This window comes from Oryctolagus cuniculus, chromosome 1, assembly GCF_051225735.1.
Source record: "Oryctolagus cuniculus isolate XC-2025 breed Fujian yellow rabbit chromosome 1, ASM5122573v1, whole genome shotgun sequence".
Classification (NCBI taxonomy): domain Eukaryota; kingdom Metazoa; phylum Chordata; class Mammalia; order Lagomorpha; family Leporidae; genus Oryctolagus; species Oryctolagus cuniculus.
In genome coordinates this window covers 148,418,747-148,707,104 of record NC_142867.1, presented here as the reverse complement: position 1 = coordinate 148,707,104, position 288,358 = coordinate 148,418,747, and the positions used below count along the sequence as shown (strand labels likewise).

Here is a 288,358-nt window from a genome sequence, read left to right as displayed (position 1 = left end):
TTACTGCCTGAATGAAGGGCTTAAAACTGAAGACATTATTTTCTTTATAAAATGGCCTAACCAACCTCTGTGCTGTTTCATTTACTGTATGCAAATGAAAGGAGAAGTAGGAGTGGTTTAACTCTTCTGTAATCTATTTGAACTCCTTTGGGGGAAAGATGTAAATAAGTAGAACTACACATTCATTGTAAAGACACAGGCATGATATTATCATCATTAGCAATAATTTAATTATATCAAGTAATTGTTACTACATTTTATGCATTAATGTGAAAGCAAATTTTGTCTTCTTGCTATCTTTGCCATTAAAACAAAAGAATAATGCTGTCCTTGCTGATAAGAATAATGACTGCACCTGTCAAAACAGATTTATATCTTGACTCTCAGACAGCCTCTACAGCATGTTTTTGCCAAGAAAATTCATTTGTTCCTGTTTTTCTTTCTTCTTCCCTTTTTTTAAAAGAGAGAAGACATAAAGCAGATTTCCACCTTTACTCTTGAGCCTCCTTCTCCAATGATGCTCGGGGCAACAACCTTTCAAAATTAGGTACCAATCAGTGCCAATTCCTTTGGTAACCATTGTAATAACATTAACATGATGAACTAATGAGATATTAATGTGGTTGTAATAGACATTTCCATAGGAGTTCCATTGTAATTGAGTAGGTTAATAATGTGCCTTAATCTGCACTTGTCAAGTATAATGTATGATGAATAGGGAAACACAGAATGTTGATGACTTTCAGCTTGTAAGGTACTTATTTTTCAAAAAATAAAAGAAATACCTAGTTTTGAAAGCAGGTGCACAAGTGAACATATGAGAAAAATGAGCTCAGATTGTCATAACCTCTATTCCCCAAGGCCCCTCAAGGCATTCCTGTATGTTCAGCTTTCTAAATCACAGTAGATTTGGGGGATGCATATTTAAGATCTTGCTATATATTTTATAGATATGATAGTTTAACTATTTATTTTAATTTCAGCTTATCAATTTTTACCAAACTATTATTACAGATGGTAGAGCCTTGGAATTGAGCAATGATACAATCAGTGTTCTTTTAAAGGCAGGAAACACCACACACACACAAACACATGCACACAGAGGTCCATACATAGAGACACATGTAGAGATACACACATAACATGCACATGCATTCACACACAGTAAGAGCTCCTGTTCTTTGAGATAAATGAAGAAATAAGGTCAAGAACCTAGAAAGAAATAAAAAGGGGATGGGCCGGTGCCACGACTCACTTGGCTAATCCTCCGCCTGTGGCGCTGGCACCCTGGGTTCTAGTCCCGCTTGGGGCGCCGGATTCTGCCCCGGTTGCTCCTCTTCCAGTCCAGCTCTCTGCTGTAGCCCAGGAAGGCAATGGAGGATGGCCCAAGTCCTTGGGCCCTGCACCCGCATAGGAGACCAGGAGGAAGCACCTGGCTCCTGGCTTCGGATCGGCGCAGTGTGCTGGCCGTAGTGGCCATTTGGGGGGGGTAAACCAACGGAAAAGGAAGACCTTTCTCTCTCTCTCTCACTATCTAACTCTACCTGTCAAAAAAAAGGAGGGGGGATGGAGGATGGAATGATGGAAAGAAAAAGCAATAGCCAGATTGAAAAGCTGAGAAATTCAGTCTTTCAATTGGATTCAAGAGGATACCTGCAAATAACCCTGGTTTGAACTCTGCTGAAAGAGAGAGAGGAGCAAAAAAAAAAAAAAAAGTCAGCCTTCGTATGATTATTTATTCCAGCAAACAACAGCACATGGCAATTCAGAGACTTTCTATTCCCTGAGCTAATATTTGGAAGACATTGTATCTCAAGGGCAAATTCTAAGTGTTCCTCTTCTCTCTAAGTAAAGAGGAAATGGAAAAAAAATTAGAGGTTTCCATCATCCAAGGATAAAAAAGAAAATAGTGATGAAGTTCAACACTGAACATTATATAAGGAACATAAAAAATTAAGGGGAAAGTATGATGATAAGCTTTGCATAGCAAATACAAATGAAGGCTATTAAACTCATGTGATTTTTTTAAAGGCACGTTGTTGTTAAATAAGCATTTTTAAAATACCCCTAGCAGAGGACAGTGCTGCCAACTCTCTTCATATCTTAGCCACTCTATGCAAGATCTACTTTCTTGGGCTTCTCCAACCAATTTCTTTCTTTTTTTTTTTTTTTTTTTTTTTTTTTGACAGGCAGAATGGATAGTGAGAGAGAGAGACAGAGAGAAAGGTCTTCCTTTTGCCATTGGTTCACCCTCCAATGGCCGCCACAGCTGGCGCGCTGCAGCCGGCGCACCGCGCTGATCCGAAGCCAGGAGCCAGGTGCTTCTCCTGGTCTCCCACGGGGTGCAGGGCCCAAGCACTTGGGCCATCCTCCACTGCCTTCCCGGGCCACAGCAGAGAGCTGGCCTGGAAGAGGGGCAACCGGGACAGAATCTGGCACCCCAACCGGGACTAGAACCCGGTGTGCTGGTGCCACAAGGCGAATGATTAGCCTAGTGAGCTGCGGCACCGGCCTCTCCAACCAATTTCAACTCTGAACACAAGAAGGAGACAGCCTGAGGGTTCTCTGGCTTCCTTCCAAATTCCCCAATCGCATTCTTAGGTGATATTAAAATGGCCCAGTTTGGACATAGGCATTTGGCTTAATAGTTGCTTGGGAAGCCCTCATCCCATATCAGAGTGCCTGGGTTCAAACCTGGGCTCCGTTTCCAATTTTAGCTTTCTGCTAATGCACTCCCTGGGAGGCAGCAGGTGATAGTTCAAGTACTTGGGTCCCTCCCACCCATATGGGACACACAGAGTTCCTGACTACTGGCTTTGGCTTGGCTCAGCCCCAATCATTACAGGCATTTGGGGAAATGAACTAGCAGTTGGAGGATCTCTCTCTCTCTCTCTCTCTCTCCTTCAGATAAATTACATAAACACACATAAATAAACAATATTGATTTCATTAGTTAAACATAATGACTTCATTTCTCAGCTTCTCCTGAAGAAGTGACTTTCTCAGTGTGACCCAGCATCATGTGAGTAGCTGGAGGACAATGCCCAAGGTGTTTGTTTTTCTCGCTCCCTCGGCCAACCTGCATTTCTTAGAGGAGACCATGTAAGTCTGGGACGGTTCTCCTCCTCTGCTTTTCCGAGTGTTTCATCCATCATTCTACTCCCTGCCTACCCAAATGTTCTGATCTGCCTATAAATTTGACAAGCAAAAGAGCTTTCAACACAAAGGTTTCAGGTTTCTCCACATCATATTTTTGTTGCCTAACTAATCTTGCATTCCAGTTTCCTCATCAATAAAAATGGGACGATGATATCAAGGACTGTCCAAGATATAAATAAGACAACCTATGGGAAATACAGAGCCTGACACCAAGAACTTCACACTCTCATTGAAACAAGCAAACATATTTACATATACAAGGCACTAATTCCACCCCCTCCACCCTAGACATAAAACTGCATGCTTTACCATTTCATCCCTAAGTGTAAAACAGGCAGGGGCAAGGAGGCAGCCATTTTCTCCATATCTACCACTGGCCCTAAGTGACTGTGAAGCTGAGTCAGGGGGGGAGCAGGCCAGTAGTCATGTCTGAGATTCTGATAACTAGCTGGTGCATCTTGAGGGTGCTGTTCCTGGGACTGTACCTGCAGCTGTCAGAAAGGCCTCTGCTAGGCACCCTTCTCCCCTAGTCCCAATCACTCCACCAAAACCTTGTGCTTCACTAGATTTTTGCCAGAAGATCTGAAAACCCATATTTTCCTGGTTATCCTTCGTGATCTTCTATAATCCCTTCTTTAGGTTACTTTCTGAGACAGTGAACCAGACAGAAATTAACTTAGTCATTGATTCATCCATTTCTTTCACATTTGATAAGTAATCATCATATGGTGGCTCTGTGCTAGGCAATGGGAACTCAGAGAAATAAGTCAAGGTTACATCCTTAATGAGGCTCACCATGTAGTAGAAGAGAAAGGTGAAGGGGTAGATCAGCACAACTAACAGAGGTTTATGGGAACACAGGAAAACAGCCATGAATCCAAGTATCTGTGGGGGTAGGGCAGTGAAAGAACATGGGAAGTGGAAAGCCAAGACACTGTGGCAAAAAAAAAATCTCCTACATGAAGGATCTCTGTGAGTGAGACCGCAGTGGAAAGAAGGGGCCATCAAAGAAATATGTACTTTTCTCTGAAGAGAGGAGAGAACTTCCACTTTGCTTATGGCCTTGTCTAAATACTGACGTAGACTGTGGATTCAAAAGGCTTCTATAGTCTTGGCAGCTCATGTAAAGAGCCTCGGGTGCTCACTGATGCCATACCTAAGAATGTTAATTGTTAAATTAACAGCAGGAGTCACTGTGCACTTACTTCCCATGCAGGACCTCTGTCCTCAACAAGCTGTATTATGAGAATTAACTGTAAAACTTGTTCTCAAACAGTTTATGTGTACGTGTACAAATTGTTGAAATCTTTACTCAGTATAAAAAAAAAAAGAGCATGGGAACATGGGAAAGATGCAGAGTGCAGTCTGATTTATAATGTGAGTAGAAGTGACCAAGGTGAAGACAGGAGAGATATGCCAGAACAAAAGAAGACATTCCCAAAAGCTCTTTTTCAGCACCACAACCATTAATCTTGCATTTTGAAAACTATGATGCATTAGGTTGGGTCATCCAAGAATCAGATACCAACACAGAATTAATGCGCAAGAGATTTATTGAGAAAACCACCTGTGAGAGAAAACAGGAAAGGGGCAGGAAGAGGCTGGGAGCTGTCAGACACACTTGAGACTGTGTCTCATGAAGGAGACAAAGAAGCAAGGTAGGCTGAGTAGGAAGAAGTAAGACTGTGTGCCATTCCGTGGATATTTCAACAAGATCAGTAAGCTGTTCTGGAGCTTGAGTCAACTGTGACAGGAGTCCCTGTCGACAGAATGGGCCTCTCTCAGCATCTCTGCCACACTAAGTCACTGGCAGGGAAGAGCAGGGGGAAAAGGGCTTTGATGTGGATGTGATGTGGACTTCGGGCGAATAGCTTTCTGCTTATTACGCTGCTTGAAGTCAAGCATGTGGAAGGTGCATGTTCATAGCTCCCACAGCTGGTCTACATTTTTAAAAAATATTCAGTATTAAGTATTTTTCTCATTTAAAATACAATTTAGATACTGTAATAAAATGACTATCAATATAAATGTTATTGTTTTTTATAGTTTTATTTACTTATTTTGAAAGAGTTACAGAGAGAGGGAGAGACAGAGAGAGAGAGATCTTCAATTTACTGGTTCACTCCCAAGATGGCTACAATAGCCAGGGCTGGGCCAGGCCAAAGCCATGAGCTTCATCTGAGTCTCATTTGAGGATGGCAGGGGCTCAAACACTTGAACCATCTTCCACTGCTTTTTCCAGGCCATTAGCAGAGAGTTGGATAGGAATTAGAACAGTGAGGACATGAACTGGCACCCATATGGGATGCTAGCATTGCAGGCAAAAGTTTTACCTGCCATGCCAGAACACCGGCCCCTCAATACAAGTATTAAATTAGCTGTTTAATGATATGATGCATGTAAGACTATGTTTTGAAACACTGGAAATGCCTCCAAAATCCCCATTGTACTGTATTATTCTGCCAGGGCTAGGACAGCCATAACAAAATATACATACATGAGGACTTGAACAACAGAAATTTATTTCTCATAGTTCTGGGGATTAGAAGTCCAAGATCAAGGTTCCAGCACATTTGATTTCTCCTGATGTCTCTCCCCTCGGCTTGAATATGACCACCTTCTTGATACGCCCTCACATGGCCTTTCTCCATGTGTGCACATCCCCGATAGTTCTCTTTTTAGAAGGCCATTGGTCATACTGCACTGCAGCCTCACACTTATGACCTCACCTATCTTAATCATCTTAAAATATCCTGTTTTCAAATAAAAACATATTGGAAATAAGGGCTTCAACATATGAACGGTGTGTGAGGACACATTTCAGTCCATAACACCCACCTTGAATGATTTTGAGAACTCCCAGAGTTTTCATTCCTTTCCTGATATGAAGATAGGGAATAGGAGGGGACAAAGAAGGCCAAACCAAGGTGCATTGTTCTGAGAAAGTTTCTGTGAAAAAGAAAAAGGAAGGGGCTGAGGAGAGAAGGAGGAAGAGGAAATTTAGCTCATATAGTTTCTCTGTCCCTTATTAGCAAAAATTATATATTTGTCAGAGATAACTAAATAATGGATAATTTTATTCTCCCATTATATTAGGAAATATTGGGACAACCATAGTCCATATGGCCAGAATATGCAGCATTCTAATTTCTGCCCCTGCCTTTGACTAATAATGGCCATTTTGAATATTACAATTTTCCTCTATTTTTAGAGGAAATCAAATACTACATAATAAACTATAGTGCAAACAAAACTATGTTATGCTTCTCAGCAATTATAAATAACCAGATCAGCCCTAATCAGATTGGGGGAACATTTATAGTTGAGCAAGTCCATTAGCTGTGGTGTAAGGCAAGCAGAATAAAAAGAAGGCTATGAAGGAAGACACAGCTCATTGCCAGCTCTGCCCTTATCCTCCTCGGAAGAGACCTGGTGACGCATCACACCTTGGCCGCCAGGTGATTAGATTTGGGGGATACACCAAGCCCAGTTTCCCTAGCCTTTCTTTGTTAAGGAAGAGTCAAGGTTCTTATGTCTTCAGGAACAGGATCCTTACAGCCTATCATTAGCTCCATTTTTGAACCCTCACCAGAATCCCTTCTCCTTGCTGGTGTTAGCTGTAGTCTCTTTCAGCAATCAAGGGAAACATCACCACCAAGTTTGAGTCTAGGATCCCAACTTTTTGTGCCTTTCAATGCCATCGAATTCAGGAAAACACTGCAATGCCTGGATGTCTCTCAAACCTCTTAAAGGAACTTTTTTGAGGGTATTTTTATTAGATGTGTTGTGATTTCTTCAATGACGGTTACTCCAAAATCAAAGTATGCAGAACTGAATCACCAGAACAGGGTGCCTCCCTTTGCAAAGAATTTGTCTTGGATTCTGCAGATGGGTGAAACTATAAATAAGACAGTGCACCTTGAGCTGAAGAAAAATATAGATTAATGTTCCCCATCAAGAAAAAAAATTAATAGATGAGTTTTTAGATCATAGTACTTACCCTTCATTGTGAAGCTTATTATATACCCAATGCTCAAAAATCACTAGGTTTTCAATAAATACTGCTGAGCGGTTTCCAAGTTAACAAACAAAACTTCCCAGAAAACTAGTCCATCTCACACATTAACCATGTGACTATAACACAAATTTTCTCTTCCCTTCATTTTTATTTAGGACTGCTCATTATACCTTTTTAAATATATATAAATATATATATTTAAAAAGGTATAATATATATAATATAATATATATGTATAATATATATGTATAATATATATATATAATATATATATATATGGAGGTCTGGCGCTGTGATGTAGCAGGTAAAGCTGCCGCCGCAGTGCCTACATCCCATATGGCATCATTTCGAGTCCCGGCTGCTCCACTTCCAATCCAGCTCTCTGCTATGGCCTGGAAAGCAGTGGAAGATGGCCCAAGTCCTTGGGCCCCTGCACCCAAGTGGGAGACCTGGAGGAAGCTCCTGGCTCCTGGCTTTGGATCGGCGCAGCTCTGGCCTGTTTAGGCCAATTGGGTAGTGAACCATTGGATGGAAGACCACTCTCTCTCTCTCTCTGCCTATCCTCTCTCTGTATAAATCTGACTTTCAAATAAATAAATCTTTAAAAAATATATATACATATGTATATATATATACACATACTCACAAATACACACACACAATTCCTTTCTCCAACTTCATTCAAGTTGTTCAGTTCAGAAAATTTCTCTTTGTCTTTTTATGCTATCTCCATTGTCTTTAATGCAGTAGATGCACAATCAAAAAAATAATAACGTCTGATTGGTTGAAGATTCAATACAATTGTTTGACAATTCATTTTTTTAAAAAAAGGCAAAATCAGTTATGCAATAAGCTGATAACCCTGCAATCTATTAATATCCAAGCAAAATTTTCTCCTGTTTTTGAGAAGCAGAGATTTGAACCAAGGAGAGTGATCATGCTTTTAATTTTCAACCTTCTTATCCATGTTTTATATTATTTTATTGCTTACTTTATATCCTGAAAGTCTTCTTTATTTTAGTAGGGACAGAATAGCAAAAGGATTTGTAAGAGACACTTTTGGGAAAGAAAGAAGGAATCAAATTTGAGATTTTGTAGTTTGAGAAAAAATTTTAATGGACTCACAAAGTGAAACAAGTGAGCATTCTCAACTCTGGAAAATGACAGTGACTAAAAAAGTCTTTCTGCCTTTGTGAGCACCATCCTGTGCACCCATCCCTGGTACTGGGTAACGCAGAGATATAATTTATGATGGATTCACAAACAAAGTGGTCAATGGTTCAGCACAAACCAAACATGAGCAGACACATTTCTAAACCCAACCGTCATGCTGCTTACACAATCTGTTGATCCATTGAACAAATATATGTTGAAAGATTAAGCAGGAGTTGACTGCCATTCAGGAAGATAAATGTAGAGTAGACTCATTTTCCGCCTGACTTAATGCCTAAGGATTTGTATGAGAAGGATGTTGGGGAGGGGGATGTCTGCGGGGGATGGGACGAAGGGAAATTCCAGTCACCCAGATCTTTAGAATAAGATTATCTCACCAAGGACCTCACACAGAGGCCCTTACCAGCCATCTTTCACACTCTGGTCTGTCTTTTCCACTTATTCTTTTATTGTAGGAGGAAAAAAAAAAAACTCCAAGGAAATAAGTGCTGCAGGAGCACTTGCCTTAGCTATTCAGGCCTTGTTGATGGAACAATAGGAGACAGAATGTTTTATCCAGTACAGTTTGAGATTTCCACAGGGAAGAAAGAGAGTGGCTGTCAGAAAGGCACATTGTTATCCAGCTGTCTCAGTAAAGGTCTGTGAGCCATTAAGCTGTAGAGAGAACTAAAAGCCTGAAGCTGGAAACACAGTGTCCCTGCTGGTGGGGCCAATGCCATCCCGGGGCAGAGAGCAGGGCTAACCTTGATTCAGCTCAGACTGGTTGACACCTTCCTCAATTGTGGTATGAGGCCAGGCTTCTGGAATTGCATTTGTCTAGCTTTGCCGGGCTGAAAAAGACAGCCCTGCACTGCTGTTGATCCTGTTACATGTGTTCCAGCTTCACAAGAGAGCTTTGTTAGAAAGAAAGTAAAATAGAAGGAAGAGGGGAAGAAAGGAAAGGGAGGGAGGGAGGGTGGGAGGGGAGGAGAGAATGAAAGAGGGGAGGGGGAAGGGACCAACAGACGATAGAAAGAAAAAGAGACAACAAAAGAGAAAGAACAACCGTTTGTACATAATTGGAATTTCCTTGGTTTGGAAACCTGGGACATGGCTGCAATACAATAATGCAATCATCCAGTTTTCCTGTCTAGCAAGCTGTGAACAACTTTCAGAGATATCCAACAACTCTGGCCTAGTTGGGAATATATTCAGAAAAAAAAACTACTGAGCACTGCAAAAAAGAGATGGAACTTGACCCACTGGAGTACAAGTGCCAATAAATGCACTGGAAAGCAATTCACTTTGATTCAACATTTATTGAGCGCCCCTATGGGTCATGACACAGCTGTGGAAATCACACAAACTTACAAAAGACATGGTTCGTGCCTTGCAAAGCACATATGCCAACAAAAACCATGTGGACATGTGAAAAACAGTGTCTAGATGTCCAGCAGAGGTGTATTTCCTTTTGCATTGAAGAAGCAGCCAAACCTTCTAAATTGGGGAAAATTTTAGCCAGGTTTAAAATTTAGCCAGATTTAAGCAGTATTGTGAAAAAGTAAAGGGAAGTAAGCATGGGAAAGTTTCACAAAATTGAGTGAAGGGTAGACATGAAGGCCTACGAAGAAATTGTATTGAAAGTAGGCTAAAAATGTCTTTATTTTCCAAGCAAAGTGATGAGTTTGGAAATCAAGTGGGTGTTCGGTAAAAATGACTGATGAAAGGTTTTGAGATTATTTTTAGCCAGTCATATGAGTTCTTGTCTTTCATTTTTAAATGAATCTAGTTCAAGAAAAAGAATGACTAAAATATGAATATGGATGTGCATAATTCTATAAGTCAGACTTATTTAGGTTCTCATTCTTTTTAACTTTTTAATTTTGTTGTGTTCCATTTTTTATGTTGTTTAATTTTTGTTTCCTACCTTGAGTCATTAAAGGCTTCCAAATTGAACAGGTTAGTGACCGACATATTCTAACCCATTAATTCAATATCTTGTTGTTTTATTTCATTGGGAAATTCTGTTAGGATTTTAAAGAATACTACTGGACAGGAAAGTTTGGACCATTTCTTCCACATAACTTCCCCATCTTCTTCTTGGTGCCACTCTTAGTCGCTTTATCTTTCCTGACCACTTGACTTCCAAGTAAAATCAACGAACAGCACAACGCTCAGTCAACAAGTTTTGACTTTTGGACCTGGGAGTCTGCAGTCCATTTTATCCCATTTGTTTATCTTAACCAAATATCATTGACTTTGAACTGCTTAATCCTAAGCATCTGATCTTTCTTCTTACTGGTTGGCTAGAACTTGTCAGGCCGATATGTTAACTATAAGAATAGGAAAAAAAAATAGTGAACAATGAATTTGCTGGAAATAGTTTACAGTCTAAAGAAATTATGACCATCTGGATTAAGTTATTGTAGGTTGGGCACTGAGCTTTCTGTTTGGTTTGCTGTGTGGAGGATAGAAGTGTTTCTTCTTATCACACTTTTATATTTTGTTCAACAATGCAGTATCAGATAGTACTATATTCTATAGCAGCTCTCACCCTTATATAAGGCTATGCCAATGGATAAGCAAATCTATGTGAATCTTGTACTTGATGGAAATCGGTAAACACTCTCAGATATATTCACACAGCTTCCTCAACCTTGTTCTCTTCTCTCCTGGGATGCAGAGGGAATACAGAAAGTAGTTACTGTTACAACAAATCACATTGCCAGGGGAGCAGCTCTATCTTAAAATACCTCTGCTATGGCCTCTCTTGATTGATCTGTGGCTGTCCCAGGGAAGGGAATTGGATGGATGTGGGCCTAACTACATGGGCAAGAGGTAAAACTGGCTTGGATGTCCCTCACTAAAGGACTACAGAGATACTAAATTGTCATTGAAGGAGTTCAAGGAGATGAAAAGTTAATAATTCTTCCACAAGAAAGAACTTTGTTTTTATCTCTTAGAGCTAGGAGAAATTCTTTTGGAATAGCAAAACTAATGGCAGCCAAAGCTAATGGAGTGTTCTAAAAAGTGTTTTATTCTTTCTCAACAGAGCTCCATGTGTATGGTGACATTTTCAGAAAAAGCTACAAGCTAGTTTGCCAAAATTAAAAGCACAGTTAGAAAACCTGCTCTAAATACAATGGTCTGCTGGATTTGAAATATTGCTCCGGAGACAAGCCCCATGGTGCTAGAGAATACCTGAGTCAGCAGAAGGTGGGAGAGAGCACGAAGACAGTATTTATTATGTCTTGAGATGACTCCATAGGTCACTGCTGATTTCTGTTTACACTGTGCTGACCCTTCACACTCCAGAGCAGTTTGTTCAGCTGTGATCTACAACCAAGAGTACATGCAGTGTGTCATCCGCTGGGCCCTACTCTAGCTAACAGGTATACCAAGAATAGATGTGGATACAGAGAAATGCCCCGCAGTTCTATGAATTATCTGTTTTCTCCCTTTGGACTTTTGTACTAATGTCTTGGGACACTTGTGTAAAGCACGATCCTAGTAGACTGGATGCTATCAAAGTGATTATTTCCACTTTGCATGGTGGTAATTGGAAAATGAGCCTGCAGAACCAGTCTCACCTCTAGGTTATTACTTCACTCATCCCAGTTAGGATGTGTTCAAACACAGAAGTGTAATATAACACTTCCAGCAATGGCCTGGGCCAACTCTTCTGCAAAGGGTTATTTGAGGTCAGCAGGCTGGGAGAGTAAAGAAACCACGGGCAGCTCTTTTATCCTTTGAGGTTGATATCTACATTATGACTCCCTGAAGATTTGTTTCTTGGATTTAGAGTTCCCTGACCAGATCATTCATTCACTCAGAAGCAGAAGAATCCTCTTATTCTTCCTTGATATTCAAGCTTAACTAAATTGCTACAAGGGAAATATTTTCTGTGTATATTTTGAGGCTACAAATTGCTTTATAAAAATATAATGTAGGATCCGGCGCTGTAGCACAGGGGGTTAAACCCCAGCCTGCAGCACTGGCATCCCATATGGACACTGGTTCAAGTCCCAACTGCTCCTCTTCCCATCCAGCTCTATGCTATGGCCTGGGAAAGCAGTAGATGTCCCAAGTCCTTGGGCTCCTACACCCATGTGGGAGACCTGGCTTTGGATCAGCTTAGCTCTGGCCATTGCGGTCATTTGGGAAATGAACCAGTGGAATGGAAGACCTCTCTCTGCTTCTCCTTCTCTCTGTGTAACTATGACTTTCAAATAAATAAAATAATTCTTTAAAAAAAATATATATATATATACAATGTAAGCAATAATTATTTGGTGTTTGCTTTCCAAATAAAACCCGAATTCCAAGAACTGGGCTGCTTCAGTCCCCCATTCTTGAACTTCAGAATTATCTCATGTGGGGTCTCTTCAAGAAAAACCTCCTTTTCTTGACACTTTCTTCTAAAGACTATTCATATCTGTCCCTCTGTGTTCACTGAGCACCCTCTGCCTCCTGCTTCATGGCATTCAGCCACTGTGTAACTACTCCTCTCCACTGGCTGTTTAGGGCAGAATTTATCCCTCCATTGTCCCCCAGAGTTACGACAGTTCCTGACACACAGTAGGCATTCCACAAATGTGTACCATATGGATGAATGCAACAAGTCTAGGATTCTGTTCATGATTTTTTTTTTTAACTTATTTGAAAGAGTCACAGAAAGAGGTAGAGACAAAGAGAGGTCTTCCATCCATTGGTTCACTCCCCAAATGGCTGCAATAGCAGCAGCTGAGCCAATCCGAAGGCAAGAGCCAGGAACTTCTACCTGTTTTCCCACATGCTTGCAGGGGCCCAAGGACTTAGACCATTGCCCGCTTCTTTCCCAGGTGCATCAGCAAAGAGTGGGATCAGAAGTGGAGCAGCCAGGACTCAAACCAGTGCCCATATGGGATTCTGGCACTGCAGACCAGAGCTTTAACTGATTGTGCCACAGTGTTGGCCCTACTGTAGATGATATTTTAAGTCTGTTGGAAATCCATGGTGAGAGGATAAGGCTGCTCAGCTCCTTCACCAATGACCTTTCTTTTTTTTTTTTTATTAAAGATTTATTTATTTATTTAAAAGTGAGGGTTACACAGAGAGAGAAGGAGAGGCAGACAGAGAGAGGTCTTCCATCCTCTGGTTCACTCCCCAATTGGCCGCAACTGCCAGAGCTGCGCCGATCCGAAGCCAGGAGCCAGGAGCTTCCCCCAGGTCTTCCACGTGGGTGCAGGGGCCCAAGGACATGGGCTATCTTCTACTGCTTTCCCAGGCCACAGCAGAGAGCTGGATCGGAAGTGGAGCAGCTGGGTCTCAAACCAGCACACATATGGGATGCCGGCACTTCAGGCCAGGGTATTAACCTGCTGTGCCACAGCACCAGACCCACCAACGACCTTTCAATCTGTTCTTCCTTTCTCAAATTCTTGGGTGCTGCTCTGAAGCCCAGTGAGATAAATACATTGTAGGAGACATATGCTTAGTGCTTGAACTAGTGTATACATGTTTCTGAATTGTAAGAAAAGTATAGACACTATTTATTGTTGATCTTGGGTCCTCTGTAATTGGTTTATAGCAGGTGCTTAGTGGATATGTATTAAGTAAGTCTGATATTTTCATCTGTAAAAGTTATGAGACACAGCAGGTCTTACACAGTGGATTGAACGTGTCCCCTTAAAATTCATATATTGAAATCTCCATCCCTAATGAGATGGTATTAGGAGGTAGGGCCTTGGGAAGTAACTAGTCACGAGGTTGGCCCCTTATGTCTGGGGAGCCCAGAGGGTTCTCTCACTGCCCTCTTTTTACCAAGTAAGGATACAACAGGAAAATGGTCAACTGCAACGAGAAGAGGGGTGTTCCCAGAACCAACCACACTGCACCCTTGTGTCAGACTTCCAGCCGCCATACAACTGTGAGAAATAAATGCCAGTTGTTTATAAGCCACTTGGTGTACAGAATTTTTTATTGCAGCCCAATGTAAGATATAGATGAACTCATAGTATGCTCCTGACTACAGGAGTGGATAATGATTCTGTTACTTCTCCCCTAAGAGCCAGTGGACTCTTAGGCTTTAAAGCGCCAGATTCCTAAAGAAGAAAGAGAAAAGCAGGGGCTGGCACCTTGGCGCAGTAGGTCAATCCTCTGCCTGAAGTGCCAGCATCCCATATGGGCGCTGGTTCTAGTCCCAGCTGCTCCTCTTCTAATCCAGCTCTCTGTTATGGCCTGGGAAAGCAGTAGAAGATGGCCCAAGTGCTTGGGCCTCTGCACCTGCGTGGGAGACCAGGAGGAGTCTCCTGGCTCCTGGCTTCAGATCAGTGCAGCTCTGGTCGTTGTGGCCAGTTGGGGAGTGAACCAATGGAAGGAAGACCGTTCTCTCTGTCTCTTCCTCTCATAGTCTGTAACTCTACCTCTCAAATAAATAAATCAAATCTAAAAAAAAAAAAACAGAAAGAGAAAGAGAAAAACAGAGAAGGGGGAAGGACGTGAGAGAGGAATAAGAAAGGAAGAAACAAAATAAAAGAAGTGGAGAGATTTGTACAAAGGAGAAAAGGAAGGAAACCCACAGCTTTATATCCAACATAAGGAACAGTAAGATCATAAAAGAAGTCATGTTGAGGAATATGAAGTGATCAAGTAAACAAGAGTTTTTTGAAGATGAGACAAAACAGAATTTAGAATTCTATTTCCAGCAACATGGCAGACTATACCCTCGAGGCATCACTAAAATGCTGAATAAAATATTTAAGATGTCATTTGAATGCATGGCTTGACTGGCAGGAAAATAGAGGGATGATTTGAAGGCCAGAGATGAAAAGTGTGACTCTAGAGAGAGAAACAATCAGCAGAGAGCATTTGCAAACTCTCTCATGCCTACGCCTCGTGACATCCTACTGCGCTATTCCCAGTACAGCCTGGTCTCTAGCTGGGAAGCCAGTCAAATGGGAGAGCTCCTGCACAAAGCTGGCTCCCCTCGGAACGAGGGCGCATCATAGCCCACACACATCAGAGAGGGAGAGATGTTTGGTTTTTATGCTTCTGCTGGCCTTGACATTGGATTTAGATGAAATAGATTTAAAAAAAAAAAAAAAAGAAAAATTAAACTTTCTGCTTGAGAATTTCTAATCACGAGTCCCATCCATGTGAGTCTGATGTCAGAGTTTTCACCATCTGTCTGTTTCCCCAAAAATACATACTAGAAAATTCGTTTTCTTTAAGTGGTCCAGCCATTGCATTCACGTGCTATGAATGTAGGAGATGAAAGGAGCAAGATAAGCCCCTGCATTTCCCGGAAGTTGTAAACACCAATTCTGGCCAGAATATAGTAATCTGACCATGCCTAGCTATTAAGAATGCTGGGACAGGTAGTCTTCATTCAGAATTCTGGGGGTCTATTCACGAAGAAGACTGAAGAATAAATACTGGGGGTGGAAAGTGGGATTAAGCGTTGTCTTGACCCTCAAATACTGCTGGAGCTCCAAAAGAGAGAATTAAGGTCATGTTTGTCACACAGAGGTATTTCTGGTTAGTAACTTATAGGATTTTTGAGACTTACTGTGGGATAAATCAGTTTTGTTTTACTTGTTTTCAACTGCCCATTTAAAAAGCATAAAAATATATTTGAAATTGGGAATTGATTTCTCAAATAAAATGAAAGAATTTAGGAGCCAGAAATACTATTCACTGCAATTAAAGTTCTTTTTCTAGGGGAACCTGAAGTCCCTAGGAAAAGACAGAACTGATTAGAGCTGAAGCAGTCTGATTGTTTTTTGGTTTCCTTTCATTTTGCTGCTCCTAACAGGAAGTTTCCTCAAAAGAGGGTACTGACAAAAGCCTCCTACAGAGCTAGAAAAACAGGGAAATAACTGAATGGTTTTCTTTGATGGAATGTTGAGGTTTTTGTCCTTTTTTTTAGGTTCCTGACTAAAATATAGGAAATAAGAATCTTCAATTTTTAAAAGTTTTAAAATGGGACATTTTCTATAATAAGATACCATTTTTTAAAATGCACACATACTAAAAAACTCAATACAACAACAACAACAAAAAAACACATTCACTGTTGTAGCTCTAATTGTTATGGAGGAAAAGACATTATAAGTATCTCTTTATAGGATTAGTATACACATTTTAAAAAATTAGATCAAAAAATCTAAAAATCTGTAATAAGGGCATATGCAATCCCCCAGAGATAAAGGAGAGATTTTGAGGTTTTGTATAGTGTTTCTGGTTAATCCATAATGAAAAATAAAATCTGTTGTTGTGCAAATATCAAAATGTGAGTGACTGGTGGAATGATTATCATGGCAAAGCAAAAAGAGAACTCAATGATGGATTGATTTGGGAATACACAAAAGAAATTTCTGTTGGCAGTCTCTCACATGGGTGGCAGGAACCTACATACTTAAGCCATCACTGCTGCCTCTAGAGGTGCATGTTAGCAGGGACTGGAATTGTAAACAGAGCTGAGATTAGAACCCAGGAACACCAACATAGGATGTGGGCACCCCATTAAGCATCTTACGCACCTGCCCCATTCCCATTCTCTTGTACACTCACAGGCAAGTCTACACACAGACCTTAATGTGAGTCACAGTAACCACTAAATCAGCACAAAAGATTTCCAAGTGCTTCAGTCCTATTGTCTGAAATTTCAGATTTCATACCTAATCTGAGTCTCTAATAAGACAGCAATAAATGTATTATAATGTAGTTGTATAACAGGAGAGGTAACAAACAAAACTCTACTAGAAATGGGTTATTGTTTTAAGAGCAGATGTGGGCAATACGTTCCATCCTTTCCATTTTAAATGAGTCTGGATGTGTTTACTAAGTGTGTTCCTCTCAGGGATTACGCAGCAATCCTCTGCACTCCAGTCATCTCTTTCCTCTTGGTTGCTGAGACTCCCTGCCTCCATGGCAGGGAATCACCAAAATGTAGAATTTATCCAGTGGTCTTAACTTTCTGAAAGATTAAGAAAAATATGAAAATATTCAACTAAGGGACAACTTTGTACAAGTGTATTTTTTTAGGATTGTTTTCAATTCAATGCAATGTAGATCCATAGATAAAGACTTAACCAAGTATAGTTTTTTCTCTCCTAATATGTCCAGGAGTAGACTTTCCTAATATGTCTTTTTTCTTTCTCCCATCCTTAGCATTTTTCTTTCATCTTTATAGTTTCAATAAAGCAGATGTTCCTTCAGACATCACATCCATATTCCAGGCAGGAAGAAGAGGGAAAGTGACAAAGTGGAAAAGGCATGCATGTATCAGAATAGCAAAATTTTCCTATATATTTCTAATAGAATCAAATATAGTCCTTGTTGATCAGGAGTGAGAAAGAATTTGTAAGGAAGGCTTGGAAATTAGATTGTTTTTAGTAGACATATTGCTACTTCAAATAAACTGAATAAGGATAAGAAGGAATGGCATAAATATTTAATGCCAAAATTCTAGAATTTCAATCCATGAAGAAAGTAATTAAGTGTCTCAGAGGCAGGTATAATATCATATTCAGCTTCTGCTGCCCAACTGCTGACACACGTATGGACTCATTTAGAAACTATTTCCATTATGTGCCAGGTGCTATTTTAGGTGCTTGGGATACACCCAGATAAAAATTCCTGTTCCCTTAGATTTTATATTCTACCAGGTGGAGACAGATAATAAACTATGGTCACAATAAATAAATAAATAAAGGCTATGGTTTGTTCAAGGGTGATAAATTCTATGGAAACAAAGCAAAAGTATAGCTGAGTAAGCTATATTAGGAATTGTATATAGACAGAGTGGTTTGGAACAGAAACAAGGCAGGAATTTTGTAATCATTTGTTCTTCTTTCATTTCTTGGATCCTTCTAATTTCTAGAGAGTATAGATGTTGTGTCTTTAAAAAAAAAATAGCTCATTGTTTTCTTAACTCCCATTCTTTAAAGTGCTGGATTCACTGCTGTTATTTACACAAGAAATGTCAACGACTGTGTCAGGCAGTATAGTAGGCCAGACATTGCTTCACACAGGGGGGAACTGTTTGCAATTTACTTAAAGGGTCTAATTCCATAAGGAAGTGGGAAAATTCAGTGGACAAAAAGCACAATCAACAAAGAGAAAATGCTCCCCTGACCTTGTGCCTTTTGAGTTCCAGAAGCATGGCTTTGCTGGGGGATGTGGCTTTGCAATAGACATAATGCTGTTGGATTACCCTTTCTCTGCTTTAAATCATAAAAATAAGAATTTCACATGCACATTCAGACACACTCATACACATAACCACATACTCACGGAGTAATATTTCAGAATAAAACCAAAAAGTTCCAAAATCAACATCTATCTAGGGATTGGGGTATGACTGATTTGATTTAAAGTCTGGGTGGGTTTCTGATCACTAAATATTGCTTAATTATCCCAGCAATGAAGAGTGATGCTCTCATTAGCAGGGGTTAGAAGCCCATCTGTGTTCTCTGTCAGGTTTCTGTACAGGATTGTAAACCTGCAAATTGCATGTACAGTTAGGAAATCAGAAAATTGTAATTGCAGCTCTGATATTCATTATCCCATGAAGTTGAGTAAAACAATTTTCCCCTAGGCTTTGGCCTATTTATGCATAAATTATACTTAATAGTACTCCACTACTGGGGCTGGCACGGTGGCATACCAGTTAAATCTCTGGCCTACAGCACTGGCATCCCACCTGGATGCCAGTTCGAGATCCAGCTGATCCACTTCCAATCCAGCTCCCTGCTAATGCGCCTGGGAAAGCAGCGGAGGATGGCCCAAATCCTTGGGCCCTTGTTCCCATGTGAGAGACCCAGAAGAAGCTTCTGGCTCCTGGATCATCTCAGCTCCAGCCAGTGCAGCCATTTGGGGAGTGAACCAGTGGATGGAAAACTTCTCTCTCTTTGTCTCTATCTTTCTCTGTAACTCTGTCTTTCAAATAAATAAAATAAATTTTTAAAAAAATTAGTACTCTACTACAACACATAATTTCAATAGTTTATGTGAAACCAGAAAGTCTTGCCTTGTAAAAAGCGATGCCCTATCAGATTCTGAAGCTAAGGTTATTACACAGAGTCCAAAGAAGCTGCCATAGAATTAGAAAGCAAGAGGAAACTTGTCACTTTGAAACCTGCAAACACAGAGATCATGTACATTCTGGTCCCTGTCCCCGAAGAACACCAAAAGTGAGGGCTTCTCTAGGAGGCAACACTATGAACAGAATTTCACACGTGTTTAGAGAGATGACCTAACAGAAATCACTTGCTACTTCCAGCAGAGACCTGAAGCTTTTCCATTTTTGTGGCAGAAAGACGGATGTTTTTAGTCAAAGAAATACTTAGAGAATATGTCTCGAATTTAAAAATGCACAATGCATTATAATTTTTAAATGGAAAGTATCACAACATCACCAAATCCATAAAGCTACTGATGTGTAACTAATACACCTCTATAATATTTTCCTATGTTTTTGTCTGAACTCTTGACCACCTCTCCACAGAACAGCAATTTGGTGAAAACATTTTTAGAGGTGCATTTACCAGGAAATTTCAGCTTGAGAGCCCCTCACTCCACAGATCCCTTGCAAAACTCTATACACAAGAAATGTCAACGATTGTATCAGGCAGTATAGTAGGCCAGACATTGCTTCACACGGGGGGGGTGGGGGTGGGGGGGGGACTGTTTGCAATTTACTTAAAGGGTCTAATTCCATAAGGAAGTGGGAAAATTCAGTGGACTTATATTTTCCTCAACTTCTATCACAAAAGGTAATAAAAGAGTGTGTCTTTATAATTGTGCAGGTTGCATTATTGAGTTGTATTCCTGAGAAGAAAGAATTTCCATTTACAAGGCTTCAGAGAAACCAAATTTTCTACTTGAAGAAGAATATTGAACAAATTTTCCATACTAGCTTAAGACTCTATATGTTTCAAAGCTCATTTTCCCTCTATTACTCACATGCTTACAATTCTGGGCTCCGTAAGATGTATTCATAATGCGAGAAACTCCTCCCCAACTTTCAAGGCACTGCATGCATCAATTAGCATGATATGTACAGTAGGGGGATTCCTAGAAACCATTCCCACTGCAGAACACTTAACCTAATTCTCATTCTCAATAAATACTCACTATGTGCGTCTCTGAACCACATGAATACACTCTATCAGACCCAAACAACATGTATTCCCAATTCAACTTCCTCTTACCTAGATTCCTACACCTACATGGCCATTCCAATGTCATCCTGTACAAGAGAGAGTGCAGCAGAGGGGATGCTGGAATGGCAAGCGACTATGATCATAAACAATATGCCAGTTTTACAGAAACATATACCAGTCTGACCTTCACTAATTATGCAGAAACATAGGGCTTTATAATGGAATGGTTCTAAAGTTTCAGCATTATTCATTTCATGGTAAATCACCCTCAAATCTGAGTCCCAGTGGCTTCACATGCACACACACTTCCATGATGGGGGTGTTCCTAGGAGGAAGTAGATGGCAGGGAGGTGTACAGCACTATGAACTTCAGAAGTGGTTTTCTGGCATGTCTTGCTCCCCTGAATCTGGAGATGTAGATTCTGGTCTGGACTTCAGAGGATATAAATTATTCACTCAACTATGGTTCACTCATCCATCTACCAAGTCACCCAAAATATCCTCACTGAATGTGAGGATATCCTCACTGAATGTGAGTGACTATGCCAAAAGTTGCAGCTGACTGAAAAACAAGCAAGCTACATTCCTTGCCCTCAAGGAATCTAATGTGGTAGAAGAAACAAAACATACCTGAATTATAGTGGAAGGCAGACGGCATTGAGAGAACAAAGGAAGTTGATATCCAGCTTACAGTCAGATGAGCAAACTGCAATAATTCCTGTGAGCAATGTTACAACCCTTGGTCCTCAGTTTCTTAATCTATAAAAGACAGGTAGTATAACTCATCTCACAAGACTAATGTGAGGACTCAAGTCATTCAAAATCACTTGAACACACGGTTCTTTATAAATATAACTTCCCAGAAGCAAAAGCAATCTTATTCTTATATTTCTACTTCTGTTCTCTTGATTTAAAAAATCAGGTGAAATAATGAACAATAGGGTGAATGAGATTTAAAAAATAAGAAGAAGAGATGTAAGAGCTTCCCAGAAAATATTTGCCCTTACCTCAAAGCCTCAAAGGTTGTTTGGGACATGGTGAGGAGATACCAAAAAACATATTGGACAAGAGTCTTTCAGTGAGAAATGGCAAAAGCCCAACTCAAACCAGATGAAAAAAAAAAAAAAAAAGAAGAAACAGTTGGTTCATGAAACCAAGAAGTCCAGGGGCAAATTTAGCTCCAGGTTGGCAGGGTCCAAACCATATTCCCAGAACAAGTCTCCATTGCTTCACTCTACTTTTCTTGATGCTGGTTTTATTCCCAGGCAAGGTCTTCCTGCTCCACGACAAATGGTCACCTGCAGCTCCAAGTTTATGTGGGCTCAATTCTGCAGTCTCTGTGGAAAGAGTCTCAAATGTGAAAGGTGCTGATGAACACCCCCATAGAGATAGCTGGAGGAGTGAAATTCAAGCCAGGGGAAGAATGCTGCCTGGTTGAATCACAGGACCTGAGAATGGTGAAGGTGTACATTCCTAAAAATACCCAGCAGTAAAGTAAAAGGAGGGAAAGGAACTCTCCTACCAAGCACATTTCAGATAGAAAAGAAACAGGGAGCAAAAGCACAATTGTTTAATAAGCACATACTGCCCTGCCGTCTGGAAGGATACAAAGGAGAGAAGAGTTTGATTTTGAACTCAAATTGGGAAGGAGGGCCTGTCTGAAAAATAAACAACTATAAACTGAGGTAGGAAGTAAGTGAAGCCCTAAACAGGTTAATAAACGCCATTTGTTCATAGAAGGCTAAGATCCCTTTCAACTGGAAGGACTGGAAACTTCTCAGAAAAAGACACAGCACTTGAATTGGTTTTTGGAAGAGCTTGTGGGGAAAGGGGTATTCATAAACTATCTGAAAATGGAAATATCTCAAAACCAGCCCTACATTGACCCCTGAAGATGTGAAATTACTCAGGGTTCTGGTGCATTAGAATTTCCAGCCCTTTCTCACATCCTCATCATGGTCAAAGTTGAGAGTAGACACAGAGCGATACAGAGTGGTGTGTACCATGCAGTTATGCCAGCTAAGTAAAAATCTCCATCTGAAATTTTAAACAATTACATCTTCTTGCACATGTTCCCTATATCTCTTGCTTTTATTGAGGTAAAATGCACATCACACAAAATTATCCATGTGAAATGTACAATGAAATTATTATATTCACAATGCTTTTTATCCTTTTACCTCTATCTAGTTTCCAAATCAGTGTCTTCTCTCTGAAAACAACTCAGCATCCACTAAGTAGTCACTTGCTGTTACCTCATCCCTGGCAATCACTAACCTGTGTTGTAACTCTATCAATTCACCTATTTTGAATATTTCATGTAAATGGAATCATACAATATGTGACTTTTTCACTGATCCTTTTTCAAAATTCCTTCCCATACTCTGTAACATGGGGCTTATGTAGACCTATTCTACATCTAAATTCCACACCACAGCAGCCCTCTTTAATGGACCTTCAATCATTCATTATCCACTCATGCTGGTAGTCACCATCTCTCTAGGGTCTGTGCCCTAAGAACTCCATTGTTGTTGTTTGTTTTTGGTTGTTTTTTGTTTGTTTGTTTGTTTGTTTGTTTTTGACAGGCAGAGTTAGATGGTTAAAAAGAGAGAGACAGAGAGAAAAGTCTTCCTTTCTGTTGGTTCACCCCTCAAATGGCCACCACGGCCGGCACACAGCGCCGATCCGAAGCCAGGAGCCAGGTGCCTCTTCTGGCCTCCCATGCGGGTGCAGGGCCCAAGCACTTGGGCCATCCTCCACTGCACTCCCAGGCCACAGCAGAGAGCTGGACTGGAAGAGGAGCAACTGGGACAGAATCCGGCGCCCTGACAGGGACTAGAACCCGGGGTGCCGGTGCCGCAGGTGGAGGATTAGCCTAGTGAGCTGCAGTGCCGGCCTGGTTTTTTTTTTTTTTTTTAATATCTATTTATTGATTTGAAAGTCAGAGGTACACAGAGAGAGGAGAGGCAGAAAAAGAAAGAGCAAGGGAGAGAAAGAGAGGTCCTCTACCCGCTGCTCCACTCCTTCGTTGGCCACAATGGCTGTGGCTGGAGTTGCGCCAATCCGAAGCCAGGAGCCAGGAACCTGGAACCTACTCCAGGTCTCCCATGCAGGTGCAGGGGCCCAAGGACTTGGGTCAACTTCCACCACTTTCCCAGGACATAGCAGATTGCTGGATCAGAAGTGGAGCAGCTGGGACTCGAACGGGCACCCATATGGGATGCTGGCACTACAGGCAGTGGCTTTACCTGCTACACCACAGTGCCCGCCCCTCCATTGGGTTTTCTATAGTTGTAAACAGGTATTCACTTGATGTATAATAATTGGTAAGTTAGCTGGTGGCATGTTGGGAACTTGTAGACTCCAAAGTACATTCTTCGGTCAAGTAGAGGTTCTTCTCCAAGGTTAGTCAGGCACAGAGGAAATCAGGCAGCAGGGTGACAGGTCTGAATCAGGATCACCAACCAGCTCAGCCTCCAACCCTACCCTCAGCCTCTTACCCCTTACTATGGAATTTTTCTTGTCTGGAAGATGTCTTAGAAAAGATCCACTTTTTTTTTCTTTTTTTAAGAAAACTTTTATTTAATAAATATAAATATCAAAAGTACAACTTTTGGATTATAGCGATTTTCCCCCCATAACCACCCTTCCACCCGCAAACCATCCCATCCCCTACTCCCTCTCCCATCCCATTCTTCATTAAGATTCATTTTTAATTATCTTTATATACAGAAGATTAACTCTATACTAAGTAAAGATTTCAACAGTTTGCACCCACACAGACATACATAGTATAAAGTACTGTTTGAAGACTATTTTTACCATTAATTCTCATAGTACAACATGTTAAGGACAGAGATCCTACATGGGGAGTAAGTGCACAGTGACTCCTGTTGTTGATTTAACAGTTGACACCCTTATTTATGATGTCAGTAATCACCTGAGGCTCTTGTCATGAACTACCAAGGCTATAGAAGCCTCTTGAGTTCACAAACTCCGATCTTATTTAAACAAGGCCATAATCAAAGTGGAAGTTTTCTCCTCCCTTCAGAGAAAGGTACCTCCTTGAAAAGATCCACTTTTATCTGATGAAACTGGGATACTAAAAGTTCGAAAATAATTACCCAAGGGCCAGCACGTGGCACACTGGGTTAATTCTCCGCCTGCGGTGCCAGCATCCCATATGGGTGCCAGGTTCTAGTCCCGGTTGCTCATCTTCCACTCCAGCTCTCTGCTGTGGCCTGGGAGGGCAGTGGAGGATGGCCCAAGTGCTTGGGCCCCTGTACCCGCATGGGAGACCGGGAGAAGGCACCTGGCTCCTGGTTTTGGTTCTGCACAACTCCGGCCATTGCGGCCACTTGAGGAGTGAACCAACGGAAGGAAGACCTTTCTCGCTGTTTCTCTATCTCTCACTGTCTGTGAGTCTGCCTGTCAAATAAATAAGTATCTTAAAAAAAAAAAAAAAAAGAAAGAAAAAGAAAATAATTACCCAAGAGCACACAGCTAGCATATTAGAGCTCATAAGAAATTCTCAGAGGGTGGACATTAAGCTTAATGGTTAGCATGCCAATTAAAACACCACATTGCATACCTGTATTTGCTGTCCAGTTTTGGCTCCTGACTCCAGCTCCTTGTTAATTTGTTCCCTGGGAGGCAGCATATAACAGCTCAAGTAGTGGGGCCAGCACCCGTGGCTCACTTGATTAATCTTCCGCCTGCGGCGCCAGCATCCCATATGGGTGCCGGGTTCTAGTCCCATTTGCTCCTTTTTCCAGTCAGCTCCCTGCTGTGGCCCGGGAAGGCAGTGGAGGATGGCCCAAGTGCTTGGGCCCCTGCACCCACATGGGAGACTAGGAGGAAGCACCTGGCTCCTGGCTTCGGATCAGCACAGCGCCGGCCGTGGTGGCCATTTGGGGAGTGAACCATTGGGAGGAAGACTTTTCTCTCTGTCTCTCTCTCTCACCATCTAACTCTGTCAAATAAATAAAATTAAAAAAAATTTTTTTTTTAAATAGCTCAAGTAGTTGGGTCCCTGCCACCTGCATGGGACACCTACATTAAGTTCCCAGACCCTGCCTTTGTAGGCATTTGGGGGAGTACACAAGTAGATGTGACTCCCTCTCTCTCATTTTTTACTTATAAACATATGGATGAATGAACAATGCTTTTTATCATGGATAAATGTGGAGCTACCACTGGAGTTATTTTTCCCTGAGTGGGCTTTCTCCTTGTCAACAAGGCTTATATCTTACTGCTTTATAGGAGTGATGATCTACATCTCACCATCTCATTTCAGATTTATTTCCAAGGGCACTGAAAGTAAACGATCCAGTAATAGGAGGCAGGGAGGGCTCATGCCAACAGGATAATATTTAGGATACGGCAGCAGAGAGGGTATCCCACCTATTCAGGAGCAGCGAAGCTGCTGTTCTCCCTTTCCAAAAATATCCCTTGTCAATGGGAGCTCAGATCCTCCTAGGTAGAAATGTAAGCCTGTAAATACCATGTCAGGATCTTTATTTTTTTGTAACATAAAGTTAATGATGCTTAAAATATGCACAATATGTACCCCTGTGGAACACTGAATTATATTGATGTCTGAACTTCTGGGATGGTCTATAAAGTGAATAATTCAGAAGCGAGTAGAAATAGATGGGATTGTAAAATACAATTAGGGAGGGATGAAAGCCCTGGATATATGTACAGCAGAACAGAACAGAGAGCAAAACAATGCTCCAATGTGCCCCTCTTTGTTTTTATTTTACCTCTGAAAGATGACTTCCTGGATTTGTGCCTTAGAGATTTGTGGGCATTTATTTGAGACAATTTTTTTTCTTTTTTTTTAACACAGGGAAAAGATGCTTTCAAAAACAAGCTAACTGGACTTGTTTGTGCCCTGCAGAAGTCCAACACTCAAGCCCTTTCCACCTAAAACAAACAAACCAAAATAAAAATAAAAAAAAAAAACTAACTAATATTTAAGCTTTCAAAGGCAGGTCGGCCACCAGCCTCCCTAGGATAATCATTTGCACCCTCCTTCAGCCACACATAATACAGTCTTTATTCAGCAAATAGCAAAGTCGTTTCCCGGAAAGTCAAAGGTCAGTTTGTGCTGTATTAATAGCTGCTCTGGGAGGGTCAGTGTTGTGCTATCCTACATTTTTTCCAGGGCCTGGAGATGCAATTTCCTACAATCTGCAGGCAATTTCCCACCAATTTTCTTGGGGAGCTAATAGGCTGTGACAGGAGATGGAGCTAGCAAGCAGCAGGCGGCTTCAGAAAAGACAAATTGCATCTCTGCCACCTAACTGGGCAATCTAGATCGACAGAGTTTATAGCTTTGTAGTGTTATTGGGCCCCATGCTAACAGCAAATCATTCACGCTGCTCGCTGAATTTCATATTCCTTTCCTTCTGAATTTGTTATTGCCACATATCACTTTGTAGCACTTTCCCTGGAAATTGCAGTTAAAAAGGGGATCACATATATATTAGTGACTTAAATGTCTCCAAAATTGCTTACCAGAAATTATTACCATTTAATAATCTCTGTTTACGGAGTTAGGGCTAAGCTGGCAATTCTTAAGTGATGGAGTAGGAAGGTTGTAAAGAAGAGTGAAAAAGGAACAACGATGGGTACCGCAACAGGTTGCAGCCATTTGTCCAGCAAACAGAGACTACCTGATATCTAGTAGTCCATGTGCTCGTACACAAACAAATGTGTGTCAGAAAGTAACATAAACATGCAACACTGGTTTATGCTTTGCCTGGGTTGTTTTTTTTAATTAATTAATTAATTTTTTTTGACAGGCAGAGTTAGACAGTGAGAGAGACAGAGAGAAAGGTCTTCCTTCTGTTGGTTCACTCCCCAAATGGCTGCTACAGCCGGCACGCTGCGCTGATCCGAAGCCAGGAGCCAAGTGCTTCCTCCTGGTCTCCCATGTGGGTGCAGGGCCCAAGCACTTGGGCCATCCTCCACTGCCTTCCCAGGCCACAGCAGAGAGCTGGACTGGAAGAGGAGCAACCGACAGAATCCAGCACCCCAACTGGGACTAGAACCCCGGGGTGCCAGCGCCACAGGTAGAGGATTAGCCTAGTGAGCCACGGCACCGGCCCATGTTTTTCAAATTTTTAAAAAATATATATAAATTGAATAGAAACGTACTTATTTTTCTTTTCTTTTCTTTCTTTTTTTTTTTTTTACAGGCAGAGTGGACAGTGAGAGAGAGACAGAGAGAAAGGTCTTCCTTTTGCCATTGGTTCACCCTTCAATGGCTGCCGCAGCCGGCGTATCGCGCTGATCCAAAGCCAGGAGCCAGGTGCTTCTCCTGGTCTCCCATGCAGGTACAGGGCCCAAGTACCTGGGCCATCCTCCACTGCACTCCTGGGCCATAGCAGAGAGCTGGCCCGGAAGAGGGGCAACTGGGACAGAATCCAGCACCCCGACTGGGACTAGAACCTGGTGTGCTGGCGCCGCAAGGCGGAGGATTAGCCTATCGAGCCACAGCGCCGGCCCTTATTTTTCTTTAAATCTTTTTTCTTTTATATAAACAAAATATGTTTGACCTAAAAGATTTGGAAAGGATAGGTAAGAGAAGGAGAGAAAAAGCCTGGTTAAAGAAAAACCTAGTTATTTTGCAAACTCAAGAAGTTGGGCTTTTTTAATCAGTTTATAAAAGACCTACTCTGTGCCAGACTTGCAAAGCTCTGAGCTACAAAAATGAAAGAGACAGGTTCCCTGCTGCTGGGGACATCACAGTCCAGTGCAGAAGACAGCATGTACCCAGAAATGAAAATGTTGTGGCTGCAGTTGCCTGAATGCTGCTTTTGAGGAAAAGGGGAACAAACTTCTTGCAAAAGTCAACTGTGGTGATCAGCCACATAGCTCTGCTGGAGTTAAAGAATGCAAGTTAAAAACAGGAAGATGCCATAGCTCACCTTTCCTGGCCTGATTCTACTGAAGACAACCAATATAAAGATGGTAACCAACGAACTCTGTGATTATATGCTTGTAGAGACTGTCATTTGAAAAAGACATAAACAGGCATTGGTGTTGTGTTATAGTGGGTTAGGCCACCACCTATGACACCCTATCAGAGCACTGGTTTGAGTCCCTGCTGCTCCATTTCCAATCCACCTCCCTGTTAATGTGCCTGGAAAAGTACTTGGACCTCGGTAGCCATGTGGGGGACCCGAATGGAGTTCCAGGTTCCTGGCTTTGGGTTGGCCCAGCCCTGGCTGCTGTAGCCATTTCAAGAGTGAACCGGTGGATGGAAGATCTCTCTCTCTCTCTCTCTCTCTCTCTCTCTCTCTGTAACTGCCTTTCAAATAAATAAATAAATCTTTTAAAAATATATTATAAAAAATTCACATAGTCATCAAAATAAGCTTGCAGGATAGGAATACATATGGTAATGACATCTTAGATCCCCCAACTTTCTGGTGAGAGATCCTTTAGCTCACGGACCAGGATGAGACGTCTCAAATTTCTGTTGCTGGGGCAAAACTCTCCTTCCTGTCCTCAAAACCAGCCAGCCTGGAAGCTGGGCTTAATTCAATCAAACCCATGAAATGCCACATTTGAGTTTCCTTGCCAAAATTTGTTTCATTTTCCTTGGAAGTGATTTTTTTGTCTATTTTTTGCAAACAAGGTATAATAAACTGAAAAAGAAAGCACCAAAATGTTACTTTTTACAGCAGTATCAACAAATAGAGACTACACACTCCTTCCAGCAGTCATTCTAGCACAGAGAAATGGGAGGTGCCTCTGCCTGTTAAATTGTTAAGAGTTCGGGATTTCTAATTGTTAGGAAGTGATTAGCCTTCCTTGGAGTCTTTGTTTGTTAAAGATTTATTTATTCGCTGGCGCTGTGCTCAATAGGTTAATCCTCCGCCTGCGGTGCCAGCACACTGGGTTCTAGTCCCAGTTGCTCCTCTTCCAGGCCAGCTCTCTGCTGTGGCCTGGGAGTGCAGTGGAGGATGGCCCAAGTGCTTGGGCCCTGCACCCGCATGGGAGACCAGGAGAAGCACCTGGCTCCTAGCTTCGGATCAGCATGGTGCACCCGCCGGGACGAAGCAGCCATTGGAGGGTGAACCAACGGCAAAAGGAAGACCTTTCTCTCTGTCTCTGTCTCTCTCTTTCTCACTGTCCACTCTGCCTTTACCAAAGAAAAAAAAAGATTTATTTATTCACGAAAGGCAGAGTTATAAAGAGAAAGAGAGAGACAGAGAGCTCTTCCATCCACTGTTTCACTCCCCAAATGGCAGCAAAATCCAGGACTGGGCCAGGCTGAAATCAGATCTTCATCCCGGTCTCCTACACAGATGGCAGGGGCCCAAGCACTTGGGCCGTCCTCCACTGCCCTCCCAGGTAGGTTAGCAATGAGCTGGATCAGAAGTGGAGCGATTGGAATGCCAGTGTTGCAGGCGGTGGCTTAACTCACTACACCACAACACCAGTTTCTATTGGTTTGCTTTTTAATAATTTCAGTTTATATAAATTCTTTGGGAATGAGATTAATTAATATTCATTAATAATTCTGTATATCTCTCTGGTACATACTCTGTTCTAAACCCCTTTCCATGCTGGCTTTCATAACTCTAAGGCTCTGCTTTTTAAAATTTTAATAGCTATGGGAACTTAGCCAAGTGACAAGGCAGCACTTTGTCTTCTTATCTGATACAGTGCAGGTGGTTCTAAGGTTTACAGGAGGTGATGCTTATGAAGCTTGGTCCATTGTGGCCAACACTGGCAGAATCTGCTGCATAGGGGAATCTTAAAAGAAATGGCAGAGGCTGGTACTGTAGCACAGTTGATTGAGCTGCTACGTGTACTGCCAGCATTCTGTATCGGAGTGCCGGTTCAAGTGCTGGTTGCTCCACTTCTGAAACAGTTTCCTGCTAATGTGCCTGGGAAGGCAGCAGAAGATAGCCAGAGTGCCCCTGCCACCCACATGGGAGACCTAGGTGGAGTTCTTGGCTCCTGGATATGGCCTGGCCCAATCCTGGCAGTTGTGGCTGTATGGGGAGTGAACCAACGGATGGAAGATCTCTCTCTCTCCTTTCCTCCCTCCCTCTCTCCCTCCTTTTCTCTCTGTCTCTCCTTCTGTCTTCGTACCTTTTCATTTTGAATAAATAAATACATCATTTTAAAAGGACAGAAAGAGGAGCCGGTGCTATGGCATAGTGGGTAAAGTTGTTACCTGCAGTGCTGGTATCCCATATGGGCACCAGTTCAAGTCCCAGCTGCTCCACTTCCAATCCAGCTGACTCTTATTGCCTGAAGCAGTGGAAGATGGCCCAGGTCCTTGGGCCCCTGCACCTGTGTGGGAGACCCAGAAGAAACTTCTGGCTCCTGATTTCGGATCAGCACAGCTCCGACCATTGCAGCCATCTGGGGAGTGAACCAGTGGATTGAAGACCTCTCTCTCTCTCTCTCTCTCTCTCTCTGTGTGTGTGTGTGTGTGTAACTTTGCCTTTCAAATAAATCTTTAAAGAGAGAGAGAGAGAAAGAGAAAAAAAAATGGCAGCCCTCCATCCCCTCCACTTCCTTTTTCCCAGGGCGGCAGTGGATTTGCTCTTCCTCGACTTAGCAGTTTTTCATGATATGAATAAATGAGACAGAATTAAAAATGTTTCCTACTTAAATTAACACTGTCCAGTGGGAAAGAAAATTAGTTTATGCATAGTATAAGGATACATAAAATTTTACTATAATTCAACCCTAAGGAATTTTTTAATTACCTCAGTAATGAAAAATGTAAAATTTTTGTAAGTATGTGTGTTGGGATATTTCAACACCCACTTCTCAGTTTAAACCACTTGTCATTTTAATATCCAATTTCATAAACATAATATTTCCAAATGTTTGACCCTTTAGGATGAGGCAGAATCATGTAGATGATAACATCTAACCATAACTGGCACTCAGCAAGGAAAATAATGGTAATATCCACAGACTGCACAAATCTGATTGTGTTTAAATGCCAGCCAGTCATTTCTTAATCAGGGGTAGTGACAAAATCACAAATTCCATTGCTGCTTTGTCTTCAGAATTAGGTCCACCAAATCAAAAATAACAACCTTCACAAGTTTGTGTGGTTTGGCAAATGATTAAGCCAAAAAAATAAAATATTTTCCCAATCAGCAAATGTTCCTATGAATGGATTGGCCAACAACCCCAAGTGCATTTCTTTGAATTATATCTTGCATGCAATTCCATTTTTCCAATGATCCATTAGTTAACCAGAAATACTGTACATATTTTAATGGGTTAGGAGACCTTAAGGGAATTGATGCATCTCAAATGAATGCCTCAGGGGACTCTGGTTTATTGCACAGAAGATAATTCTTTCCTGAAAAGGAGCAAGCTTCATTTGAAATTAAGATTTGGAGATAATAAATGGAATCAATTGAGCCAAGAAGACCTTTGCGATGAATGTATGGACCATGGGAGGCATTTGAGAAGGAAGAGGAAGGCTAGAAGAGTGACACAAACCTTTCCCCTACCTGTGTCACTTCAGAGCCTGTGACAGTAAGCTTTTTGAAGGAGTCTTAAAGGACTTTCCCCATCAATGTGCCACACTAAGAAGTTTGTTTTTGAGAGAGACAGCAAGAGAGGATGTTGGTCACATTCCAGAATATCTTGACGCAGTTAACCACAAAATAAGTTATTAGCTCTTGTAAGTGCAGCCAGTTTTTAAAGTAATAGAGTAATCCACTGTGGATTGCAGCAAGGAAGTGGAACAAAGGGTGTGAAATGAACAGATGGACTTGATTTTAAACAAATTAGACCCATGACAAGGGACATAACAAGTCATTTTTTTAGGTTTCCATGCTACGGGTTAACGTCCCTCCATGACCTTTCCAGCTTGCAAGCTCGTTGTTCCCCTACCCGGAACTCAGAGCTTTCTGGGAGAACAGCTTTCATGCTTTGCAGTTGTAAACTACTGTCTTTTGCTTCCCCTAAACTGATCAGAGGAGGAACCACAAGGACTGCTACAACACAATGCTTGGTTACTTAATCACCAAATTATCTGCTCTCTCAATCTCATACATATTCCCAAAAGAAGGTTATCTGAAGATGTCACACCTCTGTAACTTAAGGATTCTGGGTACATTACACCATCCCATATGGTCATAAGCATCAATGTGGCTGACAGATAGCCAGGCTGACTCATGTCATGAGTCATCTTTGTCCCTTCCAGGGTGTTAACCCACTGCGCCACAGCACCAGCCCCCATCTCCTTACTCTTAATGTCAACTAGAGTTCTGGAGTGGTGGAGTAATGAGTGTATACAAATTCATATTAAAAGGTGAATAGCCACTTTGACCTAAACTACAAGTCTCCTAACTGACCCTTCTCTCTACTGTGCCTCTACAGAGCCACTAGATCACTAAAGTGATCTGAAAAGCTGACCAGACTCTGACGATTCCTTAAAACTCATAGGAAATGTTCGTCTCTACATTCACTCCACCTGCATCTCCACTCTACCTTTTAATTCCCCATACCGGCCTAGGACTTAAACCTTGTGACTCCCTCTTCCTATGATAGAATCCATACTGAAATAGCTATTTGTCTCGAAACTTTCTTAATTTATCATAGAACACACAGACTCAGACACAAGCATTTAGTAAAATCTGAAGTCAAAAGCTTAGTTGAAGCATCACCTCCTCTGGAAACTCTCTTGACTCACACACTCACTAAAGCAAAGGCCTTGGCTCACTTCTTGCTGTAAGAATCTTAACTAGTTCACAACAATGACTCTCAGCAGTATTCATTTGACTTCTACAAATTCAGCCCTACCAAAACTATCCCTTTAACTGCCTATAAAATGTGACACTTTTCATCATCAACAACAAAAAATAATAACTCAGCATGTGAACAGGTGTCATGAGCGTGTAGAGGAACCAACACAAATAGGAAGCTTACAGCTCGTTCCTTTTCCCAGAATGCATACTGGGGTCTTCAAAGAGGTCATGTAAACTGCATATTATGAAAAACTATGCATGATTTCAATTTTTTTGCACCAAAATAAATTTGTTTAATTCTATTTCCATTATTTTTGTGAAGTCACCTCATACGTCAGCCCTGTAGCTACTGTTGGAACTGTAAGAATCATTGTCAACCACTTCTCCCAAACATACTCACTAGACTTCTCTTGTCCACCAAAGAAGTCTGTCTTTTTCAGCCTTGTTCACAGTATTTTATGCCAGGAACAGCATGAGAGAGGCAACAGGAATGCGGAATAGTATCTGCTTGCAAGATCAGTTCTCAGTTCCTCGTTTCTATGGAAGGAATCAGCAGTGGAGAAAGAGGAAAACAAGGAGCTGCCAGGATCACAGGGCCTGAGGAGGGGAGGGAACTGAAAATGCACATGGGTTGAGTCTAGGAGATTCTTTTAGGTTTAGCCAAGTGAGAGGCTTTGAGAACGTGCAGAGGAGAAACAAACTGGGCCACAAAAGGAAAGGTTGTTGAGCAGTGGTGCTGTGGAATTTCAGAGGAACACAGAGATTGACTTCATTCATAATGGTGGTTGCCTTATGGTTTGGGTATTGACTGAGAAGGGGCACACCACAGAACCTTCTGAGGCTCTGGACATGCTTTTTTTTTTTAATATTTAATTATGTATTTGAAAGGCAGAGTGACAGAGACAGACCTTTCATCTGCTCGTTCACTCACCAAATGGTGGCAACAGTAGGCTGGGCCAGGTTGAAGCCAGGAGCCAGGAATTTCATCCAGATCCCCTACAGCTTAAAAGGAATTCAAGTACTTGAGCCATTATCTATTGCTCCCAGGTGCATTAGCAGGGATCAGAAGTACCCCAGGCACTCAGATATGAGATGCTGGCCTCCCAAGCACTGGCTTACCCCACTGCATCACAGTACCCACCTTGTCTGGGTATGTTCTTTATCTTGATCTGAGAGGTGTAGCCTTGCCAGACAAAATACAAGAAACCAGCTAAAGTATTTGAGGTATACTAGTACAAAAAATTTTTGTTGTTTATTTGAAATTCAAATGGAAATGGTTTTCTTGTATTTTTAATGGGTAAATCTGGCAAACTTTGAGTATTGGCTACACGTCTGCATAGCCCAGTGTTTCTCAACTGGGGGTGATTTTGCACCACGAAACATTTGGCAATATCTGCAAACATCTTTGGCTGTCATGACAGTAGTGAGAAAACCACTGGCACATAAAGTGAGAAGCCAGGGATGCTGGTAAACACTCTCCATTACACAGGGCAAAACCCACCAATAAAGGATTATTCAACCCAAATACCAGTAGTGTACACCTATATAAAAACTTAGCAAGATGACAAGATAACAGCTGCCAATATGTGCTTTTTTACATAATAAATAAGTATGCAAAAATTATTCTCCAACAAAATTTATTCTGTCATATTAGAGACCTTAAAATGAGCAAACATTTGAATTAGGATAATAGATCTCAGCAATGTTAGGGGAAAATGAACTCCATTATTAACTACATTTATTCACTGGAACATGTTTCCCTAAATTTGAGTCCATAAGAAGAATGAGCAAGATGGTCTCCAGGAGTTTTTTTTTTTTTTCTTTTTTAATTTTGTTTTGAAAAAAGCAGAATGAGAGGGAGAGAGACAGAGAGAGGACTGAGAGATCTACCATTTGCTGGCTCACTTCCCAAGTGGCTATAACTGCTGTGGCTGGGCCAGGCTGAAGCCAGGAGCCAGGAACTACATCCAGGTCTCCATAGGAGTGGCAGAGGCCCAGAAACTTGGGCCATCTGCAGCTGCTTGTCAAGGCACATTCACAGGGTGCTAGATCAGAAACTGAGCATCCGGGACTCAAATATGGGCTGCAAGTGTTCCAAGTAGCAGCTTAACCCATTGTGCCACGATGCTAGCCCCTCCAGAATTCTTTGAGTTTCATATTTTTTCAACATTTACATAAGATTTCATGGTTCCTTGGCATACCTCAGAAATTCACGGGGAAACCATGAGATAGTTTAAGTTTTCAAAGGAACACAGGGGGTCTCAGCAACTGCCAGATATCATATGAACTGCTAGTTTCAGCTGATTCACAATTTTAATATTAGGTCACTTAAACCAATACGAAACAAAAAGTGAGGGGTGGTCTTCAATCCGCTTCAATGTTTGAGAATACACATCACAAATAGTATCTGTAGGCATCAAAAAATTGTTTTTTCTATCTATTTATGTGTATTGGCTAAAATGTCTACTAAGTTTACAGGACATGGGTATAATTATGTTTGTTTGGATCTATCTACTTAATAAGAACTGCTAGAAATTTTTTATTTCAAGGTATGATAAAAATGTTACTGAGTGCCATGAACAAAGAAAGTTGGGGAACTTCTGCCCAAGAGAATGAATGATTGTGTAAGTTCATCAGTAGTTATACAATATATAGCACAGGGGCCAGCGCTGTGGCATAATGGGTAAAGCCGCAACCTGCAGTGTCAATATCCCATATGGCCGCCAGTTCTAGTCCTGGCTGTTTCTCTTCTGATCCAACTCTCTGCTATGGCCTGTAAAATCAGTAGAAGATGGCCCAAGTACTTGGGCCCCTGCATCCACATGGGAGACCCAGAGGAAGCTCCTGTCTCCTGGCTTTGGATTGGTCCAGCTCTGGCTGTTGCAGCCATCTGGGGAGTGAATCAGTGGATGGAAGACCTCTCTCTCTCTCTCTTTCCCTTCTTCTCTCTCCCTCCTTCCCTCTCTCTGCCTCTGCCTCTATAACTCTTTCAAATAAATAAATAAATAAATCTTAAAAAAAATACATAGCACATTATTTTGCAGTTTTTGAAAATAAGTGTCTCCTTTTCTTGAGGAAAGAGACTGTCTTATTTCTGTTTGTCCAAAGTTAGGTATGCCACTGGAAAGCCAAGACACTCTGGGGGAAAAAAAAAAAAAAACCTAAATGAAAGATCTCCGCGAGTGAGATCCCTGTGGAAAGAATGGGTCATCAAAGAAGAAGGTACCTTTCTCTGAAGGGAGGAGAGAACTTCCACTTTGACCATGGCCTTGTCTAAATATGATCAGAGTCGGTGAATTCAGGGGGCTTCCATAGCCTTGGCAGCTCATGACAAGAGCCTAGGGTGATTACTGATGCCATAAACAAGAGTGCCAATTTGTTAAGTCAACAACAGGAGTCACTGTGCACTTACTCCTCATGTAGGATCTCTGTCCTTAGTGTGCTGTACATTGAGATTTAATGCTATAACTAGTACTCAAACAGTATTTTTCACTTTATGTTTCTGTGTGGGAGGAAACTGTTGAAATCCTTACTTAATGTATGCTAAACTGATCTTCTGTATATAAAGAGAATCGAAAATGAATCTTGAAGTGAATGGAAGGGGAGAGGGAGTGGGAAAGGGGAGGGTTGCAGGTGGGAGGCACGTTATGGGGGGTAAGCCATTGTAATCCATAAGCTGTACTTTGGAAATTTATATTCATTAAATAAAAGTTAAAAAGAAAAAAAAAAAGTTGGGTACGCCACTTGGAAAACCCACATCCAATTTCAGGGTACCTGGAATCAAGTCCGGGCTCCTCTTCCTAATAATATGCATGCTACAGGGGAAGCAGATGATGGCTGAAGTACTCGTGGAAGACCTGGATTGAGATCCAGGTTCCTGCTTCAGCTTGGTCCAGTTCTGACTATCTCAGGTATTTAGAGAGTGAGCTAGTGGATGGAAGATCTTTCTTTTTCTCTCCCTCTCCCTTTCAAATAAAATGAAAATACATAAATATCTTAAAAATAAAAAAGTAATGTTTGCTAAAGGGTTGTTGAATGTAGGGAGAAGAAATGCCTTTTAAAAGAAGGAACTTGGGGTTGGCATTGTGGCTTGGCAGGTAAAGCCACCACCTGCCATGGCAGCATCCCATATTGGTGCCCATTTGAATCCCAGCTGCTCCATTTCCCAGGCCAGAGCTGGGCCAGGCCAAAACCAGGAGCAGGAGCTTCTTCCAGGTCTTCCACGTGGGTGCAGGGACCCAAGGACTTGGGCCATCTTCTACTGCTTTCCCAGGTGCATTAACAGGTAGCTGGATCAGAAGTGGAACAGTCAGGACTTGAAGTGGTGCCCCTATGGGATGCCATTGCTGCAGGTGACAGCTTAACCCACTAACCACAATGCCGGACTCAGTAAATAAATCTTTAAAAAGAAAAAAAAGGCCGGCGCCGCGGCTCATTAGGCTAATCCTCCGCCTGCGGCACCGGCACACCGGGTTCCAGTCCTGGTCGGGGCACCGGATTCTGTCCTGGTTGCCCCTCTTCCAGGCCAGCTCTCTGCTGTGGCCAGGGAGTGCAGTGGACGATGGCCCAAGTGCTTGGGCCCTGCACCCCATGGGAGACCAGGATAAGTACCTGGCTCCTGTCATCGGATCAGCACAGTGCGCCGGCCGCAGCGCGGCGGCCATTGGAGGGTGAACCAACGGCAAAAGGAAGACCTTTCTCTCTGTCTCTCTCTCACTGTCCACTCTGCCTGTCAGAAAATTTAAAAAAAAAGGGGGGGGGGGCTTTTTAATCCCAGAAGAATGTAGTTAACCTCTGATATCCGTCAATGGCAAAAAGAGTGAAAATGCACAAAAAAGAGACTAGAAAATTGATGGTCAGAAGATGTGCAGAATGAAGCTTTCCCTGTCTGTTCGTGGGAGTGACTTGACTTTCATTTGAGCACCAAAGGCACCAGATAAAATTCCTTGGACTGAACATTAGAACAGCTGATGTCACCATATCTCTCTTAATCACCAGTGGAAAGCAGCCCGTTTGCCTCGAGTTAGTCTAGATTTTCCAGCTGTGTTCAAAGCATCTCTACAGATATGCTCATTCTGTCACCTGCCTCTGACACAGCTATGAGCGTGAACGACGCTGGGCTCCTGAGCCTGGGCCAGGTTCAGTCTCTGGTTTTCCAGAAGGCATCCAGGCCTCTCCACTCTTGCACAGGGCAGTGTTGACCCCTTGACCTCCTGCAATTTTCTATGGTTGTGTCATAGCCAATCACTCGCAGGCAAGCACCATTAGCTATACTGCCAAGTGCTGGTGGAGAGATGCCAAACTGGTGAGGAAGTGAATCAAAATGAACTGAAACTACCTGCTACAAACTGATGAGGAAGACTCAGCCTACAGAAAAAAAAAAAATCAATGAGCTAAACAACAACAACAAAAAAGGCTGCCTGAGAAAATCAATGAAACCCAAATTGTCCATAGAGAAGAATTCTTACATACACACAGGCCACACCTAAGTTCAGAAGCACAGATCTAATCCAGCTCTTGCCCGAAGACAGCAGGAGCTGCCTTCCCTCTGTAGCAGAGCTTCTCAAGCCTTAATGTGTGCCTGAGTCACTGGGGGAGCCTATTGCATCAGATCATTACCCCAGTTCAGTGGGGAAGGGGTAGAGCCCTGCACTCCTAACAAGGTTCCAGGAGATACCAATGATGCAGCCAGCATCTGCTACTGAGACAGGAGACCTAGAGGAGTATGACTCCTCAAAGTGGGGCCCTTGGGCCACCCTCATCAGCATTATCTGGGAACCTGCTACAAATGCAAATTCTTGCACTTCCACCTGACATTGACTGAATCAGAAACTATGGGGATAGGGTACAGGATCTTGAGTTTTAACAAGCTCCCTGGATGATTCAGATGCATTCCAAAGTTTGGGAACCACAAATATTCTAGATCCAGACAATGTCTCCCTATAGGTCTATATCTGTCATTACAGTGAAACATTCTCCGGTGAGCCAAAACCTAAGATCTCCTGCCATCCTCCAAAAATCATCATCCTTTACATTTCTGTTTTATGTTGTTAGTTCATCTGTGTACTTATTTTTCTCTCAAATTATATCAAAAGCTCTTGGGGCTGGGCTTGTCTTCCAAACTAGATCAAGAGCTGCTTGAGAGCAGGGGCTATACCTTGTCCAGCTTTGCACTGCCAGCCCCGTGCAGTGTTCACCATGTGGCATGGGCTCCAAATGCTTTTTTTTTTTTTTTTTTTTTTTGACAGGCAGAGTGGACAGAGAGAGAGAGAGAGAGAGACAGAGAGAAAGGTCTTCCTTTGCCATTGGTTCACCCTCCAATGGCCGCTGCGGCGGGCGCGCTGCAGCCGGCACACCGCGCTGATCCGATGGCAGGAGCCAGGTACCTCTCCTGGTCTCCCATGGGGTGCAGGGCCCAAGCACTTGGGCCATCATCCACTGCTGCATCCCTTGGCCACAGCAGAGAGCTGGCCTGGAAGAGGGGCAACCGGGACAGAATCCAGCACCCCGACCGGGACTAGAACCCGGTGTGCCGGCGCTGCAGGCGGAGGATTAGCCTAGTGAGCCGCGGCACCGGCCTCCAAATACTTTTTTTTTGAGGATTAAATTAAGTTTTTACTTGTAGTCTTATAGTAAAGGAGGAAGCCTTATCTTGCAAGACGACCCTTGAGCAGTATGTACAACATACTTTTTATTTTCATGGAATGGAATTAAACACCAACTGAGACTATAGAGTGCACTAGAAATCAGCAAATGCTGGGAACAGAGCAGGAAAAAGAGAAAGAAATGAGACCTAAACACACAATCCCCTTCACGGGAACCTGCTGACTGCAGCCAGAACCAGGGCTGGACCACACAGTGGAGACAGGTCCCTGGACAGGAGGAAAAGGAGTGGGGCCAGGGCTGGGAGAGGGAGGAGAGGTCCACACTAGGGTGCCAGTTTAGTACCAGGTAAATTGCTCTTGGTATTTACATAAAAATCAATTGGTTCTATATCTTAGGAATACACATGGAAAGAAAGGAAGATTTGATCATTACTTTATGAATCTGTCGCTTTGCAATACTGACATCATCAGAAGTAGGGACAATCAGATTCAAACTTCAGTAGCATGAAGTAAGTATCAAAACATTATTACTGGCTCTCAATACAAAACCTCTACCCCACCCAACCCTCCCTCCCCGTTCCACCCCCAAATAACCAGCCCCCACCACTCGCTGGTGGCAGCGGCTGTTTCCCATACATACCAGGAGACTGTCACCTGGCCCTCCCACAGGCCGGCACTGCAGGCTTTAACAGCTGGCTGCGAGAAACAGGAGTGAAAGATGCCCAATGCGCTGCCCATCTGTCCCCACTTTCGTACGCCACAAATTCCTTCAAGGATCTCGTCTTTTCGATAGGAGCGATAAATAACTTTTCAGGGGAAAAAAAAATCCTTAAAAAGGAGGGGAGTGACTCTGATTATCCCAAATTGGTCATCTTCTCGATGTAGAGCGGTTCAGAGAGTCAGAAAGTCTATCAAATACGGGTGCGGGAGACCAGGAGAGGCCGGGCGGGCCGGGTGGGCCGCCGTGCGCTCGGGGGTCCAGCTGCCCATAGTTCTCTCAGAAAAGCCGCCGAGTCGGGCTGTTTTGGTTTAAAAACTCCTGGTGGAGACGGGGAATCCCTGAAGGGAATACATCTTTTAAAAAATAGTGGAAACGAGGAAGGGGAACGCGAGCTGCTGTCCAAGAGCGTCTACACAAAAATAAAAATTAAAAAAAAAAAAACAGAAAGAGAAAAATAGAATCTCTATATCGTTCTGAGGGTTCTACCGACGAACAGAAGGAGGCCGAGACGAGGGGGGACTGACCGTTTTCATTGCTGGCCTGCCCCGGGCTGCTTAGCGGGCCTCCACTCGGAGCTTCTTCCTGTTTGGGGGCTCCTCCGGTTCCGAGTCTGGGCTGGAGTCCGAGCACCACCGAAGGCAGAGAGGGCGCCGTCCCTGGCGCTGGCGTGCGGGCTGCTGTCTGAGGAGGGGCAGTGCGGCTGGCGTTGGGCACTCGACCTCGCCTTCTCCGGTGCACGGACTTGCTGCTCAGACGAGCATGCTGCCGCTTGAAGTCGTCCATGTCTTGCAGGTGTGTGGGTTTGTTTTTTTTTGTTTTTTTTTTTTTCCCCGCGTATACTGGATATACTCTGTGGCTTTGTCTAGGATTTGGGCCCGGCTTGCCTTCTGTCCTTGGAGTGAGGGGACCGAGTCCTGCAAACCGTGAAAGCTGCCTTTGATGTGGTCCCTACGTTTTCGTTCCAGTGCATTACGATAAGCCTGTTTGTCACCCGCAGATTGAAACCTGGGTTGCCCTTCCTCTCTCTGTGTTCTCGCTCATTTCCTACGGCCCGGGGAGTGGCCGCTGCAGCAGCCGCGGGAAGGGGTAAGGCTGGAGGGGCGGGGGAAGTCACCAAGGACAACAAGCCAAGAGCCCCCACACACACTCCAAATACTTTTTAAAAAAAGATTTATTTATTTTAAAGGCAGAGTTACAGAGAGAGGAAAAGACAAAGACAAGAGAGATCTTCCACTTCTGGTTCACTGCCCAAATGACCGAAACAGCCAAGGTTGGACTAGGCCAAAACGGGGAGCCCAAACCTCCATTCAGGTCCTCCACATGGGTACAGAGACTCAAGAACTGGGGCCATCTTCCACTTTCCCAGGCACATTGGCAGAATTGGAAGTAGAGCAGCCGGGACTTGAACTGGCACCCATATGATATTCTGGCTGGCATTGAAGGTGGCAGATTAACCTGCTGTGCCACAATGCTGACCCCTCCAACAGCGCTGACCCCTCCAATACTTTTTGATAGGCTGATGGGAATTATGTAGAGTCATGTTGAAGCCATGTATGGTTAAGTGCCATGCAGAAATTCATGTCTGGTGTGAGTATCTTTTTCAAATAAATCAGATAAATATTTGCATTAATTATCTAGTGTTGCACAACAAACTATCAAAAAACTTAATGACTCTAAGCAATAACAGTCATTTACTGCTTCTCATGGTTTCTGCAGATCAGGAATCTGGTATGGCTAGCAGTTCTGGCTCGGCTTGGGACCTCTGACGAGGTTGCAGCCAGATATTGCCACGGTGAAAACAATCAAGGGCTGGACTGGGCCTGAAGGGCTTCTAACATAGCTCACTCATATGACCAGATATTTGGTGTCAGCTGCTAGTAAAGGCCTTGGTTCCTCTCCACTTAAGAGAACTAACAACATGGAAACTGGTTTCCCTTAAAGGAAGCTATCCAAGAGACCACGGCAGAAAGTCTGATGTGTCACTCTCTTAGTATTCTATTGGTCACACAGGTTAGCTTGGATTCAGTGTGGGAAAGGACGGCACAAGGGCATGAATTGCAGGAAGTGTCCATGGAGGCCAGTTACCCTAATGTGTATCTTTGGGTTAACACAGATACTGTGTTTTTTTTTTTTCACATTCTTGGGGAATAAAAGCAAACAGTAAACAAGTTCACAAATAAGGATTTTAGATACAAAAACATGCATGAAGAAAGTAGAACCAGAAGGGAAGGGGGCATCGTAGGTGTGATTTTAGATTGTAAGGCCATGATATTTGAGCTGAAGGATGAGGATCAATCTCCACACGGCAACCAGGCAGCCAGGACAGCTTGTGCAAAGGCACTGAGTAACAGGAACAAGCTTGGCATGTTTCAGAAACAGAAGTAACAGAAGTAAGCATGGGTAGCTGGAGAGTAGTAAAGTGATAGTCAGTGAGGTGCCAGAATCCAGAGAGGCAAGAAGCAAACTGGGAAGGTTTGCTATCAAATCCAAGGAAAGAGAATACTTTTAAGCAGAATTATCATTGTTATAAAATGCTGCTGAGAAACTGAACAAGAAGAGCATAAAGAATTAGCCAATTGAGGGACCAGCGCCATGGTTCACTTGGTTAATCCTCCGCCTGCGGCACTGGCATCTCATGTGGGCGCTGCTTCTAGTCCTGGCTGCTCCTCTTCCAGTCCAGCTCTCTGCTGTGGCTGGGGAAGGCAGTGGAGGATGGCCCAAGTGCTTGGGCCCTGCACCAGCATGGGAGACCAGGAGGAAGCATCTGGCTCCTGGCTTCAGATCCGTGCAGTTCCAGCCGTGGCGGCCATTTGGGGAGTGAACCAACGGAAGGAAGACCTTTCTCTCTGTCTCTCTCTGTCTATAACTCTACCTGTCAAATAAATTAGAATTATCCAATTGGGTGGGCATTTGGCACAATGATTAAGTCGCTGCTTTGGATTTTTGTATTCCATTACCAGAGTGCCTGCTCTGCGTCTGATCCAGCTTCCTGCTAATGCACACCTGGAGAGGCAGCAGATGATTTCTCAAGTACTTGGGTTCCTGCCATCCACGTCACAGTCTCATATTGACTTCTGGGCTCCTGACTTGAGTCTGGCCCAGCCCTGGCTATTGGGGGCATAAGGAGAGCAAACTAACTTGTAGAAGAGATCTCTTCACCTGTCTCTCTGCCTTTCAAGTAAAATTAAAATAAAGAATTTTAAAAGAACTGGATCAATGGCTTTAGTAGAGTACACTGGGAATTAGAAGTTTCCATGACACTGGGGGATTAGAAGTCTAATGAGCAGGGGTGGGTGATGTGGTGTAGTGAGTTAAGCCACTGCTTGGGATGACCATATCACACACCAAAGTGCCAGTGTGAGTCCTAGCTCCTCTGCTTCTGATCCAGCTTCCTGCGTGCACCTGGGAGGCAGCAGGTGATGGCTCAAGTACTTGAATTGGACTGTTCATCACGTTTGTTCGTTGGTGCTGGCTACCAGTGGCAACATCTCTATTGTGCTCCACATGAGCAGCATCTAAGCTTTCTCACAGCATGAAGGTCTGGAGCTTCTGAGGATAGGAGGCTGGAAACTATATGGCCTGCAGAGGAACTGGCTTAGCATCACTACTGACAAAGCAAGTCAGAGCCAGCCTATATTCAAGGGGCAGATGGACCGCTCCTCTTTTTTTTTTAAGATGCTAGAGGTGGAGGAAGAGGGAGACAGAGAGCACCTTCCCTACCAACTCCTGATAACAGCTGATCCTTTCCGGAATAGCTGGAGTCAAATATGTGTAGTCTTTTCAGATTGGCTTCTTTCATTCAAAAATATGTATTTTTCATGGCTTGATAGCTCGTATCTTTTCAGTGCTGAGTAGTATTCATTAGTCTGAATACACCAGTTATTCCACTGTATAATCATCCTTTTCCAAAAGGATACACACACACAAACGAAGGTATTTCAAAAAGTTCATAGAGTGCTGGGCATTTAACATAGTACCTAAGATGTCCATATTGAGGACCACAGCTCAGCAGTTAAGCCGCTGCTGGGACGGTAGTATCCTATATCGGATTGCCAATTTGAATCCTGGTTGCCCCTCTTTCAATCCAGCTTCCTGCTAATGCATACCCTGGGAAGGCAGCAGATAATGGCCCCAGGTGCTTAGGTCCCTGCCATCCATATGGAAGACCTGAATGGAATTCCTAGCTCCTGGCTTCAGCCTGGCCCTGTCTTGGCTCTAGTATAAATTTGGGAAATGGAACAGAGGATAGAAGATCTATCTCCTCTGTCTGTCTTTGCCTCTCTGCTTTTAAACTAAAATGAAAACACATTAAAAAGTTCTTTAAAATTACTTGGTTTTGGTGCATATATTTTGAAATCCAATGATATGAATTATCTCCCAGAAGTTTGTAGAAAATACACATTATAGGCCAGCGCCGCGGCTCATTTGGCTAATCTTCTGCCTGTGGCATTGGCACCCCAGGTTCTAGTCCCGGTCAGGGCGCCGGATTCTGTCCTGGTTGCCCCTCTTCCAGTCCAGCTCTCTGCTGTGGCCCAGGAAGGCAGTGGAGGATGGCCCAAGTACTTGGGCCCTGTATCCGCATGGGAGATCAGGAGGAAGCACCTGGCTCCTGGCTTCAGATGGGCGCAGTGCGCAGGCCGTAGCAGCCATTTGGGAGGTGAATCAATGGAAGGAAGACCTTTCTCTCTGTCTCTCACTGTCTAACTCTGCCTGTCAAAAAAAAAAAAAAAGAAAGAAAGAAAAAGAAAGTATGCATTATAAAAACTCTGCATGGATTTCAAAAAATTTTACACCAGAATTAACTTATCTGTAAGTTAATTTTCCCAGAACTTTTTCAAGTCCCCTCATGCAATGTGTGTGTGTGTATACTCATATAAATGCATGTATAGAGAGAGGATAGCAGAGTCTTTCATGAACCTACGTAGGCTGAGATGTCTGAAGATCTGCGTTTGGCAAGCTGAGACCCAGGTCAGGGGAGCTGATGGCCTAGTTCCAGGTCAATTCCAAAGTTCTGAGAACAAGGAAAGCCCCTGGTGTAAGGTTCAGTCTGGAATCAAGTACGAAGGAAAGAGAAAACCAATGTCCACACTCATAGGCAGACAAAAAGTAAATTCTCTTAGTCTTTCTGCTCCACTAGGCCTTCAAGATGATCAATGAGGTCTCTCCACAGCAGGGGAAGCATTCTGCTTTGCTCAGTTAACCGAATCAGATGTTCTCTTATCCAGAAAACCCTCTGAAACACCCTCAGCACACTACTTTTCTAGAACCCTGTGGCCCAGTGAAGCTGACACATAAAGTTCACCACTTAACCCAGATCCCTACTATAGTGCCTCTTGGCTGCTTCCAAGTTTGGCAATTATAAATCAAGTTGCTATGAATACCATGTGCAGATTTTCGTGCTGATGTAAGTTTTCCATTCATTTGGGAAAACACCAAGATTGGTTGCTGGATCTTATGTTACAAGTATGTTTAACTTCATGACAAACTGCCCAACTGTCTTCCAAAGTGGGTGTCTCATTTTGCACTCCCACCAGTTTTGAGTGAGACTTCCTGTTGCTTCCCATCATCATATATTTTCACATTCATTCCGATAATTTTAAATATTGTAGTAAAATATTATTTATCTTAATCTCTCAGTTTTTTGGCAACATTTTAAATTTTCAGTCCAAGGCTAGTCACTTCCTTGCCTCACCCTAATTCTAGCTCTTGATGTAGCTCCTTCAGAACAGAAACCATTTCCTTTGATACTTTTAATGAAAAATGCCAAGTACTTAGGAAAGTATCTAACATACAGTAAGTGCTCAATAAATATTAATCATAGTAATTATTAAGATTTTCACATAGTACATGAGTGATTTGCATATAGTAAATGTTTGTTGAATGAAGTAATAGCTTTTAGTATAATTGAACTTTTAGTGCAATTGAACTTTTAGCATTTAGTATAATTTTACTTCTCACCTATTTTAAAAGCACACTGTTGCCTATTTTATCAGGCTTAGCAAATTTGTTAGTTGAGGTCCATCTATATCTTTACATTAACCTCTTACTTTTCAAAGGCTGCTTTTAAAAAGTCTTGTGCAAATGCTTCCACTGAGTCTTGGATAGAGCATATATTTTTCTATTCATGCTGAAAAGTTGATCTTCTTTGCCTTTCTTATTATGGAGTGCAATGAGGATATGCATTTGGTCTGAGATTCTACCAGTGATTAAAATAACATGATGATTCAATAAAATGTGCACCAGGCAGCCTGTCTTCCTCATGACTACATGTCACTGTGGCTATTTTCTATTTAAAGTTCAAAAAATAAAGTATAATTTAGTACTGACTTTAAGGTTTACTCCGATGTTTTTATCAACTTTAGTTTTAGTTACAAAAAGATCACATTTATTTCTTCTGTGATTTTCCTTATATTCTAGAATCACTGAAATGTTGATCTGAGCAACTTAAAAAATTTCAATTACTGGCAAATTACAGAATTGTAATTCTTAAAATTGAAATATCCATGAAACAGAGTCACTCAGAAGGTAGACAATGATGACAATTGAGTCTTGCAAAACCTCCAATTGGAAAGGCTGGGAGAAAAATTTCCCATTCTAACAAGATAGTCACTGATATTTTTGTGATGGTGCCAAGAAGCTATTCCAAAAGTTCTCAGAGTTACACAAGGCAAGCCATTTAATAAGCTGCTTTGGAACAGCTGTCAATTGCCGACAGAAGGAACCACATTTACTACATACAATGAAATTTCTGTTCAGATCAAATCACAGCCTTATTTACACACATTTCTCTGTCTCCCATGTGAGAAATCACATGTGCATCAAGAGCATTAGCCAACCCCAGGAAGGTTGTCAGCCTACCCCATTTCACAGTTGATTTGAGGAAAGACAGGAGAAGGGGGAAAAAGTCAAATTAGCTTACTACCTTTTAGTTTGTGATCAGATTAGCTAGCTAGTGATTTATCTCAATGTTTCTCTGCTACCAGGAGAGCGGAGGAAGGCCAGCATCAAAATCCTTTCCTTGGGTGCCATTCAGCCAAGCCAGTCTTCTTCACCTGGCCCTCAGCAATGTGTTGAGCTGTGGCTCTCACAAAAGCTTCCCTCAATTACTGACACCAGGAGGAGTGTGGCTGACAAAGACAGTGTGGCCATGGTGCTGAGTTCTTTAGACCTGCATACTGTGTGATAGATTTGTCTTACCACAAAAGCAGGTAAAGAGTATAAAAATTTATATATTGTGAACCACCATTAATAGGTAGCAATTGATACTTAAGTATACATTCTTAATTGAGGCTTAACATTTAAAGTCAACCTCCAACAGATTTAATTTAAGTCTCATGCCAACAGAGGAGCTCGAAAGCATACTGGATAGTACTTTTATTTTAACAAAAGAAGACTGGCAAGACTAAAACTCATGTGAGTAATCTGGCATCTCTGTGTGGCCAAGAGGAGAGCCAATCTCCTTTAAAGTACTCTTATCTTTATGGAGTTCCTTTTGTCTAATTTTTCCACTAAATTAAGACATAGCCATCTCATGTTGAAATGATCAATTGAATTATGGCCGTGAGAAAGCATTTTGTAGTGATATGCAAGCAACAGCCTAGAGTGTTTTTTGTTTGTTTGTTTTTGACAGGCAGAGTTAGACAGTGAGCGAGAGACAGAGAGAAAGGTCTTCCTTCAGTTGGTTCACCTCCCAAATGGCCACTACGGCCGGCGCGCTGTGCTGATCCGAAGCCAGGAGTCAGGTGCTTCCTCCTGGTCTCCCATGCGGGTACAGGGCCCAAGGACTTGGGCCATCCTCCACTGCCTTCCCGGGCCACAGCAGAGAGCTGGACTAGAAGACGAGCAGCCAGGACAGAATCCGGTGCCCCAACCGGGACTAGAACCTAGAGTACCGGCACCGCAGGCAGAGGATTAGGATTAACCTAGTGAGCTACAGCGCCGGCCAAGCCTAGGGGTTTTCACATACTTACATGCATACATTAAGATCTCCTATGATTACACCCCAGGAATCTATATATCTTCTAGAAGAAGTCAAAACATCTGAAATGGATATAAATTATTGAACAATTGACCAAATTTTAGGTATTAGCATAGAGATTTTTAAAAGTCACCACTAATATTTACATTCTATATCTTGAAGGTGCAGGAGACATGTTCCTTCCAATCTCAAAATATTTGATATAAAAATGTTACAGCCCAAAGGATATGCTTACCATGCTGCTAAGTATTAATGTAGACATTAGACAGATAAACATGGAGTTCTACACACTGACAAAGTGGCTACTATGGAAAGCAACAATAATCACTTGGCCACATTCCTGAATTATAATTCATTTGGTAAAATGTTAGGTGGCCAGACATTGTGGTGAGGAGTATTCTATTTTGTTCAATCTTCAAATAAAAGAGTCTGTCCAGTCCAGTGATGTGTCATGGACCGGTACAAACTGGCATTTGTAGATATCAGAAGGAAGCCTTCCACCTAGAGAGACACCTGTGTCTGTTGTCCGCGGCTGGCAGTTAGCAGCCCTTCTGATCCTGTTTCCATGGAAATTGACATTACATCGGTGGAGGAGAGGGCGTTATGGATTGTATTTTTTATTTTATTATTTCAAATGAAATGTTTGAACCCTTTTTCTTCTTTGCACCCATCTGAACCTGGTTTCCCTGGCAACAGAATCTGGGATGCCACCCCCAAGAGCTTAGAGCAGGAGCTCTTTCTTGCTGAACTCAGAAGACAGCCCAGGTGACAGTTTTGTGAATCAGCCGAAGGACTTGCCTGAAACTTCCTAAGAAGCCTTGGAAATATACAAGGTTTGCTTTATTTCAAAATCTAGTCATTCAAGTAAAACCAATGGACAGGTAGCAAGGCCTGTGAGACCTTCAGAACTGCCTCCCAGCCAACTGCCTCCCCCTGGAGCCACACAGCTCCTCTCCTTGCAGCCCAGACCACCTTGCTCATGCATTTTCTTATAAACATGCTCATTTTTTTAAGAGGGAGAAAAAGAAAGAGGTAAATTCCAGACAAGGGTTTGTGAGCTCATTTTCCCCTTAGATTAATGTTTTTTCATATTGAGTGATTTGCCTTCCAAGAGACTATAGTTGTTTTGAAAAGAATTTTCACTGCAGAAGGTATGTTAAGTGGAGAATGGGGGTGGCAGTAAAATGACTGTCTGCTTAAAAAAAATAACAATATACAAGAAACCATACAGGAAAGGAAAGAGTGGCCATTAAACTAAACTATTAAGAATGGTTGCACTTTACATTCCAAATGTGAAGTTATGTATTAAGGCTATTACAATTGCAGAGTGCTGTGCGGCGGATTCAGTAGAATGGCCATGTAAATTGAAAAGCAAACTAATGTCTCTTCAAGCTCTGGAAACCACAGAAGGAATTTAGTCCCAAGTGGAAAACTCTAGGCAATCAACCAATGAATCACTCACCCAAAGAACAAGAGCTTTGTCTTTCTCATCAACTGTCTCTTATGCAGAAATAGGATATGGGTCACTTGATACAATATCAGAAGAAAACTAGAAGGGCATAGGCTCTGGCATAGGCCTTTCTTGGTACTGATGGTTTGTATTACAGAAAGGGAAACAGCTTGTTCCTTTCCTTTAGTTTTGCCTGATAATACACTTATGAAACATTATGTTTTATAAAAATAAAACTCTTCATTGAGATGCTTGCGTTGAGTGGAGGTAATAGATTTTTCTTTTATGCAAATAAGACAGCCAGCTACAGAAATGAACACACACTAAGATCTGGCTATTCTATTCTTGAGTTTACTACAAGATATTGGTTCAAAAGAAGAAAAAATTTCTATTTATGAAAATGGGGTTTTTTTTTAAAGATTTTTTCCCCAGGCACATTATCAAGGAGCTTGATTGGAAGTGGAATAGTTGGGACTTGAACAAATCCCCATATGGGGTGCCAACATTGTAGGTGGTAGCTTAACCCACAATGCAGGCACCCTGAAGATGTTTTTCAAAAAACGTCTTTATTTATTTGAAAGGCAATGATATATAACTATGTATATATATATGTGTGTGTGTGATATATGTGTGTATACATATAAATATATATTATATAATATTATATAATATATTATGTAATATATAATTATATATTTTATATTATATATAAATATATATGTATATATACATATATATATCAGTGGCATATATATAAATATAGCAAGAGAGAGAGAGAGAATCTTTCTTCTGTTGGTTCATTCCCCAAATGGGTACATAGTCAGGGCTGGGCCAGGCCAAAGCCAGGATCCCAGAGCTCTATCTGGTTCACCTATATGGACAGTAGGGACCAAGCACTTGGGCCAACCTCTGCTGCTTTCCCAGGCACATTAGCAGGTAGTTGGATCAGAAGTGGAGCAGCCAGCACTCACATTGGTGCTCTGATATGGGATGCTGGCATTGCAAGTGATAGCTAACTGAACTGCAATGCCAGTCCCATGGAGATGTGTAAGACAGAACTGGTTATTAAATTGCTGTAAAAATAATTATGCAACATTGTAGAAAGTCTAAAAAGTGGTGGTGTATCATTTGATGGAGCCAAAGAACTGATGGCTATGTGGGAATACAGAAGAGGGACTTGTGATAGCTAATGAGAAAAGAATACAAGATGGAATATGTGCTGTGTTACACATGTATGCAAGGCAGAAACAGATATAAGGGAAACATACCCCAAATAGAAGGGTTAGTTTTCTAATGCTCTTTCTGCAATGATACACAAAATAAGACAGTGATTTGGTTTTTGAACCCTTTCTATCTCACTTTTTCCAAAGGATTTGGGGTATTAGCTACTGCTATTTGCATCAGCTTCACAGCATATGTAAAGCTGGGGCATTACACTGATGACTTCTCTAATTAGGCCTTGAACAAGAAAACTGGATGAAAAAATACCATTATGCCCCATTCACAGCAAAGGCAATGACCACTTACATCAAAAAATTGCTGAAATTTTGCCTTCTTATAGCATACCCATGTGAGTGAAATGAATAGTATAGCCCCTAAAACAAAAAGAGATAAATGTCGGGCCAGTGCTGTAGCCAGTGGGTTAAAGCCCCAGCCTGCAGCGCCAGCGTCCCATATGGGAGCCAGTTCGAGTCCCAGATGCTCCTCTTCTGATCCAGCTCTCTGCTATGGCCTGGGAAAGCAGTAGATGGCCCAACTCCTTGGGCCCCTGCACCCATGTGGGAGACCTGAAAGAAGCTCCTAGCTCCTGGTTTCGGATCAGCTCAGCCTTGGCCATTGCAGTCATTTGGGGAGTGAACCAGCGAATGGAAGACCTCTGTCTCTCTCTTCTCTCTCTCTGCCTCTACCTCTTTCTGTAACTCTGTCTTTCAAATAAATAAAATAATTCTTAAAAAAAAAAATCAGTCAAATGACAAAAGAAAAAAAGAGATAAATGTCACCAGAAAGCTAAAGGACACTGAAATACACATTTTATCCCTAGAGTGGTCTGGGTGATTATTGTTCTTGGAAACGAAGACTATCCTCCAAGTTGATATATTAAGTAATCAGTTACTGACACCACTAGCATCTTTTCCCAGAGCTGAGAAGCTATGCAGTGACCACACACCAGTTGTCAACCTACCGTATCAAGACTGAAACAAGCCTGCTACACTCTGACAATCTAGGCATGCTTCAGAGTGTGGCAATTTTTTTTTTAAATTACCTTTTCAGAGGGTAACATTTGAATTTGATTATTTCTACGAAAAGATGATTAGTTCACAGGGTCCCCGTGTTGAGGCCTGACTTCACACAATCACAGATGTCCTCAGATAGAATAATTAAAAGTTTCAATGGTGCTAGTGTCATAAGGTGCAAGCTTTTGTTAAAGTCTGCCCTTAGCCATTTACTCAACCAAACACCATGCCTAATGTATCAACTCCTCAAAGAAATGAATGACCAGCATCCCATTCAAATCTCTAAACAAAGAATCTCAATTAATCCTTTTAGCCACCCTGTGAGGTAGGAACCTTTATTTCAACAAACACAAACATAGTTGTCTAAGACTATAAAGAAATAATAAATACATATCACACCTAGGATCCGTATCTGTTCTGGACTTGATCTCAAACACAGTGTTCTTCCTAACAACATAGTGCCCACTGCGCTGTTTCTAGAGTGTGCTCTCATTATAAGTAGGATATTACTGGTGTGACTAAGGAAGAACGTTTCATTTTTTTTAATTTATTTCTTTGAGAGGTAGTTACAGACAGACAGAGGGAGAGACAGAGAGAAAGGTCTTCCATCAGCTGGTTGGTTCACTCCCCAAATAGCCACAATGGCCAGAGCTGCACCAATCCAAAGCCAGGAGCCAGGAGCTTTTCCAATTCTCCCACGTGGGTGCCGGGGCCCAAGCACTTGAACCATTTTCCACTGTTTTCCCAGGGCATAAGCAGAGAGCTGGATCTGAAGAGCAGCCAGGACACGAACTGGAGTCCATACATATGGGATGCAGGCACCATAGCCTACTATGCCACAGTGCGGGCCCCAGAATTTTTCATTTTAAATAACAATAATATAGAGATAGAATGTAGATACCTATTTTTAATGTGTTATTAAGAGTTACCTTCACTGGGGTTTCTAAATTAGCCCTTTGATAAAGAAGAAGGTAACACAGATGATTAATGCAATTATTCTTAGAACTATAGATTCTTAATATTTAAGACACAAGTTTATACAAGACAAACCTAAAAAGGAAATTAGCCATTCACTTTGAGTGTCTAAAAGAAACTATCAAGTTTCTTTTTCAATGAAACAATTTTCTCGAATTATTAGGACAAACATCCATTGATTTTAAAGATGGAATAAATGATCAACACAGACTTTTTTTCAGGATACTTTTGAAGAATGAATCTAAAGTAGAACAAAACTAAATGGGGGGAGGGGTCGTGGCATCTATATGAGATGCCGGTGCCACAGGCGGAGGCTCAACTCACTATGACACAGCGCTGGCCCCTCATTCTTGAAAATTCTGTCACATTAATTCATCGTAGTACATTTTCTAAACCCAGAAAGATTCACATTGCTTTGAATTATGTCCATGCAAAGAAGTAATTTTTTTAAGAACTCAATTTAAGTTTAGAATTAAAATATTCTACTTCAAATGTTAGTTTTGGGAACTGAGGCTGTGAGAACAAAAAACTTCAAAACAGTAAGCCTTGAACTTTAATGTCATTTTCCTTTTAGTCCTCAAGCTTAAAGCCTAAAATACAGAAGAGTTCTAGTCTTAAGAGAATGTGAATACACTCTGAGTTTTTAATTAAAGAAATTCTACACTATATTATAAAGATCACTGCTCTATATTGGCCACTACCCAGGTATGGCTTAAAGACCCCAAAGGAATCTATCTTAGAAATGCAAATCATTTTGAGTGGTTTATCCCATATATGAGCACTGGTTGACTCTCTGCACTGCTTGGGATCCAGTTCCTTGCTAATGCACCTGGGAAAGTAATGCAGGATTACCCAAATGCTTGGGCCCGTGTCACGTTATGTGGGAGACCAGGATGAAGTCTCTGGCTCCTAGCTTTTGCCTGGCTTAGACCTAGCTGCTGTGGCCATTTAGGGAATGAAACCAGCAGACAGAAGACCTCTCTTTGTCTCTGTCACTCTGCCTTTCAAATAAACAAATATTTGTAGAAAAATGAAATTAAAAGGCAAACATGTTTTTTAAAAAAAGAAATTCAAATTCTAAAATCCCACCTTGACCTACTGAAAATAAACTCTAAGACTAGAAATGTCATTTTTTTTTTTAAAAAAGCTTTTATTATTTATTTGAAAGGCAGGATCAACATGTTTGATTCCACCAAGACAGACTGCTGCCTCTGTCATCAGGTAGAAGTTTGCACGGTGATGTTTCAAACCATTTTGGCTGCTGGGAACCCACTTCCTAGGAATGCCCTCTCTTCACTCTCAGTGAAATCATCACATCACCACAGGTTCAGGGTCCCCTGAACAGGATGAAGCAGCTACAATGGCCATGTCTGCCCCACGCACCTTTCTCTGCAGACATGCAAATCTTCTTTGCTTATGTGTTTGATTCTAGCACTTAAGTAGTTAAATGATTTATTCTTAATTGGGTTCATGGTTCCAGAGATGTTGTCAAACTTCAGTCTGCTCAGAATCACCAGAGGATTAGTCAAGATTGAGATTCCTGGACTGGAGGATAAGTTGAAATTGAGATTTCAGGGCCAACGTTGTGGCCCAGCAGGTAAAGCCACTGTTGTGCCGACATCCCATAATATGGGCGCTGGTTCAAGTCACAGCTGCTCCATTTCCAATCCAGCACCCTGATAACGCACCCAAGTGCTAGGATCCCTTTACCCACATGGGAGGCCTAAAACAAGCTCCTGGCTCCTGCCCTCAGACCAGCCCAGCTCCAGCAGTTGTAGCCATTTGGGGAATGAACCAGCAGATGGAAGATCTCTCTCTCTCTCCCTCCCTCCTCCTCTCACTAGTAAAGAAAGCAGGGAGGTAGGGCAGGGAAGGAGAGAGACCAGCAAAGGTAAGGAGTAGGTGAATAAGCTATTAGAGGAGCAGGCTTTTGGCGCAGTGATTAACAAAGTGTTTGGGACACTCACATTTGATATCAGAGTGCTCCACTTCTGATTCTAGCTTCCTGCTAATGCACCCTGGAAGGCAGCAGATGACAGCTCAAGTACTTGTGTCCTCGCCACACAAGTGGGAGATGCAGACTGAGTTTTGGGATCCTGGGTTTGTTTTGGCACAGCCTTGGTTATCATAGCCATTTGATGAGTGAAACAGAGGATGGAAAAATTTATTTTTGTTTCTATGTCTCTGCTTTTTGAATAAATAAAAATAAATTAATCATTTTTTAAAAGCTATAAGAGTCTGTAGTATAGAAACCTACTTCATTCTATAGTATGGAAGGAGAGAAATCAGCTTTAGTAATTAGGGGTTTGCCATTCACTTAATGAGAAGTGCAAATATTTAACAAACTGTATATAAACAAATGTGTTTTGGCAAAAAGCAAACACAGTAATGTATTTAAGTATTTAAAATCAAGTAGGCCTTGATAGCAAATGAAAAATATTAGGACAAATTGCCAACAACTTGCCAGATCACCAGAAAACAAAAATAGTAACAATTCCTCATGTGCTATTTTTAAATAACTGGGAACACTAGCTTAAAATGACTAGCCACTCTTCTTAAAAAAAATTGACAGTAAGTAACAGGTATATAAAGAATAAGGCATGTTGCCTTTTCAGGAGAAAATATTCTTGATAACTTATTAAAAACTCACAGTTATAAATTTCATTCAAATTAGTACAAGCTTGTCCACAGTGATAACTGCCAAAGATTCACAACAGATGCACAGGCTAGAGCTGCAAGGAGAGCCTTATTAAGAATGGGGCTAAGTTAGATCAAAACACATTGATGAGACCATTGTTACAGTGCACTGGGTTAAGCTGCTGCAGGTGACACCAGAATCCCTCATCAGAATGTCGTTCAAGTCCCAACAGCTTTGCTTCCAATCCAGCTCCCTGCTAATGTGCTTGGGAGAGCAACAGAGGCTGGTCCAAGAACAGAGGCCTCTGCCACATGGGAGACCCAGATGGAATTCCTGGCTCCTGGCTTTAGCCTGGCCCACTGTGGCTCTTGCAGCCATCTGGATAGTGAACCTGCAAGAAGAGATTCTCCCTCTTTCCCTCCCTCCCTTCCTCCCTCCCTCTCTCTCTCTCTCTAACTCTGCCTTTCAAATAAATAAAATAAATCTTTAAAAAATATTGCTGAATACAAAAGCAGCTGACTCCCCCCATTCTTTTATAGGTTAGTGGAGTCTACAGCCCTCTGACCATCATAAATCCTAACACACACACACACAAAATAAAAACCCTAACATAAACCCTACATTTTTTGAAAGGTCAAACTTGAGGAGAGGACACAGAGTTGAAAAGACTGGGCCTTTCTAGAGAAAAGAACATTCTACTTTCTGATGAATCACCAGGAAAAAGGAGAGCTTTAAATTTGTGACCTTGAATCACCAGAGTCTTGTAACAAAAATCCTGATGAGTCCTGATGAAGTAATTTTAGCTTCCTAAATAAAACTGTCATTAACACACCTCTGATTATTCAGAATTCTGGTAACTCAGAAGTGCTTGATGGCTACAGCTCTAATGAAGTGGGAATCCAGGACCAAATATACTTATAAAATAGCAAATGCATTTAAACTTCTCTATAAATGGATGCACGGACTCCAGTTATAAAACCCACATCAGTGATCCCAAAACTTTGATAAAAATAATAAAGAAAGAAAAGGAAAAACCACTTATTGGTACTAAAGCCTTTACTGTAATAAACCAAATATATTTACAATTTATACAAATGTTTAACCTTCAACAAAAATACAAAAAAAAATTTTTCACAAGATGCAAAACCAGGAAACAAGTTCATCGGAGACACCACTGCTCTACGAAGGACAGAACATGAGGTGAACTGCAAGGAACAGAAAGATTATCTCACACTCGGGCAGGCGTGATTGACGGAGTGCCCAAAAGACAACAGCAGGCTCCACGGCGGCCGGCTGGTTCCGCTCCTCTGCCCTCTGTCCACATGGCCTCGGTGCTCCACTCAGTTTGGGTAGATGGCTGACCTTCTGCTGGATGGACAGACTCCTCGTCTCCTCTTCGTAGACCCAAAGTCGTGTCATGTCAAAGTCTGGAAACAAGTTTTTGTGTTTTTTTTTTCTCTTTAAAGTTACAACTTTTCTATTTCTACAAATTCAAAACATTTTGGCCCAATTCAACTATAAACGTGAAACCACATAACGTTTTCAGTAGATGACTTCATAGACTGTAGCCTTCTTGTCCCCTGAGCCAGTCACTATGTACTTATCATCCACCGAGATGTCGCAGCTCAGCACAGACGAGGACTCTTTGGACTGGAAGAGAAGACGGTGGGCATGCAATTAATGAGGAACTGCTCCCTCGGAGGCACCTTCCCTTCTCGTTTCAAAGTGATCCAACTGTGCTTCCAGGCAAGGAGCAGACACTTACCTGGAATATACTGGCTCCATAAGGAGTCCGCCAAGCATTGAGGAGGTTATCTTTTCCAGTACTCACAAACCATTTACCTGGAATTAGCAAAGGGACAGTTAGTTTCGGCAAGATTAAAATTCCTCCTGTACTACTAGCAAAGTGGATTTAATCAAACTGAGTGTTTTTAAGACACGAACTATGCTGCCCACAGGGTTGCTCTGCAATTTAAGTGGAGGTTTTTATTCTGGGTTCCTTGGTGCATTCTCTGCGCATCGTGGGTATAATCAAGGAGCCGTCAGCCTCACAGGTCACTCCCAACATGACTTGCAGCGTTACTTCCTGCACACTGTAGGCCTTCAAATACTAAATCAGTAAACCTATTCTATTTAGACTCCTTATGGTATCAACAGGTTTAGGAAGGGTTAAATGTTGAACTTGAGGAAAATGCCAGTAATGTTATATGCCGGATAGATGTGCTCAGTAAGTGGCAGCTATCCACCCATACCTTCCAAATCTGACAGCTTGCAACGCACAAGAGTATTTGCCACATGAACTTCTTCCCTCAGTATAGGAGCTGAGTGTGGGTGCAGCTAAATATTCCCTTTTCTGGTCCTGGGTTCCTGGCTTGTGGCCAGTTCACAACGACTTCCATCGATCCTGACCCATCCTTTTATAAATTTCCAGCCACTTCAGGGAAGTAACAAACTGCCCTCCACCCCCACCACAAACAAGTATGTGTCTAAGCCTTGTATTGGGCAATTTTATCGCTTGCTGACTTTTCTCAAATTAGCAAAACAGACTGAAACAGACATCACTATGCTTGGAGGGACATATTAAAACAATAGAATTATTGCATCCAGCTGCTTGCAGAACAACATTTTTTCCAGATATGATCTCTACCAGATTTTTTTTAGAAGTATTTTCCATTTAGGCCATCAGCAGCCTCCAGTTTCCTCTCTGCTCAACTCACCACAATAGGCAAACTTCAGGGAGAGCACACAGCTCTCATGGAGGTGCAGCTGGTACTTGTCAGGCTTATTCACGTGCAGGACTTCCACATTGCTGCTCTCCATGCCCACGGCCAGCCACTCCCCCGTTGGGCAGTATCCAAGGGAGAAGATCTGTGAGAAGCAGAAGCGGCTCACTGCTTATTTTGCCCAGTAAAGCAAGAAGGTAGGGGCAGTGGAGGGGCAGAGGAGGAGGGGATGGTCAGCAAGAACATAGGAAATAATCAGGCAATTCCAGGGTGTGGAGAAGTCCAGGAGACAAGGGAGCCAACCCAGACAGACCAAGTATCCCAAGCCATTATGAAACAACTGGAAAAATGTGAACGCTTACATCATAGGTGATGAAATTAAGGAACTGTTTTTAATGATAATGGTATTATTGTGTGTGTGTTTTAAAGGAGTCCTTATCGGTTAGAGACATTAACTGAAACACAGATGAAGGAAAATCTATCTGGGATTTACTTTAAAATAATATAAGGTTTAAGGGTAGAGATAACAGAATAGAAGAGATAGGATGGGTCACGTTCCTACCACTGGCCAAATGGCAGGCGCATGGGGTGTAATTCTTTACATTTTCACATATGCTTGAGCATTTTCTGAATTCTCATAATCAGTTAAGGCCAAAAGTAGTGAACTACTCATGTTAGGAAAGGAGTAGAACAGGGAAGACTTTAAGAAAATGAAATGTTAATACGGAAGTGAAATTGTATGTGTAATTGTTTTCCAATTTTGTCCTATTTTTCTAAGTTGAATTATTTTTATTACCAAAAAGCACTTTCAATGGCAAGCAAAAGAAGTCTAGATTCAAGCATTTGACATCTAAGTACTTTTCACAATTTACAAAGTTGCCATTTTTGTATTATTCTAAAACTTCACAATTACCAGGCAGCCATGAATCCCTTTTTTAAGGGATCAGTAACAAAATGGGCATCCGCCAAGATACCTCTACCTATTTTTAAATTCTCTGAGGCAGGAGAAATAAATTAACTTTTGCAGTTGTCATGATTTTCCTCTGCTCCTAGTGACATTCTGAATACTTTTCAAGCTCTACTTATATGGGAATCAAATATCCATCTCTCGCACCCACTTCAGATGGTGACAATCTGTACCAAGGGCTGCTGAAGGAAAATGTTATCTTCTCCACTGTCTGCATCCCTTCAACAAATGTATCTGTAAGTAAAGCAGCTAACATATTTCAACCTACAAGGTTTTAAAACTCACTGCAAGAATTCCAGGGATTTTGCTTGTTTGTTATAAAAAAAAAAAAAATCAGTTCTCTCAAAATGAGCCCCAGTCTGTGTGTCTGGCTACGGCCGTCATGGGATGGGAAGGACGACACATCCAGACTGCTTGTGGACCCTGGGGAAGGCACCTGTGAGGTGAAGTCGTGCTGCTGCAGCTGCCGCCCTTCGCGCAGGTCCCAGGACCTGACCGTGTTGTCCAAGCCGCCCGTCCAGAGCTTGGTGCCATCGTTAGAAATGTCAATACAGCTGGCTCCGTCTGTGTGGCCCTGGAATTGCCTGATAAAACAAACCAGATTGAATAATGATTTCCTGCCAGAGCTCAAGGTAAACACCGTTGTGTTGTTAGTTTTGGACTCGTGTGTGTGTGTGTGTGTGTGTGTGTGTGATCTCATCGCTGTCTGCTGATGTGGGAGATCAAACTAACTTCTCCCACCCCAGAAGGACAGGAACCAGCACCTGCAGCTTTGCTTTTTCTGTTGGTATGATTCAAGTGCTAAAGAAAGGGAATGTCACTGTAGGTCACTGGCCACAAGTTAAATATGTTACTACCGCTTGTTTGACAAATCCGTCTGGAAGGTAAAATTCCTCGCAGGTCTGAAAAAGTGTTTCAGTGTGAGAAGAAACTAAAGGTCAGACACACAATACCCCAACTGTATTCCTTAAGGGAACATCAAGACTGTCCTTTGACTGGGAAGGCCTGTGTCCACCGGAGAAAGGAAGTGGCCGCATTACAAGCAAGAGGCACAGAAGCCTTCTCGTTCCCATGAGTCGATCAACACTGCGATGCCTCTGTGCCAACAAAGCATGAGCTCACCTATTGACTCAATCTTGCTTTCTATGTTTGAAAGAGCCCTGCATTAGGAAATCTGGACTCCCAGAGACAAAGGGTCATGAGGGCCTCTCGACCTCAGAGGCAGAGGCGCTGGGTACAGACAAAGGTTTCACTGTTGAAGCAAACCCATGGGTACTCCAGCGAGACACTGCCTCCAACACAGCCACACGGCTGTGTTGTTTAAAGAGGAGGCTTGTGCCTCAATCCAGAAGCTCAGTCAGCTCACACGGATTTGCTGAGCAGATGCTTTGCAAAGCAACAGGCGGCACTTGCTAGGAGGGGGAGTAGTTCACTGTCATTGCCCCAACGCTGGCAGTCTGTGGAGGACAGCGGTGACTGTCCTGGCCTTGGTTCTGCAGGCCGCGAAGGAGCAGGTGGGAGAGTGGCCGGAACAGGCGAGGGAAGTATGGACCCATCCTCAGAACCAGGCGGGACCAAGCAAAGAATAAGCTGGGAATTTCAACTTGAAGAGGAAGATTTCCATGCCTTGTCTTCCTCTAGGCACCCCTTTACTATATGGCTCCTGCAGAACTCTTTCTAAAGAAAAGAGCCTGAAGAGGGAAAGCACCAGTGCTGCCCTACTTCCTGAGCCAAGGTGGGAACCAAGAGTACAGAACTCTTCCCCGACAAGCTACCTGGCCTCCCACATGTCGGATCCCACCCGGGCTTAGTCCTGCTGCCAGCACATGCTTCACACATCTCTCGGGCCTGGGACGGTCAGGCATGGCTCCACCCTTTCCAAGTGCCATGTTCCTTCCCTTCAAACAGTTCTGGAAACCCAGTAGGCACTTCATCTCACCTTCTGACTCTTTTACCTCTCAAACTCATTAAACGCTCTTCCTCCTTAGCTAAAAACACCTTTCTCTGCTGACTTGGAGCACCTGGTGGGAGTTCCCCGCTCCCTCTCGCAGAGCTCAGCACCACTGCCAGGCTCCCAGGAGGCTCAGAGACTGTTCAGAACGTGCTGGATCCCAGGAGATACCAAGGCATTCAGTAGATTCTACGCTGCCCTGTCACACAGAGCAGCTGCTGGTCACATGTGGTCAGTTCAAACGGAGACAGAGGTTTGTAAAAGTTACCCTGCCATAGCCAATAGCATTTACCTCCCAGAGCAGGGTTTCAGAACACAGACAACAGAGCCAAGTACTTGGGCTCTGACCTCAGCTCCACTACAGCCAACTGTAGTATGACCCAAGGCCAGTAACTGAATCTGCCTATGCCTCTGTTTCCTCATCTATAAAACAGGGAGAATAGCAATACAGATGTTATAAGGAATAAATGGAGTACTATTTGAAAAGCACTCAGAATTAGTATTTTGAAAGTACTATTTATTACATTGAATAAAAAAAGAAGGAAGAGGGGAAAAAAACTCACTTTTGCTAGGCTGAGGTTGAAGGGGCTTTTAGCTCTGGCTCCATTATTACATTTTCCTTGTTCTGCACTGTACAGCTAATGGCAAGAGGACAACTGTCAACAACACCCAAACATGGGGACAGAGCCTCCCTTGCTGAACAACACTCACTGCATTTCTACACAGGACACGTGAAACAGGAGGGAGCTGTGGTGATGGCTTCTACCGGCTGCCCCCTCTGGCTGCACAGGGATCTGAGCGCCCTGGAGGAGGCCAACCAAATAAGCCAGGTGCCTCAAAGCCTCAAACCGCACCCTGAACACAGATGGCTTCCAGTGAAGACGGAATGTGAAACAAGGTAGAAATCCACAATCCTTTTAGCTCTGATGATTCATTAGTGCTCAGGAATTTCCTAGAACACCTCTGGTGTGAGCACCAACTCCTGTGGCAGCAGGGACGGAAGACAGACATGAAGCCTGCAGAGCTATGCGCTTGCTGAGGTTAGAAGGGCAGATTCCAGGAAGCCAGAGACAGTGCGAGAAAGCAAGTGCCCCCCTCATTCCAGGGTGGAACCACCTCCTTGGGCGGGTCCCTTTTAGAGTTACTGAGAAACATGGACACCTTAAAACCACTTTGTAGGGGAACTCGTGGAATCGCTTACGCCCTTTTGTTCCTTCTCTGTTATCCTTTAATGGCACCGTGGAAACAAATGCCACTGTTGGCTGTGTGCACAAACAAGGATCTCATCCCGAGGGCTCGCCGTGCTCCATATAACTTCCCTAATGTCACCCCTTGGCAAGAGCCAGGACCATTTTTTAAACAAGTTTGGCATCTCTACATGTGCTGAAGAGTGGGAACACTAAGGAGATCAAGTCTTGGTGTCACTTGGGCACAGCAGCCACACTGCGACACCCCCAAAAGCAGCTGCACAGTTCTGTCTTTGCATCCTCAACACCAGCACCCAGTCCGACAGACAGCAGCTTCATCATGCCTAAGCTGAGTGCCTGGCGCAAACAGAGAGCAGTAGAGGCAACAGGAGACCTCCTGAGCCCACTACAGGAGGAGGAAAACACCCTTCCAAACCATCTTTGCTCACCTCACTAAGGTCTGGTTGTGCAGGTCCCACACGGCGATGTTGCCGTCGCTGCAGCAGGAGAAGCAGACCTTGGAATCGGGGCTGATGGCCAGCGCGTAGCAGGCGGGGGCCGAGGATGTCAGCTCTGCCTTGATGCGCGGGGTGGGAGCCGCCAGGTCCCAAATGGACAAAGTGCTGGCTTCCCCTCCCACTATGAGAGTGCAGCCATCAGGTAGCAATTTACAGGAACGGATGTAATTATCTCTGTTCTGTGAAAGAAACATAATTCAATTGCTACGATGCATTACACCAAGCAGGAACAGCACCGTGTTCCCTAACTGCTGCCTCTAGCTTTGACTTACGAGTGGTATTTCACGTGCCCCCTACCTGGGAGTAAAGCTTAGGACCTGACTGAAACTGTCACCTTCAAAATCTTAAGGGACACAAACTTGTAGGATGGCTTGGTTAGGTTTGAAAGCCGTCATAACTAGTCATGATTTCCTGGTGCAAACATAGAACTGAAACTCCCTGGGTGCAGGTTAGATGAACATTTATTCTACGAAAGAGACCCTTGTCAAAACCACTTTATAAATCATTCAACCCCTGGGACGATATTGTGGCGTAGTGGGTGAAGATGTTGCCTGAGACACCAGCATCCCACACAGTCACTGATTCGAACCCTGTATGCTCCACTTCCTATCCAGCTCCCTGGTAGTGTGCCTGGGAGAGTAGTGGGGGACGGCGCGAGAACTTGGGCCCCTGCCACCCAAGTGGGAGACCTGGAAGAAGCTCCTGGCTCCTGGCTTATGCCTGGCCCAACCCTGGCTGTTGCAGCTCTTCTCTATGTATGTGTCTCTCCTCTCTAACTCTTTGAAATAAATAAATAAATTTTTAGAAAGAAAAAATAAATCATTCATCCCTTCACTCTCCATTATTTACTAGTGAGAAACTGCAGACTCACTGTCTATGGTTTGGATTTCATTACTCTTAAAGGCTACAAAACGCTGCACTGTGTCTTCATTAGCAGGAAGGATGCTTATCTAAGAATTTAACAGAGCTACTTTCTCAAGCTATAACAGGGCTGCTGTCACATTTAACCCTGTCCAACACAGAAGTCACAGAAACAGAGAAAAGAGGGCATCTCTCCATCCACACTGTTCCTATGAGAAGAGGAGGAGGGACACAACCTGAGCGCACCTTCAGAAAAAGGGAATGCTGTCTTCCAACTTCAACCCAAAGGAACAGAGCTGAAGTTTGTACTCTGTAGCAATGGCCCATCTTCCAAAGATTAGAAAAAACTTTAAGCATAAAATTCTACTTCCACTATTACAGAATATTGGGCTGTTTTTAAGTACAAGTCTCACTAACGAAGATGTTTGTAAATTATCTGATTTCTAAAAATTACAAAGGGGCCAGTGTCGTGGAACAGCAGGTTAAGCTACCAACTGCAAAGCCGGCATCCCATATCAGAGCACTGGTTAGATTCCCGGATGCTCTGTTTCCAATCCAGCTCTCTGCTAAAGCATCTAGGAGAGCAGAGGAAGATGGTCCAAGCACTAGGCTCCTGCACCCACATGGGAGACCTGGATAGAGTTTCTGTCCCCTGGCTTTGGCCTAGCCCAGCTCCAGCCATTGTGACCATTTGGGGAGTGAACCAGTGGATAGAAGATCTCTCTGTCTTTCCCTCTGTCTCTGACACTCTGCCTTTCAAATAAATAAATAAATCTTTAAAAAATTTTTACACAAATAACTACCCTCAAAAAGTCTTTGTGCTTCAAAAACCCTGTCACTCTGCTTTTTGGAAAAACTTTCTGGAACTCCTGTGCTTGTCAGGCGGGCAGCAGGTATGTGGCACCAAGTGCAGCAGTGGAGGTCAGGCCCACACCACGGGTCAGGGCAGGCAGCCATGAGTCTGCTTAGGGCCAATGGTATGTGGTCTGTAAATGCTGGGTTACACCTGAGAGACAGGAACTTGTCCCTGTATCTGGGATGACCCTGAAATATGCACAACACGGTACAGGGACCATGAAAGCATTCTCGTGGCTCCTGTTCTCCTGACTACTGCCCTTATTTTTTGCAAGGTGACCCTTTCACCCTTTCCTGAAGTTAAGGTCATAAAACCCAACCAGCTGTCCCAGGGCTCCCTTAAAAACACAGACCCTGTTCAGAATGGTTTTTATGCCATGTTATCCAATGTTTACTAGGCAATGTTTATCTGAAGGATATAGGGAAATTAAAGTAGATTGCAGGGATCAGAGTCCAGGCATGGCCATACTTGGGCCCACTAAATGGGAAAATTCAGCATGATACACACCCACACAAGGAGAAATTCTGTAAGCCACCAGACAGTGTTTAAAACAAGAAATCCACCCACTTTGAAATGTAACCACTGCAACAGCAACAAATGCAAGCTTCAGGGTTATAGGAGCAGGCTGGGTGGGGGAGCCAAGTAACTAACACAGGAAACAGAAGGGGCTTCCATTTCCTCATAATGGGAATAAAACCCGGGCCTGGACAGTTATTTCCTTATTGAGTCTCCAGGGAGAAATTACCCCCATGCACCAGTTCCTGCTCACTCACCAGACAGTCGAGCTGCGAGACGGGGCTCTTGTTGCCAGGGTGGCTGATGTCCCAGACCTTGACGCAGCCCTTGCCGCCCGTGTACACGTGCCTCGTGGGGTTGCTGATCGTCACGGCGCACACCACCTCCCCGTGGTTGAGGGTGTTGATCTGGCGAGCGTGTCGGGGGATCCCAGGTCCGATGAGGGCGTCGGGGGGGAAGGGGACTGGCTGCATCTGGCCGTCTGCAGTCACATGGAAGGAGTATGCACTTTTGGAGAGGGGACAATTGGAAAGAAAACAGAAGACTCATTTATCATAAAGGAAGTGTTTAGGACCTCGGCACTGCTCTAAGGGAAACACAGAGAAAAGCAAAGTTTCCTTTTGAAATCTGTACATGGTGAAGTATTTACAATGCAATAAATTAAAAGTAAACAGAATCCACAGTGTACCAAAAGACACCTATGTTGAACTATATTTTTAGAATTTTTTTAAGATTTAAAAACCGTGCTAACCCATTCTATGAAGCACCCCTTCAAATCCCACTGTAAAACATTTAACGTGCTTCCAAATTAACATAAAATAAGTCCTTCCATGTACCTTGTATAATCATGTGCTTTCTTAGTATAATTTAGAACAATTATTGTCAGTGCCTAAGATAGAGCTCCTAAAACGCACAATAATTATATAAATAGTATATTTCAATGTTAACAAACAAAAGAACAGTTTTCCAAACACATCAGTTTAAGGCTTGGGCTTAAAGTCCCTTTTCCATAAGCAAGAGAAAGTAAGATTCTCCCACGTCCAATAGCTTTGTGACCGGGATTTACATCCCAACAATTCCCTTGACTACCTTGGCCGTGATCCTTGGAGATTTTTCTAAGGCACTGAGCTCCCAGCTAAAACACTACTCTTCCCAGGTTCCCTTCAGCCAGGTGTTCCCAAATTCTGACCAACAGCCTAAGCTCCCGGATGGCAGTTTGAGGAAATTCTTCATTTAGAAGGGAGGGAGGAAAGGAAGGGTATGGGAACTCTGTGTACTTTCTGCTCAATTTTGCTACAAACCTAAAACTGTTCTAAAAAATAAAGTTTATTAATTAAAAAGAAAGGACATGGCCGTCCTCTTTGCTTCGTCCTTCCTTCCACCTGAACTATAAGCAACGTGAGTGGAGATCCTGCAGCCCTGTTAGGCTACCAGGTTACTCTGGAAATGGAATCAAGTGCTGAAGGAGAGAACAGAAAGTGAGGAAGCAGAGAGGCCCCTGTGACATAATGGAGCTGTGATATTTTCCTCTTGTCTGCAGGGAGCCATTGTCTTTTACGAGAGAAATAAATAAATTCCCACATTATTTCAGCTATCATTTTCTTTCCCTGTTAAATACAAATGAACCTATTCCTAGTTGTATACTTCCAGTTCCACACCAAAACTCTAAAGATTATTTTTTAATTCCAATGGACTAAATTATCATTTAAACTCCAAAAGCTAATACACTGCAGTCCTTTTAAAAAGTGCACAAAGAAAAGGCACTTTGTAAACAGAACAAAAGAGCTAAAACTCTTATTCCATATCCCATCTGACACAATAACATAACCCCCACTCTGAACACCACTACTTTTGCTTTCCTCCCTGAGACATCACTAAGAAATCTAGAAGCTCAAACCATCAACAATAAATAAAGTATGTACTGTTTCCTACTTCCCATAACCCCCCAAGATGAGTCTGGGCCCTTTCTGGAACTTGTCACCCACACCCTTACATTGTAAACACCATGAGTATTGCCACAGAGTTTAATTTTCATTCTAATAGTAACTTGGATTTTGTAAAACATCTTAGCAGGCACAAAATTGAAAGTGATACAAGAGATTAGGTCTCCAGTAGCCTGCAATTAAAACTCACTTTAGCTTGACAATAAAATATATGCTATTATTTTGCTTGTGTAAAAGCAAAATAGCAAACACAAGAAGGACATTTAAACTGCAAAGGACATGATCTTAGAAGCCTGTTATCTCCTAAACTGGCTTCAAGAACTAATATTAAATGGCTATTTGGCCCAAATGCTTAATATTAATATGATTAACTGAGCATGTATCATGAGAACATGTCCAGGGAATTAAAACATATGCAAAACAATAAAGCTCAAAGCCCTCACCTCACACAATCTCTAAAGTTCCTAGTTTTCATCCAACAAGATCCTTTGGGGGTACTTAGCAAGGTATCAAATCCACTGAAACTTTAACATACACACATTCTAGTCAGGTGCACAGGAACCTATGCTGCTTAGGAGGGGATATTTGGAGTTGTAATCAAGTAGCATTTTGTGGCCTGTGAAGGCGAGACCACAGAAAAGTGAAGGTTTACATCTACTCACTGCGAACCATTTCTGAACTCTGAAGGAGTCTTTAAGACAAAGTCTAATTTCAGACTATGTGACTCAGATGTCAGGTGCCATGACCTGGGTCTAAAAGTCTAACAAACGGGGCCAGCATTGTGGCGCGGGAGGCCAAGCTGCTGCCTGCGACTCTGGCATCCCATACAAGCGCCAACTGGAGTCCCAGTTCCTCCACTTCTGATCCAGCTCCTTGCTAATGGGTCTGGGAAAGCAGCATTTGTACTTGGGCCTCTATATCCATGTGGGAAACCAGATGAAGTTCTAGGCTCCTGGCTTTGGCTGGGCCAGCCCCAGCCATTGTGACCGTTTGGGGAATGAATCGGTGGATGAAAGGTATCTGTTTCTCCCTCTCTCTGTAGTTCTGCCTTTCAAATACAATAATGATAACAATAATAATAATCATCATAAATAAAAGTAATACGAATACCCAGGTGATGCTAAAGAAATGACAAGTGAGTTTCTATAAAATAAAGCAATCAAGCTGCCTCTATTTCATAAGAATGGTGTTGGAAAGTGGAGCAGGGATCCACTTCCCAGTGCTCCTTGTGGTGTGAGAGAAATGGCACGTGTGAAGGTCAGCTTCCCTTTGTGTGCTCTCAGGTGGACACCTGCAGATAAGCCCAAGCTTTCTTTAGACGCCTTTTCAGCAATCCCAGATTCTCAGGAGTGGGGTATTATTATTATTATTTTTTTTTTGACAGGCAGAGTGGACAGTGAGAGAGAGAGAGAGAGAGAAAGAGAGAGACAGAAGTATTTTAAATTTTCCTTCCCCTGGAACCCAGCTTCTTACAGAGTTAAATGAACCAGATTAAAACAGATGCACACAACACAGACAGGAGATCTGTGTACAGGTCTTTGGAAGACACCCACTTCTCTCCCAGGTGGCCGTGTGCAGGAGGCCTGTGATTATCATATGGAGGCAATTTTAAATTGATTCACAGTGTGAGCAGCCGCTGCCCGAAGCTGTGAACATCGTCCACCCTGGGGGAAACCCATATGGATGTTAATACATCAGTCACAGAGGGCCTGGGGGAAGCAGGCGCTGCCTGCAGTGCTGGGAACCCAATCAAAAGAACAAACCAGGATGGGATAGGGAGGGACAAGAAGGAAACAAGAGGAGCAAATGAGACCCATTCGAAGTAGTCATTCAGTGCTTCTTCAAGAAAGGGCCACATTGATAGCTGGCACATCATGATTTCAGAAGGAAACTTACCTTCTCTACTGACCTCTCTCTCCTTCCCTCCCTCTCCCTCCTTCCCTCCCTCTCTGCTTTTCAAATAAACAACAAAAAATTTAACATAAACTTGTTATTAAAATATTCTGAAATCTATGCATATGAGAAGTCTTCAAAATGTTCATGAACAATGTATATTAATAACACATTGTTGGCCAGCGGCCGTGGCTCACTAGGCTAATCCTCCGCCTGCAGCACCGGCACCCCAGGTTCTAGTCCCGGTTGCTCCTCTTCCAGTCCAGCTCTCTGCTGTGGCCCGGGAAGGCAGTGGAGGAGGGCCCAGGTCCTTGGGCCCTGCACCCGCATGGGAGACCAGGAAGAAGCACCTGGCTCTTGGCTTCGGATCGGTGCAGTGCGCCAGCCACAATGTGCTGGCCATAGTGGCCACTTGGGGGGTGAACCAATGGAAAAAGGAAGACCTTTCTCTCTGTCTCTCTCTCTAACTCTGCCTGTTAAAATAAAAATAAAAAATAACACATTGTGCATGAGTTTCAAACTCTTTTACACAAAAAACATTTTAATTCTATTTTCCCACTAACATTCTAAAGTACCCTCATATACGGTATGACTGCTCTCCAGAAGCTCAAACAGAAGGGAAATTCATCTGAGGTACTGACGATGAGTCAGCATGCTGGCTGCTCTCAGTGACTAGAAGGACACAAGTGGATCTTCTGGGGCACAGGACCTGCTCCGTTCCTTGATCCAGGCCTGGTTAGGCAGGTGGGTGTCCTTGGTGAAGGTGCTGAGCTAGCAACACGGTTCCTGTATGTTCCGGTGTCACACATCAGTTCTCCATTTTTAAAGTTTAGAAAGTTAGGAAAGTTAAAGGGGTGGCTCCAAACCAATTCACACATCAGATTAGGTCCACAGCCAAGTCTAGAGCCCCGACTCTAGTGCTAAATGGAACTCAGTGGGTGGGCATCTGGCCTAGCAGTTAAGATGCCCACGTCTCACAGTGGAGTACCTCGGCATAATGCCAGGCTCTAGCTTCTGTCTCCAGCTTCCTGCTAATGCAGATCCTGGGAGGCAGCAGAAATTGTTCAAGTGATGGGGTTCCTACGACCTACGTCTAAGACCTGGTTTGACTTACTGCCTCCTAGCTTTGGCCTCACGTGGTATTGGCCATTGCAGACATTTTTGGGGAGTAAGTCAGTGGGTGAATATTCTCCCTGTCTCTCAATTCAATTAATTTTTAAAAACCGGACCTCAGATGTGGAGTCCAGGCTCACCAGCTACACGAGCTATGGTCTCACTAACCGGTCAGTCAGAGATTTATTATGTGTCTGTTTCTTGATCCATTAGACAGAAATAATTATAATGTAAGGGTCACCTTATAATAAAACAGAAAGCTGTTGTGAAGATTAAGAGAGATACCAGCTACAAAACACTTAACAGAGAGCCTGACACTGGCAGCAAGTCTTCGGGAAATGACACCATCACTGTAGAAGTACTATGACTCTTTTTTGTTGTTGTTGTTTTTGTTTTTTTGTTTAAAGATTTATTTATTTAATTATTTTTTTAAACTTTTATTTAATGAATATAAATTTCCAAAGTACGATTTATGGATTACAATGGCTTCCCCCCCATACCGTCCCTCCCACCCACAACCCTCCCCTTTCCCACTCCCTCTCCCCTTCCATTCACATCAAGATTCATTGTCGATTATCTTAATATACAGAAGATCAGCTTAGTATATATTAAGTAAGGATTTCAACAGTTTGCTCCCACACAGAAACATAAAGTGAAAAATAATAGATGATTTTTTTTAAATGATGATGAAATCAGATCAGACCTATTGTCATGTTTAATCCCAGTGAGAGTCAAGTACTATGACTCTTAAGAAACAGAAAGCGAGGACCCTGAATCAAGGCCTCTAATCTCAACCCATGGTAAGTGTGCAGCTGCCAAAAGGGAGGAAGACGCAGAGCGGGAATAAGGAAAGCAGGAGCTCACGGCTAGGCAAGGAAAGCCCACAATTCATAATACATAAAAGGTGAGGGTGGGGGAGATGGCACTTGGCAAGCCTTGAACCTAAGTCCAAAGAGGAAAGAAAGACATTAGGGTAAGACTGGGGCAGAAGGAATGAGTCCTTGGACTCCTTGCTAAGGGCTACGCAGCAAATGAACAGCCCCTCAATCTGAGAAGGCCTTGGAACGGTGTCTAGCCCAAACTCTGCTTCTAGAATCAAACAATCAGAAACATCTCTAATTCTCAAATTTTGTTGCACTGAAAAGAAGAAAACCCACTGGACTTCTTTAAAAACTGAATGAAGAGGCCAGAGTTGTGGCACAGCAAGTTAAGTTACCACCTGCGACCCTGGCATCCCATGAGTGCCTATTCGAGTCCAGGCTGCTCCATTTCTAATCCAGCTCCCTGCTAATGCATCTGGGAAAGGCAGCAGAAGATGGTGAGAGTGGCTGGACCCCTAACCCCACAAAGGAGATCCAGATGGAGTTCCTGGCTCCTCTCTCTCTCTTTTTCTTTGTCATTCTCTAATTCTGCCTGTTAAATAAATAAATAAATCTTTAAAAAAATTTTTTTTGAGTGAAAGCAAAACTCATTCAGAGCAATGGACTCCTTATTTACTGGACACCAGAGCAGAGGCAAAGAAAGTAAAAGGGAAGCATCCCCACTGGGACTCCTTGCAGCAGTGGCAGACTGGAGAGCGAGACTGTGCCCCGAGAAACAGGTTGTTCTTCCCGGCAGCCTGGCTTCTGTGAATAAGACAATGCTATGTTCTGCGACCAGAGGAAAACAGGTGTTTACAGAGGGGCTGGTTTGCTGGAAATAGCTAGAAACTGCGTGGCAGAACCAAGTAAACAGTCACAAAGAACCACAAAGCCCGGGGATAAGGGCTGCAGCCAAGATGTGAAATGTCTGGCTGGGACAAGCTGCACCAAAATATCCGATCCTCTCAAAAGCCTTCAAGCTCTGTGGGTCCATGAGCCCCTCTACAATTCAGTGTCAGGACGTCTTTTTTTTTATTAATATTTTATTGATTTATTTGACAGGCAGAGATACAGAGAGGGAGAGACAGAGAGAAAGGTCTTGCACCCTGGTTTATTCCCCAAATGGCTGCAATGGCCAGAGCTGGGCCAATCCAAAGTTAGGAGCCAAGGGCTTTTTCCAAGTTTCCCACACAGGTGCAGGAGCCCAAGCACTTACATCATCTTCCACTGTTTTCCTAGGTGCATCACCAGGGAGTTGGATTGGAAGTGGAGCCAGGATATGAACTGGCGCCCATATGGGATGCCAGTGCCACAAGCAGAGGCTTAGTCCACTATGCCACAGCACCAGCAGTATCAGGAAATCTTATTTGATGTGACTCAAAACTCCTGGACACAAGGGACAGGAGGCCATCCTCCTACAAGATCACACTGTCACATCTCCAAGGGGCACACACACTGTTCCTCCATGCTGAGAACAGCACTGCTTCCATCTCAAACACAAGTTGCTTTCTCCTCCTGCCCTGCCTGCCACCCACTGCCCAGAAAGGACACTTCTCCTCCAGGGTCCCAGCTCTTCCTAGGAATCTCTGCCATAGAATTCATCACACTGCCTTTGCCCTCTGAGTGCTATGGGGACTAGTGGAATGACCTCACCAGCCGGCATACGGCTGGCACTTGATCAATGGATCAGAACATCTCAGCTACCATTACCTAATCACCTATAAACAGAGACACGAAGAGTCGCAAGCTAAAACAAGAAGGTGGGCAGTCCTCTCACCGTCTGGCTTCCGCTAGCCAATCTCTACCAAGGAATGTGTAGCAATGGCACTGAGAGTCGCTAGGAGATGGTATCAACACTCCCCAGAAGGAAAAGGCAGTCCCTAGGGGCTGGCTGATTTACACTACAACAAAAGCAACCACGGTAGCAGAGTGAAACCCACGGCTTCTCCTCAGCCAGTTCAGTCCAGCAGATGCCAGACCCTACCCCCAAAGCACGCGGTGGCAGAAGTGATCCCAGGCTGCATGGAACATTCTCCATCCTGCACCTGGGCACCGTAAGGTAAGACTCAAACAGTATAAAAAGTGAAGAGACACTGGGTAAAGTTTCCATTTAGTCACACCAAGATGTACTTACCCTATTGGATTTATTTGGGTCTTACTTCCCTATTTTTTACAATGTTCCCTGACAAAATTTAGCCAATGGACGGAACAGCTGAGGTATGGGGTAAATGGAGCAACACAGGGAAGTGTTCCAAGAAAGTTGTGAAATGCAATATATATGTAACCTTTTGTTATCACATCACTGGAGCTCACATCCTAGGAGGTAGCTCACCAGGGAATGAGGCACAGGAGATAACTGGCCCACGACCATCCAGCTACTAAGCACTAGAGACTACACTCCAGGTCAGGGCAACTCAGCACAGAGTGGTACTCTTAACCTTCACCTTGGTCTCCATGTTACCACTTGATGTTGCTACCTGGACAGGAACAATGTGGGACCATCATGAAGGAGCAAATCACATTACACATAAGCAGCATCAGGCCAGTCAACAGTGATCACTGTGGTTCATGACATAGCCCAGAGTCCAGAAACCTGGGCACAGGGGACCTTGAAATCTAGGGCACACAGCTCCTCCTAAGATTAATGAGAACTGTAGAAAGCATGATTTTTGCAGGATACTCATAGCCTGAAAACTAAGAGTGCTAGTAGCTGGGGTGGATGGTGGTATGGGAGTCACAAGAAAATCAAACTTTATTCTTTCTGAAGAAGAAAACAGGTCCTTCGGTGTACACAGGAGTCTTCAAAAAGTTCATGGAAAAAGGTATATTATGAAAAAACTGCATGAATTTCAAAACTGTTTGCATCAGAATAAATTATCTCTTGATTCTATTTTTCCACTAACTTTTAAAAATCCTCTCAGATTTTATCACCTGTTGGTGTGCAAAATCACCCTCTGCAAATAGAATAATAAAGCTTACTTTAAACATTTTTTTTAAAGTCTGCAAACCTAACCCATATATCTAAAAAGCTGTTACTACTGTTAAGATTTTTTCCAGCTTAGCATCCCAGTGTCTTCCCAAACAGCACATAGGCAGATGAGAGTTAGATTCCTCTCTCGTTTGGAAGGATTTCACATTTTGACATCAACAGAGAGGGCTTTGTTAACAACTAAATTACAAGCAGACTGTGCTTGGCATTGTGGTGCAGCCAGTTAAGCAACAGCCTGTGACACCACAGGCACCTGTTTGAGTCCCAGCTGCTCCATTTCCAATCCAGCTCCCTGCTAACACGCCTGGGAAAAGCGGAGGAAGATGCCCAAGTACTTGGGTCCCTGCCACCTTACATGGGAGACCCAGATGTAGTTCTTAGCTCCTGACTTTGGCCTACCATAGCCATGGCCGTTGAGGCCATTTGGTGAGTGAACCAGTAGGTGGAAGATCCCTCTGTCTCTCCCCCTATCTCTGTAACTCTATCTTTCAAATATACAAATAAATCTTTAAAAAAATTACAAGTAGAGAACTTCAAAGCAGTGGCAAGGGAGACTTTTGTTTCCTTATTTAGTTGAACACATTTTTCCTTTTTATAAAAGGCAAGTATGAAAGCCTTCCATCATCAGTCACAAATTTCCAAATTTCTACTCATGCTAGGGCAGGAACAAGGCTGTTATGCAACACCCAGGTACTAAATGAGAGACTCCTGGAAAAAAAGTACAAAATGGCTGTTTCAAAGCTCAATTCAAAAATTCCAGCAAAATAACCACCTGCTACAGACAAACATGAGCATGATCCAAGCAACAAATACACAAAGAACATTTATATCTTATCCACTGACAGTCATTCCTGAAGAGATGAAGAGGGAGAAGTGCTGAAAGGAAAGATAACCATAGATTAACATAACTGACATCAAAAGCAAAAGGCCTCATATCTCAATATCATCTCAAGGAATTATTTACACATTCCCAGATCATCAAAGTACAGAAAAACAAAAGTTAAAGGGAGCTGGTGTTGTGGTGTAGTGGGTAAAGCCACTGCCTTCAGTGCTGGCATCACATATCGGTGCCGCTTCCAGTCCTGGCTGCTCCGCTTCTGATCCAGCTCTTTGCTATGGCCTGGCAAAGCAGTGGAGGATTGCCCAAGACCTTGGGCCCCTGTACCCAAATGAAGACCTGGTTTCAAATTGGCCCAGCTCCGGCCACTGCAGAGTGAATCAGCAGATGGAAGACCTTTCTCTCTCTGCCTCTGCCTCTCTGTAACTCTACCTTTCCAATAAATAGATCTTTAAAAAAAAAAAAAAAAATTAAACTAAAAGCCACAAGGCATAATGAGGCATTGAGTAGGCCTGACGTTTTCAGCAATTAATGATGCAAATAAACAAGCAAGCTCCCAGATACCATTGTGATGGTTATTTCCATGGGTCAGCTGAGCGAAGGGGTGCCCAGATAGCTGCTGAAACACCGTTCCTAGGTATATCTAGGAGAGTGTTAAAGAATTTGAATCAGCAGATAGAGTAAGAAGATCTGCCCCTCAATGATGAGCATCATCCAATCCCGAGGGCCTAAGCATTAAAAAGGTGGAGGAAGGTGTAAGGTTGCTGTTTGCCTGACTGAGATACCAACATCTCCTACTCTCTGGACATGGTGGCTACTCCTGGTCCTCAGGCCTTGGACTCAGATGGAGCCACATGACCAGCCTTCCTGGGCCTCCAGCTTGTAGATAGATGGTAGACCGGGGGGCTTCTCAGTCTTTGTAAGATGTGAACTGATCCCTCAGGCTCCTGCACCTGACTGGCCGTTTCTCTGGAGAACCCTAATTCATCTACTACGTAACAAGGGGGGCTGCGTTCATTTCCAAACCCACTAATTAAACCAGCCGGGGAATCTGGACAGGATGAAAGACCAGGGACAGAAAAGGCGGAAAGAAGGGGGAGCCCCGGCCATGAAGCGGCCTCTTGGCCAGAAGCCTGGGATGGTTTCCAGTCACCGCTGCAGAACATGTTTTCCTAAGAGGCAATTTTATCCCAAATGCGGTTAAGATTTTCTTTTCCCTTTGGGCTCTAAATACAAAAAGGTACTTTAAAGATTTATTTAAACACTAAACAAGTGGGTAGAAGGTTTCTGAATTACATGTCTGGCATTAAAACACAGGGTGAAGGAACCTGGAACTAACCTAGAATCTTCAGCCAAACTATTATTAGTCTGAGTTATTACTGACCTCTAGGTGCTATGATTCAAGGCAAGTAGAGAACAGCCCCCAGATGTCCTGGGGAGGAAAGAAGTGCTCTGGGGCCAGAGAAACGTCTAAACCGAACTCCCACATTTCTCTACCGGTGCTCTCCACAGAGCTCAGGGGAATCCATTTCCTAAAACTAAAACTGAATTCGAGTTAAGCTGACTGAACAATACCAATTAAATCTAGCCTTGAGGGCTTGAAAACAAAGAGTGAGTTCTTATAAACCAACACTACTTAACTCAAGATGCAAAAATATGAGCCTCCTTTTGAAGAGGATGAGTCACGGGGACCCCTCTCCCCCCAGTTCAGCCGAGCACTTGTTTACTGGGTGTCTCTGCTCCAGGGGACAAGGGCAGATCAGAAACCACAGCTCTGCTGGGGAGGAAGGCGGAGGAACGAGACATGTATGCACAATGACAATTCCCAGGCAATCTGTGAGAAAGTAGCACAGGCATTACAAGATGCTCCTGGAGAGACCGCGCGGACAGGCAGGCATCTGCAGAGCTTCACCCACAAGGCAGCCATGAGAGAGGGCTCTGAAGGAGTTCAGGATGTGTTCTCCCCACAATCACTGCTGATATGCCCCTTTGGCGTGTAGATGGTTTTGCACTGAAGACATTTGAGAAATGAGAGATGTGGGGGGTTTTCTGCATAAGCACAAGTTATAAAATTTCCCACAAGAAGGTGCCCTCCCTGTAGCAGGCAGAGAACAGCATATAAGCTGTCTGCTCTGGCCATTTCTTTGGGTATCTATTTCCTGCAAAGAAGTTTACCTTTCCTACAGATCATTACTAGGCTGTGTGCTCCCCTCCTCCACATGCCTAGGCTGTAGGTCTCAGCTCTGCAAGGATGGCAGGCAGGCGACCATCTAGATCACAGTGAGCAGGTGATGCAGGAACCTGGCCTCCTGCCACACAACATAGGGCCAAAGCAATGGACAGATTCAACCAGAGAGAAGCCTTGTGGTGAAAGGAAGGTCTCTGAATATCTTAAGAGCTGCCCAGGGGATGATGGATGAGCAGTGTGCTGTGGGGTCTGGGGTGGGAAGGAACCAAGATGGATGGTAAGAGCTCCTGAGAGACAGATTTCAGCTCCAGGCTGGTAGAGCATGCACAGAGCCACAGAAAATGCACTGCTGGGGACAGCAGCGGGCGCTCATCTCCAGGCACTTGTGGTCAGTGGCAGAGTTGCTTGGCAAGGCTACCGAAGTAGACATGAACGACAGTCCCTTTATACCAAGGGGACTTTATATTAAGGAGACTTCAAGGTACCACCAGCCCCAGCTGAACTTTTCTGGCTCTAATCCTCTTAGGAAGCACTTGTCGCCCTGCATATGAATCCTCATGCTTGCTCTCGCTCCGCTCTGTGCACCATGCATGCTGTCCCCACTACGTGCAGTGGCCACCCCTCCTGCCCCTGGGTGCTGATGCATTCATCTCCTCCTGAATGTGCCTCACCCCAACAAGTCTCAATCAGCCTAGTTCTGGTCACTTCTTTCCATTCTGCCTGCCACCCACTGCTCTGCTGCTACAGCGCTTATCACAAGTTTAACCCCAGTCACACCACTTTACTGGGGCACGCTGAGCATCGGCAAAAAAACTGCCACACTGTTCCCACTCCAAAGCTGCAGACAGCCTTCCCGCCTTCTACTCACCCTGCCCAAACATGTGTGACCTGCACCTGTTCCCCTTACCCAGACACAGGGCTGCACAGTCTGCAGGGGCATGAGCAGTCAGAAAGACAAGCCCTTAAAAACTTAACATTGTAACCAAAAAAAAAAAAAGCCATAAACAAAAATCAGGACATGTTTATTGTACATTTCAGAAGAACTGATCTTTGATGGGAAAACACCATCAGTGGTTTGAGAAGCATTGCCTCAGGCGTTATCACTTTTCTCAATGATGAAAACAGCAAGTCCTTGTCACTCCCCCTCTTCGTGGAGGAACGACACAGGACCCCGCGCTGTTCTTTTGTCTGCTCGGCCCTCCCCGAGTTTGCTGCTGGTCCTTCCCGGGTTGGCTGCTGTCCCTCCACCTCCGTGGAGGGGCGGGCCCCCCTGCCACTTTCCCCACTTCCGCGGGGGAGCAGCACACCGCCGGCTGGCTCTCTCGGGGGCTGCACACGTGTTCCCCTTAGATGTTCCTGGTGCATGTTGTCGCTCTCCTCCTTTATAGTCCTCTTCCACCAATCCCAACTCTGCTACCCACACTCCGAGTACGCTGCTCTCCTCCAATCAGGAGCAGGTCCTGCTGTTTATTGGTTGAACTGGAGGCAGCTGTGTAGAAGCTGTTTCCTCCTCTCCCAGCGCCATATTGTGGGAGAGCAGATGCATAGAATAAGTCTTAATCGAGTAACTTAGTCTAGTCCGAGTTGCTCCCCACAGTCCTCTCATAAAAATTAATGGACCGGGATGGATGCTGCAGCACAGTGGGTAAAGCCGTCACCTGCAACACTGGTATCTCATATGGGCACCGGACCTGCAACACTGGTATCTCATATGGGCACCGGTTCAAGTCCCGGCTGTGCCACTTCTGATCCAGCTCCCCGCTAGTGCACACCAGCCTTCTACACCAACAGTGTCATCTACTGCTCTGTCCACCACTTCCTGACTGTCCCCCACATCACCCTTGAGTTGGGCTCCTGACGGTCAGACAGAACGCCAAACCTCTGGCTCTTGAACCCAGCTCTCCGTAAAGGTCAGTTAAACATAGCTGTTTTTGCCTGTTGTTCCCCAAAAGAAGTATCAGTTACTATTAATATTGCTTCTTACTGTGACTTTCCTATTTGCTCATTATCTGTCATCAATCAGGAGAGCACACAACAGCTACAATGCAACCACAGATAAAACAATACCTGTACATGCCCTCAGGATACCCCAGGCAGAAAGTAGGAGCCATTCCCAAGAAAACACCTATAGTGCCTAAGTAGCACCTCACAAGCACGTGTCAGGAAGAGACCCATTAGATAAGTGAATATTTAGCAACAACTGTCCCTGACCCCAATACTGCTCTCCACTGGGTCTACATGTCTAGATGTCACCTAATACACTAATGTAATACCCAAAGTGACACACAGACAAAAGCTGGAAGCAACCACATGAAGGCCTGGGGTATGACAAAGATACGCTGTGGGCCTACGACGTGTACCATCAGTACCTCAATTTGGAAAGTCAAGAATATTCGAAAAAGCCTTCTGCCATTTTCTATCTTAGGAAAAGACGAAACAGACCCTCTATTTCAAATTCGCTTTATATAATGCCTGAGACTTTTAGGAATTCTTTGAAATCAAGCAAGCTTCTAATTCCTCAAATTATAGAAAAGCAAATGATTTTTTAAAGCGACCCAGGAAGAATAACCAACTGGGTTTTTGTCAAATTCTGAATGCTTGTGTGCCCTCTAATCCATCTGTGCTGCTTCCCCACAAAGCCACTTTGCTTTTGATAGTTCGAAACTTCTCAGGGTGTTAAGACACTACCGAAACAATATGCGGGGTCAACCCGGGAGGCTGGCAGCCAGTAGAATCCACCCTTTAAACAACTCATTTCCACCAAAACAAGGAAAAGGTGGCACTGAGCCCAGGTACCAGGATGACACAATCAGATCTCCACCATCTGAACGGTTTGTGACAACTGACTGCCCAGAGTACAGCTCTGAACATCCCTGGTGGCCACCCTCCAGCCACCTGGCAGGCAGAGCCGCTCTCTGACGCAAGGTCAGGCAAGGAGGCCCCCCCACCGCCAGCCCTTTCCTCTCCTGGACCTCTTGTCCAGCAGCTTCCCTCTCAATACCTGAACGCACAAGATCACCTGCAGTGAGCCGACAGAGTGGGACACCTCCACGCTGCCTATTTATAGAAAGAGCTAACCCAACTCAGGAAAAGCCACCAGCATCTCCTTGGAAACGCCCAAGCTCGTGCTCCCTCTGGGATTCTGGTCTGCCAACCCCCACGACTGAGACACTGCCTTTGAAACCAACGACAAGTCACGCCCAGAGGTACTTACGGTTTTCCCCCGGGGATTCCCGCCAGGTTTGGAGGGATGGTGGGGACTCTCATGTGAGGGGGCGGATCAAAGCCAACCTGGAAACAAAAACAAGGCAGGCCTGACTCGGTCTGTGCAGGGCATGCATTCTGGGAACATCAATAAAGGCTTGTCATTAGAAACTCATACACCGGAAATATAAACCAGAACAGCAATGTGTCCTAGCGTTAAAAAAAAAAAAAAAAAAAAAAAAACCACCAGAAGTAACATAAACAGCCCTAAATACTACAAGATACACATCTTCTGGGGGAGGCAAAGAAGTGTGTGATCTATGTGTGTGCTGAGAACCAGCTCCCCACGCCAGGCTGAAGATGTTTTGCTTTGCCTAAGTAAGTTCAGAGAACAATATGTGGTCTAGGGGCCAGCTCAGGCTGCGGTCAGTCAAGCTGCCAACTGAGACACCGGCATCGCACATCACAGTGCCAGCTGGAGTCCTGGCTGCTCCCTCTGGATCCAGCTCCCTGCTAACAGCCTGGGAAGACAGCAGAGGATGACCCAAGTGCTTCAGTCCCTGTCACCCACATGGGAGACCCAGTTGGAATTCTAGGTTCCTGGCCTCACTCTGGCCAAGCCCCAGCCGTTTCAGCCATTTGAGGAGTGAGCCAGCAGATAGAAGATCTTTCTATCTCTCCCTCTGCCTTTCAAAAAAAAGAAAAAAAGTCCAAGTGATTCCTCAAGTATGGCACCACAGATACTCAGGACCAGCCTGTTTTTTTCTCTCCTGAGGCTATCTTGACGTGATGAACATTGAAGAATGTCTACCAGTATCGGAGGTCTCGACCTCCTAAGTGCCAGTAGCTTCCCCTAGTTCTGATCATTAAAAATGTCTTAAATACTGGGTGCTGAAACACAGCCAGATGGAAATAGCATGTCATATTAGTCCTCAGCCTAGTGGTGTGACAGTAGTTCACAGTAATGCGTCACATACTGTACAAGAATTGGAAGACAGACAGCTGGTGAAGGAAATGGAAAGTCTAGTTGCTTGGTTTGGTTCACCCTGTGTGTTTTAAAACATTGCACTGTGACCCATTACAAAGTACAAGTATTGCATTTATCACTATCAACACCTGTTTTTTAAATACTTTTTTTAAAAGCCTCCATATGTCTCCAGGACAAACATCCTGATCTAAACCAGTGCTCAAGGACTCATACACAGATCCCCACCCTCTCCTTTTTCTTCTGGATTCCCGTTTTGTGCACCTTCCTGACAGTATGTGGGTCCTCAAGCCCATCTTACTCTGACTTCTCTACCCTGCAGTGCATAGTCTTTCCCATAAGTACAACACAAGGGAAAGACAATGAACTTTAATAGGATCTTAAACTATCAGCGGTACTGCTGTTTGAAGAAGCAAAAGGAGAGAATAATCTGCAACACAGTTCAAATAGTCAAGAGAAACAGGACTGTGGGTGATAACACAGTCTCTTTACCTGATGCAATCAATGGTTACACAATTTTAGTCTTCAAATGTGGTTTTGTAACTTCTTGGTCAAAAAGTGGGCCAGGTGCACTGTGGCAGAAGGAAGACAAGGGAAGGCCCACCCCTCCGGCCCCCTGTGGTTTCACAGTCTGTCTGTCTTTCCATCTGTTGTCCAGAGAGCACTTCTCAAATGTAAGCCACTTTACGGAGTTTAAAGTATAATACAATACAGGCATGAGAAGAGAAAGCTGTGGCTTCTCAAATATTTTCTCCTAAGGTTTAAAATGAGGAGAGAAAGAAAAAAAAGAGCTCAAGACAAAAAATGTAAAAGGCTTCTGTGAGCCACTTGAGTCATTTCATCGCCTTTGAATAAAAAACCAGCTTTGGTGGGAGAAAACCAGGTGTCCCTCAAACTACTGAAGGAGCTAAACACGGCTGTTTTTTCATCCACAAAAACAGAAAAACAAAAGGTGTTTGGGCCCAACTCAACGAAGCAGCATGAGATATCGGCTTGCCGAGGGGACAGCCCAGACGTGAGGCTGCAACACTGGGTGGCTTTGTTCTTAAGGTGAGTGGTGCCACGGCACCTGCCCACGGAGCATGTGTGCAGCCTGGGCCTGGGCACGCTCAGGGAAACAAACAGCTGGTCCACCCCACCCATGGCACCCCACAGCAGCCTACCATGGGGGAGCGCCCGTAGGCCACCACAGCGGCCGCGGCGGCTGCAGCACTCATCTGTGGAGACATGTTGTGTAAACTGGCGTAAGCCGCCCCGGGGCTGGTCAGCTCGCCGTTCATGCCGGCATGGGGCACCATCCCGAAGGGAGCAGGGTACGGGCCAGGCACCGCCAGGGGCGTCCTCAAACCGGCTGCTGAAAGGAAACAAAAGCCACGTGTGACTCAAGGGACCTGCTGTGGTAGATCCTGCCCTGAGATTCCAGTGTCATTTGTCAGTGCCATTCATTAGGGAAAAGGAGCAAGAGGAATGGCCTCTGAGAGGGGGAAATCACCTTCAATTTATACACTGGGTCCATTTTCCCCAGGGTCGAATTCATCTCCAGCAAAGACAAGACACCCGTGGACAGGATGCACACCCCACACATTTTCTCATTGGTGTATGTGGACCCAGTGAGGAACCAGGGGAATTAAGCAGCATTATTGCACCCAATTTACAGAGGGCAAACCAAGCCACAGGCACTAAGTGTTTACCTGACTTAATCTCAAAAGAAGATTTTCTCGATAAAATCCAAGATTTCTCCTTCAGTCCGAACTTTCCATTCCCTGGTACCAATTCCAATTGAAAACCAAATCCTGCATTTATGTAAACCAAAGCAGGGTTTAGGAGGCATATCCTGGTGCCTGTTTTCCTTTGGGCCAGCCTGTTGCTTTCTTCCTTTCCCAGTGAGGAAGATGGAGTTCAAAGTGACAGGTTTATTCATGGGCTACAAGTCTTAGCAAAGCCCTCTCTGCTTCTAAGACAGGAGAGACCCAGGAGTCTCTGCAGGATACACCAAATGCAAAAGCAGCCAGTGCCATCGGCAGGAATACACATGGGCCAGACACACTGGCTGTTGTAGTTATTATCAGCAAAGTGAGACATTTAATGAGAGCTTGGTAAGGAGCTTCTGTTCGGAATAATTATCAGAAACGTTACTGATGTCTCTCCAATTTGGACTTCTTGGAAGACAAAGGAAATCTGAGAGCAAACCACCAGAGACCAACCAGGGTGCCTCTGCACAAGACCAAGGACGAGCATTTCTTACCATTTTCAGACATGGGAATGAAGGTGGCCCTAAGTGCCTTTTCTATTTGTGGGGACACAGCCTCCAGAGATTAACAGACAACAACGAAACCAAGCCAGGAGAGGGAGAAACTAAACCCAGCATAAGAAGAGGCAACGCTCTACCCGCTTGGTTGACAAGGGGCTCCATGGCTGGAGGCTTGCCAAGGCCTGGACGGAGTCCTGGAGTGGCGCTGGTGCCCGGCGTTGGCATGTCGCTCCGTGGCGTCGGCGTGCTGGATTTCAGAACAGGCGTGCTGGCTTTTTCATGCTGGTATCATTAAACAAATTAAATGAGTATTATTTTTAATCCAAGCCATATTACACAATTTATCACAACAGCAGCTGGGACACTGGGCACCTTCTAGCTACTCCCTCGGCCAATTTTCATAAATCCGCACAATGTTGACAGCATTAACTTGTGAGCGGGAAATGTTGACCTTTCCTCTTCCTGCCAGAATTAAAACTCGAGCAAGAGACACAAAACATGACCATACTTCTTCCCCCGCAGATTTTATTTTAGAAAGTATTTTCCATCAGGCGTGTGGACTTTGGGACTGTGCCAAGTCAGGAGGATGACCACCCAAAGAACGGCTCCCAGTGCTTGGAAACATGCGTCCCGGCTGCCAGGAATGTCTCTGGGGAAGGCCTCTTTCCTAATCTCACCTTTAGGGAGCCCTGGGATTGGCGCTAATAATCAGAGACAGCAGGGCCGCTGTATGAGAAGCAAACCAGCAGCTCAGAGACCTAAAGAGACGATCCCCTCACAGTTAAGTGTCATCCCCCTCTGCCCTACTTGGACCCACCAGGACAAGTGAGGGACTCAACACCAGCCAGAGGACTTCGAGAGGGTCACAGGGCACCTTTTGGGTGCCTCTCAGCCTTTCTCATCCATCAACAATCAGCCCACTGAAGATTATTTTATGTTCAAAAAAATCAACAGTCAAAGCAGTTCTATGGGTGACAGCATGGGCCACAGAGATGATAGCTCTCTGGCTGTAGATTTTGGCAAGGTACACAGGCACTCCTCCCCATCACTGAACCGGGATAATGGTGCTATAGCAGCAAGGCTGCTGGTTAGGGAGTATTAGCGTGAGAGCTCAGAGATGATGCACTCTACAGAGCCTGCTCATTTAATTGACACATAATGACTGCACACATTTATGGGATGCAGTGTGGCACTGCGGTACAAGTATACAGTATGCAAAGATGAAATCAGGGTGACTGGCATATCCGTGGCCACACAAAAATAGCATTTCTCTGTGTTGAGAACATTCAAAATCCTCTATCAGCTAATCTGAATTATTCACTTAATTGTTGCCAACCATAATTATCCCACTGTGCTACAGAACATTAGAAGTTATTCCTCCTATTCAACTGTACCCTTGTATCTATTAACCATCTCCTCTCCCTCCACATCCCCATGCTGCTCAGGCTCTACTAACCACTCTTCTATTGTCTACTTCTTTGACATCAACTTTTGCTTCCACATGTCAATGACAGCATGTAGTATTTATCCCACAAAGTTGGCTGAATAAATGATTGCACAAACAGGCTCTGATGCACCCCTACCCAGCCCACCCCCAGTTCCAGGCTTCCGCAGGGTATGCTCATCATCATCCTGAGAGTTTTTACTCTCAGGGCAGGACCCACAGGTAAATGATGAGCTTAACAAAAGGCCGGCGCCGCGGCTCAATAGGCTAATCCTCCGCCTAGCGGCGCCGGCACACCGGGTTCTAGTCCCGGTCGGGGCGCCGGATTCTGTCCCGGTTGCCCCTCTTCCAGGCCAGCTCTCTGCTGTGGCCCGGGAGTGCAGTGGAGGATGGCCCAAGTGCTTGGGCCCTGCACCCCATGGGAGACCAGGATAAGTACCTGGCTCCTGCCATCGGATCAGCGCAGTGCGCCGGCCGCAGCGCGCCAGCCGTGGCGGCCATTGGAGGGTGAACCAACGGCAAAGGAAGACCTTTCTCTCTGTCTCTCTCTCTCACTGTCCACTCTGCCTGTCAAAAAAAAAAAAAAAAAAAAAAAAAAAGATGAGCTTAACAAAACAAGGGCTTCTTAGGACCTAGGACGTCTGAACTATTTGCCAATCGAGAAGTAACAGAGACTTTGTGCCAAGGACATATTCCCAGAGTAAAGGAGGCAATGACAATACAAGCCTGTCACCCACTCCCATCGTGGTCTAAAACAGACAATGGAGAAGGGAAAAGCACACATTGGATGGACATGAGGAATGGCAAGTAGGAGGACTTTCATTTTCACAGACCTAAAGATGAAAACCTCCAACAGCAAACCCCCATATTTCAAATACATCAGGGTCACCTTGTCTAAGAAAAACATACTGGAGAGCAGGCAAGGGTTAGTCTTTGCTACCTACCAAGCTCATTTCTTTGGATTTCAAAGAAGTGGAGCTTCCAGAGGAGGCCGTGGATGCCGGGCTACTTGAGGCATCTTTCTTTAGCAGGCGGTTTTTGTCGATTCCATTTTCCCGGGGTGAATGGGCAGGACTTGCTCGGGGAGAGGAAGGGTCCTCAAGAAGTATCATCAAAAGTTGTCATGAGTTAGCTTATGATAGATAGACATTGACCCCGCACACTCTCCACTTCTACACTGATTCTCCAAAGTGGAGGGGAACGCTCAAAGTCCTCCAGTTTGGTGTGTACGACACGCCCAACACTGGTTACAGTGAACAAGAGGGTGTCAGCAAACACTCCAGGAACACACCACGCAGAAAACAACCCCACAAGCCATCATGCCCCTCCGCGGCTCCCAAACTTTCCCTAAAGGGTACTAGAAGGAAAGAAGAGCCAGACACCCACACCGAGAATCTAAGTTGGCTAGGGAAATGGTTTTTGTTTTTATTCTTTTTTTAAAAAAAGGAAATAAAAGCTCATGTCAGTTAGACTGATATAACTTCATACACAGGAACAATCACAGGCTCTCCACGACTCATTCACTACTGGAATTTTCTCACAATGCTATTCAAGTCATTTTATAGATAAAGTTTGATGAAAAGAGTGGTTACCTCATTAGACACATCCACAACTAAGTTGTCATCACTTTTGTCACCATCACTGTCCTGGGAGGGAAAAAGGAATTTTAAAGTAATTTAGCAAAGACTAAGAATGGGTGAGAGATCTAGTTACATTTTGTGCTGTACTTTTTGGTAGCAGAGAGGCTAAAATAATTACTTGGGACTTGCCTGTGGGCGGCTTTCATCCCATGCAGGAATTCAGTTACAGTAGGAAGCCAGCTATCCAAAAAGAAACTGCCTGCTCACAGGGCATTGCAAAGTGCAAACAGTTGGCACACTATAAAGGCTCAACAAATGTTTGTAATAGCCAAATCCACCAATAATCTGAAATCATTCATACAATCTGAAACCCATACACCTGTTTTTCCATTTGATTTCAAATTAAGTACATGATTTCTTGACATTGTGTTTTACATGTGTCACACCTCTGAAAACAGCTAGCCAATCTGGTACTCAAAGACAAGCCATAACTGCAAAGACAAATTGATGTAAACCATTTTCCTGTGGGGTTACTAGTTATATTTTAAAAAGAAAGAAAGAAAATTAAAAACAATAAAGCTAGCTGCTGGACAGAATAAGGAATCAAGATCTAACCTCATGAGAAGGATAAACCTCTTTGGCAATCAGCTTAGAATAATCTAGGAGAGACAGAAGGGAGATAGATGGCAATATTTGGAGGTCACTCGCATTACTGCAACAGGGCTCTTACTGTCTGTTCAAAAAGCCATAAAATCAGAGGAAACTACAAGTTGCACTGAAAAAAAAAAAAAAACAGAAAAGCTGTTTGATTTAATGATTTAATGGCTCCTCCATTAAGGATAAAGCAGACTGGAAAAGTTACTTTCCCAGTGCAAAGCAAAACTTATAAGAAACATGGGACATCTCAAGGGGACCAAATTCTTGAGAACTAGGTCTCTAGGGCATGATTTAACGTTTTCTGATATCACGATCAATGAAGAATGTGCAAACAGGGGTGGGTGTTGTGGAGCAGCAGGTTTAGTCGCCACAGATACCCATGTTCCATGTAGGAGTGCCTGGTTCAAGTTCCAGCTACTCTGCATTTCCAAATCAGTTTCCTGTTAATATGCCTGGAAAAGCAACAGAAGATGGCCCACGTATTTAGGTTCCTGCCACTCACGTAGGAGACTTGGGTGGAGCTCCTGGCTCCTGGCTTTGGCCTTGCCCTAGTCTCAGCTGTAATGGGCATTTGGAGAGTAAACCAGTGGATGAAGGACCTCTCCCTCTCACCTCAATGCCCACCCTCTGTCACTCTGCCTTTCAAATAATAAATCTTTCTTAAAAAGATTGACTGATTGATTTAAAAGGCACAGTGACAAAAGAAACATGGAGAGGCAGAGAAAGAGAGGTCTTTTTCACCTGCTGGTTCACTCCCCAGATGATCGCAACAGTCAGGTCTGGGCCAGGCCAAAGCCAGGAGCCAAAAGCTCCATCCCGGTCTCCACATGGATGGCAAGGGCCCAAGTCCTTGGGCCTCCTTCCCATTCCTTCTTGGGCACATTAGCAAGGAGCAGGATCACAGCTGAGACTCAAACCTGAACTTCTACATGAGTTTCCAGCATCACTGATTAACCTGCTGTACCAAAATGCCAGCCCCCAAAATAAATCTTTATTAGAATATATAAGTAATTAGAACATACAAATATTGGTATTATTCACATACATTGGCCCCTGTGGGCCAGCAAATCCAGACTAGAAAGTTTACCCTGAACTCTAAATTCAAGTCATAAACATCTTTTTGTAACTATATGCAGAGTACTACATATGTGAGACCCAATTTACTTTCTTTAATATTGTTAAAAGATATACTTCAGGGGCTGGCGCTGTGTTGCAGCAGATTAAACACTGCCTGCAGCACCGGTATCCCATGTAGGTGCCTGTTTGTGTCCTGGCTACTCCACTTCTGATTCAGTTCCCTGCTAATGTGCCTGGGAAATCAGCTGAGGATGACTCCAGTTCTTGGGCCCCTGCACTCATGCAGGAGATCTGCATAAAGCTCCTGGCTTCAGCCTGGCCCAGCCCCAGCTGATGTGGCCATTTTGGGCGTGAACCAACGGACGGAAGATCTCACTCTCTGTCTCTCCCTCCTTCTCTGTAACCTTGCCTTTCAAATAAATAAATAAATCTTTAGGGGAAAAAATACTTTAGTCATTGTTAGACATTAGCAATTCACTAGTAACAACATAAAATTACAACCAATGAGGAAGCCTGAGGAAGCCAAAATTCCATTTGAAACAAATAGTTTTATGTAATAAAGAAGAAAATCTGTTTTCTTTCGGAAAAGCACAAATGCTCTCAGGTGATAGGGGTGGTAGCGTAACATTATAAACAAAGGATTTCCTTTCAGGAAAAAAAAAAAAGTAAAAATATTACCACAGTCTGTATAGACTAAATTGGCAAAAAAGTAATCAACAATACTTTGTTACAATGGAACTCTGAAATGAGTCTTAAGTCCTCTCTAAATTAAATCTTAGCTGTGCACTGGACAATTGTGCAGTTATCTCCCAACATCGAAGATCTAAGGAATGAGGCTTGTGTCCAAGTTTCTCCAACATACTCAAAATACATAGTCCCCAATCGCTTATGCAATTTGACATGCCTGGTACAAGCAAGTTATAAAACCATAGGCCAACTATGGATTTCAGATTGTTCACTGCTAAATAACTTAGGATACACATGAACTTCAAGGAGAAGAATTTAGAATTGTGTTGTCAGTAAATTCCCAAATTGCTGCATGCCATGGACTTGCTCATGAACATTTAATCTCACAAATGGAAGCACATGCATAGGACATCAGCTCTGGGCAACAGACAGGAAGGATATGCGCTAAAAAGGCTTCGGTTGGGGTGAGGAGAACAAACAACTTCGCTTTTTTTAGTATGACACTAAACCATCACACAAAGTGTGGGCCACTTTCAGGATCTCTGGCAAAATTCTGATTCTCTGGGCTCAAGAACAGCAGCATGGGAGCTGCCATTCTGCCTAGTGAAACCTGCTTCTTAGGGCACTCCCATCCCACAGTGGAGTACCTGGTGCTGATCCCCACCTCTGGTTCCTGACTCCAGCGGTGGGGTTTGAGGCCATCCAGTGTGGCCGAAGGTCTGTGGGCCACTCAGATGTAGGTAGAATGTCCCTCACAAACAGGCTGTCAGCTGTGCCTGGAAAGCGTGTCTCCAGACTAGCTGGCATCTCTCTCACAAATAGCTTCTTGTGCTGCATGTATGATCCTGTGGTTTTAAATCATGCCTTCCGAGCCGGCACTGTAGCACAGCGGGTTAAAGCCCCAACCCGAAGCGCTGGCATCCTATATGGGCACCGGTACTAGTCCCGGCTGCTCCTCTTCCAATCCAGCTCTCTGCTATGGCCTGGGAAAGCAGTAGAAGATGGCCCAAGTGCTTGGGCCCCTGCATCCCATGGGAGACCCGGAAGAAGCTCCTGGCCCCTGGCTTCGGATTGGTGCAGATCCGGCTGTTGCAGCCATCTGGGAAGTGAACTAGCAGATGGAAGACCTCTCTCTCTGTCTCTATCTCTCTCTCTAACTCTTTCAAATAAATAAAATAAATATTTTTAAAAAATAAATAAAATAAATCATGCCTTCAAGTTAGTTGCAATCTTCCACCCAGAGCTAACAGAGGGAGGGAGCTGAGCCCCTAATGAGATGGGCTGTCTCCAAGAGACACCCCACTATATCCAGAGCCCAAAGCCAATTAACATACCATATGTAAAACCCCTGTCCAATGGGCACCCCCATAGAATGACCCAGTGTAAACAGTAATATCTTAAAAACCCTGGGCACTTCCTGAAATCCACTGTCACGTTTGGGCACTCCGCCTGCTCTCCTCTTGGGCCAGATGCTTTTTCTGTCGCCTATCAATCAAATAAAATTATCTGCTTCTTTGCATTCTGTTTCTCAGCTTTCTATTTCTATACTAAGCTGAGGAAAAGAACCCACGAAACTCATTCTGGCAACTGCCCTCCCCTCCAGGACTGCTAACAGGGTTCCTTCCAACCAAATGGGAGACCTGGATGGAGTCCCCAGCCTTGTGGGCATCTGGGGAATGAACCAGCAGATAGGACACCTCTCTCTCTCCATCTCTGCCTCCCTTTTCCCTCCACTCCTCCATCACTATCAATCACTGTCTCTCAAGTAACTAATTAAGAAAAGAAAAAAATCTTAGCATGGATTCAATCTTAGTGTGGATTCTGGGGCAGGGCTGCCTCTAGGCTCCACTAACTATGACCTACCACAAGTCACTCAAAAACTCCATGCAACAGTATAGAGATGATGGTGTCAAACTCATCAGGCTATCTTAAGAGTTAAATGGAACAATTCATATAGAAGCACAGAGTACCTGGCACTGACTCGAGTTGATGATCAAAAAACTGTTACCTGCTGTTAGTCATGGGCTTGAATGAGCCCACAGGAGACAGAGACCTCATATTTAACTGTCCACATTACATGTATAGCTGTTACCTCTACTACTGCTTGGTAGATACCTCTTCTTCTACGGGCAACAGGGAAGTGGCCCAATTCAGCATTCTACTTAGATATTGATTCTTTCATTTTTTTCCTTTTTAACATTTATTTATATATTTGAAAGGCAAAGGTACAGAGAAAAAGAGACAGAGAGAGAGAATCTTTCATCCACTGGCTCACTCCCAAAACAGTCACAATGACCAGGCGGCGCTGGGCCAGACTGAAGCCAGGAGCTTCTTCTGGGTCTCCCAAATAGGTGGCAGGGGCCCAAGGATGTGGGCCATCTTCTCCTGCTTTTCCCAGGCCATTAGCAGTGAGCTGGATGGGAAGTGGAGCAGCAGGGATTGCACTGGTGCCCATATGGGATGCTGGTGCTGCAGGTGGTGGCTTAACCTGCTGCACCGTAGCACGAGCTTCTCTGATACTGCTCCTAAGAGTGCAGCTTCCTGAAACCCTCAGGCCCACACAAACCAGTTCTAAGTCATATGCCAGCTACAATGAGACTAGAGCCAAGACCATCTGACTTGGGTTGCTCTCCTTCTGAATGTGGTTTCAACTGGATCTGTCAAGAGTCCTTCCTCCAACACCACTAGAGTGGCCTCAACCGCAGGGACAGAACTGGATACCTCTGCCTGAAGTGCTCTTTGTGGAAGAAGATAAACTCTGCCCCTAAGATGAGCCTGGACATAGTGTTAGAATTAGGGACACCAAAAAGGCCGTTTTTTGTTAGCAGTAATGGCTGCTACATTTGCAGTGCCCATGCTTCAAAAACTGAGAATTCAAAGATAACGGGGTGGGCTCTTCTGGGAGCAGGCTCTGTGTGGCTGCACAGCCCATGAAGCCGACGGTGCATTTTCACAGCCCCTCTGATGAGTCCCTAAGGCAGAAAGTGTGAAATGCAATACTAAGCCCAGGAGAAGCATAACTTAGAGTCCTAAAGGGAACTAACAGCCCACAATGTTACAGCCTATCCCCTTTAATGTATTACTTTAAGGGATGTGGAATTATCACTAAGATCGCAGAGTACACTTGGACACATGAAGGTGAGCCGTAAGCAAACAATGTCTATTTCAGGTCCTTTATTTACTTACATAGTGGCTGGAGTCCTTATCATCCACCTTCCTTTTTTTGATATCATTGGAAAATTCAGGCCCATTTCTGCGTTTATCTGTGCCTCTTAGACCATCTGGGACCAAGAGGGAATTACTCTGCAAGACAAAAAAAAATTAATCAGATTTCTTCCCCAGGCCTCTTTGTACACATGAAAACCCCACCTGGATGTTGAGTACTGTTTTAGAAAGGTGATCTCTCCACAGCCTTTCATTCCACCTAATTCATCTCATCTAAAGGCTTTGATGGCAAACGTTTAAAGAGCTTTACACACTTAAAAGGGGAACTCTGACTTTGCAATCGAACCTTCCAAACCCTGATGGATGCTTCAGGCCCTATTTGCTTCTGCCCTATTTACCACTGGCGAAAGAGGAACCTGCCGTGTGTTTGCAGGTGTGCTTTTCTTCTCCCACTTGCAACTTCCTGGTCGGGAATGTGGACAGCCAAGGAGCCAATCTTGCGATTACTCTAATAGACATATTCTGCAGCTTTAAGAATCGATGGGAACCACTCTAAACAGGCATATAGGAAGCAGGTGGGATTAGCAGCATGGCTCCCTAATAGGCAAATCACATTTTTCCACAGCAACAATGAAAGAACTCTTTTGAATTCTTTTAATTTATTGTTGAAAATCAGATTTGGTGTTCCTCGCCAAAAGCACTGAAATTTAAGACCCAAAGCGGGAATTTCAGCCAGAGAATCTTCAACAGCCAAGCCAGCTCCCACACACAAAAGCAGGAACAAGGACTAATCTTTTCCTCCAACTACACAGGATACTTTCATTCGCATATGCCCAGTACAAACTGCTGACCCAAAGAAAACAGGCATTTTAGATATTTTGGGGTCACATGACATGATCTGACATCCCTTCAATTCCCATCTCCCCTCAGGCTAAAGCATCAGAACATGTTACAATGAGTTCTTTTAAGTGCAGGATTAGCATATGCAAGGGGGCAATTTGTTCAGTGATGTGTTACTGCCTTGAACAATGCTGAATGAGTTGTGCGAAAACCTCCTTTCACAAAGCCCAGATAACCCCAATTTCTGAGAGATATTTGAGAACTAAGGGGGGGTATCCAAGGCCAACAGACAATTAGGCTACCTTTCTCTGCCACAATTCAAACCAGAAGGGGTTGGGGAAGATCTTTAAGCTGGGCCACATTGAGTGCAACAGGCAGCCAGTATTTTATAGCACAATTTTTAAGGCCATGGGCTTTCGTTCCCAAACAACCAAGTGGCTGGCTCTCACATGGGAGTTTTCTGAGCCCAACTACCCGCAGGAAGAAATGAAAACTGGGGACCATAAGACAAGCTAAGCCTCTTGGCCCACTGCAAGGGCTGGCTCTAAAGCAAGCTGAGGTCTTTTCTTCATGACTGTTCAAGCTACACAAATGCCAGGAGGCTTAGATAAAGGAAGGTGGAGGGACCCAGACAATTCAAGACAGAGAAGCTCAAAGTAATCATCACCACAGTGTTTGGGGCAGAAAGGTGAGCTGGCTGGATCCTTGAAATAATGTGTGCTAAAAACTAACCTCTCCAAGCCAGACCACATGGCCTGACAAAGGGTGGGAGGGAATTCATACAACAACGCCTGCAAAGTGCTAACAGCCCACACTCTGACAGCTGGGCTGGGCCTGGGAACAGCAGTTTGCTCACATAGGTGAGTGGTGTTTAAATATACCTGTCTCTGTTCTAGATTATCTTAGCCCTAGGTTGTCTCCTCCAGACTGCACAGGTGCACCAAGGCAGCAGGGCTGCATCTTCCTCAATGTTACATCTGCTCAAGCGCCGGGGAACATGTGGCCAGAGTCTCTGTCCGCTGGTGATTTCAAGTGAGAGTCTGCACACACCCACCTTCATCACCCTCCTGCTGTAATTAGCACTGGGCGTCCAAACCACTTAGCCGTTCCAAGGCAGCTTTCTAATGTCTTACTTTTTTATTTTTTAATGATGTCAGGGGGGTATTGTGAATGTGAAAGTGAACTACACTTCTGTTAGCAACAGTAACATTTCTGCAGCCAGACCTTCCAGACTGTCACGCTCTGAGGCCTGCGCTCCTCCAGAAGTCACTACTGTAATTTCTGCTTGAGCAGATTAAATGAGGCCTGTAATCTGAATAGGTTTTGAAAAGCTCTGAAACTTCCTCTAAATTTAGACGGGGCTGGTAATTAGCACCCCCTGCTTATCTGAAAATTGGCCCCACTGAACTGGCAGACTTCAACAAGTTACAAAACAAGATGTCTCATACCTTTGATGCTGCACACACAATCTGTTCAAAACAAGGCCATAAAGAGCGTAGGCTACAAAGGCCTGAAGAGCTGCAGTCAGACCCAGGCGATCCCGGGTTCCTGCTGCTGCTCGGTGCCTGGCTACAGAAAAAGTCGTCCCATCACAAATGGATGGCTTCCTCTGAGCCTTGTTCCCAGAAACCCGGCTTTCTGTGTAACTGCCCCTGCCTTCTTCCATCCAGCCAGACACTGCTTTCATTGTTGCTCTTGATCTCAGCCAGTTGTTCCACCTCATGAGCTTCACTGGATGCCATGGCAACCATTTGGCTTTTCAACTCCAGCCTGGGGAACCCTTAACTATGTGGTTCTCTCCATTTGTCCTCCAGAAACCCAAAAGTGACATCACAGGTGGTGCTGCATGTCTCTCCCTCATGCTGTGTGCTTTTCTCATGCCTCATTGACTGGTTTTTCCTGTGGTCCAAGGGTGGAAGACCAGGGTACTTCAAAGTTAGTGGAAAACCAAATTCAAATATGTTTATTTTGTCACAAAAACACTTGAAATCCATGCACAGCAAGGGTTGTCAAAAAGTGTATGGAAAATGGGCTCTAGGAAAAAAATTGAATGGTTTTCAAATTTTTTTTACAGCAAAAAAAAAATGGAAACTTCTCTTAACTCCATTTTCCCACAAACTTTGTAAAGTATCCCTCATACAGCTATGTTGATGGTCATAACCCGTCACCAAGAGAATCCACCTGAGTACTGACTGAATACCCATTTTCTCCTTCAAAATTTAGTATTCTAAGTTATGACTACAAATGCAACATTTAAGAGAGTGTTTGCAAAAGAAATGCAAGGGAGTTGCTTGGCTTGAAGTTATTCACAAAGTCAGTCAAGCATTCCAACCACAAGATAATCAGACTCAAACCTGAAAAGAGGCCAGAGCAACCTTTACAAGATTAATTGCTTGCTCATCCATCTCACCATCCCCCTAGTGTATCTGGAGGACTTTACTTTGAAAGGGGGCTGGGAGATAAGTCTGCCCAATGTCCACAGGCCCTTTCCACCACCTGCAGATTCCTAGTGTCCAAGTGCCTCCATTCCCAGAAGAGTGATTTTCAAGCTCAGTTTCTGTAGCAGAGTTCTGATATCCAAACATGCATTACTTAAAACCTATACTGGCTCTTTGGCTCTTTTACTGTTGCACTGGAAATTTATTATTATAACTCATTTATTCTAATGTGACATAATGTCTAATCATTTTCTCTGATGACCCTTTCTAACCAACAGTCACAAATACAGTTCCTTGATTTATATCGATGTATGCCTCATATACTAAGGAATGCAAATACAGAATTTAAAAAATAAAAACATTTGTGGATGGGCATTTGACCTAGCTTAAGATGCCTGTACCCATATTGGAGTACGTGGGTTTGACATCTGGTTCTGTTATTGACTCAAGTTTCCTGCTAATGCAGATGTGGGGAGGCAGCAGGTGATGGCTCAAATAATCAGGATCCTGCCACTCACATGGGAGATCTGGATTGAGTTCCTATCTCCCAGCTTTGGTCAGGCCCACAGCCACTGAGGTCATCTAGGGAGTCAACAAGCAGACGGGAATTCTTTCTCTGTCTCTCAACTAAATAAATAAATGACAAAACAAAACAGTGAACATTTTACAACTCATTTTTTTACAACATTAGATGACAATCTTAGTGGGTTTTTTTTTTTTGATATTTATTTATTTATTCAACTGAAAGGCACAGAGATAGAGAGACAAATATCTGCCAATCTACAGTTAACTCCCCAACTGCACAGACAGACAGGATGAAGCCAGGAGCCTGGAACTCCATGCAGGTCTTCCACACAGGTGGCAGGGACTGGGCACCTGGGCCATCATCCACTTCCCAGGCACACAGCAGGAAGCTAGATGGGAAGTGCAGCAGCGGCTTCCCAAGCATCCCAAGTGGTGGCTAACCAGCTATAGCACAATGCCTACCCCTACCTATTTTAAAATGAATTCAGAACAGTCCCAAATTCCTGCGTTTCCCTTCAAGAATCCCCCATGCAAAAGGCAAGACTAACACAGAAAAAGACCTCAGCAGAGAGGGCCAAGCAGCCAAAGGACAGAAAGCACCAGTTTCACATGATGCCAATCACTGCAGGCCATCTTCCACAGACTTGTGTGGCACTAAACACATCTCTTTCCAGAATCCATTTTAATCTACCAAGCAGCATTCGTCAAACAGAATTCATTTTTTCAAATATTTATTTGTCAAATAAATATTTAATCATGAATCAGTTTCTAATCAAATGGGAACCAGTGTTACCACACTTACTTGTATCTCAAATTCCAGCCTAGAAACTCAATGTTTTATTTCACCTTGCAGCTGGTAAAATTTAAGTATCTGCCAGGATTTTCCAGACACTGTAAATACTGGGCAAACTTCTATTACAAATGTCCTGAGGCATGGGATTTCCAGACTGTATATAAGTTTTCCTTTGTTTTGAATTTTCGTTAAGAAATAAAATCATCTTATTTACCTTATGTCTGCTACAGGAATTCAAAATAGGAGTTACACAGCCCACGGGGGATATTGCGAACCTGAGCAAATCAAGATCTGAAAAGACACTGTTTTCAAAACAAACTGAAATTCTGAAACCGTAATGATTTTCTACACCTTACGTGCTGCACACAATTACAGGTATAGAGCCATGTAAAATGATAAAGGGAGAGGTGTATCTCAAAACAGAAAAAATGATCTCCTAGAATGCTAAATACAAGAAGTAGAAAGAGGGTCCAAAAGTTGGCATAATTGGCTTGACTTTCCCTCCGTTTCTATGCAGAAAATATACTACATAATTAGAAAAGGAGCAAGAACAGAGAACACGCTCCATAGCAAGCAGGGACCTCCTGCACTCCAGAAATGCTGGAATTAATTGAGAACATCCAATCTTCACTGGCAACAGGCATCAATGAGGGGCCTGCAAAAAGCTTGTGGAAAATGGAATTAAAAGACATGTTTATTTTGATGCAAAAAAATTCTGAAATCAATGCATAGTTTTTTTTCCATGACATTATTTTCCATGAAATTTTTGAAGACTTCACATATGCATGGATTTCAAATTATTTTTGTACCAGAATAAACTCATCTTTTAATTCCACTTTCCATAAACTTTCTGAAAGGCCTGTGTATTGGCTTCCTAAGATTCCTGTCTGCCTGCACTAGCAGTGGTGACCAAACAGAATGGCTGATGGTGAGCAGGACTGCAAGCTGAGCTTCTGATAGTGCAACCTGTGTGTGCTCTCCTGAGCAATCAGATCCAGGGCTCTTCCGTAAAGGTGGGAACCACGTTTTATACGACACAAAACCTTTCTTGGCTATCGTGTAATGGATGCAAGTTAACTAGATAATTGGCAAAATGTTGGAACTACTGGGTAGAAGAGATCAAGAGATTCTCTTAATATAAACAAAAATAAACATCCTAACCTAGTTATGAAACTATACCTTCATATAAGAACTTACAAGGCAAGAAGTATCTATCTACTGAAGCATGGAGAGCTTCCAGCAGTGTCGAAAAACATCTGGATTTGGACTTAGGTAACTTTGATCCTAACCATTCTGGACGCAGATGTGTCAGTTTCACACTCCAAAATGAAGAAGCAAAGACTCAGCTGCTTCAGTAAGGATGCATCACAACCTTAATGGTCTTGTTCCAAGAGGTGAGACTCTGGAAAGCAGCTCCAGAAACTAGGAAAGAAACCAAGCGGAAGGCACCGTTCTGCTCAGTCAGCGCTACTGAACACCAGTTGAAGGAGCCTTCACGTGTCCAGAGACTTGAGCAACGCTTCTGCCAACAAGTCTACACCTTGAAACCACCCGCAGCAAATCTGAAAGGTAAACCCACTCATGGGTACAGCGGAAGGGAGACAGGTTTCCCTAATGTGAAAATAATGCACATTATTCAGATAGATTTCCTTAGCTGCATGCTGATTCCCCTTGGGAACTTGCTCCTCCCTGCAGGAAGTGTGTTTGTGTCAGAGGTACAGATTGGAAACTCATGACACCTCATTTATCCTCTGTTACACTAAGGCAGTGGGAACCTAATTTGCTAGCACACTCTACACTGACAATTAACTTCTCGGTGAACATTAAAACAATTAGGTAATGATGCACCCTGTCACATCTGTGTGCCTTCTCCACCTACACCTGGTACCAATTAAGCCATCACTCAGTGCTATACTTTTTTGCTGCAGTCCCATTGGTCATTTCCACAAGTTGGCCCAATGTTTCAACAAATGCATTTTTTTTAGACCAGGAAACTAATGAGATCCCCACTGATTAATGATATGGAGAGTGGAAATGTGTCCACATGACAATCACATTCCACCTCAGAGCCATGACCATGCAGTGGGCCTAAGGTGCCCTTCTATGTTTCATAGTTTAAATGCAGAATGTAGGACAGAACCAACATGTCCCCACAGCTCGACCTAGAAACTCAGCACTGCAGAATCCAAGTGCAGGACTCATGGAAAGGAAGAGAGCCAGAGAATACTGAGGCTGGACAGAGTTTTAAACTACTTGCTGCTTCCGTCATCATTCACTCATCCCTGGCCTGCCCTTCTCTGGCTTATACAAATAAAAACTCTGGATCAATGATATAATTATTTTTCAAGAATGTTGCAGTATCTTCATGATACCATCCTTCCCCAACTCAAGATCTGGTCACAGCAAGAATCACACCTGTGTATCAAACGAGCATGTTTCGTAGGAGCTACTGCGCCATTTCTGTGCCTTAGTTCTACAGCTCCTGATGAGACGTTTTCTAATGATAAGGCAAGAAAAGGCCCTGGCAGAGACAAGCATTAGGCCAGGACTTGACTGTGAGTTGTTCAGCTTATGTACACACCTGCTCATCTCAAAGGTGTACACACAGGGTTCGTTGCCTATCCGTTCCAGACAGGGAATGACAGAAGTGATGACAGGGCCAAAAGGAAAAAGAGTAAAATCTGCTCAAGATGGTGGTGGCATGAAGTGTCCAAATTACAGAACACAATCTTAGCCTAAAATACATTTTGGGGTCACTGCTGTGGCATAGTGGGCTAATCCTTTGCCTAGGGCGCCCGAGTCCCATATGGTCACCGGTTCAAGTCCCGGCTTCTTCTCTTCCAATCCAGCTCTCTGCTATGGCCCAGAAAAAGCAGTGGAGGATGGCCCAAGTGCTTGGGCCCCTGTACCCATGTGGGAGACCCAGAAGAAGCTCCTGGCTTCGGATTGGCGCAGCTCTGGCCGTTGCAGCCATCTGAGGAGTGAACCAGCAGATAGAAGCTCTCTCTCTTTCCTTCTCAAATAAATAAAAGAAACTTTCCCCACCAAAATATTTGTTTATTTATCCCCCTTTTGTTTAAGAATAAAACGGCCATTTTTACACTGTAATCACCATGAGATAGAACTTGAATGTTTCTTGAGGTGCACGCAGACCACGGTGCCCACCTGGGCAGTCACTGCACCAAAGTAGCAGACACATCCACTTGGTACACACCACCAGATAATACAGAAACCACTGGGATTTAGAATCTCATGGCATTGACACCAGGTTTCCCAAGAGGACCTATTTTTTAAGCATAGTCCTACATTCTGCCAAAAGGAAAACCTGCTGAAGTGACTGTTTAGGAAAACATCAGTGTTTTTCACTAAGCCTACAAATTGCAATTTTAGGTGACTCATTTGTGCTTTAGCCTCTATTTCCAGGCAATCTCTTGACACATCAGGCCAAGTTTAACTCATAAATATGTAAGCAAAAGCAGCTCCTCCCTGTCCCTGTTGAAAGAGTGATCTAGTGAGTAAGAGGCCGGCAGCGGTGTCAGGGCCCTGACGTACTCAGAACTGTCAGAAACTGCCAGTGCAGCACAAGGCTCCTCACTCACACAACTCCCTTCTGAAATCTGTATTTGAAAACTGTAGAGGAAACCACAGGGTGCTGCACTGAGCGTGACTAACAACGCAGTTGTCACCTTGCTACTCCGCCAAGGGCAGAAGGCATCCCTGAAGCATCTGCTAATGCTGTGTCTGCTACCCTGCCCTCTGAAGTCTCCCAAACCTCTCCCCGTGAGGCCCACATTGCCATCGCCATTTATGGGGACCAGGAAAGTACAAAAGGATGAGAAAACCTTGACTATGCAGACAGCATCACACTCGGGTCTGCCTTTGTCCAAAATCCATGTTCTACCACCTCCCTAACTCACTGACCAAGTACTGCCCACAGTTGCAAAAGGGCCTCTGCTAAAGCCTGTGACAGCTAAAATTTTATTCAGCAAAGGATCAGCAGTATTCTCCAAAGCAAGTCTCATGTCTTTTCTCCTTTTTGCCCTCATGTTTAGTGTTTTGAGAACACTGAAGGATCTGACCCTACTCTGCCAACTAACTAGTCAAGGAGAACAGCTAAAGAAAAGGGAAACAAAGAAACCACTTTGTATTGAAGCGACTGATGGTTGTCACAAGCACCCTGAAGTAAATTTTAAATGTGAGCCCTTGGTGATCTATAGAAGATGATCACGAAGTTCCAACAAAGTTCCTCAGTCATGATTTAAATCTCAACCTTTGTTAACTATGTGACAAACCAGAGGCATCCGGCCCCCTTGAGTGTGTTATTTCATTAATAAAAATGAGTGTTGCACACAGAATCTATAAGGTGGATGAATGGTGCTCAGACTTCTCTGGACCAGGAAGCTTTCTGAGCATCTGATGAATTATAAGCCCTCTGCAGAGTCATGCAAAGGGGCACAGACCCACAACACTCCACATACAACTGCAGAGCCCAGGCATGAATGCTGTCCAGGTCCACACACCATCTGCTCTGGAGTCTCCCTCCTTTTCCCAACAATGATCATATGGGCTTGGTATTCCAGGGTTTAACAGTCAAGAAATATTTAATTTTGACATTAAAAGGAATCATTGCAAAATAGCAGCAAGTACACACAGTGCCTCAAAGAGTGCTTGGAACACAGTATTCAACGAATTCTTTGTTAAATGAGCCCAAGTAGTAAAACACATGTTCTACGATATTTTTTAAAAGCCATCCAACTCTGCCAATTCTCTAATTCCTAGTCTTTGAAGCAGATGTATTTAAATTATATTCCCTTCAGCCAAATTTTAATGTATATTATCTTTAGATTGATTGAACATCTAGTTTTTATTACTACTGTATGCTCCTGAATAAATAATGACTTTCCTATGGTTATTTCATATTTATTTGCTCAACAGCTATACTTTCAAAAGTAGGCATTTAAAAAAAATCTAACTATATCAAATACATGAAATTTGTCCGCTTTGTATTAAGAATTAGAAACCAGTCAAATTGTAATCTAAGACAATAAGCATCTCTCCTCCCCCCAGTCAGGGGCAGGCTTTTGGCACAACAGTGAAGACAAGGCTTAGAATAGCCACATCTCATATCTGAGTGACTGGGACTCCAGCTGTGCTTCCAATCCTAGCTTCCTGCTATGTGCATCATTGGAAGCAGTGAGCTTTGGCTCAAATAATTGGGTCCACACCACCCACTTGGGAGACCCACATTGAGTTCCCAGCTCCTGCTGTCATGGGAGTGAATTAGAGAGTGGAAGATCATTCTCTGTCTTTCAAATACATTAAAAAAAATACATACATTCCAAAAAATTTTTAAAAGTAATTAAAAAACAAACCTAGTTTGTTACTAGTTTTATCATTCATCCCTTTCAGAAATAACAAATTTTGCAGTTGTTAGTATTTTCATTTCTAGGTTTTTCAAGAAGATTACTTTATTTAGAGCCATATTTTCCTACCATAAAAATCTTAAACCAGCACACTGAATAGTGTTGCTACTACGAATAAAGATGAACTACCTATCTACTAGTTCTAGGTTTACAGATTAAAAACCCATATGCACCCTACATTCCCTCTCATCTACGTAAGTCTGATTTTGGTTTCCAACATAAATGTATTTAATATATAGAGAAAAGCAGGAAAAAAATAACCCTAGTATCTTGGTCTTGTTGGTGGCCAAGGTTGTGAATTTGGTCCAAGGATGCCTTCAGAGTCCCAGAGACACTTAGCCATCTCTGAGCGCAGATTTTCTTCCTCAGTTTCAACCCAAACAACACATAACAACAGACTGAACACAGATGCTGGTTTGAATCCAACCATCCTCTTTTAAGCCAGGCATTAAAGATATGCAAATATGCAAGGCAATGCTGCTCTTCCCATTAAAATCATGCTACTTTTCATTAATAATGTTATTTATATAAACAAATGAAGTACCTCTTTTTTTATTTGACTTTAAAATGTGTCTTAGCCAGTAATTATTAAAACAAACAAGTTCTTTGGGATCCTCAGTGATTTTAAATCAAAGGTAGAAACGGTTCCAAGGCCACAATATCTAAAAACCACTGGCCTGCAGCAACTGCCCGTGAGCTTTCATAGGTGAGAAAAAACAATGCAAAGCAATCAACGGACTCCTTCTGCCAAGTACAACTGGCCTTCACAATCTAAACCATCTTATTAGATAGATGAGTACTATAATAGTGTAGGCCCTAATAGTACATATCATCTCATTACCCACTGCTTCCTTCATATTCAGTTTCACACTTAGTCTGAAGAGCTACTTAATTTTATATAACTACAGCAAAATCCCACTTATGCGGACAGTGCACAATTTAATTCCTCTCTACAGACTTAGTTATAAATGTTTAGGCTCCAATTAGTGTAGTTTTCCCATTTTATATTATCATTACCCTAGAGTTTTCTGCAGTAATTAGGCAGGAAACACAGTACACATACTTAAAACCCACTGAAAAGATCATTAGAATTTGTCAAAAATTTGATAGGAAAAAAGGATGCACAGCAGTCATATGCATAAGTCAGCATTTATTTTATATTTCTAAAGATTGGTTTATGTAATGCATCCACATTTGGAATGGAAAGTTCATCGGCTGTGAACTCTAACATGAGGATTTAAAAATAATCCTCAGCTGCCTGAAACCCAAGAACTATCAGGGCCAGCATTGTGGTGCAGTGGGTTAAACTGCCTCATGCAACACTAGCATCCCATATGAGCACCGGTTCGAGTCCCAGCTGTTCCACTTCCAATCAGGCTCTCTGCTAAGTGATCAAGCTATGTGCCTGGGAAAGCAGCAGCAGATGACCCAAGTGCCTGGGCCCCTGCCACTCATGTAGGAGACCTAGATGGAATTCCAGGCTCCTGACTTCTGTCTGGCCCAGCAGAGGCCATCACAGCCATTTGGAGAGTGAACCAGCGGATGGAAGAACTTTCTCCTTTGTGTCTCTCCCTGTCTCTCTGTAACTTTGCCTTCCAAATAAATAGGTAAAATCTAAAAAAAAAAAAAAAAAAAAAAAAAAAAATCAAGAACTATCTTGTATTTTAAGGGTAAAACTAACCTCTCTCCTTCCACCCCATCTTTACACACCAGTGAATTAAGTGCCTGCTTACATTGTATGGTCAAATGAGAAATTAGACACACTCAGAAATTAAGACCCACCCACGCAAGCCTCTCCTCACTCATGCCACCATGGTTTCAGGGCAGCTCACATCATGGGAACCACTTCTACACGGACACCAGTTGTTGGAACTCTTCTAAGCATCCTAGTCTTTTAGTGTGCTTGTGGTCTTGCCTCTCCAAAGAAGCGCATGTGGTGTGTGTGCCTCCAGACCTCTACCCTCAGACACATGTCCCACCTGGCCTTCAGATAGTGAGCACTCAAAGAGTCTACTGTCATTTAAGGTGAAACAGTGGTACTGAGAGAAAAGAAAGTTGAATGAGAATGTCCCAAAGCCAGAGTGAGTCAGTCCAATAGAAACACACCCACCAGCCTAAAGAACATGGGCTTTCCCCTATTCTTTTCTGACATCTGCCTTCTGGTCCAGGGTTAGGTTTTTTAATTCAACACTCTACTGAATGAAGATGGCAGAAAAGCTGGTATCTTTAAGGACCTATATAAATCAAAACCAGTTTACTTACATTTGTATTTAGTATGTATGTAGGTATTTTATTTCCTAGCTATGATTTTACCCCCCATCTGTCCCCCCAACATTTTCCAGAGAAAACATACAGTACAAGAATTTAAAAGCCAGTCACCCCCTCATTTAACCATTACCCACTCCTCCAAACACATCCCAATATATGAAGTATACCAAGATCTGCCTCAAATATAATTTAAAAATAACAACTCTTCTACACTGAAGAGGGTAAAAAAAAAATAAAATTGAAAGGATGTCTGTACCTCCCTCCCTAACAAAAAAATTAGGATGATTTAAAAGTTCAGCATCTCATTTTTTGCTGTATTAAAGATGCTCAAAATGTTATTGCTTAGATAGAAGGAAAACACAAAAGCCAAAGGTTATTCTGGTTGAAAAGGGGTCAAATGTTCAGCTATTTGTGCCACAATTGGGAGATGCATTTTAGACACAGGTCTCCCCACAGCTACCTGGCAGAAACACGTACCAATCAAATGTGCAACACCAAAAATAGGATGAAAAGATGAGCTCTCTAAGCACACAGCCTGTCCACTGCATTTCCATTTTTAAGGGCTTACTCATATGCACGGTTCTTGGGCTGAAAATAAATTTAAGTTCAAGTTCACACTCCAATGACAATTATGCAGAGAAAACTAGATATGGAAACCTAGCAACTAGGTTGCACGCACAGAGGAGAATGAATGGTTTAGGTAGAAATAACACATGACTAGCCAACTTCACAGACTGTGGCCTCTTGCCTTTAAAACTGATCTAAGATAAAAATGCATACTCTTTTATACTACAATGAGGACTCAGAATGCAAAACAAACCAAATGTAAAATGGGTCTGGGGTACACACACATCAAAGTGTGTTTCCGCGTAAGTCATCAGAGCAAACAGTTTCAGCTCCAAGTCATGCTCCTTTCATTCAACAGTTTTGTTGGGGGAAAAAAAAAAAGACAAGAGGGGAGAAACTGGTCATATACAAAAAATGTTTTAAAAAGAAAAAGTGAGAAGAAGCCAGGTCACTGAGAGAGACAGGCAGAGTATGCGTGTCCATCTGTGCTCAGGGAAGCATCGCTGGAAGGGGACTGCGTGTGTATGTGGCAGGTGTTTCAGTACTTACTGTGCCCGGCTCTCTCTCTGCTCCCGAGGTTACCAAGAAACGCACAGACATGCCCGTTCAGACACAGAGGCAAGAACAGAAATAAAAAAAAGGGGGGAATAATTAGAACACAAGCCCCAAACAGTTTTAAAAATGGCTTTTATTTATATAAGTCATTGCACATTCCTAATACAGTGATTTCCTGAAAATTACAGTATTTTGTAAACATAAGATTTACAGTTTAACCATACACAAAGCCTATTTTTTTATTTCTTGACAGAATAAATTACTTTTCTTCAAAAAATTAGTCAAGTGCAATTTTGCCCAATATTTAATGCATACTAGAATTAAAGCCTATGAAACTAAGTAGTAACAGATGCAATTATCAAACCTTTCATTTGAACACATTCACTTTCAAATTTAACTTCTTATTGCGCCCCATTGAACAACATTACTTTCTTTGAAAATTACCCAATTAAGCAGTTAACAGTTTTCCATAATATGGTACAGGCCACTGGCATTAACTAGGCAGCTGCCAAGATGTCAAGATGCCTGCATCTAACGAGACTGGGAAATCTACAGATGCCCACGGCAAACCCCGCAAACTTCCAGGGTGGGCCGTGTCTCCGTGGGAAGCTTTGTGACAGTTCCTCTTATCTCATTGCTCTCAGTATAGGATGGGGCTTGCTTTAGCGATGCACTCAACTTTGCAGCACGGTATGAGTATGAGGACAAGGTCCTAATCTGGCTTGCCCGGCCTCTCACCTCTGTGGTGCTCTGCCTCGTGGTGCTTCTTGTCATCTTTTATTGCCAAGTGAGACTGCCCACTCAGAGCACTCGACAGCGCGAGGAGGCCGGCGCTGCCCCCGAGGGGCGGGATTCCAGGAGGCTGCAGTCCCGAAGGGTGAGGCGTTAGGGGCACTGGGGGTCCGTGGCCATGAGAAAGATGCTGAGCTTGCAACTGCTGCTGCTGTTGGTGGCAGGAATAGGGAGGTGGGGAAAGGAAAGGGTGGTGGGAACAGCATTGGGGAAAAGGAGATGTAAGGATAGAGGGACGGCAGCATGAGGGTGGAGGCACGTGCACACACACACACACACACACACACACACGAAAGGAGTGGGGGCAGAGACGGAGGGAGGAAAGGGGAAAAATGTGATTAGTGCTTCCAGTTCACCAAAAGCTTTCACCTCCTCAGGTACCTCCCCCCACCCCCACTTTCCCATACTATAATCCTTGGCCCTGCACTGTCACTCACTGGCATAACAAACCCCCGAGAGCGGCGCTCTTTATCTTAAAGCAAAGTCAGCCTCTGTTAATCAGCCCACAGGACTGGGTTCGCAATACCTCCAGAGCTGAAGTCCAGGCAGCCACTGGATCTAAAGTATCACAGTTTTAAGACTCATCTGGACTTCACGGAGGTTACCAGGGGACAGGGAGGAGAAGACACACATCGACAACCTGGTAACTACACTCTCCCTGTCACCAGCTATCAGGTGATACAATGGTAGCCCTATACCTTTGCACTAACTGAACACAATAGTGGGATGAAGCAAAAGCAAAATATTATCACTAGCTCCCTGCTAGGCATTGCCCAGGGACCTGTGAGTCCTGATTCCATGAAACCTTCTCAGAACCATGAGCACATATTGATGTATTCTTATGTACTCCCACTTCCCATATTGAGAGAACCAAGGTTCAAAGGCACTGAGGAAATTGTTGGGGTTCTCCCACCAGGCCAGAGAAGACCACAGTAAAGGCAGGGAAGCCCCATCAGGCAGCTGCTCTCTGTTTCCCGTACACCCCAGGAGGGATGTTCCCAGGGAGTAGAGCTTGGTAACCCTCAGAGCCACACATTGTTGGTCCTTCCTTGCTCTTGAGCCCATAGGGCAAACTCATCCCTTCTTTTACACGAATGAGAACAGTGAGGCCCAGAGTGGGTCAGAACCTCAGCACTCTGTCCCCAGATGCGTGGGACTTCAACCTACATGATCCCAAGTTCCTGTTCTAAATGCCTTTGCCATTACACCACGTTGCCTCTGTCACTTAACCCATTCCAGAAAGCATGAATGCGTTCACATGAAACAGAATCGTGGTTTTCAAATGCTACATTCCAAAGTAGTTGAATGCAATGATACATTATCCAAGAAATAGTGGCTACTCCACGAATCAGGCCCCATTTCAGGTTTCCAACATCAGACCCTCATGTTTGATGTGACAGTAAAAACAATTAAAGTTCCATTTCTAAGGTGTAATGTTAGAAAATTCTTAACATAATGATTTGTGCTCACATCTCTGGGACTCAATTACTCTTTTAATTATTGCACCCCAGGATGTACCAAATATATTAAATTTTCATGCCAGGTCTTCAGTAAATTTCCACCCAGATCACTGATTTTTAATTGAATCCCAGACATGCTTCCCACCCTCAAGAGTAAAAGGAAACATTTTATAATCAAGTTTCAACCACTTCTAGCATCTTGAAAAAAAAAATCTTTAGGACCAACTTTCTTTTTAAACTTCTATTCCTTCCAAACACAGTCTGGCTCTAATTAGAGGAAAATGGAAAAAGGGGTGAGTGAGGGTGGGGCTGGTGGCATTAATCGAATTCTTGGAAAGTATTTATAAACTACTCATTCACCACCTGAGACCGTTACAACAATTTCTTTATGCACAGAATCACCTTCCTGTCATCCCAAAGACACTAATTCTTGCTCTGTCACCTTTTAAGAGCTAGGCGACAGTGAGACATAAAACTGAAGAAGTTGGCAGCAGCATCACGGTCCACTAGGCCTGCTCATTAGCACTTAATTAGGAACTAGACACCTGCCATAAGAAATGTGCACAGAGAAGGATGAGGAGCAGGTCTTCCCCACCAGCAATTACTATCATTACTTGGAGAGTAAGAGCTACGTCCGGCTTCTGGGGGGAAACTCAATGATGCATACACAAGCAAGTGCAGCGGGGTAATTAAGCTCGGCACTGATTAAAAGAAGATGAGAGAGGCTAAGCAGAGGGGAAGGAATTTAACTACAGGGTGGGAGATACCACCTTGTAAATGCCTCCCTACATTCCCCACTCCTCCCAAAATCAAGAATGGAGCCACCAGAAAACCAACGGAGAGGTGGGATGTTATGTCAAAGCACACACATAATTGAGTAGTAGTTGGTACACAAGAAAGACATAGCAATTTCCCCTCCCCTGCCCAAAATGCACCGCAGCTTTACAAAGATGAACTGAAAAGCGCATCTGCTGTACTATTTAGGAGAGGGTCTGGCTTATATAATAATGGGCTTCACCACAGCTGTGATGCAGACCTAAGTGGTTAAACCCAACGGTGAGGCTAAGAACCATCAATGGGGGCAGTCAATGGCCTAACTGGCCACAGGGAACTCCCACTCCTACCCTGCTCTAGCTTTTCAAGCTCCAAGGAGAAGAAACAGCTTACAGTCCACTATTACAGGTAACTGGGTTCTTCTATCCTTGTCCATCTCGAAAACTTATTTAAAATTGGAAAAAAAAAAAAAAAAGCAAACCTTTGTGCAACTTTCTAGAAAGAGTTCTAGAAAGCAATCAGATGGATCACCAGTGTTAAAGATGCTGTGGAACCAGGAAATGTGGACATGGAGCCACCCTCAGAGTCTACTTCCTGGTCCTGCAGGGCAGTGCTCCTGGACACTATGATCACACACATTCAACTGGCTTTGCTGTTCACCTTCAGAACTCGTGGACTGCAGGAAGGGGAGGGATCATGGCTCCGTTTCACAGAGGAGACCGGCTTACAGTTGAAAGGTTTGGCACGGCGCTCAGAGCCAGGACTACACACCTTGTGCTTCCTACAACAGCCTTTTCTCCTGGAGCCCCAGTGTCCCAGTCATGCTCCCAAGCACGAGGAAAGAAGAGGGCGAAGTCCTCACTGAAAACTTCGCATTCATTGCCCTGCCGGGCTAATGAGATGCTACCATAGATAGGCTCACTTTTACCATCCTCCCTGACTGCAGCAACAGGAGTGTTTATGTCTCCTAAGTACCAACTCTCTCGTCTCCATTTCTCAGTGCCTGTCCTTACCTCAAAGAAATAACCGTCACATTTGCTCCCAGTTGTCTCCCAAGAAAGTTTATAAAAGACAATCAAGCCTCAACACAGATGGCTCTGGCTTTTTTCAGAAGTGGCTGTTTAGCATTATAAAATAACAAGTGTCATTTCTAAGATAAAATATTTATTTAAAAGAATGCAGTGTCCCCTATCTAAAAAACAGTTAACTCCACAGTTGCCCCACTTTTCCTTGGAACATTTTCTCTCAACAAGGTTTGCCACAGACAATATGGCACCCATCATCCTTACCAAATGGATACTCATGAATGAACTTAAGTAATATATATTTAGGGGTGGGAGCTGTGGTGCAGCAGGTTAAATTGCTGCCTGGGACTCCCACACCCAAAATCAAGAGTGTCAGTGGGAATCCTGGCTACTCTGCTTCCAATCTAGCTCCCTGCTAATCCACCTGGGAGGCCGCAGATGATGGCTCAAGTACTTGAGTCCCAGCTCTGCCTGGCCCAACCACTGCTGTTGGGGTCATTTGGGGAATGAACTAGCAGATAGAAGATCCCTCTCCCTCTCTCTCCGCCATTGTGTTTTTCAAATAAACAAATCTTTCAAACATATATATTTTAGGGGCAGGAGTTTGGAGTTTGACACAGAAGCTTAAATTGCTTCTTAGGATGTCTGCATCCCTTGGTTCAAGTAATGGCTACTATCCTTATAAACCAACTTCCCGCCAATGTGCATCTTAGGAGGCAGAAGATGATGCCCAAAGTACTTGGCTGCCACCATACACATGGGAGACCTGGATGGAGTTCCAAGTTCCTGGCTTCAGCCTGGCCCAGCCCTGGCTTCTGCATGAATTTGAAGAGTGAATCTGTGAGCTAAAGACTTCTTTCAAATAAAATGAAATTTGATTAAAAAAAAAAAAAAAAAGACAAAAACCACACCAGCATTTTTATACAGTCAAAAACCCCAACAGCTCTACCAATTGGAGGAATTTACACAACATTTGTCCTCTATGGGCCAGAACCTGCATCTAGCAGTTGGGAAACTGCAAGGTAACTTTCAACATGATAGCAAGGATGGGAAAATTAATTTACAATGATTATGAAACTTTTTTAAAAGTTAATACTTTCAGATGTATACGGCACAGAATGCACAAGTCGATCAGTTTGTAAAACTATTGGAAAAGATGTCTTTGGTGAGCAATGGTGGTTTTTAGTAACACAGATGGTTTTGCAGGCTATCAATCTACACTAGTGGTTCTCAAACACAGCATCTGACACCCACCTCCAGCTCCCTATCCCAGGGACAACCACCACTGTGCAGGGACACCTACATTTTTTACCCCCGGAGCAGAAAGGCAAGTGGAATGCTACTGGCATCTAGCTGGCTGAGAACAAGGATGCTGCTGAACACCCTAGAGACAGAGCGCAGGACAGTCAGCTCTCCACTATGGAGAACTGCTGAGCCCCAAATGTCCAACAGAGCTGTGATAAAGAAACTCCAGTCTAGAGCTAAGCTGCAATCTCATTCCAACCCTTACGATTCACATTCTCGTACAGCAAGTGTCTGGCCAGACTGTGGTTCACCATCCGAGTCTTCTGTCACAACGCAGATAATAAACATTTGCTTTCTGAAGCTGGCGGGGCAGGAGGAGGATGGGGTGGGGCAAGGGGAGACCTGTATTTTATAAACAACCTAAGAAAGAGCTTTATACCGGGAACTTTTACACATTGGTACTCAAAGTTTCAAAGGAAACTACAGAAAGGTTTTTACACTTGAGGATAAAGTGCTATGACTGAAACAATGAGAACAGCCGGAGAGTGCGACAAGCAAAACAAACACCAAACCCCGAGTTAATGATTCTGAAAACCCACAAGGAATAAAGTAACCTCATCCATGTCAAACAGCCATGCATTTAGAATTTTAATTAATTTTACTTAGTGCACTGTGAGTCAATTATGTTACTGAACTATAATGAAATTGACTTTGCTATTTACATTCAGGATTTTAATGTAATGGTGCAGTGATTTCTACAGTTTTGTTTCTAAAACACAGGTGTAACACATGGTTCATCATGAAAAGAGCTGCCTATGATTGGGAAGGGAACCCAGAATGAAAATAAAGGCTGGCATCAACTCTTTCCTCACTAAGCTCCATACCACCAACCACTGAATCTGCTTTAAATTTTGAAATTTAGTCCATTTTATAATCCCAGGGAAAACCATGTTACAAAAATCACCAACTTAACACTACCAGAACTAAAACCGTGGCTCCAGATGCATCTCCAATGCTAAGAGTGACAGTAAGTAGCATTAACAGCACTTGGTATGTAAACTCTTGTAAAGGGGGACAAAAACCTGCCAACTAGCATTTGTTAACAATTCTCTTCAAGTCACTTTTCTTTTATTTCTTTGCTTTGCCAGTTCTTTAAAACACTCAGTTCTTATCTTGGGAGCTTGCAGAAGAAAACTGGTGTGCTACATAAACAACTGGGAAAAGCAGCAGAAACGTCAAGGACACTACTACAGGTGTTATCTGAAAACTTCCCATTATGTGAATGGCCTCTCACGTGAAGAGGGGCAAGGGTGACAAATAGGTACTTGATGACAATAAGAAAAAATAAATACAGCACCCAGAATATGACACACGAGCAACCTAACAAATAGGAGAAAAGATCTGTAAACCATACGTGATAAGGGTTTCACATTCAAACTATATAAGAAACTCAAGCAATTCAGTATCAAATAATAAAAGTCTAATGAAGTAAAGAACAAAGGACCTAAACAGATGTTTTCCAAAGAAGACAGACAAAATGGGCAGCAAGTGTATAGAAAAATGCTCACTTTCACTAATTATCTGAGAAATGCACATCAAAACTACAATGAGGTAGCACCTCACACCGGGTGTTGGCAACAGAATGCAGAGAAAGGAACCTTCGTATATTGTTGCTGGGAATATGAGGTAATATAGCCATGGTGGACATGGCTATATTTTATTTGAGAAATGTAGATTTCTCCAAAAAATTAAAAAAAAAAAACACACAGAACTAAATGACCTAGAAATCCCACTCCACAACAGTCAAGATAGGGAAATACAAGTATCTGATAACAGATGAATGAGTAATATGAGAAATGCAATGTGGTTTATATATGGAATGGAATATTATTCAGCATTTAAAAAGAACACTCTGGGCCGGCGCTGCGGCTCAATAGGCTAATCCTCCGCCTGCGGCACCAGCACACCAGGTTCTAGTCCCGGTTGGGGCGCCGGATTCTGTCCTGGTTGCCCCTCTTCCAGTCCGGCTCTCTGCTGTGGCCCAGGAAGGCAGTGGAGGATGGCCCGAGTCCTTGGGCCCTGCACCCCATGGGAGACCAGGAGAAGCACCTGGCTCCTGGCTTCGGATCAGCGCAGTGCGCTGGCTGCAGCGCACCGGCTGCAGGCGGCCATTGGAGAGTGAACCAACGGAAAAGGAAGACCTTTCTCTCTGTCTCTCTCACTGTCCACTCTGCCTGTCAGAAAAAAAAAAAAAAAAAAGAAAACTCTGCCACTGTGACACAGATGAATGTGGAGGACACCATGCTACCTGAAATAAGCCAGATTCAGGAAGATAAATACCATGATCTCACTCACATGTGGGACCTAACAAACTCAGAGAAGCCACGACTACAATACTGGAAGCACAGAGGCTGGGGGTTTGGCAACACTGGGAGATGTTGATGAAAGGGCATAAAGGTCCAGTTAAGCAAGATAATTAAGTTCTGGAGAGGTGGTGTACAGCACAGTGACCATAGTTAACAATACTGTGTTATATCCTTGAAATTTGCTGAGTGTAGATCCTAAATGTTCTTAACACACACACACACACACACACACACGCCGTGACTGCAAGGCGATGTTAATCAGCTTGATCACAGTCATCATTCCACAATGTACACATACCAAAGCATCAGTGTGGATACCTTAAATACATATAATTTCTTTGTCAATAGTCCTCCAACAAAGCTGAGAAAACAAGAGAAAATGACAGGGAAGCAAATCTGACAGCACACAGCCAGGCACCAAGACAAAGAACCTACATCTCTGAAAAGGGTTGGAACTCATCTTTCCTCATTCAGCCAGCTCACAGAGCCAATCCATCCTGTACAATCACAGCCTTGCTCCTCCTACCAGGCTGTTAGACAGCTCAGAGACGCAGGACTTCAAGGTCTGAAAGAGTGAGCTTTTAAAAGCCATGATGAAGTAGGTGCACTTCAAAAACTACACAGGTTTTAGATGAAAAGATATTCAATGTCGTTAGCCACCAGGGAAATGCGTATTACCACTTCACATCCACTAGGATGGCAAGAATCAAAACGATGGGATATGGAGAACCTGGAATTCCCATACACTGCTCTGGGAATACAAGAGGGCATAGCCACTCTGGGAAATAGTCTGGCAGTTGCTCAAAAAAGTTAAATAAGGGGTGGGCGTTTGGTGCAGCCAGCTAAGATGCTGTTTGGAACACCTACATCCCCTAATTGGTAGGAGTCCCAGCTTTACTGCCAGCTCTGGCTGCCTGCTGATGTACTACCTGGGGGACAGCAGATGATGGGTTAAACACTTTAGTCCCTGTCACCCTTCTGTGAGACCCAAATTGGGGTCTAAGGCTCTTGGCTTCAGCCTGGCCCAGTCCTAGATGTTGCAAGTATTTGGTGGGGAGGTGGGAGAGTGAACTGGCAGATGAAAGATCTTTCCACCAGTGTGCTTCTCTTTCTCTTTCAAGTAAAATGAACATAATTTTTAAAAATGCTGAAAAGCAAGTTAAATATAAGCTTACTCTATGACGTAGCAATTCCACTCCCAGGTAGGTATAGATCCAACAGAAAATAAAACAAATCCACAGGGACGCAGCATTATTCACCACAGCCAAGCAGAAACGATTCAGTGTCCACCAACTTACAACGGGATAAACAAATGTGGTACATTCATGCAATGGAGTAGTATTCATCAACTAACAGGACTGAGTGCTGGTGCACCCTACAAGCATCAGCGCTGAGAACATAATGTTAGGTATGTATTCTGACTCCATAACAAAGCGCAGAACAGGCACATCCATAAAAATGGAACGCACACTGTGGGGCATGAGGAGCGAATGGTACTGATTGTGAAGTTTGTTTTGGGGGAGAAAAATGTTCCAGATTTAGAGAGTACTGATGAGTGCACTACTTTTTGAGTATACTCAAGACCATTGGATTATTTTCTTTAAAAGGGTGGTGAGCTGAAAGGATGGCTATATCAAGTACATCTAAAGGAAAACTAAAACAAAGATGCATATAGACGTTAACTCCTAAAACGAGGTACTCTATCTACTCTGAAGTCTTTCCCTCCCTCCAAAATAAAAAGGAAAATAAATAATGCTTGTGCTGAGCTATCAAGTGAAAATCCTATGAAAATATGTAGGGAAATCAAGAAGTCAGTAACACTTTTCTAATAACTAAAAGCACAATGGCTATACAGGAAGAATCTAGACACTGAAGGCAACGCCTGCATTTGTCAGACACACCTACTTGTACTTTTCAGTTAAAAAAAAAAAAGAAACACTAAAGACACCAAAGGAAGAGTGAAATGCATCAAAGGCTTCCTTGCAATGTTGTGCCTTCCTCTGGAAATTCAATAAAAGGGCTCAGCTACTGGAACTGAAGTGGAGGGCACGTCACTAAACATTAAGTTGGGAGAGCCGGAAGACACATGTTTGTTGTAGCTATTTAGTCTTCCCCTTTCAGTAGCAGGATATGCATTATTCTGCTAGGGTGAATTTGTTTTATAAAGAAACTTACAGCTGGGTTACTGATGGGCTTTCCAGGGATTAACTGCATACTCATAAGAGTAAGAGGCTAACCTCATCCTCTTAAACTTCACACACTACAATCCCATAGATAGCTGACAGCTATAGCCAAAGGAGAAAAATAATCCCACGTTTTGCTAATCCTTAAACCAATCATCTCATGTAACACTGAAGAGCCCTTTAGGTCTACAACTCAATCTCTCAGGGACAGAAAGGCTCCTTCTGCAGACACATGGGGGGGGGGGTGCATTCAAAACCACTCCCTACACAAAGACTTCAGAAAATACCCTAGAGTTTTTATTTTCACTAAGTTATCTCAAAATATAGAGAATTACAAATTTTTGTGGAGATGAATACACAAAACTGACCAATAACCAGATTCTATACTGGGGCCCCATACACCTTCACAGAAGTCACATTCATGGAAAATAAGTCAAGACTAAAACCAAATGGGTGAAAAAGCAAAACCAAGTTGCCAGATTAACTCCAAAATTTCTTGAGTTTCCGAAATTTCCCAAGCTTTGCTATAGAAAACTGTCAACTTTTCTTAGATCCACTGTCAAAACCTGACACTTTGGTGCTGGCGTTCTGGCACAGTGGGTTAAAGCCCCGGCCTGCAGTGCAAGCATCCCATATGGACACCGGTTTGAGTCCCAGCTGCTCCACTTCTAATCCAGCTCCTTGCTGATTTGCCTGGGAAAGCAGGAGGATGGCCCAAGTCCTTGGCCCCCATACACACATGGGAGACCCAAAGGAAGCTCTTGGCTCCGGATTGGCTCAGCTCCTGCTGTCGTGGCCATTTGGGGAGTGAACCAGCAGATGGAAGACCTCTCTCTCTGTCTCTACCTCTTTCTGTAACTCTTACCTTTCAAATAAATAAAATAAATCTTAAAAAAAAAAAAAAGTCATTTTGTGAATGGGAAAGCAATCCCATGAGTTATCAGGCCATCTCTTCCAACTCTCTCACAACGATCTCTCTGACTCCTCACAGTGTCAGCAAAGTCACTGTCCCTGTCTTCTTTGTGATGAGTAAGAAAGCCAGTGAGGACATTTTCAATCTCCCCTCTTCACCTACTCCCCAAACCTCACTTTTTCCTTTTGGTTCTAAACATTTTAATTTCATCAAAAGCTAAATGGCAGTGCTTTTTCACTACCATGTCCTTATTAAGTCATTCACATCTGACAACTCATGGCAGGAACAGGGCATCTGGTTGAGTCTGATCTTCAGCATCCACATACCTGTAACCATTAGGAAAGGCAAAAGAGAAGTGACCCCTGCTCAGGGCAACTAGCCCTGCAAGGGCTTGGCCAAATGGACCCACAGACCTGTTATAGGCACTTGGAGGAACCAGATAGACAAAACTGCAGCTCAGGGAATTGGGACCACGTGCTGAGTGAAGGCTGCTGGCCATGGTCAACCACACAAAAGCCTTCAAGTCAGTGGTATTACCCATCTACAGATGGGGATACTAATCAAACACGCTAACCGACTGTGCAAGATCACAAAGCTAGCAAATGGCAGCCAGGCGTCCTGGCCAAGTCCATCTGATCCCTGCCCATGCTTTGTCCAAGGTAACACAATGCAGATGCTCTTATACAGATGACCACAAACCCCATTTAGTTGGGTAACAGGTGGTTAGAAATGGAATACAAAACTAAGCAACGTAAAAAAGAAAAGAAAATTATATTTGTCTACTTTTTTTTACTTTCATGCAAAGAACAACCACCTTTCTTCAGGGGATAGGAGGAAAATTGGCTGATAAGCAGAATCAGGACTTTGCCGGGGTAATGGGAACCAACTGCACCTATGAAGTTGGGGGGTTACTGGATGTACAGAGGTGGCAAGATTGATCGAACTGGGCATTTAAATTTATAAACTGAAAAAAAAGAAGCTAATGCATAGGTATGTACAGATATGTATCCATCTCTATTTTAATAGAGATCAGTGTTAATTATTTGTGGTGTAAACCTAATTAAAAGAATTATTTGGAGTCCCAATCCTAACTAAAATCAGTTCTTTAGTCAGGGCAGGATGGAGAGTTTAGGTTCAAACTCCTCAAATAATAAACTGGAAAACAGTCTTGAAGAATCTTGTGGTCAAATTCCCTGCCTCTGAACAGCCATCTCACTCCACCCCCACCAAAAAAAAAAAAAAAAAAAGGGTATTATAGCTATTACTAACCAATTTCAGTTTGATCATTCTGAACAAAACTCCAAATTTTAAAAACTGTTTGAGGAATGCTGCTTGTATGGTATGAAGACAATGCTGATAAAAAAACTCAAGGTGAAAAGTGAATCCATTCCCTTCCCACGATGCAACTTGTTTCCTAACAAGTGAGTGAGCTGTATGTCAAACCAAATAAACACTGTGCCTACCCATTTCTGCCTCATTAATTACCCCATTCTTGTTACAACAGCACAGGCTTTCTAGCAAAAGTCTGAGAGAAACAAAATTCAATAAGTAGTGTTGAAGTCATTATTCTACTGGTCATCAAATTTGCTACTTATAGCTATTTAAAAAAATCCAATAAAAATATCACAATAATTTCTCCAAATATCAGGTATCTCAGAAGCTTATCTTCCTTAAACACCAGTAGTCTATGTCAGTTGCAGGCAAGTGCCAAGGCAGAAAAGCATTGAAGTGCAGTATTTTCTGTCAGAAGAACTAAGATTTCTACATTCACTGAAGGATGGGAGAAAGCAGAACCTTTCTCTTCCTCCTCCAAGAGCACCCACAGGCCTAGGGCACAGGTAGAGCTTACCTAGATGCTTGGTGCCCTTGAGAGGATTGAAGGTTTTGCTAAAGAGAAATATCTTTAGCCCTGTCAAGCAAGCAATAAGCCCCTTGATTGTACCTTAAAGGGAATGAGAATGTTTCGGCTCATTTGCATTTTAAAGGGTACTCTTTCATGATCTTTCACACTTGTAATAGATGTCTAAACCGTTAAATTACTATTTCTTTTCTTAGCCTGAAAGTCAATGCAGACTAAGAGCATGGCCTCTCCCATTGTTCTTCACCCTAAGTCGGTCCCTGAACAATACTGACAGCTGCTATCAAACCAGGCCGCATTTACTCTGCGCGCAGCTGCTGCTTGTAGGAACAGACAGTCTCCCAGTACCTCCTCCCCTCTGGGGAGACAGGTTGACACACTGCATGTTCAATGAAGGGGTGCAAAGGTCCACTGAATTGTCAACCCAATTTTATGCTACTTCAATTTTCCAGGACACACACAACTCCTTTCAAGCAAAAATCAAGCATATGCCATAGCATGCAACTTATGGTGGGGGATAATTATCGATCACCAAAAACTTTCAAAGAACCTGCTGACATAAATTAATATGCTGATCCCAAAATTACAATGTAAAAAAAAAAAAAAAACCACACATGCCAGGACGCTGAAGACATCCAACGGGCCTACGTCCTTTGTCACACCCGATTCACCGATTTGGGTTATTGTTGCTACGCCATCGGTGTGTAATCAGCCTTTAAAATCTCAACAACATTTTTCTGAACTAAACTCATTCAGAAAATCAGTGATTCATCTTCCCTTCTAAAACAACTTGCTTTTTAAAATTTTCCAATTCAGCCTCAAAAGGGTATCAGCAATAAAGGTCTGGTTAATACAATTTTCTTCTTGACATAGTCTAAGTCCAAAGGAGAACAGTCACCAGAGGGTGGACACAGTGCCTTTGACCCTTTAAACATAATTGAGTTTTACTACCAAGAAATTATATGCAAAAATCTAGAGCCCATCAGAAAACAAACATGTTCCACAAAGTTTAACTGGGTACTGGAGAACTGCTTTGCATACGTTTTCCTTTTATCAAAACAGGCTTTTCCACCCTTATTCATCTGGGCTAAAAAAATTCCGTGCTTCAACGACAAGTACAATTCGTTATTAGTCTTCGCTAATCAAACACGTTACACGCGAAAGTACCGGGGAATATTTGATGTGATCGCAGAAATAAAGCAATTCATTACACGAGAAAGGGGTACAGACGACAGCAGACAAATGCAGATGTAATTGTGTTTTTTGTTGAATGTGATTAGTGAGCCCACTAAGTAACAGTCAAAAATGTGACACTGAAGGGGTGGAAAGGCAGAGGCTGGACCTGGGTGGGGGGAGGGGCGGGAGAACTGTTTATGCAGAGCTAAGCTGTCAAGTGTAATAAAGCAGCTTGAATAAAATTTAAGCTGAAAATCCACTGAAGCTCCCCATTTCAGGGAGGAAAAAGCTATTAAAAGGAAATGAAGGTCACCCTCCCAGTTTATTTCACCTAATTGACTGCCAATAGCTTACCACAGGCAACCCAACTGCAGATCGGCAATTGAGAAACTGATGAAAGGAGAGTTTTCAAGCTGAGGCTCATTCTTTAATCCTCCTTGGCTCTTATGTTTTTTCTCCATCTCCAGTTGGGATGTAATTTTAAGCCCTGATGGATTAACTGGTTCCATTGTCTGTGGCCGTCATTGGACTATGGCACTCTTAATCCGTACAGCAGCATGTCTAATTATCATTACAAAGTGTCTGAGGGAACTATAAAGACCAGCAGGGCATCTTCTCACAAGCAATTAACATAAATTGATAAATGAGTGATTTGAATCCGCTCAAGGCACTCACATATGAATAAAATCAGAAAGGACAGTCCCTTGTTGCAGCTACTTCGTTCGTTTAGTCTGGAAGGGGCAGGGCACATGAGAACCGTCCAGAGTCCTGCAGTGGGTGGGGGAATGAACTCGGGCAGGGGAGGGAACACACGGTTCACTGGGTTCATTAATGCACAGCAAATGACTTGTGATTGACAGCCAGTTGCCAGCAAGAAGCACTCACTAAACAGGGGAGAGAGAAACCTGGTGCAAGGCTAGAGAGCACCAGGGCCAGACAATTAACACTTCTTCCCCAGCAAGGGAGCGCTGTTTTCACTGGCGTGCCTCTTAAAAATTCATGAAAGAAGCACAAGAAAGAGAAAGAGCAAACAGTTTTATATAGGTTCGAATACCCTAGAAAGCAAAAGGCAAAAGCAAAGCAAACTACATGAAATGATAGCTTGGAGACCTGCGTTGACCTACTGTGATCGAACGTTCTAACACACAAGCAAGGGAAGTATCTAAAACTCCAAGCTACAGCTTTTACTTGACTAATAGAGCAACAGGGCTTTGTGTGTCACAAGATAAGCTACATATTTTCCCACTTTAAAGTAGATTTATTTTTCTTTCCTTCCTAAAGTGTGCTTCCTGTCATCATCTGCCTTTGCTAAGACCACTTCCCCAAGTCCCTCAGCATGCCTCAAACCCGCTTCCTCCCACCCTTATCAAATAGGTCAACAACAAGCTACACAAAACTATATACATATTAAGTCATCCAATTAATAAGAAATGAAAGCTGGTTATACACACTGTAGGAGGTAGACCTGGTAGGCCACGTACCCCGATGATGGCATTCAACTCTGCCATGGTCACCTGTTTGGCACGTTCGACAGCCTGAGCCACCTGTTGTTGATGCTTTGAAAACAAGAAGAAGAGGTGTTAGCAATAGACAGAAACTCCCCCCGTACATTCTAACAGCAAAAGACAAATGCTGCATGCAAGGCAGGTAAGGGTTTCAATCCATAGTTTCCCAACCACACATACAGGAAAAGAAAAACTGAGAACTATGTTTTCCCTTATTTCTAGAGTCACCATTCAATTTCTGGTGGTAATTTTTGGGTCGGATTGGTAAAATTCCACAAAGGACAGAGAATGGAAACCACAGGCCTGAGTAAATTAAGAGAACAGGACTTGGATGCTCACCCCAAACACAGGAGATGAAGTTTACAGCATCCCTGATCAGCAAATCTCCACCCATCAGGAATTTTTGGAAACTCTGGGAATTCTTCTTACTTTCAGTGTTGGACCTGACCCCCAACACATGGAATGGAAATTCACCCTGTGTACCTCCCACCTCCACCAAAACATAAAACTGGAGCCAGTTTGCTTTGGAAGGTATGAGGGAGCACTGAGGGAGGGCCCGACAGACAGCTCGACACCAGAAGGGCCTCAGATCTAAACTCATGTCAGACACATGCTGTGCTGGGCGAGGCTGCTCCTCCTATGGCAGGGACGGCAGCTATGAAGCATGGATCAGAGGATCCCAACTAGCACAGACCCAAGTGTCATGACTCCCAGTCCAATAAGCTTGTCACTGCCTCAAGACACATTCATTCTGGATACACTTAAAACATGTGACAGCTTTCCTTAGCTTGGATCCAGAAGGAAGGTAAACTTTCCAAACCAAAACTAAATGGGAAGGGCCTAGAGTCATCTCGCGTGAAGAGTTTAGCCTCTCTAAATACTAAGGTTAAACCCATCTGACTTTGTACTGAAATGAAACAGTAAATATATGTATATGACTCACTTCATTAACGTAATGTGATTACTTGTTTTATCCTTTTGACTATTATCATCCACTCCTTTCACGGACAGCATTAAGTGAACGGACTCGATATGCAAGTATAAATAAAACAGCTGCTACCATGGTCAAGTCAGCCCTGACAGACCCATTTGTAAGTCAGTCAAAGAAAAGCTCTCTACTTAAAAATCTATCAAGGACACCTGAATTGTCGGAAGCTATCAAGTGTAAACTACCCAAAAAAAAAACGATAGCTCTATGTTTGATAGTCATTTTGCAGTTTTCCATAGAAAACAATTAATCTGGGGTTGAGCTATTGTCACCACTTCTACAATGTGCCCTAGGATGTGCTAGAGAGACTGGCAGGGGGTTTACACACTTCAGCTGTAGCAGATGTTCTTCACACTTGTTCCCTGTGATAAAATTAACATCTTAAAACTAGCTAATTTGCAAACAGAGAAGCAACATAATTGCACTTTAACAGCTGAATGGTTTTACTTACTTCCTGAGACAGAAATGGGATGACTTGTGCACAAATCGTATTCAATCTCTTGGCGATTTCAGTCTATAAAGACAAAGCCATACAAATGTTTAGAAAATGTCACAGTCGGTGCAGAAAGGTGAAACGTCATACTCTTTTTAACATTTAAGTCTTCCTCTTCTTCACCGTGGAAGGCATAAAATGGCTTCCCCAGGCTGTTACTAATATGTATCTTCAGATAAATAGTACATATTAACCCAACTTACAAAAGTAAGTAGTATACAACTGCATGCTTTATTGGTCATTTAATAAAGGATAATGAGTAGTTTAACTGCACTGGAAAATCTACGTGGTTTAAAACTACTATCATTGAATCTGGAGACTGCTCAAGCTTCTTAGTGTAAACTTTTCTGACGATGGCATAGTATACCCTGACACATTTACGTAGTTACACGAAGTTTATCCAAACTGACAACAAAAGCCATTGGTGCCACAACGCTGTGCAACAATGCTGTGCAATGGCCCTAGTTTGCAAAAATGCAGTCTGAGCTGAGAGAACTCTTTCCTTCCCCCTTGTTCCAGTGCTTGCACAACTGAAACAGGACTTTAATGTTGGCAGACCTCAAGAAGTCTCAAAAAGTCAAAGAGACCAAGACAACATTACTAACAGCAGAACAGGTCTAGAGTGACAGTCGGGTCACAATATCTTGGGTATCTAGAAAATTTCGCCACAGTCAGCAGGAGAAACCTCACGAAGGACCAGAGTTTCAGCTCAGCGGGCAGTGTGTCCTGAGTGCAGCACAGGAAGTTCCTGCTCTGCTCTGCATCCAGGGCAGTCTCTGTCACCACACACTAACTGGCAGGGGAGGGAACACAGGTACTCTGCTTGCACCCTAGGGAAGTAATCCACTTAGACCACTTCCAACACCCTACACAATGCAAAGCACCTCTGCTTCTTCTAACTCTTCAGAACCGGTGCTCTTTAAAAAAAAAAAAAAAAGTCATCTGTAGAGAGACCCAGCACTGACCTTATTTATTTCATCATTTTCTGTCAATGCTCACTAAAAACAGCCTTTATCTATTACTGAATTAGGCAATGAAAAGGATCACGAGAAGAAAACTATAAAGCTCACAGTCCATGCCCTTGAGAAAGAATGGAGTAAGATAAAGCAGAAACCCTAGGACCTTTATAATCCAGTACAAAAAACAAAAGAGCCGTCTTTTGTCCTCCAAGATGATTCCAGTTAACTTGAGAAGTAAGCTCTTTGGTTTTATAGGGTTGGATTTAGGCCAACTCAACCCTCCCTGACCACAAAGATAGGGTTACAGACCATGCCATGGAAGAAAAGTACTAGAAGAGGAAACGACTGGTGTAGAAAGCAAACCCATGACTTTGCTTTAGCCAGTGGGGCAAACAGACATGCAAAAAGGGTGCAGCTGTACCAGGTGCAGATCTATCAGGCAGAACTGAGTCAGCCCCTCCCAGTTCATCTGACCATGACCACCCACTGAAGCTAACTCAAGGTCACAGCTCTCCTAGAAAGCAGGGGCAGGTTTCACTTTCCTTCCCAACAGGATCCTGCACCACGCACGGGGCTCACATGAAGGGGCAGGGATGCCCTTCAGGGGCTCCTAGACAAGCATTTGGCCCCACCCTTGATAACAATATTCCAATAACACTGGGGAACTTCCCCATGTGCAAAATTCACATGTAAGGTTTCCCGATCTTAAAAACAACCATACACACAGATGGATATAGATGAATACTTCTTAAGAAGTTCGAATTACTCTAAGTCCACGCCCAGTGATAAGCATGAATGCATTCTGGTGACTCCCAGCTTTCACAGGCACAGAAGCCCTGTAATAGTAGGGAGCCTCCACTATAGACACTGCCGTTCTGTAATCTGCTTTCCACTCACTGTCAGCCAATAAATACAGACAGGACTAAGTACATCATAGGCATGTCCCACTATTTAAGCCTAACAGTGTTTAAGCACACCTGACACCAGTGGATATTTATGTTTTATCTATGTGGATACTTATGTTTTATCATATTCATTTATATTTTTCACAGTTATAAACTCTGCGCTAAATAACCTTCCACATAGATCTCTAAAAGAAACTCTAGATGTGAAACCACTGGGTCAAAGTGTATGCATACTGTATTGCATGCTGCTGAACTTCCCAGCTGAGAAACTGTACCAACTCACACACTCCCCGTCCATCAGAGTGCTCGCTCTCCCACTCAGTGTCAATATTGGGTTTCGCTGACCTTTTAAAAATCTTTACCCATCTAATAGATTAGAAAATGACTTCCTTCTTATTTGCATTACTTGGATTCTTCCTGAAGTTAAACATCTTTTCACATATTTATTGGTCCACTCTATTTTTCCTTCCTTCACTTTTCTACTGGTATGGAGTCACTGTCTGTTTATAGTGCAGCTTTACATAGGCAAATGTTAACCCTTTGCCAAGCCAGCACAGCTTGATACCAATCTTTCAACCTTGCTTCATATGGATTTTTTTGTAGTTGCATGGAACCTTAATTTTTAAGTGGTCAAACTAAAGAATTTTCTTCCTATGCTCCTGGCCGCTGGATAAGGAATAGAACACATCACAATTATAAAGTCTAGTCTTGTTTTTTCTTCTAGTGCTGCTATGGCTGTGCCTTTTATAATTACTTGGTATAGCTGGAATTAATTTTGGTTTAAGATTCTGTCTTCTTGAATTAATAATAATTGTTTAATTGTGTGTTATTACACAGAATGGTTTCAAGATAAAATTGAACATGGTCAGAGGAGATTTAAGGCCCAGTCTGGGAGCAAATGTTAGGCCTAATAGTTAAGATGCTGCTTGGGACACCCACAACACATACTGGAGATGCCTAGCTTCAAGCCCCAGTTGCACTTCTAAGTCCAGCTTCTGGGAGGCAGCATGTGATGGTCAACTGGTTGGGTACCTGCCACCCCAAGGCAGACTGGAGACCAGGCTGTTGTAGGCATCAGAAGAGTGAACTACTACATAGGAACACATATGCTTGCACTCTGTTTCTTTCTGCCTTTCAAATGAAAGTTATTAAAACAAAATTTACTTTTAAAAAAGACCCAGTCTGGAGAGCAGTAGAAGATGGCCCAAGTCCTTGGGCCCCTGTACCCACGTGGGAGACCAGGAAGAAGTGCCTGGCGCCTGGCTCCTGGTTTCGGAATTGGCGCAGTTCCGGCCGTTGCAGCCATTTGCAGAGTGAACCAATGGAAGGAAGAACTGTATCTCCCTCTGAATGTCTATAACTCTACCTCTCAAATAAAATAAATAAAATCTTAAAAAAAAAAAAAAGACCCACTCTGGGGGCTGCCACTATGGTACAGTAGGTTAATCCTCTGCCGGTGGTATTGGCATCTCACATAGGCACTGGTTCTAGTCCCGGCTGCTCTTCTCTTTTTTTTCTTAAAATATTTATTTATTTATTTGGAAGGCAGAGTTACAGAGAGGCAGAAGCAGAGACACAGAGAGAGAAGTCTTCCATCTGCTGGTTCACTCCCAGATGGCTGCAACAGCCAGAGCTGAACCAATCCAAAGCCAGGAGCCTCCTTCAGGTCTCCCACGCTGGTGCAGGGGCCCAAGGAGTTGAGCCATGTATTACTGCTTTCCTAAACCACTGCAGAGAGCTGGATCAGGAGTGGACAGCTGGGACTCGAACTGGTGCCATAGCGCTGGCCCCCTGCTCCGCTTCTGATCCAGCTTTCTGCTATTGCCTGGGAAAACAGCAGAAGATGGCCCAAGTTCTTGGGCCCCTGCACCCGCATGAGAGACCTAGAAGAAGTTCCTGGCTCCTGGCTTCGTATCCACCCATCTCCAGCCATTGTGGCCATTTGGGGAGTGAACTGGAGGATGGAAGACCTTTCTCTATGTCTCTCCCTCTCACTGTCTGCAACTCTATAACTCTACCTCTCAAATAAATAAATAAAACTTAAAAAAATAAACATACAAAAAAACAAGTCTGAATGCAATGAACTTGTACTATAAACTTTTAATAATAAAGCTATCGGGGCTGGCACTGTGGTGCAGTGGGTTAACACCCTGGCCTGAAGAGGCAGCATCTCATATGGGTGCCGGTTCGAGACCTGGCTGCTCCACTTCCTGTCCAGTTCTCTGCTATGGCCTGGGAAAGCAGTAGAAGATAGACCAAGTCCTTGGGCCCCTGCATCCACGTGGGAGACCCAGAAGAAGCTCCTGGCTCCTGGCTTTGGATCAGCACAGCTCTGGCCACTGCGGCTATCTGAGGAGTGAACCATCAGATGGAAGACCTCTCTCTCTCTTTCTGCTCTCCTCTCTCTGTGTAACTCTGACTTTCAAATGAATAAATAAATCTTTAAAAAAAATATTAAAGCTATCAGTGCCAGTGCTGTGGCACAGCAGGTTAATGCACCAACCTGAAGCACTGGCATCCCATATGGGCACTGGTTCAAGACCCGGCTGCTCTACTTCCAATCAGCTCTCTGCTATGGCTTGGGAAAGCAGTGGAAGATGGCCCAAGTCTTTGGGCTCCTGCACCTGCATGGGAGACCCGGAGAAAGCTCCTGGCTCCTAGCTTAAGATAGGTGCAGCTCCAGCCGTTGTGGCCAACTGGGGGGTGAACCATCGGATGGAAGACCTCTCTCTCTCTGCCTCTCCTCGCTAACTCTGACTTTCAAATAAATAAATAAATCTTTAAAGAAAATATTAAAGCTATCAAAAACTAAAGTATACATTAAAGCAAAGACACTGTAAGTTGTACTAGTCTAGGTAAGAATGAAACAAAGGAAAGAAAAAGATCAAAGAGATCAAAAACCATGCCACATGCCCCCAAAATTCTAAATAAATGATCTGGAGAAGACACGCTTATAAATAAGCACAACAGGGGAAGCTCTTATCTAAGCTTCTCCTCCCTCTGCCAGGATTAAACACTGTAAATCTCCAACTATCCTGACAAGTGACAACTTGATTTTTAAGCCAAAAGACCTAAAGTCAAGTCTCATCTCTTCTACCTACAAGTTGGTTTACTCTGGGCAAGGAACGGAAATTTTCTGACTGCCCCACCTCTTCCACTTGCTCAGCCTAAAGGAGAGAGCCGAAGGCATTGGCAGAGCAAGGGACAGAGCTGACCTGAGAGTACATCAGTACCACTCCCCCAGGGCCTTCAGAATGCCTTCCCCAGCCCTGAAAACACTGATGGCAGCAGCGTGAAAACACTTAGCATTATCTCTGGCTTCAACACCAGGGATTCTGATAAGATTCTTACTTTAGCACAAATTAACAAGCAGTAATGTTTCTCACTCATGCATCTATTCCTGATCACAGTCTGCTAGCAGGGTTAACCAGCACATTTGACCCTGCTTCAAAGCCAATACTAAGAGAGCCCGGTAACCTTTTCAGACAGCCTCCTATCTCTTCCCAAGGATAAACAATGCCCATGAAACAACTGTGATGACTACATTTCCACCTAGAAATCACTTTCCTGCCCCAAACTGAAGATAGTTGGTACGCGCCTCACCTGGGCATGTATTTTTGACACCACATAAGGCAACAAAAACGGACATTCAAGAGCAAATCTGCACAAAACTCTCCCACCCAGAAATGTGAGGAGCTAGATGAAGGCCCCAGCATCAAGACCCACTTCACAGGCAGCCACCACTCACTCAGGCAGCAGGAAGTAATAGTCCAAACCTATCTACAACAATCTTTCATTCTCTGACCTAGCAGATGCCAACTCCCCTCACGAGTCTATATTGAGACTTAGTTCTCACACAATGTGGGTTTGTGTCTCAGCAAACTAGTACTATGTGTCCTTTTAAGTGATTTCAGTTATTGGGTCCCAGGCCTCTTGATCTGAGACACAGCAGCATCACTGACCTATTTTAAAGTTCCATCAAAGTCAAGAAACCTAACACAGGGGCCAATGTCATGGTGCAGTGGGTTAAAAAACCCGTTTAGACACCAGCATTCCATTTGAGTGCCTTGGGTTTGAGTCCTGCTTTCCCTTCCAATTCCAGGCTTCCCACTAATGCAACAGAAGAAAGTCCAAGTACCTGGACCTCTGCCACCTACATAGGAACCCCAGATGGAGTTCTTGGCTCCTGGTTTAGCCTGGCCCAGTCTCAGCCAGTGTGGACACTTGGGGATCTCTCTCTTCCCTTCTCTGTGTAGTTCTGCCCTTCTAACAAACAATAAGTCTTTAAAAGAGAAAATTTCAAGCTACAGGGCTACTATTCCAAAGTGCTACACAAATCTAAAAGATCTTACCAATCCTTCAAGACCTAACTCAAATCCAAAGCTGCCTTTGTCCTATAATATCAATAAACACACTACAGACTCTTCAACATCTTCCATTACGTTTCCTGTGTCACTTGGTAAACTAAACCTATATGTATCTAGAGAGATTACATGTTGCATAAAGCTTCCATACAGTTTCCTAACAGCAGTTCCCACACAAGTGCCCCCTATACAAGATGGGAAGCATTAGAAGAACAAAACTCCTAACACTGAGGCTTATGTCTTGGTCACACATCTCCCACATAAACTGATCACATGGCATACACCCAAAGTACTTTCAAAATCATGCTGCATTGAACTAAAACTCCTAATTCAAGGACCAAAATGCAACCAGATAAATCACCATCAAACAGTGTTCAGTAAGGCTGCTTACAAAAGGAAATCATATATTAGTAGGTATAAGAGTCACATGTGTATATTTCGATGGCCAAATACTTCATAGACCACCAATGAATCAAATGTGGTATATTTTGCAGGGTTCTTAAACTGAAAGTATATCTTATTCTGGCTTCTGAATTTAGAGTTTTAGGATTCTGATTCCTAAAGTCTCAGCTGAGCACCTTTACTTACTCCTCACACCATGTCTAATTACAAGACTGAAGAGTCTACTCTTCCATGCCCAAACTACCCCACTACATATAGAGTGATGCAGGAGTGCTGTGTGAAATTCACAACGGGGCAAGGACTGCTCAAGAATAATTGCCCTTGGGTCTCAGAGCAATCCAATGGCTCCCTGCCCAAAGTCAGCATAGGGAGGAAAAACTCCACCAGCATTAAATTGCAAATTGATGGGTCATAAAAAATGGTGCTTATGCCGAGGGCTGGCACTGATCTTTTGGTTTCCTTGAACTGAGCGGGAAGCCAAGAGAAAAACACAGTGGAGTGTTGGTAAGAAGTGTCTGGCAACAGATAAATGGGCAAGACATGAAAACAAAGCACACAAAAGGAAATAAACGGATAACCTCTAAATCACTTCTGACTAGAAGCCTGTGTCTAAGATGACATCCTTGAATACAGAAAAAAAGCGTACACCCTCACCAGCAACCAAACAATGCAAATTACTTTGTAAGGTAAGTCATTTAGAGCCAGTTTGGTTAAAAAAAAAATCCACCAATGCTGAGTCTTCAGGGAATAGGAAGAATCAAACATTTCTGATGACAGAGTAAATCAGTATAGTCGTCTTACTGGGCAACGTGTTTCAACAGCATGAAATTATTCAAACCCTTTGGTAAGGCTTCTCACAGCTAAGAGTTTATCCTAAGGAAATAGTTCAAATGAAAAGCATTCCATGCTTGAAGCTGCTCAGTGCAGCCCCAGTTTCAAATCAAAAAGGAAAGAGGCCAGGTAGAAATGGAACGTCACAACCATCTGTGGGGTTTTTTAAAAAACTTAGCATTTGCCCTCCCGATATATCAGCTGTCTAATATCAGGAAAATGGTTACATATACTACACCAACCCACAGGCAAGCCAAGAAACCATTAAAGTTGTTTGTATGATAATGATGCAAAAGTGGCCGGCAGACTTACTAGATTAAGGAAGAGGGGGAAGAACAAAAACATGCTTGTCGGGCAGGCCATTAGCCCAGCTGTTGAGACACCCACATTCAAGTACCTGGGTCTGATGCCTGTCTCCTCCAGGCAGCAATGATGATTTAAGTAGCTGGGTCCCCGTCATCCACATGGAAGATTTGGATTGAGTTCCCTGCTCCTGGCTTCAGTCTGGCCCAGACTTAATTGTTGTAGGCAGTTAGGAAATAAACCAGCAGGAGGGAGCTCTCCACCTCTCTGCCTCTCAAAAAAATAAATTAAAAATTATACACACACACACACACACACTTAATTATACGCATGTGGCCAAGCCCTGCAAGAAACACACAAAATAATAACAGTAATTATGATGGGGTGGTAGCGTTGTCACTTTGTTTTTCTGATCACACTGCCCTTGATCTATTGTTTAAATCTATGACACTGGAGAGGGAGATGAGTGTTCAGGTCTACCATGCTTACGATCTTGAGACAGTTTATACTGAAAAGCAGTAACACCAGCAAACTCTTCAACCATTTGGGTACCAACCATCTTATAGTCCTCCAATCACAAATGGAGACCCCAAGATGGTTAAAGCAAGATCAGAAGCTACTTTCTCCACAAAGCAGATGTGGGAAATTTGGGCATATTCCAGCACAGAACCAGAGCTGATAAACTCCTTTGCAAAGCCATGCAGCTTAGTGATCACACAGCCCGAAGAGAACTGCAGTAGCACAAGGCCAACCCATCATCCCTCAGTCAACAACACTACCAAGAAGCAGCTTGCATCTGAAAAGGAAGGGTCACTGTGCCCCTGCTGCCCTGGCACAATCACTCTGCATGGTAGAATAGGTATTTTACAATGGACTCATTATGAATGGCAAATCTTAAATAAACAAGCTGCACACTCAACTTCAGTATTCTCCGTAATATGTGGATGGTACTGTGTATCAACACTGGAATCAGAAAATCCGGCTCATAGAGTAAAATCCACAAAAACATCTCTCATTCTTGAGGATGACATGCCTAAAGAAAATTTGAGGGGCTGACGCTATGGCTTAGTGGGTAAAGCTGCTGGTTGCAACGCTGGCATCCCATATGGGTGCCAGTTCAAATTCCAGCTGCTCCACTTCCAATCCAGCTCTCTGCTAATGTGCCTGGGAAAGCAGCAGAAGATGGCCCAAGTGCTTGAGCTCCTGGAGACAGAGATATTCTTGCCTCCTGGCTTCAGACCAGCCCAACTCTGGCCAGTGTGGCCATTTGGGGAGTGAAATAGCAGATGGGAAGATTTCTCTCTGATTTCTCTGTCTCTTCTGTCTCTCTCTCTCTCTCTAACTCTGCCTTTCAAATAAATAAATAAATCTTAAAAAAAAATTCGAGCTGCATATATATAAAAACCGTGTATCAAACAATGATTCATGCAAAACACTGCAGATAAGCTTTTTTTCTTCAAGATTTATTTTGTTTATTTGAAAGAAAGAATTACAGAGAGAGGTAGAGACACAGAGAGGTCTTCCATCCACTGGTTCACTCCCCAGATGGCCACAATGGCCGGAGCTGCACAGATCCAAAGCTAGGAGCCACATGCTTCTTTCGGGTCTCCCACATGGGTGCAGGGGCCCAAGGACTTGGGCCATCTTCTACTGCTTTCTCAGGCCACAGCAGAGAGCTGGACAGGAAGTAGAACAGCAGGGGCTAGAACCAGCGCCATATAGGATGCTGGCACTTCAGGCCAGGGCTTTAACCCCACTGTGCCACAGCCCGGGCCCCTGCAGATAATCTTCTTCTTCTTTTTTTTTTTTTTTTTTTTTGACAGGCAGAGTGGACAGTGAGAGAGAGAGACAGAGAGAAAGGTCTTCCTTTGCCGTTGGTTCACCCTCCAATGGCCGCCACGGCCGGCACACTGCAGCCGGCGCACCACGCTGATCCGATGGCAGGAGCCAGGTACTTACCCTGGTCTCCCATGGGGTACAGGGCCCAAACACTTGGGCCATCCTCCACGGCACTCCCGGGCCATAGCAGAGAGCTGGGCTGGAAGAGGTGCAACAGGGACAGAATCCGGTGCCCCGACCGGGACTAGAATCCGGTATGCCGGCACCGCAAGGCAGAGGATTAGCCTAGTGAGCCGCGGCACTGGCCAACCTGCAGATAATCTTCTAATAGTCCCTTCTCCTTCATAGGAGAGGAAAGGTTCTCTTGTTTACAGACCTCCTTCAGAGTGTCTGCTATCTTCCCATCATAGTGCCTTGTGTCATCAGTACACATATGAAAAATTTATTTTAAAATCCGCATCAGAGTAGCTTTCTGTTTAAAATCTAATTCCATCCAAAAAAAAAAAAAAAAAAACTAACCTCATTTTGAGGAAATCCAAATTAAAAGAATGTGAAGTATCTTGAAATTCAGGTCTAATGCTTAATGAGTTATCAGTGGTTTACAAACTTGACCAGGATCACGTGAAGAGCCTGTGACAACACAGATGGCTGGACAGCAGCTCTGGAGTTTCTGATTGAGGCAATCTAAGCCTGAGAATCTGCATTTCCTTCTGCATTCTCAGATGACCCTGAGGCCAGTGGACTGGGGTGGGGGGGTGACACTTTGAGAACCACTGCAGTCTATCAACCACAGACAAAAGCACCAGTGCCTACTGTTTATCAAGTGTACCTGCCAGGCCCTCTGACATCCCTTCTAATCTTCACTTCACCAGGCCCCCAATGAGCATGGACTGAAAGGTTAAAAGAATTTGCCCAAAGTCAGAACCAGAACAAGCCAGTGCAGAGGTCACACCTGTCTCTCTTCAAAACATTGCTAACACTGAAGGGCTGCCTTTTCCAGCAGTTTTTAAAATGAAGTTTCTATAGGGCCGGTGCTATGGCTTAGGCTAAGCCTCCACCTGGGATGTCGGTATCCCATATAGGCGCCAGTTTGTGTCCCAGCTGTTCCTCTTCTGATATAGCTTTCTGTTTCTGCCTGGGAGAGCAGTGAAGGATGGCCCAAGTGCTGGGGCCACTGCACCCAAGTGGGAGACCCTGAGGAAGCTCCTGGCTCCTGGCTTTGGATCAGCCCAGCTCAAGCTGTTGTGGCCATTTGGGGAGTGAAACAGTGGACAGAAGACCTTTCTCTCTGTCTTCCCCCTCTTTCTATATCTCTGCCTCTCAAATAAACAAAATCATTTTAAAAAAATGTGTTCTCTATAACATCCTTTTAAAAATTGTATTTATTTGTTTTCATTTTAGTCGAAAGGCAAAGAGACAACAGATAAAGATCTTGGTTATTTTATTCCTCAAATGCCTACCAACAGCTGAGGCTTGGTCAGGCAGATGCCAAGTACTCAATCTGGGTCTCCGACAAAGGTGGCAGGGACCCAAGTATTTGCCTCCAGTGGTGCACATCAGGAAGCTGGAATCAGAAGCAGAGCCAGAACTTGAACCCGGGGCCTCTTCCAATGTGGGATGCAGGCATCCCAAGCCATGTCTTAATCGCTGTACGAACACCCGCCCATCCACACATTTTTATAAAACAAGACCAAGCAAGAACACAAATGTGGAGTGTAGGAACACATCTGCCTTCTGTGAAAACCTCAAACAATATTCATTTAAATTATTCCATCCATGGCAACGTAATCTCACCCCCTTCTTAAAAGCTATGATTAAAACAAAACAAAGAGTACCAGATGACAGAAACCCTTTAGTGGCTCAACTAATCAGAACATAAGTCACCAATTACTGGCAGATCATAACTTTTATGTTCCCTCTCCCCCTCACTTGGCAACTCCCACAGCGTTCTAATCTGAGAGCTCTTTCCAACTGGGCCCAGACTCTCTACTTTCACACTCTAGCTTTTTCTGAAAACAAGGAGGGGTTAAAAAAAAAAAAAAAAAAAAACATGCTGAAGGCTGCCAGGGCAGCGATAGCAACACTAATTGCTGCCATTCTCTGGCTCCTCGAGAGGCAGATTGCAGGGGCCTGCATCTCGGGAGAAAGCTCTCCTATCTTCACAGCAGCTCTCAGCAGAAAAACTCAAGTGCCCTTAATTGTTTATGTTCTTAATGCAGAGCCTCTTGAATGCATTCATTTTTAATAGCAGGCTTGAGTATGGAGCCCATCAAAGAATGACAAAGCAACTCTATTCATTCATTGGTTCTCCTTCCGGCAATGATGGTCTTTTGATTTATTTGCAAATGACAAGCTTGCCAGGCCCCACTTGAGGGCTGCTCTCATTTTTTTTTTTTTTAAAGAATTCAGTTGCATTTTCCAAGATGAAGTTGAGTCTGCAATGCTGTGTATTTGTGTAAATTTTTTGCCCCTTCAGTTCCTTCTAATTAATGACTTAAATGTTTTGACCCAACTGTTGCCAAGCAGAGCATTTGGGCTTTAATTTGTCATTTTGGTAAAGATGCATCTTTGACAAAAGCATCGCAGCTGTTTCAGTGCCTAAATAGCACATTTCCATTATTCAGAAACCCTTGTTATGGAGTTCAGAAAAGGCCTGTTCACAGGAAATCGTATTAACTTGTCGCAGGATGGAAAAAAAAAAAGACCGCTTTTGGTGGCTTTAAAGGAACATGCATTCTGGTACCATGGAAGGTTTTCAAGACAAACCTGGCAGGGTGACTCACAGAACACCTCTCTATGAAGTCACTACCCATTGTCCTCAAATGGCAAGAGCCAGCCTCTCCCAGAAACACACGCCAAGCAAGCCCACACCTTTAACCCTCTTCATAAATCTCAGTCAATTAGGGAGCTCATGAAAAATAAGATGGTATCATACAATAGCAGGATTAGTGGGAGGAAAAGCTGACTGTATCATCATCAGATGAAGGCTAACATTACCACTGTAAAACCAAAACATGCCTAGGGAAAGACAAAAAGACAGCAGGGAATTTGTAAAAATCAAGTAACCTCTGAAAACAGAGTTCACAAGACTTTTCCTCAAAATTCATAACATTGCTTCCTGACATAAAAACTTTAAAAACACTTTTTCTCAGCCAAAGCTACCCACTACTGAGGCCTGTGTAACTAATCTCCGGTTGACAGTGACCTCCAGCAGTCTACACTATCTCCATACCTTCCAACAGGACAAGGCAAACATTCAGGGCATGCAACTGAAGAGCACTCATAATTTACCACTAGCCTTGGGATCTCCCATTGCTACCTCCTTACATCTTGCCTGGAGATCACTGGATAAGCAGTTTGCCATGAAAGCTGACCCAGCACATTGCAACCTTTGGCCAATCCAGATGGTAGAAAAGGAACTGCCTGCACCATGAAGCAACCACATGTCAGTGGGTTGCCTAACTTTAAAAGCCTGCCACAGAAGAACCATTCACACATATGAATGGCAGCTGCCACTCTTCTTCCTGGACTACCTCTTAGGGAAAATACCTACTCCGCAAGGAGACCTAGCTATCAATGCCATGACAGCAGAATGGCTGCAAGTGTAATATATATGTGTGTTGGTGAGGTTCTGTAACAGTGTCACCCCCTGGCCCCCAAACACAGGGCTGAAATCTCAGCTGGAAAGTCCCTCAGCTGCATTTCCACTCCCCCAGCTCAACTGCTGGCCAGACCTGTTCCTTTGGGAAGGAAGACAAGGCTCTTGGCCTTCTAAGTTGGAACCTGGATTCTCTTTCCGGTTCAGTACCATACACCAAGAAACTTACAAAGCTCCAGGATCTACCCCCAAAATGGCCAGAGCAGAGGGATTTGTAACAGAGGCAGCTCTAATGCAGAAAGGGCAGCAGAGTCTGCCCTAAGAACAGTGCACTGCACTGCGGTATCCAAAGTGCTTGGGAAGGAAAGGTGGACATCGAAGGTGGGAGCCACTGAGGCAGAAAGAGGACTTGTGAACAGTGTTCAGCAGTCAAGAAAAGAACCTGTTTTCTAAGAAAACATTTAAGATCATGATTAAAATGAAAGCTGAGATGCTAGCTAAAATTTTCAAAGCCTAACCTTTTGGAAAAGTTTATTTTAAGAACTTAAAAGATTGGTAAGCAAAAGGCTCCCGATGACAGATGTCATGCTGTGCATTCACTGAATACTGACTCAGTTATGCATGTGGAGGCAAATAGGACTCACATTTTAAACACAAATTAACTTATCGCCTTCCAAAAACAACAACAACAAAAAAACAATTTATTGCCTCCTAATACAATCCACAGAAAAAATGCAAGCAAGAGAGCAAAAATCACTGTCCTCCAAAATCAACAGACTTTAAGGAGAAAACAGTATGCTGCGTGAGAAAGACTCTACTTAGAATTATAGGGATTGACCAAAAATAAACATTTGATTAAAAATACGCCAGAGGAAAAAGCCCCATGTCCCCTTACACCTAGTGGTGCCAATTTATAATTTTAATATTATATGGTGGCACAGTGTTGTCTAAGATACACTGACTGAAGAAGTATTAAATAAACAAAAAGGAAAGCAACTGAGAATAACGAAAATGAGAACCATGTATAAATCAGGGGCCACCAGAAGTTGCTTCCCCTATAATTCACAAGTGGACAAATCAATTTATATGCTCCTGTGTGTGTTTTTAGAAAACAACTGAGATATTCCTCCATTAATTATGTGGGTTCCAGGACATGTCAATTCTTGTTTCCCAGAGCACCAGAAACTAAATTGAGCCCACGTATTCTGTTACACTGGCCTGCACTTGTGCGGTTCCCACGGGGCTGGGCTGGCTCAATAATGTTGAGCTCCTTCTGAAAGAACAGAATAGACTTCCTGCCATTTGGACTGTGAAACACAGTAATCCACCAGGGAATAAAGGTCAATGTTGCACTTTTGGTCATTACTGAATCATTTGAGATGATCTGTGGTGAGGATGAGAAGAAAATCGAAGGCTGTGAGAACGCTGCAAATGGCTTGACCTCAGACCAATTTTCATCTCCATCTGTCTAATAGACATGTGGCTTAAAAGCCCTCCCTCCTTCTGGGCCACTGGGCTGTTTTCAAATCCGTGGCACAAGCCAGGAACCAGTTAAACAATGTATTAATAAGGGGAAATATCCTTCCAGGCCTGACTAAGGCTTACTTGGGTTTTAGGTCCCCAACTGAAGTTTGAAATGCAGTTGTTATGTCTGCAAGCAGTACAGCAGAGGAGAGATCTTAACTAACACGGGGAATCATGTGCAGTGCAGGGGCGTGTGCCTAAATCTCCGTACTTGTACATGCAAACACATGCAGGCTACACCTCCACCCCCACCAGAACACAACCACACAATTCCTATTACATCTGCTAACACATACACAAAGAACCGCACTTCTGAAAACTACATGTGGCTACTGAAGAAATCCTCTTTTTTTTCCAAGTGCCCAATTATAGCTCCTTAATTGCTCACAACGATTTCAATCCTTAAATACAAAATATTCTTGGGAACCCAGAGCCTAATTCTCATTTAAACCATGGAATAAATGCTAATATCCCTTGACTTTGCACCAAAACTCCCCATTCACCAGCTTGGCCGAGCTACTGTTTTAAGATAATGTTGTGCCACATATAAGTTTAGGCCTCCATAGTATATCAATGTCAAACAACATCGTGTCAAGCTAAGATTCAATTCAGGTAAGTGCCACTGCCAAATTTTCTTGTTCCCAGACGGGCTTTAAGATTATTTTATTGCTTAAAATTTAATTTGTTCCAACTCGTGTCTCCATGACAACGTTGGCTAACCCTGCAAATCATTTGGGTAATTGGATATCTTATCTTTCTATTGCTCTCAAATCGAATGATTCTGCTAGAATTGTAACAGCCAATCAAATTTACAGTCCTCCTGAGTAATAGACTTGGAAAAGTAGCCACATTCATCTCCTCTTTACAGCCATATTAACCAGTATGCGACAAACAGTAGAATCTGGTCTCCAAACCATACTCCAAATTATAAATGGTGTCAATACCAATATTCTCACAGTGCAAAGTCTACTCTGAAGGCCCTTCCCCTTTTATCTTGCTTTAATTTGAGAAGCAACAATCGGTACTTATTCCGCGTCAACTTGGAACAATTACAGGACTTTGAGGGAACCTGATGAGTAATTTCAGAAGCTGATGATAAAAAATTTAAAAATAATTCTGTTAAAAACCTCACTTCTTTTGGGTTATGTGCTTTTGTGACAAGGACCAAAATAATGGCCACGTAAGATTGTACTACTGTATCAACACGCACTTGTCTGGGGCTCTTTAGGGAAGTGAGCCATACTTATTGTATTAGTCAGGAGATAAGAATAAATGTAGATTTAGCAAGCGGTTCAAAAGTCTCTGTACCCTCAGAGAAATCCGTGTAGTCAGAATGTGACACCCTCTTGTACTTTATTTAATTCAGTTTCACAGCAACCAGGCCAGTCAATTAGGAAACACAGATTTCTTATCAGATTCAAAAGTCAGCAGTTCCCCTCTTGAGTTAGTGGTATGATTTTGGCCGTTGGTCAGCTAAAAAAGCACAGAAGTTGGATCCATTTCAGTGGTTCCATTCCAATCTTCTCAGTAGCTGTGCAAAGACATTGGCTCCAAGGGAGCTCATGGCGCAGGCACTGTGAAAGAGCCAGCCCATTTACAAATGGAAAAGGCTCTGCAACCCAGGCCAACTGGCAGGCCGCGACAGTTGTCAGGAACTTGGTACTTCCCTTACAGACACTCAGGATGTCAGAGCCACTTCTCAAGCTCATTAGAAAGAGAAGTTAAGGAAGAGCTTTTCAGCACGCGCACGTCAGCAGTTGCTGAGCTTGTGTGAGGGCAGGTGCTGCACTGCTTGTCTGAGCTGAGCCCTCCACGACAAACTCTTCCCAAAGACACACAAAACAGTTGTACTGCATCGTGCTTGGCATATGAGCCAGCAGCCCAAACTTCCAGTGTAGGGCTCAGAAGCCCACCCCAGCGGCTCTGCTTTTTCCTTTGTTGAGGGGCTTGCTTTGTTGTGTGTTCTTTTGTATATGAAGTTTTTCTGTTTTTTTTTTTGCTTCCTCAATTATTCACACTTACACAGCAGCTGTGAACGTGTCAAGAAAAACCTCAAGACCATGGAGTAAATTAAGAAATAGAAGAACACGACTCAGACTTTCATACAGCACTTTACAGAAATCACTACAGAAACACAACTACACACATAAGCACATATATGTAAGTGTACCACGCTTAGGTTCCAGACTTCTCATTCTAAGCAAGCAACAACTGGACCTTGTAACTTCACATACACACCCCAATTTGCTTTCATGATGACAACTTCTTAAAATTAAGAGTTGACTTTACACCTTACAAATGCTTATAAAAATCTAAAACACACCTCCTTTCCTCTATTCAGCCAAAATTTACTTCAATACAATGAACCAAATCTTCTTTGTTGTTCATCTATCCCCTTCAATAAAAAAACTCAACCCTATGGGGCTGGTGCTGTGGCGTAACGGTTAAAGTCACTGCCTGCAGTACCGGCATCCCATATAGACGCCAGTTCGAGTCTCAGCTGCTCCACTTCGGATCCAGCTCTCTGCTATGGCGTGGGAAAGCAGTAGGAGATGGCCCAAGTCTGTGCGGCCCTGCACCTGCATAGGAGACCAGGAAGAAGCTCCTGGCTTCGGATCGGCGGAGCTCTGGATGGTATGGTTAGTTGGGTAGTGAACCAGCAGATGGAAGACACCCCCCATCATGTAACTCTGACTTTCAAATAAATAAATAAATCTTAAGAAAAAAAAAAAAACTCAACCCAATTGTATTCTCAGAGGTAGTTATATTAATTACTTAAAACTCATTGCTAGGGCAGGCGCTGTGGCGCAGCGGGTTAATGTCCTGGCCTGAACAGCCGGCATCCCATATGGGAGCTGGTTTGAGTCTCGGCTGCTCCACTTCCAATCCAGCTCCCTGCTATGGCCTGGGAAAGCAGTAGAAGATGGTCCAAGCCCTTAGGCCCCTGCACCCATGTGGGAGACCCAGGAGAAGCTCCTGGCTCCTGGCTTCGGATCGGTGCAGCTCCAGCCGTTGTGGCCAAGTGGGGAATGGACCATCGGATGGAAGACCCCTCTCTCTCTCTCTCTCTCTCTCTCTCTCTCTCCCCCTCTGCCTCTGCCTCTGCCTCTGCCTCTCCTCTCTCTGTGTAACTCTGACTTTCAAATAAAATAAATAAATTTTTAAAAAAAGTTTAAAACTCATTGCTTGACAGGGACACATTTTGCTGTCTGGCCTATGTAAGGCATTTTAACTCCTTTAGATTACTTGGACAACACAGACTGCCAATAGGGGCCTTACATTAAAAAAAAAAGTTTTAAAAATTTTCCTTTGAGCCTAAAGATAAACGCTTATGATCTCAGAAGGAAACAAAGGGCTTTGTAATTGGTGGGGGGTTGGGATGGAAAGTGAATTAATTCAGGCACACGGAGGAAGGAAGCTGGCCTTGGCAAAACAACATGGAAGTAAAAATGGAGCATGGCCTACAAGTCCAACAGCAAGGGTATTTTTAAAGGGACCACTAACAGATTTAGGTAGCAATTATCTCTCCAAGTGCCCCCATGCCAAAAACCAACATACAGTTCCTCTGACAGTAACTCAGATACTTCTGACTTCTACACTGTTGGGTAGGTGGGAATGCCATCCTCTAACCCTCATTGCCTGCTCTCTCTTTTTTAAGGAGAAGTCATTAATATCCACACAAAGGAAGGCTGGGAGGGCATACAGGGTGCACATGCTATAACTACTCAAAGTTCCAAAAAAGCTTACTCTACATTAACAGACCCAGAAAGCTGACTTTTGAAAGCGAAAGAGCTGCAAACCACACATGTGAGATGGGAGCAGGCACCTGTGGCTGCTGGCTGCACCAGGACAGGATGCCCTTCCTCCCACCCTGTGGCCCATCCTTTATTCTCTGGGCCAAGATGCAGATCGATGTTAAGGCCCCCTTTCCTAAACTGAAAGCGACCTTTTTTATTTTCACTCACTAATCCATAGAAGCCTTTCAAATGGCACAAATAAAGGCGGCTGCATTTTGTTCTCTAAATCAATTTTCTCCCTAGCCATCAACTAGATGTTCCCGCACAGGGAAAGAACAGCCCTTCCCTTCTAATTCAAAAATCCATACTGCCATTGCCCTTGCAAACTGCTAAACAAGCAGTATCGGCAAGTCACTTGTGTTCTGTAATATATTTACTGCAAATCCCAATGGCTTGTCTCCTAATGCAGTTTTCTATTGTGTCTGTGCTTGTCAATACACTGGCTGGTCGGCGAACCTGTAAGCGGCTGTGACTGGCTGTTTGCTCAAGGCATCAAGAAGGTGCTGAGAAGGAACAGAGGCTGTGCCCACCTGGAAGCCTCAGCCCTGAGCCCTCATACACTGGGGGGCCTCACAGACAGTCTGTGTTCTGGCACGTAACACCCTCCACTGAAATTCTCCACCAGCAGAGTATCCACGTATAGAAAAGTTCAAAAATCAGAGTACTTTCCCCAAATCAGCTTCCCTACTACCCATCAACATGAAAGTGATTTCACCCAAGCAGATACACCAGCTACATCTTGCAGGTGCATTACAGTGAAAGCGCCAAAGGAAGGAAAGAAAGAAAGGCTTGGCAGGAGGAGTCCAGTTTTCCCTTGTTGGTGTAAATCTCATTATCAGGAGACCGTTGAAAAAGAAAGCACTTTAGCACCATATAAAGATGGGTCACCTAATACACCTATGCCAAAAACACAAAGGGCAAGTCTAGCAGGAAAATTTTATGAAAATCCATTAAGACAGAATTCTCAAAATGTATGTGGAAATTCCTCTTTCACTGATATCCTAGAAGGAAGCTGGGAGATAAATTTAAGTCCTGATCCTCTAATAAGCCTTTTCAGACTCTCCAGACTTTTTATTAGAAAAGACTGGGGTTTGGAGGGGTGGGGTGTGAGTGCAGTGGGGTCTAAGTAAGATACATGACAGGCAGATATTCTGAAACGCTAACTTATAGCCTTCAGGTAATAATATAGATGGCCTGGGTATTAACTATGTATTTCTCTCTTCTTTTGTATATATGAAATTTTTCACAATAAAATGTGTGGGAGGTAAGGGCAACCACATAAAATGTTAACCAAGGGTGGGTCTAATGGTTAAGAAGCCAGTTAGGATGTCCACATCCCATAGCACAGTCCCTCGGGTGGATTCCCTGGCCCTGGCTCCTGAATCCAGCTTCCTGCTAATACAGACTCCAGGAGACAACTGTGATGGCTCAAGTAGCCAGGTTCCTGCCACTCACATGAGACACCTGGATTGAGTACTCGGTTCCCGGCTTCAGCCCAGAGCAGCCCAGCCCAGCCCAGCCCTGGCCATTGTGGGCATTTGGGGAATGAGCCAGCAAACAGGAGCTTTGTTTCTTTCTCTGTTTTTCAAATATTAAAAAAAAGTAAGCAAATAATAAAGTTACACTAGCAAAGTCAAGTTGAATGTCTTGAGAGATGTTTGTAATATAACTTATCTATGACTCTACTGACAGCCGTGGTAATCCTTAAGCAATAGGCAATGGTTCTACAGACAGAAAGATGTGCACACACTGAATTCACACTGAAGCCCAGGCCACCAGCCATGTGCTAGTTTCTCTCTCTTCTTTTTTAGTACAAACCTAAATATATTACCCTAATTAGTCTCCTCATTAAGAAGCCTTAGTGGATATTCCAAGTGTAAATCACTTTTCCAAATAAAAACAACTGAGCAGAAGTGGTTAGATAAGGTTATTAGAATTGAACAGATTTCATTTTTAATTTTAGCATAAGCACCCATACTGGTACTAAGTTTTTTATATGGTTCCTGTGAGCTTGTTGAAGGATCTTGACATGTACAAAAACAGCCAAAATTGCTGGGCAAAATTATTTGTGTGTTAAAATGAGTACATCCTATTTTTTTTTTCTTTTTGGCAAAGTAGCTTTCACCTGATTTTCAAATGTTCAGGATCCCAGATGGTACCAACTACTGGTCTACATAGGACTATTTGAAACATACCACAAGTGCCTAATCCACATGACCTATTGGGAAGAGTACATGCAAGGCTCACACGCAAGTGTCAAGTTAACTGCAACCTAGTGATAGTAATATAAGAGGCACTGGAGAAACATTATTACAGAACACAGAGCAAAGTCAGTGATGTGACAGCTGTGGTTGGAGCAGTGGCAGAAGGCCTTGAAGTAAACAGGCGATGTTATTTGAACTGGACCTTGAAGGGGAATGAGGAAGGCCATGCAGAGTTTGACAAAGGGGCTTGGACACTTTATATGGAAAACAGGAAAACACAAAACATACTTTCAGCACAAAGCAGCTGCCCATTTGGCTGGATTAAAGAACTGCAGGGAAGAGAAAGGTGCAGTGGCCAAGAAAAACTGGAGAGGAAAGGCCTCAAGTCAGACACAGAAAGCTGTGAGTGAAGGCAAAGAGACTGTGCAGAGTGGGAAGTCACAACTAAAAAGAGGCTCCAAGACCCACCCTCCTGAAGATGCTCCTTTTCCTGGGCCCCAGTTCCAAATGGGCTGACGGGTCTGAAATGTAGGTTAGTGGCAATGGAAGTAGAGTGAGTATGCCCCAGGGGACAAGCAGGACAAGCCAGGGGACAGCACTGAGAACATGAGCACTTTCATTCTAACCCTTCTGTTCAAAACGTCCAATCGATGTAAACGTATGCAGTAGCTTAGTATAGCAATGTATGTACACAACTTGTAATTCGTTAAGTCAACAACTCTGGTCACTTGTCTCGAACTTTTTCCTGACAGGTTACACAAAATACCACAGATCAGTGACCTAGTTGGGTCAGTAATGACACAAATACTAAGCCCCATTTAAAACTGAACGCACTGTGTCAGTGGTCTAGCAAATTGCACGATTTGGATGTGCAAGTTCAAATGCACTGACATTCTCAAAGACTAACTTCACCTCCATCTAATAGATAAGGAGTATCTATTAGAACAACCAGAACGAATCTAAGGGATGTTCATCAGGTTAAATATTTCACTCTATCATCCTCAGTGCACACAATGGTACATACCTGCACACTTAGTTTTTCTCAATTTGGCAAATTAAAAAAAAAAAAATCAACTGAACTGATAGAATGCTCAGAATTCGTCTCATATACCAAAATAACCTATATCCTATAGTTTTTCTGCTAACATAAGTTGTGGCCAAAGACTGAATGACTGACTAAGTAGAAAACAATACTGCAAAGAAAATTTTCAAAGATAAGTATTTTTGTACCCAATGCTAAGAGCTGCATGGGAAGATAAGAAACAAAATTATGCTCAGTTATCACTCTACAATGTACTTCAAAGAAAGCAAGCACAACGAAACTACAAATTTAAATGTTAAATAATGAAACATATAATTATGCTAACTCAGGTTATTTGATAAAACCACATATCAACATTTCAGAAACACTGAGGTGACTGTGTGATCTATAAAATACGTATTTGCAAACAACTGCAAAACAACTAAGAAGTTTTATAAAAGTGAATGGCAATACATGAATATCTTAACTTATGTGAAAAGTTCAGTGTAACTTTATTTCATTTTTCAGATCAAATTGTGTCTCGGAAAATAATCAGAAACCCTGCTACCCCTGCCCACAACCACAAGTACCTACTTCCTACCTCCAAACACACATACACAAAGCTCCACCAAAAATACCTTCACAAAACAATCCTATGACACACTTATTACAGTAGAACTCACCAACCTCATCAGTGAGGGCTATTTTAAAGCTAAAAATGCCTAATCTTGTCAAATAAACCAACTGAGGAAAAAAAAAAAACACCTCTCTAGAATTTAAAGACATTATTATACTGAAGATACCAACTGTGAGAATTTCAATTTTAAGAACTCAGAGAAATAGTAATCAATGAGGGCAGGAGAGGAACTGAGCCAGGCAAAGCCTTGGGAACTCCCCAGTTTCCTTCTGGTTAAGTCCACTTCTGGAGACCATAAAGGTTAGACTCACTCCGGGGAAACTCACAATGGTTCTCTGGCCAGTACCTGAACATACCTTTTAGGATGATTTACATAAATATTTATTAAAGGAACAGATTTTCATCCCGTGATTCTTGATAAACACTTTTTGGGAGAACATCTTAAGCCCTCTTGCAAAAGACTCTCCTCAATTCACACACACAAGGTGCTCAGTGCTGAGGGGCAGGAGGGTGAGTCCTGCCCTGCTACTTTAGTCTAAGACCTTCACTTTACAGTGAGGGAAACTGAGGCCAGGAAACCTCAATGAACCAACGTCAGCCAAGACAGAGCTTATGGATGCCTGCCATTCCCAACACACTCTGGAAAGGAAGGCAACAACGCGAGGTGCTCTGACCCTGCACCCCTCAATTCCACCTCCCTAGACCTCATCCTAACCTGGACACACCTATGCTTACAGAAAATTTTGGTCTTTTGTTCTATGTGGATATTTTGGACGGTAACTTTAAAATTTTTTAAATGTTGTTTATCTTAGGTACCAAATTTTCTGACACCTTCCTAAATTTAGTGCCTGTAGTCACACTCACCTTCCCCCAGGGCATGCCCCAGGCAGAAAGCAGCCAGGGCCCCACTGCTGAAGGGTCTGGGAAAGTGACTGGAGAGTAAGGCTCATGTCTGGCCCTGTTTGCTGATTTAAAAAAAAAAAAAAAGAAAGAAAAACACACACACACACAAAAGCTAATCTCACACTTCTGAATCTAGGCTCTAAATACTTACACTTGTAAAGGGTAGGCCTGGCTAACGAAATGAAGTTGGGACCACTCTAATCTCGATGACAGCTACCCTCTTTGTATTACAAGGTTATTAAATACCTGGTAGAGCTTAACTCTAAGTGCCTACACTCCAGCTAATCATTTCTCAGTTTAAAAAAATCTCAAAGTGAGGAACTGGAGACAAAAACATCCATGGCTGGGGCAGGCATTTGGTACAGTGGTCAGGACATTGCTTGGGCCACCCACGTCCCAAACCAGGGTCCTTGTGTTCAAGTCCTGGCTCCACTCTCCACTCCAGCTTCTTGTTAATACACACCCTGGGAAACAGCAGGTCATGGTTCAAATACTTGGGTCCCTTTCATCCACATGAGACCCAGATACAGTTCAGATTCTAGGCTTCAGCCTGGCCCAGCCCCAACTATGGCAGGCATTTGGGAAATCAATCAGCAAATGGAAATTTTCTGTTTCTCTTTTTTCTGTCTCTCTTCTTTCCAAATAAATAAATGAAAATTTAAAAGAAAGAGACTTGAAAAAAGAAATCATGCATGGTTAAAAAACAGGAAGGTAAAACTTCAAGACAAACAGGAAAAGGATCCCATGTGAGGAATTAATCCACAAATGAATCCCCAACAATTCCAATTAAATACTTTTTTGGGGGAGGAGCGCGGGAAGAGCAATAAATAATAACGTATTTTTCTAAGAGAAATTTTAAAGCACACTGCAAAACTGTAAAAGCATTTTCATTCCAAAACTTAACAGAGTCTGAGACATGAGGATTGCTGAAAATATTACATGTGCTCAGAAATTTGAAGCTCTTTCACCTTCTCCATCTCAAAACAAGACTGTAAAATATACCATCACTCCTTTCAGACTCATTTATTTTTAAGTTCAGCCCCCTGTGGCTCCCTAGAGTCCCAGTTCCCCACTCTGCAGGGTGTAGCACAAGGCAGGCACACACTCACTCCATTGCTAGGGTCTCCACATTGTCTCTCTCGTTCTTAAAAGCAGTTTAGTCTGATGACAGCATGGTTCAGTGCAGTACCACCTGCTCCACCCACAGATCTCAGATCACAGAAAATCTTAACTTTTGGAACTATGCACCTAGCTCTGATATATCTTGTATATCACAAGGTCCATCAGCAAAAAGAGAACTGCAGAGACATACAACAAGGTAGTTGTGGGCTACAACACACAGGCCAAATGGAGATTCTGCCAGTGGCCTTGTGTTCCCAACAGCAGAAAGGCAGACACAGGAAGAAGCAGCCTAGGGTCAGGCAACTCCAACTCAAGCCTTAATAGTTGCTTGGTCTTGAGCAAGTCCCAGTCTCTGAACACACATCCAAGCCAAACAGCTACCATCCAATCTGCTTCACAGGACGCCTGCGGAGGTCATGGGAGACAAATCACTATTGAAAGCTGTTAATTGCTGTACAAATTGAAGCTGCCTATGACAATTTACAGCATGGCCTCATCAGTGTGTAGAAGATACATGAATGGCATACGTAAAGTGTATGTGTGCATTTACAGTACATCTTATTCCCAAAAATACCAATCAAGATCACAACAAGCCATACAGTGGAAACCAATGTAAAGATCAAAGCTTTACACACACTGGACACAGCCCTGGAAACAACCAAGACCCACAACAAATTACTATTTATAAAGCACCTTAACTCTGATGGTATTAGAATTGTCTTCATTGGATGAGAATTCCTCCCCTCTCTCTTGTAAAGAGATCTGGAGTGTATGATCTACATGAACAGAGATGGACAAGCAAGGATCCATAAGCTCTCAGGGAAAAAAAAGCCTTAATGCTACAATAAAGATTGAAGTATCTGTTATCATCCCTGTTCTGCTGCCTGCCTTTTCAGTAACAGGCCACAACTGGGCGCAGAGAAAGTAAGGGGAAGGCTTATCAGGAAGTGTTGACACAACATAAACATGGACTGCGGGCACCACACCAAGAAAGGAAACCACAATTATACCGTTCCTGATTTGGATGCACTTCCACTTTAAAACTTCCAGATGGAGTAGTCGGTGGTGAGACGTGACACTGAAATCTCTAAAGCTCATTCCTCCGCCAAACCCGTTGAAAGGTGGAAAGGGAGAGCGGTCGTCACGCTGGAGACAAATCTTAACAGTATTAAAGCTCTCTCTCCACGGAAAGTTTCCCCACCAGTGCGCTTTTTTTTCCGTAACAAAGATGTTGTCAGAAATGACAATTTTTTGTGTCCCCTGATGATGCCTTGCTAGCATTTGGTTATAAGCCATAAAGCAGGAATAATTTCAGCCTGTCAGGAGTCTCGCTAATGCCCAGTTTCCCCCTAGAGAGAATTCCTGTCAAATCTAATGAGAGCTCCAAAGGCCCTCTCCACAATATAATGAGCACTTAGGCCATGCTGGTGATCAGGCGGCAAAAAGCATCAATTTGAGCCTGGCTACACCCTGGGGGCCAGACGTCACCAGTTTTAATAAGAATTATGATTACTCGCTGCACCAAATGCCTCCTCAGAACTTATTATTAATGTGTGACATTCAGAAGGATGTTTTTCAAATGTAAGGCCACTTTAAACTGAATTACAGCACTACTTTGCACACCACTCTAGTTAAGGGTCTGTCAGCATTTACAATATAAACTAAATTTCAGGGGGGCTTACCACCCTACTACTAAGAACACGGTGCCGCTCAGCTTTTCACATTTTTCAAATTACTGAGCCAATTATACACAGTGTATTATTAATGCACACTGGCTCATGGACAGACAGTGTATACCCACAAGTGCTCAGTGCCACAGTGCACAAACTCGTTAGAAAACTATTTTCACACAAGCGGCTTCTGCCCTCTTCACCTCTTCTCTCTACACAATCAAGGAGAGGTCACCCCACCACATAACCCCTAAGAACCCAGAAGAATTGCACACTTCTTTTAGCTCCCCCAATAAATCCAGCACTCTAGCACACAGAACCACACAGGGATGTTGCTCCCCTGGAAAAAAGTCGAGGTTATTAAATCCTTTTCGTTTAAGAAAAACTCAGTCTCGTCTTACATTTCCAGAATATTTGTTACCAAAATATTTTCCCTTTTAAGATAACATTTAAAAAAAAAAATAGCAGGAGGTTAGACCTTGTCTGCCATGTTTATTTGCATAAATCGTTTAAATGACCATGTTAGCTATAGATCTTCTAGTCCATTTACTATCAACAAGTTCAAGTGCCTCAATAAGGCACTGGCCATTGAAACACACACACACACACACACACAAAGGCACAAGCCCAACACAAACCTAAGCTACCAACTTTGCACATCAGAGTAAAAATCAGCATTTTTAAAGGCCGAATTATATTACTAATGAAAGGCTCTGAACTGAACTCTCATTTTCCAAACACAAATCTGAAAACAGATCTAAGGTACAGGATGATAACATTATGAAATCTATGATGAATTAAAAATCAAAGAGTGCAGAGTTACAAAAGCAGAATTCAACTCTGAAACACACTTGCTTAATGAAAGTCTTTGAATATAAGGAAGATCTGAAGGCTGAACTAATCAATTTCTCCACTGTGCCCCAGCCGGTCAGCCATGCTCTTTAATTTAATGAAACAAGGGTTTGAGATGAAATAGCACATATACATCAAGTAAGAACTGTATTGTTGCACTTTGAAATGTGTCCAACTGTGCAACTTCATCTGATGATAATTTTTTAAGAGGCAATCGATTTCTAAAAGACGTATTGTACCAGCGTCTTGATGAAAAAGTGAATGTCAGCATATCTCCAGAATACTTACACCCTGCCATTAATGCTTTCTTTGGCAGACAATGACTACTCAATCGAGGGTCCTTTGGGCTGAGCAATCATTTAGCTTTTCTTCTCTTATGAGGTCCTTAGTGCCTTGTTCCAGCTCAATACTCTTTTTATACACCATTATAGTAGCCATAAGTGTGAATTTTATGGGAACTTGCAAACTCATAGTCATAGCTAGGGCTTTCCAGTCACTAATCTTTTCATGCTTTTAAAACCACTAGGACTGAAGCAATTTCCAACATATGCTGTGGCCACAAAAGGATGCCTTTTTTTTTTAACCTCCAAACCTGCTTCAACTGACAAGTTTTTTAAAAACATGTTTGCTAATAAGCCATTAATCCTGAGTCTCGCTTACACAGCCCAGAAGTACAGAGTACTCTAGTCAATCACTCAGCTTGCTGAACCTGATCACAGAAACCCTTGAACATGCCCTTTCCCCCAAAGGTGCGCACTTCCTTCCAAAGAGCACAAGCGCAGGCACTGTTCTGAATGTTAGCAGTTCTACAGGATCCTGACATCTTTTCAGAGGACAATAAATCTATCCAGGTAGAAAACTAAATTCAGTCTCAATTTCTCTGCTGCCTAAAAATGGCTAATTCACATTTCCAAAACAGCTAGTCCCTGTAAGCACTCTACCCTTGCTGCAGACACTACCACCAACTCACAAGAAAGGCAACCAAGGCCAAAACTGTCATGCAAACTCCCAGGTCCATGACCCACTACTGGGGACTAAGCCAGTATTACAAAATGGTATGAGCTGATTTCTTGTTTCGGCTTAAGATTTATCTAAAGCTTACCTGTTTATGCATTTCAATGTTTAATCCATATGACATTTCATAATACTGTAAAGAGAAGAAAGAACCAGACATTTCATTAACTCACATTTTTTGATGCGAAGAACACATATTTGCTAATATTACATGAAAAAGAACTCCAATCTTTGATACCTACCATCACATAGTGTCTCTGCATTTCTGTCTTTTCACTTGCCAGTTTCTCACATTCCAATTTAAGGCTATGAAAACAAAACAGGCAACTTAATGTAAACATTATGTCACTTGTTTTAACATCTGCCTCACATATTTGCACTTCAAGTAAAAACACAGACCAATTTGGAAAAGCCATAAACTATCTAGGTAAACACCCAAAAGCTTTGTCTCTGTACTTAACAGGAAAAAGGAATGAGGTGAGCAGTACAGAGTATCCCTCAGCCTTTTGCTTCTTCTCTTTGGTGTACACTTGTCAGCTGATCCCTCCTCATGGTCATCTGTGCCCCGTTTCCCGCATCAGAGTCTGTTTCTCTGAACCCCACCAAAATCCAGCCTTTGCACACTTCTGTCCCAGCCTTAGGCCGCACCATCTTTGTCTCCAGGTTTCAAAGTCATACCTGCCAAGTTAGTTCTACAATGGCTGGTCCCTTTCAAAACCGATGGTTTTTAAATTCCTGCCAAAACATGCCAAGCGGGTACTGCCATAAAATGGGCTGAAGTTCTCCCTCATGAGTAAACACGGTATGCACAAGGATGCCTCAAGCCCTAGATACACCACTTATAAGTAGAATAGCGGCCTGATAGAGTAAGAAAATTCACACCCAAATCACCTACCCTCATCTCGAGCAAGAGGAAGCTAAAAATTGCCACTACAGCAATTTCTTAGCTTCAATCAGCCTTAACCTCCCAAGGAGCCAGGGAAAGAAACTAACCTTTCTGAAATACCCACTGTGAACAATCAGTGACTTTACAGATAGCTTTCAGTTATAAATTCCTTGCAGATGGGTATCCTTACATGAAGAAACTGAGGCCGAGATGAACGCTAACTCCACTCAAATCAATCAATTCAGAAGGAAGCCGAAGTGGATGAACTCTCCCCTAACACTCCCCACCTTGTCCCTCTCATCACCAAGGATGGACATAACTAAAAGCCAACTAGCCTCCTTCCCTAATGGACTTTGCCTCAGACAACCCAATTTTCTAGTACGGCAAACAGCGATTTCAACATGGCTTTTGCTTCCCTGAACCCGCACTCCAGGGCTTGAAGGATTGATTGAACCAATGTTTCAGCTCAGCCTGTTGCAAAATAAATACCTGAAGTGCAAATATTGACAGTTCTCATGCAACTCCTAAATACACCAAAAAGGACTCCTTGGAACAGCAGCAAGCCGGCAAGAGGGAAACAATGGGAGGAGGGAGGAGGAGACAGAAGCAGAGCCGGCCCGGGAAGAGCCGGGAAAGGGGGTACCGTGAATGACAGGTCTGAACTGCGACTCCACACGCCACCGCCTGGACGCAAGCACTCAATACAGCCAACGCCACCACCGGGCTGGGCGACCGAGGGGCTAAGGGGCCGCCCGCTCAGCCGGACACGCACCTGTGATACTGCGCCTGCAGGAACTGGAATTCCTCCTTAATCCTGTCCAGGGACTCAGGGATAGTGAACTTGAAGGGTTGGCCTGCAGCCTGGTGCGGCGTCTGGGGGCGATCGGCGATGGGCACCGAGGGACGGGGATGCGGGCGGGCAGACGGATAAAGTCAGGAGAGGCAAGAACGGGTGGGACATAAACAAAAAAGTTAGAGACGGCAGAAAACGGAGACCCAAACTCAAGTCTGAGCTTCACTTTGGGGAGGGGGGAAACGGACCCCCCCACACACTCCCAACCCCCAGCTTCTAAAAAGGCTCGGAAGCTCTTTCGGCCTCCTGGGCAGATCTCGCCAAGTGCTCCCGGGTCAACCCGCCCGAGTAGAGAGGACTGCCTGGCGACCTGGGGGGTGCGGCGTGCGGGGACCAGACCAGAACGTCGTCGTCGTCGCCCCCTCCCCCACGGGGGCGACAATGACCCCGGGGATCGGAGGAGAAAAACAACTCCCTTAAGTCCTCCATTCCCAGAGTCGCCAGGGCCACCTCCGGACGCACCGGAACGGGGGCCGCATTGACATGTAAATAGGCGAGACGAGAAACAAAGGGGGGCCGCCAAACCCGCCTCGGGGAAAAGCGCAGGATGTGGCTGGGGAGAGAAACCCCAGCCTCCCCCAGCGCCCGCGTCCGCCCGGTCTAGACGTCAACTAGGAAGGGGCCCCAGAGGGGAAGGGGGTGGGGTGGGGTGGGGGACTTGAGTTTCAGCTCACTCGCCACCCCACGGAGGGAGGGACCAGGAGCCCCTGGCCTCGCGCCGCCGGGTGCCGGGGGTATACGACAGCCGTCCACCACCCTACTGCACAAGACCGAGTCTCCCAAGCCCCGCGCGCCTGCCCCCACCCACCCGGCCGCGCCTCACCGGGTGCCGGCTCTGCGGGAACATTGCTCTTCTGGCGGCGGCCGCAGCTCTGTTCCCGGGCAACTCAATTCTCCGCTCAATTTCCAACTTTAATCCCGCCGAGGACAATTCAGCCGGGCAGAAGCGGGGAGCGCGCTGGCCACGCACGCAGGCGCGCTCGGCGAGACGCACCGGCCACTCGGCGCCCGCGGCTGCTGCTGCTCCCGCCGGTGCGGGCTCCCGCCCTCAGGGCCACATCTCGGGACGCCCCGGGCCCAGCTGCTCCAAGGACCTGCGCGGCGCCGCCGGCGCCGGGGGGAGAGCGCACAGCGACTGTGCTCCAACCCGCGGGCCTCAGACGCCCGGGGCGGTGAGGTGGAGGCGCGGCGACTCGGGCTGCGCTCCCCTTGGGCGATCCGCGTGCGCGGCGCCCGTCGCGGGCAAACAAATCCAGGCGGGCTGCTTTCCTTCGCTCTTCTCCTGCTCGGTCTCCTCGCAGGGGCGGGCGAGGTGCAGGTGGCGCGGCGCCCCCGGCTCACCTCTCACACACACACACACACACACACAAGGAGCGGCGGCGCTCCGGGCCGACCCCCGCCGGTCCCGGCTGCGCCCCGGAGTCGGGCGCTCTTCGTGGGAGGCAGTAGGGAGCGATCTCAGAGCTGAAGCGGAGGCTCCGAGCCCGGTGGTCCGAAGCCTCAGCCCGGACCGGGCAGCAAGGGATGACGAGGCGGGGAAAGTGCGGAGGGCGCGCCGTGAGGCGGCTCGGCACGCCCCGCGCAACCGGCAATCGGTGTTCTCCGCGGTTGCACAAACCCTCCTGGCCCGACAGAGCTACTCCACGGAGGGCAGTCCCGGAGCCACCCGCTGCTCCTCCAGCCCGGGGCGCATCAGGGCGCCGCAGCCCGTGCGTACTCGCCCCGCACGGCCGCTCCGGACCCTTCTTCTTCGGCCCTCTTCCTTTCCTTCCCCTCGTCTGCCTCTCCGTGAAGGGCGCTCCAGCCCGCTGCAAAGTTCCCTCACGACCCGAGGAACGACATCCACGAGACGGTGGGGAGAAGAGCAGGAGTGCGCTCCGCCGCTCGGCCTCCCGCCCCGGCGGGCAAACTCCGCCGACGAGTCCGAGTAATCCCGGCGGGGCTCGGGTCTCCGCGCGCGGGCCAGCGGAGGTCCGAGCTGAGGGCTCGGGTCTCGCCCGGCCGTGCGAGGGCAGGGGGGGTGGCGCGATCGGTTGCCTCGGGGACGTGGGCACAGGGTACCCGCCGCCGCCGCCGCCGCCGCCGCTGCTCCTACAGCCGCCGCCGCCCGCGCCTCTCGCACCGGTTACATTAACACGCGGTTTCACACTCCGGAGCTAACCAGCGCCGGCCCCGCCCAGCCCCGCGCGGGCGGGGGCCGCGAGCTCGGAGCCGGCGGGGGACGTGGGCCCGGGAGGCTGCCGGGGGAGTAGGGGGGCCCGCATCAACCAATCGCGTTCGCCGCGCCCAACGTGGGGCACTGACGCCACGCCTCCCTCGAGCCTATGGCGGCGCCGCGCCGGACTGGCCGTGCCTCCCGCTCCCCCTGCGCCCTCCCCGCTCGCTTCCATCTCCGCCGTCTCCCCCGTCTCCCCTCCCACCCCCTCCGCCCCTCCTCCGCCAGCCGCGTCCTCCCGGGCTCGGGGAGGAACTGTTCCTGGAGGAGCCGCGGGACTCCAAAAGCAGCCAATGAGAGGCGGCGCGACGCGGAGATTGGCACGAAGGATGGGAAGGTCGGTGGGAAGGAGAGCGGCGGGGCCGGGCTGTCAATCAAAGTAACGTGGGCCCGGCTGGGGAGCGCGCGGGCGCGCGCTGGCGGGAGGGACCCGTGAGCGTGCTGCGGCGGAAGCCGGGGGCTTGAGTTTGCCGAAATCCTGCCACTTGTTCACTTTGCGCTCTAGTGCGAATCTTGTGGGCTCAGTAAAAGTAACTCGGGGGCTCACGGCGTAGTCTCGCCTTGGGGGCGGGAGGGAGGGGTTTTTTTGGTCATGCGAGCAAAATGGTTTTTTGTGTGGTGGCCTCTTGTCTGATGCTGCTCCTTGAAAGCGAGGTCACATTCAGAAATTCCTCAGAGCGTAGTCCTTTCTTGAGCCGCCTCTCCCCGGTGCACAGGAGTGGGCTGTACACTTGGCGGAAAACGCATAAATGAGCAAAGCTTAGTCGGCGTGGGTCTGCCCGCCGCCGGAGCCCCGACTGCGACGCCCGCGGCCACCTCCGCCCTCCCCGTGCGCCCAGCGTGGTGGGATTTGGCCTTTATTGAAGGATTCCGGGCCACTTTGTCGAAAGGTCGGCCTGCCTGCGTTTGGCGGGCGGGATACCTAAGGTGCCGCCGGCGTGAGGGCACGCGCGTCTCGTGCGCTGAGGGGATGGCTTTGCCCGCGGCGCGAAATCCCGGGTTTTGTTTTTTCTCTCAGGAGTCCTCTGGCGGGGGAGAGGGTGGCTGTGGGGGTCTTAGGAGCCGCTCCTCAACCAGACCAGGAATCTTTCCAATTCCTGGAAACAGAGGGACAGACCAGCATCGGGACCTGAAAAACCTGTCGGGCCCAGCCCATCCCGTGGCCTGGGTGCTGCTCGTGGCCGAGCCGTAGACTCTACGGCTAAATGACGTGGCCTGGGCTGTTAGAGGGGCAGCTGGGGATGCAAGGGACTTGGAGCTTTTACAGGAACGAGAGGTGCTCCGTATTTAGTATTGTGAGTCCGCTGTTTTTGTCTTTCTCGAAATACACCACACAGCAGAAGACCTTCAGTACTGCCGCAATGATACCTTTCTGCTTACATATATGTACTTTTCTTTAAAGAACAGTTCAGTGAAACTGTTTCCACGTCATGAGCAGTGAGTGAATAATGCTCTTCTAGCCAAATGATGGTAACGTCTTCCACGAGGCGGGCAAATCACCGACAAGTGTTACTGTTTCCTTGGAACCTAGATATTGGTGTTAGAAACCACGCGTTCCCGTTATTTTACCTTCGAGAAACTTAGGGGAACGAGTTTATTTAAGCACATATACGTTTTATTCAAAGATTTGCTTTTTACAGAGATCTTTTTGTTGAAATATTAAAAGAGTCATTTTAGCTAATACATTTCACTGGCGTTTTTTAAATATGTATGATATTGATTTGTCTATAATTGCATCAATCCCTAATATCAATTATAAATGAAAAATAAAAGAGCTATTTCAGCCAGCCTGTGCAAGGCCATAGTATGCTCTTAAACAAGTTCAGGGTTCTAGCTCTGCAGTTTTCTGAAGCGGAGTTGAGAAAGGGGCTATACTGGTCTTGTTAACATGGAGAATGAAAAGGAAGTCCTGCCTCTCTTTCCTTAGTTAAATGTGGTGATGATGAAAGCAGGCTTGCTCCACGTGTAGGACCTAAAGAAATTATGATTCATGGTCGACTAAACTTTCTCCTTTGGCTTCCTGTGTTTGTGAAATCATCATCTAGTGATTGGGCTATACACGCCAATCTGTGGTCCGTTCAAACCGTAGGACTAGGTGGAAAAATGCTTGGGTGCACGAAGTATGCTTGTGCACATGCAGGGATACCTGGGGTAGCTCTCCCTGGCTTCCCCAAACTTTACCTGGTAGGATGTATCTTGATCAACTGGAGCATACTGCTAATTAACCAGAAAACTTAAAACATAATATTTGGGGACAGGAGTGAACCATTTCTAATGGGTTGTTGCTGAATGTTCTCTGATAAAACTGATCACAGAAAATGTTTCTGCACATTATTTCCCAGTTTGCTATGAATAAAAACTGAAAATTTTCTTTCAACTAGTGCTTCTGTACCAGTAGTTTAGAGCCAGGCCAGGCCTGTGGTTTTCTTATAATGTGTAGTATTAGGAGAAAAGAAAGAGCATAATGGTTTTTGAACCAGACGCCTTTAATTGAGTGCATAGAAGTGGTTGGTTTTCTAAGGCTTCTTTCTCATTCAGAGCATCCTCCTTGAGAGCTGGAGAAGCCTCTGCCCTTTTTCAAGGTCGTATTTTCTCCAGGATTGTCATGCTGTAATAATTATACTACAAAACTCTCATCAAACTGCATTACAAATGATGGTGTTTAAACAATCAAGTAACTTTAATCTTATGTTTTAAATAAATAATATACGTGTAGATTGCCTACAGCATGTTTAAAAGAAAATAGACCTACTCATGAAATCTATAATTTTGGTCTTCTATTTAATGTCTGTTAACCATAATCTTCTTTACCTCTACCAAATTTATACAGCAATGACGTTTTTACATGGAATAATATTAAGGACACTGCTTCCATGGGAAATTGTCTCTTAAAATATGCCCTTTATTATCCTCTGCAAAAGCAGCAAAATATTGTCACACTGTACAGTTTACCTCGATGCATATGTGGGCGTATTTTCATTCATTCGTCGTTACTATCAGATTTTCAACTCATTAACAGCATAAGTAATTACAAAAGCTGGATATTGTATAGTACAAATAGGAAAATTATGAATTCTAGTCATAGAAATTAGGCATCCTTTAAATCTATTATTTGAAATAAATATTTCAGTTATTTGTAGCTTGTTTTTAAAGACCACTTTTGTCATTTTCTCTTCCTTTTGACTGAGTTATTGCTTGTACTTCTTTTTTCTCTTGACTTTTTTAATTGAAAGTTTTTCTTAAAGCTAAGAATAGAGTGTCCAGAAGACATCTTCCTAGCATTGCTTGGTAACCTTTTTCTTGCCCACCCCACTACCATAGAAATAAATAGGATGGGCAGGCATGGATGTGGAGGGGAGAAGGCAGACAAGGAAAAACAATCAGTAGCAGATCCATGAGGCAGTAAAACCTCAAATAAAATCACATCCAAAGAATCTCTTGTGGTTTCACACAATATGGTAAAATTAGAGATTGCAGGAAACCAACTAAATTAAACCGGGAGCATTTGAAGAGAAATGAGCAGACTTTATGAAAATGACACATTGACTGACCAGTATGCTTTTTTATCAACAATTTCTTTGTTAAGACGCAGATCAAAGGAACCTGCATATGTTTTCATTTTGTTCTAACTAGAAAATCACATCCAGATGTTTAATAGGCATTTGGTTGGTTTTTCAGCATTGATTAGATATGTTGGTTCTGTTTGCTTACAAGTGTAGCCGGATCATTAGCTAATGCAAAGAAATGTTTGCTGTGAGTTGCTAATTAGGGCTTTTGGAAACTCTCCATGCTCAAGAACAGTTTGTACAGTGGCCAGAAGAACTTGCGGGACTTGGGAAGTTATTTTTCCTTCTCTGGCATGGTGGGGAGAGCAGACTGCCCCATTCCCTAATCTCCCTTTGCCTAGGGGGATTGCGATGCTATCCCCCAAGGATAGGAGTGCAAATAAATTAGGAAGAGACCACACAGGCACTCCAAACACTGAGATAAATGTGCTCTTTCTGGAACCACTGCTGTGCTGTGGGGGGTGGGGGGGGGCGGGCAGGGGGAGTGAACATCTAAAATGCTGAACATTAACATGTGGAAGATGCTTGGTGCTAATGTTATCAAATACACAGCATTTTTAAGTATACTTTAGAGACAGATGAGAAAGCCCTTTATGATAAATGAGTGTACTTGAATTCATTACTGTAGTACTTATAATTAAAAATGTCTCTCTGCAATTTCAGTACTTTCACAGGGTACAAGAGACCAAGCTTGGGAACTTGAAGGCTGGGGGGATAGTGAAAGACACGAAGGAGAGGAATTTTGGAAACTACAATGAGCCTGGGAGGAAATGCAGTGTTTATTTTCACAGCCCACCCATTTGTTTTCCCTGTTAAAGCCCCAAAACTTGTAAGAGATTAGCCATTCACTCAGGATTCAAATAAACTGTTTGAGAATTCGAGGCACCCAGGGGATAAACTACTTAGCCGGCCAAACATGTTTTTAAAAACGCTTGAAAGTGTTTGTGGCCTGCAGAAGAGCCCTCCCCTTAGCCAGGGTGGAACTTTTGTTTATGGAAGTCTATATTCCCAGAGAGTCCAAAGCAGCCTGTGTATATATGCAATCATGCAAGTGCGGCTCTAAGTGCCCCTGTAAGCATGTTCTTCTGCATATCAGCATCTCTTCTCAGCCTACTTACATGTAGTACACAGGTGTGGCATACTCCTATGTATTAGTGCAGTCTGATTAGCTTGAGATTTTCATAGCAATAGAAAGATTTATGATTAGCTTCTTTAATAGTTCGGGCAGAGGGCCTTTCTATCAGAACCTTCTATATCCAACAATGAAATGCCCTGGAAAAGCAAAGGCAGTCTTTTGGGGCAAGATCAAATACTGCCTGAGATCAGACCATAAGAATGGTCTCAGTGAGGTTAGCTTTCCTATCCCCCTTTTAATCCATTTTAAAATCTGATAAAAATTGGATAATGCACTTTTTTTACTCCTTCAATTTAGCATCTAGCTTGGCAGAAGCTGAAGGGCAATTAGTCGATAAAAGAAAAAGTAGTTAAAGGAAGCAGCTTTGATGCTTTCTTTCCTATAGGTTCACAGAAGAGGAGCAGACCTTGGCCCCTTAGGGTTCTTGCTGCAGGCCAAGGATTTGCTAAGAAATCAACATTACACTGAGACACTTTTCTTTCAAGAAAAGCTTTTATTTTTGCAGTATCATTTAAATTAACTTTTCTTCCCGAAGTTTCAGAGTCTTTGAAGGGTTAAACCTTGAGATCTCTGGGTATTTATGGTTTAAGGAGGGGAGCTCTGGGAATGAGAAGAGAAGGAAGGCAGGCTTCTAGTATGGAAAGTCTAGCCCTGGGTGAACAAATTAGATGGCATAAATACAAACTGTTGGGACATTCCACTGAAAGCTAGCTTGGGTTCTTTACATTGTCTGTATCATGAAGACAGAAAAAAAAGAGAGAGGGCTATTCCCTACAAAGAAATATTATGCAATGTGTGAATCTTTATTGGCCCCTGGATTTAAAATTTTTTTAAAAGCAGCCTAGGCATTTGGTACAGCAGTTAAGATGACTCTTTGAATACCCAGGTTGTATATATCAGAGTGCCTGGGTTTGGGTCCTGGCTGCACTACAATTCCAGCTTCCTGCTGATGCACACCCTTGGAAACAGCAGGTGATTGCTCAAGTAGTTGAGTCCCTGCAACCAATGTGGAAGACCTGGATTGAGTTCCTGGCTCCCTGCTTCAACCTGGCCCATCCCCAGCCATTGTAGGCTTTTGGGGAGTGAACCAGCAGATGGAAACATATTTCTCTCTCTCTCTCTCTCTCTCTCTCTCTCTCTCTGTGTGTGTGTGTGTGCACGTGTGCATGTGTGTGTACGTGTGTGTGTGCTTGTGTATTTCAAATCCAAATGAAAGCAACTATGGAAGGTATTCTTGGCCAGTTTTTATAAGGATTGGATAGTAGGTATCACAGAATTATGATTCTTTTTGTGTGAGAATATTGTGGTTATACAAAAGGATGTTATTCTGAAAACATAAGTGGTGAATCATGCAAGTTCAAATGACATCTTAACTGCAAATAAAAAGGGTATAGAAAGATAAAGCAAATTTGGCAAGGTGTTGATAGTTACCGAATTTAGGGACAGCATCTACAGCTATTCATTTGACTTTCACTTTTCCTATGCTTGAAATTTTTCATGATAAAAAGCCTGGGAAAACAGTTCTAGGTTCCTTATCTACATCTTTTTCTTCATATGTTAAATGGAATTAACTTCATAGTTAAAAGATTGACTTACACTGTTTCTAGTTTTAAAAAAAGTGTGAAGAAAACGATGATTTTGTTGTTGTTTCATGGAAAAGCTGTCATACCCGTGATCAAAATATTATCCCGTGTTTTTGCTTGGGATGTTTTAGTACTTTTATGTCATTATTGATGCTGTTTTATTTTTGTTTGTTTTTTGCTGTGGTCCCAAATGGCTGTTAGTTATCAATTAATATAAAATGGAAGTCATTAAATACATTAGGTCCTTACATAAGTAATCCTCTAATGTGTCATTTTGTGGGCCATAAAGCTCAAAATCACCAGCAAATCTACTATAAAATAAAGAGGAAAATTGTTTATAAGAAAAGAATAAGGCAGTGGGAAATAAATTTTATTTTAATCTCTCTATTCCTATTATGAATAGTTCTGCTAGCCTTTTATCACTTGAGTCTAGCAGTAAAACTTATAAATTGTTTGATTTTTAAAGTTCCTTAATATTTTGAAATATGGTACTTGATACAGATTATCACTGTATGCTAAGCTTTAAAGTTCATCTTGAAATGAGAACAGCACCAAATCTTGGCCACTTAGGTCATCCTCATCTGGGAGCTCAGTTTAGTCCAGGACCCACACAGACACCAAAATTTGTAGATGGGCAAGTTCTTTGTACTTGCATAGAGCCTACAGACTTCCTCCTATACACTTGAAATCAACTCTAGATCACTTATAATATCTAATACAATATAAATGCTAGGGAATAATGACAAAATTAAAAGTTTGTACATGTTCATTTAAAAACATAATTTTTCCCCTAAATATTTTTGATCTCCCTGGTTGGTTTAATCCGTGGGTGCGTAATGTGCAGAGTGGGAGGAACAACTATATTTATGAGATGCTAGTATATAGTCTTCCAAAGAAAGTCTAGGGAAGTGACAGTGCGTAATCTGAGAGCTAACAGTTGGGGTGCCTCATCCATCCATTTTTTTATTTAGTTGTAGCTGTTTAGTATGCTTTTTTAAAAAATATTTATTTATTTATTTGCAAGTCAGAGTTAGAGAGAGAGAGAGACAAAGAGAGAGGTCTTCCATCTGATAGTTCACTCCCCAATTGGCCACAAGGGCTGGAGCTGCGCCGACCCGAAGCCAGGAGCCAGGAGCTTCTTCCAGGTCTCCCACATGGGTGCAAGGGCCCAAGGATTTGGGCCAGCTTCTGTTGCTTTCCCAGGCCACAGCTGAGAGCTGGATCGGAAGTGGAGAAGCCGGGTCTTGAACCAGCGCCCATATGGGATGCCAGCACTTCAGGTCACAGTGTTGGCCCTATTTAGTATGCTTTTGTTTTTTCTGTCACCATTACATTTATTGCAAGGAAAACTTTTCCATGACATTGGTAAGTGGATTCTAGTTCGTAGGTGAACAGAATAAATCCACGATTTGTAATGATCAATTTGAGTGCCTTAAAAGGGATGCAAGGGGCCGGCGCTGAGGCATAGTAGGCTAATTCTCCGCCTGCAGCACTGGCATCCCGTATGGGCACTGGTTCTAGTCCCAGCTGCTCCTCTTCCAATCCAGCTCTCTGTTATGGCCTGAGAAAGCAGTGGAATATGGCCCAAGTTCTTAGGGCCTGCACCCACGCGAGAGACCGGGAAGAAGCTCCTGGTTTCAGATCAGCTTAGCTCTGGCAATTGCAGCCATTTGTGGAGTGAACAAGCAGGTAGAAGACCTTTCTCGGTCTCTCCATCTCACTGTCTGTAACTTTACTTCTCAAATAAATAAATAAAATCTTTTTTTAAAAAAAGGGGGGAGGAGGCAAACAGGAAAATACAGGGAGCCCCCAACTTGTCACACATAATGACTAATCAAGCTGTCCAGTATTTCTAGCCACCATCCACATAACTAAGGATTGTATAAAATAGAAACCATAAAAAGAACTTATGCCTCACCATGACAGAAGACGCCCCAAGGGACTAGAATTACCATTCTGGTTTCTCGCATTTGCAGCCTCCACACTTCAGAAGAACTGGCAAGCTATAGTTGGCACTTGAAAAAGTGTTACAAAACACTGACAAGTATTAGAGAAATGTTGATTAATGTAAACAGCCTGCCTCAAGGAAGAATACCTTTCTTAAGAAAACTGGTTTTCCAACAAGCATTTCTAATGAAGATGCTATCTCCAGGTAACAGCTAGTGAATCTTCAAAGGTGAGTTACGTGCCTTTTCTGCAGAGAGAAAATCTTATCATATTTACATCTTAAATCTCTAAAAGATTGAAAAAAATCAGTAGGTTAAAAAGTCAGGAGGCCAGAAAGGAAATTCTGATGCATGCTACAACATGGATGAAGCTGGAGGACATAGTGCTGGATGAAATAAGCCTGTCCCAAAAGACAAGCCCTGTGATTCCACTTACGTGAGGTCCTTCCAGTAGTCAGGTTCTGATGGTAATTGCCAGAGGCTGGGGGAAGGGAGTTACTCTCTCCTGGGTATGAGGTTTCAGCTTTACAAGATAGAACAGTTGTATGGGTGGATGGCAGTAGGTTGCACAATGATGGAAATGTACTCAATGCTACTGAACTGGATACTTTAAAATGGCAAGAATGGCAAGTTTTTTGTTACGTGTTTATTAAAACAATTTTTATAAATTTATTGATTTTATTTTGAAGGCAGAAAGAGAGAGATCTCCCAGTCACTAGTTCACTCCCCAAATACCTGCAACAGCTAGAGCTGGGCCAGAGAAAGCCAGGAGCCAGGAACTCAATCTAGGTCTCCCCTCCAAGAGTGGCAGAAACCCAAGAAGTTGAGCCACCACCTGCTGTCACCAGGATGCACAGGAAGCTGGAATCAGAGAGGAAGCTAAGACTCAAACACAGACTCTTTGATTTGGGAAGTGAGCTCTTTTTTTTTTAAATTTTTGAATTGATTTTATTTTTTTATTTATTTTCCCCCAAAGAAACCTTTTATTTAAGGAATACAGACTTCATGAATTTCATAAGTGCAACTTTAGAAACACAGTGATTCTTCCTACCATACCCACCCTCACACCCACTCTCCCACCCCTCCTCCTCCTCCCTCTCCTAAGATCCATTTTCAATGAACTTTATACACCGAAGACCAACTTTATACTAAGTAAAGAGTTCAATAATTTGCATGGAAAAAAAAAAAAAAAAGCTGTTCCCCCACAGTGGAGACAAGGGCTGTTCAAAGTCATTGCATCTCTCTCTCTCTCTCTCTCTTTTTTTTTTTTTTTTTTTATAGGCAGAGTGGACAGTGAGAGAGAGAGAGAGAGAGAAAGGTCTTCCTTTTGCCGTTGGTTCACCCTCCAATGGCTGCTGCGGCCGGCGCGCTGCGGCCAGCGCACCGCGCTGATCCGAAGGCAGGAGCCAGGTGCTTCTCCTGGTCTCCCATGGGGTGCAGGGCCCAAGGACTTGGGCCATCCTCCACTGCACTCCCGGGCCATAGCAGAGAGCTGGCCTGGAAGAGGGGCAACCGGGACAGAATCTGGCACCCCGACTGGGACTGGAACCTGGTGTGCCGCGCCGCTAAGTGGAGGATTAGCCTAGTGAGCCGCGGCGCCGGCCAGTCATTGCATCTCAAAGTCAATTTCACCCCTTTTTTGTTTTTAGAAACTTAACTAACTTTATTTTTTTAACTAAATTTAAAGAAGCACTCAAGAATGATGCATCTTTTGGGAGCACTTAGACATAATTATAATACAACTCATTGAGAACAGAGGTCCTGCATGGGACGTTAGTGCACAGTGACTCCTGTTGTTAATTTAACAATTAACGCTGCTCTTATGTATGATGTCAGTGATCACCGGAGGCTCTTGACATGAGCTGCCTAGACTGTGGAAGCCTTTTGAATCCACAAACTCTGTCAGTATTTAGACAAGGCCATAAGCAAAGTGGAGGTTCTCTCCTCCCTTCAGAGAAAAGTATATCCTTCTTTAATGATCAGAAAGTGAGCTCTTAACTCCTGCTCCAAATGTCCACCCCCATGCACCAATTTGATTTTGGATTCACATACCATTTGTTTCCCAAACTTATGCATATCACTTTTTTAAAAAAATCAGTTTTTATCTATTTTCATTTGAAATACAAAGAGATTCAGAGGGCTCTTCCATCAACTCTCCAGACACCCACAATAGTAAGAGGGGCTGAGCCAGGACAAATCCAGAAGCCCAGAACTCAAACCAGGTCTCCCACGTGGTTGGCAGGGACTCAAGCACTTGAGCCTTCATTGGTTGCCACACAGGGTACACATTAGCAGGAAGCACAGTAGCCAGAACTTGAACCAAGGAACTCCGATGTAGGACACAAGGGTTCCAAGTGAAGTCCTAAATTCTGTGCCAAGTGGGCACCCCTACACACCCCATTTTATTGAGCACTTAACTGTGTGCCAGATGGTTCTGAGCACTTTCTCCGTATTACCTCATTTAGTCCTCACATGGTTTCTGTTAGGCAACATCTTATCACCCCTATGTTACTGACAAGGAATCTGAGGCCCAGTGCTTTTCTAGATCACTCATGAAAGAGTTAGATGTCCAGTCCTGGTGCTTCAGAGAAGTCATTAGCAGCCACCGGCCGTAGCTGATCACATACTCTTCTGTTATCAATTTTTTTTTTTTTAATTTGAGAGGCAGAGACAGAGATTTCTCATGCACTGATTTACTCCCCGAATGCTCTCAATGACTAGGTGTGGGCTAGGCTGAAGCTGGAAGCTTAGAGTTCAATCCAGGTCTCACAAGTGGGTGTCAGGAACCTAATTAATTTGAGCTATCACTGCTGCTTCCCAGGGTGCATATTAGCAGGTAGCTGAAATCAGGAATGTAACCAGAACTGTAACCACAGCACTGTGGTATGAAATGCAGGCATTCCTAACAGTGTCTATTTGTAGCATCTTAATAGCCATGAATCTACTGATAAAAAAAAAAAAAAGTATGTATTTTGCCTACAAACTTAGGATTTCTCTTGGTACTTCACACGGAAAGTTGATACTTTAAGAATTTATTCCTGGCTGGCGCCGTGGCTCACTAGGCTAATCCTCTGCCTGCGGCGCCGGATTCTGTCCTGGTTGCCCCTCTTCCAGGCCAGCTCTCTGCTGTAGCCCGGGAGAGCAGTGGAGGATGGCCCAAGTGTTTGGGCCCTGCACCCACATGGGAGACCAGGAGAAGCACCTGGCTCCTGCCTTTGGATCAGCGCAGTGTGCCGGCCGCAGGGCGCCAGCCGCGGCGGCCGTTGGAGGGTGAACCAATGGCAAAAGGAAGACCTTTCTCTCTGTCTCTCTCTCTCTCTCTCACTGTCCACTCTGCCTGTCCAAAAAAAAAAAAAATTATTCTGCAAACAGAATGAAGCATTGCCTCAGGGCTCTGGAATTGTGTCCACCAGTGCACAAATGTGCCACCTTCTTTTCTTAGCTTTCTGGCAATACCCAATCCATACCCCAAATTGCATTCACCAAATAAAGGACGGACTTGGTAGCCAGCTAAAGTAGATGAATGAGGGATATTATTTTCAACTAAGACAGTAAAGCAACTGCACTAATTTACAACTTTCCAAATGCTACATTTTTAAAGATTTATTTATTTCTTCATTTGAAAGGCAGAGTTAAAGAGGGAGAGACAGAGAGAGACAGAGAGAGACAGAGAGGTCTTCTAATTGCTGGTTCACTCCCCAGATGGCCTCAATGGTTGGAGCTGGGCTGATCTGAAGCCAGGAGCCAGGAGTTTCTTCTGGGTCTCCCACGATGGTGCAGGGGATGAAGCACTTAGGCCATCTTCCACTGCTTTCCCAGGCCGTTAAGAGAGAGCTGGATTGGAAAAGGAGCAGCCAGAACACAAACCTGTGCCCATATGGGATGCCAGCACCATAGATGGATGCTTAACCTACTATGCCACAGCCCTAGCTCCCAAATGCTACAATTGTAAAAAAGTGGAGATGGGACAGGCATTGTGATACAGCAGCTGCTTGGGTTGCCTGCATCCCCTATCAATGCCTGGGTTCAACTGTTGCCACTGCTTCTAATCTAGCTTCCTGCCTGGGAGACAGCAGATTATGGCTCAAGTACCTGAGTTCTTGCCACCCATTTGGGAAACCTGGAAGGAATTTCTGGCTCCTGGCTTTTGCCTGGCCCTGCCCTGGCTGTTGTGGGCATTTGGGGAGTAATCCAGTGGAAGAGTTTCTTTCTGTCTCTGTCTCTGTCTCCCTCTCTCTCTCACTAATAAATTAAAAATAAATAAAACTTTTAAAAAGCAGAGAGTATTTCTGTAATTAATAATAGTTTGAGAAGATCCTGGTAACAGTGAACATGTAGTCTGGGAACCAACTGTAGGTTTGGAAACACTGGCCTGTTGAACATTAGTGGATATGTTTCTGTCCTACAAAGTTCTCTTGAGATCAGTGGCTTTCAAACATCTTTGTGAACAATAAGAAGAAAAAGTTTTAAAATCTCATCTGAACTCGCTCTCCCTCTGTCTCATACATACACAAACACACACAGGCAAGTTGCAACACACAGTTTAAAAACATTGCTTTCAATTATGTTGTAGAGTTTCTCAGTTTTATTATTAGCCCTCTGGCTTACAGAAAGTCATTGTCCTCAAGACCAAGTTTGCATGAAAAATGGCGACGGAAGTCTGCTCAGTAACATTGGGACAGATTTTCTTTCCTTTACCCACTTTTAGAGCAATGAGAAATCATAATTGCTCACCTCTTCAGAATTCATCTTAAATTCTAAACAGCAAGAGTCAAAGCTCTAATGGCCTGGGAAAGCAGTAGAAGATGGCCCAGGCCCTTGGGCCCTTGTGCCCATGTGGGAGACCCGGAAGAAGCTCCTGGCTCCTGGCTTCGGATCTGTGCAGCTCCGGCCATTGCGACAATTGGGGAGTGAACCTTCGGATGGAAGACCTCTCTCTCTCTCTGCCTCTCCTCTCTCTGTGTAACTCTGACTTGCAAATAAATAAGTAACATCTTAAAAAAAAAAAAAAAGAGAGAGAGAGAGTCTAAAGCTCTTCAGAGAATTTGCCGAATAACTCTTCGCTCATTCTGGCTCTTTTCTAACTTGAGTCTTGAGTGCCACCCCAACCCTCTGGCATTCCATCCCACACCTCATACGCCACTCTAAGCTCTGAGACCGTGGGCCTTCAGGTGGAATTCCTTCTTACTGACCTTGGGCAAATGACTGCCTCACTCTGGGCCTCAGTTTCTTCACCTGTAACATGGGAGTAACACCACACAGCTCTCAAAGTTAGACTGGAAGAGGTAAATGGTGGTAACCTCTGGTGTTTGGCTCTGTGAGTGTTGTTTCCTTCCCTTGGAGTGTTGCCTGGGTGTGCTGAAGGCCCTGCCATCTCTCTACAGGAGCTGATGGAAATACAGCCCCAACTACTGTCGCCTCCTGGGTAATGAGACAGGGCAACATGAATCCCAAATGTGTGTGCTGTTTCACTCTTGTCCAATCATAGCCCACTACTCTCATCATGATCTCATCATGATGTTTCTAAGGAGCAGGACCAATGAATCTTGGAGAAAAGCAGGAGCCAATGACCCTGAATGCCCTCCCACCTCTACCCATTCATAGACTGTTTCATACTGTGAAAAAACCAGCATTAATACACATATCTTTTTGGAACTAAAATTGCAAACTTCTGAACTTTGAAAGGCTATTTACAAATAATAACATACAACTACTATTTTTGATGTCTCAATGCTCTGAGTTGCTTATTTAGATAATAAGAAAAGAATGTGGCTAAACAGTGAGAGGTTAATGGAATTAGGTCTGAAATATGCTCTTATTGAATGTCATGCCATCTCATCCATTGAACATGAAGGGAAGACCTTGAGAAATATATATATAAATTAGGAAGTCAATTAGATAGCAGCTGGAATCTTTCTGGGAATTTGATATGGTCTAGGGCTATTTTTGAACTGGGAACTTCCACCTTACTGTGGAGACTTTTTTCCCCTGTATTCTATTTTATTAGTGATAGCCAGTGTCTCTCAAATCTGTGAATAAAGTTTAGTGAGAACTGATGAGCCCTGGTTAAATAATTCTAGTAGCTTCAGGTTGCCGTTATAATATGGTAGAAGTCGAACTCAATTGTATTTTAACTCAACAGTTCTTTGTCTACCAAGAGACTCTCCCGAACCTCTTCTATGTGTCTCTTCATTTGAAATCTTTTCTTTGGAATCGGGCTTACTTCAGAAAGATTTTTTTTTTTAAATCAAATTGCAAAACCTTCATTTATGAGGAGAGTGAGAGAAAAAGAACAGGGATATTTTCTTTCTAGGTTTGACTTTTTCCAACCAGGAAATGAAACCATCAAGTAAACAATCGGCGTCCAGTGTTACGGCACATCAGCCACATGAACAAGGAAGAAAAAGTTAAGCTGCTACCTGCAATGCCAGCAGCCCATATCAGAGTATTGGCTGCTCTACTTCCAACCCAACTCCCTGCTAATGTGCCTGGGAAATCAGTGGAAGATGGTGCAGGTGCTTGTGTCCCTGTTACCCATGTGAGAGACCTAGATGGAGTCCAAGGCTCCTGGCTTCAACCTGGCCCAGTGTGGGCCGTTGTGGTCGTGTGGGCAGTGAACCAGCAGATGGAAAATCTCTCTCCTCTCTCTCCCTTCTCCCTCCCTATCACTTTGTTTTTCAAATAAATTAAAATAAATCTTAAAAAAAACTGTCTTGGCTATTTAGATTAGGTTTAAGAGACAAAACCTAAACAATGAAACATCTCCTCGGTTTATGAAACAGTAAACTTAGCATTGCTGTAGACATAGACCAATTCTGCCAGCTTCTGTGTGGCTCCTCCCCTGTAGTCACTTTAGGGAGAGTTCTGTTTGAGAAGATGGAACAAAGCCTATCTTTATGCCATGAGCAGTGAGTGGGTCCTGGGGTTGAGTGAAGTGGGAAAGAAAAAAATAATGAACAAGAAGGAAAAACGTGATACTTAATTATTTTTGAACTTCTTTTTGTTTTTAAATGTTTATTTCCATCCGCTTGAGAAACAGATGGACAACTCAGTAAAAATTCCTTCATTGTCAGATGAGAGGCAGCTCTATAATTTACAGTTTATCAGTTCTTATCTAATGTCTTCAAAGAAGTCTTACAAAATATACCCCTCTTTTTCAATGTGTCTGTTCTGGTAATGATACATTAGCAGGCACTAAAACCAGGAAGGACTAGAAGAGTCATGATTGCTCTGGGTTAGAATTAAGAAACACTTACAGGAATGAAGTATTCACGTGTCCATCATCCTCTTAGGTGGAAAGCTGCTAATAGGGACTCCAGGTGCCCTTGAAAAGCAAAGAAAAAAATATGGGAAAGAAAAAACTTAAATATATAATGTAACTCGGGGCTGGCACTGTGGCGCAGCTGGTTAAAGCCCTTGCCTGAAGCGCTGGCATCCCATATGGCCTCTGGTTCTAGTCCTGGCTGCTCCTCTTCGCATCCAGCTCTCTGCTATGGCCTGGGAAAGCAGTAGAAGATGGCCCAAGTCACTGGGCCCCTGCACCCTCCTGAGAGACCCAGAGGAGGCTCCTGGCTTCAGATCGACGCAGCTCCGGCCATTGCAACCATCTGGGGAGTAAACCAGCGGATGGGAGACCTCTCTGTCTCTATCTCTCTCTGTAACTCCGCCTTTCAAATAAATAAAACAAATCTTTATATATTTAACTATATATATATATTTTATATATTTATATAATGTAACTCTCCAGGAGCCCTGAGGAAGAGAGAGACAGGAGACAGGAGAAATATACATAATGTAATCTTCAGATATTGAGTCTCCTCAAGGGACCCAATTGAGCACTCTGCAAACTTCTATGGGAAACAGGCGACTCCAATGTCAATTCCCTGATTGGTTTACCTAGCATGCCTAGTTAACATATACCTTGACCAATCAAGGAGAACTTTCTGCTTTAAAACCACATGAATGTTTAAGCCAGACGGTATTGAAAAGCAGCTTGGGGCAGGTACCCCTTTGTGCGGCAGGCCCTCCTGGGTACCAGAGAGTTTTTCTCACTGTTTACTAGTCCATGTGCTTCATTCTTCATGGTCACAAGACAGAGCAGAGGAAAGATGCTATAAGCATGGAAGACAGCTGTGCTCAGTGAACCCAGCAAAGAGGAGAAGTTGTGACCCAAAAGCAGAGAACAGGGCTGTAATGAAGAGCTGTAACATGAGACCTCTGCTGCTCCTGAAGAATCCGGCCACAAGAAGAATCTGCCACATCTCTCCAAGACAAGACGCTGGCCCCAGCAACTGGAACTTTAGACTCCTCCTGCTACTACTACAACACCGACAACAAAACTCCCACAACAGTGGTATTAGAGAAGGTTAAGAGGGTGTTGGTGGGATGTGCAGAGAGTTGTGGAGAATTTTTGCTCCATTTCAAAAAGAGCCTGACAACTACCTTTTATGAGCCCCATCACACATTTTTTTTTTTAAGATTCATTTATTTATTTGAAATAGTTAAGAGAGAAAGAGAAAGAGAAGGTCATCCACGTGCTAGTTCATTCATCAGATGGCTGCAATGGCCAGAGTTGGGCCAGGCTGCAGCCAAGAGCCCAGAGCTTCATCTGTGTCTCCCATGTAGGTGGCAGGAGCCCAAACACTTGGGCCGTCTTCTGCTGCTTTTCCAAGGCCATTAGCAGGGAAGCTGGATCAGAAGCGGAGCAGCAGGACTCAAACTGACATCCATATGGGAAGCTGGTGTTGCAGGTGGCAGCTTTCCCCGCTACACCACAGTGCTGGCCCTCACTCACATTCCTTGACAAATTTTCTGATAGATTAGTGTATTATTTTACAATCTCAATGGGTAACCAGTAAAAATCCCAGCTGGATTTATGTTCACTGAATTTAGTTCTGTAGAGAAAGCAAGAGGAACAGTTCTTACACATGTACAAGGAATGTACATAGTGTACAGTTCTTACACATGTACAGTAGTAAAGCAGCTGCTTCAAAAAGTTGGCTTTGAGGCCGGTGCCGCGGCTCACTAGGCTAATCCTCTGCCTGTGGCGCTGGCACACCGAGTTCTAGCCCCGGTTGGGGCGCCAGATTCTGTCCTGGTTGCCCCTCTTCCAGGCCAGCTCTCTGCTATGGCCCGGGAGTACAGTGGAGGATGGCCCAAGTGCTTGGGCCCTGCACCCACATGGGAGACCAGGAGAAGCACCTGGCTCCTGCCTTCGGATCAGCGCGGTGCGCCAGCTGCAGCATGCCAGCCGCAGCAGCCATTGTGGGGTGAACCAATGGCAAAAGGAAGACCTTTCTCTCTCTCTCTGTCTCTCTCTCTCTCACTGTCCACTCTGCCTGTCAAAAAAAAAAAAAAAGTTGGCTTTGAGACCCAGAAAAATGCATGTAGTTTCCAGTTTGCTAGTGATGGCCTCTAGCAAGCCTTTAAGGGACTTTCTTTGGGAAAGCATTTGCTGAATCTCTTTTGGAGCTGATACCCTACTCCTACAGCTTTAACTGTAGACCTTTCGTCATCCATCTAGAGTGTATTCTCCTGGATGGGGGTCCTTGGTAGGGGAGTGTTTTCTAATTGTTAATCCTCAAGACTTAGCTGTCCTATAACCCATTTTCTGGAAGAAAGGAAGGGTTTATGTGAGGTAAAGTTTTGAAGTATGATCTGTTTCAGGTAACAAGTGATTTACCTGGGCCAGTGCTGTGGCGCAGTGGGTTAAAGCCCTGGCCTGAAGCTTCAACATGCCATATGGGCGCCGGTTCGAGACCACTTCCAATCCAGCTCTCTGCTATGACCTGGGAAGGCAGTGGAAGATGGCCCAAGTCCTTGGGCCCCCGTACCCACATGGGAAATGGGGAAGAAGCTCCAGGCTCCTGGCTTCGGATCAGTGCAGCTCTGGCCATTGCGGCCAATTGAGGAGTGAACCATTGGATAGAAGACCTCTCTCTCTCTCTCTCTCTCTCTCTCTCTCTCTCTCTCTGCCTCTCCTCTCTCTGTGTAACTCTGACTTTCAAATAAATAAATAAATCTTTAAAAAAAGTGATTTACCAATATTTTTATTGACATCTACCAGAATTACTGTTCACTTCAAAATATTGAGGACATAAGGAACTATATAAAAGTTAGTGCCTTCTACAGAGTATAGAATTTAAGCCAAAAACCAGGATTTAAACTTTAAATGATTTGTAATAATAAAAGATTATAAAAGAGTACACTAGTCCCTTGGTATCCACCAGCAATTGGTTCTAGGACCCCCTTGGGGGTACCAAAAACTGGATGCTCAAGTCCTTTACATAAAATTGTATGGCTATTTGCAAATAACCTGTGTATATCCTCTATTGTCGCTCTCCGTCTTCGTGGAGGAACGACACAGGACCCTGCGCTGTTCTTTGGTCTGCTCGGCCCTCCCCGGGTTTGCTGCTGGTTCTTCCCGGGTTGGCTACCGACCCTTCCACCTCCATGGAAGGGCGGTTCCCCCTGCCACATTCCCCACTTCCACGGGGGAGCGGCACACCGCCGGCCGGCTCTCTCGGGGGCTGCACAGGTGTTCCTTCAGATAGATGTTCCCCTTAGATGTTCCTGGTGCATGTTGTCTCTCTCCTCCTTTATAGTCCTCTTCCACCAATCCCAACTCGGCTGCCCACACGCCGAGTACGCTGCTCTCCTCCAATCAGGAGCAAGATCAGCTCCTAGAGGTCATCACTCAAGTTGGCAAGAGGCAGCTGCGTAGAAGCTGTTTTCTCCTCTCCCAGCGCCATATTGTGGGAGAGCAGATGCATAGAATAAGTCTTAATTCCAGTAACTTAGTCTAGTCCGAGTTGCTCCCAGTTGCTCCCCACACTTTATACTTTATTTTTGGTAAGATTTATTTATTTGTGAGGCAGAGTCAGAGAAAGAGAGGCAGGCAGAGAAAGAAAGAGTTCATTCATCTACTGGTCCACTCCCCAAATGACTGCAATGGTCAGAACTGGGCCAATCTGAAGCCAGGAGCTAGCTCCCATGTGGATGCAGAGGCCCGAGTACTTGGGCTATCTTATGCTGCTTTCCCAGGCACATTAGCATGGAGCTGGAAGGGAAGTGGAGCAGCTGGAACTTGAACTTGTGCCCATTTGGGGTGTTGGCACCGCAGGTAGTGGCTTTACTGGCTACGCCACAGTGCCTGCCCCCTCCCATGTGCTTTAAATCATCTCTAAATTATTTGTAATACCTAATCCAATGTAAATGTTGGTTAAATACCTGTTATTCCAGAGTATTTCAAAAAGTTCCTGAAAAATGGAATTAAAAAATAAGCTTATTCTGATGCAAAAACAAAATTTTAGATGTTTATATGTTTATTTTCACCTAATTGAAAGGCAGAGGTGAGAGACTTTTTTTTAACATTTATTCATTTATTTATTTGAAAAGCAGAGTTACAGAGGGAAAGGGAGAGGCAGAGAGCGAAGTCTTCCATTTGCTGGCTCATTCCTCAATGGCTGGGGCTAGGCCAGACCAAAGCCAGGAGCTTCATCTGATTCTCCCACGTGGGTGGCAGGGACCCAAGTACATGGGCAATCTGTTGTTTTCCCAAGCATATTAGGAGGAAGCTAGATGGAAAGTGGAGAGCCACAACTTGAACTGGTACTCATATAGGATGCCAGCATCTCAGGTGACAGCTTGACTCAGTGTGCCACAATGCCAGTCCCAGGAAAAAGATCTCATCCACTGATTCATTACCCAAATGCCTACAACAGACAGGTCTGTGCTAGACCAAAACCAGGAACGTGGAACTCCATCTGGGTCTCCCACTTAGGTAGTGGGAGCCCAATCACTGAGCCTTCATCAACTGCCTCTCAGGATGTGTTTGCAGGAAGCTGGATTGGAAACAGAGTAGCCAGGACTCTAACCAAATACTCTGATATGGGATTCTAGCATTATCCCAAGCAAAAGCTTAACCCACTGTGCTATAATATCAACCCCTGATGCAAAAAAAAAAATTTTGAAATTACAGAATCATGATATTTTCAAAAAATTCTTGGAAAGTTCATATCATGAAAAAACTATGCACAGACTTCAGATTTCTTGTACCACTTTTAAAGTATCCTCATACTGCATTGTTCAAGGCGTAATGATAAAGAAAAAAATCTATAAATTTACAGTATAGAAGCAGTTCTTTTTCTTGAATATTTTCAAGCCACAGTTGGCCAAGTCTGGATGTAGGACCTGCATATAGAGGAGCTGACTCTGTAGGATAGGGGTAAAATGTCACATTCAGTGAGCCCTTTCAGAATTAGTGGGGCCACATGACTAAATGTTATGTCACGAAGGCCTTCCACACCTCACTCTGGGGACTCAGGATTGGTTTGAGTGGCACTGAGCCTTGGTGCTCTGACTATATTACAGCACACTCCAATACTGACATATTTCATTCTCTCATACAAATAAAGACTAATTTTACTTGGCCGGCGCCGCGGCTCACTAGGCTAATCCTCCGCCTTGCGGCACCGGCACACCGGGTTCTAGTCCCGGTCGGGGCGCCGGATTCTGTCCCGGTTGCCCCTCTTCCAGGCCAGCTCTCTGCTGTGGCCAGGGAGTGCTTGGGCCCTGCACCCCATGGGAGACCAGGGTAAGTACCTGGCTCCTGCCATCGGATCAGTGCGGTGCGCCGGCCGCGGCGGCCATTGGAGGGTGAACCAACAACAAAGGAAGACCTTTCTCTCTCTGTCTCTCTCTCTCTCACTGTCCACTCTGTCAAAAAAAAAAAAAAAAAAAAAAAACACCTAATTTTACTAGTGGAGAATGGCTCTGAGATCCACACAGTCTAAAATCAAAACCTTGGGTACATCTTCATGGAAAATAACCTGTGGAGCTAGGCCCACACAACTGTTTGTCTGCTTTTCCCAAAATACGTATTTTCTACTTACTGATTCTTTGCAAACACTCAGTGGCACCAAAAGTATCAAGTGCTGCATGTTTATTGCAGCACTGTTCACAATGGCCAAGATACAGAATCATCTGAGGAGTCCGTCCATCTTTGAAGGGAGTCAGCATTCTTCATGAGGCTGAATATCCTCTTTGAGCCAAGGCCTTACCTCTGGGTTTACTGGAAGGAACTGAACTTAGAGAAATCCAATCTGGGATGTGTGGAGCTCCTGGGATCTAGCTACACCCTAGAAGGAAGAGCTCTCATGAGCTCCTAGACAGTGGAAACACTGCGGTATTAGCCCCTTTTGGACAGGTACAAGATCTATCAAGTCAAACAGTATCTGCTCTCAATTTTCACCTGGCATTCTTCACTTCTTCTAGTCCTTAAGGAAACTGAAACAGCTTGAACTAAGCCTTGTTCTTTACAAGGGCCTCTCAGTCTCTCTTGGGATTAGTTTGGGTATGTGAGGGTGAGCTTTAATCACAGAAAAGGAGAGGAAAACCAGGGCAGAAGTTCTGCTAGGTAGTAGAATTAGAAAAAGGAATTGCTCTTCCTTGACAGAAATGATGACTAATGGGGCACATGTTGTGGTGCCGCAGATGAAGCCGCTGCGTGGGATGCCCACATCCCATGTCTCAGCGCTTTGTTCGAGTCTCAGCGACTCTGCAGATCCACTTGAGCTTCCTGCTAATGCATCTGCGAGGCAGCAGATAATGGCCAAGTACTTGGGTTCCTGCCACCTGTGTAGGAGACCTGGATGGAGTTATAGGCTCCCAGCTTCAGCTTGCCCAGTCCTGACTGTTACAAGTAGGACTTGAACCTAGGATGAAAGATCTCTCTGTCTCTGTACCTTTCAAGTAGATGAAAATAAATAATCATCTTTTAAAAAATTATAACTCAGCTGGCACTGTTGTGTAGCAGGTAAAGCCATCGCCTGCAGTGCTGGCATTGCATATGGGTGCTGGTTTGAGTCCTTACTGTTCTGCTTCCAATCCAGCTCCCTGCTGATGGCTTGGGAAAGCAGTGGAAGATGACCCAAGTACTTGGGCCACTGCACCCACGTGGGAGACCTAGAGGAAGCTCCTGGCCCCTGGCTTTGGATCGGCCCAGCTCTAGCTGTTGTGGCCATTTGAGGAGTGAACCAGTGGATGGAAGACCTCTCTCTTTCCTTCCCTGACTCTGCCTCTGTAACTCAGCCTTTCAAATAAATATTTTTAAAAATAAAAATTTAAAACTCTAGGGGATTCCTTTTTGCCTTTCCATTCCTGCTCCTTGTAACCTTCTTCTTCTCTACCCCCCTCATCATCCTCTATTCCCCCTGATATGCTAACATGGGCCACATTGATTACTCTTTATTAAAGTTCAGAAAGCAGTGTTCTCTTTCTCCCTTCCCACCAGGCTGAAGGGCCAGACTGACCTTTCCTGTTCATGTTGATGATTCTTTGCCTAAGGAGATAAACCGAAGTGGAAAGCTTTGCTTAGGAATCCTGGCCTTGGCTACAGTTTCCTCTCTAGTCAGGAATGTGCCCAGTTGGGGAGAAGATAGATGCAGGAGCTGGTGATGGCACTTGTTTGACTGGTTCTGTCTTCACCATTTGGCTCTTATTCAGAAAGTGTTTGCTCTCTCCTTCAGCAAAGATACCTGGAGAACCAGAGTGTAGAATGGCAGGAGCTAAATGGCAGAACTCTTCCCTGAAACTCTAATATTAGGAGAAGAGTGTTAGGCAATGTGGATGCTTTAATAAGGAGATGGGAGAGGAGAGGCAAAGGTATGTTGTCCCAGTAGAGCCCCAAAGTGGACGAAGTGCCTTTGTCAATATTGAATCAAGAACCATAAAATATTTCATCTTTTCTAATCCAATAATCCCACTGCTGGAACTGTATCATGAGGAGACATTTCAAAGTAAGACAAGATAATTATAAGTCTTCCTGGTGGCTGGATCTTAGCCTCTAAATACCGTTATTCACTAAAATTTACCAGAGCTCCTTGGAGAAATGGCTGATTTATATCTGGGCAAGCATACCTCTTACTGTGTATCAGAATGGAAAAGGGTACTTAGAAGACACACAGTGTTAGGTAGAGAGGTAATGAATTCTACTCCTTATTGAGTTTGAGGTGCTTGTGGGATAAAGAGCTGTAGGCATTCACTGGGTACTGTACAGACACAGATGTGGATGTAGGTCATTGATACAGATACAGATAATGATAGAAACGTTGTGCATGGAGATGATGGGATCTAATAGTTTTATTACACTACTTTGCTGAAGAATTACCGCAGGTGCTTGGAGAAAATGTAGATTTCTGTGCCCTACCTCAGGGAGCAAAGTTACTTCAGTTTAAAGATGTTTACTGAGGCAGACACTGTGGTCCAGTGGTTAAAACCACCTCCTGGGACTCCTGCCTCCTATATCAGAGAGCCTAGAATAGAGTCCCAGCTTTCTGCTTACAATCCAGTTCCCTGCTAATGTACCTGGGAGGCAGTGGATGATTGCCCTAGTGCTTGGGTCCCCGCCACTCATATAAGAAACCCCACATGATGGAGTTCCTGACTCCTGATTTCAGCCTGGTCCAGCCCCAGGAGTTGCAGGCATTTGGGGAGTGAACCAGTTGATGGATGATGTCTCTCCCTCTCCTCTGTCACTCAGCCTTTCAAACAAATTAGTTAATCTTTTTAAAAAAATCAAGGAAATGGCAAAATCATCCATTATTAATAGAAATGTATTTGGTACCACTTTTCTGAAAGGGATTTGGAGGTACAGATCAAGTGTTCTTTTTTTTTAAGATTTATTTATTTGAAAGGGAGAGTGATGAGAGAAAGAGAGAGAGGGAGATATTGAGAGAGAGAGAGATTCCATCAGCTGGTTCATTGCCCAAATGGTTGTGATGGTCAGGGTTGGGCCAGGCTGAAAGCAGGTTTGTGGAACTCCATCTGGGTCTCCAATATGGGTGGAGGGACCAAGTACTTGGACCATCTTCCACTGCTTTTCCATGTGCATTAGCTTGGAGCTGGATTTGAAGTGGAACAACCAGGACTCAAACCAGTTTCCATATGAAATGCCAGCATCACAGATGGTGATATAACCCACTGCACCACAATACTGACCCCTAGATCAAAAGTTTTATAATAGTTCTACCCTCTGAAAACAATACTGCTTTGAGGGGCTTATTTTTTATGTGCATGTAAAAAGATAGTCCTTCCAGTATTATTGGTAATGTCAACACATTGACAACAGCTTTAACAACAGTGATTTGGTTAAATAAGTTATAGAAGTCATATAATGATACATTTCTAAAGCCTTTCCAAAACTTTTTAAAATCAGTCATCTAAAACTTGGGTGTCAAGCAGTTATAGAAGTGAATGAACGGGGCCGGTGCTGTGGCGTAGGGTAAGCCTCCACCTGTAGTGCCGGTATCCCGTATGGGCGTTGGTATGAGTCCTGGCTGCCCCACTTCTGATCCAGCTCCCCGGTAATCCAGCTCCCTGTGCCTGAGAAAGCAGCAGAGGATGGCCCAATTCCTTGGACTACTGCACCCACATGGGAGACCTGGAAAAAACTCCTGGCTCCTGGCTTCGGCCTGGCCTAGCCCCAGCCGTTGCAGCCATTTGAGGAGTGAACGCAGATGAAAGACCTGTGTCTCCTTCTCTTTCTGTATGTACGCCTTTCAAATAAATAAATCTTTTTTAAAAAGTGAATGAGTTAGTCTAGATATAGAGATGAGAAGATATGAATTCCTTCACTTTCTTCTTAATTCTACCATTTAAAAAAGTGCAAGTGAAATTATTAATAGCAACTAACAATCCTAGATGGAGAGCAACAGGGAACAGTGGGGACTGAAGTACAGTAGAGAGCACAGGCCTTGTCACACAGGACCCCCTGTTCCTCAACTGCATACAGACACTGTGTAAGCCAATCAAACTTGTTTGTTGCGCATCAACTTACCTTTCCATTAAAATTTTTACTGGAGGGAAAATTTTAGAATTATTAGTGGGAAAGTAGGTTTTACAATAATATATATAGTATGATACTGAATTGGATAATGATTATGTACGTTTGTGTGTGTGTGCATCTTAATAAAGGGGGCTTCAAAAAGTTAATGGAGAATGTATATTGCTAGGAAATAAATGCATAGATTTCAACAGATTTTTGCGCCAAAATAAGTTAATCTTTTAATTCTGTTTTTACTGACTTTTTCTTTTCATTTTATTGGAAAGCCGGAGGAGACAGAGAGAGGAGGTCTTCTACTTGTTCAGTCCCCAAATCCATGCAACAGCCATGGCTGAGCCAGTCCAAAACCAGGAGCCCAGAACTCACTTTAAGTGGATTGTAAGGACTCAGGTACTTGAGCCATTACCTGTTATCTCCCAGGTGTGCATTAACAGGAAGCTGGATCAGAAGCAGAGGTGGCACTCAAACCGAGGCACGCTGATATGGGATGCAGATATCCTCAGCAGTGTCTTACCTACTGTGGTAACCATCCACACCTCCATTAACTTTTTGTTCAAGAACTGTGCATGTATGTATTTGAAAGGTAGAGCAACAGAGAAAGAGAGAGAGAGAGATCTTCATCTACTAGTTCATGTTCCAAATGGCCACCACAGCCAGGGTTGTGCCAGGCTGAAGCTAGGAGCTAGGAGCTCACTCCATCCAGGTGTCACACATGGGTGGCAGGAGCTCAAATACTTGGGCTCCTGCTGCTTTCCAGGTTCATTAGCATGGAGCTAGACTGGCAGCAGAGCATCTGGGACTTTAGTCTGTAGGTGCCCATATGAAACACTGGCAGTGCAGGCAGCAAAATAACCTGCTGCACCATAACATCGACCCCTGGTTTCTTTTAATATTTTTTGCAGGTAGTTTATTCTCAGCAAATTTGTATTTTTTTATACCTATTCTTTCTTTTAAAAGTATTATTTATTTGAGAGGTAAAGAGACAGAGGTTCCATCTGCTGGTCTACTTTCCAAATGTCCACAATGGCCAGGCACTGAACCAGGCTAAAACCGGAAGCCAGGAACTCAACCCAGGTCTTCAATATGGGTGGCAGGAACCAAGCTACGTGAGCCACCACCACTGCCTTCCAGGGTGTGCATTCGTTGGAAGCTTGAGCCAGGAGCCAGAGCTAGAGCCAGGTATTGAATCCTATGGTTTAATCACTAGGCTGAACACCTACCCGCCTCATTACCTTTATAAGAAACAAATCAGCCAAAGTTTATTCTGAGAACACTTAGTTTCAGGGTTCCAGGATGGTGTTTCTCAAAAGCACTGTGAGAATCCACTCTTTTTTTAAATTTTTTTTTTTATTTTTTGACAGGCAGAGTGGACAGTGAGAGAGAGAGACAGAGAGAAAGGTCTTCCTTTTACCGTTGGTTCACCCCCAATGGCTGCTGCGGCCGGTGCACTGCGCTGATCCGAAGCCAAGAGCCAGGTGCTTCTCCTGGTCTCCCGTGCGGGTGCAGGGCCCAAGCACTTGGGCCATCCTCCACTGCACTCCTGGGCCACAGCAGGCCACAGCTGGCCTGGAAGAGGGGCAACAGGGACAGAATCTGGCGCCCCGACCGGGACTAGAACCCGGTGTGCTGGCGCCGCAAGGTGGAGGATTAGCCTATTGAGCTGCGGCACATGCGAGAATCCACTCTTAGAAGAACATGGTCAATCCTTTGACCTGGAGCAGATCTGAAAGCCTGGTCGGTTTTATTTGTTTTCAGATTTTTAGGAATTTTTTTAAATGCTCAGCGCCTGTGCTCATTACCATTGCCAAGAAGTTTGTCCTAGGGAGAGTTTCCTTATTCTAAGTTTTGAAAAGTTTTATTTCTTCATAGATGAACACTTTCATACAGACAACTGTATAAATATATAATATCCACTCAAGACCTAGCAGCACCATTAGTTGAAATCGTACAAATCTGTACGCTACACTTCAGTTGTTCAGATGTCTTTATCTAAATGGTTATGAAAAAATTGCTGTTCACACAAGTACCAGGGCAATCTGAAACATTGATAAGCTGGCTGGTTGCCCCCTCACTTGAGAACAGTGCAGATTCACACTTTGCAAGTTAGTCCAACAAATCTCCAAATGCAAATAGAGCTAGAGACCTGAGTGCTTTTATTCCCTTCACACAATATTGCTTTGCAGTTGTGCAGGAGGAAAAAAGAATAGGGAAGAAAAGAATGTGTTGGCTTTTTGTACCAGTGGTTTGAGCATAGGGTGATATTTTTGTGGAGGGGGGGATAAAATCTAGGCTCTTAATGGACGCTCACAGTCAGTTTAGGCCTCTGAATGCTGCCCTTGTGGGAAGGCACCCTAGATAGAAGGACCCATTGTTTTCTAAATCCCAAGTTATCAGTCTTCCCTTTATTCTTTCTTTTGGACCTTTTAGAGTTTGCCTCATCAGAATATTTTAATCCCTGATGTGGTGACTTGGTGTAATTTATCTCATTAAGCCTCTCCTATTTTCTTCTGTTTACATGACTAATATTATTGTGTTTTATAGAGCTTATACCAACAAGCCACTCCTTTGTCCCATTGTTTTAGCTCTAGGCCAAAAATCAACAGTGAAGTTTTATCTTTCCCATTGTGGACCTCACCTACTTGTCATTCAGTTTGTATAGATTGCATGAAGAGCATGTTCCTTGGAAAACAAAGCAAAGATTCATTTTTATGACCTAAAAACAAACAATTACCTTTCTCCAAAGGTTCTAGTCATCTCTTTTTATGAGCATAGACTGGCAAAGACTCACCTTAGGAGGAGAAAAAAAAAGTATATACTTCCTTGTGAGTGGTAAACCCAGAGTCCCTTAGCACTAAAGCCCCTCTCCCTAACTTCTGCTTGTTTCTTATAGTACATACAATCTCCTAGAGGCAGAGAATCTGAGCACTGGAAGGTACCTGGTGAGGTTAGCGCATGCAGACCCCTTACCCTTTAGCAAGACCACACCCAACAGATTGAGCCAGACAGAATCAGTCTCACCTTGAAGCACAAACAAGGCAGAGCCTTTGAAAAAGTCACATTCTTGAAAAACCATGTCACAACATTCCTTTTCTAGAAATGCAGCCTAATAAGTCTGACTTGTCATTTCCTCAATTACTCTTTCTCTTTCCCAGATTGAAAACAACCAGTTCCCATTCTCAGAGAATCAAAGACAGTTCAGTGAGCAGTGGCTCCCTGGAAGGCTATGGTTCTCATGCATCAGAATCATGCTTATTAAAACCCTACCCGCTGGGGTTCAGATTCCAGAGGTCACAGGAGGTCAGGAGAGTTTACATTTCTAGCAAATGCTGTTGGACTAGGGACCCCACATTGAGGACTACTGATAAGAGGCCCAGTGTTAGGAACTCCAAAGGACAGAAGTATGAGGATACTTAGGCGGAAACAAAGGGAGTTAAAAGTTAAACAAGTTCATCGCCATAAGGAAAGTGGAGCTGAACAACTTAACCTCCATGTGGAGAGTGCCAAGTACATATCAGAGAGGTTCTTTAGTGTCACGAAGCTCAAAAGCTCAGAGTCCACTAGGGGAGGCCAGCCATGGACAGTAGTTCTGACATTCTCTAAATAGCAGCTGTTAACATGGGGTGCAGTGTAAGCACACAGGCTGGGAAGAGGCCAGGGATGACTTCAGAACTGGAAGCCACAGGAGTCCTTCCTGAGTGGGTGTTTCAGGAAGACGAGGTACCCAGACAGAGGGGCATGGAATTTTCAGGGAGCAGCATCATTCAGATTTTCCGAAGAGGAGAGTGGCAGATGAAGTAGGGGTGACTGCTGGGCAGGTGCGCAGGGGCGAGAAGGAGCATCAAAACTGGCTTACGGGGTTTGGGCAATATTCTGATGACTTTTATGGGCATGGAACATAAAGATTTCATAAGACTCCCTTTAGGAAGTCTAGTAAGGGGGTGTCAGAGAAGAAAGGAGCATAGACACAGGTATTTCCAATCCATGTATGTCCTCTCTGTAGGACTTCGCCAGGCTCCTTCTGGCTTCTGACTAGTGTCAGACCTGTACCAGCTCCTTGCCGAGGTGTAGACAAAATGATCTTTCCTTTAGATTTACTTAAGCAATTTGGAGATTTCCTATAGGGAAAATTCGTAAAGACACTAGGCAAACATAAAAGCAAAATTAACCGGACGGCGCCGCGGCTCACTAGGCTAATCCTCCGCCTTGCAGCGCCAGCACACCGGGTTCTAGTCCTGGTTGGGACGCTGGATTCTGTCCCGGTTGCCCCTCTTCCAAGCCAGCTCTCTGCTGTGGCCAGGGAGTGCAGTGGAGGATGGCCCAAGTGCTTGGGCCCTGCACCCCATGAGAGACCAGAATAAGTACCTGGCTCTTGGTTTCGGATCAGCGCAGTGCACTGGCCACAGCGCGCCGGCCGCGGCAGCCACTGGAGGGTGAACCAATGGCAAAGAAAGACCTTTCTCTCTGTCTCTCTCTCTCACTGTCCACTTTGCCTGTCAAAAAAAAAAGAAAAAAAATTAACCAAGAGAATTTGGAAGTTGTGTCTAAGAGGAAAACAGTGTGGACTTCTAGCTCCATCATTTGTCTGATGTACAGCCTTGAGTATAGTGTTAACTTCCTGTGCATAATTTCTATATTGAAATATACCTAAGTGAAACATACCTAACAGAGGCACAGCTCTTTTTTTTTTTTTAAGATTTATTCATTTATTTGAAAGGCAGTTACAGAGAGGCAGAGGCAGAGAGAGAGAGAAATAGAGAGATGTCTTCCATTCTCTGGTTTGCTCCCCAAATGGCTACATCGGCCAAAGCTAGGCTGATCTGAAGCCAGGAGCCAGGAGCTTCTTCACTTCTGGGTCTTCCACATGGGTGAAGAGGCCCAAGCACTTGGGCCATCTTTTACTGCTTTCCCAGGCCACAGCAGAGAACTGGATCGGAAGTGGAGCAGCCAGGATTTGAATCAGTACCTATAAGGGATGCCGACACTGCAGACTGTGGCTTTAACCTCTACGTCAAGACACTGGCCCAGAGTCATAGTTCTTATATGGCCTGGCCCCTGTCTGCCTCTTTGAACCTCAGTTTACATCCACTGACGCTTTCTCCTTCCATCCCAACTACATAAACGTTCTTTCATACTCTGTTTGTTGTACTCTCTTCTTGGCATAGTCTTGCCTCCCTTTTCACTGATTAACTATTTCATGTGCATTTAAAGTCCACTCCCTCCTGGAAATCTCTGTTCTCCTTGAATAAGTAGAATTCCTCCTACTGTAGGGATTTTTAGTATCAGGATTTTGTAATTGATATCACTTAATGGTTGTTATTAGTGTAATCTTTTGCTTAGTTTTATCTTTTCTACCAGAACAGAGGTCAGCAAACTATAGCTGGAGTCTTGTCAATGAAGTTGTATTAGAATACAGCCATACTCACTTTCAGATATATTATCTATGGGTGCTTTGGCACAGCACTAGCACAGCTGAGCATTTTCAGCAGAGACCCTGTGGCTCACAAAGCCTGAAATATTTACTCTCTGACCTTTTGCAAAACACCTTTTCCAATTCCTGTGTGTAATCTCTATGAGAGCAAGCATAACGCCTCTTTTTGCTTACTTGCTTATCCTTAGTTTTTTTTTTTTTTTAAGATTTATTTTTTATTTATTGGAAAGGTAGAGTTACAGAGAAAAAGAGAGATGGAGGAGACAGATCTTCCATCCACTGATTCACTCTCCAAATGGCCACAACTGCAGGGGCTGGGCCAGGCCAAAGCCAACAGCCTGAGCTTTTTTTAGGTGTCCTTATGGGTGCAGGGGCCCAGGCACTTGTGCCATCTTTTGTTGCTTTCCCAGGTGTATTAGCAGGGAGCTGGATTGGAAGTGGAGCAGCTGGGTCTCAATCCAGTACCCATATGGGATGCAGAGTCAGAGGTGGTGACTTGTTTCAACACAATGCTGGCCCCATTATCAGCAGTTTCTAGCACGGAGTCTTCCACATAGAAGATGTACAATACATATTCATCTTTAAAAAACAAACACTAGGAGATGTTTTAAATGTGTATTTTACTGGAGTTTTGGAAGAGTTAAATAGAGATCAGGTAGTATTTTAAAACTTAGCATCATAATGCCTGGAACATAATAGATGGTTAATAAGTGTTAGCAGTTTTTCTTATTCTCAGTGCTTCTTTAGTGCTTTTTAATCTTCTCTAAGGACTGGGACCTAAGCTAGCCTTGGCCTCCTGGATGAGAGAGGCACTCCATGCCTCCTTCTTTGGACTCAGATAGTAATGTCTTCTCCATCCTCCTGAGAACATTCCTTCTATGATGTTCAACCTGTTTGAAGTGTGTATACATTAATAATAAATTAATTAGTTTATTTCTTTGAAAGGCAGGGGGAGATATAGGAAATAGATCTCCCAGCCACTGGTTCATTCCCCAGATGCCTATAACAGCTGGATGCAGACCAGGCTGAAGCTGAGAGCTGAGAATTTAATCAGTCTTCAACACGGGTGGCAGGGACCCAAGTACTTGAGCCCGTCACCTGCTGCCTCCCAGCAGGTGCTAAAATCAGGAGAGGAACCAGACTCAAAGTTCTGCACTCCAGTGTGGGAAGCTGGAGTACCAAGTGGCATCTTGACCACTTGAGGCAAATTATTCACAGAGCCTGTCATACTTGGAAGTGGAGGCCCATTTAACCCATCCCTGAGGCTTAGCTTCTGCAGGGTCTCAACGATTCCCTGTCATTTTGCAGTCATCCTCTGCAGGGACAGCAGGTGACTACTCTTCTGGTTCAGCAGGAGAATCTGGACCTTCAGAGGAGAACTCCTGATGTGAGAGCCACAAACAGAGGCTCATGGCGAAAACCTACGTAGCTCTATGGGCATGAGGAGCATGAAGCAACAGAGATTGGGGATCAAAGCCCAGCTCAGAAGCTGTTCAGTCTGGACATGAGCCCAGCTGGATGCAGATCCCAAAGGAAGGGTGGGTTCACTAAAACCAGGGTCAGCACACTGTGACCTGCAGACCGAATTAAGCCTGCCTCCAGTTTTTGTGTGACTCTTAACAGTAAGAATGGTTTTTTACCTTTTTAAATGGTTGGACAAAAATCAAGAGTAATATTTTGTGACACAAAATTATAGGAAATTCAGATTTTTGTGTGCATAAATACTTATTGGAACACAGCTGTGCTCATTCATTTGTGTCTCTGTCACACAGCAGAGTTGAGTAGCTGGCAATGGAGACCATATGGCCCATAAATAGCGAAGATATTTACTGTCGGGCCCTTTGTGTAAAGGTTTGCCAACCTCTGAGTTACACTGTTAGCCTGAGCTGTGACAGTGACTTTGACCTGAGCCCATGAGAACACCATCTATATTCAATGCTACGTAACCTCTGCAAATCCCACCAGGTCCCAGGGTGTGACTGGCAAAGAAGGGGCTAATTAGATGGATTAATTAGGGGAGTTTCTTCAGAGAATTGGGTAGGGATGAGATGAGGAAACACAGTGCAGTCTCCAATTCCAATGTTGGTCTTAGCACTTAAAGCGGTGGCAGCTTGAGCAAGTGTCTTAACCTCTCTGAGCAGCAATTTCCATATTTTCAAATGCAGTAATTATATTGTCAAATATATAATGTCATTGTGAAGATTGAGCAAGCTATTTCATGCAAAAATGCCTGGCCTATAGTAGGTACTCAATAAATATTCATTACTATTAATTATTACAATTGGATGGAGTATACCAGTTGAAAGAATTGGCCTCGGAGAAGAAAGAGCCACCTCACTTAGTGCAGTGTGCCTACTGTAGTGAAAACACTAGGCATTAGAGACAAGCAGGCCTTGGTTCAGTTCTTTCCCAGTTAGAAATACTATGTGAACTTAGTAAAGTTGATTAAGTTCTCTGAGCCTCTGTGTGATGTAGATGTCAAGTGGGGCTTTTCTGATCTTGAATTGAAGAAACATGTTTCCTTTGTGTTGTCGCCTGTCACCATTTCAGGTGACACACACAGGACTTCTCTTTCACCCTTTGCCAGTAAGCCTATTCAGAAAATTTTCTTTCAGCAAGCATTTCATGAGTAAATTTATTCTAGATTTTTTTAAATTTTTATTTATTCATTTTTTATATTTTATATTTATTTATTTATTTATTTATTTTTGGACAGGCAGAGTTAGACAGTGAGAGACAGAGACAGACAGAGAGAAAGGTCTTCCTTTTTCCGTTGGTTCACCCCCCAAGTAGCCGCTACAGCCAATGCATTGCAGCTGGCGCACTGTGCTGATCTGAAGCCAGGAGCCAGGTGCTTCCTCCTGGTCTCCCATGGGGTGCAGGGCCCAAGCACTTGGGCCATCCTCCACTGCACTCCTGGGCCACAGCAGAGAGCTGGACTGGAAGAGGAGCAACCGTGACAGAATCCGGCCCCGCAACTGAGACTAGAACCCTGGGCACCAGCGCCACAGGCAGACGATTAGCCCAGTGAGCCGTGGCGCCTGCCTAGTCTAGATTTTTTTTAAGACTTGTGCTTTTGGGGGTGGGGGCATATTGTGCCACCAGAGTCTTTTTCTAAAGCTCCTGTTTTCTTGCTTCTTCCCCTCTTCTCTCTGAATGCAAACCCTCAGTCCCCACCCCACTCCCACCCATTACGCACATATTTCCCTACATACCTCCTCTCCATAATCCAAAGAGGCCGATCAAAGTGTTTTTCCACAAAGGTGTTCCCTCTCCAAGAGGAATTCTCTTTATCAACTGCTGAAAGAATATAATTTCCTCCATCCCTTAACAATGAAAATAAGGATAATTGCTCCAACGTCCTCTGGTGTTTGTGGGAATTAAATGAGGTAATGTGTCTGCACAATAGATGTTGGTGCCCTCCTCCCCTGCCTCTCCTCTGTGATGAGAAGGAACAAAGGGAGATGCTAACAGATATTTTTAGGTGGGAATGAGGGTAGATAAGGCAGCCAGGAAGGTCCTCTGTGACTGTTGCCCTCTGGTGAAGTAGAAGAGATTATTTGCCAAGAGAAACTGGAAGAGGTGGAGGGGCTCAGGACGGAAGCCAGACTAGTCTGATTTATCTTGGAATGCATCCAAAGGGGTTTAGTTACTAAAACAGCAGTTCCTCTACATAAATCCTTCAGGTTCTTGAAAAATATTATTAAATCACTCCCGCATCATAAATAATTCTAATTTTATTACACTTGCTCTCAGGCCAAGGTATAACTCTTGCAAGGCCCCCAGTCCTCCCCAGGCACACAGGTGAGGGGTAAGGTCCCCAGGCTGAATGGTGGGAGGTGGCCTGCTTTGGAAACAAGCATTCCTTAATGTTTCCAAGTGCATTCAATCAGATTCTTCTTAGGTGCAGGACTCCAGACAGGTTTATCAGCAAGATTCTGTGTGCAGAAGCATGGGATTTCAGGAATTCTGTTACTTGTCTGGACTTGTCTGATGTCCTATTTGCTCTTTTTCCTTAACTGCATAATTTTTTTTAAAGCTTCTTCCTGAAGAGCTGATGGATGGCTCTCTTCCATTTCATTGTGGGCAAAGGATGTTTCAGTGTTGTGAAAACAAATGGTTGTGATTAGTCAGTGACAAATCGAATCCTAAAACCTTAAGAGGCTCTTCTCATTCTACCCAGCTGCTTGCATCTATGTCCATCTATCTGTTCATTCATCCATCCACTCATCCATCTTTTTTTTTTTTTTTAACTCTGAGATTTCTCTTGCTTGTTCTTTTCAGAGCAAAAATAAATTGAAGAGAAGTAACATATGTCTCTGTTATAAGGCTTGCTCTGGGTTGAAAAATCTAGAAAGAGGAGCAAGCATTGGGGTACAATAGTTAAGCTTTCACTTGAGACACCTGGGTCCCATTGCTAAGTTCTGGGGTTTGAGTACTGGCTGCTCTATTTCTGACCCAGCTTTCTTCAAATATGCACCCTGGGTGGCAGCAGGTGATGGCTCAAATACTTGGCTCACTGCCACTTACATGGGAGACTTGATGGAGTTCCTGATTCCTGCTTTGGCCTGGCCTGGCTGTTGCTGGAATCTGGGGAGTGAACCAGTGGAAGTAAGACATCTGCTCTCCTCACATTCATTCATTCATGCCCCTCACCTTGCTATCACCCTGGCTCTCACTCTGTCAAATAAATAAAACTTAAAAACTCTGAAGAGCTTTGGAAATAATGGGTTCAGCTCCTAGTTCCTGTTTGTACACTATGCATCTTCTGATTGTTTCTTTATTTAAATGTTTTGGTTTTGTGACTTAACATTTTTCCCAAATATAACATTTATTTGTGTTCCTGTAAAATGTGGAGGGTACCAAAATACAAGGAAATGTAAACAAAAGCCATGCCTAAGTCTCTCTACCATCAAAAACCTCACTGTTAGCATCTTGATGCATTTCTCTAGAGCTTTGTTTTCTCTGAGATGTGCTTACATAGTTGCAGCATGTGATTCCATTGTACACACAGTTTGGAAGCCTGCTTTTCTACTTAACATTTGTTTCATGAGCATTTCCTACTCATTTAAACATTCTTCAAAAGCACCACTCTTAATAGTTAAACTATTTGTAGTATTGCTGGGATGTAACTTATTTAATCATTCTCAGATGTTTCACACACAGTTTAGGCTTGGTTCAGTTTTTCACCAAATAAATAATGAAGCAGTGAGTTTCTTTGTACCTTGTCTTTGCATATCTGAAAAGTCCCTTAGAAGGTGTTCCTAGAACTAGGATTACTGGTAAAATTGAATCCTAGAAGCTTACTTTGGTCTTCACTATTGAATCAGTTTCAAGGTGTTTCATCTTGAATCTCATAGCAGAGTGTTTAGTAACTAAAAGAATAAAAACACTTGGTCATATTTGCTTCTATAATGGTTTTATGGTGTGCAATTAGAGGACAATATAATATAATGATGTCGCATTGTATTTTTTTTTTAAGTTTTATTTATTTTTTTTTGAAAGGCTAAATTGACAGAGAGATCTTCTATCCCAAACTCCATCTGGGTCTCCCACATGGCCCAACTGCTTGAACCATCTTTCACTGCTTTCCCAGGCTCGTTAGCAGGGAGATGATTGGAAGTGGAGCAGCCAGGACTTTAACCAGTGCCCATATGTGATGGTGGTGCTGCATGTGGTGATTTAACCTCCGTGCCATAACACTGGAATTGTAATTTTGATGTAGAGATATCCCAGTGTGATAATAATACTAATAGCTAGCATTTACTGGATGGAAAATATTTGCTAGATGCTATTTTAACTGTTTTACAGGTACTAACTTATTTCATCCCACAGCAGCTTTAGGAAGTAGGTACTCTTATCCTCATTTAACCACTGGGGAAGCTGAGGCACAGAGAATTTAAGTTGCTTATGCAACACTGAGCCAGGATTCAGGCCCAAACTTTTTGGCTACCAGCCCATACCCTCATCCTGGAAGAGTCTGGAAATAATCCAGTGGGTAAGAGTCCTCTCCTGTACACAGGGAGGGTGCACTGTATGGTGGTGCCTCCTAACCACAGCTGTTCTTCTGCTTAGCAAGCTGTATGCCTGCCTGGGGTTGGGCAGGTAAGAACCGTGCTGCAGAGCACCCAGTTTGTATCTGAAAAGGAAGAGGAATGTGTATCAGGCTGTTCTCCAGAAGTGCTTGTTCAGGAAGAGAGGATAGGAGGAAGGAAATGGAAAAACACACCACTGTAGAGTTTTGGTGTTTTGATTTGATATTTGATTTTGATGTTTGTTAGATATTAGGCTTGCCTAATTCAAAGTAATATTTCCTTGCGTTTTTCACAAATTCTATTGGCAGGGGTTCTTGGCTCATCTGTGCATGTGGTGCCAGACATAAGCTGTAAGATAGTTACTGAGATGACAGTAACCATGAATTCTGAAGGAGGTAGCATTATTTTTGAAACTGTTCACTGCAGACTGCCTTGGTTACAAGTGACCTCCAAACAGCTGTTCAACCTGGAAGGTTCTGTAGGTGACTGATTGTGAGGAAAGGGCTACTTGGAGCCGATATTCTGATTTATGGCCATTTTCTTTGTCCCATCTCCTTATATTGACTGAAAACAACACTGGGGTTACAGAAGCCAACACAGTGTGTTTTTATTTAGGTCAAATAATTAGGTCAAGTAAATCAGGGTTTTTGTGAAACACAACACAAACACCTGCAACAACAGTCAAACATCACACCAAATCCATCTGCTCCTCTTTACTTTGTCAGGTTCTTCCTAGGAACCCCAGCCAGAGGATGTGCCTGTGTTCATGCACTGGCTCAAGATTGAAAGCTGAACAAACACTTCAAAGAGTAGCAGACGTGAACTCAGAAAGAAATGAACCACAGAACCTTTCAAAGACTGTATCTGTACTGAACGTGTACAGACTCTTTTTCCTGTCATTATTCCCTAAACAATAGAGTATAATGACTATTTACCTAACATTTACTTTGTATTAGTATTGTAATCCAGACATGATTTAAAGTGTAGCAGAGGATGTGGGTGAGTTATACGCAAATACTAGGGCATTTTATATGAAGGACGTGAGTATCCACAGACGTGTGTGTGTGTGTGTGTGTGGTGTGTGTGTATGTGTGTGTGTGTTGGGAAGGGGTCCTGGAACCAACCCCCTGCAGATACCAAGGGACCAATGTGTCTGTCACATGGAGGTGTTTGACCAATATGTGCTAAGTTGAAATGATTTTTGGGTGCTGGCACTGTGGTGTAGCTGGTAAAGCCCTGGTAAAGCCGCCGCCTACAGTGCCGGCATCCCATATGGGCTTTGGTTCAAGTCCTGGCTGCTCTACTTCCTGTCCAGCACTCTGATATGCCCTGGAAAGGCACTAAAAGATGGCTCAAGTTCTTGAGCCCCTGCACCCATGTGGGAGACCCAGAAGGGGTTCCTGGATCCTGGCTTCAGATTGGTGCAGCTCCTGTGGTTGCAACCATCTGGGGAGTGAATCAGCGGATGGAAGACCTCTCTCTATTTCTACCTCTCTCTGTAACTCTTTCTTTCTTTCTTTCTTTTTGACAGGCAGAGTTAGTCAGTGAGAGAGAGAGAGAGACAGAGAGAAAGGTCTTCCTTTTGCCGTTGGTTCACCCTCCAATGGCTGCCGCGGCTGGTGCACCGCGCTGATCTGAAGCCAGGAGCCAGGTGCTTCCCCCTGGTCTCCCATGCGGGTGCAGGGCCCAAGCACTTGGGCCATCCTGCACTGCCTTCCCGGGCCACAGCAGACACTCTGTCTTTCAAATAAATAAAATGAAATATTCAAAAAAAATAGCATCCTGAAGAAATGTTATAGTAGAGTTTGCACCTTAACAGACATGTATGTATTGAAAGAGAATACATTTTATTACAGACTGTATAGTCTACATATGATGTAATAATATGTAAGAATGATTTAATAATATGTATGATTTTAATGATTTAGTGACAAAGACTATGTATATTTCAGCAGACTGGCAATATTAGCAAGGTTTGTTTGAACAATGTTTATACTTAGTGAAGTATTTGTAAATATTTATTGAAGATTAATAAACATACAGGAAATACCCATATCCTATGTGTATAGCTTTGTGAATTCTTACAGACTACAATGTGTTTGTGCACCCACCTCACACAGCAAGAAGCAAAATGTTGCCAGTAACCAAGAGATCCAATCCAGTCTTTCCTTCCTCTGGGGTTAACTTGAATCCTGACTTCTGACAGTATGGATTACTTTGTAAAGGAATATTTAATATGGGAGAATTATGAAACTTCATCAAGAAACCACTTGGTTGTTCCAAGGCCCTAACAACTGAAAGGTGGAAAAATAAGGAGTCAGCTTTACGTTGGAAGATAAGCCTCAGAGCAGGCATTATGCTGCAGCAGGTGAAGCTGCCACTTAATACAAGTATTGCTATGTTTGCAAACTGCTAAGCCCACATTCTAAGAATTCTTAATGGACGTAGCCATGTTGGTACAATGTGATCCTGCCCCCAGTGTTATATGATTGGGTAAGGAGTAGACATGTGAGTAGGCCATTTAGATCCTCTCTAAGGAATTTCTTACTGGGATGAAAGAATGCCGATTTGTGTGGGCTGATCTCTCTCTCTCTCTTTTTTTTTTTATTTGACAGGTAGAGTTACAGACAGTGAGAGAGAGACAGAGAGAAAGGTCTTCCTTCCATTGCTTTACTCCCCAAATGGCCGCAATGGCTAGAGCTGCACTGATCCGAAGCCAGGAGCCAGGTGTTTCTTCCCAATCTCCCCTATGGATGCAGGGGCCCAGGGACATGGGCCATCCTTTACTGCTTTCCCAGGCCACAGCAGAGAGCTAGACTGGAAGAGGAACAACCGGGACTAGAACCGGCACCCACATGGGATGCTGGCGCCACAGGCAGAGAATTAACCTAGTACACCACGCGGCACTGGCCCCATCTCCCCCTTCTCCCCCACTCCGTCCCTCCCTCTCTCTCTCTCTCTTAATTTTATTATTATTTTTTTTAAATATTTGTCTATTTCAATGTCAGAGTTACACAGAGAAAGGATAGGCAGAGAGAGAGAGAGAGAGAGAGAGAGAGAGAGAGAGGTCTTCCATCTGCTGGTTCACTCCCCAATTGGCTGCAAAGACCAGAGATGCGCTTACCCTAAGTCAGGAGCCAGGAGCTTCTTCCGGGTCTCCCACGTGGGTGCAGGGGCCCAAGGACTTGGGCCATCTTCTGCTTTCCCAGGCCACTGCAGAGAGCTAGAATGGAAGTGGAGCAGCCAGGACTGGAACTGGCGCCCACATGGGATGCTGGCACTGCAGGCGGCGGCTTTACCAGCTATACCACAGCACCAGCCTTTTTTTTTTTTTTTAAGATTTATTTATTTGAAAGGCAGAGTTACAGAGAGGCAGAGGCAGAGGAGAGGTTGTCCATCTGCTGATTCACTCCCCAAATAGCTGCAAAGGCATCAGTTGGGCTGATCTGAAGCCAGGAGCCAGGAGCTTCTTCCATGTCTCCCACACAGGTGTAAAGGCCAAAGGACTTGGGCCATCTTCCACTGCTTTCCCAGGCCATAGTAGGTAGCCTGATAGGAAGTAAAGCAGCCAGGACTCGAACCAGCGCCCATAAGGGATGCTGGCACTGCAGGCAGCGGCTTTACCTGCTATGCCATAGCACCAGAGCTATATTATTGTTCCATAGGCACAGAGAAGCACAGACCACAGAAAGAAGGAGAGAAATATGTGTGCTGAGAGACATGAGGGCTGTGATTTAAGAGACTAGAGAGGATGATACAGTAAAAAGAGAGGAGGGACAAATTGGCTGACTTGGCTTCTGCTGGTTTTCTGATTATACCCATGCTGAGACCCAGCTGTGTCTCTTCCCGGGTACCTCCAGCCTGAGAGCCCAGCTAGAGGCTTTGTATCTACTCAGCACAGACTGAAGCCAACCTGAGACCCAGCTGTGCCTCCTTTTCTAGGACTGTATTCCACACTTGTAAACCTTTGTGCTGTTAAGTGTTTCCACCATTTTGATAGTGCTAGCTTGAATGGCTTCTGTTAGTTGCTGTTGGAGCTACAATGATTGTATAGCATATCTCCCCAACATTGAGTTGTTTAAAACAGGAACGCTTATTTTCTTTCGGATCTGCAGTTTGAGCAAGGTTTGGTTTGGGCAGCTTGTTTCCACTACAACTTGATTTTGGCTGGGACACCTTGAAAGCTGCATACTGAAATCATCAGGACTCTAACACAAAGCCTGGCTTCTGAACAGGAAAGACGGAAGTATCTGGGGCTGAAAGACCTGGGACTACATGAGAATCTCTCTTCCTCTTTGCGATGTCTTCATTGCAGTAGCTTCATTAGAGATGGACTCCTCCATGGAGGATCAGGTCTGTATAGGAACAAGCCTCAAGCAGAGAGGGCTAGATGGAAGCCTTTTAGGATCTGGCCTTGGGAGACAAGCAGTGTTATTTCCATCTCATCTCATTTGTGGAGGCAGTTACAGGGATCTGGTCGGGTTCAAGTGGACCTCAACTCTGGAGGAATGAATGTCGGCATCACGTTGTAAGAGCATGTAGCCAGAATGTCTATTAGGTGGCCATACGTAGAAAATATAAGGCTCTCCAAAAAGTTCATGGAAAATGCATATTACAAAAAAAACTATGCATAGATTTCAAAACATTTTGTGCCAAAATAATTCTTGTAACCAGAAGAATCTTAGTACATAGATTATGCTAAAACTAAAATATATATTACCATTCACAGAAAATTACCCTGACTGTGCTATGCTGGAAAATGTGTGGATTAAGTACAATGAGAATTTTCTGTTTTTCCTCCTGCTCTGAATTTATGAATATTAAACTCTTCTGTAGGTAGTCTCCCTGTTTCTACCTTGGAAGTGGCACTTATTTATTTTTAATTTGTTAAAAAATATTTGTTTATTTGAAAGTCAAAGAGAGAGAGAGATTCCATCTGTTGATTCACTCCCTGAATACCTGCAATAGCCAGTTCTGAGCAAGGCTGACGCTAGGAGATTGGAACTCATTCCAGGTCTGTCATGTGGGTGGCAGAGACTCAAGTACTTGAGCCATCATCTGATGCCTCCCAGGGTATACATTATCAGGAAGCTGGATCGGTATGAAGTCAGGACTGCAACTCAGGGAGTCCAGTGTGGTGTGCAGGCATCCCAAGCAGCATCCTAATGGCTGCACCAAATGCCTGCCCCAGGAAGCCGCATTTTGAAGATGACTAGTCTCCTTGGTTCTAGAACCATCTTATGTTTTCTTTTTTATTATACAATCTGGCATGGATCAAGTTCAAATCCCTTGTTTACAACAAAGGATTTCTGGTCATCTTTTTTTGAATGTTTTCTGTAATCTTATCTTGCCTGCTAAATGAAGTTTTTCCTCCAATTGGACCCTTCTTATTCTCTTAAATAATCCAGGTTTTCAGGTCCAAAATACTCCAAAGTTGTAAAGTAGGCACTGTGGAAAGCTGTATGAACTCCTTTAGGCCTTCAAGGTGCTATTTAAAATGTCATTGCTTCATATCCTTTAATAGAAACTTAAACCTAATTGATGGCCTTTCTCTTGATTGTGTGGTGGTGGGTGAAGGCTAGGAGAGGAAGAGTTGGTGAACTAGAACAGGAAGCTGAGTCAACTCTTTCAGCAAGGCTTAAAAGAAAAGATTTTAGTCTCATAAACTCTAAAGCCTAAAAGATACCAAATAAATCAGTACCTAAGGCAGTGTTATTAGATGCAATAATTATTAGAAGAAGAAAAACCTTGTTGGTGCTTATGAAAAATAGGTATCTTCAATACTTACAGCATTTGGTGTAGTAGTTAAGCTGCTGGTAGAAATGTCCACATCCAATACCAAAGTGTGTAGATTTAAGAATCAGCTTTGTTCCTGATTTCAGCTTCCAGCCACTGTGAACCCTGTGAGGCAGCAGATGATGATTGGAGTAGTTGGGTGCCTGGACTGTGGTCCCAGCTCCCTACATTGGCCCTAGTTGTTCTGGACATTTGGGGAGTGAACCAGCAGATGGGAGTTCTCTCTTTTTCTGTATCTCTGCCTCTCAAACATATAAAAACAAAATATATATATTCTGATTACAAAGAGAAATCTTCACATTTTCATTTTTTAATTAGTAAAAGGTTACCTAGGATTTTGCTTATATCTTTTTAAATTTTTTTATTTTTATTTTTTTCTTTTTGACAGGCAGAGTAGACAGTGTGAGAGAGAGATAGAGAGAAAGGTCTTCCTTTGCCGTTGGTTCACCCTCCAATGGCTGCCGTGGCCGGCGTGCTGCGGCCGGCCCACCACGCTGATCCGATGGCAGGAGCCAGGTACTTATCCTGGTCTCCCATTGGGTGCAGGGCCCAAGCACTTGGGTCATCCTCCACTGCACTCCCTGGCCACAGCAGAGAGCTGGCCTGGAAGAGGGGCAACCGGGACAGAATCTGGTGCCCCGACCGGGACTAGAACCCGGTGTGCCGGTGCTGCAGGAGGAGGATTAGCCTAGTGAGCTGCGGCGCCAGCCTTAAAATTTATTTTGATATATTTGAAAGGCAGAGCTACATAGAGAGAGGCAGTGACAGAGATCTTCCATTCACCGTTTACTCCCTAAATGCCCACAACAGCCAGTGCTAGGCCAGGCTGAAGACAGGAGCCTAGAACTCCATCCTGGTCTCCCACATGGGTGGCAGGAATCCAGGCACTTGAGCCATCACCAGCTGCATCTCAGGATGCATGAGCACGAAGCTGGATAGGAAATAGAGTAGATGGAACTCAAACTGGTGCTCCAGTATGGAATGTAGGCATCCCAAGTGGCAGCTTAACCTACTGTACCGCAATGCTTTCTCCTTTGCTAATAGCTCTTCTTTCTTTCTTTTTTAAATATTTATTTATTTATTTACTTGAAAGTCAGAGTTAGAGAGAGAAGGAAAGGCCTTCTATCCACTGGTTCACTCCTCAGTTGGCTGCAACGGTCAGAGCTGGGCTGATCCAAAGCCAGGAGCCAGAATCCAGGAGCTTCTTCCGGGTCCCCCATGCGGGTTCAGGGGCCCAAGCACTTGGGCCATCTTCCACTGCTTTCCTAGGCTGGATCGGAAGTGGAGCAGCCAGGACTTGAACCAGCCCCCATATGAGATGCCAGCACTGCTGGCTGCAGCTTCACCTGCTATGCCACAGCGCCGGCTCCTGCTAATAGCTTTAAGTCAGGGGTTCAGGCTGTTATTTGAAACACAAATTAGAAAGATACGGCCATCAATGTCTATTTTTAAAAATTCTACCTATAATAATAAATGAATATGCATGCATTTAAGGGCAGCCTAAATAGCAAATATATTTTTGAATCCCATACAGCTAGTAGTGTTCTGGTTTGTGATTAGCACCTGGCTCTTCCAAAGAAAACAAACAAAAAATGTAGTGTTTAAAAAAATTTTTTTAAATGTAGTGTTTGCCAAATTCTGTGGTGTAAATTTTTCTACCATGGTTGATTTCAAGCTGCTGAAATGGTGTCACAGTATACAGTATTGAGAGAAGATGCACTGTTGAGAGGAGAGTAGTAGGCTCTGTGAAATCGATGAACCACTACTACACACCACTCTTTAGCTTGCTGCAAAGGCATTTGAGTGACACCCGGATAAACCTTGTTGTAATACTAGAGGAAACAAGGACAAATTTTGTTGACAAGATCTATGGCAGAAACAGTTAATGCTTACTGAATCTGTGTTTACTCCCCTACAATGCTCATTGGCCAGTGGACTGGGAGCAGAGATGAAAATGTTAAAAAAAATTACCCAACCCCCAGCTCTCTTTTATTGCTGCAATAAATGAGGGCACATATTCCCAATAGTGCAGATGCTGCAAGATGGTGAAACCTGTACCAGCCTGGGTCCATGAATGTCCCAATGGAACTCACTCCTTGTTCTCCAAGACTGGATGGATACCATGTTTCCGTTAGCTATTGCTGCCTCACAAGTGAGCCCACACAGAATGGCTTAGAACAACAAGTAATTGTTACCTCTCACAATCCCTCCAGTTGACTAGCCTAAGCTGTGGAGGTCTGCAGCTGCCCTTGCCTAGGGTCCCTCCTGTGGCTGAAATCAGATGGTGTGGCTGGATCTAGAGTCCTGAGGAAACTCATCTGGGATTGAACTAAAGATGACGTCTCTATTCATGTGGGGCACGTCAGTGCTCCTCCACATAGAGTTTCATTCTCCAGAAATCACTGCATGGCTTTTCTTTCCAGTAGGATGGTCAGACTTCTTATTTTTTTAAAATCACTTCATTAATTTGAAAGACAGGGTTACAGAGAGAAGTAGAGCCAGAGAGAGAGGTCTTCACCGTTCCACTGTTACACTCCAGGAGCCAGGTGCTTATCCTGGTCTCCCATGCGGCTGCAGGGCCCAAGGACCTGGGCCATCCTCCACTGCACTCCCTGGCCACAGCAGAGAGCTGGCCTGGAAGAGGGGCAACTGGGACAGAATCCGGCACCCCGACTGGGACTAGAACCCGGGGTGCTGGAGCCGCAAGGTGGAGGATTAGCCTATTGAGCCGTGGCGCTGGCAGGCTGAGGCTTTAAACCACTGCGCCACAGTGCTGGCCCCAGGTCAGATTTATTTTATCAGGAGAAGCTTCAGCTGCAATGTCAGGAAGTGCCAGTATTTCCTACAGCTTGGGCTAGGGCTAGGAACTGTAAGAGTGTCACCTCTGCCACATTTTCTTGGTTAAAGTGAGTCATGCAGAGTCAGGGTGGGAGGTGACTATAAGGTTGTGACTACCAGAAAGTAAGAGTCCTTTTTGGAGACTAGCAACCACATACCGCAAGTGAAAAATAAACCTTTGTTAGGTTAAGCCACTTAGATTTCAGGATTAATTTGTTCCCTTGGGGGAAAACCTAGTATAATCTGAGTAATCCAGAAATTGGTACTGTATTATTGAAGATAAACTAGGCTGTGCTGAACAACACTCCCAAATCTTGGTCATTTAACACACTCCTCTGAGGGTGTCTGTAAGAAAAGCTGGGAAGAGGGAAAACGGAGGGGAGACTATCAGAAGGAATTTACTGACACCTTCAATTGATGCCTCAGCAGTCCAGGCCACCTGTGTCTTGTTGGTACAAGTTCCAGAACATGTAAATCCCAGCTTACTGGGGCAAGAGGAAGGAGGACATGGAGAACTTTCAGATCTTAAATACCTATTGGCCATAACTGGTCACATGATCCCTACCCAAACCCAAGCAAGCTGGGAAATGTGGGAAGCATGTGGACTTTGGATTTTTCTTAGACTGTTTTTATTCCTCCCTTCCCCTTGCCTCATCATCTATAAGAAATTTTTTCCACAAAGAAACCTTTTATCTTATGAGCACAAATTTCATTAGTACAACTTTAGGAATACAGTGATTCTTCCTACCATACCCGCACTCCTACCCCTCCTCCTCTTCCCTCTCCCATTCCCAGTCCCATTATCCATTAAGATTCATTTCCATGGCTGAAAAGCCCATGAGAGTATTTCAGGCATGGAAAGCCAAGACACTCTGGCAAAAAGATCTCTGTGAGTGAGATCCCAGTGGAAAGAACAGGTCTTCAAAGAGGGAGGTGCCTTTCTCTGAAGGGAGGAGAGAACCTCCACTTTGACTATGACCTTGTCTAAACAAGATAAGAGTCGGAGAACTCAAGGGGCTTCCATAGCCTTGGAAACTCATGACTGGAGCATAGGGAGATTACTGATGCCATAGACAGGAGTGTCAATTTGTAAAGTCAACAACAGGAGTCACTGTGCACTTACTCCTCATGTAGGATCTCTGTCCTTAATGTGCTGTACACTGAGGCTTAATGCTATAACGAGTACTCAAACAGTATATTTCACTTCGTGTTTCTATGGGGGTGCAAACGATTGAAATCTTTACTTAATGTACACTAAACTGATCTTCTGTAAAAAAAAAAAAAAAAAAAAAAAAGAAATTATCAATTCCCAACTTGACTCTCACTGGGATTAAACATGACAATAGGTCTGATCTGATTTCATCATCATTTAAAAAAAAATCATCTATTATTTTTCACTTTATGTTTCTGTGTGGGAACAAACTGTTGAAATCCTTACTTAAGGTATACTAAGCTGATCTTCTGTATATTAAGATAATCAAAAATGAATCTTGATGTGAATGGAAGGGGAGAGGGAGTGGGAAAGGGGAGGGTTGTGGGTGGGAGGGACGGTATGGGGGGGAAAGCCATTGTAACCCACGAGTCGTACTTTGGAAATTTATATTCATTAAATAAAAGATAAAAAAAAAAAAAAAGATTCATTTCCAGGCCGGCGCTGCGGCTCACTAGGCTAATCCTCCGCCTAGCGGCGCCGGCACACCGGGTTCTAGTTCCGGTCGGGGCGCCGGATTCTGTCCCGGTTGCCCCTCTTCCAGGCCAGCTCTCTGCTGTGGCCAGGGAGTGCAGTGGAGGATGGCCCAGGTGCTTGGGCCCTGCACCCCATGGGAGACCAGGAAAAGCACCTGGCTCCTGGTTCCTGCCATCGCATCAGCGCGGTGCGCCAGCCGCAGGGCGCCGGCCGCGGCGGCCATTGGAGGGTGAACCAACGGCAAAGGAAGACCTTTCTCTCTGTCTCTCTCTCTCACTGTCCACTCTGCCTGTTAAAAAAAAAAATTTAAAAAAAAAAAAGATTCATTTCCAGTTGACTTTATACACATGCCAACTCTATACTAAGTAAAGATTTCAGCAATTTACACACACACACACACACACAAAATATTTAAAAAAAAACTGAGAACAAGTTTTGCAGTAAATTATCAGTACAACTCATTGAGGGAAGAGGTCCTGCATGGGGAGTAAGTGCACAGTGACTCCTGTTGTTAATTTAACAATTAACACTCTTATGTATGATGTCAGTGATCACCTGAGGCCCTTGACATGAGCTGTCAAGGCTATGGAAGCCTTTTGAATCCACAATCTCTATCAGTGTTTAGACAAGGCCATAAGCAAAGTGGAAGTTCTCTCCTCCCTTCAAAGAAAAGTACATGCTTCTCTGATGGCTCCTTCTTTCCACTGGGGTCTCACAGAAAGCCTTCATGTAGAACATTTTTTGCCACAGTGTTTTGGTTATTCATGCCTGAAATGCTTTCATGGGCTTTTCAGCCAGACCAGAATGCCTTAAGGGCTGATTCTGAGGTCAGAGTGCTGTTTAGAGCGATTGTCCTTCCATGAGTCTGCTGTGTGGACTGCTTGTTGGAACATTCTCTCCTTTTTAACTCTATTATTATTACCAGACACTTGATCTTATTTATATGATCCCTTTAACACTTAATCCTATCTATTTGATCAACTTAACATTTAATATGATCACTTTAACATTTAAGATGGCATTTTTACCACCTAGCTTAATGGGGTTTGGGGGTCCCATGGCAAGTTTTTAAATTGCACCCTTTACTTATGAAATTTATATTTATTAAATAAAAACATTCTATTAAAAATAATTCAGTAGGAATGTGTACAAAACTGTATAATCTTATAGTTACAAACTTTCTATCCCTCTCTTATTCTCACTCTTCTTTTTTACTGAGATCTGTTTTCAATTGAGTTAAATAAAGAGTTCAACCAATAGTATTAAGAAGAAAAAAAAAAGACTGTTCCTCGATAGTCAAGACAAGGGCTGTTCAAGTCAGTGCTTCTCAAATGTCAATTTCACTTCTATAGATTTCCTTTTAGGTGCTTAGTTATCACAGATCAGGGAGAACAAACGGTATTTGTCTTTTTGAGATTGCCTTATTTCACTAACTATGATGTTTTCCAGATTCATCCATTTTGTTGCAAATGTCCAGATTTCATTTTTTTTTACTGCTGTGTAGTATTATATAGAGAACACATTATATAATTTCTTTATCCAGTCTTTAGTTGATGGGCATTTAGATTGATTCCATGTCTTAGCTATTGTGAATTGAGCTGCAATAAACATGGGGGTGCAGATAACTCTTTTATTTGTTGATTTTATTTCCCTTGGGTAAATTCCCAGGAGTGGAATGGCTGGGTCATATGATAGGACTATATTCAGATTTCTGAGGTGTCTCCAAACTGTCTTCCATAGTAGTTTTACCAGTTTACATTCCCACCAACAATAAATTAGGGCACATTTTTCATCACAGCCTCTCCAGTATTTGTTGTTTGTTGATTTCTGTATGAAAGCCATTCTTACAGGAGTAGGGTGAAACCTCATTGTGGTTTTGACTTGCATTTCCATGATGGCTAGTGATCCTGGGCATTTTTTCATGTGTCTGTTGGTCATTTGGATTTTCTCTTTTGAAAAATATCTGTTTAAGTCCTTGGCCCATTTCTTTTTCTTTTTTTTTTTTTTTTGAAAGATTTATTTTATTTATTTGAAAGACAGAGTTACAGAGAGAGGCAGAGACAGAGAGAGAGGTCTTCTAATTGCTGGTTCACTCCCCAGATGGCCGCAATGGTCAGAGCTGTGCTGATCTGAAGCCAGGAGCCAGGAGCTTCCTCCGGGTCTCCCACGCGGGTACCGAAGTCTGAGTACTTGGGCTATCTTCTGGTGCTATCCCAGGCCACAGCAGAGAGCTGGATTGGAAGTGGGGTAGCCGAGACTAGAACTGGCGCCCATATGGGAATGCTGGCGCTTCAGGCCAGGGCATTAACCCACTGCGCCACAGCGCCAGCCCCAGGCCCATTTCTTCACTGGATTGTTTTGTTGTGGAGTTTTTTGATTTCTTTATATATTCTGGTTATTAATCCTTTATCAGCTGCATATTTTGTAAATATTTTCTCCCATTCTCTTGGTTGCCTCTTCACTTCCCTGAGTGTTTCATTTGCAGGACAAGCTTCTCAATTTTATGTCCTCCAATTTGTTAATTTTGGCTTTGATTACCTGCGCCTCTGGGGTCTTTTCCAAGAACTCTTTGCCTGTGCCAATGTCTTGCAGGGTTTCTCCAATTCTCTCTAATAATTGGAAGGTATCAGGTCATAGATTTAGGTCTTTAATCCATTTTGAATGGATTTTTGTGTAAGGTATAAGGTAGGGGTCCTGCTTCATAACTCAGCATGTGGAGATCAGTTTTCCCAGCACCATTTGTTGAAGAGACTGTCTTTGTTCCAGGGATTGGTTTTAGCTTCTTGATCAAATATAAGTTGGTTTGTAGATGCTTGGATTGATTTCTGGTGTTTTTATTCTGTTCCATTGGTCTGTTCATCTGTTTTTGTACCAGTACCAGTCTGTTTGATTATAACCGCCTTGTAGTGTGTCTCAAAATTTAGTATTGTGATGCCTCTGGCTTTATTTTTGTTGTATAAGATTGCTCCTGTGCCTCCATATGAATTTCAGCATCATTTTTTCTAGTTCTGAGAAGAATGTTGTTGGTATTTTGATTGGTATTGCATTGAATCTGTAAATTACTTTTGGAAGAGTGGACATTTTTATGGTATTGATTCTTCCAATCTATGAACATGGAAGTTTTTTCCATTTTTTATGTCTTTTATTCTTTTTTTTGGGGGGGGGGCAGGCAGAGTGGATAGTGAGAAAGAGAGACAGAGAGAAAGGTCTTCCTCCCATTGTTCACCCCCCAAGTGGCCGCTGCACTCCCAGGCCACAGCAGAGAGCTGGACTGGAAGAGGAGCAACTGGGACAGAATCTAGCGCCCCAACCGGGACTAGAACCCGGGGTGCCGGCACTGAAGGTGGAGGATTAGCCTAGTGAGCCACGGCACCGGCCCTTTTTTTTTTTTTTTTTTTTTGTCTTTTATTTCTTTCTTTACTGTTTTGTAATTCTCATTGTAGAGATTTTTGACATCCTTAGTTAAATTTATTCCAAGTTACTTGATTTTTCTTGTAGAGATTGTAAATGGGATTGATCTTGGAAGTTCTTTCTCTTCAGTGGCATTGTTTGTTTTATACAAAGACTGTTGGTTTTTGTGTGTTGATTTTATATCCTGCTGCTTTACCAAACTCTTCTCTGCATTCTAGTTCTCTTGGTGGTGTCTTTTGGATCCCCTAAATATAGAATTATGTCATCTGCAAATAGAGATATTTTGACTTCCTCTTTCCCAATTTGTATCCCTTTGGTTTCTTTTTCTTATCTCATGGCTCTGGCTAAAACTCCCAGGAGTATATTAAATAGCAATTGTGAGAGTGGGCATCCTTGTCTGGTTCTGAATCTCAGTGGGAATGTTTCCATCTTTTCCCCATTCAATAGGACACTGACCGTAGGTTTGTTATAAATTGCTTTGATTGTGTTGAGGAATGTTCCTTTTAAAACTGATTAGCTTAGAGTTTTCATCATGAAAGTGTGTTGTATCTTATCAAATGCTTTCTCTGCACCTATTGAGATAATCATATGGTTTTTGTTCTTCAGTTTGTTAATGTGATGTATCACATTGCCTCTTTAAGGAATTTAAGAGAGAGAATGAGAATGAGGCAGGAATTGACAAGGAAGGAGGGAAAAATAGAAGGAAGACTGTTAGAAAGAATTTATTCTATAAGATGTACAATGAGACCACCAAAACTATTAACAAAACAAAACTATTGACAAGTACAGCTAAACAAAAGTGATTGTCAAGTAACTGTAATAGCAGAGGCTTTCACTGTGTTTTTAACCTGCATTTTTTTTTCATTTTAATCAGCAATGCTAAGGAAACTCACCCAGATTAAGTGCTATCATATTGGAGGTGCAAAGGCAAACAAGGGGAACGAAGTGATTGAAGAGCACTTCAGAAAGCTTGGTACATTCAAATCAGCAAGGCCTGATTACTCACATCCCAGGGCACTTCAGGAATTGGCAAATGTAATTGCAGTACCACCAGCCTTTATTTAAAAAAATGAAAGTTGGACAGGAGAAGGTCCTGAAAAGTACAATTGGTAGATGGAGTACCTGATTTTCAAAACAGGGGAAAGGACAACTGTAATAATTATAGATTATTCAGCTTATCTTGGATACCTGGGAAGACCCAAGAATGAATCATCAAACAATCAATTTGCAACCACCTAGAAGAGTACATGGTACAGGATAATAATCAACACGATTTTCTGAAGTGCAAATTATGCCAGACCAATTTAATTCCATCTGTGATGGAGTGATGAGCCTGGCAGTAGGTGGGAAAGCAATACCTACCGCTGGACTTCAGTATGGTTTGTGTTTTGTTGTTTTCCATACCACCCCCTGGCATTTTCAACATCAAGCCTCTGAGAGGATGTTACTCAGAACTACAGTTTGCTGTGCATGACACTGGGCAAGACACTCAGCATGGTAAACACAAAGCTGCTGCTCACAGTTATTAACGATAGTTATTTTAATCAATAGATATGGACCAAGGAAATGATAGTAGTGAAGATGATGTACCTGTGGAAATAGCATTCTCCACCATTGTTGAGAATTTGTTTTTGGAGAGAAAATAGGAGATATAAAAGCCAATCTGAGAAGGCTAATTACTAAGTTATAAGAGATACAGATAGGAAGAACAGACAGAATGGTATAAGGGAAATTACTAGAGAATATATAAGAAAAATTTCCCAGAAAGGGACTTACAGCTTTGAAAAGAGCCCTTTAAGTATCACTATGATAAATGCGGAAAATAACCCACTTTGACACAACTTTGTAAAATTTCAAAACTCTAAGAATAAATAAAATTTCTAACAGTTTCCGGAGAGAAAAGTTAGGCCACCTACACAGGCATGCAAATTGAGCAGCCAGATTCTCATGAACATCTCTGACTGCTAGAAGACAATAGAGTAGTCCTTTCAGTTCTGGGGAAAATTGAATTTGAAATTAATTTGCATATACAGCCAGCCTAGCAATCAATTGTGATTGTAGAATATAGGCATTTCACTTAAATCAAGACTTAGAACATTTAGTTCCCATGACCTTTCTGTTAAGTTATTAGAGTATGTGATCCAGCAGAGTAAAGAGGCTACTCAAGAAAATAGGAAGGCAAAGATTTCCCTAATACAGGAGGGCAGGAAGGAAGAAGAGCTCCAGAGAGGACTCTGCAGAGAGTGGGGATTCTTTGCAGTCCATATTATTATGAAGAAGACAATAACCAAAAAATGTTTGGATGTAAGAAATACAGTCAATACGAAAGATAGACAGTTAAAGATTTCAGAAAAAAAAAAAAACTAATTGAAAATGTTGTGGCCCAATTTTGAAGAATAATAAAAATGTTTTACAATTTCCAGTGATTTATGGAGTATAAGAAAAAAACTAGTACATGACGTTAAAACATTTTCCTTTGAATAAAGGATATGACACTGCCCTCGTAAAAAGGAAATTGCATTCCTAACATGCCCCATAGCTCAGCACTGCACAACATTGATGTAGTCTTAATAATATAAATATTCTAGTGAGTTTTCTTCTGTTTGTTTGTTTTTAGCTTTATTCATAATGCTGTACACTGTATCCCAAAAACTTATTTATGTTGTAATTGAAATTTTGTGCCCTTTGACCAATCTTTTAAGTCAACCTAAGGACAAAATAGAGAAAATCCTGGTTGTACTGGGGGGTGGGGGGAAGAAAGGAAACCTTACTCTTAATAATATAAAAGTGTAGCTGAGAAGAAATGAAAAGTGGAAAATTAAGGAATTGTGAAGAGTATCACTGAAACCTGCAACTTCTATAATTTAAAGTGAAGATACTAAGTTGAGTTTTTGGAATGAAAATTGAGGTGTACCATACTACAAGGGTAACCACAATAAAACTTAAAAATAATGATGTAACTACCTAACACTGGAAGGAATTCAGAGAAAGAAGAAGATAACATAAATGAGCTAAATGCTTGTATTTTGTACCTGGAGGTCATTAGATAACCCAGTATTTGGAAAGAGGAATGATTTCCCAAACATCTCATATATTCAATGCATGCATAATTCATGAGCAGTTTTTCATGGGTATACCTGTACAGAGGTGGGGATATAATCTCAGAGCACAGGTGTGGACAGTACCTGTGGTTTAGTGGCACAACATGGTGCTGATAATCTTGCAGCTATGGCATTTTTTCCATTTCATTATTCATACCAGTTATAAGCTTTTATTTGCAAACTTACAATCATATCTGCTTTAATACTGTTCCAGATCTTCATAGAATTACCTTTTTATTTATTTACTTGAAAGAGTTACAGAGGGAAGGGAAGAGACAGAGAGAGAGAGAGAGAGAGAGAGAGAGAGAGAGAGAGATTTTCCATTTGATGGCTCACTCCCCAGTGGCCACAATGGCCTTGGCTGGGCCAGGCCAAAGCCAGGAGTCAGGAGCTTCCTCCAGATCTCCCACATGGGTGCAAGGACTCAAGTACATGGGCCATCTTATGTTAGCAGGGAGCTGGATCGGAAGTGGAGCAGCTGGGACACAAACTGGCACCCATATGGGATGTTGGCATCACAGGCAGAGGCTTAACCTGCACCACCACAATGGTGGGCCCTGGAATTATCATTAATATTTCACAGAGTACATGTTCTAAAATTAATAGCATAGCACATGGCCGTGTGGCCTTTTTATTATTATTTGACAGGTAGAGTTATAGACAGAGAGAGAGAGACAGAGAAAAAGGTCTTCCTTCTGTTGATTCACCCCCCAGATGGCTGCCACGGCTGGCGCGCTGCGCCAACCCGTAGCCAGAAGCCAGGTGCTTCCTCCCAATCTCCCTTGCAGGTGCAGGAGCCCAAGCACTTGGGCCATCCTCCACTGCTCTCCCGGGCCACAGCAGAGAGCTGGACTGGAAAAAGAGCAACCTGGACTAGAACTGGCGCCCACATGGATGCCAGTGCCGCAGGCGGAGGATTAGCCAAGTAAGCCACAGCACTGGCCCCTCTATGTGGCCTTTTTATGATGTTTTATTACATCTAACTCTGTTCCAAAAGATATATTCTTGAGACTGAAGGAAATCTTAGGTGATCATGTCATAAAGATAAAAGCTTTTTTAAAACTATAACTCCAAAAATTAAAATAACAACATAAAAGTCACTTGAATTACTTGTAGATTCAAATTTAAATAACATTTAAGTAACAGCATGGTTCAGAAGCAATAGCAAGTTCAAGTAAAATCCCACTGTAACTCTATGAGTGAGGTACAGAAACTTTAATACTGTAACATTTGGAGCCAACTTTTGGCAAAGTTGATGAAATGATGAAAGTTATTCTGTTGTGAGAGCAAAGGATTCAATAGCCAAAGTCCTCGTATCCAAGGTCTTAGCATCGAGGGGTGTGTAATTCCAAGCCCCTGTGTGGTTAAGGGGCAGGCAGCGTAGCTACACAGATAAAGAGTTGCCGTTCATCCTGCTGGCTAGCTTTTTTTTTTTTTAATATTTATTTTTATTTATTTGAAAGTCAGAGTTACACAGAGAAAGGAGAGGCAGAGAGAGAGAGAGAGAGAGAGTGAGAGAGATGTCTTCCATCCGCTGGTTCACTCCCCAATTGGCCGCAACGGCTGGAGCTGTGCCAATCCGAAGCCAGGAGCCAGGAGCTTCTTCTGGGTCTCCCACATGGGTACAGGGGCCCGAGGACTTGGGCCATCTTCTAGTGCTATCCCAGGCCTTAGCAGAGAGCTGGATAGGAAGTGGAGCAGCCGGGACTAGAACCGGTGCCTATATGGGATGCCGGCACTTCGGGCCAGGGCTTTAACCCACTGCACCACAGCTCCAGTACCAACTGGCTAGCTTTGAAAGCATGCAATTCTTGATTACTCATGGCAGAAGTTATATTTTACCCAGAATACGGACTTTCTTCCTTTGTTTTTCTTTTTAGTGAAGCTAGATTTATTTATTTTTAAAATTTTATTTAAGTTATACAAGTTTCATGTATTTCACATATACAGATTTAGGAACATAGAGATACTTCTTTCCCTCCCATGCATGCTCAAACTCTTACTTCCTCCTCCCTCTCCCATTCCTCCTCTTACTTTTCATAGAGATCTACTTTGTTTACTTAGTGACAGTAAGGTTAACAGTACACTAAGTAAAAGTGTAGTAAATAGTATGAAGGAAAACACTGTTCCTAAACAGAAGAGACAAGGGCAATAAGCAATCATCGGATCTCAAAATGTTTATTTCACTCCAATACATTACATTTTAGGTAATCTATTATATACCCCTGATCAGGGGAAACATGCGATATCTACTATTTTGGGACTGGATTATTTCATTGAGTATAATGGTTTCCATTTGCATCCATCCTATTGCAAAAGACAGGATTTCATTTTTTTAACAGCTGAGTAGCATTCCATAGTGTATATATACCATACTTTCTTTATCCAGTCTTCAGTTCATGAATATCTGTGTTGATTTCATATCTTAGCTATTGTGAATTGAGCTGCCATGAACATCGGGGTTCAGATAACTTGTTCATATGTTGATTTCTTTTGATTTGAGTAAATTCCCAGGAGTGGGATGGCTGGATCAGATTGCTGATGTATCTCCATACTGTCTTCCACAGTGTCTGTGCCAGTTTACATTCCCACAAACAGTAGATTACGGTACCTTTTCCCCACGTCCTCACCATCATGCGTTGTTTGTTGATTTCTGTATGATAGTGATTCTAACTAGGGAGAGGTGAAATCTCATTGTGATTTTGATTTTCATTTCTCTGATGGCTGGTAATCCTGAGCATTTTTTCAAGTGTTTGTTGGCCATTTTAATTTCCTCTCTTGAAAAATGCCTGTTCAAATTCTTTGCCCATTTTTTAACTAGATTGTTTGTTGTTGTTGTTGAATTTCTTCAGCTCTTTATAGATTCTGGATGTTAACCCTTTATTGGTTAATTGGTTTGCAGATATTTTCTCCCATTCTGTCAGCTGCCTCTTCACCTTGCTGAGTGTTTCTTTGCTATGCAGAAGCTTTTCAGCTTGATGAAATCCCATTTGTCAATTTTGGCTATGATTGCCTGTGCTTTTGTTTTTTTTTCCAAGAAGTCTTTGCCTATACCAATGTCTTGCAGTTTATCCAATGTTCTCTAGTAGTTTGATGGCATCAGGTTGTAGATTTAGGTCTTTGATCCATTTTGAGTGGATTTTTGTATAAGGTGTAAGAGAAGGGTCTTGCTTCATACTCCTGCATGTGGAGATCCAGTGTTCCCTGCACTGTTTGTTGAAGAGGCTGTCCTTGTTCCAGGGATTTATTTTAGCTTATTTGTCAAAAATAAGTTGGTTTAGATGCATGGATTGATTTCTGGAGTTTCTGTTAAAAGAAATGTTAATGGATCTAAAGGGAGACATAGACTCCAACATAATAGTAATGTGGAATTTCAACACCCCGCTTTCATCAATGGACAAATCAACTATACAGAAAATCAAGAAAGAAACAACAGAGCTAATCAAAACTATGGACCAAATGGACCTAACTGATATCTGCAGAACTTTTCACACCACGGTTGCAGCATACACATTTTTCTCGTCAGTACCTGGAACTTTCTCTAGAATAGGCCGTATGCTAGGCCATGAAGCAAATCTCAGCAAATTTAAAAAAATCCAAATCATACAATGCATCTTCTCTGACCACAATGGAATGAAGCTGGAAATCAACAACTCAATAATCCCTAGCTCATATGCAAATACATGGAGACTGAACAACATCCTCCTGCATGAGTAGTAGGTCATAGCAGCAATCAGAAGAGAAATAAAAAAATTTCTGGGGCCGGCGCCACGGCTCAATAGGCTAATCCTCCGCCTTACGGCACCGGCACACCGGGTTCTAGTCCCGGTCGGGGCGCCGGATTCTGTCCCGGTTGCCCCTCTTCCAGGCCAGCTCTCTGCTGTGGCCAGGGAGTGCAGTGGAGGATGGCCCAAGTGCTTGGGCCCTGCACCCCATGGGAGACCAGGAGAATCACCTGGCTCCTGGCTTCGGTTCAGCGCGGTGCGCCAGCCGCAGCGCGCCGGCCATGGCGGCCATTGGAGGGTGAACCAACGGCAAAGGAAGACCTTTCTCTCTGTCTCTCTCTCTCACTGTCCACTCTGCCTGTATAAAAAAAAAATTCTGGAAGTTATTGAAGACAACTGTACCTCATATCAAAACTTAATGGCACAGCAAAAGCAGTGTTAAGAGGAAAGTTTATAGCAGTTGATACCTACATTAAGAAACTGGAAAAGTGTCAACTAAATGAGCCATCAGTGCATCCCGAGGACCTAGAAAAACAACAACAAACCAAACCCCAAATTAATAGGAGGAATGAGATAACTAAAATTAGAAAAAAAATAAAACAAAATGAAAATAAAAATTAGATACAGTCTACCAAAATTGAGTCATGAAGACATAGAAAACACAAACAGACCAATAATCAAGATGGAGATTGAATCAGTAGTAAAGCCCTCCCAAAAAAGAAAATCCTAGGACTGGATGGCTTCACTGCTAAATTCTACCTGATATTTAAAGAACCAATTCCAATTCTTCTCAAACTATTCAAAACAATTGAAAAGGAGGGAGTCGTCTCAAACTCCTTCTGTGAAGCCTGTGTTACCTTAATTCTAAGCCAGAAAAAGATACAACAGAGAAAGAGAACTATAGACCAATATCCCTGATGAACACAGACACAAAAATCTTCAACAAAATATTAGCTAATCAAATCCAACAACACATCAGAAAGATTATTCACCCCAGACCAAGTGGAATTTATCCCTGGTATGTAGGGATGGTTCAACAATCTCAAATCAATCAATGTGGGCCAGCGCCACAGCTCATTTGGCTAATCCTCCACCAGCACCCCGGGTTCTAGTCCCAGTTGGGGCGCCGGATTCTGTCCCAGTTGCTCCTCTTCTAGTCAAGCTCTCTGCTGTGGCCCAGGAGTACAGTGGAGGATGGCCCAGGTCCTTGGGCCCTGCACCTGCATGGGAGACCAGGAGGAAGCACCTGGCTCCTGGCTTTGGATTGGCGCAGCATGTCGGCTGCAGCACGCTGGCCGTAGTGGCCATTTTGGGGGTGAACCAATGGAAAAGGAAGACCTTTCTCTCTGTCTCTCTGTCTCTGTCTAACTCTGCCCGTCAAAAAAATCAATCAATGTGATACATCACATTAACAAACTAAAGAACAGAAACCATATGATTATCTCAGTAGATGCAGAGAAAGCATTTGATAAAATACAACATTCTTTCATGATGAAAACCTTAAGCAAATTGGGTGTAAAAGGAACATTCTTCAACACAATCAAGGCAATTTATGACAAACCCATGTCCAGCATCTTATTGAATGGAGAAAAGTTGAAAGCATTCCTCCCCTAATGTCTGGAACCAGACCAGGATTCCTACTCTCATCATTGCTATTCAATATAGTCCTGAAAGTTTTAGCCAGAGCCATCAGGCAAGAAAAATAAGTCAAATGGGATACAAGTTTGAAATGAGGAAGTCAAACTATCCCTATTTACAGATGACATGATTCTAAATATAGGGGAATCCAAAAGACTCCACTAAGAGACTGTTGGAACTCATAGAAGAGTTTGGTAAAAGTGGCAGGATATAAAATCAACACACAGTGAATGTATCCACAGTGAATGCCATGGCTGAGAAAGAATTTTGAAGATCAATACCATTCACAATAGCTTTAAAAGAATTAAATACCATGCAATAAATTTAACCAAAGATGTCAATGAACTCTATGATGACATTTACAAAACATTAAAGAAAGAAATAGAAGAAAACATTAAAAATGATAAAATCTTCCATGTTCATGGATTGGAAGAATCAATATTATCAAAATGTCCATACTTTTGAAAGCAGTTTACAGATTCAGTTTGATCCCAATCAAAATACTAATGACATTTAAAAAATGATGCTAAAATTCATATGGAAACACAAGAGACCTTGAATTGCTAAAGCATTCTTACACAACCATAACAAGGCTGGAGGCATCACAATACCAGATTTCAAGACATTCTACAGGACAGTTATAATCAAAACAGCCTGGTACTGGCAGAAAAATAGACATGAAGACCAATGGGACTTTCTTAATAGGCCAATTATACTACTCAAATATTCATTATCTAAAACATGAACATATTGTAAAAGAGCAATATTTAATAAAAGATTTTTTTTGTTGGGAATGCTGTTTACAACTAGAAATAGGAAAAGTAGAAATCTTTAAAAGAGGATCTTTGGGCCGGCACCGCGGCTCACTAGGCTAATCCTCCGCCTTGCAGCGCTGGCACACCGGGTTCTAGTCCCGGTCGGGGCGCCGGATTCTGTCCCGGTTGCCCCTCTTCCAGGCCAGCTCTCTGCTGTGGCCAGGGAGTGCAGTGGAGGATGGCCCAGGTGCTTGGGCCCTGCACCCCATGGGAGACCAGGAAAAGCACCTGGCTCCTGGCTCCTGCCATCGCATCAGCGCGGTGCGCTGGCCGCGGCGGCCATTGGAGGGTGAACCAACGGCAAAGGAAGAACTTTCTCTCTGTCTCTCTCTCACTGTCCACTCTGCCTGTCAAAAAAAAAAAAAAAAGAGGATCTTTACAGGAGGTGGAACTGAGGTCCCATACTCTCTATATTATTTTATCTACCCTGTTTAATTTATTATAAGCCCATTTGAGACTATAATACAGTATTATTTATTATTCCATATACACTGTAACAATTGCCTCCATTAATATTTATAAAAGTGTCATTCATGCAACACTTACAGATTCTTGGACAGGTGTTTGCTCAACCATTAAGATGCTCATTGGGACACCCACATCCCATATAAGAGTGCCTAGTTTTGAGTCCTGGTTCCACTCTTGATTCCTGCTTCCTGTTAATTCATATGCTGGGAGTCATCAGATGATGGCTCAAGTTATTGTGTCCTTACCACCCACATGGGAGACTTCAAGTTGAGTTCCTAGGCATGTGAGGAGTGACCCAGTGGATGATATGTATCTAGCTCTCCCCACCGCCTGTGCAGCCCCCAAATACATTAAATAAGTAAAAATGTTTAAAAAATAAATGCAGATTCCATAGTTCCAAACATATTCCTTCTAAATTTGATTTCCTTGCTGGGGCCCAGGAATCTGCATCAAGTTTTTAGGCATGGGTCTTACTAAAGACTATTTTGTGTATTCTCTCTGAGCCTGACTCGTGATTAAGCTTCTTGTGAGTTATGCTGTTTGCTGTATCTCAAAGTCTCTCCTTTCAATTTTATTACCACAAAGATGAAAAAATAGGCCTTTAAGGAAAATATTTGTTCCTGAGGACCTAAGAAGATAATAAGATAAGCATATGCCCTGCTTCTCGCCCTGTGTTCCTCTGTCCCTCTCCCTCTTTTGTATGTTGTCCTATAGAAGGGAACAGTTCCTTTCAAAACCTTTAAGCGGGGCTGTCTCTTGAATTTGTAATAGCTAAAAAAATCTGTTAAATTTTGAAATTCATGAAAATGACTGGTTTCATAATTATGTAGGGAGCAATATTTGAGACTATCTCTGTATCTTGTTTCCGTGCTGATCATTTTTTCTCATTCCCATGACTGCAGGAATATTGATCTCAGCGTTACTCTGACCATTAATGAAATATGATGGCAATAAGCAAAGACGCGAACCTCTAGTCCCCTGGGAGCTTAATCTTCTGCTACAACGTTTGTATTTGTAAGTCAGCACCTGTGTAATCTATAGCCTAACTATTTGTTATTCTCCTTTAATTACGAGTTGGTAGTGGTCCATTTGCCGGCTGAGAGCAACCAGCTGGAGAATCAAAGAGATTATTAAAATATTGACTTTAAATTAAAAGACCAAAAAGGAAACAGGACTGGGTTTGTATCCATCCAGTGTGATGGATCGGAGACAATTATTCCCTTTCATATCAAGGAAAATTTTCAGGACTATGCAGGGAACTGCCATATCCCCTTCACATTTATTGTTTATATCTTATCCCATTTACTGTTTCTCTGTATCTAAAGTATCCACAGCCAAAATTCAAATTTATTTTTACTATATTTTTTCACTTGGTCCAATAATGTCCTATAATTTGTTATAAGCTGGTTCTTCCCCCAGTCCAAGGTCTAATCTAGGATCAGGCATTGTGGTGTTTTGTCATGTTTCCTTGTGTCTTATAAAGTGGAAAGTTTCTTAGCTTTTCTTTGTTTTCTTAATTTGACACTTTCATGTCATTGGTATACATTTTCTTTTTTTTTTTTAAGATTTATTTATTTGGAAGTCAGAGTTATAGAGAGAGAGAGAGCAAGAGAGAGAGAGAGAGAGAGAGAGAGAGAGAGAATCTTCTATCTACTGGTTCACTCCTCCAAATGGCCACAACAGCCAGAGCTGGGCCAGTCTGAAGCCAGGAGCCAGGAGCTTCTTCCAGGTCTTCCATTTGGGTTTCAGGGTCCCAGGGACTTGCTCCATCTTCAGCTGCTTTTACAGGCCCATCAGCAAGGAGCTGCATCGGAAGTGGAACAGCCAGGACTGGAACCAATGCCCACTTGGGAGGGTGGTGCTGCATGGGACAGCTCAAACTCCTGAGCCACAGCTCCGGCCACCCCCCCACCCCATTCTTTTTTATGTTTATTTTATTTTTATCTACTTGAAAGGCAGAGAGAGAGGGGAGGGTTTGGGAGAGAGATCTTCCGTTACCGGTTTGCTCCCCAGTTGACCCCAACAGCCAAGACTGGGCCAGGCAGAAACCAGAAGCCAGAACTCCATTCAGGTTTCCCCGAGGCCTGGGTGTCAGAGGATGAAGTAACAGCCATCTTCTGCCTCCAATGATGTTAGCAGGAGCCTGGATTGGAAACAGAGTAGCCAGTACTCAAAGCAACATTCTGGGATGCGAGTGTCTCAAGTGGTGGCTTAACCTGTTAGGCCGCAGCACATGCCGTCTGGATTTTTTTTTTAAGACGGCCTTAATTCTGGGTTTGGCTGATGTTTCCTCATGTCTACATTCACAGGAGATGTTATTGTCAAGGATTCCATTAGAAGCTGTGTCCTTGTCAGTGCACCATAAAAGGAATCGCGTGATATCCATGTGTTCCGGTGTTTGTGATGTTAACTTTGATTACTTGGTTAAGGTGCTTTATCCACTAAAGGTAAAATTTTTCTCTTTATAAATTATATAATTATAGGGAAGTATTTCAAGAGACTGTCTTGTTTCTAATATTTTTTTCTGATCACGCTAGCATCCACTGACAATGTTTGAACCCCATCATTACTTCAAGATGTATTAGTTGACATTTTACTACAAGGAGAATTTTCCCTTCTCTACCCACTTGTTTATTTGAGTATGAATAATGTTTATTTAAATCCTCAGGGATTTTAAAGTTATTCAATGGACTATCATCTATTACTGTCAGGTTTTTTATTTTGATTCTCAATTTTTCCAGATTTGTTCTGTGAGTGGCCTCTGGTTTCTCTGCTGTTTTGATGTCTCCTTGAGGCTCTGAAGCACCATTTTCTTTTCTTTTCTTTTTTTAAAGACTTATTTATTTGAAAAGCAGAGTTACAGAAAGGCAGAGGCAGAGAAAGAGAGAGAGGTCTTCCATTCACTGGCTCACTCCCCAGGTGGCCATCCGAAGCCTGGAGCCAGGAGTTTCTTCCAGGTCTCCCACACAGGGAAGCAACATTTTCTGTAGCAATGAGCTTGTCCTGTATGTTTTTGCTTCATACCTGGTGAGCCCTCAGGTAAACTTTGGGAAGTAAATTAATTATCTTCTTTACCTACTCCTCCTTTCAGAAACCTGTCTCATGATTGATTCCCCTGTGTGATCCCAGTTCTCTGAATCTCTAGTTAGAGAGGATTTTCAAATATTCAAAACTGTTTTGGCATAGTTGCATTATCTTTCTTAGAAGTAAACATCTGAGTTTTAAAAGAGGAAGTCAGTTGGGAGGCAGTGTTCACCAGAAAATATTAACCATGCAGTGTAAGTTGCAAAGGATACCTTAGATCACAAAGGGCTCTGGCAGGTAGGATGCATGTGCAGAAAAACCACTGGTGTCAGACAGCAGGGAGTGGTCCAGGCTGGGCTGAACTGGAAGATACAAGTCCACCTCATAATTGGCAGTCAACTAAAAAAATTAGTTAAACATTGGGCAGACCGAGGAAAACTTGTGTATAATGTTTATTAACCAGAGGGCCTCCTATGAATGACTGTTATGTGAATTCAATGCTGTGCTTAGAAGAGACCCAAGATGCTTGGCGGACCATTCGAGGAAGCTCTGGGAACACTGGAAACAGCCACTCTTGACCTTACAACTCAAGCAAGCAGAGTGTTGTCATTTTTTTTTTTTAAGATTGATTTACTTGACTGAGGGAGAAAGAAAGAGAGAGACAGAGAGAGAGAGAGAGAAATAAAGAGGTTTCTTCCGTCCACTGGCCCACTCCCAAGTGGCTGCAGTGACTGGGCCTGGACTATGCCAAAGCCAGGAGCTAGGAACTCCATCTAGATCTTCCACCTGGGTGACAGTAGCCCATCTGCTGTCTCCCTCCCAGGTACATTAACAGGAAGCCGGACTGGAAGTGGAGTATCCAAGAATTGAACCAGTCACTGTAATATAGGATGCAGATGTCCCAAGTGACAGTTTAACTTGCTGCACCAAAGTACTACACTCCCAAATTTTTATATTTCAAAGGAAATGGTAAGATCTATAATAAATCATTGTATAGACATAATAAATTATTTTAATTATAATTGTTTTTAGTATATGTTCTAAACCTCTAGTTTTAATACAGTATAACAATTAACAGTTGCAAAATCTTGCCTAAGAAATTCGGTTTTTAAACTTTTAACCTTTATCTGCATGAATCTTAAAGCTGGACTAATTATCTGAATACTCTTAAAAGATTATCAAAATTCCTGTATTGCATGTGTCTTTCAAATAAAAATAAACTTTATCTTCAGTTGTCTACTTCATTTTTGCTTGTGTAGTAAAGTCAGAAGTAATACTTTTCCAAATTTTTAAGAAGAAAAATATTGTTCCAGTCATACGTTAAATATTAACGACTTCTAATTGCTTCTCACATCCCGAGATGATTAAAAGTGGACTGTGAGGCCAGGAAGCATTCAATTTACAGTCATTGCAAACTAGATTTAAAATATTGCTCATTTAAAATCTAAGACCAACTGTGGTTCTGTTTAAATTACGTTCACTTTAGGAAAATCCTCAATTGTTGAAGAAAGCATGACTTTAACCTTTTGTGGATTGTTTTTTTTCATGTATTAGATTTTACCATCACTTTTTTTTTTTTTTTTGGACAGGCAGAGTGGACAGTGAGAGAGAGAGACAGAGAGAAAGGTCTTCCTTTGCCGTTGGTTCACCCTCCAATGGCTGCCGCGGCCGGCGCACTGCGGCCGGCACACCACGTTGATCGATGGCAGGAGCCAGGTGCTTTTCCTGGTCTCCCATGCGGGTGCAGGGCCCAAGCAATTGGGCCATCCTCCACTGCACTCCCTGGCCACAGCAGAGAGCTGGCCTGGAAGAGGGGCAACCGGGACAGAATCCGACACCCCGACCGGGACTAGAACCCGGTGTGCCAGCACCGCTAGGCGGAATATTAGCCTAGTGAGCCACGGCGCAGGCCTTACCATCACTTTTATCTTTTGTTATTTTATTTCCGTTTTTCTTATTTTGAAGAGCAGAATTTTTTGCTCTTGTTTGAAGGAAATACAGCCCTGCCCCATCCCTAGTCTATGGATTCTATATTTGTAGATTCAACTAACCTCAGATTGAAAATACTAAAAGCAAAACAGAACAAAATATCTGTGCTGAACAGGTACAGACTTTTTTTTCTTGTCATTATTCCCTGAACAATGTAATGTAACAATTCACACAGCATTTACATTGTAATAGGTATTGTAAATAGAGGAGAGTTGATTTAAAGAATTTGGGAGGGGGCCAGCACCGGGGTGCAGTAGGTTAATCCTCCACCTGCAGCGCCAGCATCCCATATGGGCGCCAGTTCTAGTCCCAGCTGCTCCTCTTCCAATCCGGCTCTGTGCTATTGCCTGGGATAGCAGTAGAAGATGGCCCAAGTACTTGGGCCCCTGCACCCGCATGGGAGAGAAGAAGAAGCTCCTGGCTCCTGGCTTCAGATCGGTGCAGCTCGGCCTTTGTGGCCATTTGGGCAAGGAGGACCTTTCTCTCTGTTTCTCCCTCTCACTGTCTGTAACTCTACCTCTCAAATAAATAAAGAAAATCTTTAAAAAAAAAAAGAATATGGGAGGATATGCAAAAGTTCTATGCAAATACCATGCTATTTTATATAATGGACTTGAGTACCTGCAGATTTTGGTATGCACGGGGTCTTAGAACCAGTTCTCCCGTGTATAGTCATGGCTGTTATTTTTCACTTTTTTCCATACCAAATAATTTGTCATTGGATATATTACTGTAAAAAAATAATTTTTAAAATTTCGACATAAGAGTTTTCCCATTTCTTATTAGCTTTAATCATCATAGGATTCTATGCATATTCTGTCCCATCAAGAAGCAGTTATTGAGTCCCTGGGACAGACACCATCAGGGAGAGACATCCTTTTCCAAGATTACTAGGGAAGACCCAGGGAGTGATTCAGAGTTCATAGAATTAATCCAGGTGTTTGTTGTCCTTTTCTTTCTCTCCTTTCTATCTTAAAATTTTCTACATTCTAACCATAGAGACAGACCAGAGGAATAGACTTTGTAAATACAGTGTCAGTCTCATAGGGCTGTTGGAAGAATTAAATATCATAATAGATATTGAGGATCCTAGCACACATTGTGACATTTAGTGTTTACTTTTTTGTCCTTTAAGGAATCTGATTCTGACAGGCTTGACAGGCCATCAAAACTGCTATGCTGGGCAAAATTTTACTTTCTGTAAAATGAAAGCCTTTGGTAACTAAGCATGACTTTTTTGGAGTTTGCATTTAAATTGCAATAAGGTAGATTCAGGGTTTTTCTAAAAATGGAAGCAAGACAGTATAGTGAGAGGAAAAGAGCCTGGGCCATGGGACAAAGGGCCATAGCTTTGTCAATGACACACCATGACCTTACCTTGCCTGTTGGGCTTCAGCACACTTTTGGTTATAATACCTGGTGATTCTCCAAGTAGAGCACTCTGAAAAATGGATATGTATGTGTGGTGAAAAATGTCATGGAGGATGCTGGGTGAGGGTCTTCCCTTGGTCTGGCTCCTGGGCCTTTGTTCCCTCTTCCTTTGTTCCTGCCTGCTTTATTTACTCCCTCCCCATCTTTTCTTTTCCCTATCTCACTCATTTCAGCAATTATTTGTAGCATCTTCCATGAGCCAGGCTGTATGCCTAGGCCCCCTAGATACAGGAGCACCTCAGTCCTGCATTTGCGACACCTATTGTCTTTTAAATTATCTATGTCTTTTTTTGTTGTTCCTGAATATTTTATTTCAGGGATTGTCAAGCATCCAGAAAAGCTGAAAGAATAATAACATGAGCATCTATCTTTGTCCCTTCAGTTCACCACTTGTTAACATTTCTTGGTTATGTTCCTGCTTCCTCTCACCCACAACCACGTTTTGTTTTTTTAACCATTTGAATTATAGACACCATACTTCATCCGTAAATAGTTTAACATACATCTTTTGGCTCTTTATTATTATCACATCTAACCTAGGTGACAAAAAATTAGCAGCAGGGGCTTGTGATGTAGCACCAGTGGGGTTATAGCCCCCTGCTATCTTGGTATCCCATATGGAAGCATGGATTAGAGTCTCCGCTGTTCCACTCCGACTCCCTGCTAGTACACTTTTTTTTTTTTTTTTTTTGAGAAGCAGAGGCAGAGAGAGAGAGAGGTCTCCCATCTGCTGCTTTACTTCCCAGATGGCTGCAACTGCCAGAGCTGTGCTGATCTGAAGCCAGGAGCCAGGAGCTTCTTCCAGGTCTCCCACAAGGGTACAGGGCCCCAAGCACTTGGGCTATCTTCCACTGCTTTCCCAGGCATAGTAAAGAGTTGGATCAGAAGTGGAGCAGCTGAGACTCAAACCAGCATTCATATCGGGTGTTGGCACTGCAGGCAATGGCTTTACCTGCTATGCCATGGCACCGGCCCCTCTAGTGCACTTTTCAAAGCAGCAGAAGATGGTCCAAGTGCTTGGGCCCTTGTACCCACATGGAAGACCTGGATGGAGTTCCAGGCTCCTGGCCCAGCCCTGGCCCAGCTATTGTGGCCATTTGGGGAGTGAACCATCAGACGGAAGATTCTTTCTTTCCCTGTGTGTGTGTGTGTGTGTGTCCCTCTCGTTATCACTCTGCCTTTCAAATAAATAAAATAAATCTTAAAAAATAAAACAGCAACAATCATATATCATCTATTCCATATTTAAATTTTCTTAATTATCCCAATGTATTTTATTGCCCCCCAAATCTCGGTTCAACCCTCATGCTTTATATGCTACATTTGATTCTTAGGCCTCTATAGTCTTATCTTTACAGAGAATTATTCTTCTACCTTTTTTCTTTTTGAATGGCATTTACTTTGCAAGGGGTCCCGGTGCATTGTTTTATAGAATGTCCAGAATTCTGTATTTGTCTAATGGTTCTTTTCTGTGTTTAACTTATTCTGGAAGTTTGAATAGATTCATGTTAGATGCTTTTGACAAAAATATTTTATGGACAAATTTGTGCTATTTTAAGTTTTTTACAAAGATCATATACTATTTGTGTTTAAGAAAGATGTTTGAATTCATATTGCATAATACATCATTGAAATATGGTGAGAAAAGCAGAAAAAAGCATGAGTTTTGCCAGCAGGTCTAAATGACAGGTCTGTACTCACTGGCAGCATTACCAAATTAATTAACCCGGTAGACTTCTCCACAAAAGATCAGAGAAGGCAGAGTCAGCTGTGAGAACGTCTGTGAAATGTGTGTGCATGTCCCTTGGCTCCATGCCCTAGTGTTTTTTGAAAGGGAAACTCTCCTACTGCCCCTCATCCTTGCAGTCCCCCCACCTCCACTTCTGAGTTAAATGTCAACTGTTATGGTGTCCAGTGTCCTCATCCAAGAAGTTTGAAAAGTCTACCTTGAAGGGTGGTTGTGAATTGAAGATTAGTCATAAGATGCATAGAGTACAAAGATCAGAGTCTGGGGTGTGCATTGTGATGTAGTGGGTTAAAACATGACTTGCCGTGCCCACATCCCATATCAGAATGCTAGTTCAAATCCAAACCACTCCACTTTTGATCCAGATTCCTGTTAAAGCATTCCTGGGAGGCAGCAGAAGATGGCTCCGTCAAGTGCTTAGGCCACTCTCACCTATGTGGGAGACCCACATGGAGGTCTGGGCTCCTGGCTTCTACCTGGTCCATTTCCAGAGTGACTCAGCAGATGGAAGATCTCTCTGTGTGTCTAACTCTGTCTCTGTCACTCTGTCTTCCAAGTAGATGAAAAGAAATAAAAAAGAACAGTCTTCCTCTTATTATATGCTCAACACATCATAACTGTTATTCTTGTTACAAGGTTATTTGTAAAAAGAAAAAGAAAAATCTTGAAAAAGGACAGGGAAGTGGTATTGTTTAGAAGAGAGGAATAGGCCAGCGCCGCGGCTCACTAGGCTAATCCTCCGCCTTGCAGCGCCGGCACTCCGGGTTCTAGTCCCGGTCGGGGCGCCAGATTCTGTCCTGGTTGCCCCTCTTCCAGGCCAGCTCTCTGCTGTGGCCAGGGAGTGCAGTGGAGGATGGCCCTAGTGCTTGGGCCCTGCACCCCATGGGAGACCAGGATGGCTCCTGCCATCGGATCAGCGCGGTGCGCCAGCCATGGCAGCCATTGGAGGGTGAACCAATGGCAAAGGAAGGCCTTTCTCTCTGTCTCTCTCTCTCACTGTCCACTCTGCCTGTCAAAAAAAAAAAAAAAAAAAAAAAAAAAAAAAAAGAAGACAGGAATATTCATTTTCTAGTTGGTTACTTCAGAAGCCTTCCAAGTGTGTTTGTGCTTATGCTGTGACCTCAATAAGTGTTCAGCTGGGACAGTATGATGACACAATAATCATTACCATTTATGCAGCCCTGTGCAGTTTACAAAGCACATCCACAATTCATTATCATGTTTGATATGCACCCTTTTTCACAGAGATCAGATATGCCTAATACTTAGCCCAAGGACACAGAATAATCAGAATAAACTCACTTTGCTGAATATGTGCAGTTTGGAACAGACACCAAGCGTTTCCTTTCTAATTCCCGACCAATGGAACTCATCCCTTCTGCTCTCCAGAAGGCCTGGGGAAAGCCCTGGGAGTCCATTTCAGACTTGGAGCTCCCATCTGTCATGTCTGATCTGCTTTGGGTGATTTCCTGTCCTGTCGTGTGCTGTAAATCAGCCAAAAAGCTTTAGTTATTTCTTCATCCTTGCTCTAACAGAAGTACTGGATAATAAGCCTAATTAATACCATCACATGCATATTAAAAATGCATTTGAACCTCTTATTTGGAATAATTTTTTGCTCAAATTATTTAGTGTTGGATAAATGAAAGACTCACCCCAAGAATGGCCCTTGTATTTTGAGGAGTTAGAATTGATATTTCTCAAACCTGACCTTGATATTTTTTTCCTAGACATGTGTAGCCCTTTAAAAAAATTTAATTTACAAACAAAAATTGTAAATAATTTTGGTTATGTTTCTATATACAAAGACATATTGTTCAAATCAGAGTAATCATGTCTATGTCAAACATTTATTGTTATTGTTAAATCCTTTGCTGTAGGATTTTTTGAAATATACAGTACACTATCATTATCTATAGCCACCCTGTTGTCCAGCAGAATGCCAGAACTTATTTCTCCTACAAGTCAGCACGAGTTGATCAGCCTTCGCCCCCCACTTCCTCGCTACTCGCTCAGAGCCCTTGAAATCCTATACCCACTGTTTATTATAAAGTATACCTTTATTCTGTGGTGGGTTTTTATTGGTAGGATTTCTGGTAGTGAGCAGGGACACCAGGACACTGAGTTTTAGGGATTTGCAGGGTGGGAGTACCACCTACAAGCAACATCAGATCTTATTTGAGGATATTTTTTATTTTTTTTAAGATTTATTTATTTATTTGGAAGTCAGAGTTACACAGAGAGAGAAAGAGGCACACAGAGAGAGGTCTTCGATCCACTGATTCACTCCCCAATTGGCCACAACGGCCAGAGCTACACAGATCCGAAGCCAGGAGCCCTGAGCTTCCTCTGGGTCTCCCACGTGGGTGCAGAGGCCCAAGGACCTGGGCCATCTTCCACTGCTTTCCCAGGCCATAGCAGAGAGCTGGATCAGAAGTAGAGCAGCTGGGACTTGAACCGGCACCCATATGGGATGCCAGCACTGCAGGTGGCAGCTTTACTGGCTGTGCTACAGTGCCGGCCCTGATATCTTTGATCATCTTCCTGGAGTTCTTGTCCACATCTCTCTGGTATAGACCACCAGGGTTTTGGAGATGCATTGACAGATCATGTACATCTGGGCCCTGAAGCCAGCCCCTTCACAGGGACAGAGATGTCCGTGCTAGCAAACTGCTCCCTGCCCAGAAGTAGTATAGGCTCCAGAAGTTGGCATTGCAGCTGTACAATGCACTCATCTTCAAGGGCTGTTCACTTGCCCATATAAGGTCATTACTGGATTTGTGGGTTGCCACAGCTGTGGCCATCTGTGTGGGTCTGAAGACCTACAGAAACCACAGGGGCTGTGAAGACTGTGGCTGCCAGCTGAGACATGAGCCCTGTACCAAAACTGGAAACGGTTATAGCTCCTTTTTGCATAAGAAAAGTATTACAGTTTCATATAAAAACTCTTTTCAGTTTAATAAACTGATAATGTTGTTTAAAACATATTAGAGGGGGCAGGCGCTGTGGCATAGTGGGTAAAGCCACCGCCTGTGGTGCCAACATCCCTCATGGGTGCCAGTTTGAGACCCAGCTGCTCTACTTCCAGTCCAGCTCTCTGCTATGGCCTGGGAAGGCAGTAGAAGATGGCCCAAGTCCTTGGACCCCTGCATCCACGTGGGAGACCTGGAAGAAGCTCCTGGCTCCTGGCTTCAGATCAGAACAGCTCCAGTCATTGTAGCCATCTGGGGAGTGAACCAGTGGATGGAAGACCTCTCTCTCTCTCTCTCTCTCTCTCTCTCTCTCCACTTGGAGAGTGGACCAGTAGATGGAAGAGTGTGTGTGTGTGTGTGTTCTTCCTGTCTATCACTCTGCTATTTTAAATAAATAAATAAATAAACCTAAGATAAAACCAAATTTTAAAAGCATATTAGAAGGGATGCCTTATTCCTTATCATTCCATTCTAGGTATTTTCTGATTTCTTTTATGATTTATTTCTTGTACCACATGATACTTGGAAATGTATTGCTTAATTTCCAAGTATTTGAATGAGTTTTCTAATGACCTTTTTACTAATCACCATCATTTGTACATAGTTTGAGAGTCTTCCAAGTTTTCAAGTGTTGAAATTCAATTTAATTTAATTGAGATATTAAGAGAGTAGAAACTTAATTCAATGTCAATGTGTAGAAGTGGTGGGGTCTTTGGGAAGTGTTGGGGATTAGATAAGAGTGGACCCTGCAATTGAATCCTGGTGATGTTTAAAACAGAAGAAGGGGACAGTGTTGTGGCACCACAGGTTCAACCTCTGCCTTCAGTACCAGCATCCCATATGGATGCCGGTTCAATTCTCAGCTGCTCCACTTCTGATCCAACTCCCTGCTGATGTGCTTGGGAAAGCAGCAGAAGGTGGCCCAAGTCCTTGGGCCCAGGCAGCCACATGAAAGGCATGGAAGAAGCTCCTGGCTTTGGCCGGGCCCACCCCTGGCCATTGTGGCCATTTGGGAACTTAACCAATGGATGAAAGATCTATGTTTCTGTCTCTCCCTCTCTCCCTCGGTAACTCTGCCTTTCAAAGAAATAAAAAATAAATCTTAAAAAAAAAGCAGAGGGACACACACATGCACACACTCCCTGTCTCTTGCTTGTGATGCTCTGTGCACCTTGGGGCTCTGTTATTGTGAAAGCCATTCCCAGATGTGGCCCATAGACCCTGCACCTCCAGAACCATGAACCAAAATAAGCTTCTTTCCTTTTCTTTTCTTTTCTTTTTTTTTTTTTTTTTTTTGACAGGCAGAGTGGACAGTGAGAGAGAGACAGAGAGAAAGGTCTTCCTTTGCCGTTGGTTCACCCTCCAATGGCTGCCGCGGCCGGCGCACCGCGCTGATCCGATGGCAGGAGCCAGGAGCCAGGTGCTTTTCCTGGTCTCCCATGGGGTGCAGGGCCCAAGCACCTGGGCCATCCTCCACTGCACTCCCTGGCCACAGCAGAGGGCTGGCCTGGAAGAGGGGCAACCGGGACAGAATCCGGCGCCCCGACCGGGACTAGAACCCGGTGTGCCGGCGCCGCTAGGCGGAGGATTAGCCTAGTGAGCCACGGCGCCGGCCTTCTTTCCTTTTCAAAATAACTTGCCCGAGGTATTCCATTATAGTATCAAGAACCAGACTAATTCAGTTAATGGTATCTCTATTTCTATTATTAGTGAAGGTTTAGCATAATTCTGCAATGTCCAGGAAAGATTCTGTGTGGTTTCAGTCACTCTAAAGAAGCTGAGACTTGCTTTATTGTCCAGTGTATGTCCATTTTGTCAGTGCTCCAAGTGTGTTTAAAAAGGAAAAGTTTTGAGGTTGACACTGTGGCACAGTGGGTTGAGCCACCATCCACAGCACCAGTATCATATATAGGTTCAAGTCCAGCTGCTCCACTTCTGATCCAGCTCCCTGTTAATGCACCTGAGAAAGCAGAAGAAGATGGCCCAAATACTTGGGCTCCAGCACTCATATGGGAGACCTGGAGAAAGCTCCTGGCTTCAGTCTGGCCCAGCCCTGGTTGTTGTAGCCATTTGCAGAGTGAATCAACTGATGGAAGATCTCTCTGTCTCTCTCTCTCTACCTCTCCCTGTATCTCTGTGACTCTGCCCTTCAAATAATGTATAAATAAATAATTTTTTTTTTTTAGAAAAAAGGAAAGGAAAAGTTTTCTGTAGGTGTTAGTGGGCATGTTGCTTTTATCAGTAGTGCCAAGTTTGTGAATCCTGTTCAGCTCTTCTGTACTTTTATTGATTTGTTTACTTTTTGATTGTTTTGAGTATTTGCTTATTCTGTCGCCTACTGAACAGTTTATTGAAATCTATCATTAAAAATATGACTTCATTACATTATTCAGTTTCTGCTATATATACTTTGAGGCTAGGTTATTAGATTTAATATAAATGTCAAATCTTTATATAGTCTAACATGTGTAACCTTTTCCTCAAAATGAAGTGTTCCTGTTTTCCTCTAGCAGAGATTTATGCCTTAAACCCGATTTGATAATATAGATATACTATTCTTTCTTTTTAAAAAGACATTTATTTATTTAAAGGGCAGAGATGGGGTTGTGGGTAGGAGGAGACAGGGAGAGCTCTTCCAACTGATGGTTTCACTCCCCAAATGGCTGCAACAGCCAGGGTTTGGCCAGGCCAAAGCCAGGAGCCAGGAATTCCGTCCAGGTATCCCATCTGATTGTCAGAGCCCAAGTACTTGGTCCATCTTGCACTGCCCTGCCAGGTGCATCAACAGGGATCTGGGTCTGAAACAGAGCAGCCAGGACTGGACCTGGTACTCCAATATGAGAAGAGTGTCACGAGTCAGCTTAACCTGCTGTGCCGTAACATCAGCCCCACCATTCTTTCTTCTGGTTAAAATCTGCATCCCTTCTTCCATCATTTCCTCTTTCCATCTGTTTACTTTCAGTCATTTTGAATATTTTATTTGTGTCTCCTTTATATTCCCTGTATTTCCTTCACATTTATTTTTTGCTGACTTTAAGAAATTATAGATATTGTACCTGTTCAAATTAATACTTTGGCATTCTTCTCTAAAAATAATCTCCTACTACCATGTAATATGTACTCAGTTAAACCCATTTGTCCATAATACTTTTAGAATTATGTGTGTCATTATTTTTTTAAAGCTTTTATTTAATTAGTACACTTTTCATAGGTACAACTTTAGGAATACAGTGGTTCTTTCCCCCATACCTACCCTCCTACCCCCACTCCCATCCCACCTCCTACTTCCTCTCCGATTCCATTATGGTTCATTATGGTTCATTTTTAGTTTATATACAGAGGACCAACTCTATGCTAAGTCAAAAGATTTCAACAGTTTTCACCCCCCCCACACACACAACATATAAATTACAGTTTGAGAACAAGTTTTGCAGTTAATTCTAATAGTACAGTAAACTTATTAATGACAGAGGTCCTACATGGGGAGTAAGTACACAGTGACTTCTGTTGTTCATTTAACAATTAACACTCTTATTTATGACATCAGTGATTACCATGTTATTATATTTTAACTGTTTGTCCCTTAGTCATTTTAAAATCTAGACAAAGCTAACTTGTACACTGTTGTATTAGGAGTGACTGTAAGAAATGAAACATCTTTTTTTTTTAACTTTTATTTAATGAATATAAATTTCCAAAGTACAGCTTATGGATTACAATGGCTTCCCCCCCATAACGTCCCTCCCACCCGCAACCCTCACCTTTCCCACTCCCTCTCCTCTTCCATTCACATCAAGATTCATTTTCGATTCTCTTTATATACAGAAGATCAGTTTAGCATACATTAAGTAAAGATTTCAACAGTTTGCTCCCACACAGAAACATAAAGTGAAAAATACTGTTTGAGTACTAGTTATAGCATTAAATCTCAATGTACAGCACACTAAGGACAAAGATCCTACATGAGGAGTAAGTACACAGTGACTCCTGTTGTTGACTTAACAAATTGACACTCTTGTTTATGGCATCAGTAATCACCCTAGGCTCTTGTCAAGAGCTGCCAAGGCTATGGAAGCCCCCTGAGTTCACCAACTCTGATCATATTTAGACAAGGCCATGGTCATAGTGGAAGTTCTCTCCTCCCTTCAGAGAAAGGTACCTCCTTCTTTGATGACCCGTTCTTTTTTTTTTTTTTTTTTTTTTTTTTTTTTACTTTGGAAATTTATATTTATTAAATAAAAGTTTAAAAAAGATGCTCTGAAGTATTAACATTTGGAAATGCATTATGTCTTCATACAGTTGCAGTTGGGTGTAGAGGAGGTCTTTGCCATCGTTCTGAAATTTGAGAAGATCTCTTACAGACCACAACTAGATTGACAAAATATTCTAAAAGATTAAATTTAAATAACAATAGAAAACTCTTTAAAACAAGTGAAATACTTTTCTCTCAAACAACAGTGCAAATAAATTGATATTCATGTTAATGTCCCTTGTTTCATTGTAGCTTTCATAATTATATTTTCTGACCCATCATATTCTAATGGAGTATTATTTGCTTTTGTTCTTCAAATTTGCAAGATAAACCCATAGTTTAAATGATTCTATTTCTTCAGGTTAGCCAAATAATAGTAAAAATTTTCACTAAGTGTGTAATATTTCACTGTCTTTTCATTTGGAGACACCTTCTCCCCCAACTTCTTTCTTTTTTTTTTTTTTTTCTCATTACTTTTATTTTTATTTTTTTTTTAATCTTTTATTTAATGAATATAAATTTCCAAAGTACGACTCATGTGTTACAATGGCTTCCCCCCCATACCGTCCCTCCCACCCACAACCCTCCCCTTTCCCACTCCCTCTCCCCTTCCATTCACATCAAGATTCATTTTCGATTATCTCAATATACAGAAGATCAGCCTAGTATACCTTAAGTAAGTATTTCAACAGTTTGCTCCCACACAGAAACACAAAGTGAAAAATAATAGATGATTTTTTTTAAATGCTGATGAAATCAGATCAGACCTATTGTCATGTTTAATCCCAGTGAGAGTCAAGTTGGGAATTGATAATTTCTTTCTTTTTTTTTTTTTTTTTTTTTTTTTTTTACAGAAGATCAGTTTAGTGTACATTAAGTAAAGATTTCAGTCGTTTGCACCCCCATAGAAACACAAAGTGAAATATACTGTTTGAGTACTTGTTATAGCATCAAGCCTCAGTGTACAGCACGTTAAGGACAGAGATCCTACATGAGGAGTAAGTGCACAGTGACTCCTGTTGTTGACTTTACCAATTGACACTCCTGTCTATGGCATCAGCAATCTCCCTATGCACCAGTTATGAGTTTCCAAGGCTATGGAAGCCCCTTGAGTTCTCCGACTCTTATCTTGTTTAGACACGGTCATAGTCAAAGTGGAGGTTCTCTCCTCCCTTCAGAGAAAGGCACCTCCCTCTTTGAAGACCTGTTCTTTCCACTGGGATCTCACTCACAGAGATCTTTTTGCCAGAGTGTCTTGGCTTTCCATGCCCGAAACACCCTCATGGGCTTTTCAGCCAGACCCGAGTGCCTTTAGGGCTGATTCTGAGGCCAGAGTGCTATTTAGGACATCCGCCATTCTATGAGTCTGCTGAGTATCTCACTTCCCATGTTGGATCACTCTCCCCTTTATTTATTCTATCGGTTGGTGTTAGCAGATACTAGACTTGTTTATGTGCTCCCTTTGACTCTTAGTCCTTTCATTATGATCAATTGTGAACTGAAATTGATCACTTGCAGTAGTGAGATGGCATTGGCACATGCCACCTTGATGGGATTGAATTGGAATCCCCTGGTATGTTTCCAACTCTACCAATTGGGGCAAGTCAGCCCGAGCATGCCCCAAATTATACATCTCTTCCCTCTCTTATTCCCACTCTTATGTTTAACAGGGATCACATTTCAGTTAATTTTCAACACTTAAGAATAACTGTGTGATAATTACAGAATTAAACCAGTCATATTAAGTAGAACAGACAAAAAAAAAATACTATGAGGGATAATGTATTAAGTTGTCCATTAGCAGTCAGGGCTATGCTGATCAAGTCACCATTTCTCATAGTGTCCATTTCACTTCAGGAGGTTTCCTCTTTGGTGTTCAGTCAGTTGTCACCGATCAGGGAGAACATATGGTATTTGTCCCTTTGGGACTGGCTTACTTCACTCAGCATGATGTGTTCCAGATTCCTCCATTTTGTTGCAAATGACTGGATTTCGTTGTTTCTTACTGCGGTATAGTACTCTAAAGAATACATATCCCATAATTTCTTTATCCAGTCTACCGTTGATGGGCATTTAGGTTGGTTCCAGGTCTTGGCTATTGTGAATTGTGCTGCAATAAACATTAGGGTGCAGACCGCTTTTTTGTTTATCAATTTAAACTCCTTTGGGTAAATTCCAAGGAGTGGGATGGCTGGGTCGAACGGTAGGGTTATATTCAGGTTTCTGAGGAATCTCCAGACTGATTTCCATAATGGCTTGACCAGTTTGCATTCCCACCAACAGTGGGTTAGTGTCCCTTTTTCCCCACATCCTCGCCAGCATCTGTTGTTGGTAGATTTCTGTATGTGAGCCATTCTAACCGGGGTGAGGTGAAACCTCATTGTGGTTTTGATTTGCATTTCCCTGATTGCTAGTGACCTTGAACATTTTTTCATGTGCCTGTTGGCCATTTGGATTTCCTCTTTTGAAAAATGTCTATTGAAGTCCTTGGCCCATCTCTTAAGTGGGTTGTTGGTTTTGTTTTTGTGGAGTTTCTTGATCTCTTTGTAGATTCTGGTTATTAACCCTTTATCTGTTGCATAGTTTGCAAATATGTTTTCCCATTCTGTCGGTTGTCTCTTCACTCTCCTGACTGTTTCTTTTGCAGTACAGAAACTTCTCAATTTGATGCAATCCCAATAGTTGATTTTGGCTTTGACTGTCTGTGCCTCCCGGGTCTTTTCCAGAAATTCTTTGCCTGTGCCAATATCTTGAAGGGTTTCTCCAATGTTCTCTAATAACTTAATGGTGTCAGGACGTAGATTTAGGTCTTTAATCCACGTTGAGTGGATTTTTGTGTAAGGTGTAAGGTAGGGGTCTTGCTTCATGCTTCTGCACGTGGAAATCCAGTTTTCCCAGCACCATTTATTGAATAGACTGTCCTTGCTCCAGGAATTAGTTTTAGATCCTTGATCAAATATAAGTTGGCTGTAGATGTTTGGGTTGATTTCTGGTGTTTCAATTCTGTTCCATTGGTGATGACCCGTTCTTTCCACTGGGATCTCACTCATGGAGATCTTTCATTTAGGTGTTTTTTTTTTTTTTTTTTTTTTTTTTTCCCAGAGTGTCTTGGCTTTCCATGCCTGAAATACTCTCATGGGCTTTTCAGCCGGATCCGCATGCCTTAAGGGCTGATTCTGAGGCCAGAGTGCTGTTTAGGACATCTGCCATTCTATGGGTCTGCTGTGTATCTCACTTCCCATGTTGGATCGTTCTCTCCCTTTTTGATTCTATCAGCTAGTATTTGCAGACACTAGTCTTGTTTATGTGATCCCTTTGGTTCTTAGTCCTATCATTATGATCAATTGTGAACAGAAATTGATCACTGGGACTAGTGAGATGGCATTGGTACATGCCACCTTGATAGGATTGAATTGGAATCCCCTGGTATGTTTCTAACTCTACCGTTTGAGGTAAGTCAGCTTGAGCATGTCCCGAATTGCACATCTATTCCCTCTCTCATTCCCACTCTTATATTTAACAGTGATCACTTTTCAGTTAAGTTTCAGCACTTAAGAATAATTGTGTATTGATTACAGTATTCTCTTAAAAATACATAAAAAATAGTCAGTCAATATCTTTAATAAAAATCAGGAAAATGCAAAATAGAAATAACAAAATAGCAACTAGTTTCCATCTATTGTAAACATAGCTACCTTCTGATATATTTATCTGCTTCTGTTTGTCTACCAGTCCGTGAGTGTTTTCACATGGTGGAGATCACTCTGTATATAATTCTACTTTTATTATAGGTGATTTTATATTTTGTTTCTAAAATTATGCAATTTTTAAAATATTTATTTGAAAAAGAGATTTGCAGAGAGAGAGGGAGAGATAGAGAAAGGGATCTTCCATCCTCTGGTTCACTCCCCAAAAGACCACAACAGGTGGGGCTGGGCCAGGCCTAAGCCAGAAGCCTGGAATTCTATCTGGTCTCCCATGTAGGTGGCAGGGACCCTTGTACTTGGGCCATCAGCTGCTTTCCCAGGCACATTAGCAGGAAGCTGAATTGGAAGTGGGGGAGCCAGGACCTGAAGCAGTGCCAATATAGAATGCCATCATTGCAGATGGTAGCTTAACCCACTATAGCACAATGCCAGCCCCATAATTGTTATTTTTAGTGGCTGAATAATATGCTCTTAAATGAATATATTATAATTTTGCATTCATTTTTGTTGAACATTAAGTTTTTTTTTTTTTATAAATCAACCAGTTTATTATTTTGCAGTAGATGTAGGACTTTTACCATGCAGACTGAAATACCCATGTCAGGATGAACAGTGCATTTTCTTATGAGAGGCGGCTACATAGAAAACCAGGTTGTTACCAGGTTATTTATTGAACGTGGAATCCAAACATGAAAGGCTAGTCTTAAGACCTGCACCTCTTGCACAAAAGCTTGTCCCACCACAGGGACAGTTCAGCCTCCAGGAAGCTCCCAGACTTTACCCTCCTCTTCTTGCTTTGACTGAACACTGTCAATGGCTACCTCCTACAGCCTTACCATCAGCCAGCATGGCCTAGCACTTTCTGTTCACTGGGTTTTTTTAACCAGGGTCTTAGGGGGCAAAACAATTGTTCCCATGAACCCACTGGGGTCATCCTGTTAGGATGCTCTCCCCAAGCACAGTCCCTAAGTTTCAACAGGCTTTGTAAAGGTTCCTTCCACCTCCGTTAGCACATACACAGGTTACCTATAAGGTTACCTATAAATTCACCTAAAGTAACCTACTTCCTACAGTGGATTGGGGTTTTTGCTTATAGTTCTTTTTTTCATTTACTTGATTAGTGATTTCCAGTCATGTAGGAATTAATGAAACCAATATTGTGTGTCACATAGCTACCCAACAGAAATATCAATATCAATAAATGATATGTACATTTAAGATTATTTTGTTCTCAATAATGTAAAAAAGAAAAAATGGCAGTTCTCAACTTTGTTCTCAGAACTGGTAGGGGTCAAGTTACCAAAAATTCAAAGTAGAAAGATTTGCTTTCAAATTTAAAACCAAAACATGCACTGTGTTGCCAACATTATATAATATTTTTAATGGCTGAATAATATGCCATTAAATGAATTACTGTACTTTTACATTCATTTTCTGTTGAACATTTAGGTTTTTTCCACTTGTTTGCAATACAGTCACGTACACAGTCAACAACGGAGTTCACATACCACTGTGGTGTCATAAAGTTATAATATAGCTTAGGTATGTAGTAGACTGTACTATCTGGGTTAACCTAACTGCACTCTATTGTGTTTGCACAGTGATAAAATTGCATAACAATGCATTTCTCAAAGCATGTCAATAAGTGACGCATGACTGTAGGTAATAATGCAATAACTGCTTTATTTTATTTTTTATTTGTTTATTTTTACTTTGTTAGAAAGGCAGAAAGACAATGAGAGAGACATAGGGACAGACAGAAATCTTTCACCTACTTGTTCACTCCTCAAATGTCCAAAACAGGAAGAGCTGGGCCAGAGAGAAGCCAGGAACCCAGAATTCTACCTGAGTATCCCACTTGGGTGGCAGGGGTCCAAGTATTTGGGCCTGCTGCCTCCCGGGGTACCTATCAGCAGGAACCTGGATCAAAGGCAGCACCAGAACTCAAACCAAGCACCTTTATATGAAATGGGGGTGTCTCTGTTGCAACTTAACCAATGCACTGAACACCTGCCCCAATAACAATACTTTTGAAAAAACAATCTAAGTCTGTTTCGTATTATATCCGAATTACAGACTCTAAGAAGTGAAATTGCTGAGACTAAAGGTTTAACCTCTATGAACATTTTTTGGTAAGTCTTCCAAAATGTAAAAATTCCAGTTTAAACTTAACTATATTGAAATGGATGTCCTCTTCAGAATGGATGCATCTTTTAAGGCATTGTGGACAATTGGTCACATACTTGATTATTTTTTTTTTATTTTTATTTTTATTTTTTTTTTTTAGTATCTGCTGTAGAAGCTGCAAAAGTCAGAAACTCTCTTAGGCTTTCTGGCAGTTAGAACACTGGCTTGTGGCTGGGAATGAGACAGTCAAACTGGCCCCTTTTAGAATTTGGTGCAGAAGCTGTTTGTGTAAAGAAGCACACACAATAGAGAATCCACATGGGGATGCCTGTAATGGTAGCAGCAGAGAGGGGCTGCACCTGATGAACAGTGCTGAGATAGTAATTCCAACCGTGAGGCCTAGTATTCAACAGTGGCAATACAGTGTCTGTACCAAAAAGGCTGGGCATGGCTTGGCTTTGGCCCTAGCCAATGTCTCTTTTTTTTATTCTTGCCCATTTACTGAGCCTGGTTTTCCAGCTTTTCCTTTTCTTCCATCAAGTTCCACTATCCTTTATAAATTACTTTTCTGTGGGAATCAGTCAGAATTTGAATCTATTGCCTGCAAAAACAGAACTTGATTAAATTTCCATGCAGGGATTCTTCCCATGTGTATCAGGGCCTATGTCAGAAAGCAGAATTGGCATAGTGAGAGACAACTGGGGAAGTAGCAGACTCAGTGAGGTAACTTGTTTGGATGTGGGGGAGTTGGCAAGAGTCCAGTTAACTGAACAGGGATAGTATTGGAAAATTAAGGTCAGAGCAGCTTTTTTTTTTTTAAAGGATTTATTTAACTTATTTGAAAGGCAGAGTTACAGAGACAGAGAGGGAGAGGTTTTCCATCTACTGGTTCACTCCCAAAATGCTGCAAAGGCCAGGTGTGAGACCAGGCTGAAGCCAGGAGTTTGTTCCAGGTCTCCCACCTCTGTGCAAGTGCCCAGGCACTTTGTGGGTACTCTGCTGCTTTCCCAGATGCATTAGCAGGGAGCTGGATTGGAAGTGGAGCAGCCAGGATTTGAACCAGCGCCCCTATGGGATGCCAGCTTTGCAGGCATTAGTATTACCCACAATGCCACAATGCAGCCCCCAGCGCAACTTCTTAAGAAAGTAGCAACCTTAGGGATGCGTGTTGTGGTGCAACGGATTATTTGTGACACTGGCTTCCCATATTTGAGCACCTATTCAAGTCTCAGCTGCTCCTCTTATAATCCTGCTTCCTACTATTGTGCAGGCAAAAGCAGATGAAGATGGTTCAAACACTTGGGCCCCTGTCACCCATGTAGGTGACCCAGATGGAGCTCTTGGCTTCAGCCAGGCTGAGACCTGGCTGTTGTAGCCATCTGAGAAATGAACCAGATAATGGAAGCTGTCTTCCCCTACCTAACCCCTCCCTGTCTCAACTGTCTCTCTGATGTTCTGCCTTTCAAAAAAATAAATCTTCTTTTAAAATAGGTGGCATAATTTGGGGTTACCTGATCGGGTTGTCCACAGAGTCATTCAGAAATCCAGTCCTTTAATATTTGTCACCGTAAACCAGGTCTGAGATGGTATCTCAATGGTAAGCCTTAAAATGAATGGTGAGCCAAGCAGTCTTGGCTGAGGTTGACACTGGATCTGAGGCCATATGTAGGACAGTCCATATCTACAGTAGTAGATAAGCCATGTAGACTTGAAGTAGAAACTACCAAACATCATGAAAGACCAGGGCATTCACTTTAGGAAATTCTCTTGGGCAATTTCTTCAGAACCAATTTATTAATAATATGACAGGAGTAGGGCCGGCGCCGTGGCTCAATAGGCTAATCCTCCGCCTAGCGGCGCCGGCACACCGGGTTCTAGTCCCGGTCGGGGCGCCGGATTCTGTCCCGGTTGCCCCTCTTCCAGGCCAGCTCTCTGCTGTGGCCAGGGAGTGCAGTGGAGGATGGCCCAGGTGCTTGGGCCCTGCACCCCATGGGAGACCAGGAAAAGCACCTGGCTCCTGGCTCCTGCCATCGGATCAGCGCGGTGCGCCGGCCGCAGCGCGCTGGCCAAGGCGGCCATTGGAGGGTGAACCAACGGCAAAGGAAGACCTTTCTCTCTGTCTCTCTCTCTCACTGTCCACTCTGCCTGTCAAAAATTAAAAAAAAAAATAATATGACAGGAGTAGCTTCATTATGTAAAAGGTGGACTCTGTTTTTGATGAAACACAGCATTACCCAGTTTGATCATCTTTCCCATAGGATTTTGAACACACTTGAGCTATTCCAGCAATCCAGAAAGCCAAGATGAAACTTTGGGAAATATTTAAGAAATATTGAGACTGGTACTGCAGCATGGTGGGTAAAGCCACCACCTGCAGTGCTGGCATCCCATATGGGTGCCAGTTCATATCCTGGCTGCTCCACTTCTGATCCAGCTCTCTGTTATGGCCTGGGAAAGCAGTAGAAGATGGCCCAAGTGCTTGGGCCCCTGCACCTGAATGGGAGACCCAGAAGAAGCTCCTGGCTTTGGATCAGCTCAGCTCCAGCTGTTGTGGCCAAGTGGGGAATGAACCAGCAGATGGAAGACCTGTCTCTTTGCCTCTCCTTCTCTGTGTAACTCTGACTTTCAAATAAATAAATAAATAAATCTTAAAAAAAAAAATTGCCAGCTCTGATGGCAGTCTTTAGAATAACTATTTAGCCTCCCTGTGCTTCTATAGTTATATCAGTGCTTCTCATTAACCATCTTCTATAAGTCTCTCAACAACTCTGAAAGGTAAGTATTAGTAACCCCATTTTATGGATGAAAGAACAGGCTGAGAAGTTAATGATCAGATTAGGTAGCAAATGAATGATAAAGCAAGAATTCAAATCCAGTTTGCTCTAAAATCCAGTTTGCTCTGGTTTGCTCTAAAGCACACACGGTTTCTGTAGGCAGTGCTTATGATGGACCCAGAAATACTCTACCCGGAAATACTACCTCAGCATCGTGTTGCCTCCTCAGGAGACTGCCCTCCAGGAAACACTGCTTATCTGGCTCTGTAAATTCTGGGTGGTAAACATGTGATGACTCTCTTCACCAAGCTTGCCTCTTCTCAACCAGGCTTTGACCTTGGGCTTCAGTGTCTATCTTTGTCAGGCCTACATCTCCCAGTTTTAGTAATAACTCTGCTTAGTCGGCTTAGAGAGAATCCTGTATCTACAATATTGGATCTGCCTAGATTCCTGATAAAATTCTTCATCCCTCATTCTTCACATCTGACCCCCTGGTCTGCCATCAGCAAGAACTCCCCCTAAGCCCTGATGTCTCCTCCTAGTAATTCTCCATCTACCCATCTCCCTTTGCCCCTCTGCTCTTCTTCATTGTGAGTTCCCACTTTTTCTTGCTATATTTGGAGCCTGGTTCTATACTGAGGTCTCTTTTTCTCTATTACAAAATTTCCTGAATAAAATATGTTCCCCCCTCCTTACTCTGCAGCTCTTTCTGTGACAGAAGGTACCATGAACATACATGAAAGCCCATTTGCAAAACAGATCCACAGATTCTGCCCAAGTGTTGTAAAATCCTTAAAAACAACTGAAAGCAATAAGCAATAGATCTGGATATAATTGAGGTAATAAAATACTTGCACTGGTTTTCATGCTCAGCAAAAGTATTCTTAATGATTAAAAAATTAATAATCCCCTAGACTAACTCAATGACCCATTGCAAAATTAGCGTAACTTGTGTAGCCTTAAATGAAGGTGCTTTGTGAGGGCATGGTCCTTTCTGCCAGGTTAAGAGGAGCAAACCTACTCGAAAAGGGGTTCATTGGTGGTATTTCTGGGATGCCTAGTGTGCATTGACTGCAGCCCATACATTCACAACAGCTAAAATCCACCCCTGCAGATTGCATTTGGCTAACATCAGGCCAGTTCTCAGACTAAAGCCAATGCCGCTTGAAAGGAGGAAGAGGGAAGGATTGCTTGATTACAGTGCTTTTACACTTCTTCCATGATGAAACAGTGAAGAGGGGTCTACTATGGGAGACTGTGTGTTTAACACTCATGTCTCAGCATGATGGCGGGGGTGGTCGTGAAGAATTCAGATTTTCTTTTTGGAAATAACAGTTTGTTCCACCAGCACAGCAGATGGTACTAGTCCTGTTCAGGGCTAGCTGCTCCCACACATAGACCTGACCCATTCATTCCTAGTGGTAATACCTCTGTGTTGTTAAGAGGCCTGGCCAAGTTGGGTGGCACAGGCAGGGTTTGTGCAGATCATCAAGTCTTAATTTGTCTTCTCCATCCTGGGTGGTGCTGTGTGTCCCCTTCATCCCCTGTCCTCTACTTTGATGGGAGATGTCAGTGGCAGTGCCAGGTCATCTTAAGGTTGCTTTCAAGAAAGCAAAACCAAACAAATAAGCAAGACGTTTTTCCCACCACCAGCCTCCTGGGGGGAATTCCAAGGCTGCTCTGCACCAGACTGCTGATGTCTCCGCTGCCGTTTGGATGTGGGCTTGGCGGCGGGTGGCAGGAGGGGAGGAAAGCAGGGGGAGAGAGAAGCAGAGGGATCTTGGATCTCTGCGCCTTCCTGCTGCAGTTGTTTTAGACGTCCCAGCTTCCCGCCAGACAGTCCCCTAATGTCCCTGCACAGCAGGCAAAAAAACCCTCTTTTGTAAAAATAACTCCTTTGATTTCTCCAGCCTTGGACCCTGTTTAGTTAGGGCCACTGACCAGGAGGCAAGTCATTTCAGTGGAGTGAGAAGGAGACCACCCATGGCTTCCCCAGCTGCACTGCCTATGGAGCAGCGGGTTCAGAAAGCAAAGGATTTTTAAAAATATAACAATAAAAAAATGAAAGAAGGCCTCTTTGAAAATGCATACTGCTTCCCACTACCTCCTGCAGTCATTGTCCTTTCATTAATGTGGAAATCCAACAATGTGGAAATTGATATTCTTTTTTAATTCCTCTTTGATACCACCCTAAGCCTGGAGGTTAAACTTGTAGAAAGCCACCTCTTAAGGTTCGCTAAAATGAAGTTGTAACAGGGAATCACCACCTAGCCCTTTAGCAGTTGTACATTTCCATGTTCATCCTTGAGTGAGACGATAACCATGTGTGGTTTTATTGTTCAGGATACTGTGGGTGGCTGGCCACTGAAACCCAAATTGAAGCTGTTTACAGATAAGGAAAGAATTTATTGGGAAGATATTGCGATATTTTAAGTAACTGAAGGAAGAAGGGTTAAAAGTCAGTCTATGGGAAAGACAAGGAAACAGATTTAATAACAAATCAAAGTACAACTGGAACCAGAAGCCCAAGCGTTACCAGGATTCCCTCTCATTGTGTTTGCATCTCTGCTTGTCAGGTGGTCCAAGTCGTTCTCTCCCATTGTGGATCTTGAGTTTCACATATTGTGAGTTAAAATACCCGAGGGACTGACTTTATTTCTTACTTCTAGGTATAAAAATTGGGGGGAAGGCTGTGATTGTGTTGGCTGTAGGCAAGGACCCCTAACTCTTGCCAAATTAACTCTATGGTCCGTGGGATAGGGACACATAAGAAGATGGCAACCCTCCCACTTTGAACCACACATTTGTAGAATGGAAAGGAGCAGTTATAAGAGGGTGCCTTTCATAGAAGGAAGGCTGGGGACTAGTCAAAAGGAAGAGGAGCTATCCACGATACATGTATAATAGATTAACTTGCACATAAACCAGAGAAGTGTTTCTTATCTAGTGTTGACCATTTTGGTAACCAAAGTCTTGATAGAAGCCAGAGACCAAAACTCAATGTAATCACTCCTCCAGCCACCCAAGATGCTGAAAGGAAAGAAGGCCAAGGGGAAGAAGGTGGCCCCGGCCCTGGCTGTTGTGAAGAAGCGGGAGGCCAAACAGGTGATAAATCCTGTTTGAGAAAAGGCCTGAGAACTTTGGCACTGGACAGGACCTCAGCGCAAGAGGGACCTCACTCGATTTGTCAGATGGCCCCACTACGTCTGGCTGCAGCAGCAGAGGCCGTCTTATATAAGCGGCTGAAAGTGCCTCTCATCATTAACCAGTTCATCCAGGCCCTGGACCGCAAGACAGCTACTCAACTGCTGAAGCTGGCCCACAGTTGCAGACCAGAGACAAGCAAGAGAAGAAGAAGAGGCTATTGGCCTAAGCCAAGAAGAAAGCTGCTGGCAAAGGGGACGTTCCCATTAAAAGACCACCTGTCCTCCAGGAAGGTGTCAACATTGTCACTACCTTGGTGGAGAATTGGAAGGCTCAGCTGGTGGTGACTGCACATGATGTGGATCCATCAAGTTGGTTGTCTTCTTGCCTGCCTTGTGTTGTAAGATGAGGGTTCCTTCCTGCATCATCAAGGGATGATGGGGCTGGCTGGGGCCCCTGGTCCACAGGAAGACTTGTACCACTGTCACCTTCATGCTGGTGAACTTGGAAGACAAAGGGACTCTGGCTAAGATGGTAGAAGCAATCAGGACCAACTACAATGACAGATATGATGAGATCCGCTGCCGCTGGGGAAGCAACCTCCTGGGCCCCAAATCTATGACTCCCATTTCCAAGCTGGGAAAGGTCAAGGCTAAAGGACTTGCCACGAAGCTGGGATAAATGTGCACTTAGGAGTTCCTTGTACATAATAATAAAGATTCTCCTCAAAAAAAAAAAAAAAAAAAAAACAACCCAATGTAGATATGTCTCTATGGCAAGAACTGTAAGATTCTTTATTTTTAGCTTGGACTCCAAAGAGGATGAAATCTATTGAGAATGACTGGACCTGCTCTCTAAAGTAAACCAAATACAGAGTAATGTATGCTTATATTTATACAGATGCCACAGTGGAAGAGACTGTGGTGAGTTACTGTATTCACCCCTAATTTCTCCATACCCCCTCACCCCAAAGAAGCAGTGACCCCAGCACAAAGATGTAACCAACAGGATGTCCCACGCTTGTTTGCACAGTCTCCATTGACTTCCTCTTACTTGTGTGGGTCTGAGCTGCGAGGTCCGCTTTTTACCCTAGGGCTCTAATTTCTCAGTCTTGGCCACTGTTAATTCACTGGAGCAGCTGTGTTCCCTGCGGCCTCATGACCTGAGTTCTGTGTGGGAACTCTCCAGGGGGTCTTTTGCCATTCTGCTCAGGTCGCTGCCCCTCCCAGCACTATGAGGTGGGTGGAATGTCCCGAGGCCCCTTGGCAGGATGAGCTTTCTTGTGGTTGGTGTCTGAAAAAACTGTCCATTTACTCAACACGATAGTGTTATCTTACATAAGATCACACTGTAGTCCTCTCCACCACCTGCCTCGCCTGACCGCACCTGTCAGCAGTATGTTGCCAGCAACCTGGATATTACTGTTCATTAATTCCTGCCTAACATGCAGTGGCTGATATTTGGTGTTATTGAATGTCTAAGAATAGGCACTGAGCCTGGAAGTGAGAAGTGAAAACTGCATAATGACTGGGTGGAAAAAAAATGACTGGACGTGGAACAGACCTTTGGTGGTTTTCCTTCCATAGTAATCCACAGGTAAAATGAGATGGACAGTGACAGCGAGCCAAGATCACTTAGCTGCTTCACACACTTTACTTCTTCTTAGCTCATTCCAGAGTCTGTTTTACTGACTTATATATTTTAATTGGACTTTGTCTTGCTTAGGGCCATCCATACAAGATGCTGTCCTTTACATATTCACGATCATGTGTGCGTGTTTGCATTTCTTAAGTTTTGCATCCCAAATCAGGAACAAGTTTCAGCAAATGTGTTTTTCATGTACACATGACCTTCATCAGGTCACAAGACTATACTGAAACAAGCCCCCCAGCCGGTCTTTCAGAATGAAAACTTTTATGTGTTCTGTTTATACGAAGCATGGTGAAGCAGGGCAGGGGTTGGCTTTATTTTAAAAATGGAATAATGCAGCAAGTATGTAATTTAAAGTCAAAATTTTAGGCTAGTATTTCTCTAATTGTATTCAAAGCCTGAATACCCTGGCACAGGTCAAAGAAGATTGGGATATTCTGAGCCATGATTACTGCACACCACCACCCCTGGCCCATTTGTTGGCTTCTCTGGAACAGTGTCCCTGTGAAGAAGTGTTGCATCACTTCCTCCCATGCTTGGTCTTCCAGGATACTTGGCTGAGACATCACCTAACATGCTGTAAGGATGACTTCACAGGTAACTTTATCACTATGATTTTATTTAATCTTCCTAACCAATTAATGAGGCAAACATCCTAGGCCCACTCACTGTAAATGTCAGAGCTGGAATTTTTATCCAGATTTTCTGACTTTGAGTCCAGAGCCTATTCCGCCTCATTTATCTTTTTTTTTTTTTTTTCAAAAGTAGGTTTGAGGATCCTTGGGAGTGCGCAGTCATATTCTCAAGAGACCTTCAGTTTGCTGCAAGAATTTAATTTTTGGTTTTCATTTTAATGATAGTAACTAATGAATATTGACATATTTGGGGTTGTTTGGATGATCTGCTAACAGAGTGTTGCCACATACTTTCAGGGCCTTTTTGTGTTTAAGATTTTTGTTGGTGCCAGGGAGTACCACTTTCCTTGTCATAGCTAAATTATTTTTTAAAAAGAGAACACACAGGCAGTCAACATGTGACTGTTGTGTTCTCACCACATGAAGGCCGAGTGACTTCATCACAGGGTAGACAAAGGAAGATCCTGGGTAATTTGAATAGAGGCAGGCGGTGGAGGCATTGAGTCATTGCAAAGCATGTGGTCAGCAAACAGCTCAGCAGAACCTGCGCCTGGGCAGGAAGCTCCACGTTCACACTGGGATGGCTTGGCCTTCGATGTTTGTCCCATTAAATGAAGATTGTTAAGTTGACTTTTATGGGTTTCCTACCTGTGTTGATCTGCAACTTTGTTTTAGTTTTATTGTTGCATGCTCTCTCTATATAAACATGTATCTGGGGGCCGGCGCTGTGGCGCAGCGGGTTAATGCCCTGGCCTGAAGCGCTGGAATCCCATATCAGTGCTGGTTCTAGTCCTGGCTGCTCCTCTTCTGATCCAGCTCACTGCTGTGGCCTGGGAATGCAGTAGAAGATGGCCCAAGTCCTTGGGTTCCTGCACCCACATGGGAGACCTGGAAGAAGCTCCTGGCTCCTGATTTCGGATTGGTGCAGCTCTGGCCGTTGGGGCCAATTGGGGAGTGAACCATCGGATGGAAGGCCTCTCTGTGCTTCTCCTCTCTCTGTGTAACTCTGAATTTCAAATAAATAAAAATAAATATAAAAAAACCCGTATATATCTGCTTTCAAATTTATGCAGATAAAAATAACATAAATTATAACAAAGATCATTTGGGATGACACTAAAGTCCATGAGAACATCTTTCCTTTAAAGAAGTCACTACATTATTCAAGTTTGAAAAATAGCATTACCCTATATACTGTTTCCAAAGAAGTTTAGAAGTTTTGGGAAAGAGGAAAATAAGTTTGAGTTTTTATGAAGTTGTTTTTTGTTCCTTTGCTCATTCTGTGCTGTGTGTGTATGTGTATGTAACCATATACTCCTTCATGCCTGTGAGTGAGTGAGTGACACAGTAATGATCATTACTGAAACTCATAAAATTAGGTCTAGGAAGGAATGGAAAAGACATATGAGTGATATGAGCCTTCTCTGCATGAGAGAAACAATTGGATTTCTTTGTCAGGGCTGATAGATAAGAAATTAAGAAGGAATAGCATAGGAGAATATGCCCTCATTAAGACATTTGTGGTATATTACAAGGTAGGCTGGTTTTAGGAACTTTTATTTATTTATTTAATTTTAAAGGCAAAAGAGACAGAGAGAATATCTCTCTGATGATTCACTCCACAGATAATCTGCAAATAGTTGGGGCTGGGCCTCTGTGTTGGTCTCTGTCTCTCTGCCTTTGAAATAAATAAATTTATTTATTTTAAAAATAACAACAAAAAGCCTTCTTGATTTATGGGTGATGAGTAGCTATTATCTGGTGAAGTCATAAGGTGGGAGGTAGGGAGGATGGTAGGAGAGGTCAAAGGGAGTGAACAGCGTGATAAGGTCCAGATCTGCTCTGGACTAGACACAAATGGCTATGGAGTCCTTAAATGGTGCTAGTCTGGACTGAGATGATCCGTAGGCATAAATCAATATACAGGTACACACAGACACAGGATTTCAAAGATTTAGCATGAAAAAATGTGAATTATCAAATAATGTTCATGTTGATTATATGTCAAAATGGTAATATTTTGTATATATTGGGCTAAATGAAATATATTATTAAAATTAGTTTCACCTGTCTCTTTCTACTGGCTTAATGTTACTTCTAGGAAGTTTACAAATATGTTGTAGCTCACAATGAATTTCTCTTAGACAGCATTGGTCTAGAATTTACCGTGAGCCTAGTGTGTACCAGGACCTGAAGTGACTACAGCATGATGGGCAGGTGGATGACAAGATTATAGAGAGGAGTGTCAAGGCATGGACCTGGGCACAAACAGTGACCTCCCCAAGCATGACTGGCCCTTGGAGGTCCTTTCAAAGGTTCTGACCTTCCTTCCTACTAGTGCTAGGAAACCACTGAAGAGATTTAAGCAGGCTGTGATGAGAAGAGATCATTTTTAAGAGCACTAGGCTTTTGTAGGGTCTTCTTTGGAAGATGAGTTCAAGGCTGTTGCAATCATCCATAGCTAATTTTTGCACTTGGAGTAAAACCCAAATTTCTTATCTGGCCCTCCAAGCCCCTTTGCATCTGACCCTATCCTTCTGTTCCCATTTCATCTCGTCTCATCCTGTGAACCTTCTGCTATGTCTCTGACACAGAACAGAATCTTTTCCATCTTAGTGCCTGCTCACTTGTTAATTCCCCTCGGCCGGAATGCTTTTCCTTACCTCTTCTTCTGAGAACTCCCTGAATGTTTTTAAGATTTGTTTTTTCCCTGCGCAGGTTTCACCTCCTCAGGGGAGGCCTCAGGGAAGTGGCTTCCCTGAACTCCTTTCCTAAAATATTTCCCCTCCAGCTAGTTAGTTATTTCTGTGCATTTATCACTATCTGGAATTTTGTAGGGATTTACTTATTTGTCTATTGTCTTTTTTTAAAAAATATTTATTTATTTGAAAGGCAGAGTTACAGACAGAGGAAGAGATAGAGAGAAAGGTCTTCTCTCCTCTGATTTTCTCCCCAAATGGCTGCAGCAGCCGGAGCTCAGCCATCCAAAGCCAGAAACCAGGAGCTTCTTCTGCGTCTCCTACGCGGGTGCAGGGACCCAAGCACTTGGGGCATCTTCTACTGCTTTCCCAGGTCACAAGCAGAGAGCTGGATCAGAAGTGGAGCAACCAGGATATGAGCCAGTACCCACATGGGATGCCAGCACTGTGGGTGGAGGCTTAGCCTACTATGCCATAATGTCTATTGTCTTGTTACATTAGCATATAAACTTTTGGAGAGCAAAGATTTTTGCCTGTTTGATTTGCTCTTTTGCATGAGAACTGGAGGTTTGCAAAGGAATATGGGGGTCCTGACTTACCATGGCCTTGTTTTGGGGCTTTTTGGTGGTATAATGCTTTACACACATTCTGTAGAAACTGTCCTTTGTGGTCTGAATTTTTATCTTTTCCCAGGATAGTGATATGCAGTACAATGCTGTCTGATGTGCTAGACAACAGCAGCAGCCACAGCTCCCAGTCTCAGTCTCTCTCTCTCTCTCTCTCTCGCTCTCGCTCTCTTGCTCTCTCATACCACACTCACACACACCCCACCCAGGTCCTGAGGGGAAGCAGTAGCTACTCTACAGTGTGCTGTGTTGCTATATTACAGTGTGTGGTAGGTATAGTAAATGCATTTTCCGCTTAGGATACTTTCAGCCCACAATGGAGTTTATCAAGATGTAACCCTGTCCTAAGTCAAGGAGACTGCATAGGGAAACCCTGTAGACAAAGTGAAGAGGGTCTAGGATATAACTCTAAGGAAAGTGAACTTCTAAGTGAATAATAAAGGGTGAACTCGTGCTGGAGACTAAAACAGAACTCCGATGCCATGGAAGGCAATGGAAGAAAGCATTTCAAGAAAGAGATTCCAGGGCCAGCATTGTGGCATAACAGGTTAAGCCACTGCCTGCAATACCAGCATCCGATGTGGGTGCCGGTTCGAATCCTGGTTGCTCCAATTCTGATCCAGCTCCCTGCTGATGCACCTAAGAAAGCAGTGGAAGATGACCCAAGTGCTTGGGCCTCTGCACCCACATGGGAGACCCAGATGAAGCTCCTGGCTCCTGGCTTCAGCCTGGCCCAGCCCTGGCCATTTCTACCCTTTGGTGGAGTAAACCAGTGGGTGGAAGATTGATTCATTCTCTCTCTCTCTCTCTCTCTCTCTCTCTCTCTGTAACTCTACCTTTCAAATAAATAAATATTAAAAAAACTAAAAAGCATAAAAAAAACCTGAGGTCCTGACAATAGTAGAAACTGCTGCTACTAGAAGATAATATAGGAAGTGTCCACTGGCTATGTTGATTTGGACAGTGTTGATAACACTGGAGAAAGTACATTCAATTGGAGTGACAAGGTGGAATCCAGAGTGGAGTAGACAGAAGCATGAGTGGAAGATGAGAAAGTGGAGGCCGTAGATACAAATGACTCAAATCCTATGTGAACTTTAGCAATGGGTGATCCAAGGATGTAGCTATAGAGTTGGATAGGTAGCTACAGAGGAATTGTTTTCCAAATGGAAGATAGCTGAGGTAATAGGCTGAGGCTGAAGAAGTGGAAGTTAGAAGGAGAGGGGCTGGCGCTGTAGTGTAACAGATAAAGCCACCATCTGCAGTGCCGGCATCCCATATAGGTGCTGGTTTGAGTCCCAGCTGCTCCACTTCCAATCCAGCTCTCTGCTATGGCCTGGGAAAGCAGTAGAAGATGGCACAAGTCCTTCCTTGGGCCCCTGCACCCAAATGGGAGACCCAGAAGAAGCTCCTGGCTTCGGATCAGTGTAGCTCCGGCCTTTGTGGCCAACTGGGGAGTGAACCAGTGGATGGAAGACCTCTCTCTCTCTCTGCCTCTCCTTCTCTCGCTGTGTAACCCTGACTTTCAAATAAATAAATAAATCTTTTAAAAAAAGAGAGAGAAGGAGAGATGTGGAAAGGAATGGATATTCACTGGATCGGTGAGAGGCAGGATGGAAGGGAATCAGAAGAGGATGGGCTTGAGATTGGAGCCATCACTTTCTTTATAATAGGAGAAAAGGTAGGATATTGACTCAACACTTGCTGTTGGCAAACAACTAGGAACATAGTACCCATCCTCAGGAAGCTGCAGTCTGTTTGGAGTGGAAAAACATTGCAACAAAAAAGAATAATAACTCAGTGTGTGAGAAGCCTACAGGCAATGAATGCTACAGTATTTCAGAGCAGAGCAAGATTAACTCCTGATGCCATGATCAAGGAAGTGTTCATGAGAAGTGGCATTTGATTTGGGACTTGAAAGCAGAGTAGGATTTTACTAGCTGGAGATATAAGTGGTAAAAGAAAATAAAGGAAAAGAAGAGTACATTTCATGTAGCGGGACTGACATGAACAAAGGATTGAAGTACTATATTTCAATCAGTTTATCTTTCAGCAAGGAAACAGGGAATTAAAAAATTTTTGGTTTATGCTCAGACTTTCATAGTAGCCAGCAATTTAGAAGAAGAAAGAGACCTTAGAGGTTATCTTTCCAGATGTCCTTATTTTTTCCATGTATGAATACTGAGGAGCAGAGAGAGGGAAATTACTATTGAAAATCACAAAACACCTGATACGTGACAGTTGGGCTATGCCTTCCAAATGTGGGTTGCACAATAACATTATTGTACATGTTGTAAGGATAGATTATACTCAGTAAAACCACATCCACTTTTCTTGAGTTATATCAGAGGAGTGATGGAGTAGAGATTAGATGAATTGTTTATTTTAAAAAATATGGTTATGTAATTACAATAATGACAAACTTTTTTTTTTAAAGATCTTTTTATTTATTTGAAAGGCAGAGTGACACAGAAAGAGGGAGTGAGAGATCTTTCATTCACTGGTTCACTTTCCAAATGTCTGCAACAGCCAGGGCTGAGCAAGGCCAAAGCCAGGGGCCAAGATCTCCATTTGGGTCTCCCACGTGGGTGCAGGGGCCCAAGCAGTTGGGTCATTTTCTGTTGCTTTCCCAGGTACATCAGCAGGGATCTGGATTGGAAGTGAAGTAGCCAGGACTCGAACTCGCATATTGCAATATGGGATGCTGGCATCACAAGCAGCTTATTAGCCCACTGTGCCACAATACTGGTCCTGTAACAACCATTCTAACAGTTTTGCTGTGCAGACACTTCACTGAAACCTGTATTAACAAGAGAAGAGGACTGTTATTAGGAGACCAGCTGATGATTTCCTGCAATTCACCAACTCATCTTACCCTGTCTCCTATGTCTTGGCCAAATTAAGCCCCAACTGGCTAAAAGTGAATTTCAAAATAAATCAGTTAATTCAAAGTATGCATTTCTAAAAATGAAGATGGATGGATAATGAGAAGCTATTTGTTTCCTCTGACTGCTGTAATAAATGATCAAAGACTTAGTGGTTTAAACTAACACAAGTTTATTATCTTACAGTTTTGAAGATCAGAAGCCCAACACAGATCTCTGTGGCCTAAAAGCAAGGTGTTAGTAGGGCTGTGTTCCCGTCTGGAGGGTTTAGGGGAGGATGTGCTCCCTGTCTTTTCCAGCTTCTAAAAACTCTCCCCTTCCCGTGGCTAATGATCTGCTCTGCTCCCTCTTCACAGCCACCAACATTACACCTTGCTCGGAAATTTGATCTTTTGACAATAGCTGGAAAAGACTCTCTGCTTGTGATGAGACTGGACCCACCTGGGTAATCCAGGGTCCTCTCATCTCAGAGTTCTTATCCTTAAACACAGCCATGTCGTCCCCTACCTTCCCGAGGTAACAAATTCACAGCTTCTGGCATTAGGACATGGAGGCATTTAGGGACCATTATTTTGTCTACCACAAAGAAGAGGAAGAAAGTAAAGACATCTTATAGATGGTTAGAAATAATCTTATAGATTATTTAGGGAATATGATTTCTAGATAATTTAAAGAAAATGAGACTCAAGAGCAACTACAAATTCATTAAATCATATCTGTGTCATTTTCATTTTCTTTTTATTTATTTGAAAGGCAGAGTTATAGAGAGGTAGAGGCAGAGATAGAGAGAGAGAGAGAGAGAGAGAGAGAGGCAGGCTTCTATGTACTGGTTTATTCCCTAAATGGTCACAATGACTGGAACTAGGCTGATCTGAAGCTAGGAGCCAGAAGCTTTTCACTTCTGGGTCTCCCACTTGGGTGCAGAGGTCCAAGCACTTGGGCCACCTTCCACTGCTTTTCCAGGCCGGAGCAGATAGCTGGATCAGAAGTGGAGCAGGTACCCACATTGGACACCAGCACTGCAGGTGGCAGCTTTACCCACTTCGTCTACTGTGCCAGCCCCTTTTTTCTTATTTTAAGGGTTACTGGGCAGGGACCCAGGGGAGGAGGGTAAGGCCACTGCCTGCAGTGCTGGTATCCCATACAGGTGCCGGTTTGAGTCCTGGCTGCTCCACATCTGATCCAGCTCTCTGCTATGGCCTGGGAAAGCAGTAGAAGCAGTAGAAGGTGGCCCAAGTCCTTAGGCCCCTGCACCCATGTGATGCTCCTAGCTCCTGGCTCCTGGCTTTGGATCAGCCCAGCTCTAGCTATTGTGGCCTTTTGGGGAGTGAACCAGTAGATGGAAGACCTCTCTTTCTCTTATCTCTCTGTAACTCTGCCTTTCAAATAAATAAATCTTTTTTTTTTAAAGATAGCAAATAGATTTGAGGAATTCCAGAGATAAATTTGTCAGTCTGTTTTTTTTCTTAGGATGTTCTTGTAGAAAGATGAAGGAATGTGTACTAGATGTCAGTGCAGTACGCTCTGTTCACAACTCATTAAACAACTGATGAAAAGTGAAAATAGATGTGAACCTGGATGAAGGTCTCATGGTGTGTTACAAGGCGTTTGTCCTTGGTCCTTCTTGATTTGCAGCATTATCAAGTGACTTGGAGGGCGACTTTAAGGTCAGGTGCATCAAATCTACAGATGACACAACAGAATAATAATTTAGAGAAACCCCAGCAAGAGAAAATAAGGTGAAAGCACATGAACTTGCAATAGTAAACATGAAGTCTTAAATTTTGGAGACAATCAGTTAAATCAGGATGGATGATTTGGGATTTGGTGTCAATTATCTGAAAAAAAAAATTGGGGAGGGGGGCGCAGCATTTTAGTATAGTGTGTAAAACAGTTACTTGCAATGCTGACATCCCATGTGGGTGCCGATTCCTGTCTCCACTACTCCACGTCCAATCTAGCTCCCTGCTAATGTGCCTGGGAAGGCAGCAGAAGATGGTCTAAGTATTTGGGCCCCCATCCCAATGTTGGGAGACCCAGAAGATCCTGGCTCCTGGCTTCGGTCTTTCCCAGCTCTATGAAAGTGAACCAGTGGATGGAAGATCTCTTTCTCTCTTTGTCTCTTTCTCTCTGTAGCTCTGCCCTTCATATAAATAAAGTAAATCTTAATTTTTTAAATTGATATGTCTGTGAAAGTAGAAGCAATATTAAAAATATCAGCAATTTTTGAGTTTCTACGATGTACAGCCATTAGCTCAGTATCTGTGGGGTATTAGTTCCCAGACCCTCTAAGGATAACAAAGTCTGTGGACATGTAAATTTTTTATATAAAATGGTATAGTATTTGCATATAACATACACAAATCCTCCTGTATACATTAAATCATCTTTAGATATTACTTTTTTTTTTTTTGAGGCTAAAACACCTTTATGGTTATAAAACAAAAAAGTCTCAAGAGGAGAGACAGCTCAGATGCAACTGACCTAGAAATACAAGGACTAACAAACAGCACCGGGTTTGTTGACTAACAGTAAGAGGTACCTTGAGTGCATGAAAGGAGAAGCCAAATTCAAAAGGATTAAGCGTTGGATGAAGAAAATGAAACACGCAGAAGTTCCATCAGACCCTTTCCCGCTTTGGTCTTGCTCCAGAAACACCGCAGTCATGGGGTCTGTTTTTGTTTTGTTTTGTTTTCGTGACACTCCAGATAGTGACTTGAATAATTAAGTCAAGCTCTCCTTGGAGTAGTGTCCTAGTGCCAGGCTAAAATCAGCTTGGTCGCTCCTGCGCGGTCAGCGCCCACTCCCAGCGCCTGGCTTGTCCCCGCCCCCCGCCGCACCTGGCCTGGATGTGGGAAGCGAAGGCAGTGAGCATCTCCTGAGCGGTGAGGTGGGCGCCGCGCATGATCAGGCGATGCCCGTCTCGGAACAGCACGTCCACGCAGGGCTCGGAGCCATCATGCCTCACGTCCGCAACCACCGAGCAGATGAGATTGGTGGAGTGCACCTTCTCGCTGCTCACCGCCTGGAGGAAGGTCCTCGTCGACTCCACGTTCTGCTCGAAGGGGCAGAACTGAACACGGACCTCCTTCACCGCACAGAGCCCGAGCCGAGCCCAGGCCGCCGCCATGGTGACCTCTGCCCCGGAAGGACTCGCGCGGCCGGTAGATATTACTTATAATACCTTATATGATGTAAATGTTAGGTAAGTAGTTGCTTAGGGGATAATAAGATGGAAAAAAAGCTTGTCCTTATTCAATACAGATCAATTTGAAAAAATAAATTTTTGATCACCAGTTGATTGAATCCATGAATATGGAACCCACACATTCAAAGGGTCTACTGTGTCAGGTACTGCACTAAGGTCCTTTACATATGTCGTATGTTTTGTCCTCACAAGAAATACATAGGAAATAATGATTGCCTATCACAGATTAAGTTGGGGTTGAGAGACATGGAGCACCTTGCCCAAGACTACAACATCATCAGTCAGTACAAACTTGGGTCTCACCTCAAAGACCACACTTGTAAATTCATAACCCAGGTGTTCACAGAGGTGTTTTCAGAAGGCCAGCAGTTGTAGCTGTAGCAGTACAAGCACAGTGTCCAGGTCATGGCAGAAAACTCCTGGGGCATATATTCCAGTAGTCTCCTCCGTTTAAGAGGGGCTTTAACAAACTTGAATGTGTGTAAGACCAAAGTCTTGACTGGCCTGGACACTTAAGGCATGAGGAGTAATTGAGTGAACTTAGGGTTGGGGTGGTTGGATTAAGGCATAATCATGCTCTAAAAATATTAAAGTTGGAACAGTATTTTCTCTTCTGGAAGCCGTGTAGAGGTAGATTTTGGTCCAAGAGAACTTATAATAATGACCTGTATATGGAATCAGGTTGGGTGTAAGTTCCTAGGAAGTAGCAACTAAAGAGTTTTCATCTTTGGGTTTAAATGGTGCATAGTGCTCAATTTATATCTGCTGAATGCACGAACAAGTGACTTTGTTAGGGATGTTCTACAAGAAGTTATCAAACTGAGAACCAAATCAGAAGAGATGAACTTTAGGGTTATTCCCAAGTTTAGACTTTTTCTTTGGTTTGATTTAGATTGTTAAGCAGATCAAACAATCTACAGCCTTGAGTTTGCTGCCTGTCTTTGTCTTGTTGACAAGTCAGTACACAGTTCTAATGGCCTGATTGACGCTGTTTTTTATGACCTGAACATCAACATCAAAAGTATTGCATTTTGCATGGTGAACAGGTCTCTTTCTAAACATGTTGACATTTTAATTGCTTTTGAGTGACCCCCAATATGTTTTTTCCTGCATTCTTATAAGATTGATTGGCTAAATCATAGAAAAACAAATTAAGTTTGCAATCTAGCCACTTGATGTAAACAAGCTGGAAGCATAAGAGCCCTGAGGGGTTGCAGCTACTACATCAGTCAAGTGGAATTTGTTTAGAGAATTCATTTAAGAAGTGAGTCACAAACTGTGTGGCAGTGAAGATGACCAAGAGGGTGCAGGCACTGGAAGGAATACGACAGAATCGTGTCAGAGGGTAGCAGTGGCCTGTGCTATGACTAGAAGAACCTAAAGAAAGGCCAGTTTTAATGTATTTAAAATAATTTTGAGGCCATGTACATGTATACAAGAATCTCATCTTTACTATAACGCAGTATATGAATATAACTTTTTGTAGTCCCAGTGAAGCACACAGTTGAATTTCCTCTAATATTCCTGGATTTCTTTAATCTATTGTTGTGGAAACCTTTTCTTCTTCTTTTTAAAAATGTTTTTATTTATTTGAGACCCAGAGAGAGAGAGAGAGAGAGAGTGCTCCCACAACGGTCAGGGGGCTGAAGCTGGGATCCAGGAACACAGTGCATCTCTCCCATGTAGTGGCAGGAACCAAATCACTGCCTCCCAGAATGCACATTAGCACGATGCCAAAATCAGGATCCAGAGCCGGGAGTCCAACGTAGGCATTCTGATATGGGATGCAGGTATCTACACCTGGCCCACTTTTGCTTTGTTTTGGTGCTCAGCTATTGGACCCAAGTGGCATCAATGTCACTGCGTTGGCAAGAGTGCAATCTTTTTATTTCTGTCTCCTACACACTGTTATTTTATATCCAGTTATTTGTAACTGCTGCCATTATGAGCCCTTATAAAGTTCAGTATAATATTAAACCATGTCAACATGGATACTCACTGTACAGTTATTTAGCCCTTTAGAAGGTGACTCTGAAATTTAATTTGCGGGGGAGTCTCAAGTTAATTTTCCATTACAGTCCTTCTTGCAAATAATCGCTCACTCCTCTGTCTGAAATTTCCAAAGGATTATTCCTTTAGTTTTCAGAAAAGTCTGTTAATTTTGTATAGATAATCTACTGATGCACTGGACTTGAGTTAGATTAGTTGGCCCATCTTCTCTTTTCTAGAATCCTTTTGTGGCACTCAGTATCAATTTAGGATATGAATGGCATCTTCAAGTGATAGAGAAGATATTAATAAAAGAGTTGTGTATTAAGTTTTAAGTATGTGTGGTTGAGGAAAAGCAAGAAGGATTGGTATAGAACCCCAGGCTAGTGGGGTAAGGTAGTCACTGGAACCTGGAGGGGTAGTGTAGGAAGAGGGCTCCCTGAAAGTTGTTTTGCTAGAGGGGTGAGGCAGGGAGTGAGCTGTAGAAGAACTGTCTGGAAGTCACTCTCCTCTCTCCTTCTACTGCTGGTCTCTCACTTGAAATAAACCCAAGTAAAACCAGAGGGCAAGAAAGCCTGTTGGTGTAGTCCTTCATAGATTAGTCTCCTAGGGCAGGGTGGAGAATGGATCTGGAGGAGCAGAAGAAAAGAGCTCTAGCACAATCTGCATCAAAGTTCGTGTCCCCAGGGCACAGAGATTAACCTCCTTTTAAGTCAGCTATTCCCCCTGGGTCATCTCTTTTATGGCTTTTACTTTTTCCTCATTCCAAGAGCTGATGTCCAGATAAGTCCACCTGGGCCTCCTGTAGGCACCTCGTGCTCAACATGCCCTAAGTCCTATTCATTTAATTGATAAGATCTAACTGATTAAAACGCATCAAATGTATGCCCTTTATACAACCTGCTCCTCCTCGGGTATTCTATATCTTTGTTAAGACATCACTGTGCTGGTGCCCAAGTCAGAAATCCAGGAACCATTCCATACCACAATCCCTTCCTTAACCCCAACATCAAATAGCCAATTCTGCTAAATTGATTTTCAAAGTATTTCTCCATCTAGCTTCTCTTTTCTCCATGTCTGCATTCACTTTTTTTTTTTTTTTTTTTTTTTTTTTTTTTTAAGGGAAAGGGGTTTGGTGGGGGAAACCCGACAGACCTGAGGGAAGGGATGAAGAATGAAAAGAGAAAGAGAGGAGAGGTAAGAGAGAGAGGGAGAGAGAGCCACATGTTCAGGAACAGGTCCTGTTAACCTTTTGTCAGGGGGCTGACAGGGAAGTAGGAGCAGCAAATCCCATTAGGGTGGGGTTGGAGCTGACACCTGTGGTCACCTGACTTCCAGCAATGGCAGTGGGGGCTAGAGTTTAGGATGGTGTCCGGGGTATAGATCACGCCATAGATAAGACTGCACCATTTACTAACATTCCCTTCTTTTTTTTTTTATAAAGCAAGAGTTGTATGGGATTACATTAGCCCCAAAAGTCCAAGAGAGGTAGAGGGACAATGATCTGTCTTTAGAGCTACTTTCTGCTGACATGGGGTAATGACGTACTCTCTGCTGGCACGCGGTGATGTCTCAAGCCACTGTCTCCTTGATGGGAAATTGATTTTATCTCTATAGCAGTATTTGGTTGACCGCCTGGTTGGTGAAGGCCTTGCTTCATTCCATTATCAATGTAAGGCTGTCACAAAACACACCAAACACCGGAGTAAGGGAAAGGGTTTATTGGGAAAAACCCAGCAGACCAGAGGGAAGGGGTGAAGAAGGAAAAAGAGAGAAGGAGAGTGTAAGAGAGAGAGAGCGGGGAGGAGCTGAGAGAAAGAGAGGGAGGGAGAGAGAAAAGAGAGGGAGAGAGCCATGTGTTCAGGAACAGGTCCTTTGAAACTTTGCCGGGGGGCGGGCAGGGAAGCAGGAGCAGCGAATCCTATTAGGATGGGGGTGGAGCTTGACACCAGTGGTTGGCTCATGTGGCCACCTGGCTTCCAGCAATGGCGGCGGGGACTAGAGCCTAGGATGGTGTCAGGGTGTAGATCACGCCATAGATAAAACTGCGCCATTTTCCTAATAATCAATCCTGTAAATACTTAAACAGATATGGTAGTATAAAAGATAGGGTGTGAATAGCAACTAGTGGTCCTAAGAGTGGCATTAACCAAGTAATGAGAGGATTTCATAGAGGAGAGGAAATGAGGGGGGTCTCTGTACCTTTGTGAAGACTTTTTGATGGATGTGGTTTAAAGCTGACCCCAACCAAGACTCAGAGAAAGGACTATTTGTCTCTTGCGGGTAAAGGGGTTTGTCTGTAGAGAAAATCCTGAACAATCACACAACATTAAGTGGAGTAGAGGACTATCAATACACACAGGTCAGGAGTAGAGCCATTGAAGTCAGAGTAAAGGCTATGATTACAAAGGAATGAAGCCCCAAGTGGGCTAGATAGGATCTAGAACGGACTGAGTCATTACTGGAGGACCTAAGAAAGCTGCTGCCTAACACAAATAAGTTTTCCGATTGAGAGGCAAATAGAACCTGACAAAAGGGGCCTGATAACAATCAGGTGGGTTTTAAGGCCTTGCCAATCATGAAGCCCATACCTATGTATCTCTTCACATGGGGTACATCATAAAGGAGGTGTGAACCTCTTTGGGGAAGGCACCCAGTTGACTTCCATTACCTAGCTGGCCTGGGAGGAGAGCTGGCCAGGTAATCTGCATCCACTTTTCTGGTTTAGGTCATTGCTATTTCTCCAGCTTCACCTCATGCCAATCCCCAATTTACACTTTAAGCTCAGTTAGTACTACCCTGTTAGGGCTTCTCCATGCATACCTGATGCATGTGCTGTTTGCTTTTACTGTTCCCTCCTTCTAATTGCTTATCAACCTTCAAAAATCTTCTAAAAATCATCCACCCCAGGAAGACAACTTGAGCCTCATGGGCTTCTTTGATGTCTCCCTTCTCTCTTAGCTTTTCGCTTCATCTGAGTTTGCTTATTGTAGCTCTTCCTACGTGGTGTTGAAATTGTCGGCCAGTGCCGCAGCTCACTAGGCTAATCCTCCACCTTGTGGCGCCGGCACACCGGGTTCTAGTCCCGGTCGGGGCGCCGGATTCTGTCCCGGTTGCCCCTCTTCCAGGCCAGCTCTCTGCTGTGGCCAGGGAGTGCAGTGGACGATGGCCCAAGGGCTTGGGCCCTGCACCCCATGGGAGACCAGGAGAAGCACCTGGCTCCTGCCATCGGATCAGTGCGGTGCGCCGGCTGCAGTGTGCCGGCCATGGCGGCCATTGGAGGGTGAACCAACGGCAAAGGAAGACCTTTCTCTCTGTCTCTCTCTCTCTCTCACTGTCCACTCTGCCTGTCAAAAATAAAAAATAAATAAATAAATTGTCTTTCTACCTGGCTTATAATATAGATTGTCACAGGAGTTCAAGGACCACTCTGTGTTTTAGATTCCCCAGGAAGCTGATTCTCAGAGGTCTGTATTCAGAGTGGCCTTGGTTTCACACTTGTGGAATTGAGGAGAAGCAAGCAGACTGGGCTGAGGGAGAAGTCAAACCCTATGCAAACCCAACAACTGCCTCATCTGACAACCTGAAGAGCTCTCAGGCCAGAATGGCTTTTAGAGTTGTTCCAGACTGAGGTGAGATGGCCATGACTGCTTCTGCCAGTCACTGGGTATGGGCCACCCAGGAAGGGAGACGGCAGCTCTGCAGCTGAAGCAATAACTGAAGAGACTGACAGCTGGAGGCTGCCTGCTGACTGCCCCCCCCCCCCCCCCCGCAGCTGGGATCAGGGCAGTGCATCGCAGTGTCTAACAAACTGTATATATTTTCTTTGCATTCCTAGGACTAACTATAGTGCATGGCACATAGGGAACCAAGATGAGGGTCTGTAGGACAGATTTGCTTGGTACAGAAGTATTTTGTTCATTCGCACAAAGTATTTTAAAAAGTTAGTTAACAACATTTAAGAAGTGGAAGATTTCTCATAAAAATCACCTTGGTTTCTAACTTTTCTTGGAAAAAAAAAAAAAAAGATCTGGCAGGACTGGATCTCTTTCCCAGATACAGATTGTGAGCTGGGGTGGAGCAGTGGCTGTCTTCAGATAAACACACAACCTCCCTACTCCTGACACATGCAAACATTTGTGTTTCTTGAAGTCCTTTCAGGTAGCCACCTCTGTTAGTTATTAAGGAAGACTTTTTTGAACTTAGCAAAAATCAGTGTCAGTGCTATGCTTTGAAAATGGTTTGTCCCTACCAAAACTCACATTGAGACTTGGTGCCCCATGTGGCAGTGATGGGAGGTGGTGCCTGTAACAGATGATTAGGTTGTTAAAAAGGATTAATGCTTTTCTCAAGACAGTGAGCTCTTGCTCCTGTGGGACTAGACTGATTACCGGGAAAGGAGGTTATTATCAAATGAATTTTCTTCCCCTCTATTGGTGTGCTCTTCTCTTGCCTCCCCTCTCATAGTGTGGTGAGTATCCCCTGCCCCTACCCCGACCCTGCCATGCATTTCTGTCACGTGATGCTGTCTGCTAGAAGATAGCAGGTGTCATGCCATACTCTTGGACTTTCTGAACCGTGAACTAAACAAATCTCTTTCCTTGGGACCGACACTGTGGCATAGCAGGAAAAGCCGCTGCCTGTGTTGCTGGCATCCCAAATGGGCGCCGGTTCGAGTCCTGGCTGCTCCACTTCTGATCCACCTCTCTGCTGTGGCCTGGGAAAGTGGTCCTCGGGTCTCTGCACCCATGTGGGAGACCTGGAAGAGGCTCCTGGCTCCTGGCTTCAGATCAGCACAGCTCCAGCCATTGGGGAGTGAGCCAGAGGATGGAAGACACCTCTCTCTCTCTGCCTCTTCTTCCCTCTGTGTAACTCTTTCAAATAAATAAATAAATAAATAAAATTAAAAAAAAAAAAAAAGAACTCTCAGGCTTGAAAAAAAACCCTCTTTCCTTTACCAAGTGCCATCTCAGGTAATTTGTTACAGAAACACAAAATAATGACATTCTCAAGGAACATTCACATACACTGATTTATTTAATCCTTAGAGCGATCCTGAAAATCAGATATTATGATCACTCCCAGGCTGGCTTAGTGATTCCCCAAGGTCCCTGGCTAGCAGGTAGTGGGATCATGACTTAACATCAACCAGGGTCTGATTTTAAACCCCATAAGCTTCCCATCTTGAGACCTGAGGATCGAAGTGTCACTGCTGAGGACAATCAAGTGGACCTTGGTCTTAATTAGTCTAGGTTAGGTGGGAAGAAAAAACTTCTTAAGCCAAAAATACTCAGTGAAAAAAAACTGGAAGATTTCTGAGCTAGCAGCAAGACTAGAAAGTAGAACTAGTCTTTAAAGGACTTTTTTTTCCCTAGATGGTTTGAAAGGAGTAAAAACAATTAGAGCTGCAGCAGAGAGTGGGAGACAAGACGAAGTTGATGATTAAAGGGGAGAGCAGTGTAGGAAAATAGCAACATTTGATACACAGCCACACATATACTGAAAATGTGTCAATAGCGCGAGGTCATTGTTAACTGCCAAGAATGAGACTGAAATAGATTGTTAAATGAGACAGCATTGCTGAAGTGAGTGTTTGCCTGCCTCAAAAGGACAAAATTCTGAGACAATATAAAAGAAAATTTATCCAATTGACTATAAAATGGAAATATGATGGCTCTAGTGCCAAATATGGATTAGAACTTTTTCACTACACTAAACAACTCCTTGAAAGACTTTGTAAATAATAGTTTTCTTTATATAATTTAAATAAAGGAATTTTTAAAAAAGAATTTGCTTTCTATTAAAAAGGTGGGAGTTAAAGTTATTGACTTCATCACTAAAACATTTTAATTTTTATGATTACAGAATACTTATGTCATATAGGAAAGGTAAAGCCATATGGCTATAGAGATGAAGAATGTAAAATATGAACAATGTGGTGGGTGTTTGTGTCTCAAATCCAAGTGCCTGTGTTTGAGTTTCAGCTCCAGCTCCCGACGCCAGCTTCCTGCTACTGCAGATCCTCAGGGGCAGTGGTGGTGGCTGAAGTAATTGAGTTCCTGCCACCCACATGGGACACCTGGATTGCATTCCCCACTCCTGGCTTTGTCCAGCCCAGCCAATTGCTGTCGCAAGCATTTAGGGAGCCAACCAATTGATGAGAGCTCACCTTCTCCCTCCCTCTCTCTTCCTCTCTCTCTGCCTCTCAAATAAGTAAATAAAAACTTTAAAAAATGTAAATATATACAAGTATAATTTTCATTACATTGTATAAATCATATAATGAAATCCCAATAGTGACTGTAATTTACAGTCATTCAAAAATTTTTAAACATATTTATTTATTTGAAAGGCTGAGTGACAGAGACAGAGACAGAGTGCTGGCTCACTCCTTACATGCCCACAACAGCTGGGACTGGCCAGGCTGAAGCTAGGAGCCAGGGTGGCAGGAACCCAAGCACTTGGGCCACCATCTTCTGGGAGTTGAATCAGAGCCAGAAGACCCAACTGTGTTATGGAGTGCAGCTCATACAAGCAGAGGCTCAAACACACTGCACTACAATTCCTGTCCATGTACAGACTTTTTTTAAAGACAGAATTAATGAACATTAGGGTTTTTTTTTTTAAGATTTATTTATTTATTTGATTGGTCAATAACAGAGAGTGAGAGAGATCTTCCATTTGCTGGTTCGCTCCCCAAATGGCTATAATGGGTGGATCTGAGCTTTTGGTTCTCCCAGGCAGCTACAGGGGCCCAAGTACTTAGGCCATCTTCTTCTAGTGCTTTCCCAGGCCATAGAAGAGAGCTGGATCAGAAAGGAACATCCAGGACGTGAACCAGCACCCAAATGGAATGCTGGCAGCACAGGTGGAGGCTTAGCCTACTATGCCACAGCACCAGCCCCAGAACATTAGCTTTTGAGAGCACGATTAATGAAACTGGAGTTTTTGGTTGATGAAGTTATAGCTAGTAAATGGAAAATTATCAGTAGCAACTTCCTTAGGTTTCATTAATTGGTATGAATAGGCTATACTTGGATCATCTTTTACCGCAGTGTCATCTGTCTATCTACCAATATATCTAGATTTTGGGAATACATAATGTTATGGACTGAATTCCATCTCCACTTCCCCTGATTCTTATGTTGAAGTCCAAATTCCTAGTGTGACTGTACTTGCAGACAGGGTCTTTGAGAGAGTAATTAAGGTTAGATAAGGTCATAAAGGTAGGACTCTGATCCCATAGGATTGGCAGCCTTAGAAATAAGAGAAAGAGACACCAGGTTCACACTCTGCTTGTACACACATGCACACAAAGGAAAAACCAAGTAAGAAAGTGATAGGAAAGCAGCCATATTACAACCCAGGAAGAGAGGGTTACCCTGAAACCACCCAACTGGCACCTGGGTCTTGGACTTCTGGCCTCTAGAACTGCTGTATAAGTCACCAGTCTCGGATGTTTTGTTATGGCATCCTGAAAAGGCAAAGACACATACATAGTATAGTGAAAGTGGAATGACGTATGTGCATGATAAAACAGCCAGTTTAAGATGAGGCTTATTTCTGTAGTTGAGAGGGAAATAAAAAGATGGGAGCACATGGGGATCCAAAATATTTCAAAGTTTTAAAAATAGACAAGATTCAGTTTCTACTAAAATCCTTATTTAAATTGTTTATGTCTTGAGAGGCAGCAAGAGAAATGCAAAGAGAGAGCTCCCATCTGCTGTTTCACTCCCCACATGCCTGCAATGGCCAGGGGTGGGCTAGGCTGAAAACAGGAACTGGGGACTCAATTCAGGTCTCCCACGAGGGTGGCAGGAACCCGGGTGTCACATTAGCTGCAAGCTGGAATCAGGATCCAGAGGTAAGTGTTGAATTCATGCACTCTGATGTGGGACATGTGCATCTTAACAGCTAGGCCAAATGCCTTCCCCTAAATCCTTATTTAAAAACAAGACAAGACATACTTTGGCTGCTTTGTGAGACATGATATGAATGAAATCGAGTGGAAGAAGAGACCAATTAGGAAACTGTGACTTTCCAACAAGCAAGAAATTGTGGTGGCTGGACTAGGGTACCAAGAATTTATTGGAAAGAATAAGATACATTTTCAGATAGAGCTGGTTGCTGATGGACAGAACACTGGGCATGAGAGCAAGAGAAAAGTAAAAAGTGACACCAATGTTTTGGACAGGAACAACTGGTTGCATGGTAATTGAGACACAGAGCCTTTAGGGCTTTTGGTCCCAAATTCCTGGGGGAAGGGAATGCTGGTTTTCCAAGGTTTTTGGAGGGAGAAAGAAAGCTAAAAATAGATGTTCTCAAAAAATGAAAAAGAGACTTGTCAAATGAAATTCATTTATTTGTGAAGAGTATTTACTGATTTTTATACTAATATTGAACATCAGTGAGCCTTGGGTTTCTCTTCCTAGCAGGAAACCAGCTCTTTGGGGTTGTTAATTCAATACTGGTTGCACTATTATAGTTGCTAATTGGTAATGCTGGGGAGATGATGGGCCTTCTGTGCTGTGAAAGTTAAGGAGCCTGCTGTCTATTCTTAACCAGAGGTGGAATGCACAAATACCTTTGAGTAAGACCAGGTTTTTCCTAATGAACTTCCTCTGGGTTTCTTTCTTTTTCTAAGCATTTGTTGGCATTTATGGAACCTCTCTCCATGTGGTTTCAAGCCACCAGGACGCAGCCCCAAAACTTCACAACCAAGCTCTTCTGCGGAAGAACTTGGCCCGCATGATGATAGCTGCTCTGGAATCTTCCCCTGCCCCATCTGACCAAAGCATTGATGGGAGCAGGCCCAGTCCTGCTCTGGGTGTTAACACGGTGATGCAGGTATTTCTTTGATACAGTGTGCTCATGTCTTTTGGGTATCTACCCAGAAGTGGGATTGCTGGCTCACATTTCTAGTTTTTAAAGAAATCTCCACACTGTTTTCCACAGCAGCTACATTGATTTACTTTCCCACCCAACAGTGTATAAGTATTCCTCTTTCTCCAGTCCTCTCCAGCATTTATTACTCTCTGTGTTTTGTATTTCAGTCATTCTGACAGGGATGAGGTGATATCTCATTGTGGTTTTGATTTTCATTTCCCTATTGGCTAGTGATGTTCAGCATATGTGCATATATTTATTGGCTGTTTGTATTTCTTCTTCTGAGAGCTGTCTGTTGAAGTCCTTTACCCATTTCTTAACTGGATTGGTTGTTTTTGCTGTTGAGTTTTTTAATTTGCGATATATTTGGAATATTAATCCTTTGTCGGATAGGTAGCTTGCAAATTTTTTTCCCATTCTGTTGACTGTCTCTTCACTCTATTTTTTAAAAGACTATTTATTTATTTATTTATTTAACAGATAGAGTTACAGACAGTGAGAGAGAGGAAGACAGAGAGAAAAGTCTTCCTTCTGTTGGTTCACTCCCAAAATGGCCGCAATGGCCAGAGCTGTACCCATCCGAAGCCAGGAGCCAGGTGCTTCTTCCTGGTCTCCCATGTTGGTGCAGGGGCCCAAGCACTTGGGCCATCCTCCACTGCCTTCCCGGGCCACAGCAGAGAGCTGGACTGGAAGAGGAGTAACTGGGACAGAATCCAACGCCCCAACTGGGACTAGAACATATTGTGATACCTCTTGATTTTTCTTACAAAGGATCACTTTAGCTATTATGGGTCTTTTGTGATTCTGTATGAATTTGGGGATTTTTTTTTTAAATTCTGTAAATAATGTCGTTGGTATTTTGATAGAGATTGCAAGAATCTGCAGATTGTTTTAGGTAGTAAAGACATTTTAATGATATTGATTCTTCTAATCCATGAGGATTTTTTTTGTGTCCTTGATTATTCTATGTCTGAAAATTTTCACTATAGAGATCTTTTACTTCTTTGGTTAAATTTATTTATAAATATTTTAATTTTTGGTGGTTTTTGCAAGTAGGATTTCTTTCTTGATTTCTCTTCAGTGAGTTTTGTAGAGTTCAGTAGTAAAGCAATCAGGCCCCAGCCTTCTCCTTGATGGAAGACTTTTATTACTGTTTGAACCTCATTGCTTGTTATTGGTCTGTTTAGATTGTGTATATCTTCTTGAGTTAACTTGGCAGGTTATATTAATCCAGGAATTTATCCTTTTCTTTGAAGTTTTCCAGTTTATTAGCATATAGTTCTTCATAATAGTTTCTTATGATCTTTTGTATTTCAGTAGTGTCAGTGTTTTAGTAGTCTCCTTTTTCATCTCTAATTTTATTTATTTGAGTATTCTCTCTTTTTTCTTTGTTACGCTAGCTAGAGTTTATCTATTTTCTTTATCTTTTCAAAAAACCAACTTTTTGTTTTGTTGCTCTTTTTTTGTTTCATTTGCTTTTATTTCTGCTCTGATCCTTATTATTTCTCACCTCCTGCTGATTGGGGGTTTGACTTCTTCTTATGTTTCTTTTTTTTTTTTAAAGATACATTTATTTAAGAAGCAGAGTCACAGAGAAGCAGAGGCAGAGGCAGAGAGAGAAGAGAGGTCTACGCATCTGCTGGTTCACTCCCCAAATGGCTGTAACAGATGGAGCTGAGTTGATCTGAAGCCAGGAATCTGGAGGTTTTTCTGGTCTCCCATGTGGGTGCAGGGGCCCAGGAAATTGGGTCATATTCTGCTGCTTTCCCAGGCTATAGCAGAGAGTTTGATTGGAAGTGGAGCAGCCGGGATTTGAACCGGCTCCCATATGGGAATCATTTAACCTCTATGCCATAGGCTGGCCTCTCTTCTTGTTTTTCTAAGTCTTTGAGATGATGCGTCATTAGGTCTTTAAGTTAGACATTTTTCTTTTTTTAAAGGTAAGCACTTAATGCTACAAACTTCCCTTTTAATACTGCTTTTGCTGTATCCTATAGGTTTTGATATGTAGTGTTTTCATTATTAGGTCTTTAATTTAGGCATTTTTCTTTTTTAAAGGTAAGCACTTAATGCTACAAACTTCCTTTTAATACTGCTTTTGCTGTATCCCATAGGTTTTGATATGTTGTGTTTTCATTTTCATTGATTTCAAGAATGTTGTTTTCCTTTTTTCTTTCAAAGATTTTATTTATTAATCTGAGAGGTATAATTACAGACAGAGAGAGGGAAAGACAGAGAGTAAGGTCTTCCATCTGCTGGTTCACTCCCCAAATGGCTGCATTGGCAGGAGCTGGGCTGATGAAGCCAAGAGCCAGGAGCTTCTTTTGGGTCTCCCATGTGGGTGCAGGAGCATAAGCACTTGGGCCATCCTTGACAGCTTTCCCAGGCCATAAGCAGAGAGCTGGATCAGAAAGAGGAGCAGCCAGGACACGAACCGGTGCCCATGTGGGGTGCCGATGTTGCAGGTGGAGGCTTAGCCCACTATACCACAGCGCCAGCCCCTGATTTTCTTTTTTACTTTCTTCAATGACCGATTGGTCATTCAGTAGCATATTATTTAATATCCAAGTATTTATGAGTGTTCTGTCATTCTTCTTGTTGTTGATTTCTATTTTTATTTCTTTACAGTGTGAGAAAATACATAAATTTATTGACAGTTGATTTGTGGCCTAATACGTGGTCTCTCCTAGGAAATGTTCCATTTGCTGATGAGAAGACTGTGTTTTCTGTAGGTATTGGGTGAAATGTCTTGTAAATGTCTGTTAGGTCTATTTGCTCAGTAGCGTTTCAACCCCAATGTATCTTTATTGATTTTCTGTTTGAATGATCTTTCCATTGATGAGAGTGGCATGTTGACGTCATTCACAGTTATTGTTTTGGAGTCTATCTCTCCCTTTAGGTCTACAAGTATTTGTTGTATACATCTGGCTAATCTTGTGTTGGGTGCATATATACTTACTGTTATATCTTCTTGCTGAATTGAATCTTTTGTCAAAATATAATGGCCTTCTTTATCTCCTTTTACAGTTTTTGATTGAAAGTCTGTTTTATCTGATATCAGGATAGCTAGTCCTGCTCTATTTTTTGGTTTCCATTTCCTACTATATCTTTTTCCAGCCCTTAACTTTCAGTCTGTGTGCATCTTTGTTTGCAAAGTGAGTTTCTTGTAGGTAGCATATAGGGGGTTGTGGTTCTTTATCCATTCAACCAATCTAAATCTGGAGAATTTAATCCATTTACATTCAAGGTTAGTATTGATAAATAAGAGCTAAGGCCTGCCAATTTGTTGATTGAATAATGATTCTACTTGCTCTGGTAGCTATCATTTTTTTTTTTAAGATTTATTTATTTATTTGAAAGAGTTACACAGAGAGAGGAGAGACAGAGACACAGAGAGAGAGGTCCTCCATCCACTGGTTCACTCCCCAATTGGCCACAATGGTCAGAGCTGTGCCAATCCCAAGCCAGGAGTTTCTTCCAGGTCTCCCACATGGATGCAGAGGCCCAAGCATTTGGGCCATCTTCTGCTTTCCCAGGCCATAGTAGAGAGCTGGATCAGAAGCGGAGCAGCCAGGAATCGAACCGGTGCCCATATGGGATGCCAGCACTGCAGGCGGCAGCTTTACCAGCTATGCTGGCCCAGTCATGTGTTTTTATGTTTGCTCCTCATGCAGGATGACCTTCATAATTTCTTGTAAGGCTGGTCTGGTGGTGGTAAATTCTCTTATTTTGGCTTATCTGGAAAATACTCCATTTCTCCTTCACTTTCAAATGGTAACTTCACTTGACATACTATTCTTGGTTGGAATTTTTTTTCTTTTAATCCTTTACTATATCATCCCACTGTCTTCTGGCCTGTAAGGTTTCTGCTGAGAAATTCCAGTTAATCTAATTGGTTTTCCCATATATGTAACTTGATGCTTTTTTCTTGCTTTCTTTAGGATTCTCTCCTTGTCTTTAACTTTTGACAATTTGACTGCAATATACTTTGTAGAGATCTTTTTTGGTTAAGTCTACTTGGGGTTCTTTGAGTTTCTCGTATCTGGATGTGCATGTCTCTATCAAGACCTGGGAATATTTCAATTATTATTTCATTTAGCAGGTTCTCAATGCCTTTTTACTTCTCTTCTCCTTCAGGAGTACGTATAATATGGATATTTGTTCATTTAATCATATTCCATGTTTCATTTAGATTTTCTCTATTCTTTTTAATTATTTTCTCTTTATTGTTGTCTTCTTTGATTATTTCAAAATTCTTGTCCTCAAGGTCAGAAATTCTTTTCCTCCACTTGGTCTATTCTACTATTAAAGCTCTTAATCAAATTATTTTACTGATTGAAGATTTCATCTCCAAAATTTCTACTTGGTTCTTTTTCATTAGTTCTATCTTCTTAGTAATATCTTCATTCATGTCACTCATTGGTTTCTTCATTTCTTTAATCTGTCTATCTGTATTCTCTTGAAACTTGTCGAGTTCCCTCACATCATTATTTTGAATTCTATATATGTTATATCATAGAATTTCTTCAGTTCAGCCTCTAACTCTGGAAGATTAGTGTGCTCTTTTGGAGGTTTCCTGCTACCTTGCTTCTAAATGACTCTTGTGTCCCTACATTGATATCTGCCCATCTGGTGTATTTGTCGCTTCTTCATGGAGTAGTTTTTATTGGAAAAGCCTGAGTGATGCTGTGGCTCCAGGACGATGTGATAAGGATGGACCCTTCTGCAGGTCCAGCTGGGAGAGTATAGCTGGTACTGTGGCTAATATTAGCAACAGCCCTACTCCTGTTCTAGTCCCACACTGTGACTACCACTTGTATAGGAGATTTTACTCTGGAGAGTATGAGTCCAGAGACTGGGTTGATCCAGTGTCACTGAGAAATTTAGAATGCATTATTCCAGTCCTGGTGTTGCAGGGCATATTGGGCTCATTATCCAGATCTCTCAGGCTGGGAGCAGAATTTTTTTTTATGGGCTGCTTCTGATGTTAGCCCCCAGAAGCTAAGGTTCATCCCACTGTCTCAGGTGGTCTGCGTGTGCAAAGCTCTAGGGCTACTGGCCCAAAACTCCCACAATTGCAGGTTGCGTTGGGTCTGTCCTTTGCCCCACACATTGTCCTGATTCTGATTGTGATGCTGGTAGGAAACAGAGGCATGCTGCGTGACTTTTCATTAGAGTGTGGCGTTCTGTGGGAGTGGGGAAGGGGAAGGAAGCACTGTGGCTTCCCTGCTCCAAGCCTGACACTTGCTTAGATCCTAGTCCGCTCCCCAGGCTGAAGTAAAACTCAATGGGTGACTGTGGAATCCTTTCCTGGGAGTGGCAGGGCACGTGGCAGTTTGTTCCCACCTTGACGTGGTAAGATGGTGGCTCATAGCCAGCAGCTGGCTGGGTTGTGTGGCTGGCTGTAGTGATGGCTCTGTCTTCCCTCCCTTTGTCCAATGGCATTTTTTTTTTTCACTGAAAACTTCTGTCAGCCAGACCCCTGGAAATGTGGTCCTTCCTTTGTTCTTTTTGTGTCCCAGAACAGCTGAAGTCAATGTGATGTTGCACTATTCAGTCATCTTGGAGGCCTTCCTATGCTTGGATTTCTAACTTTTTGCATCAAAATAAACTTGTGCTTTAATACCATTTCCCACAAACTTTTAAAAGTATAATCTGTTTGCTATCTCTGACACAAATAAATAATTGTATCCAGGAAAATTTTAAAGTGAATGTATCCTACTTTAAAAAAGACTAAAAAACAACTGAAAGTACTTGCTGATCTCTAGACTGGAGTGCGCTGTTCTAAGCGTGAGATTTTACTGCCTGAATGCATCATCATCTGGCAGCCTCATGAGCTGTGGTGGCAGTTTATTTATTTTTTTTTAAAGATTTTATTTATTTATCTGAGAGGTAGAATTACAGACAGTGAGAGGGAGAGACAGAGAGAAATGTCTTCCTTCCATTGGTTCACTCCCCAAATGGCCACAACGGCTGGAGCTGTGCTGATCCGGAGCCAGGAGCCAGCAGCCTCTTCCCAGTCTCCCACGTGCGTGCAGGGGCCCAAGCACTTGAGCCATCCTCCACTACTTTCCCAGGCCATAGCAGAGAACTGGCCTGGAAGCAGGGCAGCCAGAACTAGAACCAGTGCCTGTTTGGGATGCTGGCACCACAGGTGGAGGATTAACCTACTGTGCCATGGCCCCAGTCCCTGTGGTGGCAGTTTAGAGATGGTACTCATTGTGAGCAGTGTTCTTTACAGGGTACAGCAGCACTGTCTGGAAAGGAGTTCTTGATGTTATCTGTGTTAAGGTCTCACTGCCAGGGAAAAACCAGCCAAAGACAGCAGCTGAATAGGGCTGGAACACAGGGTCAGTGTCACTGCATTTGGGAGTGCTCTCCTGCTTCCTTTGCCTGGAGGGCAGTGAAAATTATATAATCTCAACAGTTTGAGCCACATTGATTGTGTCTCACAGGAAAACCTTGCAAACACACCCACACACAGATTAGAAGGGTGTTTCATAAGAATTTTCATTTAACAGCTTATTGTTGCTGGAGATCAACAATAGCTCTTATGAGAAGTTACCAATAACAGTAAGCTAAAAGTTAGGAACAGACCCATTATTTCAGTCCTATATGTAAGAACCAACAAAATTTCATTGAGACAAACAATAGATAAAGGCTGTTGAAGCCTTTAATCATATATATATATTATATTATATATACACATATATATGATTAATATACATATATATGAGATATATATATACATATATATGATTAATTCTCTGGAATTATGCAACAGATACTGGCTCAAAACAATTCTTTTGAATCAAAGCAGTGATTCTGTTCTAGCTACCTGCTCTGTTACCTTTGTTCTAGCTGAAATATAATATTCTTTATTTCAAGATACACATTTTATTTATCTGAAATTGGACTTTGTATTGTCAAATTTTTGCTACTATAATGAAATATCAGAGGCAACCAACTTTATAAATGAAAAGGTTATTTAGCTCACAGTTTTGGAGATTCAAGTCCAAGGACCAGAAGCGCCACCTGTTAGGCCTCTGATGAGGGAGGTGGCTGACAATGGTAGGGCATGTGTAGAGGAAGGATCACATGGCCAGCCTCAGCCTCAGACTCAGACTCAGGCTTCCATTACAACCCTCTCCAGAGAACTGCCTTCCAAGGACACTCCCAGTGACCTAGGTACCTCCCACTAGGCCCCACCTCCAAAAGTTCCCATGACTTCCCAATAGCGCCACCATGGGGACCAAACCTTTAAGACCTGAGCCTCTGGTAGACAGCAGCCAAACTAGTAACAAACTATAGTCAACTTCAACCTTAAAATAAGCAAAAAACACAACGTGAACTTTCTTCTCCTTCTCTTCAACTTTTCCCACCTCCCCGCTCACCCCCAAAATAATATTTATTAAGGAGCTGGTGCATTTTGCATGGGGTGCCTTACAGTTCAGGTGATGTAGTTCCAATTTGTTGGAAATCCAGGTGAAATTATGTCTCAGTTTAGTTCTTTCCACCAGGTTTACAGAGTGGACACTAAGGATTTGTCCGCCCAAACTAGAGGGAACCTCAGTCTGTGTGCTGGTATCTTCTCACATCTCAGATCCTAGTTGAACTCTTCTCAGAAGTGTGTCCTAATCAAGGCTGGGAGAACCAACCCTAACACAGGGTTGATGTGCCAGCAAATGGCAAGTTCCAGAAATGAACACAGTGTCCTGGGTGGTCAGGCAATGCAGCGTATCTTCGCTTCATGTCTGCAAATTTAGGCTTCATTTCAAAAATCCCTGTCTTCCACAAGGTTAGGTATGCTAATTTGTGTGTGTGTGTGTGTGATTTCTAACACAAAGCATAAAAACCACAATCTTGTGGTAAGTTAGAATACAACAATCATTAACTCTTAAATCATTGGGATACATTAAAAACTAATTACAACAAGAATAGGATGGAAGTTAGTCCTCTGAAACAATCTGTTTCATAGATTAGCATGAAAACTTATTTGCATATATGCTGTAGACAGGTTTAAAAGGGAGAAAGTTTGCATATATATAGCATATATGGCATATATAGCATTTTAAAGAGAGTAAACATCATGTAGATAATTCTGTGGCCAAAGACAATTCCAGTGTTTTTACATTTGATGATCATTCATCTTTGTAATATCATCTAAATTTTCATTTTTAAAAATCCCATATATTACTTAACAGAAAAGGCCTAAGAGGTATCAAAAGAGACTAGAAGCAAATTAAGTTTCCTTTTGTCCAACTTTGTGTCACTTCCTGCCTCCATAAATAGGGAAAGCAAAATATCTGTGCTTCTTATTCATGTACATCTGCCAAACCAATTAACACCTCCTGAATGTTATCTTAATTGCATTTATTAACATAACATTAACATAGCAGAGAGATAACATTCAGGAGGTATTAATTGGTTTGGCAGGCACTCTTGAATGGGGAGCATAGACAAGGGCCCTTCTCAGTATCTCATTTTTTCCTTTATTTTATTCTATTTATTTATTTTGGTGGTAGAGAGAAAATGAGATTATGTTGAAAGAGAGAAAATATATCTTAACCAAAATGGTAGCCCAATCACAGGGTCACTCAGTTCTGTTGTCTAAAAACTGCAAAGAGGCCTGTGCTCTACAGCCAGCCTCTTTGTCCATTGGCCCAGATGCTCTCTCTGTAGCGTTGTCTCCATGTAGCTCTGGCTAATGAGGCCTGGAGAGGCTTTGAGCCACAGGTATGCTTCTACGTTCAGGGCTGTACCGGCTGCAGTTGTAAATTTTTATAACACTTCAACTGCTTTACAGATCCTCTGAATCCTTTTTGTCTGTCTGATGAGCTTTTAATGGGACTCCTAGCCTTCTAGAATCATAGAAGTATAGAATGTTGTAACTGGATTCATCACTCATTAACTCATTCATTAGGCATTACTGAGCACCTAATCCAGGGACTGTGAAATGCTGGGGTGTACAGATAAACAACATTCAATACCTGGCTCTTCATGTCCAGCTGGCAAGGAATTGGCCACGTAGACAATACTTGCAGGTGTTTTGTTTATAGTAGACACCCAATACATATTTGTTCAGTGAACAAATTCATGAACTGTGATTATTTTGGTTCTCTTCTGGTGATGGGAAGTGTGGGAGTTTAGGGAAATGTGTATAAAGGCAGAATTGAAGACAAAGAGATGATTGTGGAAAAGTTGACTTAATTAGGGACTGACCTAGGGTGGAAACACCAGGAACAGAGAGGAGGGGATCAGTGAAGGAGTCTACAGGACAAAAATAGCTAACATTTGTTGGGGAGTTTTTCTTTGTGCCAGGTAGCCCTCATAGCACTTGATATGAATTGACTTCTCAACAGACCCATGAAGTGATCCTGTTATTACACCCATTTTAAAGATGAGGTGATTGAGTGTGTGAGGCTAATACTGCCGCCCCTCCTCACTGCAGCTTGTCCACAGCCTAATCTCAAGAACCTGTGAAATGTTACCTTACTAGCTAAAAGGACTTGGCAGATGTAAATAAGGATTCTGAGATGAGAGATCATCCTGGATTATCCACTTAGGCTGGTGTAATGACAGGGTCTTTCTGTAAAGGAGGCGGGAGGATCAGAGTCAGAGTGAGAAGCAGCCTGGATGGAAACAGGTCAGAGAGGAGAGAAGATGCCAGGCTGCTACTGAGGGTAAAAGGGGCCATAAGCAAAGGAATGCAGTAGCTTTTAGAAGGGTTTTCCCTGGGTGCTGTGTGCCGTGAGATTCCTCTCGGATATCCCCTTCCCTTCCAACTCTCTTTACAGCCTTTGTCTCTAAAATCCTTGGTTTAATTGTATGATTAAATAATTTCTCTTTTAAAAACTATTTCCTGGGGCTGGCACCATGGCTTAGTAGGTAAGGCCTGTGCCTCTAATGTCAGCATCCCATATGGGCACTGGTTCAAGTCCTGGATGCTCTGCTTCCAGTCCAGCTGCCTACTTATGTGCCTGGGAAAGCAGCAGAAGATGGCCCAAATGTTTGTACCCATGTGGGAGACCCGGATAAAGCTCCTGGCTCCTGGCTTTGCCCTGGCCCAGCCCTGGCTGTTGTGGGAGTGAACACAACGCTCTCTGTAAATCTGACTTTCCAATACATAAATAAATCTTTAAAAAAAATTCCCTCATTACATCATCATTTCTATGAAGGCCATTTCTGTGTTGTTTACCATTGGTTCAGTGCCTAACACTAGAAGTGGGCTCATGGGTTGGGTGTTTGATGTGACAGTGTAAGGTGCCACTTGAGATGCTCTCATCCTGTATTGGAGTGCCTGATTCAAGTCCTGGCTCCTTCACTGCCCATCGAGTTTCCTGCTAGTGCACACCTTGGGAGGCAGCACATGATGTTTCAAGTACTTGGGTACCTGCCACGCACATGGGAGATCCAGACTGAGCTACAGGTCTTCTTGGCTGTTGTGGGCATTTAGAAAACAGTTTCTCTCTCTCTCTCTCTCTCTCTCTCTGTTTTTTCAAATAAATGAAAATAAATAACTTAAAAAATATTATGAGAGTATGCTCAGCAAATGCTTGTTAAAAGAATATAGGGAAGAGGGGCTGGTGCTGTGGCATAGTGGGCAAAGTTGCTGCCTACAGTGCTTGCATCCCATATGGGTGCCAGTTCAAGTCCCAGCTGCTCCACTTTCAATCCAGCTCTCTGCTATGGCCTGGGAAAGCAGTGGAAGATGGCCCAAGTCTTTGGGACCTTGCACCCACATGGGAGACCCAGAAGAAGCTCCGGGCTCTTGCCTTCTGTTTGGCCCAGTTCCAACCATTGCAGCCATTTAGAGAGTGAAGCAGCAGATGGAAGACCCCTCGGTCTCTCTGCCTCTGCCTCTGTAACTCCACCTTTCAAATGAATAAGTAAATATTAACAACAACAACAACAACAACAAAGAATATAGGAAGAGAAGCAGCTCTCTGATTGCTCAGGAAGACATGTTTTTTTGGCTGTTAGTATGTTCTCAACAGTCTTGATATATTGACGTAACAGATGACATAGAATCATTTTGTGGCATGCAAGTGCTCTGCTCAGATCCCCCTTCACTGAAGAAGTTACTGGCCCAGTAGCTGTTGAGAGTGTGGCGACTGGCACAGCCTTTACTTATTGAGGGTTGCCTCAGCTGCAGAGAACTGCCTTGCCCAAAAATGTCCTTCTTGGGTGGCTCACACCCAGTGGCTGAGTGGGATAAGTATCAGTCTGGTCATTTCTGTGCGAAGTGGGATGATTCTGATAGGCTGTTTAAACTCCAGAGCTTCCTGCAGGGTTGCCTAAGAACACCACTGGGCCCATATTGCCCTGGACCTCTGCCTTGCCCAGTTCTGCTTCCACTCCCAAGCACACTCGTTAATCAATGTCCTGGAGACTGAACTCTGTCTTGTCTGCTTCCTGAAGACTCCAATCTCAAATAGTCACTAAGCATAGAATTTTATTTTGAGACAGCGAGTTGTAAAGAACAAAACCAGAATATAAAATTAAGGAAAAATCGGGCTGGCGCCGCGGCTCACTAGGCTAATCCTCCGCCTAGCAGCGCCAGCACACCGGGTTCTAGTCCCGGTTGGGGCGCCGGATTCTGTCCCGGTTGCCCCTCTTCCAGGCCAGCTCTCTGCTGTGGCCCGGGAGTGCAGTGGAGGATGGCCCAGGTGCTTGGGCCCTGCACCCCATGGGAGACCAGGAAAAGCACCTGGCTCCTGGCTCCTGCCATCGGATCAGCGCGGTGCGCCGGCCGCAGCGCGCGGGCCGCGGCGGCCATTGGAGGGTGAACCAACGGCAAAGGAAGACCTTTCTCTCTGTCTCTCTCTCTCACTGTCCACTCTGCCTGTCAAAAAATAAAATAAAAAAAAATTAAGGAAAAATCTATAAATGAGCTTAAGATGAAACAAATTCTATCCATTAATTAGTATCTTTTCCCTGAGTTAGGAAGTGCCTGCTATTATTAAAGAGTTATCAGCAGAATCCTTTAACATTCTGACGCCCCTCGTGGCTCACTAGGCTAATCCTCCTCCTTGCGGCGCCGGCATACCGGGTTCTAGTCCCGGTCGGGGCGCCGGATTCTGTCCTGGTTGCCCCTCTTCCAGGCCAGCTCTCTGCTGTGGCCAGGGAGTGCAGTGGAGGATGGCCCAAGTGCTTGGGCCCTGCACCCCATGGGAGACCAGGAGAAGCACCTGGCTCCTGGCTTCGGATCAGCGCGATGTGCCGGCCACACCGCGCCGGCTGCGGCGGCCATTGGAGGGTGAACCAACGGCAAAGGAAGACCTTTCTCTCTGTCTCTCTCTCTCACTGTCCACTCTGCCTGTCAAAAAAAAAAAAAAAAGTTTATGGAGAGTTGAGCTTCATACCTCTCATTCTTCCTTTCCTTAACGAATCACCAAGTCTCCATGAATCTCTCTCTCAGTAGCTCTTGATTTTGTCTCTATAATCCATCACTGTCACCACTGTCAATTCAAGCCACCCATTGGTCTTCATTCCATGAACAGTTCTCTTGTTCTCTTATTTTGTCCTCCTTAGTTTTTCCTCTGTGTCTTAATGGTCATTGCCCAGTTGAAAGCTCTTAGAAGCTTCCTGTCACCCCAAGCATAGATTGTGGCTCCATAACCTGACATCAGAGCCCTCTTTGATCAGGCTCCTCCTTGTTTCTAGTTTCATCTCAGACATGCCTGTGTTGCCTTCCTCCCTTCACCACTGCCTCCATGGTTTTGGCTCTGCTTATGTTCTCTAAAATGTCCATTCTTGGGGCTGGCATTGTGGTGTAGTGGGTAAAGCCACTCCCTGTGATACTGGCATTCCATATGGGTGCTGGTTTGAGTCCTAATTCCACCTCTGATCCACTTCCCTGCTAATCCACATGGGAAAGCAGTGGAAGATAGCCCAACTGCTTGGGTTCTGCACCCACATGGAAGACCTGGAAGAAGCTCCTGGCTCCTGGGTTTGACCTGGCCCAGTCCAGGCCATTGTGGCCATTTGGGAGTGAACCAATGAATGGAAGACCTCTGTGTGTGTGTGTGTGTGTCTGCCTCTTCTCTCTCTTTCTCTATATCTCTGTGTTTCAAATAAATAAAAATAATTAATTAAAAAAAAGTTCATGTTCACACGTAGGCCCATTGTGACCTAGATTCTCTCTGGAGCTCCAGCCTTCAGTTTTGCCATTATTCCCCTTTTCTACTCTTAGTTTTACTGAATGCCATGCAGCTCCTCGTCCTTGTGTGCCTCTGAGCCTTTGCACATGTTGTTCCCTCTGTCTGGACCATGTTCCCCTGTGGGGAGCAACTCGGACTAGACTAAGTTACTGGAATTAAGACTTATTCTATGCATCTGCTCTCCCACAATATGGCGCTGGGAGAGGAGGAAACAGCTTCTACACAGCTGCCTCCAGTTCAACCAATAAACTGTAGGACCTGCTCCTGATTGGAGGAGAGCAGCGTACTCGGCGTTTGGGTAGCAGAGTTGGGATTGGTAGAAGAGGACTATAAAGGAGGAGAGAGACAACATGCACCAGAAACACCTGAGGAACATCTGAACAGCCCCCAAGAGAGCCGGCCGGCGGTGTGCCGCTCCCCCGCGGAAGTGGGGAAAGTGGCAGGGGGCCCGCCCCTCCATGGAGGTGGAAGGGTCGGTAGCTAACCCGGGAAGAACCAGCAGCAAACCCGGGGAGGGCCGAGCAGACAAAAGAACAACGCAGGGTTTAGTGTCGTTCCTCGACGAAGAGGGGGAGCGACATAATGGTGCCGTGACTCGGATAAGAAACCTAGGCAGGGTTTAGTGTCGTTCCTCCACGAAGAGGGGGAGCGACACCCCTTCTCTGACCACCCAGCACCACAGCCGCCTTTTGCCATGTTGATTTCTATCACTAGTCACTCTTCTTGATTCCATGAGTATGGATTTGATATTTCCTTACTATGTTCTGTCATAGCACTCTATGTTTAGTCTTTTCATTTTTATTTTTATTTGCTTCTAAAAATTTACTTATTTATTTGCAAGGCAGAGTTATAGAGCGAGGGAGAAAATGACAGGCAGACAGAAAGAGACCTTCCCTCTCCTAGTTCACTGCCCAAATGGCTGCAATAGCCAGGCTGGACCAGAATGAATCTAGCAGCATGGAACTCCATCTAGGTCTCCCCTGTGGGTGGCAGGAGCCCAAAGACTTGCACCATCTTCTGCTGCTTTCCCAGGTTCATTAACAGGGAGCTGGACCTAGTGGAGCAACCAGAACTCAAACTGGTACTCATATGGGATGTCAGCATTGCAGGCAGTGGCTTAACACACTGTGCCACAATGCCCGCCCCGTTTGGTGTTTTTTATATTGCTGTACTATTTGTAACTGCCTCTAAATTTGACAGTCTGAGCCACTGTATTAAACTCTTTATGCAGAGCTGTATTCCCCAGAAACTAATATAGTGCCTACCACATAGATGGTACTGATGTGGTATATATGTGTATTAATGAACATATTAGTTTCTAATCTAGGTTCTTGTCTCACACAGAGATAAAAATTCAAAGGGAAGGCCTTGTAATGTGCACAAATGAGATCAGAATTTATCTAATAGTGAGGGAATAAATATACATTCACATGCAAGTGTGGGCTGGGACCCTACATGGAAAAATACCCATCATGAGTGGTCCATAAGGTGGCCTGTGAAAGACAGATAGAAAATGAGAATGGTACCTCTGAGAGAGAAAATGAGAGGGGCAACTTTTTTTTTTTTTTTTTTTTTGACATGCAGAGTGGACAGTGAAAGAGAGAGACAGAGAGAAAGGTCTTCCTTTGCCGTTGGTTCACCCCCCCAATGGCCGCTGCAGCTGGCGCACTGCGCTGATCCGAAGGCAGGAGCCAGGTGCTTCTCCTGGTCTCCCATGCAGGTGCAGGGCCCAAGCACTTGGGCCATCCTCCACTGCACTCCCTGGCCACAGCAGAGAGCTGGCCTGGAAGAGGGGCAACCGGACAGAATCCAGCGCCCCAACTGGGACTAGAACCTAGTGTGCTGGTGCTGCAGGCGGAGGATTAGCCTAGTGAGCCGTGGCGCTGGCCGAGAGGGGTAACTTTAAGCGTGGTCTATGGTGAAAAGAGACCTTTTCTCCATTCTCAGCCTCTTATGAGGTAGGTTGTAGTATCTTAATGGGATATACAAATGGGATGAGGTCTTAGCATGAGATCTGGTCCCAGATGAGACAGGTGCATCCTGGGAAGGTGGGTGTATCAAGCTAACAGTTAAAGAGATAGGGTTACATTGTGGGTTTTAAGGATTCCAACTTGCATGATCTTTAACCAACTGCCTGGTTATACTGTTTCCTGGGAAATATTTATTGATGAATGAATAAATGAATAAGTAACTGAAGTCTCATTAGAACACAGCATAGGCATTTGGGGCCACATTTTAGAGATAATGGGATTGAGGTTGACTTAGCTAAGATTATATGGTATTTGGGTCTTCTGATGACAAATCTAGTGTTATCCATTTTAAATGGATATTTTAAATTCTTCATTTATTCCACAGTGTATCATTCCATGAATATTTGAAGCCTGCTCTTTGTTGGGCTCTATTATAGCTGCTAGATTGACATGGCCTCTCTTAGAGGGTTTACATTCTAGAAGAAAAGCTTGACTGAAGGTTGGTGTTGTGGTATAGGGTAATGCTGCTGTCTGGGTTTGGGTCTCTTATGTGGATATTAGGGACCCAAGTACCTGCCAGGGTACACATTAGCAGGAAGCTTGATTAGGAGCAAGGAAGGAGCTAGTGTTGTGGTGTAGCAGGTAAAGCCACTGCCAGAGATGACAGCATCCCATATGGGCTCCAGTTGGAAACCATGCAACTCTGCTTCTGATCCATCTCCCTGCTAATGCTCCTGGGAAAGCAGCAGAAGATGGCCCAAGTCCTTGGACCCCTATGTCAACTTGGGACACTCGATAGTGAAGAAGCTTCTGGCTCCTGGCTTCAGATAGGCCCAGTTCTGGCTGTTGCGCTATTTGGGGTGTGAACCAGTGGATAGAAGATCCCTCTCCCTTCTTCTTCCTCCTCCCCTTCCCTTTCCATCTCTCACCTTCTCCTCCTTTTCCGCCCTCTTGTTCTCCCTCTCTCCACTCTCCTCCCTCTCCCTTCCCCTCCCCCCCTTTCCACCTCCCTTTCTCCCTCTCTCCTTCTCTCTCTGTAACTCTGCCTTTCAAATAAAATCTTAAAAAAAAAAAAAAGAGAGAGAGAGAGAGAGCCCCAGGAGCTAGAACTCAAACCAGGCACTCTGAAAACGGGCATGTGACAACTTAATCAGTGCATCAAATGCCCACTCCATCTAAATTTTTTTCCAAAATATTGTTTTTTTTGTCTCCATTACAAAATTAATGCTTTCTTATTTTAAATGACCAAAATCCTATCGCTCAGTGAAAGCCTAGTGTGCATTCTTCTGTATCTTTCTTCTATGATTATACAGATATATACAACTTGCTATATTTTTATTCTTGCAAACATTAGATTATAATATAAATCTGCTCAGTACCCTTTTTATTTAATATATTGTGTGTTTATCTAAATGACTAAATACATACATTTTCACAGCCTTATATTATTCTGTTACATTGATGTACCATAATTTATTTAAGCAATTTCCTTTTGATAGCCATTCTAATCATTTTGCATTTATGAATGATGCTAAACTTATTTCTAGATTTCTCTACATCTATATCCTTTTATATCATTTCCATAGAAAAATGTACTTAAAATAAAATATAATTCTTTTTTTTTTTTTTTTTTTTGACAGGCAAAGTTAGACAGTGAGAGAGAGAGAGAGACAGAAAGAAAGGTCTTCCTTCCGATGGTTCACCCCCTACATGGCTGGCTACGGCCGGCATGCTGCGCTGATCTGAAGCCAGGAGCCAGGTGCTTCTCCTGGTCTCCCATGCAGGTGCAGAGCCCAAGCACTTGGGCCATCCCCCACTGCCTTCCCGGACCATAGCAGAGAGCTGGACTGGAAGAGGAGCATCCGGGACAGAACCGGAGCCTCAACCGGGACTAGAACCCGGAGTGCCAGCACTGCAGGCGGAGGATTAGCCAAGTGAGCCACGGCACCAACCAAAAATATAATTCTTGATCATATAAAATTTATTTTAATATTTTCATGAGTTCGGCCGGCGCCGCGGCTCAGTAGGCTAATCCTCTGCCTGTGGCGCCAGCACACCGGGTTCTAGTCCCAGTCAGGGGGCCGGATTCTGTCCCGGCTGCCCCTCTTCCAGGCCAGCTCTCTGCTGTGGCCCGGGAAGGCAGTGGAGGATGGCCCAAGTGCTTGGGCTCTGCACCCCATGGGAGACCAGGAGAAGCACCTGGCTCCTGGCTTCGGCTGCAGTGCGCCGGCCGCGGCGGCCATTGGAGGGTGAACCAACGGCAAAGGAAGACCTTTCCCTCTGTCTCTCTCTCTCTCTGTCCACTCTGCATGTCCAAAAAAAAAAAAAAGAAGAATATTTTCATGGGTTCAAGATTTATGATCAAGTTTTAATCTTTGGAAATATATAGGCATTGAATTCTTTGAATTTCATTTTTCCTCAAATGACTGACCAGCTTTCTCAATATTATTTATAATTTAATGCAACATTTCTCTAGTAATGATGTGCCAACTCCATCATCCAGTAAATTATTTACATATACTTTGGATCTGTTTCCAGGCTGTCTATTCTGTCATCAATCTGGCTACAAATTTTAGGGAAACTGCTTTGTTATTTTGAATCTAGTAGCTTGCTAACAGGTTTTACTATTTTGGTGGGCCTAGTCCTATTTTGCTCCCAACTCTGTTGATTTTTTTTTTTTTGCAGAGATTTCCTAATTCTCGGTGCCCCCCCCCATTTTCTTTTTAAAATAGAACTTAATACCTCATTATCAAGTTTTTAAAAAAACTAATCTGTGGAGATTTTTTGGTGATTACATTAAATTTATACATTATTTTGAGAGACATTGGCATCTTCATAACTATCTTTCTAAAATAAATCTAGCTTCTTTTATATTCTGCTTAAAAAACCTGTTGTAGCTCCCTAAAGGGAAAGTTGTGTTTCTCTACCTGGCATCTGGCATTTAACATCTTACATATTTAAAGACATAGAAAATAAGGTAGGTCCCTTAGATTACAGTAACTCAAAGAACATGTCATTTGAATCTCAAAGTTGTGGGAGGGGGCTGGGCAGTAGAGAATCACTGGCAGATGGAAGATGTGACCTGGAAATCTGTGTTTACATCATTTGCAGTTGCGACTGAAGCCCTTGGCTCCTAAGCTTGATTGCATTTTGGCTTGAAGTTCCATCAGTGGAAGGACATCAGTTCTAAGCTCCAAGCATTCCAAGAATATGTGCATGATCAAGGCTATCTTTCTTTTAAGTCTTGGGAAAACTATGACTTTCTAAAGTTTGGCTCCTGACTCTTGACATTGAAGAAGAAAATTCCACTAACTGCAAAATAAATAATTTGGCTGCTTTGTGTTTAGCTTGTGGCATAATCTCCAAATCCTGGCCCCAGTAAAAGTTTCTGTTGGCTCTTTTCATTCCTCCTCACCCTTCCTAAGTTCTCCATGTGTTTCCCTGTTCTCTGCCATGTACAAGGTCTGGTAGTGGAGATCTGGGTCAGTGATAGGGTGGTTAAGAAGGAAATGAGAGGGAACAGAGAGAAATGTCAAGAAAACCAACTTGGCAGTGTTCAAACTTGCTGAGAGAAGACTTCACTGTCTCTTTGCATTAACATTTATTTATTTAATTAGAAATTTAAAACAGTACTTTAAACTAATTCATTCTTCAGCCACCCCTTGAGAAATAGTTAACCTGTAGGAATTCAAATGCACGCACTCTTGCAGATTGTAGACCATGATTTTTTAGACATCCGGCTACAATTCTGTGGATAGTCACAGTGTATTTATTTATATAAACCATGTTAGCTGGAAAGTCTTATAAAAATTCAGTCATGGTATTTGTGAATCGGATTTCATGGTTAAATTGCTAATGTTGAGATATCAAAACAACACCCCCATTGCCTCAGTTCCTTCTTACACTGGGAGAAGAATAATTGCACAGGTTTTCAAACTCCAGAGATTTTCCTTTGGTCAGTGGTTTCAAGTTTCCCTCCAGCCTTGTTGGAGAGAAGCTAAAACAGCTACAGTACAACAGTTTGTGTGTTTTTTGACCTTCATTGCTTTGCCTCTTCCTTACTAAATTTGATATTGAGCAATGAAGCAATGAAAAGAAGAAAACAAAAACAGGAATAGAAAACAGGTACAATTTAGATACTGAATTATCACTGTTGAATAATTAAAAGCTTGGTCCAAATAAGTTGAAACTGAGAATTACCATATGGCAAAATAATGCCAAAACATTTTTCAATCTTTATGTTGCTTTCTAGATGTGCTATGTATGTTTGTGCAAAGAAGAGACACCCCAACTTCACCACCATTTTTAAGATGAAGTTACAAAATGGTTACTAATAACTTCTGCAGGGATTGACATATTTTTGACAATTATCTAAAGTCCAGCTATTTCAAATTAGTAAAAGCAAGATTAGAATGTATCAATTATTAAACACAAAACTAAGGGAAGAATACAGAAACACATACAATCTGTTTTTTATTCTTATGAAATGTTACAAATATACCAAAAGCCTAGTTTCCTCTTTTGAGTGCAAGAGCTTAGTCAAATAACCAGGAATTAGAAGAAGAAGAAGAAAAAAAACCTAAGCCATTTGTCTCTCCCAAGATCTGATCATGAATTATAGAGCTTGGGGTTCAAGGACACTAATTGCCTGTCCTACCCTGCAGGGAGTTGAACTGAGCTCTATTGGAGGTCACAGCCGGGCAGCAGAAGACAGAAGGTAATGAGATGTGTGGGCAGTAGGGCACTGGCTCATTGGCTGCTCATCTGAGAAATCCTGGTGCATGGATGAGGACCAGACTCTGAAAAATAATGAGGCAGATATGACTCATTGATTCAACTTGAAGCAGAAGAATGGTGAAAGAAAAGGAAAGAGACCAAAAAAAAAAAAAAAAAAAAAAGCCCTCAAGATGGTAGGAGACATCCAAGATAAAAAGCAGCCTTTACAGGGAGCATTGCCTTATCAGGGCTAGGAGTTGGAGATGTACCTTTATTTGTTATTTGTGCACTTATTTGAAGGGAACGTCTGAGGGCCCACAGAGTAAGTAGAACCAGGGCATGCACGTTTGCTTTAATAAGCTACATCCTTTGCACGGGAAGAAGCAAAGTCATCAAACATTATAGACCCTATAATGGCAAGTAGAGACAGACTTCTGGGTTGGTTTGGCTTTTATCCATTAATAAAAGAACATTTCAAACCCACATAGAAGCAGAGAGGAAAAATACTCTGAACTGCGTGTGACCGCTGCCCGGCTTCAACAGTTGTCAACATTTCACCTATGTTGGAGAAATATATTTCTTGCTGAAAAGAGTGTCCCGAGGAGAAGAGACCTAGAGGGTGAAAGCAGCTGGAAGGGGGGTGAGCAAAGGCCCACATTGTCAGTAGGACTCCCTGAAGCCCTCCAGTGTGAAATCACTCCAGAGTTACCTGCATTCCTTGTTAAATGAAAGGTGAGAGCCCTGTGAATAATCCAGTAATCAAAAACTAGTTACTACTGCTTTGACTTTTCATTACAGGTTTTTCAGTCACTTACATTTAAAAATTTTTAATATATCATTATTTTAAACACACATCATTATTTTAATTATATCCAATTAAATATATCTGCATCTCCTCAGCATGCATCATTATGTACTTTACTAAAAAGCACTTTGAATCAAATTGCACACCACCGTTCGTTCTTTCTTGTAATTTATGTGCACATATCTGCAGCAGATTTATCCATTTTGGAGATTAATTATCAGGAAGTTTGTGTAAAGGTGAAACTTAACCTGAACTTCAATTTACTTGTGCATTTATAATTTTATGATATTATTTTATTGTTTTATAAGACATTGTTTTTTTTTTTCCATCTGAGGAGATTATGGATATATGACTAGAAGTCATTACAGTTACCAAACCCTTTGTGCCCAAGTCATTCAATTATTCATCTCTTTTGTGTCCCCTAAGACTCACTGTCTTTTTGGAATCTTCTGAATAGTAGTCCAAAAATCTTGCTCTGATCACATCAAAATAATATTGCTAGGTTACAAGAATATAAACAATATATCGCTCAGTGATTGTTTTCAGCTCCATTTGGAGAATGTTAGCTCCTTTATGGACAGGTCTGTTACTTTTTTTTTAAATTATTTATTTGAAAGGCAGAATTACACACAGAGAGAAGCAGAGATAGAGATCTTCCATCCACTGGTTCACTCCCCAAATGGCTGCAATGGACAGGGCTGTGACAGGCTGAAGCCTGGAGCCAGGAGCTTCTTCTAGGTCTCCCACATGGGTAGCAGGAGCAAGGATTAGGGCCATCTTCCGATGCTTTTCCCAGGAAGCTGGATCAGAAATGGAGCAGCCAGAATTTGAATTGACACCCATATGGGATGCCAGCACTGCAGGCAGTGGCTTAACCCATTTTGCCACAGCACCAGCCCCAGTAATTAATATCTGCTTTTGCATTCCTTGGAGGGCGTAAGAAATCTTTACTACTGGTGTTTGACACAGGGTGGAGTCTGCAAAGATCCTTAACCTAGAATTCAGCACATCGCTTTCCTGTTCTAGCAGGCTCTCTCTGTCAGCTGTGCCCCCCACACCCTGCCATCCTCCTGGCTATTTACAATAAAGTGATTCACTAATAAAATTCAAAGAGAAAAGATGTAATATATAGCCGTTGTTGGAGGCAACCAGTTGATCTAGTTTACTGCTGATGTATTGACTGGTTCCTGTATTCTAGTTCTTAAATCCTTGGGTTGAAATTCTCTGTGATTTTTTTTTTTTTTTTGACAGGCAGAGTGGACAGTGAGAGAGAGAGAGAGAGAGAGAGAAAGGTCCTCCTTTTGCCGTTGGTTCACCCTCCAATGGCCGCCGCAGCCGGCGCGCTGAGGCCGGCGCACCGCGCTGATCCGATGGCAGGAGCCAGGAGCCAGGTGCTTTTCCTGGTCTCCCATGGGGTGCAGGGCCCAAGCACCTGGGCCATCCTCCACTGCACTCCCAGGCCACAGCAGAGAGCTGGCCTGGAAGAGGGGCAACCGGGACAGAATCCGGCGCCCCGACCGGGACTAGAACCCGGTGTGCCGGCACCGCTAGGCGGAGGATTAGCCTAGTGAGCCACGGCGCCGGCCAATTCTCTGTGATTTGAATCCTGTCTTCCCCACCCACATCCCCTGATTTAGTCATATTTCTTTACTTCTGCCAGTGTTTAGACAATAGTTTTCCTGAATGGCTTCTGGATTCACTCACCTCTTAGACTCTGGGTCTCTTGCCCATCGTCAGACCAGTTCTCTGCTGTTCCTCCCACCCCATTTCAGTGGACATTGGGAATTAGAAATGCAGTTACTCTGTGACCCGAGAACATCAGTTAGAGTCTCTACTCTCAGTGTCATCATTTATGCGTGTTTTGGTCAGTTTGGGATGCTATAACAAAGTACCATAAAGTGGGAGGCTTATAAACTGTGGAAATTTGTCTCTCACAGTTCAGGGAGCTGAGAAGCCCTAGATCTAACCACTGTCAGGTTTGGTGTCTGGGGATGGCTTGTTTTCTGGTTCATAGATGGCCTTCTCACAGTGTCCTCACTCTGCAGAGGGTCAAGGGCACCACCAGGGCTCCTTTACAATGTCACTAATCCTGTGCATGAGGAGCCACCTTCATTACTTAATCACTTCCCAAAGGCCCCCCCTGCAGACACCATCATATTGAGGGTTTATGTTACAATATAAGGATTGGGGGGCTGGCGGAGTGGAGAAGGGATTTAAGCATTCAGTGTGTGCTCATTAAGGAATTCAGATTAAGTCATCTCTAATGGTTCTTTCATTATGAACATTGTTTTCTTTGTGATTTTTGCCTTTTTAAAATTTTATTTTATTTGTTTGAAAGGCAGAATGAGAGAGAAAGACAGGGATCTTCCATCTGTTGGTTCTCTCCCCAAATGGCTGTAATGTCTGGGGCTGGACCAGATGAAAGCCAGGAGCCTAGAACTCCATCAGGGTCTCCCACGTAGGTATCAGGGGCCCAAGCCCTTGGGCCGTTTTGTGCTGCTTTCTTAGGCACGTTAGCAGGGAGCTGGATGGGAAGCAGAGAAGCCGGGATTTGAATCCAGAGCTTCCATGTGGGGTGCTGGCATTGCAGGCCACAACTTAACCCACTGTGTCACAACGCCAGCCCCTTGCCGTATTTTTTTAATATTACATAATTTATACATGGTTATACTCTCACTGTAAAAGTTTTAAGGAGTACACATGTGTACAGAAAATGGTGGTAGAGTCCCCTCAACTTCACTGTTCCTCTCACTACCCTTCCACAGCCAAAGATAACAACTGACATTAACATTCCTTGATTAATTTGTAGAATAAAAAATTGTCACACAAAATTGCTTCTTTGTGACCTTTCAGCTGCTATGATTTCTGCATTCTATTTTGGACACTGTTAGTCATTCAAGAGCTGTGCTGGTGAGGAATGGTGTGGGTGATCTGAAAGGCACAAGCTTTCAGCAGAAGATTTGAAATATGAACAATGAATTATTCTCCTTGGTTTGCATAACAGTCTGTGAAGTTAGTTCTCTCTCTTTACAATGACAAGGGAATTTAAGGGGAAGATGATGGTGGTGAGAAGAGTAGAGGGAGGGAAAACATGTTTTTGTCATTTTACAGTGTTCAGTGTATGAAACTAGTCTTTCAGGGATTTTATTTCCTTCTTCACAATAGCTCATGAAACTTGCGTAGCAAATGATGTTTTTAGGATTAAGTTTTGTGAATCCAGCGATTAAATTTACCCTTGACTAGAGTAACTGAGAACATAGACTGTGATAAAATTCTATGTAAATAAATATTTTTTAGGAAAATGCTATGTTAAAATGATAACATACAACCGTTTTAATGGTAAGTTATTGTATAAGCAACAGTGTACTTTAGAGCAAAATTTAAAGAAGTACAAATGCATTGGTATGATTCGGTTCCTGTGTTACTAGCATTATCTAGTAGCAGTAGCTAATTATTTGAACAACAGAGCTGTCCTGAGGAAACAGTTTTAACTTACCAGAATCAGATCCTTTTCAGAATGAACAAAGCTCTGAGGTTTTTAGAATGTGATTGGCGGGAGGAGCATATGAAGCTCTCG

At 43.3% G+C, this 288,358-nt stretch overlaps 2 protein-coding genes and 2 pseudogenes across 21 annotated transcripts; 2 read left to right on the top strand and 2 right to left on the bottom strand.

Moving 5' to 3' along the window:
- Nucleotides 1-56,866: 56,866 nt before the first annotated feature.
- Nucleotides 56,867-153,350, bottom strand: TLE1 (TLE family member 1, transcriptional corepressor). Of its 16 annotated transcripts, none has more exons than XM_051846743.3 (21): nt 152,976-153,350; nt 152,072-152,172; nt 150,656-150,719; nt 150,502-150,546; nt 122,427-122,489; nt 120,934-121,038; nt 106,429-106,633; nt 105,685-105,701; nt 92,303-92,419; nt 86,708-86,761; nt 86,060-86,212; nt 83,809-83,953; nt 83,112-83,213; nt 82,584-82,774; nt 80,446-80,522; nt 65,665-65,914; nt 63,106-63,353; nt 59,955-60,102; nt 58,546-58,696; nt 57,594-57,670; nt 56,867-57,478 (listed from the first exon to the last, which is right to left on the bottom strand). In XM_051846743.3, exons 1-21 carry the CDS (start codon nt 152,997-152,999, stop codon nt 57,371-57,373), a joined length of 2,445 nt encoding a protein of 814 aa, XP_051702703.1. In that variant the 5' UTR covers nt 153,000-153,350; the 3' UTR covers nt 56,867-57,370. The 16 variants fall into 16 exon arrangements, with proteins under 16 accessions (XP_051702703.1, XP_051702712.1, XP_051702716.1 ...); XM_051846752.3 differs by having other exon boundaries at nt 82,584-82,771; XM_051846756.3 differs by having other exon boundaries at nt 106,429-106,630.
- Nucleotides 153,351-154,409: 1,059 nt separating this feature from the next.
- On the top strand, nt 154,410-244,882 carry LOC100355171 (uncharacterized). Of its 5 annotated transcripts, none has more exons than XR_016223208.1 (5): nt 154,471-154,704; nt 215,285-215,396; nt 216,692-216,829; nt 243,616-243,796; nt 244,651-244,882. XR_016223208.1 is itself a non-coding variant. In XM_070050413.2 (4 exons), exons 1-4 carry the CDS (start codon nt 154,477-154,479, stop codon nt 244,677-244,679), a joined length of 576 nt encoding a protein of 191 aa, XP_069906514.2. In that variant the 5' UTR covers nt 154,410-154,476; the 3' UTR covers nt 244,680-244,882. The 5 variants fall into 5 exon arrangements, 2 of the variants coding, with proteins under 2 accessions (XP_069906514.2, XP_089172358.1); XR_016223209.1 differs by lacking the exons at nt 243,616-243,796; nt 244,651-244,882 and adding exons at nt 218,230-218,375; nt 237,890-238,292; XM_070050413.2 differs by lacking the exon at nt 215,285-215,396 and having other exon boundaries at nt 154,410-154,704.
- LOC138844045 (large ribosomal subunit protein eL8 pseudogene) lies at nt 241,427-242,301 on the top strand (annotated as a pseudogene).
- Nucleotides 244,883-252,822: 7,940 nt separating the features above from the next.
- Nucleotides 252,823-253,227, bottom strand: LOC100349806 (large ribosomal subunit protein mL53 pseudogene; annotated as a pseudogene).
- Nucleotides 253,228-288,358: the final 35,131 nt, after the last annotated feature.

Bases quoted from the DNA above. Each gene is read 5' to 3' on its own strand.
- TLE1 (XM_051846743.3), bottom strand. From the start codon at position 152,999: ATGTTCCCGCAGAGCCGGCACCCG. The intron at 152,173-152,975 runs GTGAGGCGCGGC...GATCGCCCCCAG, and splicing joins TCCCGCAGAGCCGGCACCCG to ACGCCGCACCAGGCTGCAGG. The intron at 65,915-80,445 runs GTAAGTACCTCT...CCTCTCCAAAAG, and splicing joins GGAATCCCCGGGGGAAAACC to TGCATACTCCTTCCATGTGA.
- LOC100355171 (XM_070050413.2), top strand. From the start codon at position 154,477: ATGGCGGCGCCGCGCCGGACTGGCCGTGCCTCCCGCTCCCCCTGCGCC. The intron at 216,830-243,615 runs GTAAAATTTTTC...ACCCTGGCACAG, and splicing joins AGGTGCTTTATCCACTAAAG to GTCAAAGAAGATTGGGATAT. The intron at 243,797-244,650 runs GTAACTTTATCA...CTTCTGATCCAG, and splicing joins CTGTAAGGATGACTTCACAG to CTCACTGCTGTGGCCTGGGA.